The sequence below is a fragment of the Pholcus phalangioides genome, unplaced genomic scaffold (genome assembly GCF_987345545.1).
Source record: "Pholcus phalangioides strain wild (caught in Gottingen) unplaced genomic scaffold, Ppha-v1.0 ptg000027l_1, whole genome shotgun sequence".
Taxonomy (NCBI): Eukaryota; Metazoa; Arthropoda; class Arachnida; order Araneae; family Pholcidae; genus Pholcus; species Pholcus phalangioides.
Window position 1 is genome coordinate 12,117,180 of NW_028301617.1, and position 288,358 is coordinate 12,405,537.

General features: G+C 40.3%; 2 protein-coding genes, 1 long non-coding RNA gene and 2 other non-coding genes across 5 annotated transcripts; 1 reads left to right on the plus strand and 4 right to left on the minus strand.

The window, feature by feature from the left end:
* Positions 1 to 4,717: 4,717 nt before the first annotated feature.
* Positions 4,718 to 40,530, minus strand: LOC149068448 (uncharacterized). Its single transcript, XM_089251609.1, has 8 exons — positions 40,372 to 40,530; positions 27,275 to 27,728; positions 26,930 to 27,151; positions 22,484 to 23,382; positions 22,132 to 22,334; positions 15,595 to 15,777; positions 11,285 to 11,396; positions 4,718 to 4,933 (listed from the first exon to the last, which is right to left on the minus strand). Exons 2-8 carry the CDS (start codon positions 27,720 to 27,722, stop codon positions 4,916 to 4,918), a joined length of 2,085 nt encoding a protein of 694 aa, XP_089107735.1. The 5' UTR covers positions 27,723 to 27,728; positions 40,372 to 40,530; the 3' UTR covers positions 4,718 to 4,915.
* A 10,569-nt stretch (positions 40,531 to 51,099) lies between these two features.
* Positions 51,100 to 51,173, minus strand: TRNAS-GGA (transfer RNA serine (anticodon GGA)). Its single transcript has one exon. It is a non-coding gene; the product is annotated as a tRNA-Ser (tRNA).
* Positions 51,174 to 52,197: 1,024 nt separating this feature from the next.
* On the minus strand, positions 52,198 to 109,231 carry LOC149068450 (uncharacterized). Its single transcript, XM_089251635.1, has 13 exons — positions 109,186 to 109,231; positions 105,703 to 105,802; positions 94,168 to 94,243; positions 85,711 to 85,878; positions 78,523 to 80,975; positions 75,423 to 75,687; positions 66,958 to 67,145; positions 64,713 to 64,882; positions 63,208 to 63,277; positions 57,549 to 57,647; positions 57,053 to 57,129; positions 56,415 to 56,618; positions 52,198 to 56,293 (listed from the first exon to the last, which is right to left on the minus strand). Exons 5-13 carry the CDS (start codon positions 80,377 to 80,379, stop codon positions 56,188 to 56,190), a joined length of 3,036 nt encoding a protein of 1,011 aa, XP_089107761.1. The 5' UTR covers positions 80,380 to 80,975; positions 85,711 to 85,878; positions 94,168 to 94,243; positions 105,703 to 105,802; positions 109,186 to 109,231; the 3' UTR covers positions 52,198 to 56,187.
* Positions 109,232 to 110,810: 1,579 nt separating this feature from the next.
* LOC149068451 (uncharacterized) lies at positions 110,811 to 239,531 on the minus strand. Its single transcript, XR_016195195.1, has 5 exons — positions 239,327 to 239,531; positions 190,105 to 190,260; positions 140,896 to 140,992; positions 128,830 to 128,877; positions 110,811 to 110,849 (listed from the first exon to the last, which is right to left on the minus strand). It is a non-coding gene; the product is annotated as an uncharacterized LOC149068451 (long non-coding RNA).
* On the plus strand, positions 213,960 to 214,033 carry TRNAT-GGU (transfer RNA threonine (anticodon GGU)). The gene has a single exon. It is a non-coding gene; the product is annotated as a tRNA-Thr (tRNA).
* Positions 239,532 to 288,358: the final 48,827 nt, after the last annotated feature.

The following is a 288,358-nucleotide window of genomic DNA, read 5'->3' on the forward strand; positions in this document are numbered from 1 at the left end:
ATAATATCAAATTAACTCAAAAAATGAAATCATAATCTATTGGTGAAACAGATTTATGGCCGTATTCACTAACACAGTTTAAACTGCAATTGCAGGTGAAAGGATTGAAGATCGAAACGGATTGGTTAAATTGAGGATTTCAAGCAATCCGTGTCAATTTTTAATCGTTTAACCTGCGATTGTAGTTTAAACTGTGTTTGTGAATACGGCAGTGAGTGAGTGCAGCCAAGATTTTAGCTAGTTTTCAAACCCTTAATACAGTATAGCTTTTATTTTCCCCCCATTAATTATAAATGCCCTCTTTTAGTGCCCAAACTTCCGGGCTTTAATGATCAGCATATTACATTGCTTCAAGTGAGCTGCCTTAATTTCTTAGTTCTACGCATTCCTATATTCGTTCAAATCCAGGATTAATACATGGTTACAAAAAAATATTCGATTAATCAAGTTTCAATCGATTCCCAGCCCTAATCTATTATAAAAATCCATTGAATAGGCCGTATGTAGTGATCCTTATCAAACCTCGCTTTTTCCGGCAGGCTGGTAATAGACCACCCCTCACCATTCAGAAAGCTCTTGTCCCTTGAGTTTGGTGGTATATCGGTGCCACAACTATCGTATAAGTTTCTCTTTCTGTATAACGTCGATTTTTGACAGAAAGATGGGGGAGTGGTCATTATAACGAGCATTGACTAAAGTACTTTTCCGAGGATTATGTTCCGCGATCCATACAAAGTTTTTAACTGCTGGCTGATGCGATATATTTTGGAAAGAAAATTCAACTGCCATTGCAGGGAATCGAACCCACGGCTTTCCACTTTCCGGATGAACGCACTAGACTACATAAGGCCCCTTTCACACGGAGCGGATGCGGGTCCGCATACCCTTTCACACGAGCACTGAAGATGCGGGTGTTTCGCCCGCATCTTTAGGTTGAAATTCGTGCATAAAAACTATTTTTTCGCAATTTTTGTAACTGTTTTTCTCCTTCACCCCTGATTCAGTGCCCATATGCAGCCTAGAGGCATTCTTTGGTGGTTTAGTCTAGAGCCACATAGAATATGGGAATAAAGATATCTTCATTCCGATCCTCACAAGTAGTCGATGGGAGAAAATGTCTTAAAATATTTTCAAAAGATTTTGAAAACAAATCTGTCTTTCCGGAAAAATATGAAAGAAAAATTCCAAAAACATCCAATGTTCGAAAAATCCAATCCAAAAACATCCGAAACTAATATGTTCCTAAAAAAAAAAAATTCAGGAGATATCAAAGAATTTGCAAGTAGAAAAAAAGGGGAGGGGTGGGGACGTTCAAAATGTCTGTGCTTAGAAATATTCACATCACAATTCTGTCTTAGGCCGGGATTACAGTATAAAAGTTTTATAAAAGTTAGTTTATAAAACTTGAAAAATGCAACCGATAGGCCGATCAGTTTAGTTCGCTCGAATGTAACAGATGTGTTTATTGATTACATTTTTCAAGTTTTATAGTGTAATACCAGCCTTAGGCCGGGATTACACTATAAAAGTTTTGTAAAAGCTCTTTGATAAAACGTGAAAAATTCAACCAATATTATCTTATTGGTTGAATTTTTCAACTTTCATAAAAGTTCTTTTATAAAACTTTATAGTATAATCCCGGCCGGATTACACTATAAAAATTTTATAACAATTATTAAAAAAAAAGCAACTAATAAATTTATCGGTTGCATTAGAGCAAATGCAACCGATAAATTTATTAGTTGCTTTTTTCAAGTTTTATAAAATAACTTTCATAAATCTTTTAGAGTGAAATCCCATCCTTAGATTAGTCATTTCTGAAATATAAAATTTCATTTTTTAAGTTTATAGACTGAATATCGAGTAAAATAAACTTGTAGGTATCGGGGGAACAACCAAAAATATTCAAGTGCAAGGGTCTTCAAACGACTTAATCCGGCCCTGAGTGAACACCGTACGGGGATAACGTTGTTTAATAAAAGTATTTTTTTTAAAGTTTAAAAATATTAACAGATTAAAAATTTATAAAAATGACAAATATTTAAAATAATATTTCAGATATTTATATTTTTAAATAATTTAAAAAGAAAAAAAATTAAAATTTTTAAATTAAATTTAAAAGTTATTAAAGTATGTAGTCAATTAAATATTCGTAATGCACAGAACGGCTTATCATTTTTGTTCCGTCAGTGGCCGTTGTTGGCAGGTTTTATTGTATAAAATTGTAAAGTATGGACAAAAGGCAGTTAAAGTTGCTATATCTCAATCTCAGAACGAAACAAAGGGATAGACGTATGTAGGTACATTATATTAATGAGCAGGGACCATCATATGGTGTTTTATGATGGTCATTTTATCATTATGGCAAATAATTAAAAAAATTCCGTGAAAAATCACCTTCAAAAAGTAGCCAAAGATGCGGACAAATTCGCTCCGCATCGTCTGAATAGCTCCGAATAAACCTATTGTCAAAACTTCTATGTGCGGATGCGGAGCCCGCACTTAGGCCCCTTTCACACGGAGCGGATGCGGATCCGGAAGAAGTTTTAACAATTGGAATATACTGCGCCTTTCAGACGAGCCGAAAAATCTCCGCACCTAGGAAATGTTCATGCGGGTCCGGACGTCGTCCGCATGTGTCAAAACCTAAGTGCGGGCTCCGCATCCGCACATAGAAGTTTTGACAATAGGTTTATTCGGAGCTATTCAGACGATGCGGATGCGGAGCGAATTCGCTCGCATCTTTGGCTACTTTTTGAAGGTGATTTTGCACGGAATTTTTTCAATTATTTGCCATAAATACCCTTAAAAACACCATATGATGGTCCCTGCTCATTAATATAATGTACCTACATACGTCCATCCCTCCGTTTCCTTCTGAGATGGAGATATACCAACTTTAACTGCCTTTTGTCCATATTTCACAATTTTATACAATGAAACCTGTCAACAACGGCCACTGACGGCACCACCAGTTCTGTTCATTACGAATATTTAATTGACTACATACTTTAATAACTTTTAAATTTAATTAAAAAATTTTAATTTTTTTCTTTTTAAATTTTTAAAATTATTTAAAAATATAAATATCTGAAATATTATTTTAAATATTTGTTATTTCTTTAAATTTTTTAACTTAATTTTTTTAAACTTTAAAAAAAATACTTTTATTAAACAACGTTATCCACGTACGACGTTCACTCAGGGCCGGATTAAGACGTTTGAAGACCCTAGCGCTTGAATATTTTTGGTGGTTCCCCCCATACCTACAAGTATATTTTACTCAATATTTAGACTATAAACTTAAAAAAATGAAATTTTATATTTCAGAAGTGACTAATCTAAGGATGGGATTTCACTATAAAAGGTTTATGAAAGTTATTTTATAAAACTTGAAAAAAGCAACTAATAAATTGCAAGTGCAACCGATAAATTTATTAGTTGCTTTTTTAAAAGAATTATTATAAAATATTTATAGTGTAATCCGTACTTGAGGCCGGGATTATACTATAAAGTTTTGTAAAAGATCTTTTATAAAAGTTGAAAAATTCAACCAATAGGCGCATCGGTTGCATTCAAGCAAATGCAACCGGTGATCTTAATGGTTGAATTTTTCACGTTTTATCAAAGAGCTTTTACAAAACTTTTACAGTGTAATCCCGGCCTAAGACAGAATCGTGATGTGAATATTTCTAAGCACAGACATTTTGAAAGTCCCAACCCCTCCCTTTTTTTATACTTGCAAATTCTTTGATATTTGCTGAATTTTTTTTTTTTTTTTTTTTGGAACATCGAATGTTTTGGATGTTTTTGGATTGGATTTTTCGAACATTGGATGTTTTCGGAATTTTCTTTCATATTTTGCCGAAAAGACAGATTTTTTTTCAAAATTTTTTGAAAATATTTGAAGACATTTTCTCCCATCGACTACTTGTGAGGATCGGAATGAAGATATCTTTATACCCATATTCTATGGGGCTCTAGATTAAATTACCAAAGAATGCCTCTAGGCTGCCTATGGGCACTGAATCAGGGGTGAAGGAGAAAAATAATTATAAAAATTGCGAAAAAACAGTTTTTATGCACGAATTTCGAACTAAAGATGCGGGCGATTCGTCCGCATCTTCAGTGCTCGTTTGAAAGGGTATGCGGACCCGCATCCGCTCCGTGTGAAAGGGGCCTTAGGTTTTGACACATGCGGACGACGTCCGGACCCGCATGAACATTTCCTAGGTGCGGAGATTTTTCGGCTCGTCTGAAAGGCGCAGTATATTCCAATTGTTAAAACTTCTTCCGGACCCGCATCCGCTCCGTGTGAAAGGGCCCTAAGCAACGAATATCTCTAATCTTTCCTTAGAGCATGTATGCACTGAACGGGACCGTACATGAACAGTCAGGTCAAAGCTCACAATTGCTGACAATGCCACCAGATGGCGACTTATCAGAGGAGATGTCACTCTCCGTTATCCATACGAATGCTTTCAACAGCTGACTGATGCGAAGATATATACCATGGGCGGAAATACGGGGGGGGGGGGGGGCGGGCATTGCTGCCCCCAGAGAGTCAAACGTGGAGTCGACTGATCTAATGTATAGATGAATTGACATCGTGCCGTCCACAGGGACAAACATTGTCGAAATAGACTCGGAAATGTTAAAGATGACTTTCAAGTTCTCCGACTTTTGAAACTACAGACGGAATACAAGTAAGGTCACATGATTTAAAAAATGCTTTTAATGAAATATAGATTTTAAAAAATAATTGAAAAATGTATAGACTCTTATACGATTTTTTCTTCTTTTTTTTAACAGAACGGCAGTTTAAGCATACATACATATTACATAAGTTGCAAGATCTATAACAAGCTGAATATATTATTTCATCGTCCGCTATTCAAGGTAAACAGCATCTTTTTCAGCCATCGTAATTATCCTAAGGGGGAAGGAAAAACAAAATTATACCATAAAATTGATTTCTGTGATGAAATATACAGGGTGATTATAAAAAAACTATCCCGACATATGGGCCCCTAACTATCGTACCATTCACAGAAACTGAATGAAATTTTGGCATAAGGTATTTTGAGGTATGCGTTCAAGAATGATATGGAAAACAACAGTGTCACTAACAGTTACGGTTACAGTGAGAAAATTTCGAAAATATCAAATGGCAACACCAAGTTTTTTTCTATTGGAATGTGATCTCCATTGTGAAAAACCCTAAATAGCATTCGAACGGCAACTGTAGCATGAAAATCAGCGGTGGTAGATAGGCTAAAAATGAGGACAACCAATAAGGATAGAGAAGCAGCATAAAATAAAGCATTTTATTGTGTTTTCCACATGACCTTGTGGAGGACTAATCAGGCTGGGATCTCAGCCGAAGAAACGGTGTGACGAATGAAACGAACATTAATGCTCTGGTGCACGGCAAAGTCCTTTTTCCTTGCCTAGCTCCAGGGATTTTCGTGCTACAGGTGCCATTCCAACGCTATTTAGTGTTTTTCAGTATGGAGATCGCATTCCAATACAACAAAACTTGGTGTTGCCATTTGATATTTTCGCAATTTTCTCACTGTAACTGTTAGAGTGACACTGTTGTTTTCCATATCATTCTTGAGCGCATACCTCAAAATACCTTATACCAAAATTTCATTCAGTTTCTGTGAATGGTATGATAGTTAGGAGACCCATATGTCGGGATAGTTTTTTTATAATCACCCCTTAGATTACAAATACAACACCACAACAGGCAAAATGCCCAACGAGGTGGCTGAGAACATATTCAAAATTTCTCAATTATAGACAAATTTATTGGGTTTTTCCGATAAAAAGGAGACTCGGGACAAGCTCATTCTCAAAGTTCCCTCAATGCTGGTAGTTGGCATCTGGAAATAGTCCTAGGTCTGAGTTCCAAGATTGTTGACTTATGGCTTTGGCGGGAGTATTTTTAGTCTATTAAGTGAACTGATGTTTTATAGCAAGGGTGTTCCAACTTTCGGAGTGTGCTCGGCACTTCATTGGTTTGAAAATGTATCACAGGCCATTTAAGTGATCTGGAACTGTTTCATGGGTTACTCAAGTGATCTGGGGATGCGCTGCAGGCCAATTATATGATGAAAATGTGCAGGTGGGCCACTTGAGTAATCTGTAACTATGCAGCGGGTAATCTATCTGGTAGTGGGATTACCCCCACAGCACAGACACTGCAACTGTGTTAATGGGCACCCTGACCCAACGGCGATAAGGGTTGGAGAAAGTCTGCATGGAATGAGGTTAGCCTTATTTGCACTCCAGAGTTGCCAGATTGGTGACTTTCTTGCCAAACTGAACTAATTTAGAAAAGGAGGTAACGGGAAATTTTTGGCGTGGGTTTCTGTTTTGCAGTTTTCGCCAAAAGTGTTAGTAACAATTTTCTTTTCATTTACTTATGAGGAAAGAAAATTTTATTCTAATTCACTCTAGTCCCTACCTCATTTGGTATTTTCTTACTGCAGGGAAGAGGGGAGGCATAGGCGGAGATAGACTCAGAAGTCTGGGGGGCAAGGTCATTATTGATGAGGCGGGGGCACGATGATATCAATTCCTACACAACATATACATTAGATCCCCCCCCGTATCTCCGCCCATGGAGGGAGGGAAGACTCGTGAAAGAAACCAGAGCTCCAGCATGGTATAGTGTTTTTGCACTATAAATTCACTATATATAGGGGCCTCCCCATGAAAAACCTGGCCCGGGCCAACTAAAGATCTCAGACTAGGGGTCCTGCTGCCAAACAGATGTGAAACATGAATGTATAAAAAAAAATGGTGGGTAAAAGTGTGACCGTGTTCAGAATCAAACAAGTCTAGAACAGCTGAGAGGATCGAGACTGCCTCAACAAAGCCGGGGGACCCTACCTATAGCTTGAAGAAGCTTGCCTACCAAACTCTACTTCCTCTTTAAAATCATTCTACTTAAGGGTACTCAAGGCCATGCCCGGGTGGATCCTTAGATTAAAACAGTCCAGGAGATAATATCGAGTATCCAACCCAGACTTCCACAACTCTTTTCACAAATCAAAGTGAAAAAAAAGTTTTTTTCCCAGATGGGGGAGTTGAGGAAGGTGAAGCTGAATGGGAGTGAGGGGTTATGACCAGGGACTGTTTCTTGCAAGGGCAAACGGGAAAAGTCCCCCGGCATTGGCTGCTTCATGTTTTCAAGCACAGTCCACTTCCCATGCATACATCTCTGCCTCAAAGACTTCGTATAAGAGGCTATAATATAAAAACTATACACCAATACCTTTCGCAGGCTAGATCAGTGTATCTTGACTTTTTTTTTTTTGGCCGTGGGCACCTTTGAACCATATTTTTTCTCTAGCAGCTCCCCTGTCTTACAGAGAGTCTCTGACCCTCATCTAGAAGCAAAATCTTTTATACGTATTGAATTGATTTTTTTCAGTGAATTTATATTGAACGAAAATTTTGCAAATAAGATTGATCTCCAGACCACTGGCCTAGAATTTATTGATCTCCCCGCTAGTCCAAGTTCTATCCAGGACCGTCTCAACATCATGGACATCCTAGGCATGGCTTTCATAATTTTTTGGTTTTTTGCACTATAAATTTAACATAGAAGGGTCCGTGAAAAATCTAGCTGGGATCTGTACAAAACCCCCATCCTAGGGAACCTGCTGTAAAATGTAGGTGGTGGTGGTGGTGGTGGGGGGGGGGGGGAATCCATGCCCTAAAATGGTCCTGGTTTTATGGGTAGTTTTGTTGGATTCTGTAAGCGTATATAGTCACTGATATAAAAAAATCTTTATTGCTTCACACCTTAATTTTTCTTCTCAGCTCTCTGCAGACCACCTGACACGGGCCCCTTTCTTCATTTCCTTGCGTGCCCCCTCCCCTTGAAGTATTCCGATTGAGAACCACTGGGCTAGATTATCTTTAAACTGTAGTTTGTGTGTTGCTTTCTTAGATGGCAGAACAAGTGAAAACTATTTTAGGCTGCTTTTGCAGATGATTTCAACTGGAAATGTTTTAAGGATCTCACAGCTCTATTGCACGTCGACAAGACTACCATGCCTGGTAGTGGCACGTATGAGAGGAGAGGACAGACTGGGTTTTGGGTCGTGCATTCAGCTGGGTCCCACAAAGGTTACAGCAGGCAGTTGGTGAAACAAAAAAAAAAAATGTGCTGCTGGTAATTCAAGTGACGTTGGACTTCACAGTAGGTCATTTATTTAAAAGCTCTGGAACTGCATAGCAGGTCACGCAAGCGATCCGTACATGCACCGCTTAGTTCTTTTGGCCCGAGGGCTATGATGAGTGGTGATCAATTGAGCACGTATGTCGTATAGTGGGTTTAGAAGAATGCAATTCGACAAAAAAGCAGTAAGTTACTTGATTGGTTGTTTCGTCCATTTTGTTGCTGGCGCTACTTTACCAAACACTGACTCCATCTATATTGCATTTGCAGTTTTGTTGAGTGACTCAAACTAAAATTCATTTGACACGGAGTTAATTTCTGGTACATCAATTTACACTTGTACCAATACAAACATGTATTTGTGTTGAAAATATCTATTTTTTACAGCCACTGCGCCACAGAAAACTGGGACGCATTTCGTTGGTTTACAAAATAATTTTTCTTTCATACAAATACTATTGACATTAATGCTTTGAGAAAATTCATAGGCAAATATAAGTGATAGAGAAATATTCGTGACTTTTTTCAGATTGGTTCATAAATTTCAGGGGGGGAAAAAGGAAAAATTTCAAAAGCGGTCCACCGTGCCCCCTTCCCCCAAGCGTTTTTAAAATCGAAATAGACCACCACGATGATTGTGTTGCTGATTTTGGTTCACGGTTAAAGCAGGTTAACAACCCCCCTTTCCCCAGCATAGGGTGCCCATACGACCAGTTTTCCTGGGCATCACCGAATCACTCAAATGACCAGCAACAGGTTACCAGATCATTTGGGTAGCCTTTATTTTTGCCAAACCAAGCACAACTCAGGCCTATCACCATGGGCAATTTACTACCTAGTGAGTTGTGCCGGAAGTACATGTGTGTGTCTAACAGTATGAGTACGTATCTAGTGTTGTGTCCGATTTTTCAATGCCGCCACAGAGATGCCATTGACGCGTTATAATGCATCAAATACCCGGAATTTTAGAAAAGAACGCATACAAATTTTGTTCATGCGTCCTCCGGGACATGTTCTTTCCTACTTTTAAGAAAAAAATAGAGGGGAAAAAAAACCCTCCCCAACTTTTTTTCCCCTTTCACTATGTATCATGATCGCGCAACATTGAAAAACTGGTTTTACTACTTTGTACACTGTACTGTATTGATATACACACGGGTTGTTGAAGAATAAGATGAGGGATATCTAGGTGCTTCTCTTTGAATGAAAGGCAGTGTACGGAAGTTTCAAATTCCATATTTTTTTTATTCCCCTGTGGATTTTCTCCCTTCTGGTTACATATGGGAAATTACGGTACTTCTGCGGCTACCAGCCGATATTCAAAGACCACGTCTATACGGTGTAAATTTGTCTTGTTCCTACAATATTGCGAAATGTGCACTTTTTTAAATCATAAAGGATTGGAACGCCTGTTCAAATTATAAAACTTTCCCAATATCGTGGAAAAAACCAAATCTAAAAATTTGATCTTGAATATCCAGTTTTGTCATCTAACTGCTATGTGGTAGTCACCATTTCGCATCGCAAAAATCACAGGTGTGTATGCATAATCAGCTTTTGGAGGGGTACCAGGATCTAATTTTTCAGATAGTATAATAAATTATTTTATTTCTCTACAAAAATATTTCAAATTTTTGATTTCCCGGGGGGGGCCTTCAAACCCCCCAAATTAAATCTGGGTTTTGAACTTGCAATTGCACAATGGTAATCGACAAAAAATGATTTTCTAAAGATGTCAAATTTTGACTTGGCTATTCCTTTGGAAAAACTTCTGGTTGCCACGGCGATCACACAGACCTACAACACAAATATGCATACATTAAACTACTTCAAATGCATGCATCACCAGTTTGGAGGATAGATGCAGGCCGCAACTGGGAGGGACAGGCAGGTCTAGTATCCTGGGCTATGGACTAGAGGGGAAAACACCAAATTCACCCTCATGTTTGAGAAAGTATCTAGTTATGGCACCACCTACTGAACACAAAACATGCCAAATGCTGGGCACACATAAGCACAAGTTTCTCCAACACAAATCTGACATAGCTCCCATATTCAGGTGTGAAAATGTGTGGCAGTTAAATGGCAACCGATCAGAATGGTGGACCATCAGGGAGGGACAATAAAATCATTTTACCAGGAAAACCAAAGTATGAATAGGAAATCAGAAGATAAGTGTCTTAGAGAGAATCTAATTTACTTTAAATTTGATCAGAAGATATTAAAAGTGCTACGATTTTTTTAACGAAATGTAAAATCAATCAGACGGGAATTTATAGATTGATTTATTAGTAAATACATAAATGTGTGTCTCCAACTGTTTTCAAAAACCATCATAAAAAAACATAAATAAGAAAATACTTTAAACAGGAAATCCTAATGACAATTACTTATTGTTAGGATCACGAAAATAAGTTGTATCAAGTGGAAAAACGTTCAAAATGGGAGGACTGTTATAAGCGGGATCAACTGTGTTTTTGTTCTAGATTTATTACATGTGCAGAATTCCATAGGTTAAATTCTCAGTGTTAATGAGCTTCTTTGCAAGTTTTTCCAGATAGTAGACAATGAAAGTAAACGAACCTTTGGATAGAACGTTTTTAGAAATGAATTATACTTGATTCACAGATACCTTCTCTTACCCAGAACATGACCCACCGCTCAGTCTCAACGAAGAAATATAAGCAGGTGATCAAAGACCTAGGGCAAGCTGGAAGAAAATTCATAGAGATACCAGTGAATTTATGGGGGGAGCATAATTTTTTTTTCAAGATACCACTTCACTGGTGAAAAAGACCAAAAAAAGTCTGCACATTGGCAAATGCCGTCGTAGGCATCACCATTACATATGGCAGCGATGGCATTTGCTGTCGTAACCACTTGACTGGTTAAGAGACAGATCGGCTTGCATTTGTGTCTCGAAGTTGGGAGAGCAGCAGAAAACCAACTTCAGCTGACCACCACTGTGGTGATGGTGGGGCTCGAACCCAGGTCTCCTCGACGCGAGACCGTCACTATGACCACTCGACCAGCACAGCTGCCCCTTCGAAAACAATAGCATAATGAACAGCTTCATCAGAGTCTTACCCAATGATTCCATGGAAAGCAGCCATAAATAAATTGATCTTGTTCGGACGGCTCCCAACTGCTGGGCTCGTGAAGGGCACTTGCTTGATTTGGCATCTGAGAAGGATTATTGCTAGGAAAAACATACCAACAAGTTATTACACTGAGCTGTGATAACAGATAGTTGACCATGCATCAGACAGAAAGGGCTGTGTTGTGACACAGCCAAATTAAAGGCGTAAAAATAAGCCAGTGGGAGAAAAATTGCGAATGAAAGTAAAAGAAATAACAGATTACAGCACAAATAAAGAATTTAATTTCGCATACAGTACATAATATTGTTTAAAAAACTCAGAACATTAACATCACAGTTAAATGCCAAATTATTTTTTGGTACTATTCTGTTAAAGCGGCTCCTCTTGACAATACATGAAATTTAGTGAGAGATGCTTCATTGGAGCAAAAATGGCAGAAATAGTAATGGCAACCCTTAACCACCAAAATAACGACATTTCTCATTTCCCACGATAAGCCAAAATCCAATAATATTAACATTACAATATTTTTAATTATAATTCATTTAATTATAAACTATAATTTATTGACATAATATTAACAGCGTACTACGGGCTACTAGTTGGAGGGGTTTATGGGGGGGGGGGGGTTTATCCCCAACCACGAATGTGAAGAGACAGGGTATGCGACTGCAGGGAGTGGCCACAGCTTTCATTATACTTGATTCACGCAAGAGATCACAGTCGGCATGCGACAGCATGAGCCACAAGATGGCATGACAAAATAAGAATTTCACTATATTTTATTTGCTCACGACTGCTCAGTGCTCATGCTGTCATGCCAGATGGGCGATCTTTCGTGCGAATTTCTAACGAACCGCCACGTGCCGGAATGTGTGTTCTGAGTGTGTGGCCCTAACATATTTATGTAGTCAAGTTGCACTTGTTTCATGTTCATGCTGCCACCTGTCTTCCATTTTCTGAAGCAAAGATGGAAACGCTTGAATTTTCTGTTTTGCATCATGTTGTAGGTCTGCCTGCTCTCTGCCGAAGTATGATAGACTGGATACTAAGCAGAGATGAAGATGAATTTTAGAAAAAAATTTTCTTTGAATCCCTCTCTGTACATTATCTGGGGACTATTTTCATTAAGAGCTATTATTAGCGGAATTAAAAAGACTGCCCATGTGTGGGTCCAGTTCAGCATACATATACACTCTAAGGCAGCGGTTCTCAAACCTTCACCAACAGCAGCAGCTCCCTTGCCTTAGTTAATACAGCTACCCAGAATAGTGTCACGGTGGGAAAAGTAGGACACTTTCCCCACCTTTGACAAAGAAGCCTGACATATTTTCAACCCAGAATTGTCATGTCAAATAAGTGAAATTTGCTAAATGTAAATATAATTGTGTTTGTCGCGTGGAAAATATTTGAGCTTCTGTCTTTATATTATTGTGGAAAGCTGAACCGAATCTCGTGGTTGTCTAGTTCCTTTCCTCTTGTGTTATCATTCAGTCTGATATTCATAAAATGCCCGAGATCTGAACCACAGATCGTTTGTATAGAGTGGACACACACTCTTTATGCATCACACTATATGTGTTTGTCGGAAAATCCTAAATATTAAATGCTTTGCTTTGACATCTCAATCATTTGAGCTCAATAACAAATTCCTTGAATTTTTCTGATTCTTCCTGTAAAATTTTGAGAAATTCTGAGTTAAATTGAACGAGAAAATGTGTGTTCTTTTGAATAATATATTCTTTCTTTTGTGAGAGAGACACACCTAATGATTCACTGATAATCAAAGATATTATCGCCATCTTGATGAGTCAGTCTTCTTGTTCCCGCACGAACGCGACTGTACGTGTAAAAGGAAGATAAGATTCCTTTTCTTTTTTTTCTCTCTCACTGTTCATAATCTGTTGAATATTTTTTTTTTATCAAGGAAACAGTTATTTTCCGGATATTATGCTGAGGTGAGCTCGGAAAGAAAAGTCATCACGTCTCCGCCGGGACTCGAACCCAGGCCCTCTTGCATACCGGGCAAGCATGCTACCATCTACACCACTGGAGACACATGAATCATTTTATACTTGAAAAGCCGATTTTTCGCTTTTTGCACATTCTGAGTCTGTTTTTTCTTAAATAAGGGAAACAAACATTTTTGTTAATCAAGAGTTAAATAATTTTGAGACCTTGTGTGTCTTTCAATTTTAAAAATTTATATATATTTTTTTCCCTTTTTCTCTCCACTGTTTCCGATGCTTTGAAAAAAAAAAAAAACTAGTGTTGTAAAATATTGTGAGGAAGAGAAACTTTAGAATTAATGTTATATATGCTTGAAATTATTCTCTGTCATCGAGAAAGTGTTGAATTTGAATTTTTTTAAGAATTTCCTTTGTTTGGATTTAAATTTTTCGGCATGTCGCGAAACAAGAATATTTACATATGATGTCACATATCGTTGGAAAGTTAATTTTTTCCCCCACACAATGATGTTAATGTTTTTTGATTTTGTTGAATATTTGTGCATTTAATCCGGAAATCTTATACTGAAAATTATTGTTGTAATTATAAACTTTGCTGAAAGCCGTTCATTTTCTTAAATCGACCCCGTATTGAGAGAAGATGTTTTTCTTTTGGTTTCATGTTTGTGTTCGCGCCTCGGGATACAATTGGATAAAATTTTGGATGACGCAGTTTGCGCGACGAATTAGAGGGTGCGTTTTCTCAAGTCCCGCCCATCACTCAATTTACATATTATCACTGAAAAACTTTGGAGGCGTGCAGTTCATCGGGACCAGTTGCACGAGAAAGAGCGGTCCCGCCGTTGAAGAATCTCTCCCCCCCCCCCACGTAACTTGAAGAGCCCTTGAAACTCAAATCCCAAGTCAAGTCACTCAAACCCCTATGTAGTTCTGAACTGCCAAAAGTCGTAACATTTTACTTGAAGATGTAAGTTCAAGAAAAACAGCTATAAAAATAACAGTATGAAGCATCGTCTCATCATATCAGTTGCTCCCAACGGATCCAGGAAGGAAGGGTTTACTGTCATGCCAGAAAGATGAAGCCCAGCAGCTGTCTCTTGCAGTCCAGTCCAAGGATGGTACTTCGACCACACTACCTCGAGTGGTAGTACAGATGGAGAACTTTGATGCTCCGACATCGTAAAGTATGTGCACGGACCGTTGCTTCAGTAGATACAGAGGACATTAATCGTTCAATTGGCCAAGCAGATTCGCCCGTCTTAGGATGACATGAAATAACGAACTGTCCATACTGAGTGTTCAAGTTAAAGGGAACTGTTCATCGAAATCCGGTTGTCAAGAATGAAGTGACCTTAATATGGGAGATAGTGAGTAAATTTTCTCTTACAAATTTTGTTGAGTGGTTGGGCAAAAACCAAACTGCAGCGATATTTAGTTTTTTGTGTTTTGCACCCAAATAATTTTTAATTTTTCGATAAGTAAAGTAAGGTATTTCAGCATCGTTTTTTTCTTTTTGGCTATATGAATTAAGAATTAAAGAACCTAATGTGCATTTAGACCTCTGTGTGTTGACATATTATTTTTTCTTTGTGACTTAATTGTTTCGGTTAAAATGCTGTAGTACATATTTATTCAGGAGAATTACTCACTGACACACAAAGGGTTGTTGCGGACACGGTAACAACTCAAAAATAGTACCCCACTAATATGATCACCAGGCTAAAAGTTTTCTTTCTTGGAGTACTGTCAACTTAAATAGTACTCAACAATTATTGCACCACAACATAATTGGTGCTGTGAAAAACAACCATCATCACACTGGTGCCATGAAGAAAAACGTAAAAAAAGTCAATCGTCACAATAGTCTCACAAGAACCACTTCATGACATTTAATAGGCACACATCAACATGTATTATTTTACAGCAAAGCTCCCTAGAAGTAGGGATACAAACTTGGGAGAAAATGTCAGAGCTCAATGGTAGAGCAGTCACCCTGGATTGCGAGGGAGCAGTGGTTTGATTCTCCTCACATAGGCATGTGAATTTTCTTTCCGAAATTATACGTATGAACAGCTAAGAGTGACATTGTTTCCTCTTTATGGGTGAAGTGTTATGATTGAATATTTATACTGTTGTAGGTCAACTGCTATTTGTGGTGCGACTTTCCAACATGTTCAAACCCAGGTCTTTACGATGCGATTCTGTCACTGTGACTCTCCCAGCCAAACAGCAGTGCTCAGATCTGTGCTACTAATTACAGTGGGTGCTCTCGCAACATCCCTGGCTCTAATGCTACTGCCCAGTACAAAAAAAAGTTTCCATTTACCTGACAGGAAGTTCATGAAAATTCGAAACGCTCCCATTCTGCATGCCAGCTACACTGAGTGTCGAAGTACTTGCTTTCTGGATTGGTGACTGATGGAAAAACTGTGGGGTACTTTTTGGGCCAGACGAAAGTGGTTTCCAATTCAATGGATCCCAACTACACACGTTCAAGAATGTAGCCGCTCTGGAAAAAAAGAAATAAGCATTATATGCCATGCTGAAATAAAATAAAGAACCCAATTCATCAAAATCACAATATAAGGGTATACCTCGCTATAATGCGACTTTAAAAGTGTGTTTTAAGAATTCCCGCTTGCAAAATTTGGTTTGGAGTTTAACTTTAATCCTGGAAATGGGTTTGCACATTGAATATATATAATTTAGTTAAGTCCTTTGAAGACGAAATTGCTGAATTTGATGACGTAGCTGAGAGAGAAATTCGTAGATACAACTCACCAGATTTCACTGATGAACGTTTGATAACACACTGGCAATGTCATGAGAAATTTAATTGAAAAAAGCAGTTCCAGTTAAACTAGAATTTTTACATTTGCGAGAAACATGCAGAATTCTCTGGCTTTGCTACTCAAGTTTTTATAAGACGGCAAAAAATGCTGCTTGTCATCCAAATCTCGACAACCTCAAAGCAGAATATGCTGAAATCTGCGACATACGTCACAGAACAACCAGTGCTGCCGCAGAACAATATCTAAGAATCTTAAGGAAAGTAGTGAAGTAGTACTATTGTGGGAATTTTTACTACTAAATCACACATGCACTTCATCCACATTCCTCTGTGGAATTTCTGACGAATTAGTACATGTAGGAATGTGCGTGTATGGGCTGTGAACTTAATTTGAGGTTTGTTACTGTGTAATGCTAGTTGTGTGTAGTGTCGCCATCTGCCATAATTTTTTTTACTACTACATAAAGTGCAATGATTAAAAGAAATTGTACTGCCGTACATTGGCGTACGTATGGGGGGGGGTTGAGATTCTAACCCCCCCTCGAGCTAAGATTATAGTGTTATTTTGCAGGAAAAAACGCAACCCCCCCCCCCCCAGAAGAAAAAAATCTGAAATCCCCCTCGAAAAAATTTGGTGTACGGCTATGCCGTTATAGGCCTGTTGCTCTCTGTGGTGAGACTGTTTAATGGGAGATCGGCTTGCATTTGCGCCTCAAAGTTTGGAATCACAGAAAACCAGCTTCAGTCGATCACCACTGGCAAACAGTAGGGTTCAAACCTGGGCCCTCATGATGCGAGTCAGTCACTATGACCACTCGGCCACCACAGCAGCTGTAATTTTTACTGCAGAGCATTCCCAGTCACCCGAGGGTTTGTTGCAGAACAATGCAAAACCTGCTTTGGGGCTCGACTTTTTCCATTAAAAAGTTATCAGCCTATCATACCAGGCTCTTCAGGAAAGAAAACACCCACATCCACTAGAATCAATCATAAATAGTGACAGCAAAAAGTATTAATTTAATTCCTTCATAATTGCCTGAATTCACTGGGTTTATGCATTAGATTGAATAATTTATTAATTGAAAAAAAGTTAATTTACTGTTGGGTTTAGTTTTTTTTCAATCCTTCTGAAAAAAAACCAACCCTCCCATCCCTATCTCTCCCCATGTTAAATCCAACTCACTTTATGCGACTATTTGGCAGAGTCAATTTATTGCGTACAGCAAGGGATGCCTGCACAGTGAAACTCTCATATTCATCACTGTCACCCGTCGTTGTTACTATCCTTCATCCCAATCCTCTACAGAAGCTGCTAGTGACTTCCTCTCGAATATCTCATGCTCTCCTAGTCACGTCGCCGCAGCATGACCAGCAGGCGTAAACTGCTGATGGCTACATAAGCAGGGGGTCCCCACTCAAAAAATTAGAAAAAGTAGGACGGGGGGGGGGACAACACAATCATAGCATAATTAAAAAAAATCCCTAAATTTTTTTTTATAGCACACTATTTCAGTATCCTATAAGATTGACTCGAGCCAAAGCAAAATGACAGAAATGACTTGGTAACGAAAACAATTTTGGGCCAAAATAAGGTATTAGCAACCACAGACAATTATTTTCTGTCTTTCCTCACAATATATATTACATTTTCTTTTCCCCGAGTCTTCCACAGTCCAGTCTGTCAAATCTCTCTGACAATGCTCGGCAAATTATAAAGACATGCAAGTTTTTTAAGAATGATGCTCTTTCGAGACCACTTCTCAGAGCACAGTGCTAAATATTTATATCGGACCTCGTAATTTACATAAGCCAAGGTGAACCAGTTAGTTTTACTGCATTGTCGATCCCATTTTTTGAAAAGATGTTTAAATTTTGAATGCTCAATGACAGTGTAATCATTTTTGACAAATCAAACACTTTAATTTCTAGCTCTTTGCTGAGTATTGTAAATATTGTTTATTCCTCTGCATGCCCTAAAAATACAGAAGACAATGGAATGCTATTGGGTAGCATCAGAATCACCAAACCTAGAATAGGCCTATGTATCCAACTGCTTTGAAATGCAAACTATTGTTTCACCTATACACAAAATGTGCACCATAATTTTGAATGATGGCTGCTAGTTACTGTCCAAAGACGATGAGAAGAGTTATAAGTACAAAATTACTTTTTCCATCCAGACAGACGTTTTTAATGACTACTCTATTTGTAGAACCCTCAAATTCGGCAAAAGAAAATTAATATTAATAAACCAAATGGTCCACATACAATCCCCCAAATAACCTTGAAAATGATAGAATTTCTGCTTCGGCAGAATCATTAATTGTAATCTATAACATTTGACATTTGTATTATTTGGCATTATATCGATTCATCCTCAATTAAAATCAATTATAGGAATTTTGTTGATATGTTTTTGGTAAAAAAAGTAAGACAAAACTGAGAAAGTAGGAAAAGCAGGATGAGTGGGAGCCCAGCATAAGCTTCAAGTATATGTAAGAAAGTTGAACTTCAACCATCCAATATTTTCTGTTTTTTCTGGATTTGTGCAATGCCCACACAAAATATGTGTAAGGGGAATAAGTAAAAAAAATCTTTTCACTAGCAACGTTATGTAATTTAGAAATGATGGTTTATAATTAAATTATGATTTACACAACAATACTGTTTTAAATATGAAAACCTGGGAAATAAACAGTATTGAATTCACAATCATCTAGGTCCCGTGGAATCTGGATAAGAGAGGTTCTACTGTATTAACACTATTGAAAGTGCACCAGGAAATACAGGAGAACTTGGCAAATTTGAACTTGGATTGAACCAATTTAAATTTAAAGAATTTCCCCACGTGTTTCCTATTTAATTTGAAGTTTAAATTACATGTTTGAATTATCCAAAGCACATTAAACAAAATTGAATTAAATTTTGATTCAGATATGTTTGAAATGACTTTTCTCAGAATTCTTTGGCTAACATTTAGTCAATATTCCCAGTTTCATTTTTCCATGGTTTTGCTTTCTATGGATTTTTTCCAGAATCTATATAACATGTATATTTGGACATTAAAAAAATTATAATCAACAAAACCAGTCTTTTTTTTTTTTTTTGTGGCTATGAGTAAGAAGCAAATATTTTGTTACCAAACCTGACCATAATTTTTCTGTGTGTGAACCAATGAAGCTAGGAAGGCATGGTTTGGTGCACATATGTAGACAATCCTAATGCAAATACCATATATACTCGTGTATAAGCCGAGTTTTTTTGTGGAAAAATTTGTTCCCCAAGTTGGGGGGTCGGCTTATACTCGGGTCAATTTTGGATGAGAAAATATTGACCCCGCAATCAGTAGTCATTTTTGTAGCAGTGTTCGAGAAACTGGCATTATTGGTATGGAATATGTTCAAACCCCACAGAACTGATAATGTCAAAGCCGAGGCAAAGAAATCGAAAACATCATTGTGGCTGGTGGTGTCTAACGTTGATTGTACAGCCTTTAGATGTGAGCATCAACAAGCCTCTCAAAGACTATTTGAGGAATTTGTATATCGAATGGATGAGTTCCAATGATAAACTACAAAAAGCGGTGACTTGAAGAAACCTGACATTGGCCTAGTATGCCAATGGGTACATGAGGCGTGGGATTCTGTTTCCTCCGAAATTATCCGATCCTTCAAAAAGTGTTGCATCAGCAATGCTATGGACGGAACTGAAGATGATATCCTCTTTGAAAGTGACAATGGCAATGAGACAGCCCAGATGAAGATAAAAACGAAGATGCCGCACCCCCTATGATGATCTGATGGATTATCATGAGCTTGGTGACTTAAAAGAAATGGACTAAAAAGTTTCAATCATTTTCTATTGTAAATTTCCGCGAGCTACTCATTTTTAAAATGAAAATATAGTAATTGTTTTCTCTAAAATGCACGGATTTTTTGGGGTCGGCTTAGACAAGGGTTTTCAATTTATTGCTGTTTTGGTGGTCCTGAAATGTGGGGGTCGGCTAATATACGAGTATATACGGTACTTGAATTTTTTCCAGCCTGCAGAAGTGGCCAGTGAGAAAATGTGATTACCATCTGGTTTTTTTCCTTGACAAAATGACAGGAAAAACTTGAACAGTGCAAAGCTTGGCAATTCCCAATTGTAAATGATCTACAATATTCAACAGGCTTTTCAGAGTAAAGCAATGTGCACTACACAGATAAAGGACTGGTACAACCACTTCAAAGATGACGGCATATCAGTGAGAGTGAAGCACGTTCTGGAAGGCCCTCATCATCTAGAAATGCTATCGTCATTGTCCAAGTGAGGACTTTTGTGATGCTGGATCTTTGAATCACGATTTCAGAATTTGCAAATGAGGCAATCACTTGATTGCACGGGACATGCTGGAGACTGCGAACAGTGATATCAATTTTCCCAAGACAGTGATTACAGGCGGTAAGTCCTTGGTATATGGGTATAACCTAGAAACCAAGTAGAATTAATCACAATGAAAGCATCCAACATTCCTTTGAGGCAAAAAAAAAAAGGTAGGTTCGTAGCAATGCTGTCTTTTTTGACTCTAGTGGCATGGTTCATCAGTAGTACACCCCACAACCATTGCCAAGAGGTTCTATGTTGCTTTTGTAACACCATGAGATGCAAACAGCCCAACCAGAGGGTAGTGGACAATTGGCAGCTATATCACAATGCATCCCCAGTCATTTTCACATTTCATACAGCGTTTCCATACACCCCCCCCCCCCCACTTTGTTGCTCTGTGTGACTTCTGGCTGTTTCCCCAAGCTGAAAATACCTCTGAAAGGGATCACATTTCAGTCCAGAGAAGACATCATGCAGAATGTGACGGACGAGCTGTGTGCCATCTTAAACGTAGCATTCCAGTGCTGCTGCAGACAGTGGCGGCAGCCCAAGGGGATCATATCAAAGGATATTGGTGTAAGATTGTTGTATCTAAATACAAGTATTTTTATGGATAAAAGTCAGCTACATTTTGAACATCATAAACCTTGTAACTTCAAAATAAACTTCTCCACAAACAATGTTTAAAATCTGTAGTGCAGGAATTTCAATCTGTTGAAATGTTGGAGATTCATGTCTCTCCACCATTATTGTTCATTCACTTTAGAATACCAAAATGTAGAGATTAGAAACATTTTTCAAACAAGGTTCATACCTCTAGTTTAACTCTAGAAGAAAAAAAACTGAGGTGGACTTATGGTTGTGTTCATTGGTGAGGTAAAGAATAAAGTCACATCAAATCGTATCATGGCAAGAGCAAAAAAACCAAATCTAAGCAACAGAATAGGAGTGATCTCTATTCGAACATTTGCAGAAAATTACAGACAAGCTAGAAAAAAATTAATGCCGGAAAATCCAATTTTCTAAGTCAACTAACTTCAAGAATTTTCTCACAATGTTTAAGAGTATCCAGAATAAAATGAATGGTAATTCCACAAATTTACAAATGAAATAGTTTTGGCGATCGTTTACGTTCAACACAAGCATTAGTTGCAACAACGAGAAAACTAGCGATTTTTTTTTTGGGGTATTATAGTGTAAATTTTAGAATTTTTGTAAAATTATAGTTATCTTACATTAATGAATTTGATGAATTGGATAATTCAAACTTTCTTGCTGTACCCTTAAGCTTTGAAAGTTTGACAACAATATCATTATGTAGACGATTATTGTTACAGAGCAGATATTGATAAATCCCAGGCAGCAGGGGGGACATGGTGACTGAAGAAATGACATCGCTGCCTAATTTCTTTCCCCATGTATAACTTCGATCTAGTCCGAGGACAGCACAAGATTATTGGAAATTACGCCAGCAAATGTCTGCTAGCATCGAAAGGGATCCCTAAGTCCCGGACAAGTTCGAAAATATGCTATTTTTTGGACTTGTCAACCCTTGTTATATAAAGAGGTGTATCGTTATGCAGGATTTTCACTGTAGCATATATTGGCATTCGAGCAGAGATAAAAGAAACAGTTATTAAAAGTAGAAAAATTGATATTTGCATGAATAATCATTGCGAGCAATGTTTTTAATAACCATCATACTTTTGTTCCGCTCGAGCGAATGAACTAGAAGAACCAGAATCCTGATCACTCAAACCTCCCTTTGGATATGAAGGAAGTTGGAAGTTTCCACTTGCAGGAGAATCAGGCGGCTCATAGGTATAAGGCGAATGATCATCACCCATCTGTATTTCATACACATCATGTGACTTTTGATCATTGTCACCAGAGTTTGAAACCTTCTCCTGAAACAAAACAAAATCAATTAAGCACTAACACCGTTGATAGAAGAATATGCTCCACATGACATTAGTGTTCGCAGCAACATACTATCATTTGCTATGCAAGCATATTTGATTCCCTTACATGATCCACAAGAGAAAAACATATTTACCTTTGTTGAATCCTGATCCAGACGACTGTCGTACACAATATCACAGACATCAGTTCCACCTTCTCCTGTCTCTGGCCGAACCTTGACTTCATTACTCGGCGTTTTGGAAACATTCATACATTTGTGGCGAATGCTTTGAATCTTCTTCATCAGGTCATCGAATATAGATGCTTCCGCCTCCAACAAGCCCAGATTCACTGCACTGCACGTCTCTGAAGTTTTTGGCGTGGCACAAGCACTAGAGGTAGATGGAAAACATGAGAAATTGTTATCAAAAAGGCTGTTCTTGATGGCGGCGATTTTCTTCTTCTTCTCCGAGCTGGTGTCACTAGATGCTGAGGAATAGTTTGAAGCACTAGATGTTGATGGGAAAGACGAGAAATCACGATCCAAGAGGCTGTCCTTAATGGCTGCGATCTTTTTTCTCTTCTCGGAGCTAATGTCACTAGATGAAGATGGCAAGGAATAGTCCAAGGCTTTCATTCCTTTCTCTGAACTACTGGTTGTAAATCCTGAAAAGGGACGAGAAGTTTTTATCCGTGTGCCGTCGCGTACATCACCAGCTTTTCCAGAAGAGCTAGATGTAGCAGGTGGGAATGATGAATGAGACAAGTTTGAGCCGAGAATTTGTATTTTACCAGAGTGACTTTCTCCACCCTTACTGTTGCCGCTGCTTCTTTTCCCAGAGGAGTTCACTTTGGCATATATCGATGATGAGGGAGACGATAACGCAAACCCACTGTCACTAAGAAGATGCTTCTTGATTTCAGCAATTTTGTGAATTTTAGCTTTTCTGGCTTCCGTAACTTTATCCTTCTGCTGCTTGACAAAAGATGTTCCAAGTTTAAGCAGAAAATCCCTTTTCTTTTCATACGAGTCGTGGAATGCTGCTGAGTTATCTAAACACACAGAGAGAAAAAACTCAATATGGCACAAGGAGAAAAACCTCTAGAAATTTTTCCTGTTCAAAAATGTTCAAGAGGTATTTCACTGTTATCATGAAAAAATAAAATTTATACACAGATTATTCTCGTTACATTGAAATGGCAAATTTCATAACAGGACTGGGAAAATTTCACACTCGAGAAGGAGAGGCTCACCTGCTGGTCAGTACCACTAATTAAACAATCAGGCCACAGAGAAAAAAGTTTGTGGTTCACGGGACCAGTGACAAAAACTTCAACCCCTGAAGTGACACATTCATCGCGGAAGAATTTCTTTTGGGGAAAATCACCAATCCGTAGTCATTTCATATTGTCTCAGCCGTTTAAATATTGATTGATAAATGTTTATCGCTGTAAATAATCAGTATGTGTACCAAGTGGTGCCTTAGAGACCGTTCAAGTGTTATGACAGCAAATTTTTTGCCATTTTTTTACCCCCCCCCCACCCAGGGCAGCAACTAGATGCTTGATCACTCGGGGCAAGTGCACATTTTGGCGCCCCCTTGCAATGTTGAAGGAGAGGCTTAAGAATAAAATTTGCACCCTCTCTGGTCCAGCACCCGGGGTACAAGATCCGCTCCCCCCCAGTTGCTGCCCTGACCTTGCCCATTGTCAGCAAAATTATGTCAGCTCTGCCCCTTACCTCATATTACGATGGAGGTATCCATACCTCCCCCAAGCAACCTCCACAGGAGGGAGCATAGGGGGCCTACATCCCTTCCCCAGATAATAAATAATTGTTTAATGCAAAAAATATTTTTACGAAAAATTAAAATTTCTTAACCTTTATATGTAATTGCAATCAATTTCTGTTAGTTTCAATACTATTTTTGAAGGCTAAGAATTCAAAATTTCTTTTTAATAAATTCATTGCGACCTACCCTCTAAGCCATATATGCTAAACCCTAGGCCCACGGACCAAATGTGGCCCTCAGGGTTATCTGATGTAGCCCCCCCCCCCCCCAAAACCTAATTCAGAGTTCTCAGAAAATACAAATACAAATACAAATACAACGCCACAACAGGCAAACCGCCCAACGAGGTGGCTGACTTAAGAACATCATGGATCCCAGAGCCCCTACCTACTACTGCTACACCACACATGCACCCCCCTCCCCCGCGGAACCCCCCAACGAATCGGTACATGCGGGAATGTGCGTGTACGTGTAGTGCAACCTGACGTAAAGTTTGTTTCTGTGTAATGCTTGTTATGTGTAGTGTTGTCATCTGCCCCCAGATTTTCTAACTATGAGTAAAGTGTTATGATTGAATGATTTATCGTTGTAGGACTGTTGCTCTCTGTGGCGAGACTTTTTAACAGGGAGATCGGCTCGCATTTGTGCCTTGAAGTTGGGAACCACAGAAAACCAACTTCAGCCGACCACCACTGTGGGGTTCGAACCCGGATCCTCGCATCACGAGTCCGGCACTATAACCACTCGACCACCACAGCGGCAAAATTTGCTTGATAATTTTCCTGACCAAAAGGGTGTACACTGTCACACGCGTACATAATTCTAAACCGTCCAATATCACACTAAATTATAGCCCCCCCCCTACCCCCGTATTCGTAGGGGTGGGGAAATTTGCAAATAATCGAAACCATCGGTTTTTTTTTGTTTATCATTTATTGAACATCATGAGAAAAGTAGGGTGACACAAAAGTATAAGGGAATGTAAAAGAGGGTGCAGTGATTGATTGTTGATGTTTTCTGAAAGAACATGGCAATTTCTGTTTGCATTTTCTTCATATCATCAAACATGTCGGAATATGTTGAAAAGACTTCCACTACCAATTGTTCTACATGTGAAGAATGTACCATAGAGGTATCTATATAATGAAAATAATAGATTGCCGATTTGAACTTGCAAAGTCCTCTCCCTATGTTAGGCTGAACACATAGTGAGATGGAGAGCAAAGCAATGTTGAGAGAAGAGAAAAGAGCTGCGAAATCAAACACAGATTCCAATGCACCTGCGTATAGTGGCATGCACCGCAGCAGAGCGGGAATTCCGCCACAAGTGATAATAACAGCGCATTCAAGATAGTGTAATTCTTACATACATTCAAGACATTTGTTGCATTTGCATCGTCTATTGCGTGCACAATCATCTCCATTGTGTGATGTGTATAGAGAGCCTTCAATGCTTGCATTACCCCCTGATCAAGGGGGCTGAATGATGGATGTTGTATTAGGAGGCGTATAAAGGACTTCCACACCATCAGCTTTGAACTCATTGACATCTGGGTGTTCAAGAGTTTTATTCAATATCAAAAGAAATACTGTGCAGGAGCTTTGACTTATCCTTTCCCTTCAATGCTCACGGATTCGTAGATTTGAAAATGACGGTGGGCTTCACCATGTACCCATACACATTTGCACAAACAACATAGTAAGTTAACCTTAACTTGCCTTAAAACCAGGGGCTCGCTTTTCTTCTCTTGGGTGATGTTTTCTGCATCATTTTCTCCCAAAACAACGCAGTTTTGTCTGCGTTAAACACCTGCTGAGTTGTGAATCCCTTCTCTTCAATAATTTTTTGCAGTCTTAGGAAATTTTCAATAAATGTTAAATACAGCATTCTCGCGAGTGAGAAATTCATATAAGCCGGCTAACTGGTTTCCTGAAGCATATATTTTTAGAAAAAAATCTGACCACTCTTCATCCCGCAAAACACGTGGCGAAAATTTCATATGTGCAGTTAATTTTTCTGTTAAAAATTTCTTATTTTTGGCTGAAATCGGGAAAAATTTCTAAAAATCCTAGAGTCACTGGTCTAAATCCAGAGATTGGCAGATCTGCTTGATCATCACTAAAGCCACAGAATCAACAGTGGTGGTTTGTTAAGTTCCAACTGCAGTTCTAATTATTTTGTGTGGCTTTTTTACACCCCTTAGTGGCATATATCACTGTTCTGAATGATATTTTTAGGAAAATGAATAGTTATTATTATTCAGAACAGATTTCGTTTAGCATGTCTCTCAACCACCAGGCCACGGCCTAGTACCAGGCCTTGACACGAGTCAAACTGAGATGCGAGTGATTTACCATTAAAAAAAAAATTTCATTTATTTCCTGTTAGTCTTCTACCGTGCCTTCCACTCCACAAAAAGAAATTAACTGGGTCATGGGTTTCAAAAGGTTGAGAACCACTGGTTTCGCAGACCATTCATGGTGTATGCAAACCAGTAGGTTCTTGTATTCACTGGTCTGTGGAATCAATTTGGACTTTTGTTTTTCAAATTCTAACGCTGTTTTGGCATACTCGAGAGTTTATGGTGAACAAAATTTCAACTTTACATGATTCAACAAATCATCACTGTCCTAACACATATTCATCAGCATAGGTCTTATTGATACCCACTCGGAACTTCTCACTGTTCAGATAACTAACATTTTTCAGTATTTCCCCTCGTTAACTGTCATGCCGGGAAAATTAATCCAAAATTAAACTGATCAGCATTTGCAGACAACGCAGAAAACAAATTTCCAATACTTACCGCTCCAAGGACAGAAAATGTTGGGGCTAGAAGTTGATGGAAACGGTGAGATTGGATCAACATCACTGGAGACATTTGATGTTGATGGGAATGGCGTCACTGGCTCAACAGTGCAAACATTCGAGGTAGCAGGTCGCGAAACTCGTACTGCCATCTTCCCAATCGCTTTTCCCCTCAGGGAATTCATCTCCTTTTTGATTTGATTCTTTTCCCGCTCTGCATCTATAATTCAAAGGGATGAAACATGATTTTCAAAGCAATGCAATCTGAACACAGTTACAAATGCGGAGGATTTCAATTGACTCATCAATTATAAATTCAAATATTAAATAATTCACCACCAACCTGATGTGTCATTCAGTAATAGCATGCTGTTACGTCCATATATACATTCGGCAGAGTTGTGCTTCTGCACGTCTTTGCGCATGACAAACTTCATGCACATGCATTCCACCAGCTCAAACTCGCACTCCTTCAAGTGGTGCTCACAGGCTTCCAGTGCGAAACTGGCCTCACAACCAGCTTCTTTGTTGTGGCACCTCATCTTCATCTTGGCTATGAGGTTCCTGATGAATGGGGCGCTGGGTCGCACTTGCAAGAAGACAGGCTTCCGGCATATCGGACAATCCTTCTGGCGATCTAGCCACCGCTGGATGCAGTTTTTGCAGAAAGCGTGCTGGCAAGGACATTCTGTCGGCTCGCAGAACACAAGGCTGCAGATGCTGCAAATCAGCTCGTCATCTGGAGGCGTTATGAAATACTCGGGCTGATATGCCCAAGCAGGTGGCGCCATTTTAACCTATAAATTATAGATACAAACACTTCCGTTAGATAAAGGATTGAAAATTGTCATATCGTACTTACACCACTTTAAAAAATAGCCATCACAAAAACCTGTTGATGTTTTTCATGCTAATTTAGCTTTACGTCACAAGAGTGGCACAATTTTTTCCCCACAAGCATTGTGTGTGTGTATATATACCTGTTTTTAGATTGAATAAATACAGATTGCTCCCATTTGCATTTTGACTCTGGATCGTTTTTTTGAGTTGTGTCACTGCCAGTTACGAACCATGATAGTGGTCAATCCTCAACAAATGGTAGCAGAGAGTGGTTTTTTTTCGTGGTTCGGAAGTTCTAAAGCAATCTGTACTTAAATTGTAAAAGTGAAAACTAGACTTTTTAGAAAATCATTTACTTCTCGGAAGCAGAGCTAACCTTGGAAAGTGAATGGCATCGGCAGAAGAAACGAGTGTGTTCAAATTTTGGAGATTAAATAGTGATAACTTCAAGGAATGGAAGTTAAACATGAAAATGCTTCTAAGAAACTATGACGTGTTTAGCCTTGTGGATGAATCCGAGCTCAAGCCTCCTCAAGAAAATGAGAAAGAACTCAAAGAGTGGAGAAAACTGGACTCGAAAGCATTGTCAACGATATGCCTCCTCATCGACGATAATTTAAAGAACTTGGTGATTGAAGCCACAACAGCTAAAAATGCCTGGGACACTTTTGTGTAGTGCTTCTGCTCCAACGACCTGTGCTAGAATTGCTACTTTATGAACTGAATTAATGAACTGTTGACTGAAATCTGACGAAAGCATGTCTATTTTCTTAGGTCACCTTTTGAGAGCTGCTAAAGAATTGGAATCGGCGGGCAAGATTGTAGCAGATGTCAAAACCGCGTACCAGATGTTATCCAACTTGCTAGAAAAATATGATATCGTAATACAAGTGTATCAACTATCGGATAAGGACTTTACATCCGAAAATGTACGCAAAGTATTGATATTGGAGTACGACTATCTTTAAGATCGTGAAAATCAAGATATTCTGAGTGATTCTTTGCAGACAGCATTCCTGATGGAAAATCAGAATCAAGATTAACCTGTTTTGGGTGTAGTCAACCAGGACATCTCATAAGATCCTGTCTACAACAGTCTGGAAAACAGCAGTAGGATGCGAAGTCAAGACAAGGGAGTGAATTTAAGACAAAGTCAAGGCCTCTGCATGCCGGAGAACCTCAAGAATCGAATCATGCTACTGGTCCAAGTGCAACTTCATTTTTTAGCTAGTGCATTATCGATCAATTCAAACATCATGGAATTTGCAGTTAATACAGCAGCAACTGATCATTTCTGCAATGACAAGAAATTGTTCTGGAACTTTATGGATTTCAAAAATTCAAAAGTCACAATTGCAGAGGAAACAGAAATATGTGGCAGAGGAGATATCATGTTGGAGGTTCACCAACGTAAATATAAAAAAAATGTACAGCTTAGAAATGTTTTGTATGCCCTAAATATGGCTAGGAAGTTGATTTCTGGTAGATTAATTGACAAAGCTGATTATTCGTTTTTGATAAGGAATGGTAAAGCAGTGATCAGATAGCCAAATGGTAGATTTTTTCTAGAAACACCTTTGACAGATAATTTCTATGTTTTGACTGTGGAAAATACAGACTCTCAATCAGAAAGCCGTATAGCTAAGAGAAATGATTTAATGTTATGGCACTACAAATATCGCCACCAAAACTCTAGAGCTTTGAAACAATTTTTGAAGGAAAATTTTTGCTACTGTATCAAAAATCTGAGTGGCAAGTTTGAATTTCGCGACACCTGTAACTTAGCAAAATCGACGAAAGCTTTAAAAACATAAATAACCTTGTTACAAGTGATGTGCTTGAACTTTTGCATTTAGATGTGTGGGGACCAGCCTCAGTGCAGCCATTAGGTGATTCCAGATATTTTCTTAGTATAATTGATGATTATTCTAGATGCGTAACAGTGTATTTTATGAAACATAAAAATGAAGCTTTTGATTGTTTTAAAGAGTTTCAAGCTGAAGCTGAAAGTCAAAATGGTAAGAAAATAAAATCTATTTGTAGTGATTAATGGTTTAGAATTTGCTGCCGATTATTTTGAAAAGCATTTACAAGAGAAAGGTATCAAGGTTGAGAGAACGCACATTTACTCCCCGGAAATGAATGTTCTATTGAACCTTTCAGCAACTCCAATCGTGGAAGGTGTTCAAACTTTTCTGTAGGAAACAGAATTGCCGAAATTTTTTGGGCTGAATTGTGCACACACAAAATTATCTGAAGAATCATTTTCCTCACCGCAGTCTAGATGGAAAAGCTCCCTTGAACGTCTGGTCAAATACACGTTTTTCTGTCAAACACCTCAAGAGAATTGGATGCATAGCATATACAGGGGTGGGAAGTGACAAAGTCCATTTCATAGCAGTTTTGGAACAGCAAAATTCAGGATTCTAAGCAGTTTTGGAGCAGCAAAATATAGGATTCTGAGCAGCTATTTATAAACTGGAGCATCAAAATTAACTTACAACAGGGCTCCCATTCAAAAAATCAGAAAAAGGTAGGAAAACACAGGACTAAAAAATAGGACGAGGGAGGGTAACCCCCCAATACAACATAATTATAGCATTAAAAAAATCCCTACAAATTTTTTTTTTAATTTTGAATTAACTTTTTCTTTCATAGCACTATTTTAGTATCCTATAAGATTGACTCAAGCCAAAGCGAAATGACTGTTACAAAACCAATTTTAGGCCAAAACAGTGTACTAGTACCACCACAGATAATTCTTTCCCGTCTCTCCTTATATGTATTACATTTTTTTTGGAGTCTTCCAAAGTGCAGAGTTTGTCAACTCTCTTTGACAATGCACAACAAATTTTGAAGACTTATGTTTTTTTAAGAATGACTCTCCTTCGAGATCACTTTCAAAAACACAGTTATTTTCTATAAGAATATTCCCCAGTAATTTATGAAAGTAGCCCTTCCAGAGAATATTCTCAAGTATATGTAACTATATCAGAAATAACAGAATATTCTCATCAAGAACTTATAAGAATATTCTCAAGTTATTTATAATAGTAGTCCTCCCAGAGAATATTCTTGAATATTATCCTTGATGAGAATATTCTCCGAAAGATTATTCTCGAGAATTTTACACCTCTACTCCAACATTTGTAATATTTTCAATATATCAATGATTCCCTGCTCAATTAAAATCAATTACACACAAGCAGATACAAAGAGGTCCAATTTCTCCATGTGCGCTATGCAGAAAGACTGACAAATTTTAAAGAACTAGACAACTTTGCATTCTTCCAGGTAGAGGACAAAAGAGAATCCAGTCCGCTTGCATCAAAAAGATGTGGCTACAGCAATGAGTCGTGGAAGTCAGCAGTCAAATGTTACATGGTAGTGTGTGTCAGCTGTTTCCAGTGCTGTGGATATGTCGTATTCTACTGTACAAACCATCATGTGGCAGATTTTGCATTTTTATCCCTACAAAATCAAGCATGTGCACCTATTGCATAAAGGAGATTCAAAGATTTGCAAAACCTTTGCACGTAAGTTCCTTGCTTGAACGGAAATTGATCTCACTTGGCCATGAAACATCCTGCGGAGTGACGAAACACATTTTTGCCTTAATGGCCAAGTTAACACCCAGAATTGTTGAACTTGGGCAGCAGAAAACCATCACGCTATCCAGGAACAGTGATACAGAAAAAGTGATAGTATAGTGTGATTTCATAGCCACTTTTGTCATTGGGGCATATTTATTTCATTGATATGCTGCAGGATTTTGTAATCCCACCAGTTTAACAGTGTGGATGTCTTCTGCAGGGCTCCCACTCAAAAAATGAGAAAAAGTAGGAAAACGCAGGACTAAAAAGTAGGATGGGGGAGGGTAACCCCCTTAGACAACATAATCATAGCATAATGGGAAAAAATTCCTAAAAAAATTTTTTGAATTAACTTTTTTCCCCCCAGCACTATTTCAGTCAAGCCAAAACAAAATGACTTGGTTACAAAACCAATTTTTGGCCAAAACAGTGCACTAGCAACCACAAATAATTCTTTGCTGTCTCTCCTCATATACATTACATTCTTTTTTGGAGTCTTCCAAAGTGAAAAGCTTGTCAACTCTATTCGACAAGGCAATTTCGAAAGAACAATGCAAAAATACAAAATGTGTAAATTACAAGATCCAATGTAAATAAGGCAAGATGAACCACAGATAGTTTTACTGCGTTGTTCATCATTTTTAAATTTTTCTGTTTTGTTCACATTTTACTGTTCAACGCCAGTGTAATCATTTTTGACAAATGAAGCACTTCCATTTTTAACTCTCTGCTGAGCATTGTAAATATTGTTTATGCCTCTTCATGCCTTAAAAATACAGAAGACAACTGAATGCTATTGGGTAGCATCAGAATCACCAAACCTAGAATACGCCTATGTATCCAACTGCTTTGAAATGCAAACTGTTGTTTTACCTATTTGCACCATAATTTTGAATGATGAAAGTTACTGTCCAAGACCATGAAGTAATACATACAAAATCATTTTTCCATCCAGACAGAAGCTTTTAATGACTACTATACTTGTTGAACCCTCAAACTAAGCAAATGAAAAATTAATCAAATGGTCCACATACACCCCCTCCCCCAAATAACCTTAAAAATGATAAAATTTCTGCTTTGGCAGAATCATTAATTGCATTCTTCAACATTTGTAATATTTGGCAATATATCAATGATTTCCTGCTCAGTTAAAATCAATTACACAAATTTTGTCGATAGGATTTGGTAGGAAAAGTAAGACAAAAACTAGAAAGTATGACAAAACCGAGAAAGTATGACAAAACCGAGAAAGTAGGACATTTTACCAAAAAGTAGGAAAAGCAGGACGAGTGGGAGCCCTGCTTCTGCGAATTTTTATGCAGGATGGTGCACCTTCTCATATTGCTGGACCTGTAAAGCGATTGCCTCTCTTAAGTGGGAAACTTATTTCTCGCAGACCCTGTATATATGCGATGTGTGTGTTTGTAAAAATGTGTAATGTTTATATAGCATTGTACTGATGTTCACAATAGGTAATTTAATTATATAACTACAGTCCATTCCCGCTTTAGCAAATACAGTTATAGCGATAATCTTGTTTTAAAGAAAACTTTTTTTAATTCTCCAGGATGAGTTTGCATAAGAACTGAAAATCGAGAATTTCTTTATAATGAAATTTCATTATTATGAAGTGATTTTTCCATGTCTCTTGGAGTTTGTCACAACAGGATTCAACAGTATATGATTTTCACAATGAGTAATTTAACTATACAAAAAACATTGAAATCACAAATACATAAACAAATATATGTACATGACATGTCTAGGCTTAATATAAGCTGTTGCTGGAAACTTATTCAAAATTCTAACCCTGTCGACCTGCTGGAAGAACCCTTCAAGGTCCCTTGAGGCCTCACAACACATGTTCAGGGGTGGGAAGTGACTAAGTCCATTTCGGAGCAGCCTTGGAGCAGCAAAATTCAGGATTCGGAGCAGCAAATTCAGGATTTGGAGCAGCAAATTCGGGATTCGGAGCAGATATTTATAAATTGGAGCAGTGAAATTAACAAGAATATTTTTGTTAACCCTCAACCCTTTTCAAAATAAAACTGCAGCATGTCTTTTGTTATCAAACATCTTTTCGTCAGCTTGATTTTTGTTTTTGGTGTTTTAGGCTTTTGACACCTTGTTTGAAAGAGCGGCTGTCATAAAATTTTTTGCATCCGTCTATTTAAGATGATTTTTGCTTACTGACGACACTATTTGCTGCCTTGAACAGCAGCACTTCAAATGAGCTAAAATTTTTTTATAAGTTTTTAATATTTTTATACTTGGAAAGAAATTGTTGCAAAATGGGAGAGAATTTCGGAAGAATCAACTCAATGTTTGGTGATTCAGCACTCATTATCTGGCAAGATTGGTGATCTGTCACTCGTTATTTGGCGATATTCGGCAAAGTTTCTAAACTGACATTCGTAATTCGGCGGACATGCACTTTTTACTCCCGGAATGAAATTTTTTTTCACGAAACATCGGGATTTAGCACAATGACAATCGACTACAGTAATTTCTGCTGCTTCCAGTGACGACTTTTTTTTTTTACGCGGAAACACTCGAATTTGCACTTTAAAGCTGAAAGGCATTACAAACCATCTTCAGTTCCACGATCACAGACAATATCGGGGTTTCGCGATGGAAAGCCCGATCAGGGGCCGATAATTTAAGGCGATAGTTTAGGTATAGTGGAATAAAACACGCTCTTCTCGGAAAGAAACGTTTCGTGGCTAGCAGGAACAAAAATTTTTGGCATCCTTTCCGAAATTCCGGGCATACTGAAGCAAAATTCGCTATTTGGCGCAGAAAAATGCGAAAATACGCTATTGGCGTAGGATGGCGCAAGATATTAGTTTTGGCGCAGTGCGGCGCAATTGGCGCAGAGTTCCCACCCCTGCATGTTTTTTACATTTATATGTTTGTGTGTTTTGTTACATTAAAAAAAAGTTTCCACACGAGATCCTGAAGAGCGTCGAGCAAAAAGGAAAAAGAGGTTTGGAACTCTGGAATCTTTTTTTATAAATGACTCCCACCCTGAGACCAGTCTAAAAAAATTCACCTCGCACTCAATGGGTGTGGGGGGGGGGGAATCTATAACTGCCAGGCCAACAGAGGTTAGGCAACAGGCTTACCTGAGACTTTGTTCTCTATAAACTTCACATTGTCAAAAATGTCTATAGGTCTTTCTAAGCATTGCACATTTTACACCCACCTCCTACTATGAAATTTCGGAGCTCTTTCAATTTTACTCATTTTCAGTGTCTAATGTCTGAAGAGTGTGTGGCAAGAATGAGAATCTTCAAACAAAAAATATGTATGCATTAACAAGTTATTTAAAACATCCCATCCATGTAACCACCCCTTCATGCTGACATAATATTTGAATGACCCCCTATAAACAGAGGCAAAAAAGGAAGTCAAGGGGATTGAAAATTTTTTTCAGATGAGAGGGAAAAGAAATTAGACCTGTATTTGGCTTTGTTTTCAACAATGGAAAGAAGGGTGTTTCCTATTTAGACCCCCCCCCCCCCAAATCCATTTACTTCTGGAAGCAGCTTCAGTGACCTTGACTAACATCATGGTTCCCCAGTATGCAAAATCCCACCCTCAACTGATAGGACAGTGCTGAAGCACATGCCAGCCAGATTTTCCCTCAGTAGGAGATCTGGAGGAAAAAAATGCAGATAAAGAGATTAAGGCTTTTTTTTCTGGCTCCCAGAGGATCTGAAAGAAATAATCTTCTATGGGGAAAAAAGTCAAATTCACAACCACATCTGGTCATATATCACCATACGGTAATTTCCAACCATTGGAGTTGGGAGGGAAATGAAAGCTCCATCCATCGGTGGTCGCCCCAGGCTCGGTAGGTAAAGAACTTGCTTCTGATGTTCTATGTCCGGATTTGAACCCATGGACCTTGATGGCAACCTTCACTTCCAACCGTGGAAGACGAGCATCTTTACCACTGCGCCACTCGGGCTAAATCCACAACCACTGGAATGTGAATTTATCAGCTTTAATTTTTTTTTCTTTCATATTTTCCCTGAATAATCCTCTGAATTTTCCTGGACTATCAAAAAATATTTCACATTTTCCCTGACCATTTTCTGCTTTTCCTGACTTTCCAGCCCACTAGAAACCCCGTATTTGTCAAGCCCCATTAATCACAGCAAGTAAATACTTAGGGTGTCATCAAGGTAGCATCTACACAGTCTGCAATAAGAATTGTCTTTGAACAATATGCTGAACTCCTGCACAATGTAAGAGAACGGAAACATGTTACGATTTAACAACGTTGCAATGTGCACTTTTGTGATGCTCATCTAGAGAGGGATACTTTGCTGAAGTCCATAAACAATTCCCATTGTCAACTCTCTTCGACAAGGCATAGCAAATTTCGAAGACGTAAGTTTTTTAAAAATGAGGCACCTTCGAGACCACTTTCGAAAGCACAATGCAAAATGTTTAAATTACAAGATCCGACGTATATAAGCAAGGTGAACCAGATAGTTTTACTGCGTTGTTCATCATTTTTAAATTTTACTGTTTTGTTCACATTTTACTGTTCAATGCCAGTGTTATCATTTTTGACAAATGAAGCACTTTCATTTCTAACTCTCTGCTGAGCATTGTAAATATTGTTTATGCCTCTTCATGCCTTAAAAATACAGAAGACAACTGAATGCTATTGGGTATCATCAGAATCACCAAACCTAGAATACGCCTATGTATCCAACTACTTTGAAATGCAAACTGTTGTTTCACCTATTTGCACCATAATTTTGAATGATGAAAGTTACTGTCCAAGACCATGAAGTAATAAATACAAAATCATTTTTCCATCCAGACAGAAGTTTTTAATGACTACTATACTTGTTGAACCCTCAAACTAACAAATGAAAAACTAATAAATCAAATGGTCCACATACACCCCGTCCCCAAATAACCTTTAAAAATGATAAAATTTCTGCTTTGGCAGAATCATTAATTGCATTCTTCAACATTTGTAATATTTGGCAATATATCAATAGTTTCCTGCTCAATTAAAATCAATTACATAAATTTTGTCGATAGGATTTGCTAAAAAAGTAGGAAAAGTAGGACAAAACCGAGAAAGTAGGACATTTTACCAAAAAGTAGGAAGAGAAGGACGACTGGGAGCCCTGGGAACAAGATGATTTTGTAGAAGACACGGTAGGATTTGTGTTTAAAAGCCAATATTCCCTTGCGTAAACAGATCGCCCTGATGATGTACACGACTATTTTACGAAATATGTGCCTGGTTCATGTAACTAACCTTCTTCCCAGAGACAATTTTAGATCTGTTATATAGCCATAAGTTGGCTGTTCACTTTGAAGTTGACATTTCTTTTCTTCGAATTTATAGAAAAATACTTGGTGAATCGCACTCAAACTTCTAGTATAATGCTTGCAATCACTTTTCAGTGGAGAGTAGGAGCATTTAAAGGACCAACAAGAATTGAATGCCTAATGTATTCCCTGCCATGCCATAAGAATCAGGAAACAGCCTCATGAATGTTAGAGTCTGGTCTATTCCCAGCATGCCGGGAAAAACAACGTCTGATAAGGATCACAGAATACATTCAAAAGACTGATTTATATCAGTCTAAGCAAATCAAAATAATAGTTTTCATTGATAATGATAATTAAACATTAACTTAATTGCTCCAACCTAATTAGGGGCCATTCAATTATTACATAAGCAGATTTTCAGCCATTTTCCGCCACAAGCCTTTCAGCAAAAGTCAGCAAAACACTGACCCCCCCCCCCCGTCAGCAGCTTAGAATATTTCATATCCTCAAAAAGGAGAGGTAGATGACGTAAGCAACCTTTAAACCCCTCCCTTGTCATCAAAAGTCAGCAAATCCGAAACCCCCCCTTCCCCGATGCTGCCGTAATACTGGAATGACCACCAAGTTAACATGAAATGCAGATACAGCGGAACTTCGGTTAACAAGCTTAATTCCTCCCACCAATGTGCTCATTATCTGAATCAAACTTATTTCCCATAGGAAAAAATGGAAACTTGGATAATTCGCTTAACAATTATTCATTAACATGAAAATGACTAATAAAAATACCATTACTTCAACAAAATGCAACACAATATAATAAATACAATATGTAAAACATTTAAATAATGCCATAAATGAACACACAATGTGTTTACAAATTAACTTACTCTAAACGACCACAAAGAAGACTATCGTTTATGACTACTTACACACTGCACTCACTATCTTTAAGCTTACTTTTTTTTGTTTTTCGTAAATGGTAAATCTCACTATCGTTGGACAGATTTATTTATAACAGCAAAAAGCAAACATGGAATTTGAATTTTTCCGAACACAGTTCGTAAAACACCAACAACCCGAAGAGGCAAGGTTCAAACCAGCCACTCGATCAATCTTTTGAGTCAGGATATTTAAGAATCGGTTTCCTGGCATGCTGCTCTTATTCACTGTTCCCCAGCAAGCAGACTAATGCGGGAAAAATGGTGAGAGAAAGACTTTTTTTATCAACCCTGTATCATAAAAAGCTGCGAATGATCAATAATGTTGTGATCCACACACGTATTCCTATGGGATCAGCATGATCGGTCCAGGGAATTTGTTAGTGTTAATAGACATCCATGTCCGAACCGGGATTTGAATCCAGACCTGCACAGTCAGAGGCTAGCCCCCTAACCACTTGACTGCCAGGTGGCAAAAAAGCGATTTTCAAAAATTTTAAACTCACAAAAAATATTTCACTTGCTCTTTGCAATATCCATGCATATTTTTTCGAAAGCAGCGCATACAGTGAATCCTTTTTATAAAGTTTTGAGCAGGAAAACACTTTGAATAAGAAATCTTAACGAGAATTACCTGGAGTTGAGACCACAAAAATAAATTGTACTAAGTGGGAACGTTATAAGAGGGATCAATTGTATATTTAAGATATGTTTCTTACAAAAAAGTTTGTTTCCATTACATGTTTTCTGCTTGTAACAAGTAGGATTTCCAACAAATTTTTACAAAACTCGACACTATACATAACACCAGGGGCATTTGCCGCTGTGGTGGCCGAGTGGTTATAGTGACGGACTCGCGATGCGAGGATCCAGGTTCGAACCCCAAAGTGGTGGTCGGCTGAAGTTGGTTTCCTGTGGTTCCCAACTTCAAGGCGCAAATGCGAACCGATCTCCCCGTTAAAAAGTCTCGCCACAGAGAGCAACAGTCCTACAACGATAAATCATTCAATCATAACACTTCACTCATAGTTAGAAAAACTGGTGGCAGATGGCAGCACTACACATAACAAGCATTACAGAGAAATAAAAAACTTCATGTCCAGTTTCACTACACGTACACTCCCGTCCATGATGTTCTTAAGTCAGCCACCTCATTGGGCATATTGCCTGTTGTGGCGTTGTATTTGTATTGTATATATATATGTACAATCAACCTTTATGGAAGCAGCACAAAAAAATTTTGAGTTTCCTTTTTATTTTTGCCCGCAGCGCATACCTCTGCATTATACACACTGTAAAGAAATTTAATACCAGCCTAAAGCCAGGATTACACTAAAATTTTAATAAAAGTTGCAAAAATGCAACCAGTAAGAGCATCTAACATTCTATCAAATGCAATCGATCACCTCATTGGTTGTATTTTTCAAGTTTTATAAATGAACTTTTATGAAAATTTTATGTAATCCCAGCATTACAGAGGGGAAAAAATTAAAGTTACAACCAGGATTCAAACCATTAACTTTTGTATTACCAGTGTTATAGTCTACCAATCGGGCTAACAGCGGATGCTAGCTAAGGTCCTAATTTAATTTACAGACTTTTGAACGTCCATTTGTCATTAATGCACATGGGCGAGTGACGTCACTTTGCGGTCCTCCATACATCAAATAAACGTCCGGCTCAGTGCACGCACCCACCGCATTGTAACGCAAGAGTTTTTATCCAGCAATATTTCCATTCACAACCCTTATATCCATTTCATAATATATTGCTTATTTTCAATCCCATATCTGGTCTAGTATCTCATATTTTTAACATTGATTTTTTATTTAGTCTAATATTTGTCATTGCCATTCATTTTCTTTTTATAGTTTTAACACCCATAGTATACCTTTCTGGCAATGTATTGGGAGTATATTATTTTTTTCTCTTTGGCAAGGAAGACGCCCCGAAGCATGACTCAGTTTTACTCTTGGAAGTGTCACGTCATGCTTTCGAACATTCTCCTCACCACAGAAAAAGAATATCGGTAACGCATCACCAAAAATAGATACATTTGCGGCTATGCCTTTCCCCCCTCCCTTTAATAGTGTCCCTGTAAATCCTGCAGGTTGGATCTGTTATCGCATAGGCGGAGATGGACTTGGAAGTCTGGGGGGGGGGGCACGATGATGTCAATTCATATATACATTAGATCAAGATCAGTCTACTCCACTTTTGACGCTGTGGGGGGGATCTCCGCCCATGTGTTATCGAGCACATTCATTGATCCAGCCTTTGTTTTTTCGAATCTTTCAAGTTATTAAAACACCCAAGCCCAAATACCACCAGAGACAAAGCGGGACACTGAAATTCATTGTTTAAATCGGTGTTTTTTTGAACTTCTAGTTCCATAATTCCCCCCTCATTCCAACCCATACCTTCCATTGCTTGCCCCCCCCCCTTTACGCCTAAGGAATGGTACTGTCCAGATTGGGAAACACTGGCTTTAACTGAAAGCTATATTAAATCATTAAACAGTTAAATCACCACTTTCATAATTATCAATAAGGAAGGAAGAAACTAATAAAGAGGCCCCCACACACACACACTCACAATGAGTGGCATACTAATAATAAAATCCATTATTGTACACTAAGAACCTTTGTGATGGCCATGTATTTGATGACACATTGTTGGGAAAGCATAATGGCTATTTTCTATTGCACGTTGATAATGAAACGCGTTAATGTAATATAATGTTAAACATGAATAATTACCCAATAACTTGTCCTGCGCAAAGTCAAATTCTCGGGATATTGGAAACTGAGCTCGAATCACGTTACGTCAAGCACCAGCGTGACGAGAAGTGTGCGGGTTTTTTTTTCTCTTTATTGTGTGTAGCAGCTTCTTGGCTTCCTATCGCTTTGCACAAGAATGCCGCTTGAGGCCGTTTCGCTCGCCTTCACAATAGCTTTTTACGGACTTCGCTACGCGAACCTCGTGATCGCGAAAATAAACAAAATGCCGATATTTCATTGGTCGAGACTCTAACAATTTCATGTGAGGTAGCGTGACCATCTTTCGTCTCTGCGCAAAATGGGACGTACCGTGATCGATTTTTTTTTTTAGTGATGTTCACTTATTCCAATTTCACTAATAGATGGCATCACTATTCAGACCAATCAAACCAGCCATGACAATACAGTCGATTCCCGTTATAACTTAGCGCGACCATATTTATTTGCGAAGAATGCGGGAAATTGAGCTTCGAAATACGGGAAAATACGGGACATCGCTGATTATCGCCAAAAATGATGCCAAAAGTACGCAAAGTCGCTAAAGGCTCAATTACATTGGGCAAGTTTACTAGCTACTCGCTTGCAATTTTACGCGCTGCTACTAAACTCGCTCTGTGTAATAACTAGGCTGACCATATTTCCTCAAGAGAAATACGGGACATTAGGATTCCAAATATGGGAAAATACGGGACATCACCAATTATCGCCAAACACGACGCCAAAATCAAACAAAGTTGCCAAATATTGCTGAAATTACGCGAAAATCACAATGGTGGGAAACGATACATTACTGCAAATTGCAGTGGATCAAAATGCATTCCACGAAAAAAAAAAAAAACGTTCACCAAGGCAAATGTGGGAGATTAATATTCTCATATATAGTTGTAATTATCATAAAATAATTTATGAGTTGAAAAATAATGTCAATCTTTGACTTCAATAAACAATAAAAATTCAAGTAGGCTTCGTGTAAAATACGGGAAAAACCGGGACACTTTTGCCAAAAAGTAGGGATGGCCAAAAAAACAGGAAACACCGGGACTGTCCCGGGAAATACGGGACGTATGGTCACCCTAGTAATAACGTTAAGGCTCAATTACATTGGGCGAGTTTACTAGCTACTCGCTTGCAGTTTTACGCGCTGCTACTAAACTCGCTCTGTGTAATAAGGTTAGCAAGTAAAATCGCCGCTCGCTCTGCTAGTGCGAGAAAAGTTGAAGGGTAGGCTACTTTTCTCGCTACTCGCCGGCGTTTTTGTTATCTCTGAGGTGCAATATGGGTGTGACTACTTTTTTTTCCTGTTGCTTTGGCTCGCAACAAAAGAGAAATACGACAATACGCAAAAAGGAAGGGAAAGAAAAAGAGTTGCTAGCTCATCTGAGCGATTTTACTAGCCCTGTGTAATTGAAATTCGCTGCGCTAATTGAAACCGGTTCGCTCACCAGCTACTTTACTCGCCAGAAAATAGCTAGTAAACTCGCCCAGTGTAATTGAGAATGTCAGAATTGAGAATGAGAATTTAACTCGTGCTAAAATCAGAGAAAAGTCGCCAATCGCGGGAAATGAAGTACAACTTCAAATTGCAATGAATTTAAAAAAAAAGAAAAGAAAAAAAGACAAATGTGTGAGATGCATATTCTTGTTTGTAGTCGTAATTATCGTAATGTGATTTCTGTGTTCTAAAGATAATTTAAATCGTTGATTTGAAGAATAAGAAGTCAAGTTGGCTTCGTGGAAAATACGTGAAAAACCGGGACATTTTTCAAAAAAGTCGGGACAGTCAAAAAAACAGAAAAAATCGGGACTGTTCCGGGAAATACGGGACGTATGGTCAACAAACTCCGAGTGAAATCACTTCGTTATAACGAAATTTCGCTCTGAAGGAATTCCAGAAAAAGGGAGACCGAGTAGCCATCTACATGCCGACTACATAGAGACTATAGTAGTGACTTCCATGATTTTCCAGCTTTAGATTTGATTGTTGGGGGGTGGGTGTCTTTGTATTTTTCCTATCTAAACTTATCTAGAGGATTAGAAAAGTATTCGTTGAAACGGGATTCGCCTGCAATTTCACCTAACTCTAAAACAGAACCACTAAAAAAAGCAGAAACAGAAAAAATTCTGGGAATTGCGACTTGTATTATAGGGAATGTGTGCGGCGGGAAAAAAACCAGAAAAATGGCCACTCCTATCAATGGAGACATAGAACGGAAATATGAAGATATATTTCAAAGTGGAGAAAAAAACATTCCCCCAGAAAAAAATGAAAAATAATTCCGGAAACCTGAAAAGGAGGACTAAAAGACGAATTTTCCGAAACGTAGGAGGACGGTTGGTAACCCTACCTAAAGCGGGCAATATCGGGAGTGATGGAAGGGTCAAGGAGCGGTAGATGCTTTGAGTTTAGTATAGGATCCTATGGGTTGGCTTGAGGTGAGGGCTGACAGAGCTCTAGCCCTTGGGCCCGGGACGATTATCATCATTTCTTGCTTTTTCCCGCAATAAATTAACCACAAAAGGGGTCCGTTAAAAGTCTGACCGAGGAGCCCCGCAAAAGATCCCAGCCTAGGGGCCCTGCTACAGGATGTGGGGACCATGGTTGGGGGCGATGAGTAGAAAAATTTTACGAAGAAGGAAGCAATGAGACGAAAATTTTGGTAAACCATGCCGTGAAATGTGAGGTCAGCGAAAGTACCTAAGCTTTCTAGATTAGGCTTATCAGACATCCTAATTTGGGAGGACACTCCTTTTTGGTGTCATTTCAAGCGTACTCCTACATTTCGGAAAATTCGCCCTATTGTCCTCCTTTTCAGATTTTCATGATTATATTTCTTTTTTTTTCTTACGAATTTTTCTTCCGAACTTTGAAACATATATCTCTTCCACATGAGTGTTTGTTTTATTCCTTTTTCCATTGACCAATAGCGGTCGAAATTCCCAGAATTTTTTCTGTTTTTGCGGTTCTGTTTCAGTTGTAAAAAAATATTGTTTTGGCCTAGGGTTACCAGACGTTCTCCTCATGGCTCCTCACACCCTGTAGCAGGGCTTCAAGACAATCCCGTCATTTGGGAGCCGGGAGGGGTGATTGTCACCCCTTCCCGGCTTTAGAAAATACACTAGAATGAATGCAAGATGAATTTTATGAGAGTGAAATAGAACCTATGCTGTGGGTCGTCATTAGGGGGGAGCCCCATGCATGGTTCGAAAAAACCAGGCGTTTCTGAAGGGTGGCTATGCCTGATTGCATTAAAAATACCAACCCTTGTTCCCTTTTGTATTCGAAAAGCTATTTTTGATATACAGTCGAATCCCGTTTTAACGAATACCGTTATAACGAAAATCTCGTTTTAACGAACGGTTTTCTAATCCCTCTAATAAGTATACATAGAAGCAATGCAAACAATCTGAAATTCCTTTATAAAGAAGTGTTTTCTCCGGTTTCTTGGAGTTCGTTATAACGGGATTCGACTGTATATATATATCTTATATATAAATGTGAAAGTATGTATGTATGTATGTATGTATGTATGCTCTTTATACAAATCTACAGTTTTAGACCGATCGTCGCCAGATTTTGCATATATACCAAACAGGTCCGGGATTGAACCGTAGGCTACTTTAAAAGTTCGTCAGAGCTGGGCAAATGCCCGAAATGGGCGAAAAACTGCCGGGCAACAATGGTTTTGGGGCCTCAACAATTACTTTCGGAACGTTTACTTTGGTTACCGTGGTTCCCAACAATGCGTTTCAGACGTGTATATATGCCTTTACAATGGTTTGTCACATCTTTAACGCTGCCATCATTACAGTTTATTCCTTTATAATGGTTTGGCTCTTTTCCACTACTCCCAGTAATTGAAGAAAACCCTGGAAGCGCCAGATATTTTTGCTTGCATGTATACAGGGTGTCCTGTAAGTGCTAATGTGGCCTTTATCTCATCAACCACCCATCGTTGAGGTATAGTTTCAATTTAAAAAGTGCTTAAAAGGAGTTTGAATAATATTCGCTGCAGAAGCTGGACATCTGACGTCACTAACAACAGAGAAAAACAACTACGACGATAAAACAGGGAATAAAAATGTTCTACGCCAGCTGATGAACTCAATGCTTGCCTCAAATCATCAGCACTCTACTTCACCAAACACCAACTCTGGCCATATCGCTACATTGCAATTTACTGCCATTAGTGAGATGGGTTGGAAGTGAAGGTTCTGTCTATCGGTGGTCGCCTCGAGTTCGTTAGGACATCAACACTCTGGCACTAAAAAATTATCATTATCCACCAACATGCAAGTTCAACTGCAAAATGACTCAGCACTGCTATCATTTTCACATCAGTTGATCAAACTTGGTAATGGAAGAATTCCCGTAGAGACCCAAGCACTTTACTGATTACGTTCCCAAATGGATTTTGCCAGTTATTTATATATATAACTCAGTTCAAGAACTTGCAGACAAAGTCTTCCCAAACATTCAACAAAATCACCGAAACCATGAGTGGCTTTGTGAGAGTGCGATTCTGGCACCGAAAAATGAGTGTGAACAAGATCAACGGAAAAATCCTAAAAATTATTCCGGGAGACTCCACATCTTACAAATCGATTGACACTGTCACAGACACAGCGCAGACAGTTCTGTATCCTGCAGAATTTCTGAACTCTTTGGATATTCCGGGTGTGCCACCACACAATTTGACCCTCAAAGTCGGAGCACCTGTAATGCTTTTAAGAAATTCGGACACACCGAGACTCTGCAATGACACCAGACTCTACGCGAAGAAATTGCACAATTGCATCATTGAAGCAACGATTCTAACTGGATGTGACAAAGAAAAAGAAGTCTTCATTCCACGTATCCCAATTATCACCGAAGAAATGCCATTCACTTTCAAGCGATTACAGTTCCCGATTCGTTTAGCTTTTGCCATGACAATCAACAAAGCGCAAGGCCAGTCGTTAGCAGTGGCAGGTATCAACTTACTTGAGCCCTGTTTTTCACACGGACACCTTTTCGTCACCTGTTCGCGTGTTGGTAATCCCAAAAATTTGTACATCTACACACCAGATGGAAAAAGAAAAAAAATTGTGTATTCACAAGCGATTGCCTGAAGATTTTAATTAAAATATTTAAAAATAAAAGTAATTTTTTCTTACTGAATGCAGAAATTTTTTTGATTAAGAAATAATTCATAAGCTATACGTATATAAATTTTTTACGGGGCGGGCAACGTCGCCGGGTATCAGCTAGTATATATATATATATATATTCTAAAGAAAGCACTGGAAGATGACTTGGAATCAGTAGAACGAAAACTGCGTGTTGGGAGAAAGGAAATTTTTGCACTAAAAAGAAAAGATGGAACCATCACAAAGATGGAAATGAAATCATTAGTATTGTTGAGGAATTTTATAATACTCTATGCAAACATGAAGAACAGGATCGGGACAGAGGAAAGGGAGCGGGAAGAAAAGAAAATGGAACCGAATTCGTACAAGTAGCACCTGTGCTGAAAGAAGTATACAAGGCTATATAAGATGTATGAAAAAAGGGGAAATGCCCAGTTGAAGATGGGATTTCAATCAGGGTTGCAAAAAAGCCCAGCCGGGCAGGTTTTTCTAAAACACACATGATTTTTGAGGGAAAAACCCGGGTTTTTTGGGCAAAATGGGGAAAATTGAATTTTCTTTTTCCACCTCCAAATATCTAACTTAAACATGTATTTACAGTACCCGCAACTTTTAACCGAACGATGGCGATATCTTGCTTTCTAAAAGCTGTAGAATCAAGCTGTTTCCACCAAAAATTATGGTTTGTGATTTTCTACCCAATTATGTGTAATTCGTCTTGATGAGGGGTCATCTACATATTTATTATTGTTCAAACTTCAAAATTTTCAATGTAAACCCTTATTTTTTTTCGATCTTATCTGATTTACCGCATTGCACTTATCCTAAAAATAAAATTTCATCGCCGTAAGTATAAAAATGAGAGAGATATGAGTGAAAATGTGTTTTGGGGAAGCTCTCGACCTTGAGAAACTGAATTTCTCGAGGTTGATTGCAGGGGGAGGAAACACACACCAAAGAAGTTTCGAACGATAAATACTGCATATGCTACGCGAGTGCTTGGATTTAGTGCTGCTATCTATTTTATGGAGGTGAAAAACAAACTTTTTTTTATTAATCTTCATTTTAGTGACTTAATATCCGTGATTGAACGAATATTTATACCATAATTATTTCAAACGATGTGTCACAAAAAGCAATTGTTTGTGACGACAATTTCATCAATTCAGAAAAAAAAATAAAAGAATTTTCCGTTGAACATATTGCACTACTTTATATTATAATTTTGTTTCATTTTGCAATTCCTCAATTTTTAATGCTAAAAAAATACGGATGAAACGAAATGCCGTGGTTTTAGCAGAAACGACTCCACCAATAGCCACTACCCTAAACTTGGCGCACACTAAGATGGTTTACGCTATTGGGAGAACCGTTATTTAGTGATTATTATCTACATAAATATTAACATCAATCTAATTGTATGGTACTAATTTGTGAATTCTCCGCACGTTATTATATTTACCATTTCAGCTCATGAATGTTGTCTAAGGAATGAAACGAATTTCTGAAATAGTGAAAAATTTCAAAATTTTGTTGCTTATTTGTTTACTAGAATTTTTAAGAAAGAAAAAAAAAATGTTTGAAAAAAAACCTGGATGGATGACTTATTTATCGTATCACCGTCTACTTAAAACATTACCCATGTTGTTGGCCGTTATGTTTGGCCCGTTAGAATCTATCATGTAAAATAAAAATTAATGAGATACCTATATTATTTCGGCAATTGTGCTCAAAAACAAGATGTGTCTGTTTACCATTACGCCACTCGTTTTTCATTAATTTATATTTCACTAACTGTTCGTTGGCCGCTGTGGTGGTCGAGTGGTTATAGTGTCGGACTCGTGATGCGAGGATCCGGGTTCGAACCCCACAGTGGTGGTCGGCTGAAGTTGGTTTTCTGTGGTTCCCAACTTCAAGGCGCAAATGCGAGCCGATCTCCCCGTTAAAAAGTCTCGCCACAGAGAGCAACAGTCCTACAACGGTAAATCATTCAACCATAACACTTCACTCACAGTTAGAAAAACTGGGGGCAGATGACAGCACTACACATAACAGGCATTACACAGAAACAAACTTTACGTTAGGTTGCACTACACGTACACGCACATTCCCGCATGTACCGATTCGTTGGGGGTTCCACTGGGGGTGGGGTGTGGTGTAGCAGTAGTAGGTAGGGCCTCCAAAAAATGGCTCGGGGATCCATGATGTTCTTAAGTCAGCCACCTCGTTGGGCAATTTGCCTGTTGTGGCGTCGTATTTGTATTTGTATAAAATTGATGAAATTTGGTATTTCGGCATTTCTTGAGATTCCGAATCCAAATATGGAAGGAAAAACGGAGTTACCATTGAACTTTCAAAAGTTGGATCTAGTTTCAATATCTAGATGATCCCTTAAGAAAAAATGAACTTAATACACTTATGCAGGATCTTAAACGATGAAGAATGATACATTTCTTCTTTTTTTTACAATAAATGTAACGCAATATCAGGGCCGTCTTAACAGCATCATGGGCTCCCGGGCCAAGTGGTTTTTGCTTCTTTATAGCGGTTCTGTTTCAGTAGGGAGAAATTATTGTGATAGCGGGGGGGAAGTTTCCTTGTGAGTATAGTGGTGCCATCTGTTGTGCCGATTGAGAAAAGTTGCGTTTTCATTGTTGCGCCGATATCCTCTTTTCTCAGTTTTCGAATCCGGCAACCCTATTGTGACCATATGTCTCGTATTTCCCGGGACAGTCCCGGTTTTTTCCGTTTTTTAAACGGAATTCATTTGAATTCGTTTCTTTTGCAAAAACGTTGATACAAGTAATTTTCAGAATTCATTAAGTATGAGTTTGGCGTGTGGACATTATTTTTAGTGATATATATATATATATTTGCATTTTCTTTGAATATTATACGTTTTGCATAACCCTTCGAGTGTCTTACTAACACACAAATTGGAGTTCCAGAAATGGAGTTTTAGTTCTGTTTTTTCTGCTGGCATCAGGAAGGCCTGCTATTAGCTCCCTATAAACTTACCTTTTTCTTAATATTGTAGGGCAGTGGTTCTCAAACTTTCGTCACTCGTGGATCCCTTGCCTAGTTCATGGTTCATCAGCGAATCCCCATAATAGTTTAGTGGATATTTTCACTTATAAAAAATCCAGTGAAAGTTCTGAAAGTATCAAGAATGGGAATGGCGTACCTTGACAAAATAAAGAATTTGATTTGATCATACTTGCACCAGATTTAGGAGAGGAAGTCTCGAGTGATTCGTGTGTAGTCGATCTAAAAAATATTATAAAGAAACACTGCAGTTATATGAGGAAGTATTTGTGATAGTCATGCTGTGGCTACTATTATCGGAGAAAGAGAGGGAGAGGAAAAGCAGCCGAGACTTGCCAAGTAAAAAGAAAAATAGCGAGCTAGAATCGCCAAAGAAAAGAGGGGAAAAGCGACCCAGAATCGCTGAAGAAAGACAGGAAGAGTGAACTTGAATCGCCAAAGAGTATCATTCTTTTGAACTCTAAAAAATGTGCTTACAACTTAAGTTTCAGACTCTCTCAACCGGCAGTAGCTCACCGATTCGTCGCTCTCACCGATCAGCCAAAGTTCGAGTTAAAGAGGTTGTTCCGGAATTTCAACACGAGTGAAGATGACATGTTGTTATTTCTAAAGTTGTTCGAAAGCAACTAAAATTTCTGAAAATGGAAAAAAAAATTGGGTTGCGTATTGGCTTGGAGTTTTGCCGAATGACATTGTTGAACTCATTGCGAAGGAACCTGAGAATAAAGCCCATGATTACGCGACTACATCTGGGAGATGCTCTTACGCCGTTTCAAGCTGAGTGCGGAAAGGTTATGGCAACTCTTCTCTATTCATGGAAAAGCACTTGGAAGTACTTGGAAGGATTATCACTTTGAGCTCGAAAACTTTGAGCTCAGTTACATCGAAGGCTCGCTGTCAGAATTGAACGCTGAGAACTTTGACGAACTGAACGGTCTTATAATTTCGGATCAGATGAGAAAGAGGATCCAATGTGAAGTCAAAGAACATTTTCTGTATGTTTGCAGTGAGTGGACTACCACTGAAGATATCGTGGAGAAGCTCGATGGTTATGATGATTTTTCGGGACAAAAAAAAGCGAGACCCAATGTGAAAGGAAGAAGTTGCAGTCCAAGCAACATGAAACTTCTAGATCTCCCGTACGACGAAAAGACTTTCATATTAATGAACGTGAAAATCCGGAATCGGAAGATGCAAGACGTCATCCTATCTTAAGATGTTATGGTTGTGGAGAATCTGGTGTCATCAAGTCCCGATGTCGAACGTGCAATCATTCAATGGATAGACTAGGAGCCAGCGTCAGCACTTTGGATTTTTACAGTTTCTCAACCAATCATAATCCGGAATCGGAAGATGCAAGAAGAAGTCTTGTCTTACGATGTTACGGGTGCGGAGAATTTGGTGTCAAGTCCCGATGTCGAACGTGCAATCTTTCAGCGGATATACCAGGAGTTAGCGACAACTCCTTGGACTTTGTTTTCGGTGGCAGGAGAGAAGCTGTACCATTTCCTACATGAACATGGTTCGCCGTTTTTCAGCAAAACTACACCGCTATGAGACTAGCAGATGGATATGCTCGTAGAACCGAAGTCCTAACTACGACTGTGGACATCAGCGTCCAAGGTAAAGTGATTTCCACCGAGATGATAATGGCTACTACCATAGGCAAGAGAAAACCGAACCATTCTAGGTACCGACTTTCTCAGATGCTGAAATCGTCCTTGATGTTCAGCAAGGAAAGTGGTACTTCTCTGAAGTTCCTCAGACGCAACATCTGGAAGCAGTGCTCTTAACTGCAATCGACGTGGACATTTTCCCGAAGATGGTTTGGACTAGATAATGTGTTACCAGTGTAGAAATCCTGGCCATATTGCTCATGAATGTCCTAGCAGTCAAGCCGATTTGCTGTCCCGCTCGATTCGTAAAGGAGCCCAACGCTGTGAACTGTTGAATCTTGTTGCTGAGACCATAACTGTGGTTTCTCGGACCTCAAGAGAATGTTAATCCAAATTACATTCGAACAATAGTAGAAGTCCTGAGAACCGGTGTGGCTCAAGGACTGAACTTCATCCTGAGCTAAGAGTGTTAGCAGATTCCCAGAGCTTCTCTTTGTGTCCGACAGGTACTTCTCCCAAAGGAAATACGGGCTATTACCTAGCTCCTCGGCAAGACGTCGTCGGAGCCACAGGAGGAGATTGCAACAAATCTATTTTATTTCAGTATGTACATTTTTACTAACTGTCTGTGGCCTCATACTACATAACGTGATTTGTTTTGTTTATGAGTTGATAAAGGAAGGGGTGAGGGAGAACTATCTTCCGTGAGGGTACAGAGCATGAGGTGGAATATGCCTTCCGCCCTGGAAAGTTGTGTTTTGTGAGGTGTGCAGTGAAATAAAGGCGTTTAATTGAGTTTCTATGGTTGTCTTATGAAATAGTTGGATATCCAAGGATGACGTCACTCTCCGCTACCATACGAAGGTTTTTAACAACTGGCTGTTGCGAAGATATATTTCGGAAAGAGAGAAAATTCAACTGCCCCTGCGGGGAATCGAACCCACGTCCTTTCACTTTCCGGGTGAACGCCCTAGACCACTAGACTACAGAGGCACCGAATCTCTCAATCTTTCCTTGGAGCTCGTGTACACTGAAAGGGACCGTACATGGACGGCCGGACCAGACTCAGGCCAAGCTCACAACTGCTGACGCTGCCACCAGATGGCGACTTATACAAGGAAGACGTCAGTCATCAGTTGAATTTTCTCTCTTTCCGAAATATATCTTCGCAACAGCCAGTATTTAAAAACCTTCGTATGGTAGCGGAGAGTGACGTCATCCTTGTGTAAGTCGCCATCTGGTGGCAGCGTCCGCAGTTGTGAGCTTGGCCTGAGTCTGGTCCGGCCGTCCATGTACGGTCCCTTTCAGTGTACACGAGCTCCAAGGAAAGATTGCGAGATTAGGTGCCTCTGTAGTCTAGTGCGTTCACCCGGAAAGTGAAAGGACGTGGGTTCGATTCTCCGCAGGGGCAGTTGAATTTTCTCTCTTTCCGAAATATATCTTCGCAACAGCCAGTTGTTAAAAACCTTAGTTGGATATCCCACGAAGATTTAGTCCCTAGAAGTCTTCCGCCACCGAGCAGGAAAGAACTTACGCTATTAGGTGAATTTGAAAGTTTAAAAAAATGGGTCAAAGTAGTCCACGTTTAGGTAAAGGAAACTTTGGGCAGGTTTCTCTTCTCATCTAATCAGGTGATTACAGGTTATTGATTTGCCAGCAACTCGAGTGATGTTAACTTTCAGCTACTTTTTCGACTAAAATCAAAGTGTAGGTAATGATAGTTTAAGACATGTTTCTTTTTGCCATCAAATCGGGTGATAGAAACTTAAGGAAAAGTTCCTTTTGCCACCAAATTCAAGGGCTTTTATTTTCTGATTGGAAGTTTCACTTTGTTATCGATTCGGAGTGGTTATAACTTCAAGCAGGTTTTCTCTTCTTTTCCAACTTGGATGTTGGCTTCGAATTTAAACATGCATTTTTGCGAATTAATGACACGAAAATGAGGAAAAAGAAATACGATAAAGTTATAATAGAGAGATTTTATTTACCAAGCATCAAGAGTGAAAAACCGGGTTTTTGTTTTCGTTTTGAAAAATGCGTTTGATATAATTTATTCAAATATACAATTAGATGAAAGATCATTTTGTTTATAGATAAAAATAGATTTAAAAACAAGAAAAAAAAAATCTACATCGAATGAATCTACGAGGCATAAAGTTCAATATTTTACATCCGAATTATTTCACAGTGAAATTTGTTAAAAAATATTTTCCACAGCATATATAGATCGTAAGATGTTGTATAGCAATAATAAATATACAATAGGTCATGGATTTTTTAAGTACATTGTTTCATTCGTGATATGTATGTACATAGCACACGTACAGCCAGATTTTCAGCGACTCCAGACTTTTCCAGATGTGAGAGAGAGAGAGAGGAGGAAATATATGACGACATTCACTGTACATGGAAGAACACTAAAACCAATGTCTCTCACTTTTTTGGTGTGTGTGATGGCGATAATGATAAAAATCTATAAATAGATACATTTACTATAGGGATTGTGCATAGTTGAATTCCATGGGCTGTGTGTAAAATTTCCTACAATAAGGCTGATGTGAATAGCAATTTTAACAATGAAGTTTGCGATTTTCTCAAATATTACGTAAAATGTTTATATACGGTTTCCTGCTCCACAAAATACTCTTTTCTTTTAAATCGGTATAAAAGTGTCGAAAAATCGAAAACTTTTTTATCCGCATCAGAGAGGTTTCTGTTCGAAAGAAAAGTGTCAGGGTTTCACTGAAAGACACACACACACACACACACACAACATGGAACATTCAATCTACTTTGAACTGCAATAAAATGTTTAAAAAGTAAGGCAGAAATTGTGATTCAGGGAAAGACTAAGTGCTCACTTGGAATGCGTAACATGGTTTTTTTTTAATGTTTGATGTGGAGGAATGCTGCCAGTGTGCTGACATTGAATGCAGCAAATTTCTTTCTTGATTCACGGAAGAACTAACGGAAATTTATTTTTTGATTCAGGTAATGGCTGTCAGAGTTTACCTCGAATGAAATTAAATTTCTTTTCTGATTTACACTGGTGTAAGTGAATTAATTAAATTAAGTGAATTTGCAGACTTGGTCGATTATCTCTAGAACTACTGTACTGATTTTAATGAAATTTGATATGTACGTACATTGATACAATAAAAAACAAATAACCATTCAATAATTGTAATACACACGCATGATCGTGCGTAACACTCGTTGGAGTCGGAAGGTATGAAACAGCGGTTGCAGAATAAACAAAAAAATGGGTTAATGGGGGTATGGTCCCCTCTTACAGATATACAGGTGTCGCAGCGTGATTTCGTGCTTGAAATAAGGCAGTTTATCATTTCCTGTGGCAATTGGTCCCACTCGTTCAGCAACGCTGTTTTCATTCCCTGGATGGTTCCCGGAGGGGGGTTGCGAGTTGCAATTGCCTTCCCCAGAGCGTCCCAGACATGCTCTATAGGGTTAAGGTCTGGAGATATTGCTGGCCAGCCATCCGGCGAATATCCTCACTCTCTATAAAATCGTCGAGCAGAAGAGCTCTATGGGGCCTCTCGTTATCGTCCATTAAAATGAACTCAGGGCCAACTGCACCTCTGAAAAGGCGAACATAGGGCTCCAAGACCTCATCCCAATATCTCACACCAGTCACAGTGCCTCTTTCAAAGACAGATGGAGAGGTGTGCGGCCATCCAACATGATGCCTGCCCAGACCATTAAACCTCCTCCGCCATAATGGTCGATTTCGCGGACATTGGAGTGTAGGTAGCGGGTCCCTGGTTCTCTCCATATGAACGTACGACGAGAATCGGTGCTTAGGCTGAACCGGGAATCATCAGTGAAGAGAACGGTCGCCCATTGATCCATACTCCAATCTCTATGCTCTCTGCACCATGATAAACGGATTCTCCTGTCCGTAGAAGTGAGCGGGACGCAAACAGCAGGTCTTCTTGCAAACAACCCTCTCTCATGAAGTCTTTTGGAAACAATCACCCTTGATACACGGATTTCTGTGGCTGCGTACAAGTCATGAGAAGCTGTAGCACTCCTGTTACGCCTCGCTATAATCGACAAATGGCGATCTTCTCTGGCCGTCGTGGCTCTTGGACGACCTTGCCCAGGCTTTCTCTCGAAGGATCCGGTATCCTGGAACTGTTTCCATAAGTTACACACGACGCTGGGCGTTAAATTGAACTCTCTACAAATCTGGACTTGAGATTGGCCTGCTTCTAGCCTCCCCACAATTCGCCACCTCATTCCATCATCTAAACGTTGGTGGTTACTCATTTTTACTGTTACAATTTGAAATTAACCGATTGCTGCAAAATAACACCAAGAAATTCACCGAGGTGTGCTAGCGACGAAATGCGTCTTAACTTACGCGCGCTTATAAAGCCTGTTTCTCTACTGGCTCCGCCTACACACACGTGTACGCTTACGTATTTGACGTACAAGATTTGCATTTTTGTTTAGAAGCAGTGGTTTTACATTCAGTTCAGTTCTTTTCATGAAATTCGATAAAATATGCAAATTCTCTTAATTTATTTCACCAGTGTAGATAAGGGCTGTCTGCGCTGACCATGAATCAGTGCCGCCTTAACGCATGGGCTCACCCGGACATGGTCCGGGGGCCTCACAAAAATAAAAACTAGTTGATGTTTTCAGGAATTTTCCAGGTACGGATTAAAAAAAATCCCTTGGCCCGGGGACCCATGATGCTCTTAAGACGGCCCTGCCATGAATGCAACAGATTTCTTTCTTTGTTTTCAAGGAAGGGCTGTCGGTGCTTACCTTGGATGCAGTAGATATTTTTTGATTCAGGGAAATGATGTTAGTGCTAACAATGAAAGCAGCAAACTTATTTTTTGAAGAGTGCTGTCAGTGTTGATCTGATAATTGTCTTTAAAAATATGGGAAAGAGCTGGCAGCACTAATATAACACGAAACAAGCATAACTGACAGCATAAATAAGTTAGGGGGTCACACATACACTCAGAGTACATACATTCCGACATGTATCAATTCGTTAGAATTACATTTTCCAGAGGAATGTTTACGATATGCATGTTCGGCCGAATAAGTAGTGATATTGGCCTTTAATGCAACGAATATATTTTTTTGATCCAGAGAAGGAATGCCAATGTTAACCTTCAAAATTCTGATTTTGGAGTGCAATAATTTCCTTTTAATAGTTAGAAGAGGTCTGCATGTCGTTCTTGACTTTGAGAGCTGCAACAAAAACCTCATTCGATTCAGGAAAAGCACGTAAGCACTTACCCTGATCCGCAACAGAAACACGTTCACGAAAGATCAAGCACTAACAGCCCCCTGACCATGGATTACAAACAATAACTTCACTTGGTTCTGTGAAGCATCAACTTGAACTACATCCGAAAATCGCTTAAACTGTCCGGAAATTTCGTTTTGATTCTGGATAGGACAAAGAACTGGTCAGCGCTGACCTGGAATTGCAACAGGAACTAGGTGGCGTTGAATTTACAAAGGATTTTGAAGGTAAGTTTGATTTGAAGCGATCATACAACATAGAGGGAACAGATTTTGCGAAAGGAATTATTATAGAGATCGATCGAATGTAACTTATGGTATTGAATCAAGATGCAACTTTGGTCATCCGTGAAGCTACTCTAGACCGGAAAAATATCCTTTAATGAATTTATTTTAAAAAATCGCGAATCTCTCCCTTTATCCCAGTAAATAAGATGGCCAAATTTGTTTCCATTTGAAAAATTTGCTTAATTTTTGAATATGAAAGTAGAAATTGGTAAGGCATTTTTTTTTTATGAATAATACATGTATAATATATTTCACACCGCGACTTTGTTTTCACCCAAATTCAGGGCGATTATCGGTGTGTATTGTGAGGATATCGCCAAAGTTGGCGGCTGGAGTGTTTTGTTTCCAGAATAATAAGGCGTCATCATTTAGTAGGGTCAGAATGTTGAACCTGGGAAACGGCACGCATGCCCTGCCGATGCGTCCGTTTTCACTCGGGTCCACTGTCTTCTGATAACGACGTCAGCATGTCCAGAATGTCCTTGGATATTTCTGACTCCTTCAGCCTGGACAACGATGCCATCAGGGAGTCACCCCTTGAAATTCACAAAAAAGAAACATAACATTGTACTAATAACAGTCACAGAATTTCAGAGAAAAATAATCATGATAAATTTTCGTACGGAATCGGATTTGCTAGAACTCGCTGCCACTCACCAGTTTTCTGAGCTGTGCTGCGGCTGAATCATCTTCAGTATATCGTGGAACTTTTTGAGCTGCCGCTGGAACCTGCTAATGAGTTCGTTAACATCGCACAAGCCGTATTCCTCTACCATGTCTTGGACCCTCCGTCCCAGAGCATCTGTTTTCTCGAGGCTGCCACCCCAGTATAACAGAGTTTGGCAACATTCAAGATGACCACTGTAGAAAGAAACGGAAAAAAACAGCTTTAATACAAAACCAAGCATGCCCTTCGGGTTGATCTTTATAATGAAAAAGAAATATATGCAAAAAGTAAAAAATATGTCCGGTAGGTGGATGATGATAGAGTGCCCTTTTGCATATGCAAGAGTGATGAGAGGCAAAATAGTACATGAAACTGATTATGCGAACAATTGAACTTTCTTTGTTGAAATGTTAAAAAAATTCATTTGCTTATGTGTGTGGTCTGAAATGCATATTAATCAAGATTAGTGCAATTTCACCTATTGTTTCTCTCAACAGAGGGCTCTGAGAACAAAGGATACTTTAATTAGACCCCAACCGTATACAGAAATTACTCGTGCAATAAATGTGATACTCGTGGTACAATGACATTGAAATGCACTATTTAATAGGCCATGTTATATGCTTACTTCATCGCTGCGAGATGCAGTGGCGTGAAACCTTCGGCCGTTACGCAATCGACATCCACTCCCATGTGTAGAAGAGGCTAAAAGAAATATGTGGGCAGGAAAAAATTACAAACAATAAAATTTACTGAACAAACATTATCATAGAACATTTTCTTTCAAAAGGTGGTCCGCAGGTTCCCTACCCATTGAAGTCCCCAACAGTAAACACCTACCACGCTAAGGGGCCCGTGGAGTATGTTTCGGGACACGGCTGGTCCTTATATTGTAACTCTGATATGGCATAGCTCAGAGGGTCATTGACTCCTACGAACTATGGTGAGAGATGCCACGGAAAAATGACCGCTAGGGCAAGGAAAGTGCTGGTAGATGACCACTGGGGCACGAGAGCCTCGCGTAAAATGATTGCTAGGGACACGAGACGCTCAGAGTGTGTGTACATATATCACGTATAAAAAATGTACAATTAACTGTTGTACAGAATTTCAACGAGACTTACCTCAACACAGTTGTTGTGGCCGTTCATTGCCGCCAAGTGAATCGCCGTGTAGCTGCTGGGATCGAGTGCAGCGAGATGAGCGCCCTCTTGCGAGAGGTACTGCGAACGGATACAAAAAAGAAATTAATCGAATGAATTATGACACTCACGGCGCTTCCACAGCTACATATAATGAAAAATAATGGCGAAATAAAAACAGACTTCTATTTTCTCCCGTGAAAGGCACAGAACTAACGATACAATATCGATCCTAAAATTGATAACTACCGGGAAGAAAAATAACAATGAAAAGATTTATTATTATTATCACTTTTCACCCCCGCCTATTCGGGAGAAACCCCCCAATAGAGTAATTTTGTAAATTACACAACTAAGTGACAACCAGGAGTACGAATCGACGTTGCAAAGATTACTTGTTCATCCTGGAGGGAGAATATACGTAAGTATTGAAAGAAGGGTTCACGTACCAGGTATTGGGGTGGGATGTTTTCTCGACGTGAATATGACTTTTAGACCAGTGGTTCTCAACCGAGGGACATATGGCTCCCTAGTGGTACTGGGATACTTCAGAGGAGCCACGGGAGAAAATTTAGAAAGAAGCCATGACATGTGATTTGCAAGGCTGCAGTCAGGGCCGTCATTTCAACTTTTTCTGGGGGGGGGGGGGGCAAACATTTCCCTTCCCTGGGGAGGGGGCAAAGCTCATGTACTCAATGTGTGTGTGTGTATATATATATATATATATATATATATATATAAAACTTTTATATTAGTGACTATACACTTACAGAATCCAACAAAACCACCCACAAAACCAGGGCCGTCTTAGGGCATGGACCCACCCGGGCCTCATCACCTACATTTTGCAGCAGGTTCCCTAGAATGGGGTTTTTCGCAGGCCCCCGGCTAGATTTTTTACAGACCCCTCCTCTGTATTAAATTATAGTGTGAAGAACAAAAAATGACGAAAACTATATCAGGCCCCGGGCTGCAGCTCTGTCAGTCCCACTCTTGTAAGAGGTCATGACCGGGGGGGGGGTCTCATGTCCATAAGTGACCCCACCTTATGATATTTTGCATAGTACAATAAATTTTGAAAATAAGTAGAAAATATGTAGGCTGTTTATTTCCGGAATCACTTTGCCTAGGGGCCCATGATGTTGAGACGGTCTTGAATAGAACTCGGACAATCGGGGAGCTCAATAAATTCTAGGCCAGTGGTCTGGAGGCCGATGTTATTTGCAAAATTTTCATTACTACAAATTCACAGAAAAAATCAATTCAATACTTATAAAGCATCTTGCTTCTAGATGATGGTCGGAGACTCTGGGTAAGACAGGGGAGCCACGAGAAGAAAAAAACATGCTTCAAAGGGGGGCCACGGGCAAGAAAAGGTTAAGAAACGCTGTTTTAGACCAAACTGGGTGATCTACGAAAAATTTGTGCTACGAAACTACTTGAAACATTTCCATATCTCGAGAAGCATATATAACAAGTGAACGTTTTTATTTATTTATTTATACAATATTGTTGGCCCTTGGGGCCTATACAAGAGGATGCGATTGAAAATGACAAAGGTATTGTTTGGTATTGGTAAAAAAAAACTAGTGATAGTGGGGGGGATTCGACAATATGGGAGTTTGTTCCATTTACCAATGGTATGAAGAAAGAAGCTGTATTTAAAGCAGTCAGTGGAAGCAAAAATAGGTTTTATTTTAAGGGAATGGCCGAGTCTTCTAGAGATGTGAAGAATGGTTTGACCAGATTACCACAAGTATCTATGTTGAATTGACCATGGAAAATTTTATATAACAATGTTAATCGAGAAATGACTCGAAGAGTAGAGAGAGGGAGGCAGGGCCGCAACTAAGGGGGAGCAGGCGGGTCTGCTGCCCCTGGCCCTGAGCAGAGGAGGGTGCCAATTTAACCCTTTAACTTCTCTTTTATCATTACGAGGGGGCGCGTAAGTGCGTACTTGCCCCAGGATGACCAAGTATCCAGTTGCGGCCCTGGAGGGGGGAGATGGAGTTCGTTTTAAGTTCGGACACGGAAACGAAAGATGACCAGCAGTCGTGAGCAAATCGGGTGGATTTATTTTGGACTGATTCGAGTTTGTCTGTATTACTGGAGGTAATACTATATTTTAAGGGGCGCCTACGGATATAGATATCATTAACCAGACGCGTGGTACACTTTCTCTAAGGGAATTGTTTCACGCTATGTCTCAGGAAGTACGTAGACGATGGAGATACGATTCTCGTTCAGACAAATCCTTGCAGTATTCCATTTACACGAAGTGTGCTCTCCAGTTTCACTTCGGCAAACCCAAACGAATTGTATTGCGGTGTAAAGAAGTTTGAGAAAAATGCATTCGCGATGAAAATTGCTGCCGTGTCGATGACACACACAGCCTTCATTCATTCCCCCCCCCCCTTTCCATTCTCTCTTTCTAATTAGCAAGTAATTATTCAACGCTTAATTACCATTGTTTGTTTGCGTGTGTGATGTTTTGGATTTCTTTTCCCCTTGCATTGTGGAAAGAGCGGGAAGATGGTATTGCATTCAACCATGAATGAGAACCTGTACATACACAAAGAAATATTTTGGTGGTATTAAATGATATCGGATTGTAGTTGTTCAGTTGAGCTTTGTCTCGGGAGAATCTGGAAACTGGAACATCTGGAAGCAATCAACTGACTCGGTGCGCCGCCCACGTGATTCTGGAGAGTTTGCACGAACCTTTCTGATGCAAAATGACAATAGACTAAGCTTTCTATCTAGACTGAGTTATCTTAAACTCAGCCGGTGCTCTTTAAGACTGAAAAATTGTGGGGGTGAAGAATATTATTGTTCTTTCTATAAGGTTTTTTGACTTTTCATATTAGCTCTAAATTTTCATTCATTATGGCAGTCATTAATTTCGGGATTTCCATCGATACACCGAATTTTCACTAATTTTGTGATTTTTTCCAAATTTTGAATTGTCATTAATTCTGAATTTTCATTAATTTTTATTCATAATTTTCCACTAATTTTTAAAGAAAAAGAAATCCACTTTAATTTTTTTAATCAGCCTACGAAATAATTTTCATTAAATTTATGAATTTAGTTCCGAATATTCATTAATTATGATATTTCATCGATCGATAGAGGAACAATTTTTCATTAAATCTGAAATTTAATTATTAATTTCACCGCCGCTGTGGTGGTCGAGTGGTTATAGTGACGGACTCGCGATGCGAGGATCCGGGTTCGAACCCCACAGTGGTGGTCGGCTGAAGTTGGTTTTCTGTGGTTCCCAACTTCAAGGCGCAAATGCGAGCCGATCTCCCCGTAAAAAAGTCTCGTCACAGAGAGCAACAGTCCTACAACGATAAATCATTCAATCATAACACTTCACTCATAGTTAGAAAAACTGGTGGCAGATTGCAGCACTACACATAACAAGCATTACAGAGAAACAAAAAAACTTCACGTCAGGTTTCACTACACGTACACGCACATTTCCGCATGTACCGATTCGTTGGGGGTTCCGCGGAGGGGGGTGCATGTGTGGTGTAGCATTAGTAGGTAGGGCCTCCAAAAAATGGCTCGGGGATCCATGATGTTCTTAAGTCAGCCACCTCGTTGGGCAATTTGCCTGTTGTGGCGTTGTGTTTGTATTTGTAATACTAATTCTGTTGTTTCATTAATCTAGTTGTTTTTCATTAAATACGAATTTTCAGCAGTTTTGGAATTATTTATTAATTTTAAATTGTGATAAAAATCCTTTCATTTGTTTCAACTTTTCACACAGGTTCCAAATTTTCATTCATTATGGGGTTATTTTAAATTAATTTCGGAATTTTCATTCATTCTAATTTCTGTTGAATATATAATAGTCTTTATTTAATTTTATTAATTGTGTGATTTTGAATTTCCTTAAATTCTAAATTTTCATTAATTTCTTAGTTCTTAAATTCTAAATTTTCATTAATTTCTTAATTCGTAAATTCAGAATTTCCATTAATTTTCTTAAATTCAGAATTTCCATTAATTTTCTTAAATTCAGAATTTTCATTAATTTTCATAAATTCTGAATTTTCATTAATTCTAAATTTTCATTAATTTTCATAAATTCTGAATTTTCATTAATTTCCTTAAATTCTAAATTTTCATTAATTTCCTTAAATTCTAAATTTTCATTAATTTCCTTAAATTCTAAATTTTCATTAATTTTCATAAATTCTAAATTTTCATTAATTTTCATAAATTCTGAATTTTCATTAATTTCCTTAAATTCTAAATTTTCATTAATTTCTTAATTCTTAAATTCTAAATTTTCATTAATTTCTTAATTCTTAAATTCTAAATTTTCATTAATTTCTTAATTCTTAAATTCTAAATTTTCATTAATTTCTTAATTCTTAAATTCTAAATTTTCATTAATTTCTTAATTCGTAAATTCAGAATTTCCATTAATTTTCTTAAATTCAGAATTTCCATTAATTTTCATAAATTCTGAATTTTCATTAATTCTAAATTTTCATTAATTCTAAATTTTCATTAATTTTCATAAATTCTGAATTTTCATTAATTTCCTTAAATTCTAAATTTTCATTAATTTCCTTAAATTCTAAATTTTCATTAATTTCCTTAAATTCTAAATTTTCATTAATTTCCTTAAATTCTAAATTTTCATTAATTTCTTAATTCTTAAATTCTAAATTTTCATTAATTTCTTAATTCTCAAATTCTAAATTTTCATTAATTTCTTAATTCTTAAATTCTAAATTTTCATTAATTTCTTAATTCTTAAATTCAGAATTTCCATTAATTTTCCTAAATTCAGAATTTTCATTAATTTTCATAAATTCTGAATTCTAAATATAGCGGGGCGCGATAGCCCAGGTCGATAAGATACTCGCCTAAAGGATGTTTAGAGGTGTCGCGAGTTCCATACCCGGTTCGTCCTGGTCAGAAAAACTTTCCCGACACAAGGGTACAAACAGAAATGGCGACATGAGCACAGAAAAGATTTCTACCGCAGGGAGTCCCCCATCGAGGGGTTAGCGCACCAACCTGCCGTTCGGAATCGACAATAAATTGTAGGTCCCGGTCTAAAATTAGCCCTCGTGTGCGGAAAATGACCGTGGTGCGACGGAAATGATCAAATGATAAATATTGATCGCCAGATATAGTAATGGCTTCGTTTAGTTGGCAGAGGAGAAAAGTAATTTAAAACGCGCCAAATATATATTCAACTATTTTCTTTTTACTCTAAACCAGTGATTCCCAACGTGGGCGTTAACGCTCTCTGGGGGGGGGGGGGGGTAGAAGCTACCGATATAGCATGGGATTCTATGGGTGAGATTGCGTTGGGGAATGCGCTGGGAGGAAAAAATTTCTGAAGAAGGGGGCGATGGGACAAAAAAGGTTGGGAAACTATGCTCGAAACCATAGTTTCCCAAACTTTTACTCTCATCGTCCCCTACTCAAGTGAACCCATAGGGTCCTATGTTAAATCTATAGCTTCTATCACCCCCCTGAACCATTCCATCGCCCACCAGGGGGGCGATATTGCCCACTTTGGAAAAAAGCCTGCTCTAAACGCCGGCCTGGATATTGGTCCTATCTAATGTCACGTATATACTGGGACAATCCACGTTAGTGCTCGTACCTTCACGATGTCGACGTGTCCGTGGGCAGCAGCTATATGGATCGGTGTCCACCCCCTCTCGTCCACAGTCCTGTATGAAATAAGAAATCGAGTGAAAAAAGCCATCAGTGACGAAAGTAGCAAAAAACAACATGCACATTACATTTCAAATAGTCTGCATATCTGTCTAATGATGGCGCCATCGTCCCGTTTTTATTACAAACACCAGTGACGTTGATACAAGGATCATTGAAAGACTGGTTATTTGTGGAGAAGAAGATTACAAGGAAGAAAATTCACCACCGCTCCCATTGGAACTCGATCCCCGGTCTCTCGCTTGCCGGACGAGTGCTCTACCATCTTATCTAAGTATGGAAGAAGATAGAATATTCCAACCTTGGAGCGTGTATATGTCACATTCACACATTTGACAATTGAATTGCAATAAGTTGAAGTAAAAGAAAGCGATATCAGGAGCAGCAAGCGGTGGATGACTTTATTTCATGGTGACTGCAGTAAAAGTGAATTACATAACGTACATATTTCGGTATAAAGGATAGATGTGAAAGTGTAGGTGTACGAGAGGCAGAATACAGAATGAACCGAGCACGTCCAGGCTCTATCGCTATTGCAATTTAAGCACAGTGGTCATAAGACCGCGGAAGTGCCGGGAAAACCTACTGGTGTATCAGCCAAGTCAACTCAACCGCCCAGGGCGCCCCCACCAACTCTCTCGTCACCCCGCCTCCTTCACATTCCCAACCCAACAATAGCCCAGCATCTCCGCCCGGCACCACCAGGACGTTCGCGCCCCCAACTCCAACTAAACATCCTCAGCCAAGTCCCACAACAGCCGCCACCCGACCACCCAAAAACCCACATCACTCCCCACGACCGAATTCTCCCGCCCCCAGAATCATACCCCCCCCTTCCGGAGCTTCATTGTAAGTCAAAACAATAGATGGTTACACACGCACGAGAGGCAGGTGGATTCATTAATTGTGATTGGCTAAAAAGGGCAGCTGCAACTTGGAGAGGTATGCATCGGAGAGGAGTAAGACCGTGGGGTAAGTAAGGGTCGTCGAACACCTGCTCCGAGACAAATAGCCAAGAACAAAGGACAATTTTAAATGTGAAATATTAAATTTGAGAATATTATGACATATATATATATGTTGAAAGGCTCCGTACATGACATAGGCCACCAGATGGCCACATGCATATAGATTATTCTCTCTGCTTCCATAGTTTAGATGGTAGAGCACTCGTCTGGCAAGCGAGAGACCGTGGTTCGAGTCCCCGTCATAGGCGAAGATAGACTTGGAAGTCTGGGGGGGGGGGGCCCGATAATAATGATGTTAATTCATATATACATTTATACATTAGATCAGTCGACTCCACCTTTGACGCTGGGGGCAATGTCCCCCCCCCCCCGTATCTCCGGCCATGGTCCTAGGACATTTGTATATACCAGCGTCAAAACCGCCATTAAATGTTTGGAGAAATAGAAAGACACACACACTTACTCCATTTGTTTGCTGTCTTTCTTGACGAGCAGCTTGATGACGTGCAGGTCACCTTTCCCGGCAGCCTCGTGGATGCTCAGGGTCGCTATGAACTCCTCTTCGGAGAGACGTCGGAACGGGGACCCAAGCTTCCTGTTGCATTCTTCGTCTTCGGCTTCGTCCACGAGAGGCTGCGAGAGATGATGTGCATGTAAGTACACGCACGCACGATACCGCAATAGGGTGCATTCAACACCATCAATGGCGGAGAGCCTTCGCGCAAAGCACGTGACGTCACTGAAGAAGTCCATTTCACCTACAGGTATTGGATATACAACGAAAACGGTAAAGATATCGCACGCGTTGTCCAATGGGCTGCAGGTGGAATGGACTTCTCCAGTGACGTCAAAGCTTCGCGCGGAGGTCTTCTGCTATACATGGTGTTGGTGCAGTAACCCACATCATATAATTTTCTCGAAATTAAGAAAATGGAGAATACATTCTTTTGGAAAATTCGGGATCAAAAGAATGCAGAATATGTGGTCGGATGCAAATGCAGTAGCGTTAGTTGCTAATGGGCAATCGTATAAAGCCGGACCCACACCCGCAGCGCCACGCAGCTTCGACCCGCGGAAAAGCCAGTCTTGAGGCGCTAGCGATTACAGTGGTCGACTTTGCGTAGCCACAACCCGTAAAAGGTTTTTCCGCGGGGTGGAAGCTATTAGCGCTGTGGGTTAAGACTTACGAGAGTTGGCGTCTGTTCGCCCAAGAGACGCGTCTGGAGCATGGTGCATAGAACATCAGCCTCGGACCCAACATCAGTGTTGTCCAAGCCATCTTCAGTGACGAGTTTATTGTAGATTAAGATCCATGGGCCAGAGTATCTCCTAACATTTGACACCATCTCCACAGTAACCTCGGAAATATTAGCTTTGAGGGGGGGGGGCGCCCAATAATTCTATGCCCTTTCAATATTTCCAATAACTTTACGGCTACGTAAAGATCGAGATTAATTTGATCTGGAGGGATTCTCTGCGACTCCATTTCCCCAACATCAGGGAAAGAAACCGATATTGGCGACGAAAGTGCCATGGTCAGGTATCATGTTAGGTGACCGTACGAAATTGCGCGTGTTTGACAGAGATCTCTTCTCACGAGTGCTCAGAGGTCTAGAAACCTATGTGCTTTGTGCCTACTCTGTCCCCTCTCATGGAAGACAACGCTCGTCCGCATAGAGCTGAACCTTATGGACGATATTCGGCGGAGGAATTGGCCAGCCAGATCTCCAGTTCCGAAACCAGTTTGGATACGTCTGGAATTCACATGGGAAGGTGACTGTCTTCGCGGAGCTAAGAGTTGTTTTGGTGCAGGTGTTAGGAGCCGCTGACGTAGAAACTCGCCAAATACCTCATTAAAAATATGATACCCCATATTGTCTATAAGTGGTGGCCACATGTCCCGTTAGTTTAATTCCTGTTAGTTTTCCCAAACATCGTTCATTATTTGACATTTCTTTTCATTATCATTATGGGCCATTTAAGTATTACGTAAGCAGATTTTCAGCCATTTTTGACCCTCCCCCCCCACCTGTCAGCAAAATTTCGTCAGCAGCTTAGAACATTTCATATCTTCAAAAAGGGGTGGTTGATGACGTAAGCAACCTTCAAATCCCCTCGCTCCCTCGATGCTGACGTAATACTTGAATGACCCCTTACTCACAATCATGAGTGGGTTCTCTCGCAGTAGTATGGTATGAACGTGCTACGGTAGTATGGAGTAGTAATAACACAGCAGTATGGTATGTATAACAAGCTTTACACAGAAACAAACTTCACATCAGGTTTCACTACACGTACACGCACATTCCCGCATGTACCAATTCGTTAGAGGTTCCGCAAAGGAATATGGACGACGTGCATGTCTGGGTTTAGTAGTAGTAGTAGTAGTAGTATGGTAGGTATGATCTCTGTACTGCATTTCATTAAATTATGTCCAGTATTTTTGAATGAATTCAAGGGATTGTGTTTGTGTTCTTATGATTTTGAACACCAGTGTATACAAGAGGTGCCCGAGTGTCGTGGTGGTAGGATGCTCGTCTACCACCGTGAAGGTTGCCGTCAGGTCCGGATAGATAGACGGCACCTTCATTTCCAGCCAAACTCGTTGATGGCGGTGAGTTGCAGTTTAGCGATATGGCCTGAGTTGCTGTGTGTGTGTGGGTGAAGTAGAAGGTATAAGATTAGAAAAATAAGATGTTTATACGTACATTAGCTTTTCGGACTATTTCAGGTTCGAACGGGAAGTCGGCGGTGAGAAAATCCGGGCTCTTCGGCTTCGGCATCGACGCGGCAACGCCATTAGGTGTCGGTGACTTGCTGTTGGACACGACGACGACGTTCTCCCTGCTGCCGCCGGGTTTTGGGGAAGCGCTGTTTCGCCTTCTTCGTTCCCTTTCTGAATTGACACGAAATACACACGAGTTTTAGAACAAAATCTCACGACTGAGTGTCGACACGTTTAATTCCATGATGGTGTGGCAACAGTGAAATAACGAGTCCTGAAGGCGATAGGTCGGTTGTTCGCTATTTGTCAGGGACGTTGTTTGTTTTTCTGTGGCATCACCAGGGCCACAGAAAAACAACATCTTCGTGCGGACGCAACGGGCCGCTAAATTTTTGGTGCCGCAAAAGGGGATAAAAATGTTTTGATTACATTTTGACTTCAACTTTTTAACCATAATACCCCTATGGTTGTGCCACCATTAAAAGCAATAGCTTAAAATTCAGCCCAAGATAGAGAGCCTCTAAGTTTGAGGGCCGGGGTAGATACGGTCGATCCCGCTTATAACGTTTCCCCGCCTTAGTAGGACTTATTTTCATGGTCCTAACTCTAACAACTTCTCATTAAGAGTTCCCGTTTAAAGCGTTTTCTCGTTTACAACCTTTTTTTCATGACGATTTTTTGAAAAACGTTATAAGCGGGATCCACTGTAATCGGTTTTCTAGCCCCGAGAGCCCTAAACTTTGAAGTGCCTGGGGGCGCACTCGCAATTTTTCACTGGGAAGCGGACACTTGTCCGTATTTATTGCAAAATGACATTTTTTTACGACCACGAAGTAGTTTTACAGTTGTTTTTGGACGCCAGTGTGAACCTGGTGGGCACCAGAGTACCCTGGGGTATTGGAAACCCCCTGTTCAAAGGGGCCGCAATTTTTTTTTTTTTTTTTTTTGCACCGGGCCGCTAAATACTTAGACCCGTCCATGGGCATCACTCGATTTATAATTTGTTATATTTTCGAATTTTAAATTTCTGTATATGCTACAACCCGCCGATTAGAGGGCTATTACGTACATAAGGGGTTTCACGCTTTGTTTCACGAAATGCACCCCCCTCCAACCTTATGTATACTAACTATAATAGTATGTAACTGCACATACAGGACGAGTCAGATAGCCTACACATCTACGTTCACCGAATAGCACGAATATATAGATCCGAATAGATGCAGTTGTTGGGCCGAGATGAAGTGGCAGTTCCTAATCACCACCATTCTTATTTCTGTGACATTTTCTGTTCCTAAATCACGTCCCACTTCACTGAAGCGCGCACGGAATCATAACCGTATCAATTACAGCGACACCTCGACGCAATTCGAAGCACGGAACCAGAAAACATATCGTTGTAGAGCAGCGGTTCTCAACATTTCTTGACTCGCGGAATCCTTTTCATCATATAATTTGTATGACGGAGCCCTGTTTGACTCGAGAAGCCCTTTTTTGTACATAATTTTTACGGCAGAACATTGTAGACTTCTCTTATTTACTTATCTATCAAATTTACTGATTCATTTTATTTTCTTCGAGTCGCCGCTCCCCTGGGAGGTGCACACGGAGCACCGGTTGAGAACCGCTGTTGTAGGTTGTAGAGGGATTACCATTTTATCGGGAGTTAACCTTACCATCATGCTCTACCAAATTTCTGCTTCGCAACAAAAAAAAAATTTAATTAATTGGTCAATTAATAAAATTCAGTTTGTTGTTTTGTCCCTGCAAAGAGCTTCACTGCATCACACTTTTGTATACTATTCAAAAAGTGGCTCCGTTAACACTTTCGAGGGCACGTTGCGTGATACATTGTTGTTATTAGACGCCTTTAGAGAAGCACAAAAACTGGTTGGGGATCTACAAATACATTAGAAGTGATTTATGACAATAACATACACATTCACGATAGATTCGATAGCGATAGGGAACGAGGGGGGGATACAGAGCTCCCTGTTGGGAGGGATGATTTTTCTAATTGTTGTGAATGGGTTGACATACATCCCATATTGTTCAGTATTTTCGTGACTTTCTCAGAGGAAAGATTGTTTTATTTTCGTTTAAAATAAGTTGATAAAAGTAATTTTCAGCAAATTATTTGAATGTAATAATATTCCATATGAAAGTTCCAAAAATTTCATGGGGGGGGGGGGGTGCCCCCTGTACTGCACTTGTGGCGGGGCGCGATGAAAATTATGATTGAAAATTGGGTCGCAAATACTAAAAGATTGAGAAACGCTGGCATAAAGTATTTTGAGGTATGCGCTCAAGAATGATATGGAAAGCAACAGTGTCACTCTAACAGTTACGGTTACAGTGAGAAAATTTCGAAAATATCAAATGGCAACACCAAGTTTTTTGTATTGGAATGTGATCTGCATTGTGAAAAACCCTAAATAGCGTTCGAACGGCAACTGTAGCATGAAAATCACCGGCGGTAGATAGGCTAAAAGTGAGGACAACCAATGAGGACAGAGAAGCAGCATAAAATAAAGCATTTTATTGTGTTTTCCACATGACCTTGTGGAGGACTAATCAGGCTGGGATCGAAGAAACGGTGTGACGAATGAAACGAACATTAATGCTCTGGTGCACGGCAAAGTCCTTTTTCCTTGCCTAGCTCCGGGGATTTTCGTGCTACAGGTGCCATTCCAACGCTATTTAGTGTTTTTCAGTATGGAGATCGCATTCCAATACAAAAAAACTTGGTGTTGCCATTTGATATTTTCGAAATTTTCTCACTGTAACCGTAACTGTTAGAGTGACACTGTTGCTTTCCATATCATTCTTGAGCGCATACCTCAAAATACCTTATGCCAAAATTTCATTCAGTTTCTGTGAATGGTATGATAGTTAGGGGCCCATATGTCGGGATAGTTTTTTTATAATTACCCCGTATTTCAATTATCACAAAAATTAGAAACTTTGCCTGGTTTTAATTTATGCAAAAATTGCCACGTTTTCAAGACAAATAAATTCAATTGGTCGACGCGTTTCGGCTCTTCAATGGAGAGCCGTCGTGAGGACCTCGTGGTCAGAATTCCCACGAATGAGTCGTGGAGGGGTGATGTTTACGTCTGGTCGTCCGAAGAGTTCACCTTTGTATTTGCTGCGTCCGAGTGGTCTTTGGATGCGAATTGGGGAGCCATCTGTTGTAAAGTGTTGAAAGTTTTGTCACGACTGAGGTTAATAAAGCCTGTCCAAACTGACGAAATAGGTGGCGTGTTTCTTCCATCATTAACGAGGAAATTCTGGCATGTTCTGATGAAGTATCCCTCGAGAAAATTCAGTTCGGAAACTGATTAATGATGGAAGAAACACGCCACCTATTTCGTCAGCTTGGATAGGCTTTATTAACCTCAGTCGTGACAAAATTTTCAACACTTTGCAACAGATGGCTCCCCTATTCGCATCCAAAGACCACTCGGACGCAGCAAATATAAAGGCGAACTCTTCGGGCGAAAAGATTCTTTCAAGACTCTTTGTCTTGAAAACGTTTCAATTTTTGTATAAATATATTTCAAAATTTCTTCAAAAATACCGTTATAGATAGATTCATCGTAGTAAAGGATATCGTTGTATCGGGTTATCATTAGACTATAGGCAATTCCAAAACTATCGTTGTATAGAAGGATATGCCGTTATATTTAGTATCGTTGTAGCGAGGTTTCACAGCATAAGCCTTCGATGTCAGTACACGTTCGAAACATTTAAAAAAACACTATTAGAATTCAATATAATTTGATCATTTTTGTCGCACCACGGGGTTATTTTCTGCACACGAGGGCTAATTAGACCGGGCCCTACAATTTATTGCGGATTCTGAACGGCAGCCTATTTTTTACACTCATCGAGAGGGGTTGGTGCACTAACCCCTCGGTGTGGGACTCCCTGCGGTAGCGATATTTTTCTGTGGCCATGTTGCCGTTTTACTCCTGTGCCAGGAAAGTTTTCTGTCAGGGACAAACCGGATATCGAACCCGCGACACTTCTAAACATCCTCTGGTACTTTAGGCGAGTATCTTATCGACTTGAGCTACCTCGCCCCGAGAGAGTTCGATATATGTAACGGCGTTATACGATACTGTGGTGTCGATGGCCTTTGAAATCTTTTTCGTGTCGTGTAAGTCCTCGACGGAACAAATGAGGTACCGTGATCGCGGGCTACGTGTAAAAGCCAATTAGAAAACCTTCTAAAGGATCAATATTGTCGATTGAATTTCAGGAGATATCTCATTAAGACTGAGAAAAAGTCAAAAAAGCCCGACACATTCAGGTCTTATATAATAATTTGTGGGTGTGTCTGAAGAGTTCTGTCAATTTCAGACGATCATCCCCTGAGGCGAGTTGTTATCGTTTTGTTCCCGAAGAGGTGACTTCAATTGAAGCGAAACAATGGTCGTTGCCTGAACTTATTTTCTCTGAGAATTTCCGACTTCGAGGAATGCATTTAACAAGAGACAAAAAACCTCATTGTGTGAAAAAAAGTAAAAAAATATATATTATATTATACAAATAACAATGGCAACAACAGGCAAATGCCCAACGAGGTGCCTGAAAAAAGAAAAAAGATACCTATAAAAAAATATGGATCTCTCTCTCTCTCTCACACACACAAATGTGAACAAAATACAGCAACTCAATATAAATAAAAGCATAGGGGGCCATTAAAGTATTCCGTAAGCAGATTTTCAGCCATTTTTGACCCCCTTCAGAGGATTCTCTGCTTGAGTGACCCTAGTTGCATCCACAATAGTGATACCATTCAGCTCGTAAATTAAACGTGTTTTGTTCGAACTAAAATGAGCGATCATGCACTTGTCAACACTAAACGTCATGCTCCATTCATTTGCCCATGTTCCAATCCTGTTCAAGTTGGTCTTGAGCAACTACGTATCGCTTTGATTCACGACAACCCCTATTAGCTTCACGCCATCTGCGAATTTGCTAACAATCCCGTCGATACCCTGATGGAGTTCATCAAAAAAAAAGTATGAGGCCCAAGGCCACTTCTTGAGGGACGCCATTTCTCCCACCAGTCCAATCAGTAACTCCCCCGTTCACCATAACCCGTTGTGACCTACCTTTCAATCACACACGATTCTATCTAATTCAACAAGTTGCCCCCAATCTCTTGTAAATGCTTCAAGGACCAGATCGAATGCATCCTGGAAATCAAGATAAACAACATCGACGTGTTTTGCCTTCTCGCAAAGCTTTAGTCACGTGATCATAGAAGCAAGAGGGTTGGTTACTCACATGACTTCCCCTTTTCTGAACCCAAGTTGGTTTTTTCCGACAATACGTTATTTTCGTCTATCCACTTCACCAATCGCATTGACCTTAGTAAGGCCGGTATTGCACTATAAAAGATTGATAAAAATTATTTTATAAAACTTGAAAAATGTAACCAATAAGCACATCTGTTACGTTCGAGCGAACTTAACTGATCCGCCTATTGGTTGCATTTTTCAAGTTTTATAAACGAACTTTTATCAAACTTTTATAGTGTAATCCCGGCGTAAGTCAAACGGCAGATTCCCAACGCTTGATCCCCTTGCTTAATTGGACCATCTGATTCCTAACCCTTCTGTTTCACATCAGAGCTTTTCTTAGGGAAGTTGCATTTACGTACGACCGCAAGCAGCCGCGAAAGGGGAAGGGCATCAAAATAACTCAGTTTCATCGATGAAAACGTTGACAAATAAATTTAAATAACATAAAAACTGACGAAAATTCTTCATCCCACGATGGAGTCCTACGACATGGGCGGAGATACAGCCCCTCTCCCCCCACTGTCAAAGGCGGAGTCGACTGATCTAATGCATATACGAATTGACATCATCGTGGCCCCACCCCCAACAATAATGACCATGCCTCCTCAGACTTCCAATCTCCGCCTGTGTCCCAAGGGCTCTGCGTGCACCTCCCAGGGGCTCCACGGTGACTCGAGGAAAATAATATAAATCAGTAAATTTGATAGATGAACAAATAAAAGAGGCCTACGGGTTCTGCCATAAAAATTATGTACAAAAAAGGGTTCCTCGAGTCAAACAGGGCTCCGCCATAAAAATTTATCCTGGTACTTGACACCACTTGTGTATATATGCATTCACATCATCATCATATTGCCCCCCCCGCCCCAGCAATAATGGCCATGCCCCCCTCCCCACCAGACTTCAGGGTTTATTTCCTCCTATGTCCTACGATTAATTTCACACTCCCCTTCCCGCCACATCCTGTTAAAGCGGCCCAGCAGCTCCACATAAAAAAAAAATTGAACCCCCCCCCCCAATAAAATCACAAATTTCCAAAGCTGTCTTGTAGTGATCGTTGTTCGATCACGTGTTATCATTAATCGTGCCATCGTTTAAGGAAGGCTAGCAATTACGATAATCACGCCCGATCAGAGATGAGTGTTCTTCAAGAAATTTACACGATAAGTACCGATAATTAAGCGTTATTATCATTTTCATTATTATACATACAAGACGAGTGTGTGTGCGATTTGTTTGTTTTTTTAATGCCTCTCGAATACTGCGAGTGCCCTGGGAATTTCCCTGGGAAATGGCGGCATCAAATTCTGGACATTTCCCCCCCCCAATCGATATACTTCCATATTTAATGCTGTTGTTTCTTTATTTTAGTGGAAGGTAGGTGCTTCGTGTGCACTAATTATTTATTGGCGGAGGTGGAGTAGGAACGAGTAAAGACGTTCATGAATATTTAGCACGTTATGGGATAAGTTATTATTTTGGAGAATGTTTTTTTCTTGGTGTTTTTATTATGTGTCTGTGTGATATTGGATATTATAATGCGATTCACACGCGATGTTTTCTTTTTTTGAGCCTGCCAATTTGGAATCGTGCCAATCAGGTCTCAACTACGATTATACTCGCTCTTATATGTGCCAAAGGCGTGATACTTTTTCTCAAATGGATTGCGTATATGAACCGTTTCCGTGCCAAGATTTTTCAATATAATGGGCCCGAACCCCTGGATATCTTGAGAGCCTTTATGGCGAGACGGTATGGAATTGTCCTTTCATTCGCCAAATGAGGTAAGTCATTTGGGGGGTGGGGGCTTATAACTCAAGAATGGACACCATAATTCTTCGAGACGAATGCGGGAAATCCAGCCAGTCATCTCCAAGAAATAGCTCAAATCAGTGTTTCGTCAAACAACGACACTCTGTATGGAAATCTATCGGCAAAATCAGGTTGATTTTGATTTTTTTCAACAACTGTGTAGAAACACATCACCAATATAGACTTGACGAGACGCCTTGATGAGGTGTAATGACGCCTCTAAGGATGTCCCCATGTCCCCCCCCCCCAACGGTGAGGCTGACAAGGGTACAGCAAATAGGCACACGGTACGGTTTTTATCATTTTTCGTTTTTTCATATTATAAATTCACTACAGTGGGATCCATGAAACATCTGACGAGAGGACTTTACCAATGACCCTAGCCTAGGGGCCCTGCTGCAAGAGGACAGCTTCAGCACATATACATACACTTTGAGCACCACTCGCTCATCCGTCATTTCCTGCCTCAAGCGAAAGGGGGAGGGGGAAGATCGCCAATTCGGAGCAAAAATCAGACAGATGCTCAGGGATCACTAATATCACATGCAGAGGCAAAAATGGAAAATTTTCTCATTGAAGAGACATTTGGACAGAGAGACAATTATCATCCATACCGTATATAGGTACTCAAGCATGTGAACAAGAGGTTTGAGACTCAAACAGCATGAGCTTCTAGGATCCGGTGCTTAGGATTACAGTAATATGGTGAGTAAATACTCAAGTTTTACCACGAATGCGAGGCTCTAACAGCCTCCCCCCCCCACTTCTCGAGAACAAAGAGGTTGGCAAAAAACTTGGCGGTATTGGTAACAGCAACCCAATAGGCAGATACAATGCATTACTACCAACAGATACCCTTTACGTTAGAGGTTCCGTAAGGAACATTAACGAGAGTATCTGTCTGGTGTTTCAAGTTTCAACCCATAGGCTGCTCAGAGCTGGGGGAAAGGGGCGATGGAGGCCATATTGGCAGTAACAGTTACCGGCCAAACTTAAAATACAAATATTACTTTATGAAAATATTGAGCCAAATCTGCTGTATCGATTAGATTCGGCCGAACTTGCAGCTGCCATGGGTTGGACAACCCTCACCTGTACAATTTAGGGAACATTGAAGATTTTACAACTGTACATATTCCAGTTTGGATCGGTTTCAATCCAATATGAAATATTCCAGTAGGCGACATTAATTTGGTGCATTTTGAAATCCGTTGTACTTGTAGTTATGATATGATCCACCGGTTTCACGTAACGAGAGGTTCATCTTACACCCACGGGGAAGATTGCAAACTGCAGAATCAAGGAAACGGTTAGCGGTCACCTGTAGGTTCAGCAGGCTCCTCCAGCTCTTTGGTCGGAGACGCTCTCATGATCAAGACTTTAGGCGACAGGACTCTCTTCTGGTCCTTCTCCTTGCGGCACAGCGTGCATTCCTCTTCGCTCAGCGACGCCGTTTCTCCGCCGACACTCAGAATGCCGGTGTTCTCGGAACCGAAGCAGGTGCTGGAACTGCAGGCGCACTCTTCTTCGTCATCCACAACGGGATCCTGATTCGTGATCTTTGCTGGTGCAGAACATGGATGAATCTGGTGAAAGAAAAGAGGTAAACAAACACATCTGTATAAGGGGGAGCTGTGGAAGTTTTGCAATGACTAGAAAACAGCTGGGCCGAGAATATTTCTATCTATACTACAACTAGAGAAGTTTTATTAAGAAGGCATCACACAAAGAATAAGGCAAATATATGCAAAATACAAAACCCCCCTAATGTACGAGTATGTAGGCACACAGTGGGGATCGTCTTCATAGAAAAAATATTCAACCGCTAATCACGCTGGCAGAGGATCCCACTTGGTTTGGATACCTCTAGACCAACCGTGGTCTCCGCTGTGTCCCCCCATAGGGATATACTGTATAAAAGCTCGTTCGTCTCAGTGGGTTGGATGCCAAATCTTAACTCTCTGTGTACGTCTGTTCGTGGTCAGAATGAAGATGGGATCCTGCGTGCAAAACTAATGCAGCGCCCTGATTGGACACTTACGAAATGGAGCTACCCGATTCGTCTATTCGAATTTTCTTATAGAATTCCCGCTCGTAATGAATCTAAGTCGTGGCGTTGTGACCAGTGGTATAGATTTATTGTCGTTCACTAGTATATTTGTGAAGGCCCGAATATATAGTAGAACCTCGATTATCCGAACACATCGGGACCGAAGGGTGTTCGGAAAATCGATTTCGAAACTAATTCGATGAAGCAAAGGAATAAATTGAATTTAAGATGAATTCGTCAGGCAAATAAAAGATGGCAGCTAAATCTGCTCCTATTCACACGTTTGTTTGCTTGTCAATCGTTTATAACTGCATACACCGTACCCAGATCTGTACCCCTTTGAGGATCCAGTGTATTATTACTAAAGAGCATGTTTCGGCCCAGAGAGCCGAATGTCCTGTATAATTGAGCCAGACAGTGTTATATTTGAAACCGCGTGGCTGGCACGGCCAGCAGAGCTCGCTCGTATGTTCTCGATTACCATTACCCTTTTTTTTGTCTTCATCGTATTAATTGTACAAATAAATATTTTATTATGTTCGCGGAAAGATTTCAATATATTTGTCAACATCCTTGACCCCCCCCCCTTCTTTCTACCGCCACACCCCCTTACTTTACTGTTTTGGAAGTGAATTGTTGTACAATAGAGCAAAACTGTCTTCGAGTTGGGAGAGAAGAGGAGTCAAGTTCCAAGGAAATACCAACTATGGAAAACTGAAAATGACTTAGGTTGAGAAGTGTTCGGTTGACCGAGTTGAAAATTAATGTTCGGATAAACGAGTTGCTACTGTATATATATATATATTTACATACACATACAGGGTGTCCTGTAATTGCTGGAATTGCCTGTATCTCATCAATCGTCCGTCGTAGAGGTATGATTCTAGTTTAAAAAATTCTCACCAGGCGTTCAAAAATTACCCTGTACCAGTTTTGAGAATGGAAATACAGCGTGTAACAAAATAAAAAAAAATCTAAATCTAAAATCTATATACGGTTCCCCCCCCCCTTCCCTGTGCTCCAACTTCTACTTAGAAAGCTGTTGCCCTTATCTCTCCTGATGCCAACAAAAAAGAAAAAATTCCATGTTTCTAAGTGCAAAATTCGCTAAGATATTCGAATTCCAAAAACGGGGGAAATTCGGGAAAGAACAACGTTAAATACGGGTAAAACGGTTTTTCGAATTCGAATATCTCAGTGAATATTTCACTTAGAAACATGGAATGTTTTTTTTTTTTGGTTGGCATCAGGAGAGACAGGGCGAAAACTTTCTAAGTAGAAGTTAGAGCAGTGGTTCTTAACCTTTTTTTGCCCGTGGCCCCCTTTGAAGCATATTTTTTTTCTCGTGGCTCCCCTGTCTCCCCCAGAGTCTTCGACCCTCATCTAGAAGCAAGGTCCTTTATACGTATTGAACTGGAGAAACCGCGAGACACCTACGTATTGAACTGATTTTTTTCAGAGAATTTGTACTGAACGAAAATTTTGCAAAAACACGATTGCTCTTCAGACCACTGGGCTTGAATTTATTGAGCTCTCCGCTAGTCCGAGTTCTATTCAGGGCCGTCTCAATATCATCGGTCCCCTAGGCAAAGTGCTGCTTGGTTGTCCCGCACTTAGGTGGAAATAAACAGCCTACATATTTCCTACTTATTTTCAAAATTTATTGTACTATACAAAATATCATTAGGTGGGGGTTCACTTATGGGCATAGAACCCCGGGCATGATCCCTCACAAGAGTGGAACTGACAGAGCTGCAGCCCGGGGATCTGAAATGGTTTTCATCATTTTTTGTTTTTTCACACGATAAATTTAATATAGAAGGGTCTGAGAGAAAAATCTAGCAGGGGGGGGGCCTACAAAAAACCCCCCAATCCTAGGGAATTTGCTGCAAAATGTAGGTGGTGAGGCCCGGGGGCTCCATGCCCTAAAATGGCCCTGGTTTTATGGATAGTTTTGTTTGATTCTGTAAGTGTATAGTCACTAATATAAAAGCTTTATTTCTTCACACCTTAATATTTCTTCTCAGCTCTCTGCAGCCCTTCAAACCACCTGTCACGGCAATTTTCCCCATTTTCTTCCGTGGTTCCCTTGAAGTATCCCATTACCAGTAGGGGACCATATGGCCTCCGGTTGAGAACCACTGAGTTAGAGCACAGGAGGACCGTACGAAAATTTAGATTTTTTTATTTTGTTACAAACTGCATTTCCACTCTGGTGCAGGGTAATTTTTGAACGCCTGTTGAGCATTCTTCAAATTGGAATCGTACGTCTACGATGGCCGGTTGATGAGATAGAGGCCGCGCTAGGACTTACAGGACACCCGGTATATATTGAGGAATTCATTAAGGATGAACTGCATGACCTACTCACCTGAGGTGCAACTTCGAAGCTTCCTTCGTGCGCCGACGTATCGCAGAGGACGTCCTCTGACATTTGCTTCGTGGTAAGTCGTCGGTTCGATCTCGGAACGCGTGGATAAACCTCGAAGGAAATGCTCCTGTTCCTCCCTCTCCTTTCTGCAGCGACGTTTGGCGCGAGGTCTTCCGAAATCCTGGTCCTCGTTCCTGAAGGGCTTTCCGCAGTCGAAGGCTTGTATCCCGGCTCGACGTAGCCCATGGAGAATTCCTTGGCGTCGCCTCCTCGGACGACATTCGTCAAGTCGTTCGTCATGTCGATGCTGATGGTGTCGCTCCGACTGCTCGACGAAGAAGCAGTCGCAGCGGCCGCTTCTATGGCCGTCCGGACCGTCGTGTTCGAAGAGCACGAGATTCTGTCGGAATCGTTCTGGAACTGAGCTTCGTCTGGCACGTCGATCACCACGAAGTTGGACGTCGTCCCCCCGGGATCGAACCCGGTCATCTCGTCGCGTTCAAAAGTATTCGCTACCTCCGTCTGGAATGGTTTAGATCTCGATGGCTTGATGTTTGCTTCGCCTACACCGGGTCCGTCGTCTATCTGATTGGCTTTGAACGTCTTCGATACGGCGTTTGGCTCCCTCTTGACCAGGGTCACTTTCGTGTGGAGGATCTTCGAGGCTTTCTTGGAGTTTTCCGAACGTCTCCTACGGGGACTACTTCTCTCCAGGACGTTGGAGTACTGCTCGGGCTCTGCGTAGTTCCGTGAACGGGGCTCGTGATTCCCACCCACGGATCGGACTCGGTTGAGCTTATGAAACGAGTTTCGACGCGATTTCTGATGGTCGTCACCAAAATCTTCCGCCAAAGGCCCATCTTTTTTGTCGCCGACATTTTTCTCGGTACCAGAAGAATGCTCGACGTTATACTCCAATTGCTCCGTCGCGATCGGTTGACGATAATCATTGATTTCGCCCCTGTGTGCCCTGCCGTCGATATTACTCACGGACAAGCTGCTCTTGTAGCTCTTCCTGCGCCTCCTGGTCATGTCCCATTTGTTCTCACCATCCCTCGAATTGGGATAGTCTACATCGCTGTCCAGCCTCTGCAAAGATCTCGTCCTAAAACTGAAGTTATCTGCTAAGGTATTGCGTCGCGATAATGGATTTGGCGAATAAACTCTAAGATTTATCCCATCGTCCTCACCGGTGATCTGTCCTTTCCTTCTGTGATGAGGACCCTCACGCCAAGAGTTGTCCCTTTGGTGGCGGGTCCGCACAGGGCTCCTTGTTTCTCGCAGATCCGCCGATGACCGTCTTCTGGGACTCGTGCTCTTGCTTCCACGATTGAGCACTCCTCCGTCGAGCGGATCGAGGGAAAGAAGGTTGTTGTGGTGATGGTGGTGATGTCGCTGCTCCTGCTGTTGTTGTTGACAAAAAACGCAGGTGACTGATCCTCTCCGTGAATTCCTATGACTTTTCGACGTCTTATCGTCAATCACCGGAAATACCGGTGATTGTCTGTCTTGGCGATAACTCGAAGGATCGACAACTTTTGATCCGCGTCTTATAGTGTTTGGCGAATAATGTTTAGGAGACTTCGACTCCGGTTCGCCATAGAAAGCATCTTTAGTCCTTGCTATTGAGCGTGCCCTTGGCGATGCGTGATGCTGCTGGTGTCTCCTTGTAGCGTGCCTGAGTTTGCGTTGGTTCTCGGGGCTTTGATTAGTGACTTTCGAGTTCCTTTGGTGGTAACTTGGCGAATTTCTTTGGTCCCTTGGAACCCTCTGAAGGTCCTTCTCGTAAAGCCTTACCAACGTCCTTCTTCTCATTTCCGCGTCGGGGACGTCCATTGAACAGCAGCAGGAACACATCGATTCAGCGACACGACCGCTGCAGCAACACACGTCACTGCTGCCGCTGCTGTCGCTTCCACTCGCGCCAAGGCGACAGTAGCAGCACCTTTTCGTCGAATCATCCGATTCTTCGGGGTTGCCGCTACTACTACTACTACTCGACGACGCCTGCGACGAACTCGCCGTCGTAGAAGGCGCATTATTGTCGAGTCCCGACGTCGAAGAGTTCGACGAGAAGGTATCGCCGTCGGGTGCGACGCCGCTCGCAGTGTATCCGGAGTTCGGCGCGGTTCTGTCGTATTTCCGACGCAGGATGACTTGGCCCCCGTTTGACGTCGTCGTCGTCCTCCTACCCTTGAACGACGAGGATAAGGACGAGTCGGATGCATCCAGACTGTCCTGAGTCCTGATAGGTAACTTCTTCGCGGTGGGTCTAGCTGGCGGAGGGCAACCAGCAGCCCTGGGCGCTTCGATTCTCGTCTCTGCGTTCCGACTGACGCTGTTGTCGTGGTGCTCGTAGTTGCCCTCGGAACGACGCCGGGCTAACTGGATCTCGGATACTGTTTTGGAATGTAACTCAGATGCGCTTCCGCCGAGTGCGAAACGTCTTGGGCCTTCAAAGAAAGGAAAAACGCATTAGAAAAAACGAATGAATGCGAAATTCGTTCATTCACATCTTTTATAGGACCACCCCCCCCCCCCCCTCCCTCCAAGAATTTTTCAGCTCTTACATGGCCGTCCAAGAAGTAAAAGGTGACGCAGGACTGCTTTTATATAGTCTTTGAAGAGGCCATTCAGCTTTTTTACGGTCCTCGAAGAAACTATTCAGCTTTTATAGGACCCTTCAAGATTTATTCAGCTTTTATACGGCCACCCAAGAAGTATTTAAGGGACACAGGACTGATTTTTTATGGTTCTTGAAGAGACCATCCAGCCTTTTTACGGTCCTGGAAAAGGCTATCGAGCTTTTATACGGACCTAGGAAAGACTATGAAGGTGTTTGAAGAGACTACCCAGCTTTTTACGGTCCTTCCTAAATCCTAAATATGACATAGTCGCCTGTGGGTTCCGACTGAAATTGGCAAACAGTGCATACCCCTGAGTCATTTGTTAGCCATCCTGGACTAGTAGTGCGATTTTCGCCATGGTTGTATATGTTTTATTTTTAAACTACTTAGAGTTTAATATTACCCACATTGGGTTATTAATCTAGGGAGAAAAGAAAGCTTAAGTAGGCTGGAGGGGAAATAAAAAGCAGAAAGTGTCACTCAATAGGGCAGTGACAGAATGTCACTTCATCAGCCTGTTAGGACGTCATTAAGTTATAATTAATGCTATTCTTTTAACACTAATCATTCATCATAATGTATATATTACCTACTCTCATTTTTATATTTAGCGTCAACTGTATATCATATTAATAAATGCGATTATATGTTATTAAATGCAGTTAATTATGATTATTTGATTAAATATATATATTATCTTTAAAATTTGATATTTTGCAGTTGGTATAATTATTTACACTATATATAGTTGCTTATATACATTTTTCACAATCCCGGTACCTCCGGTCTTTTCATAACCAGAAAGTTTTTGGGTCTGGAGAAAGCTGATACCTGATCTTTTGGGTAAGTGGATATTTCCCTAAGATGTTGGTATTCTGACTCTTCAAGAGTTTGGAAGAGATTATTAGCCAGCTTTTGTGCAAATGCGTGTATGGTGGGCATTCCTATATCGTTTCTTATACTTCTATTCCTGATGAACCAATTGGCTCCCAGCATAGCTCTTATTGTTTTGTTTTGATATTGTTCTAATTTAACCCTGTGTTGATTGCTCGAGTAGAGCCACACTGGTGCAGCATATAAAAGTATGGATCTGATAGCCATTTTGTATACATTTAATTTGTTCTTGATTGCTTGCAAGTATGCGTTTTAAAGTGTGTTTTGCTACGTCTGCTCTTTGTATTACATAATTGCGTTGTTGCGCAAATGTCAATCGTTTGTCAATTATTATTCCCAAGTATTTAGTACTTATAACAGATTCAATAAATTTCCCCCAACCACTATTCCGGCATCTGGGGGGTAGATCTAGTTTTCCTGTGATCCACATAAATACTGTCTTGTTTGCATTAAGTTTAACTCTGCTGTTTTCGCACCGTGTTTCGACTTGATCAATTAATTCTTGTAAATTACTAATGCCTTCTGTGGTTTTCTATCTGTACAAATTATCATTGAATCGTCTGCGTACAGCGCAGTAATACCCTTAATTGCCACTGGAAAATCATTCATGTGATAATTATGTTATGGCTAATTGTGTTATGGCATTACGGTCCTTGAAAACATCATCTAGCTTTTATAGGACCCTAAAAGATTTATTCAGCTTTTATACGGCCACCCAAGAAGTAATTAAGGGGGCACACAGGACTGATTTTTTATGGTTCTTAAAGAAACCATCCAGCGTTTTGACGGTCCTGGGAAAAACTATCCAGCTTTCATACGGTCCCGGAAAGACTATCTAGCTTTTTTACGGACCTGGGAAAGACTACCCAGCTTTTATACGGTCCTGGGAAAGACTATCCAGGAAAGGATAGGTTCCTGGAAAGACTATCTAGTTTTTATACAGTCCTTGAAGGAACTATCCAGTTTGTATGGGACCCTCCAAGATTTTTTCAGATTTTTTTACTGTCGTTCAAGAAGTGAAAGTAACACAAGACCGCTTTCATGTGGCGTTTGAAGAGACTACCCAGCTTTTTTTACGGTCCTTGAAGACTCTATCTAGCTTTTATAGGACCCTTCAAGATTTTTTCAGCTTTTATACGGCCATCCAACAAGTAATTAAAAGGTACCCAGGACTACTTTTATACACGGTCCTTCTACAGCCACGGTCCTTTTACGACCCTCCAAAAAATATAAAATTTTTATATGACCTTAAAAGAAGTTACAGTGGATCCATTTAGAACTTTTTTTCCTCTTAGTGCACTCATTTTCGTGGTTCCAGCTCTTACCAATACTCATCGAGACTTCCCGTTTATAGCGTTTTCCCGCTTACCACGTTTTCAACGACAGTTTTCTGAAAAACGTTACAAGCAGTGGTCAAGAAAACCAGTAGCCATCTTACACGAACGATCGTGACTCGAGTGATTCATCTCACTGAATGAGCAGTGTTTCTCAACTGCCGGGTCCCTGATATCAGTCAAACCGGGCTATGAGTGGTTTATTGTTTCATTTTTACCCATTTATTTCCCATTAGTCGTGTGCATGGCCTGTCCTTCCAATCACGAAAAAGAAATCAGCTGGGCCGCGGGATTTCAAAGTTTGAGAACCACTGTTACAGAGAGCAAGAAAGTCGTGCAAAGAATGACATAAATTGCCTGCAGCGTCATCTGCCGGTATGATTTCACAAAAATAATAGGACAGCTTATTGAATCAATTTTGGTGTTTTGTCTCACATAAATCTGCTTCCAGAATTAAATATTTCTTATATATATTGCTTTCTAGAAACCGCCAGTTCATCCCAGGACACCCTACCCATAAACAGGAGGGATTATTTTCAAAGTGAACAACGTTTAAAAATTTTACTTTAGGAAATGTGAGTTCTTAATTTTGCACATGCGCAGTATCACACGAACACACGTCGTTTTGAATGTCGGTAGTACGTCGCGTGCTGGAAAATCGAACTCAACGCCACCCTTGAGACAAGATGCATTACCTCGTAATGCCGACGTGATTCAAAGTGACGTCTGTTGGCATGCAAGTGATGCCGGTAGACATTACGCATGGGCAAAACAGTGACTCGTAATTCTTGCATTTTTCGTCAGAAGGTATTTCTAAACTGGCGTTACTTGAAAAGAGTAATAGAAAAACCGTGGCCAGTTATCGTCCAGTGAGTTTGACGAGCTCCCTCTCGAAAATTTTGGAAATTATCATCAAAAGGCAGTTTGTGAAGTGGATAGACGAGAATAATGTATTGTCGGATGATCAGAATGGGTTCAGGAAGGAGAAGTCACGTGTGACTAACCTCCTTTGCCTCTATGATCTCGTGAGTAAGGCTTTGTGTAAGGGCAAAAAGGTAGATGTTTTTTACCTTGATTTCCAGAAGGAATTCGATCGGGTCCAACCAACACCACCTATAGAAAAAGGCCTCCGCACGAAGCTTGTGACGTCAATGAAGAAGGCCATTTCTCGTATTGCCATTAGACATACAGCAAAAAAAGGTAAAGATATCACATGCGTCGGTCTGCTATATCCAATGGCAATAGATGAAATGGCCTTCTTCAGTGACGTCACGAGCTCCGTGCGGAGGCCTTGTTCTATTGGTGGTGTTGGTCCAACATGGTAAACTCTTGAAGCGTTTACGCGAGATTGGGGGCAACTTGCTGAATTGGATAGAATCGGGATTAAGAGATGGAGTGAAGTTTCTCAAGGAAGTGTCCTTGGCCCCATACTTTTTTCACTTTTTATCGATAAACTCGATCAGGGTATCGATGGGATTGCTAGCAAGTTCGCAGATGACGTGAAGCTAATGGGGGTAATCGGGAATTAAAGCCTTATTGCTCCAGACCAACTTAAACAGTATTACAGCATGGGCAAATGAATGGAGCATGACGTTTAGCGTTGACAAGTGCATGGTCGCTCATTTTAGTTCGAATAACCCACTGTTCTCTTACGAGTTGAATGGTGTCACTATCCCGGACGCAACTGGGGGTCACCGATTTGGGAATTCTCATTGACGAGCGACTTAGGTTTTCTGAACATTGTTCAGCGGTGGTACAAAAAGCGAATAGAATGCCCGGTTTCATTCATAAAAACGACTCCTAGTTCGTCTTGCACTAGAATATAACGTAAAGTTTTGGAGACCATACCTACAAAAGGACATAGACTTGGTTGAATGGGTGCAGCGAAGAGCCACGCGTGCTACGAGTTATTGATACAAAATCATTCCACTGCATCGATAAGTCGTTAGTAAGGGGCAATCCCAAGTTTTGGTGTCGAGGGAGTTTTTGTCCAATTGGGTTGTTAATAAATGGAATAGCTTATCTCTGGGGATCGTGTACTCTAACACAATTGATACGTTTAAAAAAAAGTACGATCAACACAGTGGGATAAATCGAGACGCTATGTATCCATGATAATAGTATCCGGATAATAGGTATCCATGCTCAGATACGACAACACAACCCTTTTCATGGGCAGTGTATTACTTTTCGTGGTATAAGCTTTTATATTGGGTTGCTGTAGTTTTTAGTTACATTTTTTTTTTACATCCATATTTCTTCAGGGCATCGTTTTCGAGCCACCTCGTTGGGAAATTCCTGTTGGGGCCTTTGCATTTGTATTTGACACTTACCATGAGCTTGACCGGAATACTCAACTTCGGGTAGGAGATAGGCACTAGGGTTCAAACGTGACGAGGCATTTGGCACCAGAGTGTTCGACCATTCGAAGACAGAGTAAGGCGATAAGGGTAGTCGGTTATCGTTAGAGATAAGCAAGTCTTCAGGCCTCAGCGTGATACCTACGGGAAAAAAAGAAGAAAAAAGTAACTGAACCTGAACATCACGTAAGCCGTAACAAGTGTGAACCAAGCACCCCAATACTATATCGATCAGCCATAATATGTATTCACACCATGCCAGAAAAGAGCTTGGTTCTGTGTTCAACTCTTACTTCACCAAACAACAACCCTGACCATATCACTATATTGCAATTTACTGCCATTAATGAGATGGGTTGGAAATTAAGGTCCTGTCTATATGTGGTCGCCTCAAGTTCGATAGGGAAAATATCTTATCTATACCCTCCCTCGGGTTTGAACCCGGGACCGTGATCCTTCACGATGGTAGACGAGCTTCTTCTCACCACCACGCCACTCGGGCGCATATGTGCGTTCAACCAGCACCTCCTACAGATAGAAGGCCACTGCAGTGTGTTTGACATAAACGTCATTAAGACTACCTACCAAGTTTGCCACATTTTTAAACACAGCCATCCTGTTTCGTTTCTTCTTACTTTGGCGTAGAATCTTCCTGACTGGCTCACAATTACCCCATAGTGATTAGATGTGGGGCATAAAAATCGCCAATTCTGAGCCCGATCATTTCTTTTCCTCGCAACGATGATATACTAGCAGGGATTTTTTTTCCTGAATATTTTGAGGGAAAATGGGCTACTTACTGACGTAACAAGCAGACTGCGGAGGCCTTCTATCTCTAGGAGGTGATGGTCCAACTCCGGTTCTTCACGCAATATCCGCAAATTAATCGAATAGTAGCGGATCAGATTTGATCAGAACACCTCAGTGCCCTCTATCGGCTAACATTCGAAGAACGTTAGAGATAACGTTGCCTGCCCGGGACACACGAATCGAAGGAAATTATGTAAATAAATAACACGCTACTTACTTACGACACGTATAGTGAGAACCATATGGACTCCCCCTAAATCGAAATGCCCGCCACCGACGGTAGGCAACAGTCTTCTAAACTGGCGCGTTCCCGCACGACAGGTCGCGACAACACTACAACTACTACTGCTACAAAATTTCATATATATATATATGAGTATTGCATCGCCAACTCACGTCCAAAGGAAGGAAGGGAAAGGCTATTCACGAAATGCGGTCACGCATTGGTCATAAACACGTCTCACCTCCCTCCACAACACACAAAACTTAACTATCAAAATGAATAATAAAAAAAATGTACAGTACACGCACAAAAATATTCACGATCAATATCAACAGGAGACGAGAAGGCGGTGGGGAATGAAATAAAAAATAATATGTATAATAACTGTATATTTTATATAATCAATAAAGTTTTAGGAATGATAATAATAAGAAAAACGTGTTTATCCTTTCTTATGCATTACGAGAGGGCAAACATGTCCGCCATTGACAGGACGTGGGGTGGAGGAGGGTGTTGCATGTGTTTTTTTCCGTTCCACATGTGTGTTGGCAATGCAATTACTTTGTGTGTTTTTCATTTTCTTTCTCTCTCTCGCCCAGGATCGAATCCAAGGATTGTTGTTTTCTATTTCGTGGTTCGATCCACAATTTTCGGGATTATGTTTGCCTTTTGGGGTGGGCGATACGATGGCTAACTTTTTTTTTTTTTGTTTTTTTTTTGTCAGTTTTAACCTCGTTTCAAAAATGGAGTTTGCTTGTGTACATGGAAATGGTCAGAATCGCATCGCATAATTTATGGTACAGAGAAGGTGCACAAACTTTTCGGTTTTCGGAATGTATTTCCTCCCACTTTTACGGGCCGTGCAAGAGCCTGATAAGTTCTTGAAGGGTCATGTAAAAAGTCAATTGGAGGGTCGTATGAAAACTGAATAATTCTTAGAGGGCAATGTTTGCTCTCACTTTAATGAGCCTGATAAGTGCTTGAAGGGTCAAGTAAGAAGTCAATTGGAGGGTCGTATGAAAACTGAATAATTCTTAGAGGGCAATGTTTGCTCTCACTTTAATGAGCCTGATAAGTGCTTGAAGGGTCAAGTAAGAAGTCAATTGGAGGGTCGTATGAAAACTGAATAATTCTTAGAGGGCAATGTTTGCTCTCACTTTAATGAGCCTGATAAGTGCTTGAAGGGTCAAGTAAGAAGTCAATTGGAGGGTCGTATGAAAACTGAATAATTCTTAGAGGGCCCTATTTCCTTTCACTTTAACGGGCCTGATAAGTTCTTGAAGGGTCATGTAAAAAGTCAATTGGAGGGTCGTATGAAAACTGAATAATTCTTAGAGGGCAATGTTTGCTCTCACTTTAATGAGCCTGATAAGTGCTTGAAGGGTCAAGTAAGAAGTCAATTGGAGGGTCGTATGAAAACTGAATAATTCTTAGAGGGCAATGTTTGCTCTCACTTTAATGAGCCTGATAAGTGCTTGAAGGGTCAAGTAAGAAGTCAATTGGAGGGTCGTATGAAAACTGAATAATTCTTAGAGGGCAATGTTTGCTCTCACTTTAATGAGCCTGATAAGTGCTTGAAGGGTCAAGTAAGAAGTCAATTGGAGGGTCGTATGAAAACTGAATAATTCTTAGAGGGCCCTATTTCCTTTCACTTTAACGGGCCTGATAAGTTCTTGAAGGGTCATGTAAAAAGTCAATTGGAGGGTCGTATGAAAACTGAATAATTCTTAGAGGGCAATGTTTGCTCTCACTTTAATGAGCCTGATAAGTGCTTGAAGGGTCAAGTAAGAAGTCAATTGGAGGGTCGTATGAAAAGTGAATAATTCTTAGAGGGCAATGTTTGCTCTCACTTTAATGAGCCTGATAAGTGCTTGAAGGGTCAAGTAAGAAGTCAATTGGAGGGTCGTATGAAAACTGAATAATTCTTAGAGGGCCCTGTTTCCTCTCACTTTAACGGGCCTGATAAGTTCTTGAAGGGTCATGTAAAAAGTCAATTGGAGGGTCGTATGAAAGCTGAATAATTCTTAGAGGGCCCTATTTCCTTTCACTTTAACGGGCCTGATAAGTTCTTGAAGGGTCATATAAAAAGTCGATTGGAGGGTCGTATGAAAGCTGAATAATTCTTAGAGGGCCCTATTTCCTTTCACTTTAACGGGCCTGATAAGTTCTTGAAGGGTCATATAAAAAGTCGATTGGAGGGTCGTATGAAAGCTGAATAATTCTTAGAGGGCCCTATTTCCTTTCACTTTAACGGGCCTGATAAGTTCTTGAAGGGTCATGTAAAAAGTCAATTGGAGGGTCGTATGAAAGCTGAATAATTCTTAGAGGGCCCTATTTCCTTTCACTTTAACGGGCCTGATAAGTTCTTGAAGGGTCATATAAAAAGTCGATTGGAGGGTCGTATGAAAGCTGAATAATTCTTAGAGGGCCCTATTTCCTTTCACTTTAACGGGCCTGATAAGTTCTTGAAGGGTCATATAAAAAGTCGATTGGAGGGTCGTATGAAAGCTGAATAATTCTTAGAGGGCCCTATTTCCTTTCACTTTAACGGGCCTGATAAGTTCTTGAAGGGTCATATAAAAAGTCGATTGGAGGGTCGTATGAAAGCTGAATAATTCTTAGAGGGCCCTATTTCCTTTCACTTTAACGGGCCTGATAAGTTCTTGAAGGGTCATATAAAAAGTCGATTGGAGGGTCGTATGAAAGCTGAATAATTCTTAGAGGGCCCTATTTCCTTTCACTTTAACGGGCCTGATAAGTTCTTGAAGGGTCATGTAAAAAGTCAATTGGAGGGTCGTATGAAAGCTGAATAATTCTTAGAGGGCCCTATTTCCTTTCACTTTAACGGGCCTGATAAGTTCTTGAAGGGTCATATAAAAAGTCGATTGGAGGGTCGTATGAAAGCTGAATAATTCTTAGAGGGCCCTATTTCCTTTCACTTTAACGGGCCTGATAAGTTCTTGATGGGTCATATAAAAAGTCGATTGGAGGGTCGTATGAAAGCTGAATAATTCTTAGAGGGCCCTATTTCCTTTCACTTTAACGGGCCTGATAAGTTCTTGAAGGGTCATGTAAAAAGTCAATTGGAGGGTCGTATGAAAGCTGAATAATTCTTAGAGGGCCCTATTTCCTTTCACTTTAACGGGCCTGATAAGTTCTTGAAGGGTCATATAAAAAGTCGATTGGAGGGTCGTATGAAAGCTGAATAATTCTTAGAGGGCCCTATTTCCTTTCACTTTAACGGGCCTGATAAGTTCTTGAAGGGTCATGTAAAAAGTCAATTGGAGGGTCGTATGAAAGCTGAATAATTCTTAGAGGGCCCTATTTCCTTTCACTTTAACGGGCCTGATAAGTTCTTGAAGGGTCATATAAAAAGTCGATTGGAGGGTCGTATGAAAGCTGAATAATTCTTAGAGGGCCCTATTTCCTTTCACTTTAACGGGCCTGATAAGTTCTTGAAGGGTCATATAAAAAGTCGATTGGAGGGTCGTATGAAAGCTGAATAATTCTTAGAGGGCCCTATTTCCTTTCACTTTAACGGGCCTGATAAGTTCTTGAAGGGTCATATAAAAAGTCAATTGGAGGGTCGTATGAAAGCTGAATAATTCTTAGAGGGCCCTATTTCCTTTCACTTTAACGGGCCTGATAAGTTCTTGAAGGGTCATATAAAAAGTCGATTGGAGGGTCGTATGAAAGCTGAATAATTCTTAGAGGGCCCTATTTCCTTTCACTTTAACGGGCCTGATAAGTTCTTGAAGGGTCATATAAAAAGTCAATTGGAGGGTCGTATGAAAGCTGAATAATTCTTAGAGGGCCCTATTTCCTTTCACTTTAACGGGCCTGATAAGTTCTTGAAGGGTCATGTAAAAAGTCAATTGGAGGGTCGTATGAAAGCTGAATAATTCTTAGAGGGCCCTATTTCCTTTCACTTTAACGGGCCTGATAAGTTCTTGAAGGGTCATATAAAAAGTCGATTGGAGGGTCGTATGAAAGCTGAATAATTCTTAGAGGGCCCTATTTCCTTTCACTTTAACGGGCCTGATAAGTTCTTGAAGGGTCATGTAAAAAGTCAATTGGAGGGTCGTATGAAAGCTGAATAATTCTTAGAGGGCCCTATTTCCTTTCACTTTAACGGGCCTGATAAGTTCTTGAAGGGTCATATAAAAAGTCGATTGGAGGGTCGTATGAAAGCTGAATAATTCTTAGAGGGCCCTATTTCCTTTCACTTTAACGGGCCTGATAAGTTCTTGAAGGGTCATATAAAAAGTCGATTGGAGGGTCGTATGAAAGCTGAATAATTCTTAGAGGGCCCTATTTCCTTTCACTTTAACGGGCCTGATAAGTTCTTGAAGGGTCATATAAAAAGTCAATTGGAGGGTCGTATGAAAGCTGAATAATTCTTAGAGGGCCCTATTTCCTTTCACTTTAACGGGCCTGATAAGTTCTTGAAGGGTCATATAAAAAGTCGATTGGAGGGTCGTATGAAAGCTGAATAATTCTTAGAGGGCCCTATTTCCTTTCACTTTAACGGGCCTGATAAGTTCTTGAAGGGTCATGTAAAAAGTCAATTGGAGGGTCGTATGAAAGCTGAATAATTCTTAGAGGGCCCTATTTCCTTTCACTTTAACGGGCCTGATAAGTTCTTGAAGGGTCATGTAAAAAGTCAATTGGAAGATCGTATGAAAGCTGAATAATTCTTAGAGTGCCCTATAAAAGCTGGATAGTTCCTTAAAGGACCGTGTAAAATAAAGCAGGATAGTTTCTTCAAGAATCTTTTGAAAGCCTTATGGCCTGTTCAAGGACCGTATTAGAGCCAGATGATCTCTTCAAGGTCTGTATAAAAACAGTCTGTCCTGCTCCCCCTTAATTTCTAGGCTGTGGAAATAGTCGGAGAAAAGTCAAACACCTGCATAAAAAAAAAAAATGTAATTTTTCCCCCCTCAGCTGTCTTTTGTGAAAGATAGATGGCACTCAAACTCATATGTCGCAAATACAGCGGTACCTCGGCTAACAAAGATAATTCGTTCCGGAATCATTTTCGTTAGTTGGGAACCTCGTGAGCCGAAAAGCCGAGCCTAATCAGTTGTGCAGACGGGCCTATCTAAGTCCGGCGCTGTATGCGACGATATAAAAAAATAGTTTCTTTAATGATTAATAGTCGATAATTGATATATGTGTGTGCGTGCGGCAAAGTTGCAGAGCACTTGAGCAGCCCGCGACACATTTCTAGAGCACTTAAGTATCCCGGGCACATTTTTCAGATCACTTAAAACCGGCATCTCCAACCCGTTGCTCGCGAGCACAACGGTGCTCCCTGAAGTACCCAGAGTGCTCGATTCTCGTGTCTGATTTCGTGCTCGCGAGCACTCGATCTACTTTCTGATTGAACAACCTTAGATGAATTGCATTCAAGGTTTGGAATCATCGTCATTTTATGCATTAAATATGTTAAATTTGTTGTGAGGGTGCTCTTCTTTTGATGATGGGTGCAGGCAGTGCTCGCGACTGGTTGAAGACCTCTGACTTAAAAAGATCCACTGAACATTTAGGGATCGCTAAAGTGGCTCTATAGAGGACTTATCAATGGGGGGGGGGATATTGGGAGCCTGCAAACTAGGGAAAAGTTTTTCTCGTTTTTGGCACACCCAGTAAGATATCAATATTTCATATTTTTATGAAGAGTAGTTGATATCATGAGTATCATTCAGGCCCCATCGATGCTGACGTAATACTTGAATGACCCCCTATTTTTCATGCAAATTTTGGTACGAAATAAATATTTTTGGCAATTAAAAATTTTAATGAATGTCATAGTATTTTGTAAAAAAATTTAACAAAGAAATTCGATATTTTATGACTTCCAAAAATGAAATTTCATCCTCATTTTCAATCTGAATTTTTTGTTTTTGGCCATGACCACAAACAGAAATACATTTTCATTTGACAATTTCTTGCAATATCGCGTATGGACCCCCGAATTTTTCAAGTATTACGTCAGCAAATTTTTAGTCATTTTTAACCCCCCCTCCCTTGTCAGCAAAAGTCTGCAAAAGTCTGATCCCCTTCCCCTCCTCCTGTCAGCAAAATTCCGTCAGCACTGCCCCTACCTCTTAATGCATATTGGTGAGATCAGAGATCATTTACAGATAGCTTAAATGACCCATGGCACAACTCCTGAACATTTAAGCGGCCCGTGGAACATTTAGAGATCCCTTGAGTGACATGTGGCATAGTTTTAGAGCACTTAAGTGCCCCCCCGCCCAGTGTAGTTCTACATCACCGGAGTTACACCCACGCCACATTCCCCTATTACTTAAGAGATCCGCGGCATAATTACGGATCATTTGAGTGACGCGTGGCACAGTTCCAGAGCACTTAAGCGGCCCGGACACATTTCCGGAGCACTTGAAGGATCTGCCAAACATTTAAGTCCTGTTCACATGTGCAATAAAACATCCCTGGAAGTTCCCAGTAACGAGGATTTTCGCTACAAACCATTAACATGACGTTTAGTTTAGGCCAGTAATCCCCCCCACTTCTTTCCGGAAGTCGTCACTGGTTACGTGGGTTGAACGGAAGTGGTTGATTCAAGATGGCTGACGAAGGAGCTTGCAGTAGTTTTCGCGGCGCGAAGGATTATGGGAGAGAAGGTCGGTGTCGACCACCAATCCACCCCAAGAAAGATGGGTTTTTTTTTATGAGCTTCTCCCCCACCTTTTTTTTCCCTACGAGGGGAAAAAAGTTGTCATGCCGGTAATTATCACCAAAGAAACCCCCAATCTTGGACATGTGAACGGGGCTTTAGAGCTCACTAAAGTGGATCTGTAGGGAACTTGTTATTAGGGAGAATATTAGTCCAGGTGCCCACAAACTAGCGAAAGGTTTTTCTCGTTTTTGGCGCACCGAGTAAGATGCCATTAAGAATATTTCATATTTTCATAAAGATGATGACGTAAGTTGATGACGTAAGCATCACCCAACCCCCCCCCCCCCTCGTCCAAATTGGAAACCCCGATCGATGCGGACGTAATACTTGAATGACCCCCTTTCCCGTATTTCCGTGGATTAAATATGGTCATCCTTGGCTTTTATCGCATTGTATTTATTGATACTTCTTCTACCGGAACACCTTTCGCGGACTAGATGAAACTTCTGAGAGGGCTGTATTTGGCCCACGGGTCGGAGGTTGCGCACCCTCTGCTCTTATGCGACTGATGGCGTTTCTTAACAGCTCCTCAAGAACTGGTGGACCTTCCATAAATACATTTCGAGCACATTCAGTGGACAGCTGCAGACATTTCAGATTGTAAGGACGCCACATGGACCTCAATACCCATGAACTTGCGTGAATGACGTGTAGTATGCAAAATGGAAGAACTCAAGTAAAGCGTACGCACCTTGCCCACAAGGACTGTCCCTTCGACTGAAGTGGTCTCGACCTGGTTTATTTCGGCTGCACGATGAGAAACTAACCTGTAACACAGAAGAAAGTTAATGAGTGGAAATTTTCGTGGTTGGTCAAAAAAGTACTCATTGAATAAAATTCGATGTCATTTTCCTCAATGGCCCAACGACACGACGAGTACCACGACTGCGTCTGTTTCAATGTACATGGTGTCCCATAAATTTCTAAATAGATTAAGAAATTCATAAAAGTTCAAGGAATTGGTATATTTTTGAATGTGCGACGATGAAGTAACTCTCCGCTATCGGTACGAAAGTGTTTAATAGCTGGCTAATGCGAAGATATGCTTAGGAATGAGAGAAAAACTCTACTGCCCTCGCGGGGAGTCGATCCCACTCCCTCTCTCTTTCTGGGAGAGCGCCCTGGACGGCAAGGATAAGTCGCCATCTGGTGGCAGTATCAGCAAATTTTAGCTTTGGCCTAAATTAGGTCCGACCGTGCACACATACGGTCCCGAGCTCCAAGGAAAGATTGAGATATTTGTTACCTTTGTAGTCTAGTGGTCTAGGGTGCTCTCCGGCAAGACAGAGCACGTGGGTTCGATTCCCCGCAAGGACAGTAAAATTTTCTCTAATTCCTAAATATATCCTCGCAGCAGCGAGCTGTTAAGGACCTTCGTATTTGAATGCGGTTTACTAAAAATATTCATGTCACGAATGGAGATTTTGTTTACACGCAAAATATTTCAAATTTTTGTCGATCGAGGGCGCTGCACGAAAGTGGATCACCGTAAACATGAAAATCAGAGTCCTATAAAACGCAGGATGTGCGATTAACAGCTCATTTTTGAATTTTCGTGTTACTGGCACTCACATAAGGTTTTCTCTCCGATGTTGACATTGGTGGATAAAGCACTGTATTGATGAGGTTCTTTTACCTTAGCCACGAATCGCTGGTTGGAGCTCCACGAACGTTCCGGACACTGAAGTGATTGGAGAAAAGTTCAGGTCTCCGATCACTCTTGCCGGACTTACGTGTAGCGCCTTCTTTCGACAAAAAATTGAACCAATTGTTTTCCATGTAACAGGAAAAAATCCCCCTGCGTGAGGACGTCACTCTCCGCTATCCATACCAAGGTTTTTAACAGCTGGCTGATGCGTGAGATATATTTTGGAAAGACAGAAAATTCAACTGCCCCTGTGGGGAATCGAGCCCGTGCCCCCGTCTAGTGAGTCTAGGGCAGTGTTTCTCAACCGCCGGCCCTCAGTCAAACCGGGCCGTGAGTGATTCATCTTTTAATTCTTCCCCATTTATTTCCCATAATCGTGTTTATGACCGGACCTTCCACTCGAAAAAAAAAAAAAATACTCAACCGGGCCGCGGCTTCCAAAGGTTGAGAACCACTGGTCTAAGGCGTTCACCCGGAAAGTGAAAAGACGTGGGTTCGATCAGCACCTCCTGGAGATAGAAGGCCTCTTCAGTGTTTGCCATGAACGTCATTCAGACTACCTAGCAAATTTGCCACATTTTGAAACCCGGCCATCCTATTTCGTTTCTTCTTTTTTTGGCGTAGAATCTTCCCGATTGGCTCACAAAATACCGCATAGTGATTGTGGATGTGGGGAATAGAAATCGCCAATTCTGAGCCCGATCATTTCTTCTCCTCACAACGATGGGCAGGGAATTTTTTTTTCCCCTGAATATTCTGAGGGAAAATTGACTAACTGACGTCACAAGCAGATTGCGGAGGCCTTCTATCTCTAGGAGGTGCTGGTTCGATTCCCCGCAAGGGGTGGGGGGAAATTTCCAAAATATATATCTTTGCATCAGCCAGGCTGTTAGTAACCTTTGCAATCAACTAATATCGGGCTAGACCGGATACATGGGGTCGATTCCCGTTTGAGCACGCATTATTCTTTCATTGATTCCGAATTTTCATTAACTTTGAAACTAATTTCTTCACCAGTGTCAAATTTTCATTAACTTTGAAACTAATTTCTTCACCAGTGTCAAATTTTCATTAACTTTGAAACTAATTTCTTCACCAGTGTCAAATTTTCATTAACTTTGAAACTAATTTCTTCACCAGTGTCAAATTTTCATTAACTTTGAAACTAATTTTTTTCACCAGTGTCAAATTTTCATTAACTTCGAAACTAATTTTTTTCACCAGTGTCAAATTTTCATTAACTTTCAAACTAATTTTTTTCACCAGTGTCAAATTTTCATTAACTTTCAAACTAATTTCTTCACCAGTGTCAAATTTTCACTAACTTTCAAACTAATTTCTTCACCAGTGTCAAATTTTCACTAACTTTCAAACTAATTTCTTCACCAGTGTCAAATTTTCATTAACTTTGAAACTAATTTCTTCACCAGTGTCAAATTTTCATTAACTTTGAAACTAATTTCTTCACCAGTGTCAAATTTTCATTAACTTTGAAACTAATTTCCTTCACCAGTGTCAAATTTTCACTAACTTTGAAACTAATTTCCTTCACCAGTGTCAAATTTTCACTAACTTTGAAACTAATTTCTTCACCAGTGTCAAATTTTCACTAACTTTGAAACTAATTTCTTCACCAGTGTCAAATTTTCACTAACTTTGAAACTAATTTCTCCACCAGTGTCAAATTTTCACTAACTTTGAAACTAATTTCTCCACCAGTGTCAAATTTTCACTAACTTTGAAACTAATTTCTCCACCAGTGTCAAATTTTCACTAACTTTGAAACTAATTTCCTTCACCAGTGTCAAATTTTCACTAACTTTGAAACTAATTTCCTTCACCAGTGTCAAATTTTCACTAACTTTGAAACTAATTTCCTTCACCAGTGTCAAATTTTCACTAACTTTGAAACTAATTTCCTTCACCAGTGTCAAATTTTCACTAACTTTGAAACTAATTTCTTCACCAGTGTCAAATTTTCATTAACTTTGAAACTAATTCCTTCACCAGTGTCAAATTTTCATTAACTTTGAAACTAATTTCTTCATCAGTGTCAAATTTTCAATAACTCTCAAATTGTTTCTTTCATTAAATCGAAAAATTTAAGCAATAAGCATCGTTGAAAAAAAACGCGAAAAATGCATGAAGCAATTTGAATACAGGTACGTCCCGTAAAACTGGACACAAGTCGTCCATCGAGTTTTTTTCAGACGTTTTACTGTTCATTTGGGTTCAGAATGCCAAACTTGCCAGGGTGCTTTTCTTTTAGTGATGGTTAAAGGCAGTGCTCGCGACTGCAAAAAGGTTGAAGAACTCAGTACCTAGTTATTATTTTGCTGCTGTATACCGTCGACGCTCGTTATGACAACCATCCATTATTGCGGCCATTCCATTGTAACAACTGGAACGGTGAGCCTAATTTTTTTTTTTTTCAATTCATCCCATGCTATTTTTATAGCATGGGACCAATATAGCGACCTACAAAAATAATTCAATCCAATACAACGCCCGATGGCAGTTCAGCTCGGCCTCTTTTCTCACAAAGAAACGAATATTGTTTGCCGAAATTGTGCTTGACATTGACCCTTTATATCAGAGGTTCTTGACCAATGAGCCTTGACCCACATTACGGTCGCAGGGACTTCCAAGGTGAGTCGTACAAGAACAATCACAACCGGGGATTCTTGAGGCACGAGCAGCGTTCGCGACACGAAGCAAGGCAGCACTCTGTTTTGCGGCCAACGGAAATCAGAAAGACAGCGCAAATTGAGACACGAGGTGACACTACGCTAAGCGCGTGTACGCGTGCAATCGTTGGCGCTGCTGTTGAGACGCAGATTTTCGTGCCCCGCGCGCACGATTCTTCGTATTCGGTAAGGGTTTTCTAAAAATTAAACCGTTATTTTATTTCGTTCTGAATTTTTATTAAATATAATTGTTCTTTGCAAGGTTTTGACTTTTCATTAGCTCGAAATTTTCTTTCATTATGGAGTTATTTTTAATTTTGGAATTCATTAATTTCGGAATTCATTAGTGGATTCATTAGTCATTAATTTAGGAATTCAGTATGAGATTCATTAATTTCGGAATTTATTATTGGATTCATTAATCATTAATTTAGGAATTCAGTATGCGATTCATTAATTTAGGAATTCAGTATGGGATTCATTAATTTCGGAATTCATTATTGGATTCATTAATCATTAATTTAGGAATTCGTTATTGGATTCATCAATCATTAATTTAGGAATTCAGTATGGGATTCATTAATTTCGGAATTTATTATTGGATTCATTAATCATTAATTTAGGAATTCAGTATGGGATTCATTAATTTCGGAATTCATTATTGGATTCATTAATCATTAATTTAGGAATTCAGTATGAGATTCATTAGTTTCAGAATTCAATATTGGATTCATTAATCATTAATTTAGGAATTCAGTATGGGATTCATTAATTTCGGAATTCATTATTGGATTCATTAATCATTAATTTAGGAATTCAGTATGGGATTCATTAATCATTAATTTAGGAATTCAGTATGGGATTCATTAATCATTAATTTAGGAATTCAGTATGGGATTCATTAATTATTAATTTAGGAATTCAGTATGGGATTCATCAATTTCGGAATTCAGTATAGGATTCATTAATTTCGGAATTCATTAGTGGATTCATTAATTTAGGAATTCAGTATGGGATTCATTAATTTCGGAATTCATTAGTGGATTCATTAATCATTAATTTCGGAATTCATTAATGGATTCATTAATCATTAATTTAGGAATTCAGTATGGGATTCATTAATTTCGGAATTCATTATTGGATTCATTAATTTCGGAATTCATTATTGGATTCATTAATTTAGGAATTCAGTATGGGATTCATTAATCATTAATTTAGGAATTCAGTATGGGATTCATTAATTTTGGAATTCAGTATGGGATTCATTAATTTCGAAATTCATTAGTGGATTCATTAATTTAGGAATTCAGTATGGGATTCATTAATTTCGGAATTCATTATTGGATTCATTAATCATTAATTTAGGAATTCAGTATGGGATTCATTAATTTCGGAATTCATTATTGGATTCATTAATCATTAATTTAGGAATTCAGTATGGGATTCATTAGTTTCGGAATTCAGTATGGGATTCATTAATTTCGGAATTCATTAGTGGATTCATTAATCAATAATTTAGGAATTCAGTATGGGATTCATTAATTTCGGAATTCATTAGTGGATTCATTAATCATTAATTTAGGAATTCAGTATGGGATTCATTACTTTCGGAATTCAGTATGGGATTCATTAATTTCGGAATTTATTAGTGGATTCATTAATCATTAATTTAGGAATTCAGTATGGGATTCATTAATTTCGGAATTCATTATTGGATTCATTAATCATTAATTTGGGAATTCGTTATTGGATTCATCAATCATTAATTTCGGAATTCATTATTGGATTCATTAATTTCGGAATTCATTATTGGATTCATTAATCATTAATTTAGAAATTCAATATGGGATTCATTAGTTTCAGAATTCATTATTGGATTCATTAATCATTAATTTAGGAATTCAGTATGGGATTCATTAATTTCGGAATTCATTATTGGATTCATTAATCATTAATTTAGGAATTCGTTATTGGATTCATCAATCATTAATTTAGGAATTCAGTATGGGATTCATTAATCATTAATTTAGGAATTCAGTATGTGATTCATTAATTATTAATTTAGGAATTCAGTATGGGATTCATTAATTTCGGAATTCAGTATGGGATTCATTAATTGCGGTATTCATTAGTGGATTCATTAATCATTAATTTCGGAATTCATTAATCATTAATTTAGGAATTCAGTATGGGATTCATTAATTTCGGAATTCAGTATGGGATTCATTAATTTCGAAATTCATTAGTGGATTCATTAATTTAGGAATTCAGTATGGGATTCATTAATTTCGGAATTCATTAGTGGATTCATTAATCATTAATTTCGGAATTCATTAGTGGATTCATTAATCATTAATTTAGGAATTCAGTATGGGATTCATTAATTTCGGAATTCATTATTGGATTCATTAATTTCGGAATTCATTATTGGATTCATTAATTTAGGAATTCAGTATGGATTATTTTAATTAATGTTATGTCTTCATTAATGTAAACTTTAATGACCAATATATAATATGCAATCTCCGGGAACCTCCCAAATGCCAAGGTTGCAGGCCCGAAATCGTTTCCTTTTGAAAACGCTCGTGCACTTGAAACGCGTTGCTGTATGCGCATCCCCTCGCTACGCACGGGCGTGTTGACGTCATCGCATTCGGGTCCCGCCCACTCGCGAACGCTGCGCGCGACTCAATTTGCGCTTAGCCTTATTCACACAGGGGGGGGGGGGGGCTTCCGAGATGAGTCGTACGCATTCATTTACGGGCTGTTACAAATGCACTTACTGCGTGACTGGTTTCACTAATTTTTAAAAGAAAACAGACCCACGGGTCGCGAAGCTGGTCATGTTGTTGATTTTGGGTTGCTGCTGAAAAAAGGTCGGGAACTCTTTATATATTGTAGAATCTGGTTAATAGGTTCGAGTATATTGCTTACAGCAATTTTATTTTCTAATCTGAAGCATTTTTGCTGCCACTAGATTCCATTATAGCAAAATGAATAATTTAATTCCTTGTTCAGCCCAAATAAGAATCCTTTTGTACACATTTTTTTTGAACGTTCGATATAACGTCCTTTTTCCGAGGTCGTTATAACGAACGTCGGCCGTACAATTATGCTTCATTTAATTGGGACGGGTCACGTGGACTTCATCTTATTAGGATCATTCAAGTATTACGTCAGCATCGGGGGGAAGGGGGTTTCGGATTTGCTGACTTTTGATGACAAGGAGGGGGGGGGGGGGTTTCAAGGTTTCTTACGTCATCAACCACACCTTTTTGAACATATGAAATATTCTGAGCTGCTGACGGGGGAAGGGGGGGTCAAAAATGGCTGAAAATCTGCTTACGTAATACTTGAATGGCCCCTTAGCACAAAGGGTGAAGAACTTGTATTTATGGTATATTTCTAAGATGTGGTATATTTCTAAGATTCTAACTTTAACTACACAAAAAAGCAAATAGTCTCGCGATGACGTGACGGAACCTAAGTTCTTTCTCGCAGGGCTAACAGAGTTAATCGTGATCGTCGCATACGCACGCCAAGCACCTTCCCGTGACTGATGCATTTCGCCAGTCCTTAAAAGTCTTCTCGCAAACCGTGAGCAGTTTGGGAAAATCGAAAAACATCTCAGAATCTCCTCTTTGTGAACGGAACGGAATTTCTTAGGAGTCTTTTAAATTGGAAAACCGCCATCTTATATAATCTTCTCCTCCATCGATCCGAGAGGAAGTAACCAACTCTGCCAAACGATAAATAAATATTGATGGGGGAAGAGGATAGATCCGCCCCCACCCCCCCTCCCCATCGCCCCCGTAAATTTTTCTTCTTCTTCTTCGAGAGAGAGAGAGAACTAAATTAGATGAAAGTCTCCCCGCGAAGTAAGAAGGGTCTCCTGTCTACGCCACTGTCCTCATTCTTTCTATAAAGGAAGGGGGAGAGAATACAATTCTTCCCCCCCCCCCACCCTGAGGCAGAAAGAATACAAAAATCGATGCTCCAAAGAAAAACGGTGAGGGGGGATCCTCCTCCCCCCCCCCACCTACAGCCTAAAGGTTAGTTTCTAACACTTCACTATATTCTTTTGTACCCACGTATATAATCACATTACATAATTCACTTTACGGGAGCGGGGTGAACGGGGTAACATTAGTAATGGTAAATGGAATGTTCTCTTTCTCTTGGAGTTGATATTAATAAAAGGGTTTTTTTTTGGATAACGAAGAATACCAAAAAAAATACGGGACGATTCTGTTATAATATGATTAATGACTTTAGTTCATTTAATGGACCAATGGGAATCGATATATTGACGGTACTACTGTATGTGTCTATCTATTTTATGGGAATACATGCGATATGACTGATGTACATAATCAGAAACCGATCGATATGGAGTTTGTAATGAGCACGCACGACAAACACGTAAAAAGTAGGGTGACCATTTATCATACAACGGGGAAAACCGGGACAAATCTCGATAAAAACCGAGAACATAATGCGAATAATAATCATTCTGTCAGAAACCGGGATGGTCTTCTGAGAAAAAGTGTTTGGGGTCATTCAAGTATTACGTCAGCATCGGGGGGGGGGGGGTTTCGGAAATGCTGACTTTTGATGTGGAGGGGGGGGGTTTGAAGGTTGCTGCTTACGTCATCAACCACCCCCTTTTGAAGATATGAAATATTCTAAGCTGCTGACGAAATTTTGCTGACAAGGGTGGGGGGGGGGGGTCAGTGTTTTGCTGACAAGGGGGAGAGGGAGGGGGGGTCAAAAATGGCTGAAAATCTGCTTACGTAATACTTGAATGGCCCCTTTCTCAGAGAGCAGCATTGCAGGTACGAATTTCACGGCAATGGCTAAAATTACTGGTGGCTAAATAAAGCCTGGGCCTCGCCAAAATGACCACCGTAAACAATATTGAACCTAAAGGAGGTGGTCCTTGTTCAATGCCGGATCATGGGGCAATATTTTTGAGACAAAACCAAAGACACCATATTGCTAATTAGTGTTAAAGGTGCGCGACAGGTGGAGCTGAACTCGCTGTAATAGAAAGGGGCCGTTCAAGTATTACGTAAGCAAATTTTTGACACCCCCCCCCCGCCCCTTGTCAGCAAAATTTCGTCATCAGCTCTGCCCCCTCTGAATCCTAACTCATATTTTCATAAAGAGTGGTTGCTGACGTAAGCATTATCCAACCCCCCCCCCCATCGATGCTGACGTAATACTTGAACGGTCCCCAAAGTAGTAATTCAAAAATGATACTGTACTTTAACGCGAGGTGGCTGCTCTCCGGTTTTTCCCGTTTTTTACATGACGCCTACTTGGATTTCTATTCTTTATTGAAGTCAACGATTGAAATTATTTTTCATCTCTCAAATTATATTATGATAATTACAACCACAAATAATAACACATTAATCTCCCACATTTGCCTTGGTGAACATTTTATTTCGTGGAAATCCTTTTAATATGTTGCAATTTGCTTCGTTTCTCGCCATTGCGATCTTCCCGTAATTTCAGCTATATTTGGCAACTTTGTGCACTTTTGGCGGCGTTGTTGGCGATAATTGGCGATGTCCCGTATTCGGAATCCCAATTTCCCGTATTTCTCTCGAGGAAATATGGTCAGCCTAAACATGCGCATTATGTCACCAGCACCTATAGAACAAGGCCTCCGCACGAAGCTCGTGACGTCACTGAAGAAGGACATTTCACCTATTGCCATTGGATATAGCGGGTCGACGCATGCCATATCTTTACCTTTTTTATGCAGTACAGTCGAAACCCGTTTTAACGAATACCGTTATAGCGAAAATCTCGTTTTATAACGAACACTTTTCTAATCGCCCCCCTTTCCAGATAAGTTGTCATAGGAACAATACAAAAACCTGGAATTCCTTTGTTACGAAATGATTTCTCCGGTATTTTGGAGTTCATTATAGTGGATTCGACTGTATATCCAATGACAATAGGAGAAGCAGTTTCCGGGACGGTATTTTATTAGCCAAAAACCGGGACTGTCCCGGTTTTCTGGAATATCTGGCCAGCCTACGGAAAAGTGGTATTGTGGGTAATTGGAGTTAACGGAATTGTAGATGGCGCCACTAGTCCTTGTTTGTGTGTGTCGGCGGTGTTCTCTGGCAAAGGATTTCGGGACGCAAATTTCAATATATACGCGGTGATTTAGTTATTCCTCCTCGCTGCATGTTACTGTTTACATTTGCCAACTTTCTTCATGGCCCCTTAAACACGCCTCCCCAATATGATCAAAAATTGGGGAGCATCTCCTAGTTTCTTATCGCACGAAGAGTCTCTTCGAGTGTTTCATTTGAGGAGCGGTAAGGTCGACTACACAGCTTCAGCACGTACTTGCGGACCATTTCTGGACCAATAAAAAATAACGAACTAGTGCAAAAAAAAAGGGCAAAAACTGTAAAAACAGGTGGCACAACGTCGCCACCCGAATCCCCATTTTTTTTTGTTTATACGCCATATTTCTGCCAAAAAATGCACTATTTTTACGATTCAAATAGGCATTTCTAATCGTAAGTAATTTCTACATAGAAATGTTAACTTACCTAGTTTTAACGAAGCACACACACTAGCCGCACCAGAAGTTTACACGCGCTTGAAAAATTTCGTGTAAATCACCCTGTAATCTGAAAAAACTTCCAGACAACAACTGGTAGGAGATGAAATAAATGCCGTCGGTGAGTCCATGGCCTCCACATCCTAGAGTGGGGCCCCCTAGGCTGGAGCTTCTAGTAGGGACCCCCCCCCCCTCTAGACTTTTCACGGGCACTTTTTTGGTTAATTTATAGCGTGAAAAAAAAACAAAAAAAGTGAACAGAATTGTCCCGGGCCCCATGGATGGAGCCCTGTCAGCCCCGCCCTTGTGAGGGGCTCATGGGTGAGTCACCTACAGCTGCTGAATCGGCATGAAAAGTCTTTGTCCTAAAATCCGTGAATAGCACATAATCGGAACCATAGTGCAAAGCCAGCCCAGTTTACGATAACAATAATTCAGAATAATTTGGAAAAATAATTTCCAAATTTTTGAAAGAAATAATTTCCAAATTTTTGAAAGAAATAATTTCCAAATTTTTGAAAGAAATAATTTCCAAATTTTTGAAAGAAATAATTTCCAAATTTTTGAAAGAAATAATTTCAGAATTTTATTAAAGGAAGTAATTTCAGAATTTTTTTTAAAGAAAATAATTCCGGAATTATTGAAATTATTATTTCGTGATTGAATTTCCTAAAATTATTTCACAACTGATAAAACTTTCTTATTCATAGGAGAATAAGTTCAAGAATTACTGAAAATTATTATTTTTTTAAAACGAATATTTTCAGAATTATCGAAAGAAATAATTTCGGAATCAGTGATAAAAATTATTTGACAATTAATGAGAGAAACTATTTCACAATTAATGAAAGAAATCATTTGACAATTAATGAAAAATATTATTTGAAAATTAATGAAAGAAATTATTGACAATTAATGAAAGAAATAATTTCGGAATCAATAGAAGGTATAATTTTTTCAGAATAAATTAAGTCTTTAATTATTTTGGGGGACACCCCCCCCCCCAGGCCCTTCTTTTGAGATATACTGTTAATATGTATTCCACTCCATGTTACAATACCAAATGTCTCACGTTGGAGGCCCGCGAGCTTCGAGGGAAGTTTCAATTTGACCCGCGATGTATGAAAGGTTGCAGACCCCTTCCTCTCATATCCGTCACACATGTCTACACTTACACCCGCCTCGTGAGTTTTACATTTCCTGAGATTTCGGTAATGTATAACTCCCGAATTTCCTGAGAACTCAAGGAGCGTGCCTCCTTTTCCCGCATTTTCTGAATTTTAACATGACTAGAGGACAAACCTTGGTACCATCGTTAGATATGCAGGTACTGTACACCGAAGGGACAGCCGTCGCACTCGTCTGGTTGGTACTCTGGCTCGATTCCACGCTTCTTGGAGGCCTTGGGGGGTGAGGGAAAGAAACATATAAACAGAATATTAACACTACTTACATATCAAATCACGTGACATCATAAATGTTCGAACAATGAAAAGAAAATACGTTTCAAGGAGTGTGTAGGGGGCAAGCCACCCACACAAGCCGAAATCAACAACGCTGTGCTAGATTCGTTTTTTAACCGGGATGTGCAACGAGGCACCTAAAACAACTTGCTACACATTTAGTGGGACAGACTGGTTCGACTCTGGACCACAAATCAGGGAAACATATTTCGCGCGTTTGATGTCATATAAATTCTTCACCCGACTCCAGTGTCGCTACTTTTTGTTTTCGAGTGAAGCAAACAGACTCTCTGTATCTTCACTGAAAGAACGAAGAAGGTCGAGACACGATGATGCGATAGTCCCTTCACTTGAGGACAAAAAGTAGCGACACTGGAGTCGGGTGAAGAATTTATAGAACATCAAACGCGAAATATACTCTGGCGGGAAATAAAATCCCAACACCAAGAAGAAATTAGTTTAGAGCAGTGGTTCTCGACCTTTGGAAGCCCGAGGTCCGGTAAATGTCTTTTGTGTAAGTGAAACGCTCGGTCATACACACAACTAACGAGAAATTAATAGGGAGAAATGAAACCGCGATCACTCACGGCCCGGTGTGAACTAGTGTTAGGGCCCGGTACTGGGCCGCAGCCCGGCGGTTGAGAAACACTGGTTTTAGAGGCATGAGATTTAGGCAAAGCAATTGTCTAGGTAACATACTTATTTGATTAGGTCACACAAGGTTTTCAAGGTTAAAGTAAGCGCGAGAAGATTCACTTCAAATGTGAAATGGTTTTACATTAATAACCACTGTATTCATTATGTGGGATGGAGTTCCATGCCTGTTGCACTTGGTCAGTCATATCAGCAACGGTTAATGCTGTTTGTGGATGACGCTGGATCTGTCTTTCAATAATATGTGCTCGATGGGAGAAAGATCTGGTGACTTCGCAGCCCAAGCCAACACGTCGACACTCTGTAGAGCACGTTGGGTGACAGTGGTATGAGGACGAGCGTTATCCTGTTCGAAAACACCCCCCCCCCTTACCCTTGAATACTACTCATGAATGGCAGCACAACCGGTTCAATCACCAGTCTGAAGTACAAAGTTGCTGTCAAGGTGCTGGGAATAACGGCGAGAGTGCTCCTGCTGTCATAGGAAATCGCTCCCCAGACCACAACTCCTGGTGTAGGTCCAGTGTGTCTACGTCGCAGACAGCTTTGTTCCAAGCGCTCACCTGGCCTCCTTCTTACCAACGTACGACCCATCCCTGGCACCAAGACAGAAACGGCTCTCATCTGAGAACACAATAGATCCCCACTCCGCCCTCCGATGAGCTCTAATTGGACACCATGGGCGGAGATAGACTTGGAAGTCTGGGGGGGGGGGGCACGGTCATTATTGCTGGGGGACACGATGATGATGATGTTAATTCATATATACAGTATACATTAGATCAGTCGACATCACCTTTGACGCTGGTGCCCCCCCCCCCCCCGTATCTCCGCCCATGTTTGACACCACTGACGTCGCAGATGGCAGTGATTTGGAAAGTGATTTAGTGGAATGAACGCTACAGGCCGTCTGGCTCGGAGCTGTCCCTCAAGTAATCGATTTGTTACAGTTCGCTGTGTCACTCTGGGGACAACAGAAGCTGTAATTTCTGCTGCAGCTGCAGTAGGATGCGCCCCAGCCATGCGGCGAATACGGCGGTCTTCCCTCTCAGTAGTGGCCCGTGGGTGGCCGGACCCCGGTTTTCTCGAGACAGTGCTTTCCCGTGACCCCCCCCCCCCCTTCCCATTGCTGCCAATAATCATGCACAGTGAATACATCCCTGCCAAGTCTTCCGCAATATCGCGGAAAGAAAATCCACCTTCTCGTAGCCCTCGATAAAACTCAGTAAACTGATGATACTGCTTTCTTCGTCTCCTTCTCACGTAGTTTACATCGCGTATTTAAAGCAAACGTGGGTTGCATGATCATACTTATTCGTCTAGTGCGAAATTTGAATGGGCGTCATCTTTCACACGTGCAAACACGCCTCCCAAATTTCGTTTATCTAGTACAACTCCTTCTTGGTGTTGGGATTTTGTTTTCCGCCAAGTGTTTTCCTGATGTTGATTGTGGTTATATATACTACTCACATTATATATCTAAAACTTCACGGCAAAGCAGGTATCTATTGCTATGCAGTGCTGTATTTCCAGGTGGCGCTGCCATATGTTTCGGAATCTGGAAGTGAGGAATCAGAAAATGAATGAATTTTATTGTGACCCGATGAGTGGTAATAGAGTTCGTATGTTGATACAAATGTCTTGGGTGTGCCACGAGACCCCTGCAATAACTTATTACGCATAGAATTAATAGAGTTGCGCGTACAGTTTAGTAGTAGTATATTTTCAGGTGGTACTGCCATCTGTCTCCTAATCTGGAAGTAAAAAATTGGTGAATGGATGCATTTTAGTTTCGGGACCTGATCGATCAAAACTGAAGTGATACATATTACAATCATTAAGCTTCATTCCCAACCTGAACTATAGACGGCAGCACTGACACAACAATAGATACACACACTCAGACTGTTAGGTACATACGCTTTGTTCCTCTGCAACGAAACTGGGATGGAAGAGATCTAGGTAACGGGATAAGTCCGGTGGCAGAGTCCTAGTGTCCATTCATGAGGTGATACAGAAGCGAATCCAGAATGATATGTCCGGGCTTGAGTGAATTAGTGGGATTAGAGATCGTTTGGTGATATACGTCCCGTGTTTTATGGAACTGAACCATTAATTCTCCCAATATCACTTTTTGCACTCAGTCTCTTATGACAGTGTTTCTTAACCGCCGGGCCCTGACCTCATTCATACCGGGCCGCGAATGATCAGCCGTTTCATTTTTCCTCATTCATTTGCCGTTGGTCTTGTGTTTGACTGGGCCTTCCACTCACAAAAATGAATGAAACTGGGCCGTGGGCTTACCAAGGTTGAGAACCACTGTCTTATGAGAAACCGCCTCCACATCGTTTTGCTCCTGCTGTTGTTCGACCTTCTTTTTGGAATTCGTGGGGGGGGGGGGGGACGCGCTCAAGTTCGTGCCTAGAAGTTGGCAAACCAATTTCAGCCAACCAAACTACAAACTATACTGTAGTCACAGGGGCGGCTCGTGAAAGAATCTCTACCCGTCGGCACCTATTTTTGGTACCCCCGTCTACGTTTTTTTTGGTCGCCAAAGCTTTTTTTAGCCCTTTCAACTGGGATCGGATTCAAGCTACAGGAATAATCCCCCGCACCACTGTGAGTCCAAGAATTTTTAGAATATACAGTATATATAAGACTTACGTACCATCTGAAGTTCCTGCTCCAGCAATCCTGTTGCTGCTTTGATGGATAGAACCATAGACTTAAGATATAAATAGACCGCGCACGCTATTCATAAAACTTGTCGAACGTGAAGAAAAGATGAGCAGTATTGTCGGGGAAAGAACAGGTTCTGCGCTATTACATTTGGCGCGTTTTCGCAGAAGCTAGGATGTTGCTGTAACGAAATTTGACTCAATTCGATCAAGTTGATGAAAACTTTCCTTCATTTTTTCAATGAATTTCACTCATTTTTATGTGAAATATTTAGGGAGTATCAGATTTGAAAAAATAAATTCTATAAAATAAACAAATATTGGAAAACGGAATTTATTTATTTTCCATTAAGTGATAATTCTTAATAATTTCTTAACACATGGGTTTTTAAATTTTAATTGAATATATAATATTTGAAGGAAGTGAATATAAACAGTATAAATTTCATGAAATAAATTTTTTTGGCACAGTTTTTAATAGCTTTCTAAATATCTATACACACACAGGAAACAAAATATTGTATACAACAAATATATAATGTTTATGTTACTGTAAATTTGATAAATCCGTAGTGCGCGTTATCTTCAGAAATTATGCATAATAGTTGGTAAATATATGCATAATTACCAATATTTTTAGTAAGTTTGATGAATTTCGTAGCATTTATCACTTTTTACGAATGAATCGAATAATTCTCAAAATGAAGTTAGTAAGTTTAATGAATATGGAAAATATCCATGCTGAAATATCACTTTATTTCAACAACTTAGTTCTGTCCGTATGAGATGCGTGCACTACACATATTTCGCCATAAAAATTAAATTAATAATAAATGCGAAGATAGAGAGAGATTTTTTTTCATCGGCTTAGTTCATGTTGGCTTTTGCTGTATTTATCAGCATATGCAAACATAACCGTTACGAAGAGGGGTAAAAATACTATTATTTTTAGAGGTTGTTATGCATTTTTATGCAAAACTGCAATTGTCTAGAGGGGGGGGGGAAGTTTTCCTCACATTCTATTTAAATAGAATATTTTTCATAAATTTCTCCATCTGAAAAGCATATTTTCTTCCAAGTTGAGCAAAACTCGAATGAACTCACTAGCTCGCCAAATCTCGCCAAATCTTGCGGAGACGTATATTTCAGTTAAAACTTCATAAAACTCACAATTTCAATCATTTATTGCCAAAAATTCTATTAAAACATTTAATAATGATTCATGCCATTTGAATTTTACCAAAACTTGGAACTTTAATTGAATTAAATCCAAAATGGAGTCGTTAGAAACTGAGATTACGTCAGAAATCCATTGCATCGTCAATTTAATATTCCAATTTTTAATTTATAAGAAGGGGAATAAGCAAAAAAGTATTCCTTTGTGAAAGGATAATGTTCCTCCTTTCCTAAACCGTTCAGAACATCCGAAAGCTGCACACGTGGTGACCATTCTAATGAAAAATAAGACAGCACTTGGAGATCGTCATACGAACAGCCATAAGGAAAGCATTGCCAGCGAGATTCCCTGACCAGCCTTTCGACCGGAATCACGTGACTCCGGATCTTTGCTTCACATTGTAACCCCTCGCGCGCACTCTATAGTATTATTACTCTGTGGATAGAACCGGTCCATGCCTTCGATCGAGAAGTAAAACTGAAACATGATATCAAATTAGAACACATTTGGCTTAACTTGGCACAAATTTTGAAATCATAGAATTTTCGTAACTGTAAGTCGGGGAGTGGCCGTATTTTCCTTACACCGTTTCGTGGTATACAGGGGGTGTAACTAAACTGATGTCAGAACTGCAAGTGGTGATAGAACACGCCAAAACAAACAACTGTCACCATACAGTGTGGGATTGGAAAGCAAGGGCGAGCCGCGAGAGGGTACCTGCGTGGTGAAAATGGGGAACACGCTAAAGACGAACAATAAAGGACAAAGAATCTTTATTAAAAAATATCTTTGTCAGAAAATTTCTATCGAAGACTTTACAATGAATGCTTCGAATCAGCGATCACCGGATGCATGAGAACGTAGCATCGTTCATAAACAGGACAAACAGGGCCGTGTTTAGAGCATCATGGGCTCCCGGGCCAAGTGATTTTTCTGAGGCCCTTATATGGCAAATTATCGAAAATTTCAACAAGATCTAACTTTTGTGCGGCCCCGAGTGAGCCAGCACCTCCTATAGATAGAAGGCCCCTGCACTGTTTGCCATAAACGCCATTCAGATCACTCAGTAAGTTTGCCACATTTTGAAACACAGCATCCTATTTAGTTTTCTTCTTATTTTGGCGTAGAATCTTCCTGATTGACTCACAAATAGTGATTGGATGTGAGGCATACAAATCGCCAGGCTCCCGGGCCAAGTGATTTTTCTGAGGCCCTTATATGGCAAATTCTCGAAAATTTCAACAAGATCTAATTTTTGTAAGGCCCCTCTTTTCCCTTGTGGCCCCCGGGCCCTGCCCGAGTGAGCCCATGCGTTAAGACGGCACTGAGCGGATGAATGCTGCAAACTGTGGCTGCAGTATGCACGAAACAGCGTGCAAGTGTTACGCGTTGGAGATGGGGGGGGGGAGGTGCAAGCTTTCTTCACTCAACACACGCCACACCGTCATATGGTCGACACCTTCGTTCAGGCTATTCGTCGACAGCATCGAGGAGTGCCTATATCCGATTCACCGTGTTCGGTCATGTGTTCGGGTGAGGAACGAGGCCGTCTCTACGATTTGCCTGAGCAAAGCGTTGAAATGTTCTCCGATCGGGTGCCGCACTGTTCGGAAATAGCTCCTGGTGAAGTCATACCGGTTCTACGGCATTGCCGTTTGCAGACCCGTAAATAAGGTGCATATCGGCCTTCTCCGCATTCGAATATTGCTGCGTCTCTGCCGGCGAATAGCAAGCAGCTGGATGATGACGGGTTCTGCGAAAGCGACTGTTTTTTCAACACCTGTTCCCCATATCCAAACTGTTGAAGTGAAAATACCGGATTATCTAAACGCCACACATAGGGCCTTCCGTTCTCTATATAATTTCGGAGCTAAATAAAAAAATGTTTACGAAAAATTTCTTTCCTAAAAGTAGGAATACGGTAAATCGTATGAGGTCTTCGCTCGGAAACATTATCTTTTAAACTGCATAAGCCTTTATTACGGTTTCAGAACAGAATAATACGCAAAAGAGCATTATGGCGCAAAATATCTTTTCAATTTTCCTCCCATATCAACACGCCTCATGAATTTGACTCGGTCATTGTATGTTCTCTATGCAAATCTACAATTTCAGATCGATCGTCGCCAAATTTTGCATATATACCAAATGGGACCCGACTTGAGCGATAGGCTACTTCAAAATGTCGTCAGAGCAGAGCAAACGCCCCAAATGGGCAAAAAAAAAAACTGTCGGGCAACAATGGGTTTTGGGCCTCAACAATCACTTTCCGAACGTTTACTTTGGTTACCGTGGTTCCCTAGCAATGCGTTTCAGACGTGTATATGCCTTTACGATGGTTTGTCACTTCTTTAGCACTGCCAGTGTATGTAAAATAGTTTATGCCTTTATTATGGTTTGCCGCCTTTTCAATACTCTCAGTAATGAGGCTTTTTGAATAGACGTCAGAATCATCCTCAGCATCGCTTTGAGGGTCAGGGAAAGGGTGATCCTCATAGAAATCAGTGTTAAAATTTCCGATTTTAGTGCAGAAATGCGCAAATTTGGTGGCGTTTTCTGTCACATCAACAATTTAAAAAATTGTATAGAATTCTCGGAAATATTGAGTTCTCTTAGAGGTATACGAGGCCCAGAAAATAAAATACGAAGTAATTAGCCCCGGACCTACTTTTGAGTTGGATATCCGTGCAATGACATTGATTTCTACTTTTTATTTATATTTTCCCAAGCATAAAAATTAATGCCTTTTGATATTCAACTGCATAAATTCACATATACTTTAGGACGTTTTAAAATTAATTATGGGCCCATAAAACACATCGAAGAAATTCCACAGCTTTTACTAAGCATTTTTGAAAGCTGAAATAGGCAGATGGATAACTTGAAAGTTCAAGGGGTGGGGCGTTAAAAAAGGAGAAAAAAGTATTTTCGTCTCTACGTTTCTTTAAATCTAGATTTGTTTATTTCATGAGTCGCGCAGGAAGTAGTTAACGTGGACCATAGACTAAAGATATTATTATTACTCCGTGACGTGGACACACAGTTTGTACGTTCCCTCAAAGAAAGAGGGAAATACACGTAATCCCCAAAAAGCCTCCTTGAAGAAAACCCGGGCAGCGCCGCGGGTATTATAGCTAGTTAATAAATACAGTCGGCCCCCCCCCCCCGTATTCGCGGGCGTTACTTTCCAGGGGTGACCGCGAATACGGAAATCCGCGAATTTACTCATGGTCAACTTGTCTTTTACTTCTTTATCTTCATCTTCTTCATCTGGTACTGCTTCAGTTTCAGGATCAGTCAACTACATTAATTCCTCCTCAGCCAATACCCTTTGAAAAACTATTAATTAGTAGTTCGACTTCTATACATCCATATTATTGAACCCTTCTCCACCCACCTGTTTCGCTAACGTGGCAATGTCCTTTATAGTCTCTTCAGTTGGCGCTTTAGAAATGGTTATGCCCTTTCGCGCACATCGTGGCCAAAGGTTAATCCAACCCGAGGTGACTGTTTCTGTCTTGGGAGCTGCCACGGCTATAGTGATGACAGTAATGTCATTAGTGAGCCATGCTAAACATGCACAACTCAAATTTTGTAACCAAAACACATGAATGACGATTTTTGAGTGTTGCAAAAAATGGAAAAAAAAATTCCAATAAATGAAAAACAAACCGCGAATACGGGGGGCCAACTGTACACCTCCATCTGTTGAGCCGATTATATAATCCGTTTTTTTTTAAATCTTTCTTTCAGGTCAAAAGAGATAAGAAGATATTCATGTGCGTCACCTATAGAGATGCCGTAATAGGGTAGAGAGCATTTTACTAGCTTTTAGCTACTGCTCTCTTACCTTACCAGCTTTCTTCACCGCATTATGAATTAACTGTTCTACTCTGTGTAGATTCACATATAATTTTTTTTTCTTTCTCTCTTTGGATATTTCTTTCAAATATTGTAAAACATGTAATTTATTTGTATATTCTAATTTGTATAGTTTTATCGTGATTGGCTAGGGACAAATAAATTATGCTACGTCATTCCACTCCAGAAAAAGCACCCTCTCGCGCCCTTTCCGACCCTACATTGTATGGTGAAAGTAGTTTTGGCGAGTTCTACCACCCCTTACAGTCCTGACAATGAATTTAGTTACACCCTGTATATGCTGTTAGCAAATGAATCAATCGTCTGAGTTAAAACCGACACTAGTTGTAGTGGAATGAACCATGAATCATGAAAAGTGTGGCTGAAAATCTTTTTTCGCTGAATGTCGCCAAGGTCGATTTCGGATCCGCTAAAAGCGTCAAGTATTTCAGTTCAGAATAAATAATTCAGTTAACTCGAACGTTCGTAAGTCGAAGAGCTGCTATATATTTACATTGTTTCGTGGTATATATGCTGGTGACCCATGGGTCATGAAGAGTGTAGCTATGAACTTTCTGCTGAATGTCAGTAAGATCAATCTGGGATTCACGGAAATTTCCAAATATCTGAGCTCATAACTCGAATGTTCGTAGGTTGGGGGAATGGCTGTATAGTTTCCTTTTTTTTATTCGTGGTACACTCAAATCTCGATAAGTCGAATGTGCATTGGCCAAGAAAAAACTTCGAGTTGTCGTTAGTTCGACTTATCTGGAATTTCGATTCCGTAATGGGAAAAAGAAAGATTTGCAAAATGACAGCGCTATTTACGAATATCGTATCATTAAAGCTACTGAAGATGAAGAAATTAGAAAATAAAAGTCATTCTTCTATATATATAAAATTGATTTTCTGTGTGTGTCTGTATGTTCTCTATACAAATCTACAATTTTAGATCGATCGTCGCCAAATTTTGCATATATACCAAATGGGACCCGACTTGAACGATAGGCTACATTAAAATTTCGTCAGCCCAGGGCAAATGCCCCAAACGGGCAAAAAACTGTCCGGCAACAATGGTTTTTGGGCCTCAACAATCACTTTCCGAACGTTTACTTTGGTTACCGTGGTTCCCTAGCAATGCGTTTCAGACGTGTATATGCCTTTACAACGGTTTGTCACTTCTTTAATCCTGTTAGTATATGTATAATAGTTTATGCCTTTATAATGGTTTGCCACATTTTCAATATACTCTCAGTAATGAGGCTTTTTGAATAGACGTCATAATCATCATCAGCAAAACTTTGATAGTCAGGAAAAGGGTGATCCTCATAGAAATCAGTGCTAAAATTGTCGATTTCACTGTAGAAATGCGGAAATTAGTGGGATTTTCCACCCATCAATAATTTTAAAAATTGTATTGAATTCTCGATTTTTGAAATATTCAGTTCGCTTAGAGATATACGAAGCCCAGGAGATTAAATATGAAGTAATTAGGCAAACCTATACTTTTGAGTTGGATATTCGAGCAATATCATTGATTTCATTTATATCTTCTCAAGTATGAAAATTAATGTCTCCATATTGTCTCTTTTGATATTTATTTGCATAAATTAATGTGGGTTAGGATATTTTAAAATTAGTTATGAGCCCGTGAAAAGTGCATCGAAAAAATTCCACAGCTTTAACTAAGGATTTTCGGAAGCTGGAACAGACAGATGGATAATTTGAAGTTCGTGGGGGGGGGGGGATCGAAATACCTAGCGCCCCTTAAAAAAAGAAAAATATACATTCATTTCTGTGTAAATCTAGATTTGTTTATTTCATGAATCGCGCAGGTCGCCATATTGGTTAACTTGGACACGGTTTGTATGTCCCTCAAGAAAAAGAGAGGGAGATATCACGTGATCCAAAAAAGCCTCATTGAAGAAAACCCGGGCAGCGCCGGGTATTATAGCTAGTATATAATAATATTTAATTACTGAATGAGAATATTCAGAAATAAACTAGACGTAAATACTGCATTGTGGAAACGGACGCATACATGATTCTCGTGTAAAGGAAACGAATTATAAATGAAGAGCGTGCAATATTATCACATCTGACAAAAAAACGCATTGGTTTTTGACTGTGTTTCTATTCTTTGTCTTTCTTTCGTGAGAAAAGTCATTCAATTTTTTTCAAGCAGGCAAACGAATCTGCTAAATTACATTGGTAAATGCTGGATTCTGTTGCTAAACTATATTGCTGGAATGCAATCCAGCTACATAGTTTGGCAACAGCAGTCCGGTTGTAAAATGCCGAAAACTTCGACTTAGAGGAAGAAAACTTCGAGTCAAAGGGAAAATATCAACATTAAAATACGGGAAATGTGTTCTGGGGCCGAGTGAAAACTTCGACTTTAACAGATATTCGAGTTCGACTTATCGCGAATTGACTGTATATTATATATGTTGGTAACTCATGAATCATTATCACCGATTTTGAAGGAATCTGCTGAATTCCTGAGGTGGGGGGGGGGGGGGAATACAAAATAAAAATGTTTTGTTTTTGTACAAAAGAGGAAAAGATCAAAGGCCTCTGCCTCTTTTAAGTTACAGCGAGGGATAAAAGAAAATGGCTGATTTCCCGATGGGGTTAGTGGAAAACAAAGCAACAACAACAAGGAAACGTTCCTTTTCCTTATCCGTAAGAAGCCGGATACACGATGTTCCATTATTCCCTTTTCCATCAAAAAGAAACTTGAGAGATAATGGAAGTATGTCTCATATATAAATGCAAGTTCAATTTTTTTCTTATTGCTCCTCTTTATTGCTATAAAAAACCCCTTTATAAATACTGAAAGAGTGTCCATGGACTGGAATAAAGAAGAGTCTTAATCTTAAGAAAGCTCCATTTAAGCGGGGTCATTACGATTGTTGAATACTCTCCACGGCCAGAGGTAGAGCCAGAACTGGAGGGGAAGGGGGCAAAGAGAGGGGGGGGGGAAACTACCCCGGGTAGCTTATAAACAAACCAAACATTCCCAGCTACATAATTGAAACTAAGTGAATCGTGATTGGCCGATATGAGTGACGAACATTACGTCACTAAGTGAAATTTTTTGCTGGCAACGTTTAACAATAGATATGCTGAATTGTAGTTGAATCCGGGATCCGCAGTTGGACCAGTGGTTAGAGCACAGGACGCACGTACCGAAGGTTGTGTGTTCAATTCCCGCTAGAACCGATTCCCCCTCCATCTTTGCTATCATTTATTGATTCACTAATAAATGCTTTCATTTTTCATTGATGATCTTCGAAATAGTTTCACAAAAAGCTCCGTCCCTCCAGACGTTTTGTTATCTTTTTTGTGCTCGTAGTAACCAACCACCGCCTCCGGGTGGCGTAATTTCAATCCCTACATTCTTAGTGACACAAGAGGGATTAGTAAGCCGGTGATTGGTTACTGCGAGCAAGAAAGAAAACTCTGCCACGAAGCTGGGCTGCAAGAAATCTCGGCAACGGGATAAGTCACCGTTGTGCGGAAAAGAAACGATCGGGCTCAGAATTGACGATTTCTATGCCCCCACATCCAATCACTATGCAGCATTTGTGAGCCAATCAGGAAGATTCTACGCGAAAATAAGAAGAAGTGAAATAGGACGCTGTGTTTCAGAATGTGGCAAACTTGCTAGGTAGACTGAATGGCATTTATGGCAACCCGTGTGGAGGTGCTCTAGGAGGTGCTGGATAAGTCCAGTGGCAAGAAAGATAACAAAACGTTACGAGGGGTGGAAGTGAATTTCGAAGTTCATTTACGAAAAATGAAAGCATTTTTTAGTGAATCAACAAATAATAACAAAGATGGACGGGGGAGAAAGAAAAGTCCGGGGTGAATTTGAGAGGGAATCGCGCGAGCATGCAACCTTCGGTACGTGTTTCCTGTGCTCTAACCACTGCTTCAACTGTGGATCTCAGGCTCAAGTACAATTTGGTATATCTATTGTTAAACGTCGCCAGCAAAAATTTCACCAAGAATGACGTAATGGTTCATCACTCACATTTCGGCCAATCACGATATGCTAAATTTCTATAATGAAGATATGAATGTAGGGTTTCTTTATATGCCACTCGAGTGATGAGGGAAGGGGGGTGGCATGTTTTTAGGTGGGAATGAAAAATCACACACTATAAAATCGAATTTTCTGCGAATTTTACAGTGGTTGCGTGAAAAAAAAAAAAAAATAGTGTTTACTAGTAGGACTGTACTTACAAATATTATTTTACTTGATCGTCTCATCCATCAATTGTCGGTGACGAGAATCTCTCTTGCGCAAGCAAAAGGTCAGACTTTCATTGTTGCCAAAAAAAAGGTTTTGAAGTCGGAGAAGTATATGATGACCATACGTCCCGTTTTTTGCCAGGACAATCCCAGTTTTTTTCACCGTCTCCACTTTTTTGCAACAATGTCCCGGTGTTACTGCGAAGCCCAGTTGAATTTTTATTATTATTTTTTTCAAATCTCAAAGATTGAAATCATTTTTCTACTCATAAATTATGTCATGATAATTACGAATGCAAACAAAAGAATAATCATCTCACATACTTGCCATGTTAAAACGTTTCATTTCAAAGAATTCATTTCAATTCAATCAATCCTGCTGTGATTTCAGTTGCAATGTATCATTTATTAAAGGTGACGAGATTACCTTTCACCGGCGAGTTAAATTTCCTTTCACTTTTTGCATTAATTGCATTAATTGGATGCAAAATCTCCCACCGATAGAGAATCGGCGCAAAATTTCGTTTCCGACGAAGCTTATTTTTTGCTTTGTTATGCGTTAAAATACATTATTTAGATAAATAAGAATGTTAATTGATTCACTAATAAATGCTTTCATTTTTCATTGATGATCTTCGAAATAGTTCCACAAAAAGCTTCGCCCCTCCAGACGTTTTTTTATCTTTCTTGTGCTCGTATTAACCAACCACCGCCTCCGGGTGGCGTAATTACAATCCCTACAGACAATAATCCCTACATTCTTAGTGACACAAGAGGGATTAGTAAGCCGGTGATTGGTTACTGCGAGCAAGAAAGAAAACTCTGCCACGAAGCTGGGCTGGAAGAAATCTCGGCAACGGGATGAGCTGAGCTGAGCTGAATTAAACTTGTTTCGCCAGTCCCATGCCACTATTTTTTATGGACATTCTACTGGCCTTAGCCGCGGGCCACTAAGAAGGTGGCCTATTTTGTGGAGTGTACGTGTATGTGGTGCAAGATGTGTGTATATGTTGTGTAAAAGGATTGTCACAATTGGGTAAGTTAAGCTCAATACTCCGAAATTTTGCAGGTAAAATGCCATTGCCACTTGCTGAAAAGAAATACGGTTAAGTCAATACACTATGCACTTTTATATGGTCAGGTTTTCGAGGTGTCTGAAGGAACTCTCAGGTGGAAAATTGTGAAGAGGAAAAATTCGTATATGTATATCGTTAATGTATATCGATTTGGGAAATGAATGTATTACGATTAACATTTTTAAAATTTATAATTTTGTGTCTTATAGAATGAGAAATATGTTTGGCGTGCAAAGTTGGCGAGATTTTGATAGTTCGTCAGATGTGTATATTGTGGGTAAGGAATGTCCACGAAAATTAAATTTTCAGCTCTTATGGCAAATTCATAGCCATGGCTCATCCATTTTTTCCCAATTGATGTTCTGGCCATGGCCCGTAGGGCTCTAGTTTTCGGAAGCCCGGAACGATTCACATTTTTTTTAATTTTTGGTTTTTTTTCACTTGAAATCACAAAAGAGGGTCTTGTAAAAAATCTGGAATAGGGCTCAGAGGCATAGGTGAGTTATGGGGGGGGGGGTAATCGCAGGTTCGTGCCTGTCTACCTATCCAACCAAAAATTAGAAGGGAATTAATATTTTGATTAAGAGAAATTTGAAATATCAAAAATATGTGCAATTTTAATAAATTTCTGTTAATTTAATGCATTTTGAAGGGTGTGGTAACTCTCAAAATTTCTAGGGAAGAAAATTTTCGTGTCCTTTCCAAAGGTTGATCCTGCGTACGCCCCTTGTGTATTATGAACCATGAAAAAAATAAGAGGGGGAAAAATTATATTACATAAAAATATAGCATTACTGCACTAATTTTGTTAGGGAATTTGATCTGTGAAAGTTAGATACCGTATACTCATTGCTCTTGCATATTAAAATGCCGCATTTATTTCCGCTTTTGAATAAAGCCACGAATAACAAGAATCGAAATTTTCATCACTCATTCAAAGGAATGTGTCGCCAAGTACGAAGATAGTGCGCCAAGTTATGGATACCATGGTAATGTTATTCAACTCGTCACGTGAGGAGTGCGTGTTTCAAAAAAAGAGCGGACCGGACCAGGGCCGTCTTAAGAGCATCATGGACGACCTCCGGGCCAAGTGATTTTTCTAAGGCTCTCCCTGGCAAATTTTCGAAAAATTCAACTCCTTCTCATTTTTCTGAGGCCCCCATTCTCTTGAGACCCCATGCCCGGGGGCCAGTCCTGATGCTTTTCTCGTTTTGGCGACGCTGTGTAGAAGTAGCGTGATGATCCTGTATTTACAAAACGCGTGGGCAATTTAACACTGTAATGTCCACCAAACGAGATTTTGAAAATATCCCGGTTTCGTCACCGATTCCATTAATGGATTCATGACTAATGTCCCGGTGTTTAGTACCGAATTCCGGGATTTGTCCCGGTTTCACAGGTACCTCATCTGGCCACTCTATTTCTGGGAATCAAACCGATTCTAAAAAAAATTCCGAAGAATGGTTCCCCCCCCCCGGAACATGGGCGGAGATACGGGGGAGGGGCGCCCCCCCCCCCCACAGCAAAGGGGGATTCGACGGATCTAATGTACACATGTATACATGAATTGACATCATCATCATCATCGTTTCCCCTACGGAACATGGGCGGAGATACGGGAGATACGGGGGGGGGATGCCCCCCGAACCAAAGGTGGATTCGGCTGATCTAATGTATACATGCATACATGAATTGACATCATCATCATCATCGTTTCCCCCCGGACCATGGGCGGAGATACGGGGGGGGGGGTTGCCCCCCGGAGCAAAGGTGGATTCGGCTGATCTAATGTATACATGAATTGACATCATCATCATCATCGTGCCCCTCCAGACTTCCATGCCTATCTCCGCCTATGTACCGGCATCGAACGAACAGAAAGCGTTGCCAATCCAAGGGGTAAAAATTCAACTATAAATAGGATATAATAAATATACACCCATAAAATTATGAAAACACAAAGGCACACACACATGACTCGTTTAGACCTCTCTCACCCGGCATTTTCTTTCTTTAGCCTAATGGAAGTAGCAGCACCTAGTGACAAATTATGCTAATTTCCGCCAAGGGAATGGCTGTGTTTCCATATTTTCCCCTCCTCAGTGGTGTAATTTTCCAAATTTAGCTGTTCGCTCTCGCATCAGGTTATTATTATTGTTATTATACGCCCCTTCCCCCTTCCACCTTTTTTTTTTAAGTTGTTGCTGAATCATAATTTTTGTGTGTGACGTGAGGTGCCTGCCGTTTTAGTCTCATCTTGTGTTTTATTGCACATCCCTGGAGGGAACGACTATTATTTGCTTCGAAGAATATAATTACGCCACTGGATTTACCACCGGATTGATTTTTGGGTTATTTATATTGTTTAGCGGGTCTATAAATACCCCTTTCTCTAGTTTTTGGATTCGTTCGACAGAGAAATGTTTGAACGCATTAACTCGGGAGGTTTTCTTTTTTTGGAAACTGTTACTCAGTAAACTGGGTTTTTGAAACTATTGTTGAACATTGTTTTGGTATAAATATTATTATCATTTCGATTTTCTTTTACCGTTACTAATTTGATGTTTTTGAAATGCCATTGTTGTGTGGTTAAGGTAATTTAAGTTGAGTTATTGTTCATAATATATTTTTTGTAATAAATTTTTGATCGCACAGAATTGTTTTCAAAAGTTTTGATGCAATTTTTAAGATTTTTTTAAAAATAATTTTATATCTTTTCGAATGTTTGATGGGATTTGTTTAAAAGAATTTTTAGCTATTTTCAAAAATGGCTAAAAATTTGCTTACGTAATACTTGAACGACCCCAAATGCGTTTTTCTCAAATTCTCAAAACTAAGTTAGATAAGGAACATTTTTTCGAATACCACTCAATAAAATGTCTTGAAACTTTGGGTGTGCCTCTCAACATTATGGTGTTACATATTTTAACACTACAGCATTTTTTATTAAAATTATTTGAAGAATTTTTATGGCACAAAATATGGGTACATTTTGGTCATTTTTGAAAAAGTTGCATGTTGTTGGAGTTGGAATGAATTCAATAAAAAATAACAAACAACTATAAAATTTTAAAAGCTCGTGTTAAACTACACTCATTGCCTTAAAAATTTGCGCACCAAGAAATAATTGTGGGATCGAAACGAAAGTTGGCCTGAAGGTACATGTCGGGCAGATATGCAAATGATTAGAAATGCAGCGTGATTGCGCATTGCGTAATGCCACTAGAGGGCGTTGAACTTCGTTCTCCTTGGAGTATAAAACAGGTAAGCAGAGCTTGCTGGAGTGTATTTAATCGTTTGCAAAGGAAATGCTGAAGTAGACATGCCGTTACGCCGCCGTCGAAGACCATATGAGCAGTTGTCAGAGTTCGATAGGGGAAGAATCATCGGGATGATGGAAGCTGGGTGGTCAGCTCGGCGACTAGCTCGTCAACTAGGCCGTTCTGATTTCACTGTGAGGAGGTGTCATTTACACGGCGACCAGGTTCAGGACGCCCTCGACAGACCAGTCGTCGAGAAGACCGTCACATCATCCGAAACGCACGCGTAGAGCCAACTGCCTCATTGGCGGCTATCCAGACACAGGCAGCAGCTTCACTACGGGCCCCTGTGTCTTCCCGAACCATCGCAAGGCGCCTGGCTGAAGGACATCTGGTATCGCGGCGCCCATTACGTGCGCTGCCAATGACACCCACCCACCAACGCCTCCGTTTGGAGTGGTGTCGAGCACGACGGGATTGGACTGCAACGGAATGGAACCAGGTCGTCTTCAGCGACGAATCGAGATTCAACTTGAGCAATGATGACAATCGTGTTCGTGTGTGGAGGCCCCGTGGTGAACGCTTCAATCCTGCCTTCGCTTTACAGCGACACACCGCTCCCACAGCTGGTGTCATGGTATGGGATGCCATTGCTTACGATACACGGTCACCCCCCTAATATTGATCCATGGCACAATGACAGCCCAGCGGTACGTCCATAACATCCTTCAGCCACATGTGTTGCCACTCATGGCAGGGCTCCCAGGAGCCATTTTTCAACAAGACAATGCTAGGCCACACACAGCAAGGATGTCACAAGACTGCCTCCGCCACATTACCACCCTTCCCTGGCCTGCTCTATCCCCAGATTTGTCACCAATCGAGCATATGTGGGATCATTTGGGACGGCAAGTTGGCCACCCTACGAGGTTGGTCGAACTAGAGGCGCATTTACAGCAACTGTGGAACGAGATGTCTCAGGACATCATACGGAACTTGTATGCCTCAATGCCCGCTCGTATCGCATCGTGCATTCGCGCTAAAGGGGGTCCAACAGAGTACTAAAACTTCTGTTCATCTGTACTTTTTTCTGCAATAAATGATCCTTTTTCTTGGATTTTCTAATCACTCACTTATATCAACGTAGTACTTACATGTGTAAAATTTCGTTTCATTTTGACTTCTTCTGGGTGCGCAAATTTTTATGGCAATGAGTGTATATAACACCATAGTATTGAGAGACATACAAAGTTTCAAGTCATTTGAATGAGTGGTGTTCAAAAAAATGTTCCTATATCTAACAAAAAACTTAGTTTTGAGAAAAAAGCATCGTGTAGTGAAAAACATTAGCATATGTATATAATGCCTGCCAACAATGTATATTAAAATATTGAAAAAATATTTTTAGTACAGGTAGAACAAAAAACTTGAACACAGTTATAGACGCAGAAAATTTCATAGTGCTTAAAAATTGAAAAATTAGAAAATGTGTTTTTTGGAAAATTTTCGCGTGCACCAACCCCCTTAAAAGAAGTTTTTATGAAACTTTTATTGAAAAGAACTTTTTTGACGAGATACTGTATATATACTCGTGTATAAGCCGAGTTTTTTTGTGGAAAAATTCGTTCCTTAAGTGGGAGGGGTCGGCTTATACTCGGGTCAGTTTTTGATGAGAAAACATCGACCCCCACAATCAGTAGTCAGTTTTGTAGCAGTGTTTGAGAAACCGACATTATTGGTACGGGATATGTTCAAAACCCGGATAATGTCAAAGACGAGCCAAAGAAATCGGAAACATCATTGGCTTTGATACCAGGTGGGCTAAAGTCGATTGTAAAGCCTTATGTGAGCATGAATATAAAGTCTTTCAAAGACTATTTGAGGAATTTGTGGATCGAATGGATGAGTTCCAATGATGAAGAAACCACAAAAAGTGGTGCCTTGAAGAAACCTGACATTGGTCTAGTGTGCCAATGGGTACATGATTTGATTGCATTGCTGATGCAACCTTCAAAAAGTGTTTCATCAGCAATGCAATGGACGGAACTGAAGATGATATCCTCTTTGAAAGTGACAATGGCGATGACAGCGTACCCATCATGGGGGCGATGCCGCACCCTTGGATTACGATGAGCTTGGAGACTCAGAAGAAACGGCTTAAAAAGTTTGAATCGTTTTCTATTGTAAATTTCCGTAAGCTATTCATTTTGCACGAAAATATAAGAATTTTTTGTTTCTCTGAAATGCATGGATTTTTTGGGGTCGGCTTCTACACGGGTTTTCAATTTATTGCGATTTTGGTGGTCCTGAAGTGGGAGCGGGGGTGGGGTCGGCTTATACACGAGTACATACGGTATAGTTTGAAAACAGCTTTCTAAGAGACAAATTTTGAAAAGAATTTTCCATGAGAACTTTCTGAATTTTCTTGACGAGATGTTTTTGAATGATATTCTTTTTTGGAGAATATTTTTGACGAGACCTTTATTGAAAAGAGTTTTCGATGAGTTCTTTTTAAAAAAAAAATAATTTCTAATTAAAACAGATTTGATTGGGTTGATTTTGAAAGGAATTTTTAATGAGAAATTTTTGGAGCTTTGTGATAAGATGTGTTTTAAAAATGACTTTTTGTGATGTTTTTCGATTTTTTCATGGTCTTTTATCAAAAGAATTTTTTTGGAAACAATTTTTGGTGACCTTTTCTCGGAAATTTTTTTTTTTTTTTTGTCACGAGATCTTTTTGGAAAATAGTTTTCGATGAAATCTTTTCGAAAAGAAGTTTCCATTAAATTTTTTTTTGCCATCAAAGCAAATTTCACGAAGCAATAGCTTTCAAAAAAATAATAGCTTATTAACGAAGACCTAACTATGTCTGCAAAGAGAAGTTATTAACAATGACTCATAGAGCCCGGAAGTTCAGGCACTAAAAGCGGTCAAAATAGGCAGGCAAAAAGGCACTAAAAATGCCTAAAATAGGCACTAAAAAGGCACTAAAATGCCTAAAATAGGCACTAAAATAGGCACTAAAAATGCCTAAAACAGGCATTAAAAAGGCAGTATAAATGCCTAAAAGAGGCACTAAAAAGGCACTAAAATGTCTAAAATAGGCATTAAAAGGCACTAAAAATGCCTAAAATAGGCACTAAAAAGGCACTAAAATGCCTAAAATAGGCACTGAAAAAACGCTAAAAATGCCTAAAAAAAGGCATTTATAATTTCTGGAAGGAAGAAAAAATAAATAAAAACAAAGGTATTAAGGGGGTCCAAAAACTAGCTGGAAAATTGATTGCATCTAAGCCGCCTATTGTTTTAATTATAGTTTATAATAACTGCATCATTATCCAAGTTAAATTGATTTCACGTCCAAAATAAAATGTTAGTAGACCCTCAGGATTGGGCCAATCCCAAGACATACATTACCAGACGCGGAGCCAGTAGAGAAAATGATTTGTGGGGGCTTCTTTTCGAGTTGCGAATAATTCTCATTTATTTGTTGTATTATTTGGAATAATGTATTATTTGGAATAATCAATGCCTGAGCGAGACATATTATGTGAAGCCTGCTGCAGCATGGCCCCCGCAAGGGGTGGGAAGGCAAGGCTACAGCACTGGGGCCCCGGGACGATTTTCGTTATTTTTTTGTTTTTTCAAGCTATAAATCTATCATAAAGGGGCCTGTGAAAGCCTGTTCGGGGGGGAGGGGCCGCAAAATATTCCAGTCTAGGGGTCCTACTCCAGGATGTGGAGCCATGGCTGGAAGAGGAAGGTGGGTCGGGCTTTCTGATGGTAATTAATATATATATATATGGCATTATGCCAGAACTTCCGGGCTGTACTCATCAAAAGAAAGTTGTAACAAACCCTGTGTTTATTATTAAAAACAATTTTTCAATAATATCGGGGCAATTTTTATGTACTTTATGTAATAATGATAAAAAAATCCAAAACAAACTTTGTTCCGTATCCAAGAGACGATTGTTGCTATGGGAAACGCGTTCAAATACTCTTTTCTTTGTTACATTTAATTGAAATTATTCTTGAACATTCGAGAGAGTCTCCTGTTAAAATTTTTCTGAAAATTTCCCGCTTAATCAATATGCGATCAACCGTGCACCAAAGAAGAACGAAAATGGACTATTTAAAAAAAAAATGTAAAACCCATTGTTGAAAAATGGGGTCTTTTAAAATGTTTGTTCGTGAACTGGTTTTTTTATTAAGAAATCGTTGTCTTAGGGGCGTTGTTTCCTTATGATTAATAGTATTTCATTTTCAAGCAGATATCCTTTTTTAAAAGAGAATTGTTGACCTTTTGTCAGTATAATTATTGTTATTTATATCTTTAATATTTTAAAACCACAATTGATAAAAATCTTTCAAAAACCAATGCTACCAGCGATGTCTTCAAAAAAACCATTGTTACCAAAAATCTTTCAAAAAATTACAATTGATGTCCTTCAAGAAACTTGCTATTATCCTTAAAAATGTGTTCAAAAAATGATTTCCACCATGGATATTTTCGAAAAGCCATTGTTGTCAAAATATTTAAAAAAATATATCATTGATGACTTGCAAGAAACCTATTGTTTCTCAAGGGTATTTTCAAGAAACTATTGTTATCAGAGAATGTTTTAAATAAATTTTTATCAGAGAATGTTTTAAATAAATTGTTGTCAGACGATATTTTCAAGAAAGCACATTTCATTTCTTAAGAATGTTTTCAAGAAAGTGTTGCCAGCGATATTTCGAGAAAGTATTGTTTTATCAGATGTTTTCAGCAAAGTATTGTTTTATCAGATGTTTTCAACAAAGTATTGTTTATCAGATGTTTTCAAGAAAGTATTGTTTTATCAGATGTTTTCAAGAAAGTATTGTTTCTTAAGGATGTTTTCAAGAAAATATTGTTTTATCAGATGTTTTCAAGAAAATATTGTTTTATCAGATGTTTTCAAGAAAGTATTGTTTCTTAAGGATGTTTTCAAGAAAATATTGTTTCATCAGATGTTTTCAAGAAAGCATTGTTTCTTAAGGATGTTTTCAAGAAAATATTGTTTATCAGATGTTTTCAAGAAAGTATTGTTTCTTAAGGATGTTTTCAAGAAAATATTGTTTTATCAGATGTTTTCAAGAAAGTATTGTTTCTTAAGGATGTTTTCAAGAAAATATTGTTTATCAGATGTTTTCAAGAAAGTATTGTTTATCAGATGTTTTCAAGAAAGTATTGTTTATCAGATGTTTTCAAGAAAGTATTGTTTCTTAAGGATGTTTTCAAGAAAGTATTGTTCCTTAAGGATGTTTTCAAGAAAGTATTGTTCCTTAAGGATGTTTTCGAGAAAGTATTGTCATCATATTTAAAAAAAATTTAAGCATATTTTAAAAAAATTTAAGCATATTTTAAAAAAATTTTAAGCATATTTTAAAAAATTTTAAGCATATTTTAAAAAATCATTGTTATATAGACGTTGCTTTGCAGAAGCTATTGTTACCAGCGATATTTCAACAAACATTGTTACCAAGGACGCTTCTGAATTAACGGTGATTACCAGCGATATCTTTCAGAAACCATTGTTATTCTTTTTTCAAGTACAATCGGAATGAACCTTTTTCTGAAAGGAGTTTTGAATTTCTCTTCGTATTTAACATTGTTTGGTAAAGCAAGTATTGAAGCAATATTTTAAAAATTGAGCTGATAAGAGTATTGTGTGTTTGAAGAACAAACAAAAAGAAGACCAATCAATTCCGTATCAATCTCTTCAATGCGAAATTTCATACGTTATTTACAATAATCGTTATTATCGTGTTCCAAAAGACGTTCAATCAGCCGAAATAATCAATTAACGGAACGCGAAACCTATTGTTAAAAATGTCACGGAAACGAGAACTCTCCATTGTCGCCTGTTCGCAAAAGAAAGAAAGACACGATCGATCAAAGCCCAGACGTAAACGTGCAACAATCAATAATTATTTTCCCATTGTATAATTTCAATAAATATCGGTCGAACTTACATTAAAAACAGAAATTCTCGCTCTCTCTAATGGATAAAGAAACGACTCCTGAAAAAGAAAATGCAAAAATATTTAATATTGTCAAAAATAAATTTAAAAAAATTTGATTTGAGTATTGTAAAAAGGTAATTGAAATTATGTGCTTAAATGCAACAAAAATTTTTTTTTCAATAAACGGTCACATTTCTCTGATAAAAAATGAATTTACACTATTCGGAAACTACAGGGTGGGAAAAAAGTCCGTAGAAACTTTAAAAATTCATAGAAACCGGAAAAATAAACGAAAGAAAAAACGGTTTGCAGGGTTAGCGTCGCTAGGTCACGGGAAATTTTTTTAAGACGGTGAAAAAATTACTCAAAAACCGCCGATAGGTGTCGTACTCTGACGTTCAAAGAAAAGATACGCAAATAACGAACAGAATGCCTCCAAATCGTTTATTACAGCAGTATGCGTTCCACATGACCACCACCACCACAGGGGGATAACACAGTGTAGGCAAGTCACAAATCCAGCAACGGCAGAGTGCGCAGGTCCGGATGTATACATGACACCTGTCGGCGGATCGCATTTTTCAGTTCCGACAAATTGGATGGACCGGATCGATACACCCAGGATCGTACCGCTCGTACCAGCGCCACCTATCGGCTGTTTTCTTTCCTGTTTAAAAAAAAAAACATTTCCGTGACCTAGCTTAACCTTATATACCCTTTTTTATTTCGGTTATTTTTCCGGTTTTTAAGAATTTTTAATGTTTCTACGAACTTTTTGCCCACCCTGTACTTGTTCACACACTGCTTATCACATTGTGTATTTAACGTATAAAACGTATAAAAACGGTAGATCATATCGATTCATTCGTATGTAAAATACTGTATATTCGGTAAATCATTTGTCACGATGTTCGGTAAATCATTTGTCACGATGTTCGGTAAATCATTTGTCACGATGTTCGGTAAATCATTTGTCACGATGTTCGGTAAATCATTCTGCATATATTTTCGTAAACCACTTTTCAGTAAAATTTGAACATTTTTCGGTAAAATTTTCGCCAATCCTCTCGGTAAATCATACACACATATATGTACATTCCACATATATTTCCTTATATTATTTGCTACATTTTACAGTAAAATTTGTTCCACACTTTATGGTAAAATTTACTCCACACTTTATGGTAAAATTTACTCCACACTTTATGGTAAAATTTACTCCACACTTTATGGTAAAATTTACTCCACACTTTATGGTAAAATTTAACACTTTATGGTAAAATATGTTCTCCACCACTTTATGGTAAAATTTGTTTCCCACCACTTTATGGTAAAATTTGTTCAAATTTGTTCCCCACCACTTTATGGTAAAATTTGTTCAAATTTGTTCCCCACCACTTTATGGTAAAATTTGTTCAAATTTGTTCCCCACCACTTTATGGTAAAATTTGTTCCACACTTTATGGTAGAATTTGTTCACACTTTATGGTAAAATTTGTTCCACACTTTATGGTAGAATTTGTTCCACACTTTATGGTAAAATTTGTTCCACACTTTCTAGTAAAATTTGTTCAACACTTTATGGTAAAATTTGTCAAACACTTTATGGTAAAATTTGCTCACACTTGATGGTAAAATTTGCTCACACTTTATGGTAAAATTTGTTCCACACTTTCTAGTAAAATTTGTTCAACACTTTATGGTAAAATTTGTCAAACACTTTATGGTAAAATTTGCTCACACTTGATGGTAAAATTTGCTCACACTTTATGGTAAAATTTGCTCACACTTTATGGTAAAATTTGTTCAACATTTTATGGTAAAATTTGTTCAACACTTTATGGTAAAATTTGTTCCCACACTTTCTCGAAACATTTTTGCTACATTTTCTCGTAACATTTTTGCTACATTTTCTCGTAACATTTTTGCTACATTTTCTCGTAACATTTTTGCTACATTTTCTCGTAACATTTTTGCTACATTTTCTCGTAACATTTGTCACACTTTTCAGTAAAATTTGTATCAAACTTTCCAGTATAATTTCAATTACAACATGCTGGTAAAATTTTTGGCACACTTTTCGATGAATAATTTTTTACAATTTGCGGTAAATTATTTGCCACACTTTTCAACAACTCATTTGACAAACCTTTTACTAACTTATTTGCCACACTTTTTTTGGCGAGCAATTTCTTCAATTTTTAAGCAAAACTTCCGCACATTTTGCGGTAAAAGAATTTTCACGATTCTTCGGTGAATCATTTCTCGCAATTTTGAGTAAAGCCTTTACCGCAGTTCTGCGTTTTTCTTTTGCCACATTTTCCTGGAAAATATACTTTTTACAATTCTCGGTAAAAGATTTTCTACTATTTTCAGTGAAAGATTTTGTGCGATTCTAAGTAAATAATTTCTTCACAATTTTTGGTAAGAGCTTATCTACGATTCTCGATAAAACTTTATCCACATTGTTTGGTAAAAGAACCTATAAGATTCTCGGTAAATTGCATTTTTTTTACAATTTTTGGTAAAAGATTTTATACGATTCATAATTTCTCATATTTTTAGGTAAAAGCTTTTGCACGATTCTCGGTAAAATATTTCTCATAATTTTCAGTAGAAGATTTTCCGTGATTCGTGGTAAAACTTCTACCACATTTTTCGGTAAAAATATTTTTTTTCGATTCTTGGTTATCACATTTTTCACATATTTTATAATATTCTCGGTAAATAATTTCTCACAATGTACAAGTTTTTCACGATTCTCGGTGAATCATTTCTCACAATTTTTTAGGTAAAAGCTTTTTACATGGTTCTCAAAACTTTGGTCACATTTTATAAAAAATCATACCTTTCGATACCTCATTCAGATGGGAATTGGGGTGTGTTTGGTCTTCAAAAGGTAAAAAATCCCATACGATTCTCAGTAAATAATTTCTCACAATTTTCAATGAAGGCTTCTTCCTCGATTCTGGGTGAAACTTCGGCAACATTTTTTGATAAAAAAATCTTACACGATTCTCGGTAAATCGTTTTTCACAATTTTCGAAAAGCTTTCGCACGATTTTCAGTAAACCATTTCTTACAATTTTTTAAGTAAAAGCTTTTACACAGTTCTGGATAAAACTTTGGCCACATTTTTCAGTAAAAAAAAATCCTGTACGATTCTCGATAAATCATTCTCACAATTTCCTCTGTAAAAGATTCCATACGATTCTCGGTAAATAATTTCTCACAATTTTCGTAAAAGCTTTCGCACGATTCTCAGGAAAATAATTTCTCACAATGTACAAACTGTTTCACGATTCTCGGTTAATCATTTCTTACAATTTTTTAGGTAAAAGTGGTAAAAACACGGTTCTCACTTCAGCAGCATTTTTCGATTAAAGATCCTGGGCGATTCTCGGTGTAAACCATTTCTCACAATTTTCAGTAAAAGATTCCATACCATCCTCAGTAAATCATTCCTCACAAATTATTCAGCTAAAGCTTTCCACAATTCTCAGTAAAACATTTCTCACAATTTTTGGAAAAAGAATTTCCATGATTTTTCTATGTAAATCATTTCTCTCTCTTTTTAGGTAAAACACCACCGTTCTCAGTTGATCATTTTCCACACGCTTTCGGTAGATCACGATTTCATCACCACTCACAATCAAATACAATAAACCATACCGTATACTCCCAAATTCTATTGATCATGATACCGATGCAAAATTAAAATTTCCGCATTTGCCACACAATTCGGTGAATCATCACGTAAATCTTGCAAGTTCTTAGAAACAATGATCACAATCCACGCAACATTCAATAACTAATATTATGAGCGTTAAGGATGAAGAGATAAATATTTAAACATGTAATCAAGTGAGTAAACAAGCAATCACTAATATCCTCTCGATTCTTAGTGTACCAGAGTTTTTCATGGCTAATGAGATGAATATTCGAATTGAAATTTCATTAATTTTATATGAAGACGTTGATTTTCTCTTTCTATATCACGGATTTACCGGCTCCCGTTTCCACGAATCATCATCATGTAACTGTGATGGTGCATAGATTGAATATTTATACAAGATCTTTTATATTAAAATATTGATAATGCGCATCACAATTTATGCAAATAAAATTTATCCCTCCGTTTGGAAGAAACATTTTTCGTATTAATGACGGATTTGGCTTGCAATGGACATCAATTTTTCATGTTCATTCCGCAGGGGATAAAAGGAAAATTTCCGTCATGAAAGATTTCATGAAAGGTTAATGAAATTTGCGCAATTTGTTTTTTCATTTTCTAATGAAATTTTTATGGGGAAAAAATTTTGGGCTGGCTGTGTCGTAGACACGGCCGCAAGTTCTGACGTCAATACGTTTCTTGTGCCTTATGTCACGTGTTAGGTACGAATATATAATGGGAATTACAGTCGAATCCCGTTATAACGAACTCCAAGAGAGACCGGAGAAATACCTTCGTTATAACGAAGTTTCGTTGTAAAGGAATTCGAGGTTTTTGTGCATTGTTCCTGTCAAAACATATCTAGGGGAGTAGAAAAGTGTTCGTTAAAACGAGATTTTCGCTATAACGGTATTAGTAAAAACGAGATTCGACTGTATGTCATTATATCATCGGCTTTGTCGTTGGAATAGCTAACAGACCACGCCAATGCCGTCTATTTTCGTTGTGAACCGCTCGAGATATAGTTGGGGGAAATGTTGTTATGAATCAGGGAAGCGAGCCTGGTCAACACCATCTATAGTGGAAGTCCTCCACGCGAAGCTTGTGACATTACCTTTTTTTTCTTTCAAACCGAGCACAAATCAGGTCTATCGCCATCTATGGGCAATTTACTACCTAGTGAATTGTACCGGAAGTTTAATAAGTGTGAGTACCTAATAGTCTGGGTGCGTATCTAGCGTTGTGTCTGATATTTCAGTGCTGCCACCTATATTTTAGAAGTGAAGTGAGTGAGGAGTAATGATTGAATATTTGTAGTGTTTGTGGACCTGTTGCTCTCTGTGGCAAGATCGGCTCGTATTAGAGCCTCGAAGCTGGGAACCACAGTGAACCAACTTCAGCCGACCACCACTGTGACGCTGGTGAGGTTTTAACCAGGGACCTCGCGATGCGAGTGACTATGACCACTCGACCGCCACAGCGGCTTCGTGACGTCACTGAAGAAAGTCATCTCACCTATAGCTATTGGATATACTACAAAAAAAAAGGGGGTAAAGCGTAGTTTGCGTCGCCCTGAATATCCTGTGGCTATTGGTGAGATGACCTTCAGTGACGTCACGAGTGTTCATAGTGACGGACTCGCATCGCGAGGTCCCGGGTTTGAGCCACACCGTCGCCACAGTGGTGATCGGCTGAAGTTGATTTTCTATGGTTCTCAACTTCAAGTCGCAAATGTGAGCCCCATCTTCCCGTTAAAATGTCTCGCTACAACAGCCCTACAACGCTGCAAATGTTCAATCATTACACTTCACTCACAATTTGAAAAATTAACGGCAGCCCTAATTCACGCACAACATCATATACACACACTAAGACTTTTAGGTACACCCACTCACACTTCCGGCTCAACTCAATCGGTAGTAAATTGCCCATGGCGATAGTTGTTGTGTAAATTGTGCTCGGTTTGAAAGGAAGAAAAACAAAAGTGACGTCATATGAGCTTCATACCGTATTGTTCGTAAATACAAGTAATTCAATGATTTACCGAATTGTTTGTAAATAATTCAATGATTTACCGAATTGTTCTTAAATACAAGTAATTTAATGATTTACTGAATTGTTCATAAATACAAGTAATTTATTGATTTACCGAATTGTTTGTAAATACAAGTAATTTAATGATTTACCGAATTGTTCGTAAATAATTCAATGATTTACCAAATTGTTTGTAAATACATGTAATTTAATGATTTACCGAATTGTTCGTAAATAATTCAATGATTTACCAAATTGTTTGTAAATACAAGTAATTTAATGATTTACTGAATTGTTCATAAATACAAGTAATTTATTGATTTACCGAATTGTTTGTAAATAATTCAATGATTTACCGAATTGTCCGTAAATACAAGTAATTCAGCGATTTACCGAATTGTTCGTAAATACAAGTAATTTAATGATTTACCGAATTGTTCGTAAATAATTCAATGATTTATTAAAGTGTGCGTGAAATACTCAGATGATGTAGAAGATAAGATTTACCGAAGCGTGATGAAATTATTGGATGGTAACAGACAGGCTTACCGAAGTGTGCGTAATGGATTAAGTGATTTACCGAAGTGAACTGAAGTTGTCAAATGTAAGATTTATCGAAAAGTATGCATAAATAATCCAATTATCCACCAAAGCGTATACGAAATTGTGTGTCCGATCATTTCAAATAAGTTTTACCGAAGCTTGCTGAAATTATCTGTTGGCAAAAATAAGGAGTAAGGTAATAAGTGCACTTGAACATTTTAATGGGAACGATAAGGTTTATACCGCAGTGTATACGGAATTATCCGATGATAGAAGATGAGGTTTTTTAGCGAAAAGCGAGCATAAATGATCTAATGAGAAGAAATAGAATTTACCGAAGTGTGTGCCTGAGAAACATAATCAGCTAATGGAAGATAAGTCGTCACGCGATTATCACGCCTCCACTCGTTTAGATGATCTGGGATTGAGAATCCCAACGCGTGGCCAGACCGAGAAATCTATAACCGACTGACGTTAGAAACGGGCCTCCCTTGTCAGTGGCATGCAGAGACGCACACCCGTATCCTGCACACGCCAACAGTGTGAGAAAACACCTACCACAAAAAAGCCCTTTTCGCTCAGACGCTTTTTTTCCGGTCTGGCACGAGTCTCTCGTACTTGCGGTACAGTCTTTGTGCTTCCACAGCATATCCATCTTCAGTAATGTACATGACATGCATAAGTGTATGCAGACTCTGCGTACGGGAAGGCTGTATAAGAGGCTGAACCACCGAGGGTGTGTATATATAGGAAATGGAGGGGGGGGGGGTCTAGAAAACGGGGTTCTATAGGAGGCTGAATCACCGAGGGTGTGTATATATAGGAAACGGGGGGGGGGAATCTAGAAAACGGGGTGTCTATAGGAAACGGGGGGGGGGAGTCTAGAAAATGGGGTGTCTATAGGAAACGGGAGGGGTTGAATGCCCACATCCGCCCTACCGCTCATGCGAATAATTCAGCTGTTTCACTGAACGGAAAGGGCAATCGCCCCCCGCCCCATCGCTCTTAACCGTGTGATGGAACGCATGTCCGTCTTTTCCTGATTCGTGAAAACCAGGAATTCCTTCCTTTATCCAACGATAGCAACGACGATAAGTGGCATAACCGGCGCTTTATGCTTTCAACGGCAGCGCCACCTAGCGGTGCGACCATGCATTGTACGACGAAAAAATTGCTTGTTCAGTTACCTTTAAAGCAAGGGTGCTCGACCTTTTGGGGCGTGCGGGCCACTTGAGTCATCTGGAAATATGCCTCAAGATCCCTCAGGTGATCTGAAATTGTGCCGCAGACAACTTGAGTCACCTGAAAATGTGCCGCAGACAACTTGAGTCACCTGAAAATGTGTCGCAGCCAATTTAAGTGATCTGGAAATGTGCGTTAAGAATCACTTAAAGGATCTATAAAATTGTAGCAAGGGCCGCTCAAGTGAACGACTCTTGTGTCATCGGCCGCTTAAGTGATCTCGGAACATGCCGCGGACCACTCGAGTAATCTGTAAATGTGCCTGCCGTCAGCCACTTGAGTAATAATTTAGAAATGTAACCACTTGTGCTATTTGAGTGAAATGTAGGTGCGCTACCGGCCGCCAAGGCTGTCTTAAGAGCATCGTGGGCCCCCCTGGGCCAAGTGGTTTTTCTAAGGCCCTGCCTCTCAAATTCTCAAAAAATTTAACTACCTCTAATTTTTCTGAGGCCCCCTTTTCTCTTGAGGCCCCCCCCCCCCCTCATGGTAGGCCCATGCGTTAAGACGGCACTGCCGGCCGCTCAAATGATTTGGGAATGTGCATGGGATCGTTTTAGGAATCTGAATATGCACCGTTGGCAACTAAATGATCTGGAAATGCGTGATGGGTCACTTGAGTGATATCATAACATTTTGTGGCCCACTTGAGTAGTTTGGATATTTGTCACTGGCCACATTAAATGGCTTCGAAAGCCTCATTTTACATGTGTGCCTTAAAGATTAGCCTGTGGGCCCTGAATCACACTGTATTTTTAGTTTTTAATTATTGGCGAATACTTTAATCCAGGGGTTCTGAAACTGTGTGCAGCGGCACCCTTGTGCGCCTCCGTTGTGTTTCCTGGTCCCACCGCTTCACGGCGCCCCTGACAAAGCTTTTTCGAACAGATTCTTTGTTAAACTGCCCTGGGGGGACACCAACAACCGTGCGTAAAATAAGACCATAATGTGCCAACAATCACCGCGAGTCCCACCACAAATCAGATAAATTCGATGTCCAAAACGTGAATGACATTAGCTATATAAAACCTCTGAGCATCTAATGATTTTTTTCCCCCCCGAAGTCGGTGGCGCATGCGCAAAGATGTCGCAAAGGAGTCATTTTGACACGGGGTGTGAGGGGGGGGGGTGTGTGAGGAAAGTCACTCGATTCCGATTGGACCATCTTATAAACACTATCCTTTTATGTGTCGTGGCGGTTGTTGTTGTCATGTTGTTATATTAATATTCAACGGCAGAGAAAGAAATCTGCCATCCATTTGGTGTGTGGCGACACTTCCGTGTCTCCCCATGTTTATGTAAAAAAATAACAATTTGTTTTTGTTTGGGAGGATTGCGTAGCAACACGATGGAAATTGACCATTTCAAATATGGCCGTCAACTCCCCCCCCCCCCCCCCCCAATCTTACTACACACACACACACACTTTCTTGATGTCTTGAAAGGAAAATATAATGGTTCGAAACGAAGAATAACATAATAAACAAATTCGTATTCCGGAAAATGTCAAATATTTCCATATTGCTATTCCCCCCCCCCCCATGAGTATTATTGCAGATATGGGATATCGAATAGCGACGGCAACGGGATTTATGATTAAACTTAAAAAATAGGAGGCATTATTTGAAGACAAAAAAATTGAGGTAGGTTGTGTCATAGACGCGCCCGCAAGTTTTTGACGTGAATACGCGTTTTTGTGCCCTGAATCATTGGAATAGCTACTAAACCACACATGCACCTCGTTCATATCCCTCTGCGGAACCTCTAACGAATTAGTACATGCGGGAATGTGCGAACCTGACGTGAAGTTTGTATCTGTGTGATGCTTGTTATGCGTAGTGCTGCCATCTGCCACCAGTTTTTCTAACTATGAGTGAAGTGGAATGATTGAATAATTTATCGTTGCGTGCTGGCCTGTTGTTGGCTCTCTGTGGCGAGACTTTTTAACGGGGAGATCGGCTCGCATTTGCGCCTCGGAGGATTTTTTGGAATAGCTGACAAACGACCCCAATGTCGTCTACTTTCGTTGTGAACTGCTCGAGATATAGCAGAAAATTATTTCTTAGGGATCAGGGCAGCGAATCCTGGTGCCCAGAGACAGGGAGTGATATTGAAACCGGATTTATATCATTGGATGCGCCCTTTGCAATGTGCATCTGACGATACGGTATCATTGCTTTTGACTTGCGTTGCGTATTTCTTGAGATATGAGCGTTCAATGAATTTCGTCACGCAACTTTTTTTGCGAATGCTCCACTGTATCCTCGGATGATTCAAAAGACGTACGCATTCCCGTCAAAATTTCTTTCAAAATGGAGTCCGGTGACGATTAAGGTCTATTCTTTGTTGACCATGTGTCGTGGTCATGCACCGGAGAAGCTTCTATCAAACATTTTGCCTTTTACAGGGAACCCTTGAGATTATTTCTACTGGTCTAGGGGACAGTTCAAGCAGCGTCCATGTGCTAAGGAATGGTCTTGAAATAATAAACCGCTCTCTAGAGCAATGTTTCTTAAATTTTTTTTGCCCGTGGGCCCTCTTTGAACCATATTTTTTTTTCTCGTGGCTCCCCTGTCTTACCCAGAGTCTTCGACCCTCATCTAGAAGCAAGATCCTTTATAAGAATTGAATTGATTTTTTCAGTGAATTTATACTGAACAAAAATTTTGCAAAGAAGATTGGCCTCCAGACCACTTTGCTAGAATTTATTGAGCTCTCCGCTAGTCCGAGTTCTATTCAGGGCCGTCTCAACATCATGAGCCCCCTAGGCAAAGTGATGCTATGGTAGTTCCATACTTAGCCGGAAATAAACAGCCTACATATTTCCTACTTATTTTCAAAATTTATTGTACTATACAAAATATCATACGTTGGGGTCACTTATGGACATGAGACCCCCCGGGCATGATCCCTCACAAGAGTGGGACTGGACTGCCAGAGCTGCAGCCCGGGACCTGACATGTTTTTCCATCATTTTTTGTTTTTCACACAATAAATTTGATATAGAGGAGGGTTCTGTGAAAAATCTAGCTGGGAACCTACTAAAAACCCTATCCTAGAGAACCTGCTGCAAAATGTAGGCGATGAGGCCCAGGTGGGTTCTCGTCCTAAGACGGCCCTGGTTTTATGGGTGGGTTTTGTTGGATCCTGTAATTGTATAGTCACTAATATAAAAGCTTCATTTCTTCACACCTTAATTTTTCTTCTCAGCTCTCTGCAGCCCTCCAAACCACCTGTTATGGCCCCTTTCTCCATTTTCTTCCGTGGCCCCCCTGAAATATCCCAGTACCACTAGGGGGGGCCATATGGCCCCCGGTTGAGAAACACTGCTCTAGAGTGTTTCAAAAAAGAAGTAGCACGAAAGAATTGCCAGAATTATCCGCGGGATGTGTTCCATCCGAGTTTGTCACTGGATGGTCATGTTTCAATTGTCTTTCCTTTCCGGTTCTGGATGTCTTTCTGATAGAAAAGAATAAGGTTCACAGAGCAGCACTCGCCGTCGAATTTGTCAATCTAATCAAACGATCACAATAATTTTCCAGGGACATCAATCTAGTCTTAAGATCAATCTATTGCCAACGATGTCGATCCAACCCAAGTACCAAACAATTGCCGTTAATGTCGATCCAATCCACGTATCAAGCAATTGCCGTTAATGTCGATCCAATCCAAGTATCAAACAATTGCCGTTAATGTCGATCCAGTCCACGTATCAAACAATTGCCGTTAATGTCGATCTAATCCAAGTATCAAACAATTGCCGTTAATGTCGATCCAGTCCACGTATCAAACAATTGCCGTTAATGTCGATCCAATCCACGTATCAAACAATTGCCGGGAGCATCAATCAAATCCAAGTATGAAGCGTTTGCCATTGTGGTCATTCGAATCCAAGTATGAAGCGTTTGCCATTGTGGTCATTCGAATCCAAGTATGAAGCGTTTGCCATTGTGGTCATTCGAATCCAAGTATCAAGCTATTGCCGTTGATGTCAATCCAGTCCGAGAATCCAGAAATTTCCAGAGATATCAATCCAGTCCAAGAATCCAGAAATTTCCAGAGATGTCAATCCAATCTAAAGATCAAGCAATTGTCACTCATGTCAATCCAATCGAAGGATGAAGGAAATGCCGGGGGATGTCAATCTATAAGTAGCCCAAGTATCCAGCGCTTTCCGGGGATGCCGATTCAACCCAAACATCAGGTAATTGTCAGGGATGTCGATCTAGTTCAAGGATCAAACAAATGCCAAAGATGTCGATCTAGTTCAAGGATCAAACAAATGCCAAAGATGTCGATCTAGTTCAAGGATCAAACAAATGCCAAAGATGTCGATCTAGTTCAAGGATCAAGCGATTTCCGAGGACGTCAACCCAAGCTAAGTAAATGTCGCGAATTTCCGTCCTATATCCATTGTTCCAGAAACATTTCCCAGATCAAAGTTAGGAAATGAGCTGTAATGAGAAAACGGCACTTCTGATTCAGCTATATGATGCTTAAAAGTTAAATAAAAATGCAAAAATCCAATCCATATTCATTAAAAACCAATCACGTACGTGAATTAGAATTTCATTATTGTAACTTACCAACGGTGTCAAGACTGTAGTGGCCATTGTATTTGCTCCCTGCGATTTTTAGCTTGGAGCTCCTCAGTAAAAGTCAGCTCATTTGCATAACTGGGGCCTATAAGATACAAGCACAAGAGAGAGAACAATACATATAAATTATAATATATACACAAATGAATTCAGAGCTATACAGGGTGTTTCAGAAGTAAAAATAAAAACTTCTAAGAATTTGGACCTCACATTGCAGTACGATTTCAGTTTGACTTTGGCGATCATCATAGAGCCGAAGCTCGACGAAATGTTTCACATTTGGCGACAAGATATCGAACGCTATGAAAAAGAGCGAGTGCTCGTTCGTCTTTCGACAGTCGTATCTCCGAGTTGACGCATGTGTATACGGACCATACACAGAGGCGTATGGTTTTGCCGCCAGCGAGCGCTGCTCGAATTTTGCCGCCCCTTTCTCTCCCATTCTAGCCTAATTTTCTTGAATCTCTTTACTTGAATTTGCCGCCCTGTCCTATAACCAACTCTTGGCTTCCCTCCCACTCCTGCAAGTACACCCGTCTTTCTAAGTCACTCTTTTGGTCATTGTCATGCTCGCACATTCTATAAGTCCCTCTTTTCATTCATGCTTGCGCACACTCTAGGTCACTCTTTTGGTTGCTCACTGATATTTTTGGTTCCTTGTCTGCTTTGGTCCCTTGCCGGGTCCCTCTTTTGATCATTTACACACGCTCAAGGTCATTCTTTTGGTCGTCATACGCTTGCACGCACACGCTCTAGGTCACCCTTTTGGCCATTAATATGCTTGCAAGGGTTCTAGGTCATTCACTGATCTAGTCCCATCACTCTGTAGGTCACTGTTTTGGTTATTCACAAGCTTCTACACGCTCTAGGCCACTCTTTTTCTGTCATTCACATGCTTTGCTGACTTTGGCTGACGGGGGGGGGGGGGTCAAAAATGGCTAAAAATGTGCTTACGTAATACTTGAACGGCTCCGAATGGACGACAGACAAAATTGCTGTGTGTGAAAGGGGCCGTTCTAGTACTACGTAAGCCATTTTTGACCCCATCGTCAGCAAAATTTCGTCATCAGCTCTGCCCCTCTGAATCCTAACGCATATTGGTGGTATCAGAGACATACACGGGGGGGGGGGGGCATAGGGGGGGCCACGATAAAAAATTTAATTGAAATTTCGGAAAAGAAAATACTTTTATATATTATTATAATCAATTTCTGTTAATATTGCAATGTTATTTGAAGGCTATGGACTCCAAATTTATCTTTAATAAATTCATAGCGACCCACCCTCTAAGCCATATAATGACAAATCGCATAAAGGCCCTTGTCCCGCGGTCCAAATATGGCCCTGGGGGGGGGGTTATCTGATGTGTGGCCTGCCCTCCATATTTCCAGATCACTCTGATCCGTGAAACATTTAGAGATCACTTAAGTGACTCTTATCAATGGGGGGGGGGGATGCTACTTACTAATTACCTAATTTTGTAAAAATGAACTGAGCGGCACATTAACAGGTCACTTAAGTGTCCCGAGGTACAATTCCAGAATATTTAAGTGGCCCTTGGCACCTTTTCAGATCACTTAAATGACCCAGGACACAGTTCCAGAACACTTAAACGATTCGTAACACATTTAGATATCCCTTGACTGACACGTGACGTAGTTTTAGAGCACTTAAGTGGCCCCCAGTGCGGTTCTACATCACTCAAATTACCGCGGCACATTCTCAGATTATTTAAATGATCTGCGGCATATAAGTACGGATCACTTGAGTGATGCGTGGCACATTTCCAGATCACATGGATCCGTGGAACATTTGGAGATCACTAAAGTGGCTCTGAAGGGCACTTATCAATAGGGGGAATGTTACTTCAAGTGCCCACAAACTATCGAAAGATTCATAGCGCTTCGAGTGTAAGATGCCATTAAGAATATTTCATATTTTTTATAAAGGGTGGTTGATGACGTAAGCATTATCCAGCCCCCCCCCCCTGTCATCAAAATTCAGCAAATCGGAAAACCCTTCCCCTCCCCATCGATGATGACGTAATACTTGAACGGCCCCAAAGTGTAAAGCTTAGATTTGGCCGAGCCCTTCAGACAGGGCTGCAACTAGGGGAGGGGGGGGGGAGCAGGCAGATCTCGTACCCCGAGCGCTAGACCCAAATTTCATTCTGAAACCTCTCCCTCAACATTACAAAGGGGCGGGGGGCGTCAAAATGCGCGCTTGCCCCGGGTGACCAAGCATCTAGTTGCGGCCCTGCCTTCAGAAGTTCGAATCCGGTGCGCGCACGCGATTGAATACGCCTCTATTAGGCAGTTTTCAGATGCTTTTTCAAAGTTTCTTTTCCCGTTAACGAATTCATTCGTATGCATTTCTTTTGGAATTTATAAAAAATGATGGTAATTAATAAAAACATATATAAGTTTCATCGAATATTGAGAGCCAGCGCCCGCGTATTTAAATGGAATTTCAAAACTCTTATTTAGAACTATTTCCGTGCGGAACCATTTCTAAAACTACGGAAGACAGCCTAGTCGCTACCCATTTGCGAAATGAGGTTTTGCATATGAAAACACTAACCACAAATCACTTGAATGTAGATGATGATACAGTGTAGCCTCTTCAAAGAAAGAATCTCTATTTCAAAAGTACATTTATTATAGAAAAAGAAACACGTTATATACACTGAAGAGCCAAAAAAACTGGTGCACCTGCCTCATATCGTGTAGGGGCCCCCGCGAGCACGCAGAAGTGCCGCAACACGACGTAGCATGGACTCGATTAATGTCTGAAGTAGTGCTGGAGGTAATTGACACCATGAATCCTGCAGGGCTGTCCATAAATCCGTAGGAGTAAGGGGGGTAGAGATCTCTTCTGAACAGCACGTTGCAAGGCATCCCAGATATGTTCAATAATGTTCATGTCTGAGGATTTAGGTGGCCAGCGGAAGTGTCTAAAGTCTGAAGAGTGTTCCTGGAGCCACTTTGTAGCAATTCTGGACGTGTGGGGGGGTCGCATTGTCCTGCTGAAATTGTCCAAGTCCGTCGGAATGCACAATGGGCATAAATGGGTGCAGGTGATCAGACAGGATGCTTCCGTACCTGTCAGAGTCGTATGTAGGGTCCATGGATTCATGAGGTTGTCTCCATACCCGTACACGTCCATCAGCTCGAAGCAATTGGAATCGAGACTCGTCAGACCAGGCAACGTGTTTCCAGTCCTCAACAGTCCAATGTCGGTGTTGTCGGGCCCAGGCGAGGCGTAAAGCTTTGTGTCGTGCAGTCATCACGGGTACACGAGTCGGCCTTCGGCTCCGAAAGCCCATATCGATGATGTTTCGTTGAATGGTTCGCACGCTGACACTTGTTGATGGCCCAGCATTGAAATCTGCAGCAATTTGCGGAAATGTCTGTCACGTTTAATGATTCTCGTTGGTCCCGTTCTTGCATGATCTTTTTCCGGCAGCAGCGATGTCGTAGATTTAATTTTTTACTGGATTCCCGATATTCACGGTACACTCGTGAAATGGTCGTACGTGAAAATCCAAATCTCATCGCTACCTCGGAGATGCTATGTCCCATCTCTCGTGCGCCGACTATAACACCACGTTCAAACTCCCTTAAATCTCGATAAACTGCCATTGTAGCAGCAGTAACCGATCTAACCACTATGCCAGACACTTGTTGTGTTATACAGGCGTTGTCGACCGCAGCGCCGTACTCTGATTGTTTCCATATCTCTTTATTTGCATACGCATGCCTGTACCAGTTTTTTTGGCTCTTCAGTTTATATCTCTATACACTATCTACCAATAAGTATTTGGTCACCTGTGATAGAAAAGAGAAACTAACTTTATTCAAAATCAATAGTTGGTATAGCCTCCACGAGAGGCAATTACAGCGTGAACCCTCCGGGGCATACTTTCCACAAGTCTTTGTGTGACGGCTAGTGGTATTTTCTTCCACTCGGCTTGGAGAAGACATGTCAGTTCCTTCACCGATTTTGGACGGGTAGGGCACCCCTTAATTCGGCGATCCAACTCGTCCCAGAGGTTCTCGATAGGGTTCAGGTCTGGGCTCTGGGCAGGCCAGTCCATTCGATGAACCCCCATTGGCACCATACCAAGCCTTGGTTAACCTCGCAGTATGACAGCTGGCATTGTCGTCCTGGAAGTAACAGGGGATCCATCCCGTAAAACTGCCACAACGTAGGAAGCACATTGTCATCCAAAATAGTGCAGTAGGCATCGGCGTTGAGCTTACCATGAATGGGGACCAAGGGTCTCAATCCATACCAGGAGAAACACCCCCAGACCATAATTCCAACTCCGCCGAACTTGACTGGTGGCACAATGCATTCTGGCAGGAGACGTACTCCAGGCAGACGCCAGACCCTGCCATCCGAACGGTAGAGGGTGAACCTTGATTCGTCGCTCCAAAGAACCCGTTTCCACTGATCTACGGTCCAATTTCGCTGTGTGATTTGCACCACATTAACCGAGCAACGCGGTTGGACTTTGTGATCAAAGGCTTATGGGCAGCAGCACGACCATGAAAACCAATCAGATGCGCTTCCTTACGGATGGTATTCATTGAAACAATACTCCCGGATGCCTGTTGAAACTCCTCGCGGATGAGGGCCATCGGTTGGGTGCGGTTCTTCCGAATTTTTTGGACAGCACTCGTCGGTCTCTATCTCCCAGTTTCGTTGGTCTGCCGACTCGGGGCAAATTCCGACAATCACAGCTCACCTTCCACTTCTTAATCACATAGGCCACTGTCGATTTTGGGTACTTCAGCTCGCTAGATATGCCCCTTAAGGATCGGTCATTTTTGTGATACCCGATAATTATACCTTTCTCGAAATCAGAGAGCTCCGAACTGCGCGGCATCTTGCATGCGACTAATTGCCGACTAATGCCTACACGATATGTACCGGCGGAGGGCGTGACGTATCTCAGGACCGCAATCGAGGGACCCGGGTTCGACTCCCGGTGGAGGCAGAGATGAGTTTTTTCCTTCCTTAAAAAATAAACATCTGAAATAATAAATATCTTCACAACATCCAGTCTTCCGTATATCTTGTATTAACAAGTGGAGAGCGACATTCATGTCATATATAAAATTTATTTTCTGTGTGTATGTTCTCCATAAAAATCTACAATTTTAGATCGATCGTCGCCAAATTTTGCATATACACCAAATGGAACCCGACTTGAACGGTAGGCTACTTTAAAATTTCGTCAGAGCAGGGAAAATGCCCCAAATGGGGGAAAAAACAGTCGGGCAACAATGGTTTTTTTGACCTCAACAATCACTTTCGGAACGTTTACTTTGGTTACCGTGGTTCCCTAGCAATGCGTTTCAGACGTATATATGCCTTCACAATTGTTTGTCACTTCTCTAATCCTGTTAGTATATGTATAATAGTTTATGCCTTTATAATGGTTTGCCACATTTTCAATATACTCTCAGTAATGAGGCTTTTTGAATAGACGTCATAATCATCATCAGCATCGCTTTGAAAGTCAGGAAAAGGGTGATCCTCATAGAAATCAGTGTGAAAACTGCCGATTTTACTGTAGAAATGCGGAAATTTAGTGGGGTTTTCCCGCCACATCAATAATTTTAAAATTTTTTATTGAATTCTCGATGTTTGAGATATTGAGTTCGCTTAGAGATATACGAAGCCCAGGAGATTAAATATGAAGTAATAAGCCGGACCTACTTTTGAGTTGGATATTCGTACAATAACATTGATTTCAACTTCTTATTTACATTTTCTCAAGCATGAAAATTAATGCTTTCGTATTGTCGTTTGATATTCAACTGCATAACACGTTAAATTCATGTGGGTTAGGATATTTTAAAATTAATTATGGGCCTGTAAAAAGTACATCGAAAAAATTCCATAGCTTTAATTAAGCATTTTTGGAAGCTGGAACAGGCAGATGCATAACTTGAAGTTCAAGGGGGGAATCGAAATACTTAGCGTCCCTTAAAAAAGGAGGAAAAAATATTCATTTCTACGTTTCTTTAAATCTAGATTTGTTTCTTTAACGAATCGCGCACGGAGTCGCCATATTGGTTAACTTAGACACGGTTTGCATGTCCCTCAAAGAAAGAGGGAGATATCACGTGATCCAAAAAAGCCTCATTGAAGGAAACCCGGGCAGCTCCGGGCATTACAGCTAGTTATTAATAAAACGCTTTAAAAAAAAACATTGTAAATCTTATTCATGTTTATCTAAATAGCGCTACTATATGCATTTTTTACACACGGTTTGCTTGAAAGTTTAATGGAAATTATTACAAGTAAAAGCTCGCTTTGGACTAGTCAGTCACGGGCTTCTGCCAATTAATTTCCAGCGCAAGAGGTTAATTACAAAAATTTAAATTTTCACGGCAGTGACTGTACACAGCCTGACCTAAGCATAGATGAAGTGTGAAGGAAGAATAAGGCTGGGAGAAAGGGAAAAAAAAGGTATTTATTAACAATAGGTATCAGTGGAGAGGGGTTGCCTAGTGCAATTCGGACATATATAACAAGAGGGAAGCAGTGCAGTTCGATAGCCACGCCTACCTTCCAGTGCAATTGACCCATCTCCCGCTCTTTTAGGTCCCTCACTGACCTAGCCTCCATCTGTCCGAACAGAGGCGGATTTATTGAGAGTTGCAGTAGAGCGGAGGTCTTCAACTTTTTTTCCAGTCGCGAGCACTGCCCGCGCTCATCATCAAAAGAAGAGCACCCCTTACAGCTAGTTTGACGTACGAATGCGTGTGAAAAAAAGTAGGATGATTTCAATCCTTGAATGCAATGTGCACAAGTTGTTTAGTTGGAATTGTTGATCAAGTGCTCGCGAGCATAAAATCGGACACGAGCATCGAGCACTCTGGGTGGTTCGGGGAGCACCGTGGTGCTCGCGAGCAACGGGTTGACGATGCATGCAGTAGTCTCGCCTATCTGACATAAACGGGAAATCAGAACGTCGGATAAGCGGAAATGTCAGATAATAGGGAGGTGCTAAGTAAAAGAGCCTATTAAACGTCATACTATGTTAAAATTTGACACATTATGAACCTAATAAACACGTTTTACAACGAAACAACAGAAAAAATTGACTGTTTAGAGAAAATTAACAATTACGGAATATCCCATAAAGTTAAATGCAGCTTAGTCCCTTTATGATTTAAAGAAATTTTTGACTGTCGTCTGCTTTCCTGACGAGTGCCGTTTCTTCGCTGCCAAATCTTGTCATCTTTGAAGCATTGTTATGTCAAGACTTGGCAAGACATGTATGCTTTCCTGACGAGTGCCGTTTCTTCGCTGCCATGTCTCGCCATCTTTGAAGCATTGTTATGTCAAGACTTGGCAAGACATGTATGCTTTCCTGACGAGTGCCGTTTCTTCGCTGCCATGTCTCGACATCTTTTGAAGCATTGTTATGTCAAGACTTGGCAAAACATGTATGCTTCCCTGATGAGTGCCGTTTCTTCGCTGCCAAGTCTCGCCATCTTTGAAGCATTGTTATGTCAAGACTTGACAAGACTTGTCTGCTCTCCTGACGAGTGCCGTTTCTTCGCTGCCAAGTCTCGCCATCTTTGAAGCATTGTAATGTCAAAACTTGGCAGCGAAGAAACGGCACTTGTCAGGAAAGCAGACTACGCTGCCAAGTCTTGACATAACAATGCTTCAAAGATGGCAAGACTTGGCAGCGGGTCACTAAACGATCTGTAAATGTGCCACGGATCTTTGAAATGATCTGTAAATGTACCGCTTAGGGGTCGTTCAAGTATTACGCCAGTAAATTTTTAGCCATTTTCGACCCCCCCCCGTCAGCAAAATTTCGTCAGCACTGCCCCCTGCCTCCTAACGCATATTGGTAGGATCAGAAACATACGAGGGAGGGGGCATAGGGGGCTCGTGCGCCAACCCCCCCCCCCAAACGAAAAAAAAATATTTATTGTCCCTGAAGGTTATCTGATGTGGCTTGTCCCCCTCAAACCCAATTTTGTAAAAATCAACTAAGCGACACATTGACAGATCGCTTAAGTGCCCCGTGGCACAATTTCAGGGCATTTAAGTGGCCCGTGGCACATTTTCAGATCACGGAAGTAGGCCCGTAGCACATTCAAAGATCACTTAAGTAACCCGCGACACAGTTCCAGAACACTTATACACATTTAGCGATCCGTTGAGTGACATGTGGCACAATTTTAGAGCATTTAAGGCCCCCCCCCCCCCAATGCGTTTCTACATGACTCAAGTTACCCGTGGAACATTCCCATAGTACTTGAGTGATCCGTGGCATAATTAGGATCAATTGAGTGATGCATTGCACATTTCCAGAGCACTTAAGCTGCCCGGACACATTTCCTGAGCATTCGAAGGATCCATGAAACATTTAGAGATCGCTGGAGGGGCTCTGTAAGTGATTTATCATTAGGGAGGAATGTTAGTTCAGGTGCCCACAAACTAGCGAAAGATTTTTCTCGTTTTTGGCGCACCGAGTAAGATGCCATTAAGAATATTTCATATCTTCATAAAGGGCGGGGTTGATGACGTAAGCATCATCCAAATCCCCCCCCCCCTTGTCATCAAAAGTAAATCGGGAAACCCCCCCCCCCCAATCGATGCTGACGTAATACTTGAATGACCCCTTAGTACATTTTAGCAAGATTTGATTTAAAGTCGCGGGCCACATTAGATAAGGGGCCGTTCAAGTATTACGTCAGCAAATTTTTGACACAATTCCCCCCCCCCCACTCGTCAACAAAATTTAGCTAAACAGCAAAACGCTGACCCCCCCTTGTCAGCAAAATTTCGTCAGCACTGACCACTACCTCGTAACGCATATTGGTGGGATCAGAAACTCACGCGGGGGGCATAGGGGGCTGTTTGCGCCTCTACCCCAGATGAAAAAATATTTTAAAAAAAATTAAAATTTCGAAAGAAAATACCTTTATATGTGTTATTAAAATCAATTTCTATTAATTTCAATGCTATTTGAAGGGTAAGGATTCAAAATTTCTCTTTAAGATATTGATTGCGACCCACCCTTTAAGCCATACATGGTAAACCTTGACCCACGGACTAAATGTGACCCTGAAGGTTATCTAATGTAGCTTGCCCCCTCAAATCTAATTTTGTAAAATTGAACTAAGCGGCACATTTACAAATCGCCTAAATGACCGGTGGTACGATTCCAGAGCATTTAAGTGGCCCGTGGCACACTTTCAGATTTTCCCATTCAAAGATCACTTGAGCAACCCTCGACACAGCTCCAGAACGCTTAAACGATCCGTGGCACATTTATAGATCCCTTAAGTGAAATGTAGCACAGTTCCAGAGCACTTAAGCGGCCGCCAGTGCGGTTCTACATCACTCAAGTTACCCCCGCGGAAGATTCCCAGATTACTTAAGTGATCCGTGGGATAATTACGGATCACTTGAGTGATGAGTGGCTCAGTTCCAGAGCACTTGAAGGATCCGTTGAAACATTTAGAGATCACATCACCAAAGTGGCGTCAGAAAGGGTGGTTGATGACGTAAGCATCATCCAAACCCCCCCCCGTCATCAAAAGAGGCAGCAAATCGGAAACCCCTCCCCCCCCCCATCGATGCTGACGTAATACTTGAATGACTCATAATTCCAAGGGCCACATTTGGCCCTCGGTCCATAGGTAGATGCAGTAAAAGAATAATTTTGTTTTATTTTGCGCACGTCCTCCTTTTTGCACAGTCTATCTCCAGGCACCCGAAAATTGCGTGTTCCGTTCATCGAATGTTCCGGAAGAAAAAAGGAAAAAAAAAATGCAGAATGTATCCTATTTTTGCCAACACTATAATTTCCGTTTTCAAGAGCGAGCGATTCAGCTCAAGAAAGAATCGTGTGTGTGTGTACACCCGCGCGCGCGTGTGTGCATGGTATACACCACCTACACTGCATTTTTTACCGCTTTCCATTCCAGGAAAATTGCTGCGAGCGTATCTCCCGTGTACGTCTTCTTTCATTTCCCATATTTCCGTGAAAAAAAAAAATAATAACGATAACATTTCCTTTGGTTGCGTTCTTTTATAAACAATCTTTTTGTATATAATTTTTTTTATTATTCCTCCAAAAGATTCAGTCGTGAAATAAGAAATGAAAAAAAAAAACCCATCAAGTTTTCCTTCTCTCAAAGCAAGAAAAGCAACAGGATAGGGAAAAAGAAAGAGACACACACACACAAAGTTATTTTGTTCCCGTTTTTTTCTCCCTCAAAGGAGGAGGAGGGGGAAAAAAAGGAGCGAATGGGTTTTTCTCCTTCCGCATCGAGTAAATTGGAAAGTTCTAGAACAAAACAAAAGAATTGGCAATTAAGGCGCGCCATCTTCCTCTTCCCGCTCCTGTTTCTTCTTCCGGCAATACTCAATAATATATCTGGAAAGAAAATCATTTTTTGCTCCCGGAATTCCTCTACTAACATTGGAATGACAAAAAAACAAAAAACAAAATGTGCAACTGCACTACGATTATTGCCGCGTATAATAGAATATAACGGCAAGGGGCTAATTGATATACAGTGGAACTTCGGTTAACGAGCTCAATTCGTTCCTCCAACGTGCTCGTTATCCGAACAGCTCGTTTTATTCGAACCAAACTTCCCCCCGTAGGAAATAATGGAAACTCGGATAATTTGTTCCACAATTATTCATTCACATAAAAATGACTAATAAAAACGGTTCATGCAATACGATAATGTTTACAAATTAACTTACTCTAAAGCAGCGGTTCCCAACCTTTTTTTTTTTGACTCGCGGAGCCCTTTCCAGTAAATAGTTTCTATGGCGGAGCCATGTTTGAGTCAAGGAGCCCTTTTTCCGAACATAATTTTTATGGCAGAACCTTGTAGGCCTCTCTTATTTACTTATCTATCAAATTTACTAATTCATTTAATTTTTCTTGGGGCTCCGCGGAGCACCGGTTGAGAACCGCTGCCCTAAAGGAAGAGAGCGAGGAAGACTATACATCGTTTAGGACTAGATCCCAAAAAGGCAATATCTTCCCCTAGGGGGCGTTGAAATGCTCCAAGGGGGCGGTAGAAGCTATGAGTTTAGTATAGGATCCTATGGGCTGACTTGAGTTGGGGGCGATGAGAGTAAAAGTTTTCTAAATAAGGGGGCGATAGAACATAAGTTTGGGGGACTATGGTTTAGGACGATTTAGAGACTCGCTGTTGTTTGCGAATTTATTCTTTTTGCGTGAATTTCGGAAAGAACTTTATCCAATGACACTTGCTTTTGCCTCTTTTTTTAGGATTTCTGGTAAATAGTAAATTGGAGCGTTCGGTGGAGAGATTGCACATTGCTACGGCTTTTTTTGGGTGGTTCTTTTCTACAGCGATTTGCACAGATCCCCACATTCTACACATCTGTCTGATCTCACTTTATGTGAGGGATTCCTCTTTACCTCTCCCTTCCACTCTTGCTGGTGCGTGAAAAAGAGGTCTATCCCTTCATCTAGCGTCAACTTCTAGACATTTTTTTACCACTGGTTCTTGAATGCCATCCTCATGCACCTCCATTCCTTGTCTGGAGGTCATTCACATTCGCTCGTGTGTTAAATTTCCGACTGAGGCACGCTTACCGGAGACCGTAGGGGATAATATTAACCAAAATTCCAGAACACGTGCGTGGGCGAAAGCAAAAAAAAAAACCCATCAGATCAGTTGTGATAACGTGAAAATAAATTTAAAAAGCGCAGCTCGTAATGCGAACCATCGCTCGTTAACCAAGTAAAAATTTGTTCAAAATTTTTGCTCGTTATGCGAATTGTTCGTTAACCGGAGTTCCACTGTATTGCTGCCGCATCAACCCATCACGAGATTTTCTGTAATTTGCTGCAGTTTTGAATATCCATCGGGTATGCATGTTACAGCTGTAAGTGTTAGTCAGTAGCTACCACGAAAAAGTATAAATATCCAGCAGACTGGTAAGAACTGGATCGACGGAGCCTCACAAAAAGAATCAAAAATAAGTAAATGGAATTTGGAAAATGGAAGAATGTGCGCTAGACTGACGGTGATTGGGCCAGAAGTTGTGGATCGGAACTGAAAATATCCATCAGATCAGTGATGATTTAATCAGAGTCACCAGATAAAAATGGATTGTATCCCACCAGACTAGAAATGATTGATAGAAGTGGTAAATACCCGACAGATTGGGTCAAAGGTACGAGACAAAAACCGAAAATATCAACCAGACTTTTCCTTGGACGGATCATGCTGATCCCTTGGGAATACGCGAGGATCACGTTATTATTAAAAGAAAAAATGTATGGTGATTGGGTCAGAGGCACCAAACAGAAACCAGAAATATCAACCAGATTAGTAGCGATTGGGGTCAGAGAGGCACCAGATTAGGAACTGAAAACATCCAACAGACTGGCGTGATTGGGACAGAGGCACTGAGCAAAAACCAAAAACATCAACCACATTGGTGGTTATTGGGTTCGAGGCACCGCACAGCAACTTGAAGACTGGAGAAACCGCGAGACACCCAGGCTCTGTCGCAAGAAGCAACGTAAGACCTTCGCCCCTCCCCCCAGAGGGGAGGGGGGGGGAAACAGGGCATCTCCGGTAAAACCAAAATTTATTGATACGTCAAAGATTACATATGGTGCAAGGAAATCAAAAATTATGTAAATCGAAGAATCAAATTAATCAAGTTAAAGTAAAGTGCTACGGACACGGATAATAAATAATCATGGGAAGTTGTATGAAAATCGTACCGCAAAAGGCGCAATCAGAAATTTGATTGTATCAAATGACAAGAAGGGAAGAACACCTCATTGCGCTCGGGCAGTTCAATACAGTCAGTCTAATTTCTCCGAGACGTCGTTAATTAGGTTTGGGATTCATCCTGCTCCTCGCTCGCAAACAGTGCCACTAGCGCACTGTCAGGGTGAAGACGCGGCGATCTCCTTAACGGCGCTGGTACCGGATTTGCAGGAGCTGGAGGAGACGGATCCCTTATCTTCTCGGGATGTTCCTCAAGGAATTTTACTATTTTTCTTATCTTTTCCTTTGATTCCTCTCGACGTAGTATGCCAAGCAACCATGGTCTGTGTAGATGGGCAGCCGGCGAACAGAAGTGAAAGGGCGTCGTTTCTGGACAGCATGTGGCGTAGTGCAGGGGCGTGCCAGGCTCAAGACAAGAGCATTTATCGCTGGCAATCACTTTAAAGCGATGAAAGGTTGCCGGGAAAGGCCCATGACCGGTGATAAATAAGATGAGCTCTCATGACCAGCCCCTGCTCCTAGTACCTACTTTCTTTGTAACTTCATGAGTTGATCTTCCTGACGCCTCCGGCATATCCCAATGCAATTGCCAATTTGCTATCATGTCCGTCCAGAGGAGTGATTTTGCGTGAGAAGCTGGATATAAGAGTTCGTCGTAAAAGACTCCGGTATTGGTCGCTTCCTTGGCCGCCGCATCCGCAAGCTCGTTTCCCCACTGGCCGTTGTGGGCTTTTACCCAGGAGATGATTATTGATGGGTGAGATACAAGTATACGCCTTATCTTTCTCGCCATTGCGTTTTCAGAGAGCGGGTTTAGAATGGCCTGGAGACTTGAACAGCTATCCGATCTTATTACAGTGTGCCTCCTGCTTGTAGCTGCATCCAGAGCTGCTGTAAAATATAGCGAGCATCTCATCTTGATATACTGAATTATTTTCTTTTAGTTTAGAAGCCCATTTGTCCACGATCTCCGTTCCCACGGTTTTTATACGGGCAGCTCCTGTACCTGATTCCAGTTTAGAGCCATCCGTGTAATATACGACGGATTTCTCCTCAGGTGTATCATCCTTCGAAGATTCTAGGAATACTTGATTGGCCTGCAGAGATTCTGCAGGATGCGAGGTCCAGCCTATAGTTTTTTGCTCGAAGGCGTCCGGGACTAATGTTTCCTCTAACAATGGACATGGCTTGTGAAGCTTTAGAAGACGTGTGACTCTTGCCAGGAATTATATCTTGAGGGATAATGGCGGAAGCCCCAAGATCACCTGAAGAGCATTCGTAGGTGTAGTTCTATACGCACCAGAGATATATAGAAGGAAGGGTCTTTGTATAGAATCGAGCAGTCTGAACATCTGTACCTTGGGAGAATTCCATATTGAAGCTCCATAAGCTATCATAGGCTCAACCACTGTCAAGTAGAGGGATCTCCTCAGAGCCCGTGTCAGTCCCCACTGTGGTCCAGCCATCAGGCGCATCTTCTGAAGAACACGTGACGCCTTTCTCTTCTGTTCTTTGATGTGATCTTCCCAGCTAAGTTCCTTATCGATAAAGACGCCTAAATAACATAGCACGTCCGTTTTCTTGATGGTTTTCCTTTGGAACCAGATGGTGGGAGGTCTTTTCTTTGATATCCACAAGAATTTTGTCTTAGCCATAGAGAGAGTGAGCCTATGCATGTGCAGCCAATTTGACACTGTTCTAAGGGCTTCCTCTGCTAGATCACCTGACCCCTTGACAGTAGGGGCAGATGCAATTACCAAACGGTCATCAGCATAAGCCTGAACTTTGACGCTGGAGAGAAAAGGATCCAGACCCGAGTCAAATTGACCAACTGTCCAACAATTACGAAAATTACCCCCGCACAGCAACTGGGATTATCCATAAGACAAGCGTGATTGAGTTGAAGGACCAGATAGAAAACAAAAATATGCATCTCTCAGACTAGCGTTATTGCATCAGAGGCACCAGACAAATACTGAAACATCAGCCAGATTAGTAGTGACTGAGGTCAGAGGCACCAGATTAGAAACCGAAAATATCCACCAGGCTGACGGTGATTGGTTCAGAGACACCAGATAGATACAGGACTGTATGTGTAAGGGCTGTTTCGTCTCTTTGATGTTGCACTTGCCACCTTGGCTCAGGGGGAGTGGTTTCGTAGGTCCTGTGCGACGTCACGGCTCTGCTTTCTTTTATAGCAGACGACACCAGCATGCGATTGAGGATAGATTTCTCGTTTATCGTGTTGTTTTAGTGTCCCAGATATGCGCATGTAGTATTTTTATAGACTTTTTTTTATAATCTATAAGCTAAGAAATGCATTAAGTCCATGCAGTAGTCGGTGAGTGTGGGTGTCTTTTGATATTAGCATTCAAAGTACACTCATGTCCATAAATTAAGGATAATTCAGAATCACACGGAAATCGAAATCTAAAGTAAAAATTTCACCTGTAGAATTATCACACACATCTGCAAGAATGATATGCAAATTTCAGGAAGCCACCAGATGACGCCGATAGTACGTCACAATGACGAGAGTGTAACAGGGGGGTATATAAGGAATGGTGGCAAAGAAGTGAAATTGTTCACAACAGTTCTGTAAGGCGCTCAGTGCCATAAGCGAATAGTTATGACACAGAGGACGCATGTGGAAGATTTTTTACGTGGTAGAATTATCGGCCACCTGGAATGTGGGCGTACTCAGATGGAAGTATCCGAGGAACTTGGAATTGCCCAAAGTGTCATCTCTAGGCTTTGGCAACGATTCCAAGATAACGGAAATGTCAGTAGACGTTACAGTACAGGTCGCCTCCGAGTTACAACGCCAAATGAAGACCGGTATTCCGCAGTAACGGCCAAAAGAAGCAGACGGAGCACAGCATCCGACCTGTCTCGTCAGCTATCTGCAGCCACAGGTACTACAGTTTCAAGGCAAACCGTGTACAGACGTTTGGGAGATATTGGTCTATATGCTCGCAGGCCTGTCAGATGTGTTCCGCTCACGGCAACTCACTGTCGGCAGCGATTAGCCTGCAGTAGAGAACATGCAATGTGGACATCGTCACAGTGGGCTTGTGTGATGTTTTCCGACGAGTCCAGGTTTAGCTTGCAGTCTAATTCTCGTCGGACTTTCATATGGAGAACGCCAGGTACCCGTTACCACCAAGACAACATCATTGAACGGCACCGTTACGGTGGTGCAGCATTGCTCGTTTGGGGTGGAATTATACTGGGTTCCAGAACAGATCTGCATGTTCAAACCGGAACCATGAAAGCCCAAATTTATTGGGACATCATTCTGGAACAACATGTACGTTTGTTTAGGGGTGCCATGGGCGCAGAATTTGTGTTTATGGATGACAACGCCCGTCCTCACCGAGCAAACATCGTAAACGAATGCCTTGAATCTGAGGATATAACCCGTATGGAAAGGCCAGCATTCTCACCTTACTTGAATCCGATAGAGCATGTGTGGGACATGCTTGGCCGACGAGTTGCAGCCCGTCAACCACCTCCTACATGTGTACCGGAACTTCGGAGAGCATTGCTTGCTGAGTGGAGTGATCTTCCCCAAGATCAGATCGATAATTTGATACTCAGCATGCCTAGGCGTTGTACGGACTGTATTTCATCGCATGGGAGACATACAATGTATTAACCATCATACCAACCATGTAATAGTAAGTTTTTGTAAAGGAGATATTTTTCACAATTGCTCCAGGGAGCAAAAATCGTAGTTTTTATGAATGGTATCATACATACACCATCGTTTTTGTTCTTTATCTTTTGTTTAATAAATGGGCTTTAGGAATAAAGCCGCTGTGGTGGTCGAGTGGTTATAGTGCCGGACTCGTGATGCGAGGATCCGGGTTCGAACCCCACAGTGGTGGTCGGCTGAAGTTGGTTTTCTGTGGTTCCCAACTTCAAGGCGCAAATGCGAGCCGATCTCCCCGTCAAAAAGTCTCGCCACAGAGAGCAACAGTCCTACAACGGTAAATCATTCAACCATAACACTTCACTCATGGTTTGTAAAACTGGGGGCAGATGACAGCACTACACATAACAAGCATTACACAGAAACAAACTTTACGTCAGGTTGCACTACACGTACACGCACATTCCCGCATGTACCGATTCGTTGGGGGGGGGGTGCATGTGTGGTGTAGCAGTAGTAGGTAGGGGCTCGGGGATCCATGATGTTCTTAAGTCAGCCGCCTCGTTGGGCAATTTGCCTGTTGTGGCGTTGTATTTGTATTTGTATAATAAGTAACGTTTGTTTTGTTTGTGAACCTTTATTTGCCGGAGCTGGCATTATCCTCAATTTATGGACATTAGTGTAATAACCATAACTTCACACATTATACATTAGGAATTTATTTTTATATATTCGCTTTGCGTTGGAAGTGTTTGGAACTCGTGGGTGCTCGCCTTGATCATAGAAAATTTAGATTTCTGAATCAGTTGGATGCTATAAGATCCATACTATAAATTACCGTGGTTGCTCGAGTAGCACCCTACTGCACTCTCGGCTCCGACGCCACTGGCTTCCCATGCCAGCTTTATGTGGCAATGCAATTGCATTGGTAATAATGAAGTCAAACAATTTTTAAAATGCTACACCTAACTGAAGTGTAAACAAAATGATGATCAAAAATTATTAGAAAGTGGAAAACATAATTGAAATTATCCGTCTCTCGAGTTGGCTTTCAATCAACCCAATAAAAGTTAACGAACGTACGCGGTTCAACTGAAATGGATACGACGAAAATGTTCTTAGTGGGCGTTACCTCATAAGCAAATCCAAAAATTTTCTTATTTCAAAACGTTTGCATGGTTGAACGAACAAGCCAATAAATACACAAATAGTAACGACAATAATCGAAAACATGATGTTCGAAAAAAGTCAGTAAAATAGGCGATTGTGCATACTCTTGACGAGAAAAGCGGGCGCACTCGGTTCTGCAGGGGAATGACGTCACGCGTGACGTCAGCTGGTACCGTCAGCGCCTCACGCGACAGCCCTTGTTATATTGTCCTGAGATTGCACCGAAAATATCCACATCAGGCTGACGGTGATTCGTTTAGAGCAATGGTTCCGGACCCTTTTTTTCCTTCCCACACCGCCCCCCCCCCCAGAGCACTGTGACTTACCTTCCCGCAACCCCCTTGGATAATACATTTTTACCTGTTAGAAAATTAGGGTTTTTCATGGTAATTCATTAGGGGCTATTCAAGTATTACTTCAGCAGATTTTTAGCTATTTTTGAACCCCCCCCCCCCGTCAGCAACATTTCGTCAGCAGCTTAGAATATTTCATATCTTCAAAAAAGGGTGGTTGATGACGTAAGCAACCTTCAACCCCCCCCCATCCCCCCCCCCCTTGTCATCAAAAGTCAGCAAATGAATAGCTCTTTACTTATTGGTTCCAGCCGCAACAACTAAAAATTAATGTTTATTTGACACTGGACTAAATTTTTTTACGTTTTTTCCCCCGAGTCGTGCGTTCATAACAGTATCAAATCTAAGCACAACATGCTAATAACACGACGTACCCCGTACGTAAACAAACCACGAAATGGTTTAAGTAAATGATGGTAATTTTTCTCAAATGAGAGGGAATTTTACAACGCAAAATTCGTATGATGCAAAAATGCTCTCCCGCACCACCGGTTGGGAACCACTGGTTTAGAGACACCAGACAGAAGCTGAAAATATTCACCAGATTGAAGGTGATTGTGTTTTATAGGCACTTTCTTTTCTGTTTTTCAAACCGAACACAACCAGCACCTCCTAGAGATAAAAGGCCTCGCAGTCTTCTTGTTGACGTCAGTAAGTAGTCCATTTTCCCTCAGAATATTCAGGGGAAAAAAATTCCCTGCTCGTGCCAGCATCATCGTTGTGAGGAAAAGAAACGATCGGGCGCAGAATTGGCGATTTCCATGCCCCACATCCAATCACTATGCGGTATTTGTGAGCCAATCAGGATTATTCTACGCCAAAGTAAGAAGAAACGAAATGGGATGCTGTGTTTCAAAATGTGGAAAACTTGCTAGGTAGTCTGAATGATTTATGGCAAACAGTGCAGAGGCCTTCCATCCCATGGGGGTGCTGGCACAACTCGGGTCTAGGGCCGTAACTAGGATTTTTGCCACCCCCCTCCCAACTTTAAAATACGATAACTTTATAACCGCGTTCTTCGTTCCCACCTAAAACTGCCACCTGTAACTTTTTCCACCCGGGGCACTTCCCCCCAGTTCCGCCCCTGCTCAGGTCTTTCGTCATCCATCTCTATGGGCAATCTACTACCAAGTGAGTTGTACCGGAAGTGTCCAGGTACTAGATAGAAACCAAAAATTTCAACCAAACAGACAGGAACCGTAAATGTACTCACCAAGCGTGTCATATCAATTGCCTGTCCGAATGTCGGGAACATGTGCTGTAGACCAATGGTCTTCAACCTTTAAAAGCCCGCGGTCCCGGTTGATTTCTTTTATGTCAGTGGAAGGCCCGGTCATACGCACGCTTAATGGGGCATAAATGGGTAAAAATCAATCGTTAACTATTCACGGCCCGGTTGCTGAGAAACACTGCTGTAGGCTGACGAAGATTCTGTGAGAGGAGTTATGAACCAAAAATACGTCCCATATTGACTGACTTGGTCGCAAGAAAGCGGTTATGGACCACAAAAGTTTAGACCGAGGATGATTGGGTCGAGGAGAACGTTGATGAACCGAGAATACTCAGCATACCACAGGCGGATACAGAAGGGTGGCGATAGGAGTGATTCTGCCCCTCCTTCATTCCCTGAAAAACGTATTGTTGGCGTAGGCGAGAGCGTGGAGATGGACAATCGTCCTCTCGTCCCGTTCATTACCCTGTGCTCCAGACTGAGGATTATTGGCAGTCGGTTGGGAACTGAATATACGCTTGTGAGCATCACGGGGTCGGTGAAAGTGCTTGTGTACTGAATATATGCTCCAGACTGAGGATAATTGGGTCGAAAATACGCCATAGATTGAGTTTGATCAAAGAGAGAGGCTATGAACCGGAAATACGCTCCCGAGACTACTACTACTTAATCGTTCGTGTGCCTCGTATATATTCCTCTGGGGGCAATGGTTCTCAAAGTGTGAGTGTCGCAGTTCTTAGGGGCGTCGCTAACTTATGTTAGAAGCGTTGCGGCGAGCTGTTGATGTTGATATGTGCCAGTTAAGGGTTTTGAAGTGTTGTTTTCTTCAGACCACTCCAGGTAGCCACGGACAAATGTTTACTGAGACTAGGGAGCTACGGGTTCAAAAGTTTGAGAATCACTGCTATGGGGCATTTCTAATGGAATACCGAAATTCAGGATCCAGACGTAGGATCTGAGGATCATTGTGTGCTATATGGAGGGTCATTGTGAGGTATAACACGAGATTGTGCATCCATGAAGTGTAATGTCTCCCACATTGGGCTATTTCGTGCCGAAATCCCTTCCCGAGTTCCAATCTGATCCATTTCAAAACTGTATCCGGGGCCTCAAAGCAATTCCTTTATTTCCTTTATTTCAGATTTTTAAACACAGAAACATTTAGGGGCTTGTGAGCCCACAAAACAATATCGATACATATCTGTCGGCATAAATAATAACGTATGCAAAATAAAAGAAGATTACATCACAATATCAAACAGATAATTTAAATCTTCGCGAGTTAACAACCAAGATTTTAAATTGATAAAAAAAGATGTACATGAAGATTGTTCTTTTATTAACTGAGGAAGTAAATTAAATATTTTGGGAGCTAAATAAAGGAAAAATTTTTGGAAACGAGTTTTATTTGGCCTTGGTACCTGTATAGTATGACGTCGAAATTGCATTCCAGACTTGTGTAATTTCAGATTGAGATGTCCACTTCTTGTGTAAAACATTTTTAAACTTTTATAAACGTATAGATGTTGCAGAGGGAGTAGCTTTAATTGATTGAAAAGTGGAAATGTATGCGTGAGTCTATTTTTACTCAGAATGACACGGATGAAGGACTTCTGTGTGACAGAAAGTGAAGAAAGATTGGTGAAGTATGCCCCACCCCAACATGTAATGCCGTAACTCAATCTAGATTCTACTAACGCAAAATAAAGAAGTTTTAAAATGGATTGGGAACATTTATCTATATATATAAAATTGATTTTCTGTGTGTGTGTGTGTTCTATATACAAATCTACAATTTTAGATCGATCGTCGCCAAATTTTGCATATATACCAAATGGGACCCGACTTGAACGATAGGCTACTTTAAAATTTCGTCAGAGCAGGGCAAATGCCCCAAATGGGCAAAAAACTGTAGGGCAACAATGGTTTTTAGGCCTCAACAATCACTTTCCGAACGTTTACTTTGGTTACCGTGGTTCCCTAGCAATGCGTTTCAGACGTGTTTATGCCTTTACAATGGTTTGTCACTTCTTTAACACTGTCGACAGACCAGACACGACCCAGGCTCTGTCCCTCCCGGGATATAAGCCTTTTACCCAAGCGGGTAGGGTCACGCTGGGCGATCTTTAACACTGCCAGTATATTTACAATAGTTTATGCCTTTATAATGGTTTGCTACTTTTTCAATACTCTCAGTAATGAGGCTTTTTGAATAGACGTCATAATCATCTCTAGCATCGATTTGAGTGTAAGGAAAAGGGTGACTCTCATAGAAATCAGTGTTATAATTGCCGATTCTACTTTATAAATGCGGAAATTTGGAGGGGTTATCCGCCACATCAATAATTTAAAAAAATGTATTGAATTCTCATTTTTTTAAATATTGAGTTCGCTTAGAGATACGAAGGCCAGAAAATTAAATACGAATTGATTAGCTACTTTTGAGTTGGATATTCATGCAATAACATTGATTTCAACTTCTCATTTATATCTTCTCAAGCATGAAAATTAATGTTTTAATATTCAACTGCATAAATTCATATAGTTTAGGTTGTTTTAAAATTAATTATGGGCCCATAAAGTGCATCGAAGAAATTCCACAGCTTTAGCTAAGCATTTTTGGAAGCTGAAACAGGCAGAGATGAATAACTTGAAGTTCAAAAAGGGAGGGGGGAGGGAGAAATCGAATAACTAGCGCCCTTTAAAAAAGGAAAAAAACGTTTATTTCTACTTTTCTTTAAATCTAGATTTGTTTATTTCATGAGTCGCGCAGGAAGTCGCCATATTCGTTAACTTGAACACAGTTTGTATGTCCCTCAAAGAAAGAGGGTGATCCAAAAAGCCTCATTGAAGAAAACCCGGGCAACGCCGGGTAATATAGCTAGTTCCTGATAAAATAAAATTTCCTAATGTTCTGATTTAATTCTACACTCAAATAATTAATATGTGTTTTCCTTTAGGACACCAAAATCATCGAAAGTACCAGAACCAAATAACATATATTTAGTTTTATCTATATTTAATTTTAAATTATTATTTCTAAACCAGATATTTATTGAGTTAAGATCATTTTGCATGTTATTCCTCAAGTTAATTGAAGAGCTTTCAGAGTAACAAAGAGTTAAATCATCAGCAAAAGCAGTGATTTTTCCTTTCAAATTAAAGTTACACAGACCATTTATATATATTAGGAATAAAATAGGTCCAAGTACTGATCCTTGAGGTACACCAGATGCAATTTGTCTTTTAGAACTCAAAACGGAATTTACTTTCACACTTTGAACTCTGTTAGTAAGATGTGTTTTGAAAAATTCAAGTGGCAAACCCCGAATTCCTGCATATTCTAGTTTGGTTAGAAGAATACTGTGATTCACGGTATCAAAAGCTTTGCTGATATCTAAAAATAATGACGCAACTTTACAATTATTGTTATCTGCTATATACACATTTGAGAGAAAATTAACAAGAGCGTCCTCTGTACTTTTTGCCTTTCTGAATCCAAATTGGTTCTCACTAAAAAAATCAATGCTGGCAAAGAAATTTAATTATTCTGGATTTAATTATTTTTTCTATGACCTTTGAGAAGACAGATAGTAAAGAAATCGGTCTGTAATTATTAACATTCTTTTTGTCCCGTTTCTTGTGTATTGGAGAAACGATTGCAAGTTTCAGGCACTCTGGAAATTCGCCAGTGATAAAACTTAAATTAAAAATAAACGATAAGACATCACTTACATATGGTGCAATGCACTTCATTGTTATGGAATTAATTTTGTCAAATCCTGACGATTTTTTGGAGTGTAAAGAATTTATTATACTCAATACTTCATGACTATCCGTAGGGTATATAAAAAAGGATTTCCCAAAAAAAATTTAAATTTGAACAATTTAATGAATTACAATTATTAGGAAGATCATTGTTACAAAAATTAGAAAAAAAGTCATTAAAACATTCAGCAATATCAATTGGATTCGTTATTTCACCAAGTTGTTTCAGTAACAACCGTGTCAATGCTGCTTAATTTATCCTCACCAATTAATTTGTTAATTAAATTCCATTTAAAAAATGTATTCCACTATTTTAAAACACCATATCAGACTAAAAGTTGAGTGTAATATTAATATTAATTAATGCTAATTATGACGAAAACATGAACAAAATATTTTGAGAAGCTTAGGGTTGTCAGACGTCGAGGAAGAAACAGGGGGGTGGGGGGACACAGAATCAACCGCAACACTTTCAGTATTTATATCGAGAACCTTCCAATAACAATCTCGTATCTACAAAGTTATTTTTCACGAAACTTCCAAAAATTTGCGGTTAATTATAACTCGAATTTCCTCTAAAACTTACGGAACCCTTTGAAATTAAGGAAGGGGGGAAAAAATTTAAATTTGAAAAGAAATTCTCTTGAATATATGTGTGTGTAATTCTAGAAAGCAATTTGAATTTATGTTGCTTTTCCGGGTAACATCGTCGAATTTTCATTAAAAAAAAAATCATTTCTTAATGAAAATTTAAAATGAGAAAACTTTAAAAAAAAGCATCTCATTTATGTTTCTTTTTCACTTTCCGTACATTAATTAAATACGGCGTCGCGCACATGGTGACGCATGTTGCAGACACGTTATATCCTCGTTTCCCAAAAACAGAAAAATTCCATGAATATATATATATTTTTTTCCTCGCACCTCAAACCGAAAGTTTCGTAATTATAAAACAAATATCATAATAATCGCGATGAATTTTAAAATTACAGTTCCGATGCTACCGCCACCTACATTCCAAATTAGCGTTTTAATGCAGGAATGGATGTCTTTTGATGCGAATACGCTTTTTAATCCTCAAACGTTCATCCGAGGATGATAAGCATGGTAACGTGCTCAATCATCCGGGGATGACTACAATTTTTTTCTTTTAAGATGAAATTCTGTAAATGACGTATAGATGGCGTACGCATACTACACAGGTTGCCTAGCAAACAGGAGGAATGTGTAATTTTACTGGCGAACACACCGTGAGGCATACTTCCAATTAGAAAAAGTTTCCAAATAACGTGCAGTACTCAGATATGTCATTCATGTTGCAAGGGGTTGTATAGTTATCAAAATGAAAATGTTAACTTTTCATACAATCCCTCTCTGTGTGCCTTAAGATTCAATTAGATTTACCTGTATTTAACACTAGAACCGCGGCACTTTCGGTATGCCTGTAACCGCGGACTGTTTCAAAGTGACCCAAACTGTGAAGGAAACGGTGTTTTCATAGCGAAAACAGGAGTTTATTTTCGATTCATGGGATTTTCCCTACTTTCATTCAATGTTGTTTAATTGTATATTCATAACGTGAAGCTATATTTGTGTTTGTGTGTGTATGTTCTCCATAGAAATCTACAATTTTAGATCGATCGTCACCAAATTTTGCATATACACCAAATGGGAGCCGACTTGAACGATAGGCTACCTTAACATTTTTTCAGAGCAGGGCAAATGCCCCAAATGGGCAAAAAAACTGTCGGGCAACAATGATTTTCTGGCCTCAACAATCACTTTCCGGACGTTTATTTTGCTCACCGTGGTTCCGTAGCAATGCGTTTCAGACGTGTATATGCCTTTACAATGGTTTGTGACTTCCTTAACGCTGCCAATGTATGTATAATCGTTTGTGTCTTTATAATGTGGTTTGCCACTTTTTCAATCCTCCCAGTAATGAATGCTTTTTGAATAGACGCCATTATCAACATCACTTTGAGGGTAAGGCACAGGATGATCCCCATAGCAATCAGTGTTAAAATTGCCGATTTTACTGTAGAAATGTGGAAATTTAATGAGGTTTTCTGTCACATCAATAATTTTAAAAATTGTATTGTGAATTCTCGATTTTTGAAATATATTGAGTTCGCTTAGAGATACACGAAACCCAGGAGATCAAATATGAATTAATTATCCGGACCTACTTTTGAGTTGTATATCCATGCAATAACATTGATTTCAACTTTTTATTTATATCTTCTCAAGCATGAAAATTAATGTCTCCGTAATGTCTTTTGATCTTCAACTGCATAACATGTTAAATTCAAGAAGGCACCATATTGGTTAACTTGGACACGGTTTGTATGTCCCTCAAAGAAAGGGAGAGGGAGATATCACGTGATCCAGAAAGCCTCATTGAAGAAAACCCGAGCAGCGCCGGGTATTATAGCTGGTATATATATATATCTATATATATAAAATGGGCTTCAAAATTAGCTGAAAAAGATGTAGTTCATTAAAAATAAGATTTAGTGTATATACATTATTTACACTATTCATTACAAAAACCTTTTTCAGTAATCTCACAATATGAGAAAGATGTAAAATAAGCACGTGAAATTAAGTATGAGAAAGTCTATAGTATGAATGAATTCTGTCAAATAAGCATTCATTTCTTAGGTTGGGATTACACTATAAAAGTTTGATAAAATATCTTTTGTAAAACTTGAAAAATTCAACCAATAATCGCATCGGCTGCAATCGAGCAAATGCTACCGGTGATCTTATTGGTTGAATTTTTCACGTTTTATCAAAGAGCTTTTACAAAACTTTTATAGTGTAATTCCGGCCTCACTGATAAATGGAATATATGATGCGCAGTGTTCGAACAATTTCTTTTTTTTTTCATTATTCTTGCGCATTCACGGCATGTTGAAATTGCACAGCCCATGCAAAGATCGACAGTTTACGCTACTAATGCGTGTTAAAAGGAATTGAAAAGTGTGTCTCTGGTGTATTGGTTAGCGCACTTCTTGCCCGGTATGCAAAGGGGACCCGGGTTGGATTCTCGGAGAGGATGCAGCAAATCACTTTTCTTTCCAAATATCAGTTTCGGCATTAACATCCAGAAAATTCAATTTCTCAGTATATTTCAGGCCGAAAAAAATACCATCTCTTCATATTAACAGTTTTGTTCCCACATTTTGGTGTTACCCGACTTCAGACTCGTTTATTTATTTTATTTTTTTTTTTCGATGGCTCACGAACAGTTACATGTTCAAGAGCTCACGAACGTTTTCCCTTGCGCAAGGGCAACACGTATGTTGAACGGAGCTCTTCAATAAGATTTTAGACGTACTGCTTTCGAAAAATAGTTCTGGTCTTCTGTACTGCTCTATACAGGAATGTTTTTATAGTGAGATCTAGGATGTTGCAGAAAACGTGGACAGGCCACCCAGCCGTGATGTAACCTTCACCGAATATTTCTTCGCCGTTTGATCGGCTACAACTTCGGCAAAACTGTGTTGAATTGTAGGGTGAAATAGTTTCTGGGAGCTTTTCGGGGCTTCCACTGCCGATATCGACTGTCACATGAAGCCCGTTCTGAGTAATCTTTTTGATAAGTTTTGATAAATATCTTCCTTGATAAATTTTCATTATGAAATCATTGTATTCCAGTAGCGATGTTTCATCCAACTGTAGTTCCACTACGTTCATTGCGTCAGATAACATTGCTCTTCGATTTCGCCTCACCCTCCCTACTAAGCTGGTATTTTTTTAGCTTTTAGCATTTGAGCTAGCTTCGGTGTAGTGAAAGCAGGTGTCGGTTGAGGCATTTCTGCCCTTGTTCACAAATTTCTTGATCAGTTGCATCACTATGCATTCTGAAAGAGTGATCTTATTAATTCGTTGTGGTGCTGATCCTTTCCAAGGTTTGGAAATCCATTCATAAAGTATTTGGCGAAGTCAGAATTTTATTATTATTTTTTTTCTATGACATCGTTTGCCTACAGAAATTTCGAAAAAAATGATAATCTCCTACAATAAATTGGCCTTGACCTTGAAAAACCTTTATTCTTCCTTATCTTCATTCAGAAATACGTTTCCAAATCAAATTTATTCATTTCCAGCATACAGAGATTTAGATTAGTTTAAAAGAATAAACATATTTATCATCCAGAAGCTGTGATGACTGTACGGATGATTGAAAATTTACATGATAATTGATGAATAAAATATATAAAACATATGACATCAACAGAAACATTAAAAAAAAAAGACACATATACAACATAAAAGAGACAAATACAAATACAAATACAACGCCACAACAGGCAAAATGCCCAACGAGGTGGCTGATAAAAAGATGCCCATAAAAATATGGATGTCATGTTTCAAAAATACAGCAACCCCATTAAAAATGCAATTAACACAAATTATAAACAATATATACACATGATAAAATACTATACAATGCCCATAAAGAATACTTATGGTTGTCTTATTCTAAGAATGGATAGCTTCTCGATTTACCCCCAACATGTTTATCGTATTTCTTTTTAAACGTGTCAATTGTGTTACAATTTACTACCTCCGGGGGTAAGCTATTCCATTTATTAACAACCCTATTAGAGAAAAATTCCCTGCGACACCATAACCTTGCATTGTCCCTCACCAATCGATACTGGTGTCCCCTTGTAAAAGCAGTTGATTGGCGGTTTACTAAAAGTTCATGGTCCATCCTATCCATCCCATTGAAAATTTTGAACACTTCGATCATATCTCCTCGACACCTGCGTTCATCCAATGTAAACATATTCAAAAAAATGAAGTCTCTCTTCATAACTCAAGCCCTGTGTGCCAATAAGGACACGCGTAGCTCTTCTCTGCACCCCTTCAATCAAGTCAAAGTATCGAGAAATGTAATAAACAAAATATTAGATAAAAAGGAAAAAATGAAACTCGAACATACATAGACAAAACAAACAACAACTTTCTTTTTTAATTGGGAAAATACACATAATTAAAGTGGCAAAGCTAAAGTGAATAAATCTTATTGCTCCTCCTAAAGGTCAAAATAAGAGTCTACATCGTCTATTGAAATTAATAATTTGAATAATGCTTTTTTAAATGCCGCGTGTATATATACAATCTTCCTGTATATACAAATACAACACCACAACAGGCAAATTGCCCAACGAGGTGGCTGACTTAAGAACATCATGGATCCCCGAGCCGACACCACACATGCGGAACCCCCAACGAATCGGTACATGCGGGAATGTGCGTGTACGTGTAGTGAAACCTGACGTGAAATTTTTGTTGTTTCTCCTTAATGCTTGTTATGTGTAGTGCTGCCATCTGCCACCAGATTTTCTAACTATGAGTGATGTGTTATGATTGAATGATTTATCGTTGTAGGACTGTTGCTCTCTGTGGCGAGACTTTTTAACGGGGAGATCGGCTCGCATTTGCGCCTTGAAGTTGGGAACCACAGAAAACCAACTTCAGCCGACCACCACTGTGGGGTTCGAACCCGGATCCTCGCATCGAGAGTCCGTCAAAAAGTGTGATTAGCTGGATGGATTTGAACCCATGTACCCTGGACACTTTCCATCTCTAACGCCGTATCTTACCAACCCACCACTACAGTACTACAGTGTGTGGGTATATTTTGCATTTCTAGTGGTAGTGTATTATATAATTTCGGAGCTAAATAATACAAATGTTTACGAAAAATTTCTTTCCTAAAAGTAGGAATACGGTAAATCGTACGAGGTCTTCGCTCGGAAACATTATCTTTTAAACTGCATAAGCCTGTATTACGGTTTAAGAACAGAATAATACGAAAAAGAGTATTATGACTGACACCGACTGAAAATTTTGAAAACTATTTTTTGTATTGAAAATAAAAGCAATAAATTAGTTTTATAATCACCACCTCATATAATTGCACCATAATTTATAAGTGAATAAAACCAAGCATAGTAAAGGTCTTTTAAGAAATTAGCGGAAACTTTCTTACTTATATAATAAAAATTACATAAAACAAAACGAAGTTTTTTAAGTAGTTCATGAAACATGAGATTTCCATTTTAAATTGCTGTTTACATTTAAACCCAAGTATTTAATAGTGTTTACTTCTTGAATTGCATCGCAATGACAATGAGGTTGAAAATCACAGCGAGGGTGTGAAATTTAAGAGATTAAGATGTAAATCAGATTGCATAAGATTGAAATTAACGAATTTTGTCTTTTGTAAATTTAATTTTAAATCATTAGCATAGAACCATTTTTGAATTGATATTAAATCGTGGTTAATATGATTCTTAAGGCTGTCAAGATCATCACATGAATACATTAATACAGAATCATCGGCATAAGTGATCTCATGGAACCGTCAAATTCTAAATTACAAAGATCATTAATGAAAATCAGAAAAAGCAAAGGACCCAATACAGATCCTTGTGGGACTCCTCCATTTATATGGACATAATTACTCAAATTATCCTGTATTTTGACTCTTTGTTCTCTATTATATGAATGTGAAGTGAACCAATTTAAAATATGACCCCGAATACCAGTTGAATTGAGTTTTTGAATGAGAATATAATGGCTCACATTGTCAAAAACCTTTGAAATATCTAAAAGTATTGCAACAGTAAATTTGTTCTTGTTAATGCCATTATAAATAAATTTCGAAAAGGCCAAAAGGGCATTTTCAGCACCTCGTCCTTTTATGAAACCAAATTGGTTTCCAGCAAAAAAATTCACAGAATACAAAAAATTGTATATTCTAATTGAAAGAATATTTTCAATAAGTTTAGAGAAAACCGGTACAATTGAGATAGGCCTATAATTTAGTAGGGAATTTTTATCATCAGCTTTAAAAACAAGAGCAATAGTGGCTCGTTTCAGTGACTCAGGAAATACAGCAAGTTGAAATGAGGTATTTATGAACTTTGTTATAAATGCGACATTATTTGCAGCAAACTCTTTAATCAATTATATATTAATTCCATCGTCATCATACGAATTAGCTTTAGAAAAAGAATTAAAAGTATTATGTACCTCAAGATCGACCACATCAAAAAAGGCAAAGGAATTTATGGTAGGCGCAAGGTATTTTTTAAAATCATCATTGTTACCAAATAAAGACGTATTGTGGCTTATATGATCAAAGTAGGTGTTGAATTGATTTGCAAATTCTAGAGCAGTGGTCGGCAAACTCATTAGTCAACAGAGCCAAATATCAACAGTACAACGATTGAAATTTCTTTTGAGAGCCAAATTTTTTAAACTTAAACTATAGGTATAGGAATGTAGGTAGGTACATTTTTATTAACTTAATTAAGGTAGTCCTAAGGTGGCCTTTGCTAAAAACGTCCTCGATCTGATTGAGGTACGTTCGCTGAGGTCGACGCTTCCAACTCTCCTATCCACACTCGTCTTGTATACTTGTTTCATCTATCTCCTATCGTTCACACACATCCTCTCTCTATATATATATCAAAACCATCTCAACATACTTTTTTCAATCCTCGACACTACATCTTATTTCACTCCATAACGCTTCCTAAAATTAACTTAATAAACTTCACTTAAAGTTTATCGAGTTATTATTTTACTTGTTGTCTTACGGATATCTGGCTCCCTTCTCTGGTAAATGTGCGGTAGACGGGTTCACTGTAAGCTCGTCCGACGAGATGTTAGCCGTGTCCTCCGGCCCAACGTGGGCCGTCTTGTGGGGGCAGAGGCCGCAGGAGCATCGTCTTCGCCCCTGGTGGATTGCTTCAGCAGCCATGACCGATACTGCATGCAGATGGTCAGAGGTGGCCACGGGAGAGTCTCCATGTGACGTGTTGGCCCAGGAGCGTCGTCTTCAGACGTGTGGCCCCTGGTGGATGGCTCCGAGCAGTGTTGACCGATGCTGGATGCGGATAGAGAGAGGTGGCCACGGGAGAGTCTTCATGAGAGGTGGTACGGTGGTGGTCCAGGACCGTCGTCTTCAGATGTGCGGCCCCCAGTGGATCGCATCTAGTAGTGTTGACCGGTGGTCGATGGAGAGAGGAGGCATCTGGAGAGCCGTCATGAGAGGTAGTGGCCCAGGGGCATCGTCTTCTATGATCTGGCAGGGTAGAGGTTGACGTTCCTTAGTATGGAAAACACTGCACTCCCCCCCCCCCCCCATGTTCTGAGAGGAGACTCGTCTTTTGCGTCTATCTACTCTGAGTACCTTAGGAGAAAAGAATCGTTTTTGACAACTTTTTCTCGAACTTCCCAGTTTCGACCCACATGATTGGTCGCAGAAGTGTCACGTGACAGCAGCGTCAGGCTTTCAGGGGCTTTCGTCAGGCTCTTTTTTTTCGGCAAAAACCCGTGAAAAAGATGACTCACTTGGGAGGGAAGGGAGCGAGAACAAAACGACCAAAATGCGTGTCTAAACAGGATTTTGGAAAAAATCTGGAATTTTTGTGCGTCCGCACGTGGTATTTTGTGGAAGAGCCACACTCAAGGGGCCAAAGAGCCGCATGTGGCTCGCGAGCCGCGGTTTGCCGACCTCTGTTCTAGAGTATCAGCAGAATCTGGCAACGCAATAGCTTTATTTTGTTTTTTCACAATACTGCTAATAAATTCCCATTTCTTTTTATTTGTATCGCATTTCATAAACTGTTGCTTGTAATATTCATATTTTTAACTAATTTAATACGCATTTTAAGCTCATTGGCTGCGCATACCATACGTAGCAATTCGTTTGGCATCCAGTTATTATTAAATTTATGCGTGCTCTTACTGCGATATTTGAAATTATTTTTAATAGAATTCAATACAAATACAACGCCACAACAGGCAAATTGCCCAACGAGGTGGCTGACATCATGGATCCCCGAGCCATTTTTTGGAGGCCCTACCTACTACTGCTACACCCCACATACACCCCGCCCACACCCTCCCCGAGGAACCCCCAACGAATCGGTACATGCGGGAATGTGCGTGTACGTGTAGTGAAACCTGACGTGAAGTTTTTCTGTTTCTCTGTAATGCTTGCTACGTGTAGTGCTGCCATCTGCCACCAGTTTTTCTAACTATGAGTGAAGTGTTATAATTGAATGATTTATCGTTGTAGGACTGTTGCTCTCTGTGGCGAGACTTTTTAACGGGGAGATCGGCTCGCATTTGCGCCTTGAAGTTGGGAACCACAGAAAACCAACTTCAGCCGACCACCACTGTGGGGTTCGAATCCGGATCCTCGCATCGCGAATCCGTCACTATAACCACTCGACCACCACAGCGGCTTTGCAAAAGCAAAAATTTTATATTGCGTATCGATATCAATATTCTCCCTCCAATTGCATTTATAATTATTTAGAAGATTAAAGAGCATATTTTTATCGATTACTGTAAAATTACTGCAATCAGAAATTTTCGAGCTTTGAATTGTATCATGACTCAATTTCATAACTATGGGAAATGATCAGTTAGATTATTAATAATTATTCCAAAAGAAATAGCGGATGGGTTATTTTGTGATTTAAGAGAAATATGATCGATGCAAGTGGATGTATCTCTCACTCTTGTAGGTTTATTTATCAGACACTTAAAACCATATTGGCTTAGACAGTACAGGTAATCATGGACGTTAATACTGTTTGTAAAAATGTCTATATTTAAATCCCCAATAATTATAATATTATCGAAATTAAGGTAGGACAAAACAGATTAGAGCTGATTGTTAGTCAGCTATTGTGAATTGGTGAGTAGTGAAATGAATATCAATCTGATTAAGAATCAGATTTTTCCGTACAAAGACTGCGATTCCCCTCGACCTGCTATTTTCTCTGCCGCAGAAAAACGAGTTGAAATTATCCACAAGTTCACTTCATTACAATAAATCCAGATTTCAGAAAAAATTAATAAAGATATTTTGTTTAAACAACCTAAAAATTCTGGTAAAAAATTACCATAGTTAGCTCGCAAACTCTGAATATTTGTATGAAATATATTTAAACCATACTTGGTAAAGACGTAAAAAAATGCCCTTATATCACCCAGACTTGTAATAATTTTACAATCATAATCAGGTTCAGTTATTATATCAGTTAAGAAATCGAAGGCAAATCCTTTTCAGAGTTTATTCGTACGGCTCTGGATGATTCATTCTTTCGCAAAAAGATTTTGCCGTCACGTACCCAAGAAAGTACCCCTTTATAAAGGGTAATCACTTCCAAGAAAAGCGTACATATAGAATAGTATGTTGGATCAAAATGACCCGAACCGTGGTTTTAGGTATAAGTGCTTGTACCTCTGAAACACTTAATGCGAAGAGAATAAAATTTTCGTGAATTAATATTCATACGATATTATGAAAAGTCACGAAATTTTTTCATCATCTGCACTTACGTTTCCGAGATACATGAAAATAAAGTTCGAGTTGCGTCAAAATGACTCCCTCCACGGTTCTAGTGTTTTAAAGCTCTTTTTCAACCACCTTTCCTCCGATTTTTGAATTCGAATATCTCAGGGAATGTTGCACTTAGAAACGTGGAATGAATTTTTTTAGTTGGCATCATCAGGGGATTTCTCATTGTATTTTTGGCCGCACGGGGACCGTATAAGAATTTATCATTTTTATTTCGATAACTATACAACCCCTCGCAACATGAATGATATATCTGTGTACTACACGTTATTGGGAAACTTTTTCTAATTGGAAGTATGCCTCTAGGATCAACGGCTTGCCTGTAAAGTGCCATAGGCCCTGTTTACTATCGCGCGTTATTATTCAGTCATTGCACTTCACTCATAGTTAGAAATACTGACGGCAGATGGCAGCACTACACATAACAAGCATTACACAGAAACAGACTTCACGTCAGGTAGGTTCACAACACATACAGTACATGCACAGCTTCCAGGTCTTCTTCGCCCATTTTCTGAAATTGAGACAGAGCGTTGGGCCATGATCTGATTAGGAGGAGGTGATTGTGGGTTCGAATCCTGGAACCCGATTCTCTGGTTTTGTACCACACCTTTTTTTTACTCTATACTGTGTATTCAATTTCAAATACAAAAATTAACGTTCCTTAAAATTTGCGTTCTATCTTTCACAGAAGACAACTGAAGCAAAAAGGGAATTCTTTTTCCTCAGCCGCACTCAGAGCATCTTTTCTCCGGCTATTACCGCAGCCTACGGGCAAGGCCGTTTTAAGAGCGTCATGGGCCCCCGGGCCAAATGGTTCTTTTGAGGCCCTACATTGCAAATTCTAGTAAATTTCAAACGGATCTCATTTTTGTGGGGGCCCCCTCTTCTTCTGAGGTACCCGGGTGGGCCCATGCGTTAAGACGGCACTGCCTAAGGGTTAAATCATCTGACAATACTGGATGCATCCTCATAAGTAGAGCCCAGATTATGTGCACTGAAAAGTGGCAAAATATGCTCTAAAAATATGCAAATATGCACTTCAAAATGCAAAAATATGCACATAAAATACCAAAATGTGCACTTAAAATCCCAAAATATGCACTGAAAAGGCCAAAATATGCACTGAAAAGGCCAAAATATGCACTGAAAAGGCCAAAATATGCACATAAAATACCAAAATGTGCACTGAAAAGGCCAAAATATGCACATAAAATACCAAAATGTGCACTGAAAAGGCCAAAATATGCACTGAAAAAGCCAAAATATGCACTAAAACACCCCAGAATACGCATTAGAAATCTTGAAAAATCAAATACCATACAGTCAAACCTCGATAATGAGTCAAACTTGGGGGGGGGGGGGAAACAAAAATATGACTTGATATGCGGAGTGACTCATTAAACGGAGTAAACCATAGCTGCGCCATTTCCTGCCTGAAGATAATAGGGACTTCCAAAGAGTGATCCGGTAAGCGGAGTGACGTGTTAACCGGGTGACGCACTAACGAGGTTTGACTGTATATGAGAAATGAGGAAAATATGCATTAAAAAAATCCCCATACATAAAAAAAAAAAGCAGGTATGTTTTTAAAAATGCATCTTTTCTATTTCTTAGTGCATATGTATTTCATTTACAAAAAATATCCCCTCGTACATATATATATACGGCATATGCAAATAACTTCTACATATTTTTTATTCGGGCATTTTTTACTTTTCAGTTTGTTGTAGCAGCTCAATAACGAAAATACCAGTAACAAAAGAATTTCGACACAATTTCTAAAAAAAAAATTTTAACACTTTGACACATTTCTAGAAATAGCCGTACAATAAAACGGTTAATATTCGCAAAATCTCTATATATATAAAATTGATTTTCTGTCTGTCTGTGTGTCTGCGTGTGTGTATGTTCTCTATACAAATCTACAATTTTAGATCGATCGTTTTGTATATATACCAAATGGGACCCGACTTAAACGATAGGCTACTTTAAAATTTCGTCAGCCCAGGGCAAATACCCCAAACGGGCAAAAAACTGTCCGGCAACAATGGTTTTTGGGCCTCAACAATCACTTTCCGAACGTTTACTTTGGTTACCGTGGTTCCCTAGCAATGCGTTTCAGACGTGTATATGCCTTTACAATGGTTTGTGACTTCCGTAACGCTGCCAATGTATGTATAATAGTTTGTGCCCTTTTATAATGTGGTTTGCCACTTCTTTAATCCTGTTAGTATATGTATACTAGTTTATGCCTTTATAATGGTTTGCCACTTTTTCAATCCTCCCAGTAATGAGGCTTTTGGAATAGACGTCATAATCATCATCAGCATCTCTTTGAGAGTCAGGAAACGGGTGATCCTCATAGAAATCAGTGCTAAAATTGTCGATTTTACTGTAGAAATGCGGAAATTAGTGGGATTTTCCACCCCGTCAATAATTTTAAAAATTGTATTGAATTCTCGATTTTTGAAATATTCAGTTCGCTTAGAGATATACGAAGCCCAGGAGATTAAATACGAAGTAATTAGCCAGACCTATACTTTTGAGTTGGATATTCGAGCAATATCATTGATTTCATTTATATCTTCTCAAGTATGAAAATGAATGTCTCCATATTGTCTCTTTTGATATTTATTTGCATGAATTCATGTGGGTTAGGATATTTTAAAATTAGTTATGAGCCCGTGAAAAGTGCATCGAAAAAATTCCACAGCTTTAATTAAGCATTTTTTGAAAGCTAAAACAGGCAGATGGGTAACTTGAAGTTCAAGGGGGGGGGGGGGATCGAAATACCTAGCGCCCCTTAAAAAAAGAAAAATATACATTTATTTCTGTGTAAATCTAGATTTGTTTATTTCATGAATCGCGCAGGTCGCCATATTGGTTAACTTGGACACGGTTTGTATGTCCCTCAGGAAAAAGAGAGGGAGATATCACGTGATCCAAAAAAGCCTCATTGAAGAAAACCCGGGCATATTATTATAGCTAGTACTATATAAATATGTATTAATTCACTAAATTTCACCTGCGGGGAAAAAACAGATGTTATGAAAAAATATTACGAACAATATTTATTTATTAAAAATTATGAAGGAAATTGAGTGGCCTTCAAAAATATGCACTTAGGGGCCGTTCAAGTGTTACGCAAGCAAAATTTTAGCCATTTTTGACCCCCTCCCCCCCCCTTGTCAACAAAATTTCGTCATCAGCTCTGCCCCACTGAATCCTAACTCATATTTTCATAAAGGGTGGTTGATGACGTAAGCATTATCCAAACACCCCCCCCTTTCCCCCTTGTCATCGAAAGTCAGCAAATCGGAAACCCCCCCCCCCATCGATGATGACGTAATACTTGAACGGCCCCTTATACTAAAAATTCTTTGATTTTATGTTTTTTTTATTCTATTCGTTATTCATACATCATATACATTTCGGAAAACAAATAAAATCACCAAGGGATCATACGATCCATACTGGTGATCATAGATAAAAATGTACGATTCATTTCGTATAATATTATCACGAGTAGGCCTATATAAATACAATTTACCATGTATGAATGAAACGGTTTCTAATAATACTGTTAGATTTGAGATGACAATAAATATATGACATTTATATGCATTAATGCTAAAAACGGCCAAAATATGCAGATGCATATGCACATATGCATATAATCCGGGCTCTACTCATAAGGTTGCGTAATGAAATGCTTTAAACACTCGTATCTCAAGTACTATCCAGATTATATCCGTGTTTTTGATGTCTGTGGATACACCTCGTTAAGATAAATCCGATGTCACTACCATCCGATGGTAATTATTGCAGTATCCCTTCCGGATGTGGCACTAGGCTCGCTTGCCGCACTAGTAACCAAATTGTTCACCGCAATATCTCGAGAGGTTCGCAACGGCCCAATAGTGTCGTCTAATGGATATCCCAAGTCCAAATCCCATGATACCAAGTTCAAGTTTCTTTTTTTTAATTAGGGAGGGTCGTTCATGTATTACGCCAGCGCCGCTGTGGTGGTAGAGTGGTCATAGTGACGGTCTCGCTTCGCGAGGTCCCCGGGTTCGAATTCCACCGTCGCCGCAGTGGTGGTCGGCTGAAGATGGTTCTCTGTGGTTCCCAACTTCTTAAGGCGCGAATGCGAGCCGATCTCCCCTTTAAAAAGGTCTTACCACAGAGAGCAGCAGACCTACAACCAGTACAAATGTAATTCAATCGTAACACATCGCTCACTTCACTTCTGAAATATAGATGGCGCCACTGAAAAATCAAACACAACACCACACACGCACTCAGACTGTTAGGTACACACACACACAGTTACACTTCCGGCGCAACTCACTGTGTAGTAAATCGCCCATATATAGTGATTAGTGGCCACTTTTAACCCCCCGCCCCCATCAGCAAAATTTCGTCATCAGCTCTGCCTCCGTCCCTCCTAACCCATATTGGTGGGATCAGAAACGTACGCGGGGGATAGGGGGAGGGGCTGTTAATTTCAATGATATTTGAAGAACTTGAAAATTTAGTTTTAAGAAATTCATTGCGACCCACCCTCTAAGCCATGTATGGTGAACCCTTGTTCCGCAAACCAAATGTGGCCCTGAAGGTTATCTGATGTGGCTTGCCCCCCTCAAACCAAATTTTGTAAAAATGAACTAAGTGGCACATTTTTACAGATCGTTTAAATGACCCGTTGTACAATTCCAGAGCATTTAAGTGGCCCGTGACACATATTCAGATCACTCAAGTAGGCCCGTGCAACACTCATGTATCACTTAAGTGACCCGCGACACAGTTCCAGAAAGCTTTAGCGATCCGGGGCACATTTAGAGATCTCTTGAGTGATATGTGGCACAGTTTAAGATCACTTAAGTGTGGCACCCAGTGTGGTTCTACATCACTCAAGTTACACGCGGCCCATTCCCAGATTACTCAAAGGATCCGCGGCATAATTGCGGATCAATCACTCGAGTGATGCTTGACACAATTCCAGAACACTTAAGCGTCCCGGACACATTTCCAAATCACTTGGATCCGCGAAACATTTAGGGGCCGTTCAAGAATTACGTCATCATCGAGGGGGGGGGGTCAAAAATGGCTAAAAATTTGCTTACGTAATACTTGAACGGCCCCCTCAGACATCACTAAAATGGCTTTGTAGGTGACTTATCAATTGGGAGAATGTTAGTTCAGGTGACCACAGTCTATCGAAAAGTGTTTCTCGGTTTTCGGAGCACCGAGTTAAAATCATTAAAGGATTTTTTATCAATATTGTATGTACAGGGTGGGCAAAAAGTTCGTAGAAACTTTAAAAATGAATAAAAATCAGAAAAATAACCGAAATAAAAAAATGGTTTGCAGGGTCACGGGAATTTTTTTAAGACGTAAAAAATTACTCAAAAAAAACAGCCGATAGGTGGCGCTGGTACGAGCGACTTCGGTGGAAATATGCAAATGAGACGGTTATAACAACTAACGCTTCTAATCCACAACCAGTTCGCCGCTGTGGTGGTCGAGTGGTTATAGTGACGGACTCGCGATGCAAGGATCCGGGTTCGAACCCCACAGTGGTGGTCGGCGGAAGTTGGTTTTCTGTGGTTCCCAACTTCAAGGCGCAAATGCGAGCCGATCTCCCCGTTAAAAAGTCTCGCCACAGAGAGCAACAGTCCTACAACGATAAATCATTCAATCATAACACATCACTCATAGTTAGAAAATCTGGTGGCAGATGGCAGCACTACACATAACAAGCATTAAGGAGAAACAACAAAAATTTCACGTCAGGTTTCACTACACGTACACGCACATTCCCGCATGTACTGATTCTTTGGTTCCGCGGGGGGGGGCGGGGTGCATGTGTGGTGTAGTAGTAGTAGGTAGGGCCTCCAAAAAAATGGCTCGGGGATCCATGATGTTCTTAAGTCAGCCACCTCGTTGGGCAATTTGCCTGTTGTGGCGTTGTATTTGTTGTATTGTAAGTAAACCGTGTATGTCAGTGATACTCAACGTGGGCGTTAACACCCCCCTGGGGGCGGTAGAAGTTACGGGTATTAAATAGGATCCTATGGGTTAGATTGCGTTGGGGGAGGCGATGGGAGAAAAACATTTCTGAAGAAGGGGGCGATGTGGGGGGGACAAAAAAGATTGGGAAACTATGGTGCATGGGGACCTGCTGCACTCTGCCGTTGCTGGATTTGTGACTCGCCTGCAATGTGTTATTCCTCGTGACGGTGGTCACGTGGAACACATACTGCTGTAATAAACGATTTGGAGGCATTCTGTTCGTTATTTATGGTTCGTTATTCGTATATCTTTTCTTTCACTTGCGTACGTCAGCGCCACCTATCGTCTGTTTTTTAGTCTTTTTTTCCCCCCGTCTTAAAAAAAATCCCCGTGACCTCTAGTGATGCTAACCCTACAAACCGTTTTTTATTTCGCTTATTTTTCCGGTTTCTATGAATTTTTAAAGTTTCTACGGACTTTTCGCCCACCCTGTATAACATGAATGCAAGGTATTAATTCCTTGTGTTCTGTATTCATCTTGTGCAAATAAATCTATCATCACCTACCACGTGATTCAAGGCGCAAAATACCTATTCAAATCAAAACTAGCAGCTATAACACGGCCCCTACCTCAATTATTTTGGAATTTTTTTTTTTGGGGACTGAGACTTGATTTAGGATCGTTTATGAAAATTTCGAAAACGATAAGAAAACTGTTGGGAACTCCGATGTGTTAACTGAATTCCTCTCGGCCGTAATGACCGGGGGGCCCCCCAAATGACATGCACGGGGTTTCCGTAATCTGAGTAATGCCACGTCTTTAATAAAGAGAGAGGAGGTGCGTTAGTTGTCTCTAAATATAGCTTCGGGAGCTGTCATCTTGAAAAGGTAGTCGCGAGGTTGAAGCTGATGATGGAAGGAGCGCCATCTTTCCTCTCGTTAACACGTCATTTTTAATGCATCCTCGAAATCGAATTAAGGCCTTTGCGTCACACACAACCCTCTCCCCCCTTCTCCTGAGCTGCAGGTGTGACAGTTTGCACGTTCTTGCCACTATCTCGAGAAAAGACCCACGATTAATGTCTGGAATCGCGATGGAGAGTTATCGGATGATTCCTTTGAAACACTCCGATATTTTGTCAAAAAAAGCAGATGCCATCGCCACCTTCGAAGGGGTTTCATACCTTTTTAACATAGTTTCACTATGTTCTAGTAGAGATATCATTAAAAATAACTACTTAACCATTGATTTATTTCAAATTGTTTACACACATATTTTTGATTATACGTTTATATACTATCATATGTCAGATTAAAGTTTTACATATCTATATAATACTCGATTTTTTTTGTAAATTTTCAAAAAAAATGCATTTAAAGCTTGATAAAATAGCATGATATCAATGTAATTGAATTATTAACATATAACATTAATAATAGCCGATTGCTTAGAAGAACCTCTGCGACCGATTTGGGAGTTATTTATAGTACCAATTTTAACTTTGCCGATCACATTAAAAATCTTTGCTCTGTGTCATATAAAAAACTTGGTTTTTCTTAAAAGAATGTCGAGAGATTTCAAGGATAGTAATACGTTAATATCCCTTTTTAATACGCTTATAAGATCCAAACTTGAATATGCTTCAATTATCTGGAACCCATTTCACGCTTTGCCATATTATGAGTCTTGAAATTATTCAAAACAATTTTTCTAAGGTATTTATATTTCAAAAAACATGGTCCTTATAACAATATTCTATCTGCCACTCGTCTACGAAACAGTTTCAATGTCAATAGCTTATAAAAACGCAGAGAGTACTTGCTCGTTATTTTGTTCAAGAAACTGTTGACTAACCAAATTGATTGTATACCAATTCTTAATGAAATCTGTTTCAATATTAAGTGTCACAATACAAGATCTAATTGTTTATTTGCCATCAAATCATATAATACTAATATTGGTAATTTCTGTGCTGTAAACAGATTTTCCGAATTTTATAATGCGCTTCCTCAACACCTGGATATTTTTCATTCGTCTGTTACCGACTTTAGAAGATTTTTGCTGTGATTACGTTGTATATATCTTTGTATAGAATTTTTGTATTTTGCGTAATTCTTTGTTACTTTTTATTTGTCTTTTGTGTACTTTATCATGTCGCTTTTTCTATTCTGTGCAAATTTTTATTTTTACTGCAAGCTGTAATTGGGTTTAAACCTGTAGCTTTGAATGGTGTCACTATCCCGGATGCAACTAGGGTCACCGACTTGGGAATTCTCATTGACGAGCGGCTTAGGTTTTCTGAACATTGTTCAGCGGTGGTCAAAAAAGCGAATAGAATGCTCGGTCTCATTTTCAAAAAGGACTCTTCGCGTTCTCCTAAAGTCATTCTTCCGCTTTTCCGAGGCTTAGTTCGTCCTGGACTGGAGTATGCTGTAAGGTTTTGGAGACCATAACCTACAGAGGGACATAGACTTGGTTGAATGGGGTGCAGAGAAGAGCTACGCGTGTCCTTATTGGCACACGGGGCTTGAGTTATGAAGAGAGACTTCATTTTTTGAATATGTTTACATTGGATGAACGCAGGTGTCGAGGAGATATGATCGAAGCGTTCAAAATTTTCAATGGGATGGATAGGATGGACCATGAACTTTTAGTACACCGCCAATCGACTGCTTTTACAAGGGGACACCAGTATCGATTGGTGAGGGACAATGCAAGGCTATGGTGTCGCAGGGAATTTTTCTCGAATAGGGTTGTTAATAATTGGAATAGCTTACTCCCTGAGGTAGTAAATTGTAACACAATTGACACGTTTGAAAAGAAATACGATAAACATGTTGGGGTAAATCGAGAAGCTCTATTCATTCTTAGAATAAGACAGCCATAAGTATTCTTTATGGGCATTTTATAATATTTTATCATGTGTATATATTGTTTATAATTTGTGTGTTGATGTATTTTGAAATATATGACAACCATATTTTTATGGGCATCTTTTTATCAGCCACCTCGTTGGGCATTTTGTCTGTTGTGGCGTTGTATTTGTATTTGTACTTTGTTTTATAAATAAATAAATAAATAAATAAAAATAAATAAAATGGATTCGAAATACAAAGGAAGCTGTTAAGTTCGTGAAATGCGGCAAAAGTCAATGGAATCTCAATCTTTTGCTTCGTTTCATGAAATGAATAGTTTCCCTTTTATTTTTCGGACCAATTTTTTACATTTTTATTCAATTACATTGATGTAATGCTATTTTATAATGCGGGCGCAAAGCTGGTTTTAAATGCATATTTTAGAAAATTTGTAAAACATTATAAAATTTAACATGTCCTTAATACTTAGTGATATAGAATAGCATATGCAGACAAAAATAATTGAAATAAAATCCATGTTTATGTAAGTAGTGTTTTTAATGATATTTCTCTACTAGAATATAGTTTTTCACCATCTTAATAGGTATGAAGCCCATTAAAACATGCGACGCATACTTCCAAGATGTCAGTGACATTTTTCAACATGATGTTTTTTTCTAACCCCTTTGCTTGATTGAAATGACAAAAAGCAAGTCGTAAAAAACCTGAAAAAATGGCAAAAAACGCGAACCACATCTGGCTCATACTATATTTGCGCCTCGAAGTCGGAAAAACTGCAAAAAAATAATAATAATACAATAGAACCCCTTCACACGGTCACCCTTCTTTTATGGCCCCTTGTATAGTACAAGTCTGAATTTAAAACCCTTGATTAACGGCCACCCCCTTTTTTTACGAACGAATTTTTTGTCAAGTCTGTGTCTACAAAAGAGACATTTTATTGTAAGTCACCCAATTCACATACACGCTCCAAAATTGGGAAATCCATTTGCACTTCAGAGTGAAAAACCACAAAAAAAAATTCAGAACACCAGGCCTCAGGCAAACTGCTTTTTCTGCCCTCCCCCCATTGCTAGAAATACCCGCCTGCCGATTTACATGCTTATTATCGAAATTTCCTACAATATCTCGTTTTACTGAGGACTTTTCGGCGCTGGAGCCGTCCCAACCCTTCTTCAGCCTCCGAAAGAAATTGCGAACCATCCAGGTGAAACTGTACAGGGAGGCCTATAAGTGCTAATGCGGCCTTTATCTCATCAATCGCCCATCGTAGAGGTATGATTCCAGTTTAAAAAAGATAGAAAGTTGTCATCCCCTGTCTTTTCTGAGCACTCTCCCCCCTGAAAAAGAAATCCCATGTTTTTAACTGAAATATTCACCGAGATATTTTAATTCAAAAAGCAGAGAAAAGACATCGTAAACGGAAGAAAAGAGATTTCTCCGTTAGTTTTCGCTGTTACTTCCAAACTTTTCTTTTTTTTTGAATTGAATTACACTCATTGCCATAAAAATTTGCGCACCCAGAAGAAGTCGCCAAAATGAAACGAAATTTTACACATGTAAGTACTACGTTGATAGAAGTAAGTGATTAGAAAATCCAAGAAAAAGGACCATTTATTGCAGAAAAAAGTACAGATGAACAGAAGTTTTAGTACTCTCTTCGACCCCCCTCTAGCGTGAATGCACGATGCGATACGAGCGGGCATTGAGGCATGCAAGTTCCGTATGATGTCCTGAGACATCTCGTTCCACAGTTGCTGTAAATGCGCCTCTAGTTCGACCAACCTCGTAGGGTGTCCAACTTGCCGTCCCAAATGATCCCAGATATGCTCGATTGGTGAAAAATCTGGGGATAGAGCAGGCCAGGGAAGGGTGGGAATGTGGCGGAGGCAGTCTTGTGACATCCTTGCTGTGTGTGGCCTAGCATTGTCTTGTTGAAAAATGGCTCCTGGGAGCCCTGCCATGAGTGGCAACACATGTGGCTGAAGGATGTTATGGACGTACCGCTGGGCTGTCATTGTGCCATGGATCAATATTAGGGGGGTGACCGCGTATCGTAAGCAATGGTATCCCATACCATGACGCCAGCTGTGGGAGCGGTGTGTCGCTGTAAAGCGAAGGCAGGATTGAAGCGTTCACCACGGGGCCTCCACACACGAACACGATTGTCATCACTGCTCAAGTTGAATCTCGATTCGTCGCTGAAGACGACCTGGTTCCATTCCGTTGCAGTCCAATCCCGTCGTGCTCGACACCACTCCAAACGGAGGCGTTGGTGGGTGGGTGTCATTGACAGCACACGTAATGGGCGCCGCGATACCAGATTTCCTTCAGCCTGGCGCCTTGCGATGGTTCGGGAAGACACAGGGGCCCGTAGTGAAGCTGCTGCCTGTGTCTGGATAGCGGCCAATGAGGCAGTTGGCTCTACGCGTGCGTTTCGGATGATGTGACAGTCTTCTCGACGACTGGTCTGTCGAGGGCGTCCTGAACCTGGTCGCCATGTAAATGACGTCTCTTCTGTCCACTGGTCCCAACACCTCCTCACAGTAAAATCAGAACGGCCTAGTTGACGAGCTACTCGCCGAGCTGACCAGCCAGCTTCCATCATCCCGATGATTCTTCCCCTATCGAACTCTGACAACCGCTCATATGGTCTTCGACGGCGGCGTAACGGCATGTCTACCTCAGCATTTCCATTGCAAACGATTAAATACACTCCAGCAAGCTCTGCTTACCTGTTTTATACTCCAAGGAGAACGAAGTTCAACGCCCTCTAGTGGCATTACGCAATGCGCAATCACGCTGCATTTCTAATCATTTGCATATCTGCCCGACATGTACCTTCAGGCCAACTTTCGTTTCGATCCCACAATTAGTTCTTGGTGCGCAAATTTTTATGGCAATGAGTGTATCTTAATGAATATTGCAGTTAAAACATGGGATTTTTTTTCGACGCTGTATTTTCACTCTCATCACTGGTACAGTGTAGTTTTTGAACAAATTTTGAGAGTCTTTTAAATCGGAACCATACCATACCTACGAGATAGGTAAAGGAAGCAGTAGCACTTGGAAAACATCCTATATCAGGAATTCTTAGCTTGTTTCACCCGCGACTCAAAATCACCAACAGAATTAGCTTCGCCACCCCCTGGACTGTTTGTTTCCCGAAATTAGTGAAACCAGCGACCCAATAAGCGCATTTATAAAAGGACCGCCAATGGATTTTTACGACTCGTCTAGGAAGCTGCTGTGAATCACGTTTGTGAGTCGTGATGCACAGCTGAAGAATCTCTGGCTGCAAGTGGATTTCAACGACCCATCGCGGAAGCCCCCGAAAAGCAAGTTTGGAACGTGACCCATAGCTCAAGATCCTCTGGCTGTAAGTGGATTTGAACTACCTTTCTTGGAAGCTTCTGTGTATAATGTTTGGTGTTCGTGAGCAATAGCTTAAAAATCCGTGGTTGTAAATGGATTCGTACGACCCATTTCGAAAGTCCCTGTGAATCAAGTTTGGATCGTAACCCATATCTCAAGACTCTCTGGATGTAAGTGGATTTGAACGACCTTTCTTGGAAGCCCCTGTGAATCAGGTTGGGTTCGTGAGCCATAGCTTAAAAATCCCTGGCTGTAAATGAATTCGTACGACCCATTTCGAAAGTCCCTGTGAATCAAGTTTGGATCGTAACCCATATCTCAAGACTCTCTGGATGTAAGTGGATTTGAACGACCTTTCTTGGAAGCCCCTGTGAATCATGTTTGGTTCGTGAGCCATGTGAACAACCTTTATTGGAAGTCCCCGTGAATCATGTTTGGGCCGCTACGGTGGTCGAGTGGTCATAGTGGCGGACTCACATCGCGAGGACCCGGGTTCGAACCCCACCGTCGCCATAGTGGTGGTCGGCTGAAGTTGGTTTTCTGTGGTTTCAAACTTCAAGGCGCGAATGCGAGCCGATCTCCCCGTTAAAAAGCCTCACCACAGAGAGCAACAGACCTACAAACAGCAAAAAATGTAATTCAGTCATAACACATCACTCACTCCACTTCTGAGGTATAGATGGCAGCACTGAAAAATCATACACAACACTAGATACGCACTCAAACTGTTAGGTACACACACTTACACTTCCGGCACAACTCACTAGGCAGTAAATTGCCTATGGCGATAGACCTGAGTTGTGCTCGGTTTGAGAAAAGAGAAAAGAAAAGAATCACGTTTGGTTCGTGAATCATGTTTGGTTCGTGAGCCAAAGCTCAAAAATTCGTAGCTGCAAGTGGATTTGAACGACCCGTCTTGAAAGCTCCCTGGATTGCGGCCCATTGGTTAAGAACCCCCTACCCCAAATAATCTTTTTCTCGCCAAGCATTAAACTTGGCGAATGTTTTCTTATTATTTTCTCTTAGTCACAAAACAAAAACAAAAAACAATTTCACGAAACGTTTTAAAATTAAAAACGGGACGAGGCTCGGACGAATTTACATACGAAAGAGGAGACATAATTAAATTATACGTGGAAGGGGGAAAAATTCCTTTCTTATTTTTTGTCAAATATTTCAAGAACATTCTATAATCATTTTTTTTTTTTTTTTGGCTTAAAGCAAGAAAACAGGGAAAACAATTTTTTCAAACAAAGGAGAAAGAATCCGATGCCATTAAAATTTTCAAAAGAATTTTGAAAAAGAGGGAAAAAAAACAATTTTCATTTATTTTTGTTCTCCGGTTTATGACGTCAGACATTTTTTGTCATTTCCGTCATGAATAAAAATGCGGAAAATACCCGGATGTGTATAATATGATTTTTTTCCCCCCTTCTATTTTTTTGCGTATGTATCGTATGTTATTGGAATCGGAACATCGATTTTTCTGTTCTGATCTGACATTACGAAATGTGTAAGATCATGTGAGCGTTATGAGCTTTGAATGCCGAACCCCTTATGTGTACGGCTTTGACTAAGGGAATTTCCGGGATATTCCGGGGTTGTGGCCAGTGCTGTCTTAACGCATGGGCCCGGGGGGAGGGCCTCGCAGGAATGAGATCTGGTTGATATTTTCTAAGATTTAAAGGGTAAAAAGGCTCAGAAAAACCACTTGTCCCGGGGGCCCACGATGCTCTTAAGACGGCCCAGGTTGTGGTAGTGCCTCCTAGAGATGAACTACACACACACACAAGTAGTCCATCTCTCTTTCCTCATTCAGAGCCGAAGATTACGCTGCTCGTAAATATTGCCAGTATCATCGTTGTGCGGAAAAGAAACGATCGCGCTCAGAATTGGCGATTTCTGTGCCCCCCGGCGTCCAATCACCATGCGGTATTTGTGAGCCAACCAAGAAGATTCTACGCCAAAATAAGAAGAAACGAAATAGGATGCTGTGTTTTGGCACGAGGCAAACTTGCTAGGTAGTCTGAATGACGTTCATGACAAACACTGCAGAGGCCTTCTATCTCTAGGAGGTGCTGGTTGTGGGCGGTCAGTGTATCGAAAGCGCACAGACCAGGGGACGCACGGCCACTTGTGCACGTCGTGAAAACTTACAACGGATAATGCAGGGTGAATGTAACCTGTTGTGCTGAATAAAACGTGGGGGGGGGGGATAGTGGAACATGGAACATACCCTACCAACCGTGCCCTATCTCGAACCGTTTTGAATGACTTACACAAAACTAGACACAGAAAGAGCACAGAAAAAATCCTATAATATGACACTATTTTCATCAGAAATATGTTTAGTTTCTTGGTGAACTCCACAAGCGCATTGAAATTCAAAATCGAATTGTCGCAAAAAATTTTGATTTCCAAATTTGCAAACACTCTTCCAGCCGGAATCGATCAAATTTACCAAAAACTTGTAAATTGCACAAGCTTTTGAAAGAGTCTATAACAAACCATCTCTCTCGGTGATCTAGAGTTCAGTAAAAATTCAGCTTTTTGTTCGCAATGCATCACTGAAATCAACGTTTGTCAAAAGTAGATTTTGGCGATAATTCGATTTTGGTAACAAAGAGGGTGATGGTGATGATGATGGTAGCGGTGTTATAACAATGATAGTGGTAGTGGTGAAAGATGGTTGTAAATGATAATTTTTGTTGGGGGGAGGGGGGGGGGGGAGGATACGATGGTGATGATATATATAGCGGTATAATGATGACAATGATGCTGGTAGTGGGTTATAACGATGATGATATTAGGGGGGAGGGGATAATGATCTTTGCTTTTTTTCGTTTTTTGGAAATGAATGATAACGTTGACGATGGTGGAAATGAGTGCGCTGTGATTTGTGATTATACATAGTGATGTTATTGAGTGATATCGATGGTGATGACTATGTAGTGGCAATAGTGATGATGGTGTTGGGTGATAACAGAGATAATGGTAATTATAATGGCAGTGGTTAGTGATCATGATAATGGTGGGGTGATAATAGAGATAACGGTAGCAGTGGGTAGTAACTGATGATCATTATCATGGTCTTCTTGGGGGGGGGGGGGTATCCATCGTTTTAAACTATAGTCACAATTTTCGGATAGGAGATCGACACAAATTAATAAAAAACCTGAATTGAACCAATTCGTATCCACAAAAATTGTGACTATAGTTTGATCCATGTCGATGAATACCACCCTTTGTGGGTGATAACGATGGTGATCATGGCGATAGTGGGTGGATGGTAACGGCGTTGGTGATGACGGTGGGAGTGGAAGATAGTGGGGATGACGGTGGGAGTGGAAGATAGTGGTGATGACGGTGGGAGTGGAAGATAGTGGTGATGAAGATGGTACTGTGTGCGATTATGGTGTCGGTGGTGATAAAATACTGGCAATGATGGAGATGAAGTTTATAGTGATGGTGTGTGATGACACCTATATTACATTTATGGGGGCATCAAATCGATTCAACATTTCACATGTAAATGGAGTACATATACCTTATACAGTACATACCTGAAACTGGCCAATAAAACATGAAAGATGACCAGGAACAGGAGCTGAATCCGGTTCGTCACGCATATGCATATATATCCCGAACGAGGGCGCTAGTGAGGCACTGTCAGTGATATGTCTTCATGTTTGGTCCCCTCTTTTACATTTCTGCTAACACTGAAAAAGAAAAATTAAAACATGAATGAAAAAAAGCACTATAGTTCCAACATACACTACAATGCAGAAAAAAGCATCCGAACATCATGTATTATAGGCAATCTTGCCACACTTAATTTCTAAGTAGCGTCGGGATATTTTTGACAGTATGGCAGGGGGTCTCAAACTATGGGTAGTGATCCAAACTTGGGTCACAGGGGCTTCTGAGAGGGGTCGTACGAATCCACTTACAACCAGGAATTCTCGAACTATGAGTCACGACCCCAGATTTGATTCGTAGGGGCTTGAATGATGGGTCGTACAATTCCATTTAAAGTCATGGATTCTTAAGGTATGGGCCCAGACTTGATTCACAAGGGCTTCCGAAATGGGTCGTGTAAATTTACTCCTAGCCAGGAATTCTTGAACTATGCGTCACAACACAAACTTGATTCGAAAGGATTTTCCGAGATGGGTCGTATAAATTTACTCAGCCAGGGATTTTTGAGCTATGGTTAACGACCCAAACTAGGTTCACAGGAGCTTCCGAGATGGGTCGTGTAAATTTACTCCTAGCCAGGAATTCTTGAACTATGCGTCACAACACAAACTTGATTCGAAAGGATTTTCCGAGAATGGTCGTATAAATTTACTCAGCCAGGGATTTTTGAGCTATGGTTAACGACCCAAACTGGGTTCACAGGGGCTTCCGAGATGGGTCGGGTAAATTTACTCCTAGCCAGGAATTCTTGAACTATGCGTCACAACACAAACTTGATTCGAAAGGATTTTCCGAGATGGGTCGCATAAATTTACTCAGCCAGGGATTTTTGAGCTATGGTTAACGACCCAAACTAGGTTCACAGGGGCTTCCGAGATGGGTCGGGTAAATTTACTCCTAGCCAGGAATTCTTGAACTATGCGTCACAACACAAACTTGATTCGAAAGGATTTTCCGAGAATGGCCGTATAAATTTACTCAGCCAGGGATTTTTGAGCTATGGTTAACGACCCAAACTGGGTTCACAGGGGCTTCCGAGATGGGTCGGGTAAATTTACTCCTAGCCAGGAATTCTTGAACTATGCGTCACAACACAAACTTGATTCGAAAGGATTTTCCGAGAATGGTCGTATAAATTTACTCAGCCAGGGATTTTTGAGCTATGGTTAACGACCCAAACTGGGTTCACAGGGGCTTCCGAGATGGGTCGGGTAAATTTACTCCTAGGCAGGAATTCTTGAACTATGCGTCACAACACAAACTTGATTCGAAAGGATTTTCCGAGATGGGTCGTATAAATTTACTCGGCCAGGGATTTTTGAGCTATGGTTAACGACCCAAACTAGGTTCACAGGGGCTTCCGAGATGGGTCGGGTAAATTTACTCCTAGCCAGGAATTCTTGAACTATGCGTCACAACACAAACTTGATTCGAAAGGATTTTCCGAGATGGGTCGTATAAATTTACTCAGCCAGGGATTTTTGAGCTATGGTTAACGACCCAAACTAGGTTCACAGGAGCTTCCGAGATGGGTCGTGTAAATTTACTCCTAGCCAGGAATTCTTGAACTATGCGTCACAACACAAACTTGATTCGAAAGGATTTTCCGAGAATGGCCGTATAAATTTACTCAGCCAGGGATTTTTGAGCTATGGTTAACGACCCAAACTGGGTTCACAGGGGCTTCCGAGATGGGTCGGGTAAATTTACTCCTAGCCAGGAATTCTTGAACTATGCGTCACAACACAAACTTGATTCGAAAGGATTTTCCGAGAATGGTCGTATAAATTTACTCAGCCAGGGATTTTTGAGCTATGGTTAACGACCCAAACTGGGTTCACAGGGGCTTCCGAGATGGGTCGGGTAAATTTACTCCTAGCCAGGAATTCTTGAACTATGCGTCACAACACAAACTTGATTCGAAAGGATTTTCCGAGATGGGTCGTATAAATTTACTCGGCCAGGGATTTTTGAGCTATGGTTAACGACCCAAACTAGGTTCACAGGGGCTTCCGAGATGGGTCGGGTAAATTTACTCCTAGCCAGGAATTCTTGAACTATGCGTCACAACACAAACTTGATTCGAAAGGATTTTCCGAGATGGGTCGTATAAATTTACTCGGCCAGGGATTTTTGAGCTATGGTTAACGACCCAAACTAGGTTCACAGGGGCTTCCGAGATGGGTCGGGTAAATTTACTCCTAGGCAGGAATTCTTGAACTATGCGTCACAACACAAACTTGATTCGAAAGGATTTTCCGAGATGGGTCGTATAAATTTACTCGGCCAGGGATTTTTGAGCTATGGTTAACGACCCAAACTAGGTTCACAGGGGCTTCCGAGATGGGTCGGGTAAATTTACTCCTAGCCAGGAATTCTTGAACTATGCGTCACAACACAAACTTGATTCGAAAGGATTTTCCGAGATGGGTCGTATAAATTTACTCAGCCAGGGATTTTTGAGCTATGGTTAACGACCCAAACTAGGTTCACAGGAGCTTCCGAGATGGGTCGTGTAAATTTACTCCTAGCCAGGAATTCTTGAACTATGCGTCACAACACAAACTTGATTCGAAAGGATTTTCCGAGAATGGCCGTATAAATTTACTCAGCCAGGGATTTTTGAGCTATGGTTAACGACCCAAACTGGGTTCACAGGGGCTTCCGAGATGGGTCGGGTAAATTTACTCCTAGCCAGGAATTCTTGAACTATGCGTCACAACACAAACTTGATTCGAAAGGATTTTCCGAGAATGGTCGTATAAATTTACTCAGCCAGGGATTTTTGAGCTATGGTTAACGACCCAAACTGGGTTCACAGGGGCTTCCGAGATGGGTCGGGTAAATTTACTCCTAGCCAGGAATTCTTGAACTATGCGTCACAACACAAACTTGATTCGAAAGGATTTTCCGAGATGGGTCGTATAAATTTACTCGGCCAGGGATTTTTGAGCTATGGTTAACGACCCAAACTAGGTTCACAGGGGCTTCCGAGATGGGTCGGGTAAATTTACTCCTAGCCAGGAATTCTTGAACTATGCGTCACAACACAAACTTGATTCGAAAGGATTTTCCGAGATGGGTCGTATAAATTTACTCGGCCAGGGATTTTTGAGCTATGGTTAACGACCCAAACTAGGTTCACAGGGGCTTCCGAGATGGGTCGGGTAAATTTACTCCTAGCCAGGAATTCTTGAACTATGCGTCACAACACAAACTTGATTCGAAAGGATTTTCCGAGAATGGTCGTATAAATTTACTCAGCCAGGGATTTTTGAGCTATGGTTAACGACCCAAACTGGGTTCGCAGGGGCTTCCGAAATGGGTCGTGTAAATTTACTCCTAGCCAGGAATTCTTGAACTATGCGTCACAACACAAACTTGATTCGAAAGGATTTTCCGAGAATGGTCGTATAAATTTACTCAGCCAGGGATTTTTGAGCTATGGTTAACGACCCAAACTGGGTTCACAGGGGCTTCCGAGATGGGTCGGGTAAATTTACTCCTAGCCAGGAATTCTTGAACTATGCGTCACAACAGAAACTTGATTCGAAAGGATTTTCCGAGATGGGTCGTATAAATTTACTCGGCCAGGGATTTTTGAGCTATGGTTAACGACCCAAACTAGGTTCACAGGGGCTTCCGAGATGGGTCGGGTAAATTTACTCCTAGCCAGGAATTCTTGAACTATGCGTCACAACACAAACTTGATTCGAAAGGATTTTCCGAGAATGGTCGTATAAATTTACTCAGCCAGGGATTTTTGAGCTATGGTTAACGACCCAAACTGGGTTCACAGGGGCTTCCGAGATGGGTCGGGTAAATTTACTCCTAGCCAGGAATTCTTGAACTATGCGTCACAACACAAACTTGATTCGAAAGGATTTTCCGAGATGGGTCGTATAAATTTACTCGGCCAGGGATTTTTGAGCTATGGTTAACGACCCAAACTAGGTTCACAGGGGCTTCCGAGATGGGTCGGGTAAATTTACTCCTAGCCAGGAATTCTTGAACTATGCGTCACAACACAAACTTGATTCGAAATTATTTTCCGAGAATGGTCGTATAAATTTACTCAGCCAGGGATTTTTGAGCTATGGTTAACGACCCAAACTGGGTTCACAGGGGCTTCCGAGATGGGTCGGGTAAATTTATTCCTAGCCAGGAATTCTTGAACTATGCGTCACAACACAAACTTGATTCGAAAGGATTTTCCGAGATGGGTCGTATAAATTTACTCGGCCAGGGATTTTTGAGCTATGGTTAACGACCCAAACTAGGTTCACAGGGGCTTCCGAGATGGGTCGGGTAAATTTACTCCTAGCCAGGAATTCTTGAACTATGCGTCACAACACAAACTTGATTCGAAAGGATTTTCCGAGATGGGTCGTATAAATTTACTCGGCCAGGGATTTTTGAGCTATGGTTAACGACCCAAACTAAGTTCACAGGGGCTTCCGGGATGGGTCGGGTAAATTTACTCCTAGCCAGGAATTCTTGAACTATGCGTCACAACACAAACTTGATTCGAAAGGATTTTCCGAGAATGGTCGTATAAATTTACTCAGCCAGGGATTTTTGAGCTATGGTTAACGAATCAAACTGGGTTCGCAGGGGCTTCCGAAATGGGTCGTGTAAATTTACTCCTAGCCAGGAATTCTTGAACTATGCGTCACAACACAAACTTGATTCGAAAGGATTTTCCGAGAATGGTCGTATAAATTTACTCAGCCAGGGATTTTTGAGCTATGGTTAACGACCCAAACTGGGTTCACAGGGGCTTCCGAGATGGGTCGGGTAAATTTACTCCTAGCCAGGAATTCTTGAACTATGCGTCACAACACAAACTTGATTCGAAAGGATTTTCCGAGATGGGTCGTATAAATTTACTCGGCCAGGGATTTTTGAGCTATGGTTAACGACCCAAACTGGGTTCGCAGGGGCTTCCGAGATGGGTCATGCAAATTTACTCACAATCAGGGATAACTGAGCTTTGGGTGACGACCCAAACTCGATTAACAGAGGCTTTTCAGATGAGTCGTATAAATCTATTTGCAGTCCTGTTATAAATGAACCAATTGCGTCACTGGTTTCCTAATTCTGAAAAACAAACCGCCCCGTGGGTCACGAGGTTGATAATTTTGCTGATTTCGTGTCGCGGCTGAAAAAAAGGATAAGAATCCCCCGCAGTATGGCGTGCCTCTAGGAAGAAGAAGCAGTCGGAATACGAGAGAAATGCTTAAACATGCAAATAACGAGCACTAAATCACTCGAATTTTTTTTCCCCAAGTTAAGTCATCTACACAAATAGCCACCCGTTCGTGGAAACTCAAAACTCACGCAAGTCATCATTTTTACCGGAGCAGCCATTTTTCTTGAGGGAGGAAAAAAAAAAAAAAAAGATGGCTCTTGCGCACATATTAGTAATAAAGGATGATTGATGCTCTCACACTCGTGCCATTTACTGCAAATCTTTTCACCTCCCTCAATACCGAGAGAATATTTGCTTAAATGTCTTTGGCGAGTTTTGAAATTACATCCAATGTATCATTTCCATGAGAAGTCAACATCCAATTAGAGTTCGTGTTTGAAGAACGGGGAAAAAAAATGGAGTTATTTTCAAATTTTTGAGCTTGTAAATGTCTCTCCGAAACGGGATTTTGATCTTGTGATAATTATTATCGGTGAAATCTGTCGCTATAAGTGGATATTTATCTCGGTTGATTCTCCAATTTTTTTTGGAAATCCTCTTTGGTCTGAATATCAGTGTACATTTGTGTGTAAAACTTAGGGTGGTATTCACCGGCATGGTTTAAACCAGTAGTTCTCAACCGGAAGGGGGGGGGGCACGGAAGAAATATTTATAGAGGGACCACGGCAGGTGGTTTGGAGGGCTGCAAAGAGCTGAGAAGAAAAATTAAGGTGTGAATAAATAATGTTTTTATATTAGTGACTATACAATTACAGAATCCAACAAAACCAGGGCCGTCTCAGGACACACCCGGGCCTCGCCACCTACATTTTGCAGCAGGTTCCCTAGTTTTCGCAGGCCCCCGGTTACATTTTCACAGGCCACTCCTCTATATGAAATTATAGTGTGAAAAACAAAAAATGACGAAAACCATATCAGGCCCCGGGCTGCAGCTATGTCAGTCCCACTCTTGTGAGGGGTCATGCCCGGGGGTCTCATGTCCATAAGTGACTCCACCTTATGATATTTTGTATAGTAAAATGAATTTTGAAAATATGTAGGCTGTTTGTTTCCGGCCAAGTATGGGACTACCATAGCATCACTTTTCCTAGGAGGCCCATGGTGTTGAGACGGTCCTGAATAGAACTCGGACAAGTGGGGAGATCAATAAATTCTAGGCCAGTGGTCTGGAGGTCAATCTTATTTGCAAAATTTTCATTCAGTACAAATTCCCAGAAAAAATCAATTCAATACGTATAAAGGATCTTGTTTCTAGATGATGGTCGGAGACTCTGGGTAAGACAGGGGAGCCACGAGAAAAAAAAATGTGCTTCAAAGGAGGCCACGGGCAAAACAAGGTTAAGAAACGCTGGTTTAAACTATAGTCACAAAAATTGTGACTAGTTTCAACCATGTCGGGGAATACCGACCTTAGAGACATATAGGAGTGATTTTTGAATTCCTTGGCGATGATTTATTGTCAAGTGCTTCACATGTAGGGGAAATTCACCTTCTCGAAAATCACTGACAACAATGCATCGGAAAGAAAATTCATCGAAAAAATAACTCTTCAGCTAAAAATTTATCAGAAAAAAAGAAAATTTGTCAGCAGCAATTACTTCGTCAAAAACCGAATGGAAAATTCAACGCTGGAAAAATTCACCGACCAGCAATTCATCGAATGGAAAATTCATCGCTGGAAAAATTCACCGACCAGCAATTCATCGAATGGAAAATTCAACGCTGGAAAAATTCACCGACCAGCAATTCATCGAATGGAAAATTCACCGACCAGCAATTCATCGAATGGAAAATTCATCGCTGGAAAAATTCACCGACCAGCAATTCATCGAATGGAAAATTCAACGCTGGAAAAATTCACCGACCAGCAATTCATCGAATGGAAAATTCATCGCTGGGAAAATTCACCGACCAGCAATTCATCGAATGGAAAATTCATCGCTGGGAAAATTCACCGACCAGCAATTCATCGAATGGAAAATTCATCGCTGGAAAAATTTACCAACCAGCAATTCATCGAATGGAAAATTCAACGCCGGAAAAATTCACCGACCAGCAATTCATCGAATGGAAAATTCATCGTTGGAAAAATTCACCGACCAGCAATTCATCGAATGGGCAATTCATCGAATGGAAAATTCAACGCTGGAAAAATTCACCGACCAGCAATTCATCGAATGGAAAATTCATCGCTGGGAAAATTCACTGACCAGCAATTCATCGAATGGAAAATTCAACGCTGGAAAAATTCACCGACCAGCAATTCATCGAATGGAAAATTCAACGCTGGAAAAATTCATCGACCAGCAATTCATCGAATGGAAAATTCAACGCTGGAAAAATTCACCGACCAGCAATTCATCGAATGGAAAATTCATCGCTGGGAAAATTCACTGACCAGCAATTCATCGAATGGAAAATTCAACGCTGGAAAAATTCACCGACCAGCAATTCATCGAATGGAAAATTCAACGCTGGAAAAATTCATCGACCAGCAATTCATCGAATGGAAAATTCAACGCTGGAAAAATTCACCGACCAGCAATTCATCGAATGGAAAATTCACCGACCAGCAATTCATCGAATGGAAAATTCAACGCTGGAAAAATTCACCGACCAGCAATTCATCGAATGGAAAATTCATCGCTGGGAAAATTCATCAACTAACAATTCACCGACATCAGTTCGATATGAGTGAATGAATGATCGAGTGGCCAAAGTGAACCAGTGAGTGAATGAATGAGTGTAACCCGCTTGTCACTAGAGCTAACTCGCTCTCGCTCACTCATTCATCAGGTCCCTCAGTCAATCACTAGGTAGCTAATTATAGTACTCATTCCCAGGGTCGCACCCTTCTATCACTCCCTCACTAGGGTGTTCCTTATATCGCCGACTCACTAGGTCACGCCCTTACTTACCAGGTCAATCAATCACAATGTCGGTCACTATGCCACTGGATCACACTCTCAGTCAGCCACTCACTGAGGATTGTTATTGAACTTGTACGACCCATCTCTAACGCCTACAAGCGAATCAAGTTTGGAAACAATCTTGATAATATAGTTTGTATAACAATCCCTGGCTGTTAGTGGAGTTCTGCAATCCATCTTGGAAACCCCTAGGAATCTGGTCTGGGTCATGACCTATACCTTAAATATACCTTAAATCGATGATTTGTACGTGTTATCTAGGAAGCCCCTCCGAATCAGGTTTGGTTTGGGGCCCATATAGGTCTAGAATCCGTAGGTGTAGTTCGATTTGTATGACCGATCTAAGAAGCCCCTGCGACTCAGGTTTGGATCGTGAGCCATAGCTCAAGAATTCATTGCTATTAGTGGAATTGTACAAGCCATCTAGAAAGTCTCCCCGTGAATTCGGTTTGGGTCGTGACCCATAGCTCAAGAATCCAAGGCTGTAAGTCGACTCGTATGTCTTATCTAGGAAGCCCTTGGGAATCGGGTTTGGGTTGGGGCCCATAGCTCAAGAATCCATCGCTTTGAATGGATTTGTACGACCCATCTCTAAAAATCTCCGCGATTCAAGTTTGTGTCTAAGAACAGACTTGGGGTCTAAGAACCCCTCAGTCCCCCTAAGTCTAGGAACAGGCTTGGCTTTGCAGGTGGTGGTATTTTAATCCCGTTCGATAAAATAAGGAGAATAATCTCGAACGCACATCAGTTTTTCCGGGAGCTTCGGTGAAAAGAAATCCAGCATTTATTTCCCTTTAGAGAACATGCATTGAAGAAATATGAATCCCGGGATTCTCCCTCCCCCCTCATATATTTCAATATCGATCCATTTTTTCCCCAAAAGAACAGGAAAATTTAATAAAGAAGAAATATTGAAATATTTCCGTAATAGCCCCGGGAAGTTCCAGAATTTTTTCCCGGACTTTATTTTCCATAATAATGGAGATAATATGAATATATATATATATAATCCAGGCCCTGGCAGCAAATTGTCAACGCAACATCCTTGACACAAACACTGGCTGGAATCCCGGTTAGCTGAGATCTCGGTCTATAATTAGACCGAGGTCTCAGTTCACCAGGATTCCAGCCCGGCCTGTTGTTAAAAATAAAATAATTATTTTCAATAACCAAAGAATGGTTATTTCACAATAGCTTTTTTTCCGGTGTGCGCCAAATCGCGACGGGGCCTGACACTCCGCGGATTGCAGTAATGATTCGGGACTTTGGCCGGCTACTTCGCGAAGTGACCGGAGAATCCGTAGCCAGAGCTCGATGCGGTGCTTCAAAAAGAATCATCCGATTTAAAAAGTGATAACTATTCAGCTATCAATCCGTTTCGATCGAATATTGTATATGTAGGAAGAGGGAAATCTCGAGTTTCACGCAGCTGCCGACAGGTAGCGCTAACACTCTTCCTTAGGCAGCCACATCAGTGTTTGTAGTCAAATTCGTCCAAAACTTTTGCGAGCATGTTTGCATCCACGGCTGCTGTTATTCGTATCTTCAGTTCGGCTGATGTACAGGGGCAGGACAAAATAATATGAACACGAGAAAAAAAAAAACAACACTCGAGGGGACCTGTCGTACACTCCCGCGCTCCAGTGTGGAAGAGTGCCACCTAGCGGGTCAGAATGTGCCCTCATCAGTCTAGTCGTAGGATGCGAAATAGTATATTGGGGGGGCGTTAAAACTTCGTTATATCTGACCTCACAGATTTCGAAAGAGGCATGATTGTTGGAGCCCGTCTAGCCGGGGCCACAGCAACGAAAACGGCCACCCTTGTTGGGGTCGGGAGAAGTACCGTGAGTGTCGACGGTAATGACAGTAATGACAAACAGGGGAAAGACATCATCTACCAAGCATAACACTGGCCGGAAGTTTTCACGCCCCAAATACACTATTTCGCATCTGAACACTATCACTGCTACGACTAGACCGATGTGTGCACATTCTCGCCCGCTAGGTGGCACTCTTCCACACTGGAGGGCGGTAGTGCACGACAGGTTCCCTCTAGTGTTGCTTTTATTTCACAGGTGTTCGTATTATTTTGTCCAACCCCTGTAGCTGGAAGGGGAGGCACATAAACGTAGCCTTTCAGTAAACCCCCACAAGAAGAAATCGCACACTGTGAGGCGCGGCGATCTTTGAGGCCAGTGTTTAACTGAATCGTCAGGTCCCGTACGGCCGATCCATCGTTTAGGAATGCGATTGTTCAAAAGTTCTCGAACGTCCAAGCTCCGGTGTGGTGCTGCCCCGTCCTACCGGAAAATGAAGTCATCCGAATCGTTTTCTGACTGTGGGAAAAGCCAATATTGACAAACACTGATGTGGCTGCCGAAGGAAGAGCGTTAGCGCTACCTGTCGGCAGCTGCGTGAAACTCGAGATTTTCCCTCTTTCTACGCATACATTATTCGATCGAAACGGATTGATAGCTGAAAAGTTATCACTTTTTAAATCGGCTTTTTGAAGGACACTGTATATTCATTTCTACGTTTCTTTAAATCAATATTTGTTGATTTCATGAGTCACGCAGGAAGGCGCCATATTGGTTAACTTAGACACGGTTTGTGTGTCCCTCAAAAAAAGAGGGAGATATCACGTGATCCAAAATGTCTCATTGAAGAGAACCAGGGCAGCGCCGGGTATTATTACTAGTTGATTCTAAAACTGATGAAAGAATTAATTCTGGAACTGGGCCACGGGCTGATTAAGAGATTTTGCCGAGGAACACTCGAACGATTTGCAAATGTGTCGCGGGCCACTCAAGTGATCCAAAATAATAATAATGTACCGCGAGTCACTTGAGTGATCTGCGAATGCGCCGTGGGCACTTTGGTCACATAGAAATGTACCGTGGGCTACTTGAGTTATCTGTAACTGTGCCGCGGGTAATTTAAGTGATGCGTAACCTCGTGCCGGGCGACTGTTCTGGAACTGTCGCGCAGGTCACTCAAGTGATAATGCCTAGGGACACTTGAGTGATCTGTAAATGTGCCGCGGGTCACTCAAGTGATATGTAAATGTGCCGCTTAGTTCGTTTTCACAAAATCAGATTTGGGGGTATCGGATCACATATGGACCGCGTGTCATGGATTGGACACATGCATGAACTACAAAGTTGACCTTGCCTTAAAAACTGCAGAGGTTGTTTCCACCGCCGAGTGACAATTACCGCGAAGAAACAAACATTACAGGCATCCGGTGGCAATAATGCGATTTGGGGTCATTCAAGTATTACGTCAGCATCGATTGAGGGAATTTTCAATTTGCTGACTTTTGATGACAAGGGGGAGGGTTGGGGTTTGGATGATGATGCTTACGTCATCAACCATCCTGTATGAAAATATGAAATATTCTTAATGGCATCTTATTCGGTGCGCCAAAAGCGGACAAAAACTTTTCGATAGTTATTGGTCATCCCTGAATTAACATTCTCCCTATTGACAAGTCCCCTACAGAGCCACTTTAGTGACCTCTAAATGCTTCACGGATCCTTCAAGTGCTCTGGAACTGTGCCACGCAAGTGATTCATAATTATGCCACGGATCACTTTAGTAATCTGGAAAATGTTCGGCGGCTAACTTGAGTGATGTAGAACCGCACTGGGGGCCGCTTAAGTTCTCTAAAACTGCGCCACATGTCACTCAGGTGATCTCTAAATGTGCCATGGATCGTTTAAGTGTTCTGGAACTGTGTCGCGGATTACTTAGGTGATCTTTGAATGTGAATCTGAAAATGTGCCACGGGCCACTTAAATGCTCTGGAATTGTGCCACGGGTCATTTAAGCGATTTGTAAAAATGTGTCGCATAGTTCATTTTTTACAAAATTAGGTTTGAGTGGGGGGCAAGCCAAATCAGATCACGTTCAAGGCCGCATTTGGTCTGCGGGCCAAGGATTTACCACGTATGGCTTAAAGTGTGGGTCGCAATCAATTTTTAAAAGAAACATTTCGAGTTCTTAACCGTTCAAATAGCATTAAAATTAATAGAAATTGATTATAATAACCATATATAAAGGTATTTTCTTTCCAGAAATTTCAATTTTTTTTAAATATTTTTTGCATTAAAACGTTTTTTCGTCTGGGAAGGGGGCGGTCCACGAGCCCCCATGCCCCCCTCCCGCGTACGTTTCTGATCCCAACAATATTCGTTAGGAGGTAGGGTGCAGTGATGACGAAATTTTGCTGATGGGGGGGGGAGGGTTTGGTTTTGCTGACCTTTGCTGGAAAGGGGGGGGGGGTCAAAAATGGCCAAAAATTTGCTTACGTAATACTTGAACATCCCCTTTTCAGATTATTCACCACTTCCAATACCATCTATAGCAGAAGCCCATTTCACCTGTAGCCATCAGATGTATCAAGTCCACGCATTGCGATATCTTCACCTTCTTTCCGTTCCATATAGGTGATCCGTTCACTATAGGTGAAATGGACTTCTTCAGTAGTGACGTCACGAGCTTCGCGCGGAGGCTTTCTGCTGTAGATGGTGCTGCCGCTTCCCGTATGGAGCGAGTTAATGAGGGCGATTTTGAACTATGAGCACCCCTGATGATGATGTTTGTGGTACTGCTGATGACTGTTATGGTAATGACTAAAGCCGGGATTATTATATACTAGCTGTAATACCCGGCGCTGCCCGGGTTTTTTCAATGAGACTTTTTTGGATCACGTGATATCTCCCTCTCTTTTTCTTGAGGGACATACAAACCGTGTCCAAGTTAACCAATATGGCGACTTCCAGCGCGATTCATGAAATAAACAAATCTAGATTTACAGAAACGTAGAAATGAATATATATTTTCCCTTTTTAAGGGGCGCTAGGTATTTCGATAAACCTCCACCCCCCTGAACTTCAAGTTATCCATCTGCCTGTTTTAGCTTTCGAAAAATGCTTAATTAAAGCTGTGGAATTTTTTCGATGCACTTTTCACGGGCTCATAACTAATTTTAAAATATCCTAACCCACATGAATTTAGCATGTTATGCAGTTGAATATCAAAAGAGACATTACGGAGACATTAATTTTCATGCTTGAGAAGATATAAATAAAAAGTTGAAATCAATGTTATTGCGTGAATGTCCAACTCCAAAGTAGGTCTGGATACTTCATATTTAATCTCCTGGGCTTCGTATATCTCTCAAAGTGAACTCGAGAATTCAATACATTTTTTTAAATTATTGAGGTGACAGAAAACTCCATCAAATTTTCGCATTTCTATAGTAAAATCGGCAATTTTAACACTGATTTCTATGAGGATCGCCCTTTTTCTGACCCTCAAAGCGATGCTGATGATGATTATGACGTCTATTCAAAAAGCTCTCATTACTGAGAGTATATTGAAAATGTGGCGAACCATTATAAAGGCATAAACTATTATACATATACTAACAGGATTAAAGAAGTGACAAACCGTTGTAAAGGCATATACACGTCTGAAACGCATTGCTAGGGAACCACGGTAACCAAAGTATACGCTCGGACAGTTATTGTTGAGGCGCAAAAACCATTGTTGCCCTACGTTTTTTTGCCCATTTGGGGCATTTGCCCTGTTCTGACGAAATTATAAAGTACCCTATCGTTCAAGTCGGGTCCCATTTGGTATATATGCAAAATTTGGCGACGATCGATCTAAAATTGTAGAATTGTATAAAGAACATACATACACCCACACAGACAGACAGAAAATAAATTTTATATACACTCATGCCCATAAATTAAGGATAATGCCAGCTCCGGCAAATAAAGGTTCAGAAACAAAACAAACGTTACCTATTCATAAAGCCCATTTATTAAACAAAAGATAAAGAACAAAAACGATGGTGTATGTATGACACCATTCATAAAAACTACGATTTTTGCTCCCTGGAGCAATTGTGAAAAATATCTCCTTTACAAAAACTTACTATTACATGGTTGGTATGATGGTTAATACATTGTATGTCTCCCATGCGATGAAATACAGTCCGTACAACGCCTAGGCATGCTGAGTATCAAATTATCGATCTGATCTTGGGGAAGATCACTCCACTCAGCAAGCAATGCTCTCCGAAGTTCCGGTACACATGTAGGAGGTGGTTGACGGGCTGCAACTCGTCGGCCAAGCATGTCCCACACATGCTTTATCGGATTCAAGTCAGGTGAGAATGCTGGCCATTCCATACGGGTTATATCCTCACATTCAAGGCATTCGTTTACGATGTTTGCTCGGTGAGGACGGGCGTTGTCATCCATAAACACAAATTCTGCACCCATGGCACCCCTAAACAAACGTACATGTTGTTCCAGAATGATGTCCCAATAAATTTGGGCTTTCATGGTTCCGGTTTGAACATGCAGATCTGTTCTGGAACCCAGTATAATTCCACCCCAAACGAGCAATGCTGCACGACCGTAACGGTGTCGTTCAATGATGTTGTCTTGGTGGTAACGGGTACCTGGGGTTCTCCATATGAAAGTCCGACGTGAATCAGACTGCAAGCTAAACCTGGACTCGTCGGAAAACATCACACAAGCCCACTGTGACGATGTCCACATTGCATGTTCTCTACTCCAGGCTAATCGCTGCCGACAGTGAGTTTCCGTGAGCGGAACACATCTGACAGGCCTGCGAGCATATAGACCAATATCTCCCAAACGTCTGTACACGGTTTGCTTTGAAACTGTGGTACCTGTGGCTGCAGATAGCTGACGAGACAGGTCGGATGCTGTGCCCCGTCTGCTTCTTTTGGCAGTTACTGCCAAATACCCGTCTTCATTAGGCGTTGTAACTTGGGGGCGACCTGTACTGTAACGTCTACTGATATTTCCATTATCTTGAAATCGTTGCCAAAGCCTAGAGATGACACTTTGGGCAATTCCAAGTTCCTCGGATACTTCCATCTGAGTACGCCCACATTCCAGGCGGCCGATAATTCTATCACGTAAAAAATCATCCACATGCGTCCTCTGTGTCATGACTATTCGCTTATGGCACCGAGCGCCTTACAGAACTCTTGTGAACAATTTCACTTCTTTGCCACCATTCCTTATATACTCCCCCCTCCCACACACTCTCGTCATTGTGACGTACTATCGGCATCATCTGGTATCTTCCTGAAATTTGCATATCATTCTTGCAGATGTGTGTGATAATTCTACAGGTGAAATTTTTACTTTAGATTTCGATTTCCGTGTGATTCTGAATTATCCTTAATTTATGGACATGAGTGTATATAGATATGCATGGATGCTAAAAAGAAAGATGCTAATAATCCGGGCTGTAGTGATGACGGTCGTGAAGAACGCACAAGTGACCTTAAAACGGCACCGAAGCAATTAATTACGAGAGTCATTTGATCATCGTCAACTATTTTCAATCCATTTCTGGATGGAAGGTCTCTAAAAATATTTTCCCATTTTACTGTGTCGGGTGCATAGAGTTATAATAGTATATTATATAAGTCAGTGCTGGTAGTACATACTGGCTGAAAAGTTTTCTTTTCAGGCATAATGGCACAGGTGGCTCTTCGGAATTACAAAGTTTTTGCCAAAATTGCTCCATCCGATCCTGATTCTTCGGTTCATTTCATTAGTGATTTCGTTATACGTGGTATAATTTCTTGCCCCGGGATCACTGAACCCCGGATCCCGTGAGGGTTCTTGGAAGTGGGAGGCCTATGTATAAATGCCATCTCAAAACCATAGTCCCATTGGTAAAATGACGTTCTGGGGCACCGTTCTCAACTAAAGAAGTAGCAGCTTTTATAGTTACTCACTCGTGTTACGCATCAGATAACCCCCACGGCCATATTTGGCCCACGGACCAAGGGCCTCTATGGGATTTATTATTATATTGTTTAGAAGGTGGGTCGCAATGAATTTATTAAAGATAAATTTTTAGTTCATAGTCTTCAAATAACAATGAAATTAACAGAAATTGATTATAACATATAAAGATATTTTATTTCGGAATTTAAATTAAAAAAATGTTTTTTGCATTAAAAAATAGATTTTTGATCGTCGGGGGGTGGGGGGGGGGGCACGAGGCCCTCCTATGTACGTCTCTAATCATACAAATACAAATATGCATCAGGATTCAGAGGAGCAGAGCTGATGACGAAATTTTGCTGACAAATGCGGGGAGAGGGGTCAAAAATGGCTAAACATTTGCTTACGTAATACTTGAACGGCCCCTTACACAAAAAAAACCCCTTTAACAGCACCAGGAGCCTCTACCTAGCTAGAAGAACTTATTTGCATATCTATTCCCAAACTAAACATAGTATCTGATCACATTATCATTAGTCCTTCCCCCCCCATGCATTAGAGGCCCCCTGGCCCGGTTGGATGGCCCATGCGTTAGGACAGCTCTGGTCTGTTGAATTCTAAAGGTAGTCACATTTTTTCCGTAACCATATTCTATTTAGAAACTTTATTTCTTCGAACTTTGCGTTTTAAGTCAGTTTCAGCTGCGTCTCAATCACTTTTTTCACTGCTCTTTGTGACCCCCCCCCCCGTTTGCCACGGATAAGGAGGGGGGGGGGTCATTATTGCTCCTCTCTTTAAGTTGATTTTCACCCGTCACCTCAGAAGTATGAGAACAGAAAACTCACAAAATTTCGTGTTGTATTCACAATACGTACAAAGAAAATCAATCAATTCAACCCGTAAATATTTTATACTCGGTCTTAGGCCTGTATAAAGTTCGATTGCAAAGTAGGGCGAGGCGAAAATAAAAATCGATCAACAAGCGATACTTGAGGGAGGAGATGGGGGGTGGGGAGTTGTGTCCAAACAAAACAATTCGGACATGGATAACAAGAGCGAAGCAGTGCAATTCGAACACAGATGACGAGAACGAAACAGTGCAATTCGAATATAGATAACGACAGCGAAGCAATGCAATTCGGACGTGGATAATGAGAGAGAAGTAGTGCGATTCGGACATATAGATGACGACAGCGAAGCAGTGCAATTCGGACATGGATGACGACAGCGAAGCAGTGCGATTCGGACATATAGATGACGAGAGCGAAGCAGTGCAATTCGAATATAGATAACGACAGCGAAGCAATGCAATTCGGACGTGGATAATGAGAGAGAAGTAGTGCGATTCGGACATATAGATGACGACAGTGAAGCAGTGCAATTCGGACATGGATGACGACAGCGAAGCAGTGCGATTCGGACATATAGATGACGAGAGCGAAGCAGTGCAATTCGGACATGGATGACGACAGCGAAGCAGTGCAATTCGGACATGGATGACGACAGCGAAGCAGTGCAATTCGGACATGGGTGACGACAGCGAAACAGTGCAATTCGAATATAGATAACGACAGCGAAGCAATGCAATTCGGACGTGGATAATGAGAGAGAAGTAGTGCGATTCGGACATATAGATGACGACAGCGAAGCAGTGCAATTCGGACATGGATGACGACAGCGAAGCAGTGCGATTCGGACATATAGATGACGAGAGCGAAGCAGTGCAATTCGGACATGGATGACGACAGCGAAGCAGTGCAATTCGGACATGGATGACGACAGCGAAGCAGTGCAATTCGGACATGGATGACGACAGCGAAGCAGTGCAATTCGGACATGGGTGACGACAGCGAAACAGTGCAATTCGAATATAGATAACGACAGCGAAGCAGTGAAATTCGGACGTGGATGACGACAGCGAAGCAGTGCAATTCGGACATGGATGACGACAGCGAAGCAATGCAATTCGGACGTGGATAATGAGAGAGAAGTAGTGCGATTCGGACATATAGATGACGACAGCGAAGCAGTGCAATTCGGACATATAGATGACGAGAGCGAAGCAGTGCAATTCGGACATGGATGACGACAGCGAAGCAGTGCAATTCGGACATGGATGACGACAGCGAAGCAGTGCGATTCGGACATATAGATGACGAGAGCGAAGCAGTGCAATTCGGACATGGATGACGACAGCGAAGCAGTGCGATTCGGACATATAGATGACGAGAGCGAAGCAGTGCAATTCGGACATGGATGACGACAGCGAAGCAGTGCAATTCGGACATGGATGACGACAGCGAAGCAGTGCAATTCGGACATGGGTGACGACAGCGAAACAGTGCAATTCGAATATAGATAACGACAGCGAAGCAATGCAATTCGGACGTGGATAATGAGAGAGAAGTAGTGCGATTCGGACATATAGATGACGACAGCGAAGCAGTGCAATTCGGACATGGATGACGACAGCGAAGCAGTGCGATTCGGACATATAGATGACGAGAGCGAAGCAGTGCAATTCGGACATGGATGACGACAGCGAAGCAGTGCAATTCGGACATGGATGACGACAGCGAAGCAGTGCAATTCAGACATGGATGACGACAGCGAAGCAGTGCAATTCGGACATGGGTGACGACAGCGAAACAGTGCAATTCGAATATAGATAACGACAGCGAAGCAGTGAAATTCGGACGTGGATGACGACAGCGAAGCAGTGCAATTCGGACATGGATGACGACAGCGAAGCAATGCGATTCGGACGTGGATAATGAGAGAGAAGTAGTGCGATTCGGACATATAGATGACGACAGCGAAGCAGTGCAATTCGGACATGGGTGACGACAGCGAAACAGTGCAATTCGAATATAGATAACGACAGCGAAGCAGTGAAATTCGGACGTGGATGACGACAGCGAAGCAGTGCAATTCGGACATGGATGACGACAGCGAAGCAATGCGATTCGGACGTGGATAATGAGAGAGAAGTAGTGCGATTCGGACATATAGATGACGAGAACGAAACAGTGCAATTCGAATATAGATAACGACAGCGAAGCAATGCAATTCGGACGTGGATAATGAGAGAGAAGTAGTGCGATTCGGACATATAGATGACGACAGCGAAGCAGTGCAATTCGGACATGGATGACGACAGCGAAGCAGTGCGATTCGGACATATAGATGACGAGAGCGAAGCAGTGCTATTCGGACATGGATGACGACAGCGAAGCAGTGCAATTCGGACATGGATGACGACAGCGAAGCAGTGCAATTCGGACATGGGTGACGACAGCGAAACAGTGCAATTCGAATATAGATAACGACAGCGAAGCAATGCAATTCGGACGTGGATAATGAGAGAGAAGTAGTGCGATTCGGACATATAGATGACGACAGCGAAGCAGTGCAATTCGGACATGGATGACGACAGCGAAGCAGTGCGATTCGGACATATAGATGACGAGAGCGAAGCAGTGCAATTCGGACATGGATGACGACAGCGAAGCAGTGAAATTCGGACGTGGATGACGACAGCGAAGCAGTGCAATTCGGACGTGGATAATGAGAGAGAAGCAATGCGATTCGGACGTGGATAATGAGAGAGAAGTAGTGCGATTCGGACATATAGATGACTAGAGCGAAAAATGCAATTCGCGCGTAGATAACGAGAGAAGTAGTGCGATTCGGACGTGGATACCGAGATCGAAGAGCAGCGCAATACTGCCGCCACGCCTACCTCCCAATGCAAGTGACACATCCGCATCCGCATCCGAACCTGGAATTCGTCGAGGCGAGCAACAGCCGGTTTATGAGACAAACTGCGGAAATTAAACTCCCCCTTGCGAGCATTTCGTTCCTTTCTTTGTGTCTTTCTCGCGTGTCTTCCGCTTGTCGAGAAGAAAAGCGTTCCGCCGCGTGAATAATTTCTGAGAAATCTAATTTGTCTTGAAACTTTGAAGAGGGGCGATTGATTCTCTGGTGAGTTAATTAGAAGCTTCTTGTTCTTGTTGTTCTCGGGTCCCGTTAGCTTGACATTCAAAATTCATTAGGGCAAAAAAAACCACTCAAGTATTCACTTACGAACCATCGAGGGAGTTTTCCGTTCGCGTCACAAGTTAGCGCCCTGAGCAGACGTGAATTCTTTGCACCAACCGCGTTATCTGAGAAATCTTTATGAGGTATTGTTATTTGACGATTCTGTTCACTCTGCAAGGAGGAACAGTAGCGTGTTGACAGGGGGGGGGGCTACAGCCCAGGGCGGCAAGCTCGGAGGAGCGGAAAATCTGAGGAATGAGTGGCCAAGAAAATCAGTAGAATGAGAGAAAGGCGGCAGAAAAGTTGTATAACCCTGAATAAATCCGCCTCTGCTCAGCAGTTCCGTCTCAACACATGGGCCTACCCGGGCTCGGCCCGGGGCCGTGAGAGCGGGTGAGCTCATAAAATTGAGATCCGATTAAAATTTCCGAGAGTAAGCGTGCAAATTTGTACAGACAAGCATTTATAACCACAAGTAGGGCTACAAAAATATCTCTTTGCCCGGGGGGGAGGGGGCTTGATGTTTTTAAGGTGGCCTTGCTGCCGAGACAGTAAGGGCACGGTTGGTTAGTGAGTGACCAAAAAGAGTGGCCTAGATAAATTGTAAGTACATGAGTGAGCAAAGGAATGACTGGGAGCGTGAGCAAGCATGTGAATTAACAAAAGAGTGACTTACGGAGCGAGGGATCAGGCCAGTGAGTACCTAAAGCACGTGTAAGCATTTGAATGCCCAAGAGCATATGTAAATGTGTAGATGATCAAAAGAGTGACCTATAAAGCAAGGAACCATGTCACTGAGCAACCAAAAGAGTGACTAGGGGACGCTGGTGTAATTGTAGGAGGGGGGGGGGCAAGCGGGCTATAACCCACACAGGGTGGCGAATTCGAGGAAAGAGTAGTCAAGAAAACTAGACTAGAATGGGAGAAGGGCAGCAAAACCATAAATGCGCCTCTCAGGGTCGAAAAGCAATGGTGACAAAAATTCGCTGAAGGTGCCAATTATGCCAAACGGGAAATAGAGCACTTCTGCAGTGGATTAAAATGAATGTAATTTAAGGGGAAAAAACCTTTTAACACACATAAGGGTTCAGTAAATAATAATTCAAATGGGCTTTGGTTGAAAATACGGGAAAAAACGGGATATTTTTACAGTACAATCGGAATGGTAAAAACTACGGGACAATACGAGAATGTCCGAGGAAAAACTGTTATATATGGTCAACTCCCATTCATCTCGCATACATAAATACTGGAAACAGGATTGAGACTAGCATGCCGGAAAATACGTGTATTCTCGGCGTGCCGGAAAAGATTCGAGTTAAAGATTCTGGAAAATTCTTGAATGTCTTCATTCTAAAAATCCATTGAATTAGCTTAATGCATATTGCTATCCCTTTTCAACCTCGATTTTCCCGGCATGCCGGAAATGGTGCAGAACACCCCACCGTACAAAAAAAAACTGCCGTTCCTGGAGTTTCACGAGAAGCTGGCTAATGTGGGGGAAAATACGGTATTTGTTAAACATACTTTTTTTTTCCGGTGAATTGCATTCTATCAATTCTGACTTGCAGTGGCCCTCTTTTTCCTGCGATTGGTGATTTTTCGCAAATTTCAGCGATTATTAGACAGTTTACTTACTTTTGGCAACTTTTGGGCGATAAACTAACGATGTTCCCTATGGTTCCCGATTGCCCGAAACACGATTCGCCTTCTACTACGTAGGGTGAACGTGACCTGTGTTCTGCCAAATGAAAGGTGGAGATAGACGAGCTCAAGTGGAACAGCAAACACCCTACCAACCCTGTCCTATCTCGAACCGATTTCGAGTTATGATGGATAATCTATTATGGAAAAAAAAATTGCGTCTGGTCTTAGAAAACCCGAATTTGCGAAGTAGGAAAAGCTCCTGTAAGGTGACACCATTTGCATCGAAGTATCTGGATTTATCTAATCGCCAATTGCTCAAACACTCTTGTGGCTCTATCGGTCAAATTAACCAAAAACTTGTCCATCGCACCTTTTAGTTTTGAGAAAGCCTACAATATACCATCGCTGCGTTCTGGTTCAAGAGAAATTAGGCCTTTTGTTTGCGATATACATCACTGACATCAGTGTTTGTTGAAATAGACATTCAACGAATATTCGGAATTGGCGGATACAGATTTTGGCTACAATTTGATTTTGCAGGGAAAAAAAATCAAGTGGCACCCATCGAGCTTATATTACTAGAGGGGGAGCATGACGCGAGTGGTCTCCGCCTCGGCATTGTTCTGAGAATGGTGTCTGTCCTAAACGTCATTCGTTAGAACATCACGTGACTTTTTTTTTAATGTCAGCGCAATCTCCGTTATTTTCCTACGGCATCCATAGGAGTTTAAAACAGTAAATGAAAGAAATAATTTCAGCACTGATGAGATAGTTCTAAAATTAATGCAAGAGATAATTCCAGAATTAATGAAAGAAATAATTCTATAATTAATGAAAGTGATAATTTCAGCATTAATGAAAGTGATAATTTCAGCATTAATGAAAGTGATAATTTCAGCATTAATGAAAGTGATAATTTCAGCATTAATGAAAGTGATAATTTCAGCATTAATGAAAGTGATAATTTCAGCATTAATGAAAGTGATAATTTCAGCATTAATGAAAGTGATAATTTCAGCATTATTGAAAGGAAAATTGGAGAATAAATGAAAGAGATAATTCCAGAATTAATAAAAAGAGATAATTCTAGAACTAATAAAAGAGACAATTTTAGCATCGATGAAAGCGATAATTTCAAAATTAATGGAAAATATAATTCCAGAATTATTCAAAGAAAGAATTCTAGAACAAATGAAAGAGATTATTCTAGCCTTGATGAAAGTGACAATTTCAGCATTAATGAAAGAGATGATTTCAGCATTAATGAAAGGAAAGAACGCCGAACGGAGATCGGCCTACAGGTGTATTTACTAATAAAGCACGCATTGATGGTGAATGTTGAATGAAAATATCTTTTTGTAAATGATAGTAGGGCCCTCTCTCGGCGCTTGCTATATTTCCGACTACTTTATTAGTAAATACACCCGCGGGGCCCGCAAATGCACTCGGACGTCGCTTCATTCCTCGGGCCGATAAAGGGGCTCCCTGCCTCCGGTCCCTGAAAATATCGACTCTGTTTTCACCACCAAAAAATATCCACGACAAGGATTTGGCGTTTCTCGTTTGGACACCCTCCACCCCCTCACCAGAGCTTATCTGTGATTGTCGACATACACTGGCGATATGGTCCGAATTGCATAAAAATATAACCAAATATTCCGGACATTCACCCATCTCTTGGGTCTCTTGCATACCGGGCAAGCATGCAAGAGGGCCTGGGTACAAGTCCCGGCAGAGACAAGATAACTTTTCTTTCCGAGTTTTCCTCAGCTTAATATCCAGAAAATAAAATGTTTCCTTGATATCCTTGGCTGAGAAAAAGCCATCTATCTCTTTAAGGGACGTATTCACCGACATGGTTTAAACTATAGTCACAATTTTTTGATAAGAGATCGACACGGATTGGTTAAATTCAGGTTTTTAACCAATCTATGTTGATCTCTTATCCAAAAATTGTAACTACTGGTTTAAACCATGTCGGTGAATACGGCCCTAAACCGTCCCACCCGGAGGCCAATTCCTGAAGTTAAGAGAGGCTACTAATGTCTCTACTTCAGCGCCTCACGCCACATTGCGTGAAATAAGGAAGACTGGGTCGTGTCTCCAGTGGTGTAGATGGTAGCATGCTTGCCCGGTATGCAAGAGGGCCTGGGTTCGAGTCCCGGCGGAGACAAGATGACTTTTCTTTCCGACTTCACCTCAGCATAATATCCAGAAAATAAAATGTTTCCTTGAAAACAAACTTTATTAAGCACTTTAACATATAATGGTGTATCTTTAGAAGTTTGAGTTTTGTCTCAAAATTTTAACAATTAAATTATGGTTTTTTTAAGGTTTTTTTCAGGTTTTATGGTGTCATATTGAATTTCATATTGCCTTGTTTTTATGAAAGTGTGTCGCAAAGTGAACCATGTTGGGTTTTTTGTAGAAACGGTAGAACTCGATGTAAATGAAGCTTATGAATGTTAAATCTATAATCGACGTTATAATCAATATTCGAAGGATAAGAATATTGACTGGATATTATGTTGATGGTTTTCCTTACATTATTCGTTATAAGTCCCAAATTAGAATCGTGGTCACCGCCTCGGATAAAGTATATACCGTATTGTAAAATAGGAGAAACCCATGCAAAATAAAGCGTAAGAAATCACTCGAAGAAGAAATCACTTGAAATTATGCTTTTCAAAGATGGTAAAATCTAATATTGATGTATTTTAGTTTATTATTGATTGTAATAGCGTGAGATTTCTATTTACCGTTATTCCCGGGTATTTCATTTGATTGGCCTCAGAAATCGTGGGGAATACACATTGATGAAAAGAACAGACTGGCTGGTGACACTCCAATTGCAATTGTTCTCTGCTGTTGTCATACAATTGAAAGTTAATATAGGTAGTTTTGTCAAAATTCAAGATTAGTTTATTACTATTTAGCCAGATAATTTATTTTATACAGATCTGCTTCTGCACGGTTTTTCAAAACCTCGTAATTTTCTGCTGCTATGGTTATGACAACGTCATCTGCATTGCTGATTAAATGTCCATTAAGTTCAATAACAAAAATTAAGAACAATATGGGCTCAAGAACTGATCCTTGAGGAACACCCGTGTTGATATGTTTAAAACTGCTAACCACATTCCCAATTTTTGCAGATTTCATTCTGTAATGAAAGATAATTCCAGAATTGGTGAAAGAAATTATTCCGTAAGTAGTAAAAGAGATAATTCCATAATTAATGAAAGCAACAAATCCAGAGCTGATGAAAGAAATAATTCTAGAATTAATGAAAGGAAATTGCATAATTAATGAAAGGAAATTGCATAATTAATGAAAGAAATAATTCTAGAATTAATAAAAGGAAATTCCATAATTAAGGAAACAAATAATTTAATATTTTTTTTATCTTTTTAGGTGATTTCTCTTTTTTTTAAGCCTTAAAAGGCAATTAATTGCAATATTTAGAGACTGAACTGCATGTACATTCAGTGGGGAAATTGTCTGGCACGCGAACTGTGTATTAAACACGTCACGTAATATCCTCGGATTCGATGTTGCCGCCGTCACAGCGGTTCCTTGGTTCCCCTCCAGTAATATAAATAAGCTCGGTGGTGACACCACCTCTATCAGGATATCTAGATTTAATTGCGAGCTGCAAGTGCTGAGCGATTGGCGAAGTGGAAAATCGAATTGTCGCCAAAATCTATAAGGTGTCTACTTCAACCATAGATAATAATATAACCATCATCTTATCTTATTGTTTGTTAATCTCACGTGCATGACTTCAACTATAGCCACTAGAATAAGGGCCTTATAAAGATAGGGCTAGATTAAGGGCCTTCCTTATCTAGTAGTCGCCTTAACTTCAACAAACGTGATGTCAGTGATTTATTGCAAACAAAAAGCTGAATTTCTCCTGAACCAGAACATCGGATATGGTTTTTGCTGTGGCTCTTTCTCTCTATTTAGCTCTTTCAAAAGCTGGTGCGATGGACAAGTTTTTGGTTAATTTGACCGATTGTAGCTGAAAGAGTGTTTACGGAATTGGCGATTAGAAATTGTTTTTCGATAATTCGATTTTGAACGTTGCCAATCTTTTACCGCTTGTAGCTCACCGAAAAATCCAAATACTTCGATGAAAATGGTATCACTCTTTATAAGATTTTTCTACTCCTTCCAAATATGTGTCCAGTTTTGTGTAGATCTTTCAAAAACTTCACGAATTCTATGTTTTTCAAACTTGGCGTTTTTCCCACACAAAATCGATTATCCCCTATAACTCGAAAACGGTTCGAGATAGTACAAGGTCGGTAGCATTTTTCACATTCCACTTGGGCTCGTCTATCACTCCCCTTTCATTTGGCAAAACAGGTCATGTTCACCCTGTATTTGGTATTTTTCTACCGGAAACACTTTCTCGTGCCGTATTTGGTTTGTGAACCCCTGGTGTAGTGTGTGTTCGAATGAATCAGAGTTAGTGAAAGCACCGTAAGAAAACTATTAAGTGTTCAATGAATACAAATGAACTCAGTGCGTTTCATCCAGAGCCGTCTTAGGTTAGACGCGAGCCAATCGATTCTTTTCAGACCCAACCTGGGAAATTTTCGAAAATTTCAATTAGTTCTCATTTGTGTGTGAGTCCTCGGACCGTGCCCGGGTGGGCCCATGCGTTAAGAGGCACTGGTTTCATCGAGCTGATAATTCGACATTGGTATAGCTTTCTTCTAATGGACATCTATTCGATAGTAACTATCGGGATTCCACGGAACCATATCCCTTTTTCCCAGAGAACACAGAATAGTTAGATTCGTATTAATCCCCCAGCAACGAAACAGAAAAAGACGCGTCATTTATCGGAAGCGGTGTTTTCTCATGTGATGGTGTATTTATCGATGGCTGGAACAGCCCATGTATTCATTACGTTGGGGGGGAAATACCACGAGGAACGAAAAAATAAAATTACATAAAGAGAATGATATAGTACTTACAAATAGTAAAACGCTTCTAGTGTAACGCCCAATTCTTGAATGGACTTTCAATTCAACTAATGGAACTTGCAATGATTCTAGTGGCTCTCGGTAAAAATGGCGTGTCGATACATCCATCCAGCACTAACTGACATCAAACATGTCCCCCTTTCCTTTTTTTTTTAATGTCCCTATTTTTAGTTTTCGGCCATCATTTATTTACGGTGGCTCCAGGCACGAAGCCAAGGAAATAAAAAAAATTGGCTTTTTTTTTCCCCGCTTTTGTGCAAAAACCTCTCCTTTTTTGTTCTATATTTGGATTTACTTTTTCCGTTATTTGGTTTAAATACTGCGTATTTTTGAACACAATGCAGCCGGACTGTTAGATATGCTACGCTAATAAAGAAAGTTTCTCATCCAATTGAAGCACTCAAGTACAGTGAATGCCTTAATGCAACTGAGTTAAGAGATTTGTTCGTGACCCTGTGTGGCCGTATATAAAAAGTTCATTTGGGGGGCAAGCTCTTTATCTTTTCCTTCAATCATGGCTTATCTTTAGATTGTATCATGGTTCATGAATCATTTTTTTGCTTCGATCGTGGATGGCTTCATCTTCGGATGGATCGGCTGGCTTCAGATCGGATGGATGGAAGGCTTCATCATCATTTATGGATCATCGTCGGCGTATATCCTGGCATATGGATCATCGTCGACGTATATCCTGGCATATGGATCATCGTCGGCGTATATCCTAGCATATGGATCACCGTCGGCGTATATCTTGACATATAGATCATCTTGGTTCATATCCTGGTAATGTAATGATCCGTGAATCATTTTTTGTGTGTGTGTGGCTCTGATTATGTTTTGTCTTTGGCTTGTGTCATGGCTTTTTGATGATGGCTTATGAACAATATTGGGCTTTAATCAAGGATTGTCTCTGACTTGTATTATGGGTTATCTTTGGCTTTTACCGTGACTCGTGGATCAACTTTCGTTTAGATTATAGCTTATGAATCATCCTAGCTTTGATCATGGCTTATGAATCGCCCTGGCTTTGATCATGGCTTATGAATCACCCTAGCTTTGATCATGACTTATATAAATCATCTTAGCTTTGATCATGGCTTATATGAATCATCTTAGCTTTTATCATGGCTTATGAATCACCCTAGCTTTGATCATGGCTTATGAAATAAATAACTTTGACTTGTATATTCTGGATAATTTATTTTTGCTCATGGCTTATCTTTAGCTCGTATAATGACTCGTGGATCATCTCAGCTTTGATGATGTCTTATGAATCACCCTAGCTTTGATGATGGCTTATGAATCACCTTAGGTTTGATCATGGCTTATATGAATCATCCTAGCTTTGTTCATGGCTTATGAAACATTTTTGGCTTGTATATTCTGGATCATTTATCTTTGCTTACGGCTTGTCTTTAGTTAGTATAATGGCTCGTGGATCATCTCAGCTTTGATGATGGCTTATGAATGATTTTTTGCTTTTTGATCGTAGCTCATCTTTAGCTTTTATCATGTCTCATGAGCCATCTTGGTTCTGATCATGGCTCATGGCACCTTCAGCTGGTCTCTTGTATCATCTTTGTATTTCACCATGGCTTACGGTTGGATTTGATCACGACTTATCTTTGGCTTGTATAATGGCTTCTGGTTGAACTTCGGACTCGATCATGGGTAATGAAACATCCATCGTGCTCGGAAATTATTAACTCGTTACTACGTAACATTTGCGCCCACGCCCTCGTGGAAAATTACACATGTTTCATCACATGAATGTTGGGGGAACACTGTTTAGTGTTGCATGGCGGAAGTGATGACGAAAGACAGAAAATGACTGTGGCCGTTCAAATGCGTCTTAAGATCTACTACTGCGCAATGCGCAGTACTTACAAGTTGAGGTAACGCAAACGTAATTGGGGGGGGGGGGGGGCGTTTTCTTGGCTGGAACCGATTGAACGTTTACGGCTGTAGCCGTAGGGCGGAGATACGGGGAGGGCGGGGGGGGGCCCCAGCGTCAAAAGTGGAGTCGACTGATCTAATGTATATATGTACATATGAACTAACATCATCATCATCATCGTGCCCCCCCCCGCAGCATTAATGACCTTGCCCCCCCCAGACTTCCAAGTCAATCTCCGCCTATACTGTAGTCACACAAGAATGTAATGATCTATCAGTTACTTATTATATGCATTACATATATTGGGGCTTGGCTGTCCTGGAATTTGAGACAATTTAATCATCAGCAGCAAGATTATCTAGTTACTAGCTATAATACCCGGCGCTGTCCGGGTTTTCTTTAATGAGGCTTTTTAGATCGCGTGATATCTCCCTCTTTCTTTGAGGGACATGCAAACCGTGTCTAAGTTAACCAATATGGCGACTTCCTGCGCGACTCGTGAAAGAAACAAATCTAGATTTAAAGAAACGTAGAAATGAATATATTTTTTTTTCCTTTTTTAAGGGCCGCTAGGTATTTCCACCCTCCCCCCCCCCCCGAACTTCAAGTTATCCATCTCTGCCTGTCTGTATTCTTCGATATACTTTACGGGCCCATAATTTATTTTAAAACACCCTAAACTACATAAATTTATGCAGTTGAATATTAAAAGACATTACGGAGACATTAATTTTCATGCTTGAGAAGATATAAATAAAAAGTTTAAATCGATGTGTGTGTGTGTGTTTTATTGCATGAATATCCAACTCAGAAGTGGGTTCGGCAATTTTAACACTGATTTCTATGGGGGATGATCATCCTTTGCCTGACCCTGAAAATCATGCTGATGATTATTATGGCGTCTATTCAAAAAGCCTCATTACTGGAGTTTGAAAATGTGACAAACCATTACCAAAGGCATATAAACTATCATACATAATGCGCGGCGATATCACTATGCCATCGCGGTGTGCTGGTGATATTGATGTATTCCAGTGCTTTGAAGTGGTATCAGAATATCTACTAGACTCAGAATATATATATATATATATGCAGTGGGCTCGGAATATATGTGAATAATATCTACTGGATTATTTTAAGGAGCCGCGTATGAACTAAGACGGGACGGGGGGGGGGAGGGCTCAAAAGTTTGAGAAGCACTGGTTTAACGTGTTAAAAAATCTCCCTCGATTCCACGGAATATCACGTCTGTTCAACTGATAATCCCCTTTCTTAATAATTAACTAAAAATTTCTTAATCGTTACCGCGTGCTCCGAGGAACCGCGAAAGCATATTATGTATCACACAGAAGATTCAACTGATTTCAGACGCAAAACGTTCCTCTCCATTCCTCTGAGCATAATTCATATTTTGAATAGAATATCCGTGTTTGTGTGGGAAAAGCACAGAATCAATCGATTGTCGTCGCCCCCCCCCACCAAGCTAAAAAAGTGGTCCCCCCCCCCCCCCACGAGCGCAATGGAATCGAAATCTCTCGGAACAATTAATCAATTCCACAACATCGGAATCTTTCAGTAAATAATCCGCCGCAGTTAAAATTGAATTAAAACCACGAAAAATCGGGGGAATGATCTTCGATGGCAGCATATAGACAATCTGACTCGTTTATAGAGAAGCCGGGGAGGATGCGGATGCGTGCGATGGAGAAGCGTTGAAAGCGCTTTTGGTGATGTATTCACCGGCATATTTCCTCTTCCCCCCCCCCCCTGATGCATGCCGAAGAGAGCGGAAATGATGAATATAATAACCGACCATAGAGAGAGAGAGAGAGAAGACACATACTTCTCTTATGGATATACATATCCGAGAGACGCGGCACCGAAATGAAATGCACGGCGCGCATTTGATCCCGTTTATTCTTTACGATCCACGATCGCCGCCCGAAATAAATATGTACGTGTGTGTGTGTTGAGGATTCCCCCCACAAAACCCATTTATCGAGATTACGTTACATCGAATCCACGTTACATCGCACTGAGGTGGAAAAAGAAAATGGTCATTTCTATCCAGAAATGGGGGAGAAAGCCCTCGTAATATAGCTGCCAAGTCTCCCGAATTTTCCGGGAATCTCCCGAATTTCAGCTTCATCTCTCAACCTCCCGAAAAGTTCTTAAATCTCACGAATTTTTACGAAAATCACAAAAAAATTCCTAATTTGTCCCTAAAAATTCCCTACTTCATCTGAAAACAATCCCTAAGGAATTTCTTTGAGGGGCAAAAAGTATTTTATCACAAAAATTAGAAACTTTGCCTGGTTTTAATTTATGCAAAAAGTGCCACGTTTTCAAGACGAATAAATTCAATTGGTCGAATGGTCGACGCGCTTCGGCTCTCCATTGAAGAGCCGAAACGCGTTGACCATTCGACCAATTGAATTCACTTTTCTTGAAAACGTGGCAATTTTTATATGAGGGGCCGTTCAAGTATTACGTCATCATCGATGGGGGGGGGGGAGTTTCGATTTGCTGACTTATGATGACGGGGGGGGGGGGGTTGGATAATGCGTTCGTCAGCAACCACCCTTTATGAAAATATGAGTTAGGATTCAGAGGGGCAGAGCTGATGACGAAAATTTGCTGACAAGGGGGGGGGGAGAGGGTCAGCGTTTTGCTGACGGGGGGGGGGTCAAAAATGGCTAAAATTTTGCTTACGTAATACTTGAACGGCCCCTAAAATAAAAAAAAGTCTTTTGCCTCAGTTTTTTCCCCCCTTTCGAAATGAAGTCACACGTCGTAAATGGGGGAATAGTGGGAAATTAATTTTTCTAAAGGAAGTTTTACAAACCCTCTAATGGTTTACAAGGAAAGTTGTTTGTCTTATCGTGCAGGGAAATAGCTTAGTAGCCGATAGTCCTGGATAATAATTGGAGATTATTATAGTGACACGCATGTGGTCAAAATTTCTTTTGTTGAAGTTACACGCGATAACAAAACATCAATACCGATAAGAAAAAAATATATTTAATCATTTTTAAAGGTACTTACTCCCCGATAAATTTCCTTTCATCAAACGTAACAGAAAAGGGCCGACTTTGTCTTTTTGTACAAGTTGTGTTACGGATACATTCATGGTGGAAAGACTGACATCATCACCCATGTGAAATCAAAAAAACATCAAGCGAATGTCACAAAAAGTCAGTGTTTTTCAAAAATTGACGCTTTTTTCCCCTTCGTCTTCCGATGATTTTGGGGTCATTCGAGCAGAGAATGTTTGTTCACATCGTTTCTGATTGAACACAATATATATTTTTTTCAGATCACCATTTTGAAATTTCGGTCTCCAATTTCACTTCTTTTTTTGGCGTAGGGATTTTATTCCCATTTGTTTATCTTCCATGTGTGTAAAATCCCTATTTTATTTGGAAAACTCCCTTTTGTATTTATTAGGGAGTGGTTTTAGTATAAAATACGGGTCCGCGCGAAAATCTCCCTAATTTTCATTTTCAAAAGTTGGCAGCTATGCCTCGTACTCGTGTATCCATTTATCCGAACAAATATACAGGGTGCCCTAGGATAATGTCTCTCTCCGCTATTCGTATGAAGTTTTTTGACAACTGGCTGAAGCGAAGATGAATTTAGGAAAGAGAGAAAATTGAACTGCCCTCTTTTTTCCGTGTGACCGCCCTAGACCAGTCTACTAGAGTGCAAAGGCAACGAATATATCTCATTCTTTTCTTAGAGCTCGTGTGCACTGAACGGGACCCATACAGGAACGGTCAAACACAACGAAAGGCTAAAGCTCACAATTGCAAGGGTAGTTGAATTTTCTCTCTTTCTAATAAATTCATCTTCGCTTAAGCCAGTTGTTAAAAACCTTTACGTGAATAGCGGAGAGTGGCATCTTTCCCTAGGATAAGTCGCCATCTGGTGGCAGTGTCAGCAATTGTGAGCTTTGGCCTGGTTGGGGTCCTACCGTCCAGTGCCCCATAAGCTCTAAGGAAAGCTTGAGATATTCGTTGACTTTGTAGTCTAGTGGAGTCGGTCTAAGTTGCTCGCCTGGAAAGTAGGAGGACGTGGTTTCGGTTCCAGCAAATTTTTAGCCATTTTTGACCCACTCTCTTTGTCAGAAAAATCTCGTCAGCACTGCCCCTACCTGTTAACGCATATTGGTGGGATCAGAAACGTACGCGGGATGGGGTATTGGGGGGCTCGTGCAGCCCGAGACGAAAGAAAAACCCCTTTTTTTGAAAATTAAAATTTCGAAAGAAAATACATTTACATGTTATTATAATTGATTTCTGATAATTTAAATGCTATTTGAAGGGTAAGAACTCAAAATTTCTCTTTGAGAAATTCATTGCGACCCACCCGTTATGTCATATATGGCAAACCCTTGACCCGCGGACCAAATGCGGCCCTGAAGGTTATCTGATTTGGCTTGCCCCCTCGAACCCAATTTTGTAAAAATGAACTAAGCGGCACATTTTTACAGATCGCTTAAGTTACCCGTGGTACAATTCCAGGGCATTTAAGTGGCCCGTGACACATTTTCACATCACTGAAGTAAGCCCGTGGCCCATTCAAAGATTACTCAAGTAATCAGCGACACAGTTCCAGAACACTTAAACGATCCGTGGCACATTTAGAGATCCCTTGAGTGATGCGTTGCACATTTCCAAAGCACTTAAGCGGCCCGGACACATTTCCTGACGAGCACTCGAAGGATCCACGAACCATTTAGAGATCGCTGAAGTGGCTCTGTGAGGGATTTATCATTAGGGAGAATTTCAGTTCAGGTGCCCACAAACTAGCGAAAGATCTTTCTCGTTGTTGTCGCACCGAGTATAAGATGCCATTAAGAATATTTCATATTTTCATAAAGGGTGGTTGATAACGTAAGCATCATCCAAATACCCCCCCCCCCCCATCATCAAAAATCAGCAAATCGGAAACCTCCCATCGATGCTGACGTACAAATACAAATACAACGCCACAACAGGCAAATTGCCCAACGAGGTGGCTGACTTAAGAACATCATGGATCCCCGAGCCATTTTTTGGAGGCCCTACCTACTACTGCTACACCACACATGCACCCCCTCCCCGCGGAACCCCCCAACGAATCGGTACATGCGGGAATGTGCGTGTACGTGTAGTGCAACCTGACGTAAAGTTTGTTTCGGTGTAATGCTTGTTATGTGTAGTGCTGTCATCTGCCCCCAATTTTTCTAACTATGAGTGAAGTGTTATGGTTGAATGATTTACCGTTGTAGGACTGTTGCTCTCTGTGGCGAGACTTTTTAACGGGGAGATCGGCTCGCATTTGCGCCTTGAAGTTGGGAACCACAGAAAACCAACTTCAGCCGACCACCCCTGTGGGGTTCGAACCCGGATCCTCGCATCACGAGTCCGGCACTATAACCACTCGACCACCACAGCGGCCAGTAATACTTTAATGACCTCTTTATACAGGGTGCCCCGTAAGTCCTAATTCTGCCTTTATCTCAACTGTTCGTCGTAATATAGGTATGGTTCTAAATTAAAATAACTCTGTACTGTATAAATTTTTGTTCCCTACAAATTTATCCAATGAATAAGAAGAGCGTCGCTCTCCTGGCAGAGCTGCACCAATCAAACAGATCGATCACCAAATTAAAAATGATCTATAACACAGGCATTGTATTACGCTACGCTTCTTTTATGCGAAAGGAACAACGCAATGCGTATTTGCGCGAGTAATAACAGCGATTCATTTCAATAGGCGCGAAGACAATAGACACCCTTTACAATGCGCTATTGTCTGGAAATATTCTCAACTAAAAATAGAAATGCTATTAAGCTCTCCACGCGATATCTAATTTGCTAGGAAATGAAACACTATTGTTGTTTATTCGATGAGATTATCATCGATCCCACCCTTTGGCGACATTTTTTCCCCGTAAATGTTTTAATGGTATAAATTCCGATTAGCATTTTGCTTTGGGATTCCAAGGTCGGTAAATTTCTTTTCAATCAATAATTTTTAAGTTATGACGTTTTCCACCAATCGGATCCTGATTGGCTGCTCGAGATTCCCATGACGTCATAATCATTGGGGGTGATAATATTGTTTTATAGCCATCTAGCGTCGAAAACCGGGATTAATCTGCTCTCCTTGACAATTTTTAATACGGTATTTAGGCCAGACATTTTAAACTAATATGGCGAACCTCCTTGTGTATTTGTGGGCGGGGGGGGGGCGATGTTCTGTATACGTAAAAATGGTACATATATAATTTTTTTTTTAAATTGAGAAAATAAATGCTGCCTCCGGGGAACCCCCGTATGGCGAACGACATTCGCCGGGTCGCGGTAAGTAACTCGTACGTAAAAATGGTCAGTGATAAGCTGCTTTTTAAAGAAAGTTGATGAAAAAAATGATGCAAGTAAAAAAAAAAATGGGTTTACGGAAAATTCACCACCAGCAATTCACCGCCGGAAAATTCACCGCTAGGAATATTCACCGCCAGAAAATTCACAGCTAGCAAACAGTGTTCAATGTGGGTCAGAAAGCGAGGGAGTGAGCGATTGAGTTACTGAGTCAGTGAGCGAGGGATTAGGCGAGTGAGTGACCGAGCGAGCTACTGAGTCCATGAGCGAGTGAGTGAGTGAGTGAGCTACTGAGTGAGTGACCGAGCTACTGAATCCGTGAGTGACCGAGCTACTGAGCGAGTGGCCGAGCTACTGAATCCGTGAGTGAGTGAGCTACTGAGTGGATGAGTGATCTAGTGAGTAAGTGAATGATCTAGTGAGTGAGTGAGTGACCCAGTGAGTCATCCTAAATGATACGGCGGGAAGTTTTAATAATGACTTTATTAGAAGAAATTGAGATGATAGGAAAGAAATTGCTGTTGCACAAGAGAATATATTCAATGATTCCATTAACTCTATATTTTACTCGGAATCTTCTAACGAAACAAGAAAAGGAATGATAACAGAGAATTAAAAGATCATAAAGTAAGTGGATACGCGATGAATAACCTTCCTAAAATGCTTAAAATCATCTCCTGTTATCACTTTAATATTATAAAAAACATTGTTGATCATCAGTAACCAATGGATTATTTTTTCGTGATGTACTAGCTGTTACCAGCGATTTCATTGGTGTGGATTCTGCAATCTCAGATTTACTCAGCAATGATTCCCCAAAACCACTTTAACACTTCATGATCCCCGTGGGTGATGAACTTTCAGAAATCCCGTTTTAGTGCGTATCTACATCTATATACTGTTCATAAAATAACATGTCCCCCTGACTGATTTATCATCGCCGAGCCGAAACCGCTGAAGGTATAAATATAAAATTTTGTGAATAGTTTTGTTTCGCGACGTGAACTGACTAAGAAAGGTTTTTTCATATTCGACTCCTAAGGGGGTCATAAGGGGGGGGGGGGGGTTCAATAATAGGGTCATATATGTTGGAATCACGTCGAGCCGAAACCGCTGAAGCTATAAATATGCCATTAGGCCGATATTGTGATGTAGACAATATTATATAGAACAATCGGATTTTTTAATCATTTGTGACACTACTAGGTTAAAACTAACTAATTCACTCACTCCCTCACTCACTTACTCACTAGGTCACTCGCTCAATAACTTAATCACTGGTCACTCACTCCCTCACTCACTTACCCACTAGGTCACTCACTCCCTCACTAGGTCACTCGCTCAATAACTTAATCACTGGTCACTCACTCCCTCACTCACTTACTCACTAGGTCACTCACTCCCTCACTAGGTCACTCGCTCAATAACTTAATCACTGGTCACCCACTCTATCACTCATTCATTCACTAGGCCATCCACTCACTCACTCACTCACATACTCACTCCTCTCTCACTGACTCACTCAGTTACTAGGTCACTCACATACTCACTCCTCTCTCACTGACTCACTCAGTTACTAGGTCACTCACATACTCACTCCTCTCTCACTGACTCACTCAGTTACTAGGTCACTCACATACTCACTCCTCTCTCACTGACTCACTCAGTTACTAGGTCACTCACATACTCACTCCTCTCTCGCTGACTCAGTAACTCAATCGTTCACTCACTCCTCTCTCACTGACTCAGTAACTCAATCGTTCACTCACTCCTCTCTCACTGACTCAGTAACTCAATCGTTCACTCACTCCTCTCTCACTGACTCAGTAACTCAATCGTTCACTCCCTCGCTAACTGACTCGCATCGAACTGTTGTCGGTGAATTATTAGTCGGTGAATTTTCCGGCGGTGAGTATTCCTAGCGGTGAATTTTCCTCGCGGTGAATATTCCTAGCGGTGAATTTTCCTCGCGGTGAATATTCCTAGCGGTGAATATTCCTAGCGGTGAATTTTCCTCGCGGTGAATATTCCTAGCGGTGAATTGCATGGCGGTGAATTTTCCGGACACGAGTAAATGATTCGATAGAGAAAGGACATGTTGGGGAGGCTGTTCCACATTACGCTGTGGTTATAGTGGAGCGAAAAGCGTGTTCCTTAACAATTGCGACTAGGAAGAAAAAAATGCATAGGCGTAGAGTCCATGTTTACGAAACTAATGGGCGTTAAATCTACGTTTACGAAACTAATGGGCGTTAAATCTGGCGTTAAGTCCACGTTTACGAAACTAATGGGGGAAGAGTCAACATTTAAGAAGTACGTAGGAAGTCTATGTTGGGGAATCAGGATACACGTCCGCATTCAAGAAGCTCGAACTAAGCGTTAAGCTCGTCTACGTTTAGGAAGCTCATAGGATGTGATTACATATTAAGAAAGTTCATGGGATGTGATTCCACATTTAGAATGTTCGGGGATAACCGAATCCATGTCCAGAAGACTTCGGGGGGGGGGGGTATATGCGAGTTTACGTATAGGAAGCTCATGGGAGATGAGTTCAAGTTTTCTAATCTCATGTCAGATTTTAGTTTTCGTTTAGGACGCTCGGTGTAAGTGATTTCACATTTACGAAGCTTATGGGAGGTGACTCCGCATTACGAAACTCATGCGAGATGACTCCATTTAGGGGTATATAGATAGTTCCGCACAATGAGGAATTTTCGGGGACAAATCCGCACAGTCCACTTCCGCAAAAACACGGGCCCTTGTCTTTCTTTTTCTGTTTTTCTTCCTATCTCTTCTCTCCATAAATAGACTAAAGTTATAGGGGGCGGGGCTGTATATATCCACATAAAATTGTGCCACTGATATCTTTCATGCATATGCAGTGAAATCTCCCAACAGCGGCCACTAACGGGAAGCCGATATCCCGTTAATAAATAAAATTCAGTTTAATAAAACTTTCCGGACACACCTATCCTTCGGGAACGCTTCGATATCTCTCTGAGATGGGAAGCGGGGTGTGGAACCCGGTCTTCAAAGGTCAAAGGCCACTAACGGGACCGACCAAATGTGGCCGTTATTGAGAGGTTACCGTTGTTGAGATGTTCAGTATTTCTGAAACGTAGAGATTAATTAATTTTGTTTTCTTGTTAAAATTATAACAGCCCATGACATCAATTAGAAGAAGGTGTGTGTGCGCGTGCGCCACAATACATTCTTATTTCTCATTGAAGCTGCTTGGATTTTTCATGAAGAACTTCATTTGTGAATTTTCTATTGTTCAAAAAGTTCATTAAAAAAAACATGTGCGTACGCAGCTGCGCCGTAATCCTTGTATCTTGGGACATGGCCCCCACAAAGGGGGAGGGGGTTGACAGGGCTCTAGCTCTGGGGCCCGGGACAGTTCCCGTCATTTTTTGCTTTTTCACGCTATAAATGAACTGCAGAAACTGAGGGCCCGCAAAAAATTCCAGCCTGGGAGGCCCCGCTCCAGGATGTGGAGGCCATGTCTTGGGACATGCTTTCTGCAGATCAGATTCATCCCCCGATGCAATCAGCTATTTCTGTTGTTATCTTGGGCAGTATTTTCAATTAGTGCTTACGTGACTCTTTGGTCTATGACTTAGCCAAAAAATTGCCAGATTTTCACCCAAATCTCTCCTTCATTCTTTCTCAAACGAGTCTAGCTCGCCCGTTACAGAGCCGCCTTTTAATAGGGGGACGGGGGAGTGTGCGACAGGTGTGAAAGAACCCCGGGCCCTGCGTTTTTGGAGGCCACGCAGTTACGGTAATAATAGTTTCTTTCATAAATTCAGAATTTACATCAGTTCTTTAACTGTTTCATAAATTATGGATTTTCATAAATTATGGAATTATTACTTTCATAAATTATGAAATTATTAAATTATGGGATTATTATTTTCATTAATTATGAAATTATTAAATTATGGGATTATTATTTTCATTAATTATGAAATTATTAAATTATGGGATTATTATTTTCATTAATTATGAAATTATTAAATTATGGGATTATTATTTTCATTAATTATGAAATTATTAAATTATGGGATTATTATTTTCATTAATTATGAAATTATGGAATTATTACTTTCATTAACTACGAAATTATTTCTTTCATTAACTATGGAATTATTTCTTCCATTAATTATGGAATTATTTCTTCCATTAATTATGGAATTGTTTCTTCCATTAATTATGGAATTATTTCTTCCATTAATTATGCAATTATTTCTTTCATTGATTATGCAATTATTTCTTTCAATCAATTCTGGAATTATTTCTTTCATTAATCGTTCAATTATTTCTTTCATTAATTATGGAATTATTTCTTTCATTAATTATGGAATTATTTCTTTCATTAATTATGGAATTATTTCTTTCATTAATTATTCAACTTTTTTTATGAATTCTGAACTTTCATCAATTCAGGAATTTTTTTTCCATTTCTTCTGAATTTTCAATCAATTCTAGAATTATTTCTTTCCCTAATTCTTGATTTTCATGAGGGGGCTGGAATTATTTCTTTCATTTACTGGGAATTATTTCTGCTGGATTATTTCTTTCGTTGATTCTGAATTTTCATGGGTGAAAAAAACTGTCGGGCAACAATGGTTCTTTCGCCTCAACAATAGCGTTTGGAATGTTTAATTTGTGCTTACCGCGTTTCTACCAAGGGGCTGTCAAGTATTACGTCATCATCGATGGGGCGGGGGGAGGGGGTTTCCGATTTGATGACTTTTGATGACAAGGGGGAGGGGGGTTTGGATGATGATGCTCACGTCATCAACCATCCTTTATGAAAATATGAAATATTCTTAATGGCACCTTTGCTGGGAGCACCAAAAACGAGAAATATATTTCACTAATTTGTGGGCACCTGAACTAACATTCTCCCTATTGATAAGTCCCCTACAGAGCCACTTGAATGATCTCTAAATGTTTCGCGTATCCTTCAAGTGCTCCGGAATTGTTTCCGGGCCGCTTAAGTGCTCCGGAACTGTGCAACGCATCACTCAAGTGATCCGTAATTATGCCACGGATCCCTTAAGTAATGTGGGAATGTTCCGCGGGTGACTTGAATGATGTAGAACCACACCGGGGAGGGGGGGGGTGCTTAAGTGCTCTAAAATTGTGTCACATGTCACTGCAAGGGAATCTGTAAATGTGCCATGGATTGTTTAAGTGTTCTGGAACTGTGTCGCGGGTTACTTAAGTGATCTTTGAATTGTGCCACGGGTCATTTAAGCGATTTGTAAATGTACCGCTTAGTTCATTTTTACAAAATTGGGTTCGAGTGGGCAAGCCACATCACGAAACCTTCAGGGTCACATTTGGTCATCGAGTTAAGGGTGGTGGAGGCCCCCCACTCCCGCGTACGTTTCTGATCCCACCAATATGTGTTAGGTGGCAGTGCTGACGAAATTTTGCTGACAGGGGAGGTCAAAAATGGCCAAAAAATTGCTTACGTAACACTTGCACGGCCCCTTAAAAATGAGTTTCAGACAAGTTTATCACTTTACAATGATATGTTCACTTCATATTAATGCCTCCAGTATAGAAATAAAACCCGGGCTGCAGGGCCGTCTTAACGCATGGGCTCGCTCGGGCAAGGCCCGAGGGTTCTCAAGTACAGAGGGATTTCGTGAAAATGAAATACGGTTGAAATTTACGAGTGTAAGCATGTAAATTTACAACCAAGTAGAAAAAAAATCAACCTCAGAAAAATCGTTTTTCCCTCAGTCCCATGATGCTCTCAAGATTGCCCTAAGGGTCGGAAACGCATTACAAAAAAAAAGGAGTACCAGAAGCCTATAGCACACATTGTGAAAACTAACAAAATTCTACTAATTGACATTCAGAATGCAGTTTACATTAAAAATACTCTTTATAGATTCATATTTCATAAAAATAGTGAAAAGTTCGAAATTTCACGTATAGACGGCGCTGTATCGTTTGCATTCGATTGAACACTTGAAGACGTGAACCGGACCAGTAATTCGCAAACCAGGTTAGAAAACGCATTTTAGTCATATTTCGTATGGCTAGGCATGTAATTACCGTATATACTCGTGTACAAGCCGAACCCCCCCCCCCACTTCAGGACCACCAACGCCGCAATAAATTGAAAATCCGTGTAGAAGCCGACCCCAAAATATCCGTGCATCATCTTCATCTGGGGTGTCATCGCCATTGTCACTTTCAAACAGGATATCACCTTCAGTTCCGTCCATCGCATTGCTGATGCAACACTTTTTGAAGGATTGGATGATAATTTCGGTGGAAACAGAATTCCACGCCTCATGTACCCATTGGCACACTAGGCCAATGTCAGGTTTCTTCCAAGGCACCACCTTTTTGTAGTTTCTTTATCATCGGAACCATAGACTTAAAATATAAATAGACCGCGCACGCTATTCATAAAACTTGTCGAACGTGAAGAAAAGATGAGCAGTATTTTCGGGGAAAGAAAAGGTTCTGCGCTATTACATTTGGCGCGTTTTCGCAGAAGCTAGGATGTTGCTGTAACGAAATTTGACTCAATTCGATCAAGTTGATGAAAACTTTCCTTCATTTTTTCAATGAATTTCACTCATTTTTATGTGAAATATTTAGGGAGTATCAGATTTGAAAAAATAAATTCTATAAAATAAACAAATATTGGAAAACGGAATTTTTTTATTTTCCATTAAGGGATAATTCTTAATAATTTCTTAACACATGGGTTTTTAAATTTTTATTGAATATATAATATTTGAAGGAAGTGAATATAAACAGTATAAATTTCATGAAATAAATTTTTTTGGCACAGTTTTTAATAGCTTTCTAAATATCTATACACACACAGGAAACAAAATATTGCATACAACAAATATATAATGTTTATGTTACTGTAAATTTGATAAATCCGTAGTGCGCGTTACCTTCAAAAATTATGCACAATAGTTGGTAAATATATGCATAATTACCAATATTTTTAGTAAGTTTGATGAATTTCGTAGCATTTATCACTTTTTACGAATGAATCGAATAATTCTCAAAATGAAGTTAGTAAGTTTGATGAATATGGAAAAAATCCATGCTGAAATATCACTTTATTTCAACAACTTCGTTCTGCCCGTATGAGATGCGTGCACTACACATATTTCGCCATAAAAATTAAATTAATAATAAATGCGAAGATAGAGAGAGATTTTTTTTCATCGGCTTAGTTCATGTTGGCTTTTGCTGTATTTATCAGCATATGCAAACATAACCGTTACGAAGAGGGGTAAAAATACTATTATTTTTAGAGGTTGTTATGCATTTTTATGCAAAACTGCAATTGTCTAGAGGGGGGGGGGGAAGTTTTCCTCACATTCTATTTAAATAGAATATTTTTCATAAATTTATCCTTCTGAAAAGCATATTTTCTTCCAAGTTGAGCAAAACTCGAATGAACTCACCAGCTCGCCAAATCTCGCCAAATCTTGCGGAGACGTATATTTCAGTTAAAACTTCATAAAACTCACAATTTCAATCATTTATTGCCAAAAATTCTATTAAAACATTTAATAATGATTTATGACATTTGAATTTTACCAAAACTTGGAACTTTAATTGAATTAAATCCAAAATGGAATCGTTAAAAACTGAGACTACGTCAGAAATCCATTGAATCGTCAATTTAATATTCCAATTTTTAATTTATAAGAAGGGGAATAAGCAAAAAAGTATTCCTTTGTGAAAGGATAATGTTCCTCCTTTCCTAAACCGTTCCGAACATCCGAAAGCTGCACACGTGGTGACCATTCTAATGAAAAATAAGACAGCACTTGGAGATCGTCATACGAACAGCCATAAGGAAAGCATTGCCAGCGAGATTCCCTGACCAGCCTTTCGACTGGAGTCACGTGACTCCGGATCTTTGCTTCACATTGTAACCCCTCGCGCGCACTCTATAGTATTATTACTCTGTGATCGGAACTCATCCATTCGATCCACAAATGCCTCAAATAGTCTTTGAAAGGCTTGTTAATGCTCACATCTAAAGGCTGTAAAATCGACGTTAGCCCACCTGGTATCAAAGCCAATGATGTTTTCGATTTCTTTGCTTCGGCTTTGACATTATCGGTTCTGTGGGGTTTGAACATATCCCGTACCAATAATGCCGGTTTCTCGAACACTGCTCCGGGCCTTTTGTTCCATATTTCCTGGATCCATTGTAGAATGCCCTCTTCATCCATCCAGCCCTTTTCTTGGGCTTTCACGATCACTCTTGGTGGGAATTTCATGTTCGGAGGAATTTTCTTCCTTTTGAAAATCGCAACTGGAGGCAATTTCTTACCATCGGCCATGCACGATAGCACGACCGTAAATCGTGTTTTTTCGTGCCCAGTTGTTCTAACAAAGATGGTTTTTTTCCCCGAGTTCATCAACAGTTCTATTGCTTGAAAAATCGAAAGCAACCGGGGTTTCGTACATATTACCGATTTGTGAGAGTTCAAATCCATGTCTTTTTCGCAGTTCAATTATGAACTTAAATGAACTTAAATTTATGAACTCAATTCTGCTTTCCAATTCTTCTGGGAGTTTTTGTGCGATCTTTGTTCTCTGGCGTAAGCACAGGTCGAAACGGTTCATGAAACGAGTACACCAACCTGAGGATGCATAGAACTTTTCTGGATTTGTGTCTTTGAATTTAACACTCTCAGCTAGTTTCGATGCTTTCAGACGAATGGCTGTCCCTGTCACGATTGTACCTTTCAGTCTGAGGTGCAGCACCCATTCATTCAATTCCTTTTCAAGTTCAGGGAACACCGATACTTTCCCTCGAAGAGTCTTTTTTGTCTTTCGCATGGCTGAAATTTTCTCTTTCATTTTCCGCCATTCTCTCACTTGTTTCTCATTGACGTTATATGTCCGAGCTGCAGCACAGTTATTGTTTTCTTCGGCGAATTTGATAACTTTCAGTTTGAAAGACGCATCATACGCAAATCTTTTAGCTTTCTCCATTTTTGATCGTCGACACTTACTGATACAACACTAGATCAATGATTTTTCTGTGGGTAATCACGACACACACTTGTACTGCCTGGGAAAAAATTACCACGTGGATTTAACCCGAAAAGTACTAACACAACCGCCATCTATCTATAGCTACAAAAATCACTGATGATTTGCAATGCCATCTATCACTACTAATTATTAGCGCCATCTATAGTTACAAAAATAACTATTGATTGCGGAGGTCGATATTTTCTCGTCAAAAACTGACCCGAGTATAAGCCGACCCCCCCCCCCCACTTTAGGATTCGAATTTTCCAACAAAAAAACTCGGCTTATGCACGAGTATATACGGTATTTATATAATCATCATTATCATATATATCGTCCTTTTGCCGCAAATCACTGGCGAACCGTCGATCCTAAAGGCATATAAACTGAAGAGCCAAAAAAACTGGTACAGGCATGCGTATGCAAATAAAGAGATATGGAACCAATCAGAGTACGGCGCTGCGGTCGGCAACGCCTATATAACACAACAAGTGTCTGGCATAGTTGTTAGATCGGTTACTGCTGCTACAATGGCAAGTTATCGAGATTTAAGTGAGTTTGAACGTGGTGTTATAGTCGGCGCACGAGAGATGGGAACGACATAGCATCTCCGAGGTAGCGATGAAATTTGGATTTTCACGTACGACCATTTCACGAGTGTACCGTGAATATCGGGAATCCGGTAAAAAATTAAATCTACGACATCGCTGCGGCCGGAAAAAGATCATGCAAGAACGGGGCTGACGAGAATCATTAAACGTGACAGACGTGCAACCCTTCCGCAAATTGCTGCAGATTTCAAGGCTGGGCCATCAACAAGTGTCAGCGTGCGAACCATTCAACGAAACATCATCGATATGGGTTTTCGGAGCCGAAGATGTACCCTTGATGACTGCACGACACAAAGCTTTACGCCTCGCCTGGGCCCGACAACACCGACATTGGACTGTTGAGGACTGGAAACACGTTGTCTGAAGAGTCTCGGTTTCGATTGCTTCGAGCTGATGGACGTGTACGGGTATGGAGACATCCTCATGAATCCATGGACCCTACATGTCAACAGGGGACTGTTCAAGCTGGTGGAGGCTCTGTGATGGTATGGGGCGTGTGCAGTTGGCGTGATATGGGACCCATTATACGTCTAGATACGACTCTGACAGGGGACAGGTACGTAAGCATCCTGTCTGATCACCTGCACCCATTCATGTCCATTGTGCATTCCGACGGACTTGGACAGTTTCAGCAGGACAATGCGACACCCCACACGTCCAGAATTGCTACAAAGTGGTTCCAGGAACACTCTTCGGACTTTAGACACTTCCGCTAGCCACCTAAATCCCCAGACATGAACATTATTGAACATATCTGGGATGCTTTACAACGTGCTGTTCAGAAGAGATCTCCACCCCCTCTTACTCCTACGGATTTATGGGTAGCCCTGCAGGATTCGTGGTGTCAATTACCTCCAGCACTACTTCAGACATCAGTCGAGTCCATGCCACGTCGTGTTGCGGCACTTCTGCGGGCTCGCGGGGACCCTACACGATATTAGGCAGGTGTATCAGTTTTTTTGGCTCTTCAGTGTATTACTTCCAATTCAAAAAATTATCCAAATAGCTTATGGAGGTCAGATACGTCATTCGTGTTGCAAGGGGTTGTATAATTTTCTATATACGGTCGAATCCCATTATAACGGACTCCAATAGACCGGAGAAATTAATTCGTTGCAATGAAATTTTGTTATAAAGGAATTTCAGGTTTTTTTTTGGTTTTTTTTTTTTAGTGTTCCTCCTATGCAAACTTATCTGGGGGATTAGAAAACTTTTCGTTAAAACGAGATTTTTTTCGCTATAAAGGTATTCGTTAAAACGGGATTGGTTTTTCTGTCTGTATGTGTATGTTCTCTATACAAATCTACAATTTCAGACCGATCGTCGTCACAAATTTTGCATGCATACCAAACGGAACCCGACTTGAACGACAGGCTACTTTAAGAGTTCGTCAGAGCTGGGCAAATGCCCGGAAAAATTGTAGGGCAACAATGGTTCCTCGGCCTCAACAATCACTTTCGAAACGAATCACTTCGGTTACCGTGGTTCCCTAGCAATGCGTGTCCGACGTGCGTATGCCTTTATAATGGTTTGTCACTTCTTCAATCCTCCCAGAAATTGAAGAAAACCCGGGCAGCGCTCCGGGTATTATAGCTAGTTGAAATACAATATGGACACCGAGCCTTCAGAAACCCAATCGAAGAGTTTGTCGCCCTGTCTCTGCCAACGAAAAAAAATTCCACGTTTCTAGCTGCAATATTCACCGAGATATTCGACTTTGAAGAACGTAAAAAAAAATTGGGAAAAAACAGCATAAACTAACGGAAAATGCTTCCCCCTTTGAAGCGTGGGAATTGTTTTTGTTATCTTCAAGAGAGACAGGGCAAAAACTCCCTAATTGGGTTTTTGAGGAAAGGGTGTCCATGTAATTTTCTTTTTTTTTTATTTTAATAACTATACAACCCCTTGCAACATGAATGGCGTATCTGAATTCGAAGTACACCTCTACGATCGGCGGTTCGCCAGTAATTTGCTGTTCGAGGAGTTAGCCGTGCCCCGTATAGTGGAACCTCTCGATAACGGACACACGTGGGACCAAAAAATTTTGTCCGCTGACTCAGAGGCACGAGTGTTAACTTCATTTATACGACGTTTGCGATTGGTTGCTGTACATTTTAATGTTAAAAATGCATATGTTACTACAAAAGTGATACAACGGTGGTTATGCATAATCACCACCCATCTCTTCACAAACAAAGTTTGATTAAATTTCCCTACATTTATTACTTTTACCGGTGATTATGCATAATTCCGAAATAAAGTTGGATAAATGCATGAAGTCTGATAAACATGGAATTACTCTATAACTTTTTCTCTTCATTGAACCAGTTAATGGTTTCTACATGTACATGATACGTGCACTGCGCATATTTCGCTATAAAAATTGAATTAAATTAAAGTGAATGTGAAAAGACGATAAAAACCATGCAACATTATACATTATCATGATAACATTATCAGTCTTGTAATGTTGGCTTTCTTCACATGTTACTAACAAACGAAAACCCAATATTACCATTTGAATTCGCCAATAGTTATGTTCAGTTTAATTTTGTTATTAAATTGACCGAAAATTAATAAATTATTAAGAGTTTGGAAAACCATTAGTTTGCCTGGTTTGCCAGAGAGTCCGCTATATCGAGAGGGTCCGCTTACGGGTTACGGCGGAGTGAAATACATTAAAGCCCCATTCTACGGAACAGAGGATCAGAAAAAAAAAAAGTCGGTTAACGGGAGGTGTGTCTGGTAATGGAGACTGGAAATACATTAAAGCCCTATCTTACGGAACAGAGAATCAGAAAAAAAGTCCGTAAACGGGAGGTGTCCACTAACGGGGAGTGAAATACATTAAAGCCGCATTCTACGGAACCGAAGATCAGGAAAAAGTCCGTAAACGGGAGGTGTCCGCTAACGGGGAGTGAAATACATTAAAGCCCCATTCTACGGAACCGAAGATCAGGAAAAAGTCCGTTAACGGGAGTTGTTCGCTAACGAGGAAGTGAAATACATTAAAGCCTTATTCCACGGAACTAGGGATCAGAAAACCGCCCGTTAAGTGGGGGTGTCCGTTAGGAGAAGTTCCGCCGCATTAATATAAATATTCGGATTTTTGGATTGTGATGCTGAAAAAAAAAAGTCGGTTAACGGAAGGTGCCTGCTAACGGGGAATGAAATACATTAAAACCCCGTTCTACGGAACCGAGATCAGAAAAAAGTTCGCTAACGGGAGGTGTGCGCCAACTAGGGAGTTAGTAAATTAATAAATGAGTGGAATGCCCCGACATAATAGGTAACAGAAGACGCTCACCGAACTTCAAGGACGATCCTAGTGCCGAGAAACGATCGAAGGATGTGATATGCGAGATTTCTAAATTAATCATTGTTATCGGGTCCGATTGCCCTAAATCCATCTTTATGTGTTACTTGTTATTTAATAAAATTTCCGGGCACATCCACCCTTCGGGAGTTGTTCGGTAACGGGGAGTGAAATACATTAAAACCCCGTTCTACGGAACCGAGATCAGAATAAAAGTTATCTGTCTGAGAGATGTGATGTGGGGGTGTGTCCGGTCCTTCAAAGTGTCAGTATAATGATTTCAATTGGTTCACAAATATATTAAAGCCCTATTCTACGGAACCGAGAATCAAAAAAAAGTCCGTTAACGGGAGTTGTTCGCTAACGGGGAATGAAATACATTAAAAACGGGGAGAGAAATGCATTGAAGCCCTATTCTATGGAACCGAGGATCATAAGAAAAGTCTGTTAACGGGAGGTGTGCGCTAACGGGGAGTGAAATACGTTAAAGCCCCATTGTACGGAACCGAGGATCATAAGAAAAGTCCGTTAACTGGAGGTGTCCGTTAACGAGGGAGTGAAATACATTAAATCCCAATTCTACGGAACCAAAAAAAAGTTCAATGGAGTGAAATACATGAAGTCCTATTCTACGGAACCGAGGATCAGAAAAAAAGTTCGTTAAATGGAGGTGTCCGCTAACGACGGAGTAAAATACAGTAAAGCCCTATTCTACGGAACCGAGGGTTATAAAAAAAGTCCGTTAACGGAAGTTGTTCGCTAACGGGTTGTGAAATGCATTAAAACCATATTCTACGGAACCGAAGATCAGGAAAAAGTCCGTTAACGGGAGTTGTTCGCTAACGAGGAAGTGAAATACATTAAAGCCTTATTCCACGGAACTAGGGATCAGAAAACCGCCTGTTAAGTGGGGTGTCTGTTAGGAGAAGTTCCGCTGCATTAATTCGACAGCATCACAATTTCGGAGGAAAATGCACAGGAATAATTCGAATAATTATCGTAATAAACCACAGTCGAATCCCGTTTTACAGGAATACCGATACAGCGAAAATTTCGTTTAAACGAACACTTTCTCTATTTTCCCATATAAGTTTAGATAGAAGAAATTGAATTCCTTTATAACGAAGTTTCGTTACAACGAAGTGATTTCTCCGGTCTCTTGGAGTTCGTTATAACGGGATTCGACTGTGTTTCAAAAAATATAAAATTTAATTGTCACTTACCTCATGGTAATACAGACGCATAACTTTCGTTTCCTCCCTTGAATAATTAATTAATTAATTAATTATCTCGCAATTAGCATTAAATAACTTTCCGGAAAAATTCAAAATCACGCGCACGGAATCGGAATGTGAAGGCACGTTCGAAGCGCACGGTAATGCATAATGACAATAAATAATGATGATTATGTGGGGGCGACGAGAGGGAGACGGATGCACACACAACACAACACACGCACAAGCGCACGGCCGCACGCACGCACCCCTGTCCCGTCTACGTCATCCTATACAGGAGAGAGTTATTATTTATTATTTTTCCTCCTTCGCCAAGTCCGGCAGTTTTCGGGAAAAAAAGACGGGACGCGCACCTGTGTGCTCCTGCTGCATGTGTTCCGAGACGGGAAAATGCCATCCATGTCCCACCACTCTCCAGTCTCTCTCTCTCTCTAGCCACCTACCGTTGCACTCGTAACGCGCACGCGCCGATCCCGTGACGTCACCGGCTGTCGGGAACCGGGGGAGGGGCGAGGGGGAGATATTTTCCCGTGTTTATTTATTTATTTATTTTCGGGGGGAAAAAACATGTTTTTGGTGAGTCGGACTTTATTATTCCTGTCTTATCCAGATTTTTTTTTGGGGGGGAAAATATTTTTTCCGGTTTTTTTTTGGGGATATTTCTTCTTTTTTCCCCGTTTTTCATCACCGGAAGGAAAAAAATTTTTTCATGTTTTTTTTTTTCCCCTCCGTTCGAATCAAAAAATGGGAAAATTTTATTCAAAATCTCTTTCTCGGAGTGTATAAGTACGTTTTTTTTCGAATTTTCTCTTCCTTTATATAAAGCAGTGTTTTCCAAGGTGGGCAATATCGCCCCCCCTGGGGGCGATGAAAGGGTCCGTGGGTGGAGGGTCGGTAGAAGGTTTAGCATTGGATCTTGCGAGTCGGAGGGCGATGAAAAGAATGGAAAATTGAAAAAGGAGGCGATGTGTGGAACGAAAAGTTTGTGTTGGAGACGTATGCTTTTTTAAAGCAGAGGTCTTATAGTCGCGAGCACCGCCTGAATGAATGAACGCCAGGGTCTCTGCCACCGGACTTATCCCGTTGCCGAGATCTCTTCCAGCCCAACTTCGTGGCAGAGTCTGGAACAAAGTGAGTGCACCTAACAGTCTGAGTGTGTAGCTAGCGTTGTGTATGATGTTTCAGTGCTGTCATCTATACTTCAAATTGTGAGTGAAGTGTAATGATTGAATATTTGTAACGTTGTAGGCCTGTTGCTCTCTGTGGCGCGCGAGCACCGCCTGTACCCCATCATGACCAGAAGAGCACCCTTACGGCAAAGCTGACATTATATATGAATGCATAAAATCAGGATTATTTCAATAATTGAATGGAAATCCGTACAAGGTGTTCAATGGAGACTTTGATCGAGTGCTCACGAGAGCACCGCGGGTTGAAGATGCCTGTTTTAAAGTGATACAGTAAAAGTCCGTTATAACGACAGTTCACGGTCGGGGGGAAAATTTTGTCGTTATAACGGTTTTTCCGCTATAAACAATTTTTTTTTTTTCGCCGTAGGAACACGTAAATGAGTAAAAAACACAAAATCCCTATTTTTTTGAACTACTTTTGCTAAAATATGCATTTAAAATTAACTGTTTCTACATAATTTCAATTTCTGATTATTGCAACATTTTGCACTTTGTAGGATGCAGCACTTTCTGCAACTGGGTTATTCGCAGCACAATAAAAATGTCAAATAAAATTAAAGGCATGGGGGAATGATTAAGACCTATTGTCCCTGTGTCCATTTTTTTTCAAGATTCCGGGAAAAGAGGCGAGGGGGGGGGGGAGGATTTTTTTTTCCAAGGGAAATAACAGCGATGTCAAAACCAGAGGTCGTTCTCCACCTGCCCAAACAACACACCTACAGATAAAATGATATGCCGTTCCACCTCCTATATAGGTACCAAGATAAGATACAGCAGTGTTTGCCATCCTCCAACCTTTTCTTGCTGTCGCGGACACCCTGTAGTGGAGGTCAACGATATCCGCACCCCTTCTAGTACAGATCAATCCTTCGCCGATCGCCCCCCCCCCCATCCCCTGTAACGTCAGAGGGCACCACCCTCTCAAAAAATGCAAAATGAATATCATAAAAATTGACTAAATTACAATTTCACAGAGCCGTCAGCAAATTTTTAGCCATTTTTGACCTCCCCCCCGTCAACAAAATTTCGGGGGGGGGGGGGGCGTTCAAATATTACGTCAGCAACCCCCCCCCCCCGTCAGCAAAATTTCGGAGGGGGCAGCGTTCAAGTATTCCGTCAGCAAATTTTTGGCCATTTTTGACTCCCCCCCCCCCCCGCCTCACTGTCAGCAAAAGTCTCAGCAAACCTCTACTACTTCACCAAACACCAACTCTGGCCATATCGCTATATTGCAATTTACTGCCATTAGTGAGATGGGTTGGAAGTGAAGGCGCTGTCTATCGGTGATCGCCTCGGGTTCGTTAGGGGAAATATCTTATCTATATCCTCCCTTGGGTTCGAATCCGGGACCCAGACAACAACCTTCACGATGGTAGACGAGCATCTTACCACCATGCCACTCGGGCACTCAGCAAACCTCTGACTCCCCCCCCCCTCCCTTCCCCCGTCAGCAAAATTTACAAGGACATTCAAGTATTATGTCAGCAAATTTTTAGTCATTTTTGGCTCCCTCCCTCCGTCAGCAAAATTTCGGGGCGGGGGGGGGGGCGTTCAAGTATTACCTCAGCAAATTTTTAGCCATTTTTGACCCCCCCCCCCCACTGTCAGCAAAAGTCAGCAAACCTCGGACGCCCCTCTTTCCCGTCACCAAATTTCGTCATCAGCTCTGCCCCTGCCTCCTAACGCAGTGTTTCTTAACCTTTTTTTTTGGCCGTGGCCCCTTTGAACCACATTTTTTTTCTAGCGGCTCCCCATCTTAACAGAGTCTTCGCCCCTCATCTAGAAGCAAGATCCTTTATACGTATTGGATTGATTTTTTTTTCAGCGAATTTGTACTGAACGAAAATTTTGCATACACGATTGGTCTTCAGACCACTGGGCTTGAATTTATTGAGCTCCCCGCTAGTCCGAGTTCTATTCAGGGCCGTCTCAACATCATGGGCCCCCCTAGGCAAAGTGATGCTATGGTAGTCCCACACTTAGGTGGGAATAAACAGCATACATCATATTCCCTACTATTTTCAAAATTTATTGTACTATACAGAATATCATCAGGTGGGTTCACTTATGGACACGAGACCCCCCCCAGGCATGACCCCTTACAAGAGTGGGACTGAACAGCTGCAGCCCGGGGGAGAGCGCTGGTATGGTTTTCATCATTTCTTGTTTTTTCGCACTATAAATTTAATATAGAAGGGGTCAGTGAAAAATCTAGCCGGGGGCCTGCATAAAACCCCAACCCTAGGGAACCTGTTGTAAAATGTAGGCGGCGAGGCCAGGGTGGATCTATTCCCTAAAATGGCCCTGACTTTATGGGCAGTTTTGTTGGATTCTGTAAGTGTATAGTCACTAATATAAAGGCTTTTTTTCCTTCTCAGTTCTCTGCAGCCCTCCAGACCATCTGTCATGGCCCCTTTCTCCATTTCCTTGCGTGGCCCCTCTTGAAGTATCCCAGTACCAATGGGGGGGGGGGGCATATGGTCCCCGGTTGAGAACCAACGCGTGGGGGGAATTATAAATTTTTGATCGGGATCCCGAACAATAAAAATTTATTTTTTTAATGCAAAAATATTATAATATTATAAAATTAATATTATCAATTAATGTTATTAATTAACATTATTAATTAACATTATTAATTAACATTATTAAATATTTTTTAATTAAAATTTCGTAAGAAAATGCCCTTATATGTCATTGTAATCAATTTCTGTTAATTTCAATGAGACTAAGAACTCAAAATTTCCTTTTAAGAAATCCCTTGTGACCCACCCTCTAAGCCGTTTATGATAAACCCTTGTAGTAAGATAAAGCCTTTATGATAAACTCCACAGAATAATTCTTATTATTTTCTATAAGAATATTCCCCAGTAATTTATGAAAGTGGTCCTTCCAGAGAATATTCTCAAGGATATTTTAACGGCATTATAAATAGCAGGAGAATATTCTCATCAAGAACTTATAAGAATATTCTCATCAAGAACTTATAAGAATATTCTCATCAAGAACTTATAAGAATATTCTCAAGTTATTTATTATAGTAGTCCTAACAGAGAATATTCTCGAATATTCTCCTTGATGAGAATATTCTTCGAAAGATTATTCTCGAGGATTTTACATCTGTACTCCTACCAAACGGTACTCGTGAGGAGAGGAGCCGATGCTTACATGAATACGAGAAACTACTATTCACATACACATAGTGGAAACAATCAATTTTGATCTTATCCTGTGAACTTCCCATCAAACTCAATTTGAAACTGAAATTATCAATTTCCGTTGAATCGACATGTCGAAAAATCTGATCAAAATATTGATTTTTTCGAATGTTTTAAATAGGTCACGTATCAAAAATCTATATACCTATTTATATATAAATGTGAAAGTATGTATGTATGTATGTATGTATGTTCTTTATACAAATCTACAGTTTTAGACCGATCGTCGCCAGATTTTGCATATATACCAAACAGGTCCGGGATTGAACCGCAGGCTACTTTAAAAGTTCGTCAGAGCTGGGCAAATGCCCGAAATGGGCGAAAAACTGCCGGGCAACAATGGTTTTGGGGCCTTAACAATTACTTTCGGAACGTTTACTTTGGTTACCGTGGTCCCCAACAATGCGTTTCAGACGTGTATATATGCCTTTACAATGGTTTGTCACATCTTTAACGCTGCCATCATTACAGTTTATTCCTTTATAATGGTTTGGCTCTTTTCCAATACTCCCAGTAATTGAAGAAAACCCTGGAAGCGCCAGATATTTTTGCTTGCATGTATACAGGGTGTCCTGTAAGTGCTAATGCGGCCTTTATCTCATCAACCACCCATCGTTGAGGTATAGTTTCAATTTAAAAAGTGCTTAAAAGGAGTTTGAATAATATTCGCTGCAGAAGCTGGACATCTGACGCCACTAACAACAGAGAACAACAACTACGACGATAAAACAGGGAATAAAAACGTTCAACGCCAGCTGATGAACTCAATGCTTACCTCAAATCATCAGCACTCTACTTCACCAAACACCAACTCTGGCCAAATCGCTACATTGCAATTTACTGCCATTAGTGAGATGGGTTGGAAGTGAAGGTGCTGTCTATCGGTGGTCGCCTCGAGTTTGTTAGCACATCAACACTCTGGCACGAAGCTAAAAAATTATCATTATCCACCAACATGCGAGTTCAACTGCAAAATGACTCAGCACTGCTATCATTTTCACATCAGTTGATCAAACTTGGCAATGGAAGAATTCCCGTAGACCCAAGCACTGGACTGATAACGTTCCCAAATGGATTTTGCCAGTTATTACATATATAAACTCTGTTCAAGAACTTGCAGACAAAGTCTTCAAAAACATTCAAGAAAATCACCGAAACCATGCGTGGCTTTGTGAGAGAGCGATTCTGGCACCGAAAAATGGCAGTTCAAGACAAGATCAACGAAAAAAATCCTAAAAATTATTCCGGGAGACTCCACATCTTACAAATCGGTTGACACTGTCACAGACACAGCGCAGATAGTTCTGTATCCTGCAGAATTTCTGAACTCTGGATATTCCGGGCGTGCCACCACACAACTTGACCCTCAAAGTCGGAGCACCTATAATGCTTTTAAGAAATTTGGAGACACCGATACTCTGCAATGGCTAGCAGACTTAATGGCTAGCAGCGTGAAGAAGTTCCACAATTACATCATTGAAGCAACGATTCTAACTGGATGTGCAAAAGGGAAGACGTCTTCATTCCAAGTATCCCAATTATCACTGAAGAAATGCCATTCACTTTCAAGGCATCACAGTTCCCGATTCGTTTAACTTTTGCCATGACAATCAACAAAGCACAAAGCCAGTTGTTAGCAGGGGCAGGTATCAACCGACTTGAGCCCTGTTTTTCACATGGACAGCTTTACGTGGCCAGTTCGTGTGTTGGTAATCCTAAAAATTTGTACATCTACACACCAGAGGGACAAACAAAAACATTGTGTATCCACAAGCAATTGCCTGACGTTTTAATTAAAATATTTAAAAATGAAAGTAATTTTTTCTTACTTAATGCCGAAATATTTTATTAAGAAATAATTAATAAGCTATGCATTTTTCACGGGGCGGGCAACGCGTCGCCGGGTATCAGCTAGTCTTATATATAAATGTGAAAGTATGTATGTATGTATGTTCTTTATACAAATCTACAGTTTTAGACCGATCGTCGCCAGATTTTGCATATATACCAAACAGGTCCGGGATTGAACCGTAGGCTACTTTAAAAGTTCGTCAGAGCTGGGAAAATGCCCGAAATGGGCGAAAAACTGTGTGGCAACAATGGTTTTGGGGCCTCAACAATCACTTTCGGAACGTTTACTTTGGTTACCGTGGTTTCCAACAATGCGTTTCAGACGTGTATATATGCTTTACAATGGTTTGTCACACCTTTAATTCTGTTATTATAACAGTTTATTCCTTTATAACGGTTTGTAACTTTTCCAATCCTCCCAGTAATTGAAGAAAACCCGGGAAGCGCCGGGTATTTCTGCTAGCCTATATACAGGGTGTCCTGCAAGTGCTAATGTGGCCTTTATCTCATCAACCGCCCATCGTAGAGGTATAGTTTCAATTTAAAAAATGCTTAAAGGCGTTTGAATAATATTCGCTGCACAAGCTGGACATATGACGTCACTAACAACAGAGAACAATAACCATGACAACAAAACTGGGAATAAAAATGTTCAACGCCAGCTGATGAACTCAATGCTTGCCTCAAATCATCAACACTCTGGTACCAAGTTAAAGCATTATCATTATCCACCAACATGCGAGTTCAACTCCAAAATGACTCAGCACTGCTATCATTTTCACATCAGTTGATCAAACTTGGCAATGGAAGAATTCCCGTAGAGACCCAAGCACTAGATTCATTACGTTCCCAAATAGATTTTGCCAGTTGTTAAACTCAGTTCTAGAACTTGCAGACAAAGTCTTCCCAAACATTCAACAAAATCACTAAAACCATGAGTGACTGTGAGAGAGCGATTCTGGCACCGAAAAATGACAGCGTGAACAAGATCAACGAAAAAATCCCAAAAATTATTCCGGGAGACTCCACATCTTACAAATCGGTTGACACTATCACAGCCACAGCGCAGACAGTTCTGTATCCTGCAGAATTTCTGAACTCTTTGGATATTCCGAGGGTGCCACCACACAACTTGACCCTCAAAATCGGAGCACCTATAATGCTTTTAAGAAATTTGTCGACACCGATACTCTGCAATGACACCGGACTCTGCGTGAAGAAATTGCACAATTACATCATCGAAGCACCGATTCTAACTGGATGTGCCAAAGGAGAGACGTCTTCATTCCACGTAAATCCCAATTATCACTGAAGAAATGACATTCACTTTAAAGCGATTACAGTTCCCGATTCGTTTAGCTTTTGCCATGACAATCAACAAAGCGCAAGGCCAGTCGTTAACAGTGGCAGGAATCAACCTACTCGAGCCCCGTATTTCTCACGGACAGCTTTACGTCGCCTGTTCGCGTGTTGGTGTAAATTTGTTGGTTGCCCAAAAATTTGTACATCTACACACCAGATGGACAAACAAAAACATTGTGTATCCACGAGCAATTGCCTGAAGTTTTAATTAAAATATTTAAAAATAAAAGTATTTTTTTTCTTACTTTATGTAGAAATTTTTTTGATTAAGAAATAATTAATAAGGTATATATATGTAAACTTTTTACAGGGCGGGCAACGTCGCCGGGTATCAGCTAGTATATATATAAAATTGATTTTCTGTCTGTCTGTGTGTGTGTGTGTGTGTTCTCTATACAAATTTACAATTTTAAATCGATCGTCGCCAAATTTTGCATATATACCAAACGGGACCCGACTTGAACGATGGGCTAGGCTACTTTGAAAGTATGTCAGACTTGGGCAAGTGCCCGAAATGGGCGTAAAACTATCGGGCAACAATGGTTTTTTTTTTTTTTTTGGCCTCAACAATCACTTTCAGAACGTTTACTTTGGTTACCGTGATTCCCCAGCAATGCGTTTCAAACGTGTATAAGCCTTTACAATGGTTTGTCACTTCTTTAACGCTGGCAGTATATGTAAAGTATAATAGTTTATGTCTTTTTATAATGATTTGCCACATTTTCAATACTCCCAATAATGAGATTTTTTGAATAAACGTCAGAATCATCATTAGCGTCGCTTTGAGTGTCAGGCAAAGGGTGATCCCTATAGAAATCAGTGTTAAAATCACCGATTTTACTGTAGAAATGCGGAAATTTAGTGGGATTTGGCGCCACGTCAATAATTTTAAAAATTCAATCGAGTTCTCGATTTTTGAAATATTGAGTTCGCTTAGAGATACGAAAAGCCCAGAGAATTAATAATTAGCCGGACCTACTCTTGAGTTGGATATCCATGCAATAACATTGATTTAAAATTTTTATTTATATCTTCTCAAGCATGAAAATTAATTTCAATTTATATTCCGTATTGTCTTTTAACATTCACAACTGCATAAATTCATATAGTTTAGGTTGTTTCAAAATTAATTATGGGCCTATAAAGTACATTAGTACAAGTAAAGTAAGTATTAGTGTAGGTAAAGTAGAAGAAATTCCACAGCTTTAACTAAGAATTTTTGGAAGCTGAAACAGGCTGATGTGGATAATTTCAAGTTCAAGGAAGGGGGGAGGAATCGAAATACCTAGCGCCCCTTAAAATAAGGGGAAAAAATATATTCATTTCTACGTTTCTTTAAATCTAGATTTGTTTCTTTCATGAGTCGCCATATTGGTTAACTTAGACACGGTTTACATGTCCTTCAAAGAAACCTCGAGATATCACGTGATCCAAAAAAGCCTCATTGAAGAAAACCCGGGCAGGGCCGGGTATTATAGCTACTCTATTATATAAAATAACATGCCCGCTTATTCACTGACTGATTGACTGATTCATCATCGCCAAGACGTTTTTCGAATAGTTTCATTTCCTGATGTAAGTGACTCACTCAGAAGGGGTCTTTCAAAATTCTACCCCTAAGGGGGGTCATTAAGGGGTTCAAAAGTAACATAGAGAAATCTTGCCGAGCCGAAACCCCTGAAGCTATAGATACAAAATTTGGCCAGTAGATTTAGTTTTATTATGTAAGGGGACTCGCTAAAAAGGGGTTTTCAGAATTGAACCCGTAATGGGATCATAAGGAGTGTTCAAATGTTATATATAGAAATCATGCCGAGCCGAAACTGCTGAAACTACAAGACTTACGAGAAGGGATTTTTCAAAATCCAACCCCCCTAGGGAAGTGGGTTTTCAAAGGTTATTTGGAACATCACTGAAGCCATAAATATGAAATTCGTTCAGTACAGTCGAATCCCGTTTTAACGAATACCGTTATAGCGAAAATCTCGTTTTAACGAACACATTTCTAATCCCTCAAATAAGTATGCATAGGAACAATGCAAACAACCTGAAATTCCTTTATAACGAAATTTCGTTATAACGAAGTGATTTCTCCGGTCTCTTGGAGTTCGTTATAACGGGATTCGACTGTATTACGGTATATTTTGTAATGTAGATACCCACTAAGATCTGAAAATTCATCCCCCAATGAGAATCACGAGGGCTTCAAATGTTACATGAGGTAAAATGTTTAATGGAAGCGAGATATCTCCTCATTGCCGCTTAAAGGGTTAATATCCATTCGTTTTTGTTATGGGGTCATTCAACAGCATCGAGGGGGGAGGGGTTTCGGATTTGCTGACTTTGGATGACAAGGGGGGGGGGGTTTGAAGGTTGCTTACGTCATCAACTACCCCTTTTTGAAGATATGAAATATTCTAAGCTGCTGACGAAATTTTTCTGACGGAGGGTGGGGGGTCAGTGTTTTGCTGACTTTTGCTGACAAGGGGGAGGGTCAAAAATGGCTGAAAATCTGCTTACGTAATACTTGAATGGCCCCTTTACAAAAACTTTCATTATTGTCCCCCCACTTAATTGAGTTTCTACTGTACTGTGGTAAGTGAAAAATGAAAAATTATGAGCCATACGAACAGGGTAATTACAATTGAAGTTCCGTTCTCACGATTCGAAAACGCTCTTACCGTTAGATGGCGTACTCGACCAAAACAGTATAACCTCGCTTGTGCAACCGCATCGTTTCGGCACTCCAATAACATCAGTATGCGTGTGAGTTTGGAAAACTGCAACTTTTATATCAAGATGCACGTTGCAACATCAGTCGAAGCGATGATGTCCACATCCACCCTTTAGCGTTTCATCCTTTTGAGAAACAGCGCCGTTTCAACCTCAGCTTACGCAGTTAATTCTGTTATAATGACACCTCGGTTATAACGTCAATAATTATATTTCTGGGTTGATCCCCCCCCCCCCATAAAGAATAATGTTAGTTAGCCTTGCTTGTAACGTCAATGAAAAATGCTGCGAACTCTCGAATACAACGACACATTTTTTTGTCGTTTTATTCCATGGAGTTTCCATTCTTTAGAGCTGTGTTTCTTAACCTTTTTTCGGCTCATGGCCCCCACTATGGGTCACATTGTTTTTTCGTGGACCCCTGCTCCATCCAGTGCCCCCTCTACCCTCATCCAAGAATGAGGCACTTTCTACTTATCGAATTTAGTCTAATCAAAACTAAATTTATTATGAATGAAATTTTAATAAATCTCAGATCAATCTCTGGAATCCTGGCTAGGCACGGATTCAAAAGGTGGATTGTCATCTCTTCCGGGATTCAAATTATACGGTAAAAAACGTTCTGGGTAAAATACGGGATGATCCAACGAACCTGCACGATAAATCGACCCTCCCAACCATGTCCCCGACATCCTAGAGCAGGGCCCCTAGGCTGGGATCTTTTGCGGGGACCGAAACGTTTTCCGACCACACTTTCACGGGCCCCTTTATGATGAATTTATAGTGTAAAAAGGCAAAAAAAAAAAAAATAACGAAAATCGTCCCGGGCCCCAGGGCTGGAACCTTGCCAGCCCACCCCTTGTGGGGGCCATGCTCCCAACACATCAACCGTTAATCTGGGAGCCCTCCATACTTAGCTGGAAGTAACAGCTTACATATGAAAATCATAATACCAGATCCCATATAATGCGCAGTCCCCCCCCTCCCTCCATTATAGACATGAAGACCCGGGTCATGCCCATATAGACCCAAATGTTAAGATGGCCCTGGTTATATGGACGAATCTGATGGATTATGAAAGTAGTAATATTTTTCAACCATGTTTCACTTTTAAAACTTTTTTCTCTTCACAGCTCTCCATGACTCCCTGTCGTGGTTCACCTTTCTTCTGATTTTCTCTCGAGGTCCCCCCTAGAATATTCCAGGGCCGCAAGGGAGTCATATGGCCCAAGGTTGAGAACCACTGCTTTAGAGCAGTGGTTCTCAACCGGGGGCCCCTAGGATATTCCAGGGGGGCCACGGATGAAAATCTTGCAAAAGGGGAGCCACGAAGAAATTTGTGACATTAAATTTTTTTTAGTCACTGACAAAAAAAAATTTAATTTCAAACAAAATGCATAGAATATCTTTTTCGTAAGTTTTCCCCAATCAAGTAACATTAACATGAGGATGGAAATAAAAAAAGTGGTTCATGTAATCTCGGTGATTTACGACTTGGGGGTGACAGTAGGCCCTGACACAAACTATAGAAGAGGTTGAAGCAAAATGGAATAACTGTTAAGACAGAAAATTGTGTGTGTTCGAAGACTTTTCATTCAAAGAGGGCTGCCATAAAGAAAACAGACAAAGATTTTTTGACCATTCATTGACATTCTTTTGAGTGTGCTGATAGTAAATGTAATCCAAGAAGTCGATGAGTGAAAAATGAAAGCTTGTAAAATCGTTTTCATGCAATTACAGACGGATAGTCATTTAGTTCAGCACAAAGCTATCTTCAGCCAGCACTGAGAGGTCTGATGGGGAATATATTTATAAAAATCGAATAGGGAATGATTGCTCTGGGGTATTTTTTATGAATTTTGAAAGGATGTGCCAATCCATTGCCTCTGCTGAAAAGAAATATCAGTTATAACGAACTCCGAGTGACCAAATCATACATGAGGAAAAATACCCGCGAAATTTAAAATTTTTTAAAACTACATTGCTGTGATAATGTATTGGGGCAGGGGCGGCTTAAGCGAGGGTGCAAGGGGTGCGGCGCACCCGGGCGGCAGCGTAGACTTTACTTAAGACAGCAAAATTTATCACAGTAAAAATTCACATCACGCTTTTGAGTCCTACTATACCTCGACAACGGAAACGTTGAGAAAATAGACAAGGCCTCTGATCGTAATACCAGAAACAAGAAGGTAAGCTATCTGCGCGGCTCGAGACAAAATCTGTACCCGTGTGGGACTTATTTTTTGCACCTCCTACTTATTGCTCCCTCCATAGCCCCTACCTTCTGCGTCAGGAAATCTTTCGTGGTGCCTATGCCCGATTTTCCACGGGGCCCCTTCTACAGTTAATTTATAGAGTGAAAAAAGAAAAGTTATAAGGATTTAGTCCCGGACCTCAAGCTGGAGCCCTGTCAGCCCTACCCTTAGGAGGTCATGCCCCTCCCTCACAATTTATCCAAACAACTCCTAACAAAACATTTTTTCGGCCCTTCATTTCCGATTTTGCGTCCCTCCAGAGCCGACAGTTTGTTTTTTTTGGCAAATTTTACCCATTCACCCCGGATTTAGCATTCTCTTAAGCGGTGCCCCGTGTAGCCGCAATGGGTCGCGTGTCCAAGCGCCACCCCTGTACTCTATTACAAGGACCATTTTGGTTTCCTCACCCATGGCCCCCACAAGAGCCCGGGATAATTCTCATAATTTTTTGGCTTTTTCAGGATATAATAAATTAACTATAGAAGGGGCCGTGAGAAATCTGACTGAGAGGGGGCCTGCAAAAGATCCCAGCCTAGGGGCCAATACCCTGACTCAGAATTTGATCCACAATAGTCAAATGAAGGTAAAGGAAAAATTTGGTTTTTCACTTGTCCGGCCCCTGGAATACCAGAGACACCTTTGAAAAAATTTTCTTACTAAAAATTACCCCGTTAAATATCATCTTCACAGGATAAGTGATGATGGCTCACAAAAATAAGTGCTCTTTCAAGGATTAAGTTATCTGGTATTATTAAGAATGGTAAAATAATTCTAGAACAAAAAACAAAGACAAAAAAAATTTCAACTTTAAAAGCGGGACGTATGGTCACGAACATTTTGCACGGTAAACAATGAAGCGCGGCTATCTTCTAAGAAAAAATCAGGTTTATCTCCAGGTGCCCTTTACCGAAGCCCTATCAGCCTCCTGGCAGGGTCGCCAATAGGGGCGGCACATGAGGCTTCGTACCCAGGCGGCAGGTAAGCTCGAGCCGCCCCTGTATTGGGACTTCCTCCAAGATTGACACCACATCTTTTTTAATCGATACTGTAATGCTTCCTTTTAACTGCCCTACTACTGGCCTGCAGCATCCTAAATAATTTCAATGGAATTTTCCTATCCTGCAAGAACAATGTTGTGGACATTAGAAAAAAATTCTAAAAAGGCGTATGACTTCATTTAAAGCAATTTAAATCCGTTTATTAGAGACTCACTGCATCTGCTGATTTCTAAAAAAAGTGCAATAAATTCTCACGCAAGTCTTCACTTTGAAATGTCCGTAACCCGCTTAATGCGTCTCTTTGTATCTGTCAACCTAAAATTTATGGTTTTTAGTGTTGATAATACGCATGCAAAACCAATTCAGCGACGCATTTTTCACAATCTTCAAAAACCTCGTTTTATTTGATAGTTGGAAATGATGTCTAAATGCCAAAGATTTGGAGTTCCAATCAAAATGAAAATGTCAAATAAGTTAAATTGTTCTTCGTATAAATGAAATATTTTAATATTGAAAGCTATATATATAGAGATTAATCGTGCCCGTAGTCATACGTCTCATAAATGTGAAATTTTGTCATAAAACTGAGAGTGAGGCCCGAATCCCCTTGCGCACAAGTGGAATTTCGAGGATTTACCGAGCCCGGCTTGGCCATTTTTCTTTTTCTCTCCCCCCCCCCTTCTTCCTTTTGTTTCCTTCCTAAATTTATAAAAGTAAAAAGGACATAATCATAAAAAGGACTGTTTTCAGATCAAATTGCCGAAGTTCAATTACTTTACTGCAAAGATTTTTACTGTCAGATTTTTTTTGGGGGGAATACAGTTAAACCCAAAGCGTATTAAAGACCCTTTATTAATACGCTTTGGTTTTGACCAAAGCCCATTAGACCGGAACTACAAGAGACCCGAGAAATCACTCTGTAATAACGAAATTTCGTTAGAAAGGAATTCCAGATTTTTATGTTGTTCCTATGTAAACCTATCCGAGGGATTAGAAAAGTTTTCGTTAAAACGATATTTTTCCCGTTATAATGGTATTTGTTAAAATGAGAATTGACTGTATTTCGTCTCAAGTCATTTTTTTACGTGTATATGCAGGCTGCATGGATAACACGGCGTATGACACTTTACTGGCGGCTGGTTAGTCTTAGACACATACCCAAGTAGAAAAAGTATCCAAATCACGTCTCCAACTCAGATATGTCATTCATGTTGTAAGGGGTTGTATAGCTGTAAAATTAAAAAAAAAAAACACTCTTTATACCGTCCTCGTGTGCCAAAGAACCCAATTAAGAAGTTATTTTGTCTTTCCCGATGCCAACTAAAATAATTTCCCGTTTCTAAGTGCAATATTCACCGAGATATGCGAATTCAAAAACTTGAAGAAATTTGGGAAAAAACAGCATTCAATGCGGGTAAAATGGTTTCCCCCTCATTTAATGCTGTTTTTTTTCCAACTTTCTTCGAATATCTCAGTGAAAATTTGAACTTAGACACGTTGAATTTTTTTGTGGGAGACCGGGAAACATCTTTCCAATTGGGTTTTGAGGCACAGGGTGTTCGCATAAAAAGTTAACATTTTTATTTTAATAACTATGTAACCCCTGGCAACATGAATCAAATATCTGAGTAATACACATTATTCGGGTACTTTTTCCAACTGGAAGTATGCCCCTAGGACCAATGGTTCGCCAGTAAAATGCCATGTGCCCCATCACCTATGTGCCCTGTATATTAAATATAGTACGGACTGTTATGTGAAATAATTGTGTTGGGCTTGAGTCAACTCGCATGTTGCTTCGTTCGCCTGCGAAAGAGCGGTCACATTATGAACCAAAAAGCCACTTGAAGGAAGCTTGTCATCCAACGAAATATCAGATTTTCACCGTATCGAAATTGAAGTCAACAAACTGATAATTTTCTTATTTGAAAATCTGATTATTTATATTTTTCGATGGGCTTGAAATACTTTTAATGAATCATTATTATGTTCACACGAACAGTTTTGTCCCTGCGTACATGATTTCTCTGGAATGAATGGTTCAAACAAATATTTAAAAAATTTTCAGACGTATTTTAGTTCATTTTTTTAAATTCATAGTAGGGCTACAACATGAACCTATATCCTTGATACATGTATTATTGTTGAAAACGATGTGGAAGGTTGAACTTTTCAATTGTGATTCATTTGTGTGGCTACTCCCTCATTACTACTTTTATCCGCACGAAGAGAATAAAATTAATAAAACAGCTTGCTACCACTTTTTGCGATTTTTATCATTATAAGAATGCGTATTTTGGAAGCTACAACTGACATTTCTCCATGAAACCATAATCTTTTACACAAAAAAACTAATTTGGGAATAATAAAAATTTCATCCAGTAAAGTAACTTGATGACATTGTGCCGTCTTCAAGCGCAGAGTTTACATGTTGATTAAAAATATATTTTTTTAATTGGACTGACACAACACATAAAACATACAAATCAAACTGAGAAAAACACAAAACAATAAACTTCACAAAAATTAACATTACGATGATACAGACACTTTGTGACCTTAAGGGATTTATTCTATTTTTACTGTATTCTATTATGTTTATTTTGCTTTTCCGTTATTTTCATAAATTAAAAATTAATCAAATTAAATTCAAAAATATTTATACTTCAGACAATTTTTGAATAGCTATCTTCTAATGGGAAAACGGGGGGGGGGGGGGAAGGAAGGGGGTGTAGAAAATTATTCATGTTCGAAGGGGGCCACAGGAATGAGAAATGGTTGAAAGGGGGCCATGGACAAAAAAAGGTTGAGAACCACTGCTTTAGAGTGTGGGAGAGGAGGGGCATCCACCGACGAGAAATGGAAAAATGGGAAGGATTATGCAGCTTTTTTACCAATTGATCAGAACATGATTCAAGGAAAAGAGCGAAACGATACCTAGTCTTATATTCGATACTCCCTACAAAGATTCTCTTTCATGGGGGAGGTTCAAATAACAGCTAGAGGATAACAGAGATCTTGGAAACCCTAAGCTTACTCATCCGTCGTTTTTGAGCTCAAGCGTGACGTCAGTATTATCGATACAGCCAATCGCTGTTCCATACACTGCTTTTTTTTTTACGATTAGGCCATCAGTTGAATCTCCGAAACCAGTTGTTTCTGTTAAAAGATGGAGGACGTTTTCGGAAGCTTCAAAAGATTCAATGGATCTGACGTCATTGCCTTTCGACAAAATTTCAGTTGACGTGTAAGTGTGAACAGAAAAACGTCATCATACTGTATGACTGTATGCAAATATGCATCTCTTCTAAAGCTGTGAGACAATCAAGTGGCGAAACAGAATGTCTACAAATATGTTTTGATAAATACAGTAACTGAATCCAATCTTGACCATTTGAAAATGGAAAAAGAAATTCTAGTATTATTGTATTTTTATAAGAACATTGAAGAATTATGGGCATTGGTTGGATATCTGATGGTCATTTCTTGCATTAAATATAGAAAAATCAGGCAAGAAAAGGAACTGCATATAAGATATTTTTTCATATCTGATAATGAGCATGTTGCATGGCTGTGACCATTTTTCTTTCGAGGCATCCTAAGACTCTTCCCCCATCGAATCGTCGCTTTGCGAAATTGTCACGTGACCAACGGAAACACGCCATCAGTAAAAATGCTTCATTTTCTCAAAATAATAAACATTTTCTTTCTTATAGAAATGAGGTAATCATGTGATTTGTATTTCCTAGAAAGAAGGTGATTTGTTGAGAGCTTCTCGTGTCTTTATGCTCCAGGAAGCCTCGAGGGCAGATTGATATCTAGTTTATATACAGTAAAACCTCGTTAAGTCGTCATTCCGGATAAGTCGTCGTTTTTCCTTCGGGCCTGTCCAGCTTTCATAGACAATGTTATTAATACCCTCGTTTACTCGTCGCTAATTTCGGTTAACTCGTCACCATGAAAAAGTTTAAGAGAGAGGAACGGGTAATTTCTATGGCTTCCTTTAAAAAATAGCTGGTTGAAAGCATTGCCGTATGCTTAAAAGTCACCATAAAAGCCTTATACATAGGCTGGCCATATTTCTTCGAGAGAAATACGGGAAATTGGGATTCCAAATACGGGAAAATACGGGACATCGCCAATTATCGCCAAGAACAATGCCAAAAGTGCAACAAGTTTGCCAAATATTGCTAAAAATTACGAAAAATCGCAATGGCGGGAAATGAAGCGTTACTCCAAATTGCAGTGGATCAAAATGAGTTCGACGAAATAAAACATTCAACAAGACAAACGTGGGAAATTAAAGTTTTTATTTGTAGTTGTAATTATCATAATATAATTTATGAGTTGAAAAATAATTTCAATCTTTGTGTGTGTGTGTGACTTCAATAAAGCATTAAAATTCAAGTAAGCGTCATGTAAAAAACGGGAAAAACCGGGACACTTTTGCCTAAAAGTCGGGACGACGGAAAAGATACGGGACGTATGGTCACGCTACTTATATACAGAAACGGACCAGTTTCAAGTAACGAAAATTACGCTGGGGAAGTCTTTTCCGACTGAAGTTTTTGAAACGTTAGAGTGGGGGGGGGGGGGCTGTTCGAGCTACAATTGATTTCTGCATGGGCTCCACTAATTTAGGGCTTCAAATTTAAGCAAATTATCTTTGTCGAAAACCAGACTTTTTTCAAACGTTGAGGTCTTCTAATGTGTGCTTTTCCCTACCCCGGGCCCTCCACAAGTCCCTCAAAGTGTGTCCCGTGTGTACGAGATAAACTTGATAAATTTTATCAAGATTACCTTGTAGTTGTTACATAAACTACTAATAAGAATTAAAACACTAAAATTAAATTTCGTGAATATGTATACTTAATGTGCAATAGTTCTGTTGTGAAGAAAAAGCTAACTATTCCAACAGTTGCTCTGATTAGTCTAAATGAAAAATTAATTACTATCGTAAATCAAAGTGAACCAGTACATTTTAACACAATAAGTGAAGTAATAAGAATTCCAAAAAGGTAAAAATTTCAATTTTTTTCTTTTGAAATCTATAAATTTTTGCTTAATATTGCAATTTTAATTCATATTTTAGTAAATGTTATATTACTTCAAATTTATACTATTTTCACAATACTGCACATTGAAACTAACGGCACTTCGCTTAAGTCGTCATAATTTCTCGATAACATGAGGTGACGACTCTTATCGAGGTTTTACTGTATATCCTAGTTAGAAATATGAAAATTTTTATACACCTAACTATATAAGCGAGTTTCCGAATCTTGCACCGCTCCTTGCCCGATCTTATGGTGACCTTTTTGCTAAGATATCACAAACTCCAGATGTAACTGGGGTAGAGAATTCTTACATCAATATCATTAAGAAAATATATGACAAAAAAGCAACTGTAACCATTCATTTGGATAAAGGAAAAGCAAAGATCAAAAAAAGGAGTCCGACAGAGGGATACTATCTCACCAAAGCTCTTTACTGCTGTTTTAGAAGAAGTATTCAGAAAACTATATCGGGATAAGAAAGGAAATGGAATGAATTTCTCAACCATTTGCGTTTTGCCGACGACACTGTTATTATCAACAGTAATCCAGACGAACTAGAAGAAATGATACAAGAAATGGCGAAGGCAAGTATTCAGGTGGGCTCTAAAATGAATCTGACTAAAGTTATTTCAAAACCCTTTGCTTTGAAGAAGACGATCCTGCTCAACAACACAGAGATAGAAGATGTAGAAAGCTATATATATATACCTGGGATAAGAAATTATCATGGACAACAGCGTCATTAATGAAATAAAAGAATCGGGATCGGATGGAGCAATGGAGTTTGGCAAAAACTGCGTAATTCTGAAGAGCCACATGCCATTATGCATGAAAAGAAAAGTATTCGACCAGTTAATGTGCAACCAGCACGGACTTATGGACACTCAGAAGCAAGTCGATACAAAGGCTACAGACATGGCCCCCCACAAGGCCGGGGCTGACAGGGCTCTAGCCCTGGGGCCCGGGACAATTCTCATAATTTTTTGCTTTTTCACGCGATACATGAACTGTGGAAAGACCCGTGAGAAGTCTGACCAGGGGGCCCGCGAAAGATCCCAGCCTAAGGCCCCTACTCCCGGATGTGGGGGCCGTGGCTACAGACAACACAAAGGAGCATGGAAAGATGTATGTTAGGCATTACAAGGGAGAGATAGAAAACGAATCACTTGGATAAGAAGCCACACAAAGGTACATGATAATTGCATCATTGCAGGGATGTCCAGAATCCACGTTGCAACATCGAACCGAAAATGAGTTTAATGTGGGGTATGGTACCCTCCCACAGTCAGGCAGGTCGCACAGCGCGACGGCATACTGGAGACGAGGGCAGTTGTGGAGTCCCTGTGGCAATCGGTCCCACTCCTGCAGCAACGCAGTTTCCAGTTCCGGGATGGTTCCCGGAGGGGGATCGCGAGATGCAATTGCCCTCCCAGGAGCGTCCCAGACATGGTCTGTACGGTTCAGGTCATGATATCTGGTGGGCCAATCCATACGCCGAATATCTTCACTTTCCAGATAATCGTTGACCAGGTGAGCCCAATGTGAACGAGCGTTGTCGTCCATGAACAGGAACCGAGGGCCAACTGCGCCCCTGAAAATTCGAATATAGGGCTCTAAGATCTCCTCTCTATACCCCCTAGAAGTCACGGACCCTCTGCCAAACACATGGAGGGATGTGCGGCTGTCCAACATAATGTCTGCCCAGACCATGACACCTACACCACCATAGTGGTCCATTTCCCTGATGTGGGAGCGATGGCTATCGAGTACCAGGCTCTCTTCAGATGAGTCTACGTCGAGAATCAGTATCCAGGCTGAAACTCAACTCATCTGTGAAGAGCACGGTGCTCCACAGAAGTCTGTTCCAAGGCTGATGTTGTCCGCACCATGCTAAACGCGCTCTCTTGTGTGCTGCAATTATCGGGACCGGGTCTTCTGGCATAAAGCCTTCTCTCATGAACTCTTCGGGCAACAGTAAACCATGAAACTCGAGTTCCAGTGGCAGCATGCAGCTCAAGTGAGAGCTGTGATGCTGTGGCAGTCCTGTGAAAGATGATGATCAGAGATTGCTCTGTGGGAAATGACTGGAATAAAGAGTCTAGTATCGTATTCACGCCATTTTCGACGCTAGACGAAGCAACTCCCGAGCCGGTTCGATAGATACGCGTTGAAATCGCGTCAATGAAGGAAAAAACCATGACCATTCGAGTTTCTCAGTTTCACACTTTCAGCACCCTAGGCCGTCTTGGAATGCATGAGCCTATCCCTTTTCAGCCGAGGAGCCTCCGGTTCATGAGAGGCATCGTAGTAATGAGATTTGATATCATGACTTTCGAGAGTATGTATGCAAATTGGTAGAATGAAAATATTTCAGCCAGGCAGGAACTTCGTGGTATTACTTCTACCGGGGGCCCATGATGCTGTCAAGGCTGCCCGGGAAACGACAACATTTGCATTAGATGTACGAACGCCTTCGTTTAAGACGTACACAGAATTTTCTCGAGGGGGGAAGTTAAAGTTGTTTTTCCTCTGAAGGAGAGGTTTTTTTCCTGCAAAATGTGACACTATAATTTCAGCTTCGGGGAGGATTAGAACCCCCTCCCCTTACATACGCCAATGCCTTTGTCATACTGTACAGCAGGCACCTTCAACTTGGTGCTCGGATGTCCGACGAAAATCAAGCCACTGAAAAACTCCACTGCTAAATACTGCTAATTATCACTAAATAGTATCACCAATTTACCGAACACACATACTACTAATTATCACCGATTTCTGTCCGAATGCATGTCGCTAATTATCACCAATTTTTTATCAAACAATCGCTAATTCTCCAGAAATCGATTTTTGCGGAATAACACCAATTTTCGCAACGTGACCGATTGTCGTCGAGTATTAGCAATTTTAGTCAAAAAATATCACTAATTGTCACAAATATTTGCCATATATCACTAGTGCTCTTCCGATAGTATCTTCAAAATTTTTTCCCCTGAATATTCTGAGGGAAAATGGACTACTTACTGACGTCACAAGCAGAGTGCGGAGGCCTTCTATCTGTAGGAGGTGCTGGGTTAATTCTCGCGTGAACGCAGGCAGCATCACCAGTTTCCCACAAATAAATATTCTTGCCGAATATTTATGCCTAATTTTTTTTCCCTATAATTTTCTCTGGGCACAACTCAAAACTCGGTCTTCGACACCGACACATCTGGTCATTCTTTTATCAGGCCGGCCTACTACATCACAGGATCCCAATTGGGAGTGATAGAATCGAAACCAGATCGAAGCGTTCGTATTAAAAGGGTTCTGATCAAAAGCGAAGTTGGAAAATCGATTAGCTCTTTTGTTTCGACACGGATCCTTGGAATATAAAGTGATTAATCGATTTCATTTTTCATTATTATTGTTTTTACGTCGTATATTAATATCGGTCAAATCGATAAATTGATTATCATCTAAGCCTACACACACAAGAAAAAATAAAAATGTTTTAGGCGCTGCTTCATTGTCACGTTCGCTCACAAATATTTGCATAAATGACAAATTACTTCATCGCGTTTTATTCTTACCTCGCACAATCGTTCGTTGGAGCAATGTTTCCCAAAGTTCGTGCCGCGGTACACTGTAATATCGGTCAACGGTGCACGTGATTAGTACTCTCATGGAGTGACCTCGAGGCACATTTGAGAGAGAGACACTTATTCCGCTCTCAAAAGTGACTCGAGATCCTTTCTTGAGAGTACTACGTGCAGACCAGACAGCACGCCATTAATTGGCCAATATTACACTCGTGTGCAAAATTAAGAGAATTTGCACATTGTGAAGTACTGAACCAAAAGTACTAATAATGCCACCGAAGAAGTACGCAAATATTCAGTGTCGAATACGCAAGCGCACACGTGCGTGTGGGCGGAGCTGTGACCACGGAGGGGATGATAAGGGCACGAGGCGTTTTCCACGATTCGTGTGCTCGTACTCCTCGGTGACATTCACTGTGTTTCTCGCAAGAGTTTGGTAAATTTTAAAAGCTATCAGGTCAAATGAGTAGCCGCAAATGTATGGATGACGGAATGAGATAGAGAATCGTTGGTAGATTGGAAGCAGGACAATCACAAGTGCAAGTGGCTACAGAGCTGGATGTTACGCCCAGTGTCATCTGCAATTTGTGGAAACAGTTTCAGGACACTGGATCCATATCGAGAAGACCTGGACAAGGTCGTCGAAGAGCCACGACGACCAATCAGGATCGTTATTTGGCACTTTCAGCGCGGCGCCACAGGACTGCCACAGCATCACAGCTCTCACTTGAGCTGCATGCTGCCACTGGAACTCGAGTTTCATGGTTTACTGTTGCCCGAAGAGTTCATGAGAGAAGACTTTATGCCAGAAGACCCGGTCCCGATAATTGCAGCACACAAGAGAGCGCGTTTAGCATGGTGCGGACAACATCAGCCTTGGAACAGACTTCTGAGGAGCACCGTGCTCTTCACAGATGAGTTGAGATTCAGCCTGGATACTGATTCTCGACGTAGACTCATCTGAAGAGAGCCTGGTACCCGATAGCCATCGCTCCCACATCAGGGAATGGACCACTATGGTGGTGTAGGTGTCATGGTCTGGGCAGACATTATGTTGGACGGCCGCACACCCCTCCATGTGTTTGGCAGAGGGTCCGTGACTTCTAGGGAGTATAGAGAGGAGATATAGAGCCCTATATTCGAATTTTCAGGGGCGCACTTGGCTCTCGGTTCCTGTTCTTGGACGACAACGCTCGTCCGCATCGGGCTCACCTGGTCAACGATTATCTGGAAAGTGAGGATATTCGGCGTATGGATTGGCCAGCCAGATTTCCTTACCTAAACCGTATAGAACATGTCTGGGACGCTCTTGGGAGGGAGGGCAATTGCATCTCGCCATCCCCCTCCGAAAACAATCCCGAAACTGCGTTGCTGCAGGAGTAGGACCGATTGCCACAGGGACTCCTCAACTGCCTCGTGTCCAGTATGCCGTCGCGCTGTGCGACCTGCCTGACTGTGGGAGGAGACCATACCCCACATTAGACTCGTTTTCGGTTCGATCTCGCAACGTTGATTTTGGACATTCCTGCAATGATGAGCTTTACTGACAATCATGCGTGCGTACTATGACTTTTGCATGGCACATCTCTTTCTCTGTCATAACTGTATTTTTACCAAATTTCATTAAAATCTGTCCACTACTTTTTCAGAAGTTCGACATAATGTGCTAATTCTCTTAATTTTGCATTTTGCACACGAGTGTATCATGATAATAGATGGAACTGAGCTGAAGAATCTGGGCGTAAAATGCCGGGTCTTGATAGCGGAAGATGTCCACACCTGAACTTGGAAGTTCTAAGTCTTGCTGAAATTTAAAAATAGCTCACAGGTCCGCAACTGATGCATGTACTTTTCTCCACTCGAGTCCGAATTCGAGATGGTGTGTGGGAGCTCTTGAAAAAGCATGCACTGGTAGGGTCTATTATGACTATTGTAACATGGCTTCGCATCACTCCACGTGTTTTACGGAGTCTTTCCCTTACTACCTTGGTGTATAGACTAGAAATTTTGGTGCCCCAATGTGCAGTGCGGTCTTAACGCATAGGCAAAACCAGGCACGGCCCGAAGGCCCTCAAGAGAAGAGGGGGGGCCTCATAAAAAAAGAAACAAGTAGTAGAATTTTTTGAGAATTTGTCAGGTAGGGCCTCAGGAAACCACTTGGTCCGGGAGCCCATGCTGTTAATAAGACGACCCTACCTATGTGTGACATTTCAGGGGGCGCTGTTGTTTGCATTCCTTTCCTCGATCTCACCGCGCGTTTATGTAGAGTTGACTATTATCTTCAAAATAAGAACATGCTGAGAACAGATTTCACACCTAATGGGTTCTAACACGCTGCAGTAGTTATACAACGAAGTCATTAATGACGTCATGTACTTAACGCTAATTCTCAACGGCTCCTCTAACGCAACCCTTAACGAACAACTTAATTTTTCTCATCACCAGTGTTGCAAACAGTCGAAAAATAGATTTTTCCTGTATTTTTTCTTGTCCCGTACCTCCCGGGGCATTTTCACGTAAGTTACACTAGACTACTGGTACACAGGAATTTTTTTTTGAAAAAGATTATAAAAAAACAACTAGATGGGTATTTTATCCAACTAAAATCACCGAAAAAAGGTCATAGTTTGAAAATAACTAAGTTGGCAACACTGCTCATCACCCGTCGGCTTGTCGTTATCGTTTTAACCAAAAACTCTCTGGGCCGAGGCTAGTATTAGAAAAGAAAGGAATGAACCAATCACATAATTTTCTCCGCTGCTGATAAGTCATCATCACAGTTCACTGATATATATCGATCGATATGTTATGCACCATGATATATATCGATCGATATGCATCATGATATATATATCGATCGATATGTATCCGATATTTATTTTCGAAACATCATGACGTGATATTTTCGATATTTTCAGTCGAAAAGGATTTGATATTTCCATCGGTAAATGAGTTTATCAATCATAAATCAGTTCATCTGTTAATAAATAAACAGATTTGTTCAACCATAAAAATATTGAATTGAGAATGGGTTGTTACCCTCCGTCAATAATGAGTTGTTACCTTCAGTTGAGAATGGTTTGACATTTTCAGCCACGGAAGGGATAACATTTTCAGTCTGATGTTTTCAGTTGTAAATGACATATTTCCAATCGAAAATGGGCTGACGTTTTCAATCGAGGATGATTTAATATTCTCAGCCATAAATGGGCTGATTTTTTTAGTCAAGAATGAGCTGACGTTCTCGATCGAGGATGGGCTGATGTTTTCAGTCAACAATGAGCTGACGTTTTCGATCGAGGATGTGGGCTGATGTTTTCAGTCAACAATGAGCTGACGTTTTCGATCGAGGATGTGGGCTGATGTTTTCAGTCAAGAATGAGCTGACGTTTTCGATCGAGGATAGACTGATATTTTCAGTCAAGAATGAGCTGACGTTCTCGATCGAGGATGGGCTGATGTTTTCAGTCAACAATGAGCTGACGTTTTCGATCGAGGATGTGGGCTGATGTTTTCAGTCAACAATGAGCTGACGTTTTCGATCGAGGATAGACTGATATTTTCAGTCAACAATGAGCTGACGTTTTCGATCGAGGATGGGCTGATGTTTTCAGTCAACAATGAGCTGATGTTTTCAGTCAACAATGAGCTGACGTTTTCGATCGAGGATGTGGGCTGATGTTTTCAGTCAACAATGAGCTGACGTTTTCGATCGAGGATGTGGGCTGATGTTTTCAGTCAAGAATGAGCTGACGTTTTCGATCGAGGATAGACTGATATTTTCAGTCAAGAATGAGCTGACGTTTTCGATCGAGGATGGGCTGATGTTTTCAATCGAGGATGGGCTGATATTTTCAGTCAAGAATGAGCTGAAGTTTTCGATCGAGGATGTGGGATGATGTTTTCAGTCAACAATGAGCTGACGTTTTCGATCGAGGATAGACTGATATTTTCAGTCAACAATGAGCTGACGTTTTCGATCGAGGATGGGCTGATGTTTTCAGTCAACAATGAGCTGACGTTTTCGATCGAGGATGTGGGCTGATGTTTTCAGTCAAGAATGAGCTGACGTTTTCGATCGAGGATGGGCTGATATTTTCAGTCAAGAATGAGCTGACGTTTTCGATCGAGGATGTGGGATGATGTTTTCAGTCAAGAATTAGCTGACGTTTTCGATCGAGGATGTGGGCTGATGTTTTCAGTCAACAATGAGCTGACGTTTTCGATAGAGGATAGACTGATATTTTTAGTCAAGAATGAGCTGACGTTTTCGATCGAGGATGTGGGCTGATGTTTTCAGTCAACAATGAGCTGACGTTTTCGATAGAGGATAGACTAATATTTTCAGTCAAGAATGAGCTGATGTTTTCAATCGAGGATGTGGGCTGTTTTCAGTCAACAATGAGCTTACGTTTTAGATTGAGGATGTGGACTGATGTTTGCAGTCAACAATGAGCTGACGTTTTTGATAGAAGATAGACTGATATTTTCAGTCAAGAATGAGCTGACGTTTTCGATCGAGGATGTGGGCTGTATTCAGTCAACAATGAGCTGACGTTTTCGATCGAGGAAGTGGACTCATGTTTGCAGTCAACCATGAGCTGACGTTTTCGATCGAGGATAGATTGATATTTTCAGTCAAGAATGAGCTGACGTTTTCGATCGAGGATGGGCTGATGTTTTCAATCGAGGATGGGCTAATATTTTCACTCAACAATGAGCTGATGTTTTCGATCGAGGATGGGTTGATATTTTCAGTCAAGAATGAGCTGATGTTTTCGATCGAGGATGTGGGCTGATGTTTTCAGTCAACAATGAGCTGAGGTTTTCGATCGAGGATAGACTGATGTTTTCAGTCAAGAATGAGCTGACGTTTTCGATCGAGGATGGGTTGATATTTTCAGTCAAGAATGAGCTGATGTTTTCGATCGAGGATGGGCTGATGTTTTCAGTCAACAATGAGCTTACGTTTTCGATCGAGGATGTGTACTGATGTTTGCAGTCAACAATGAGCTGACGTTTTCGATAGAGGATAGACTGATATTTTCAGTCAAGAATGAGCTGACGTTTTCGATCGAGGATGTGGGCTGATGTTTTCAGTCAACAATGAGCTGACGTTTTCGATAGAGGATAGACTGATATTTTCAGTGAAGAATGAGCTGATGTTTTCGATCGAGAATGTGGGCTGTTTTCAGTCAACAATGAGCTTACGTTTTCGATCGAGGATGAGCTGATGTTTTCGATCGAGGATGGGCTGATATTTTCAGTCAAGAATGAGCTGATGTTTTCGATCGAGGATGTGGGCTGATGTTTTCAGTCAACAATGAGCTGACGTTTTCGATCGAGGATAGACTGATGTTTTCAGTCAAGAATGAGCTGACGTTTTCGATCGAGGATAGACTGATGTTTTCAGTCAAGAATGAGCTGATATTTCCGATCGAGGATGGGCTGATATTTTCAATTGAGAATGGTTTTATATTTTCAGCCGAGAATCAACTGGTATTTTGAGTCGAGAATAAACTAATATTTTCAGTCGAGAAAAAGTATAGATATTTTCAAAAATCGCATATTTTGCCTCCTTCTCCAGTTAAATGTAAAGAAGGATTTGAAATATCTTATTAATAATTATTAAATTTAAATATTTATGTAAGGTTTGAAATGTTCTAAATTTTAGTTACACCATTTGTGAAAACGTTTATGTAATCTACAATAGTTCGACTATTCTATCGAAAATATCAGATCACAATTCTGTGGTGTTTGGTCAGAACATGATATGTCCAAAAAAAAGGTTTTTTGATCTAAAAGTAAAAGTCTTGCTAATTAAAGATTTCCAAAAATATAGTGCCAGCTATCGGTGAAGATATATAGTCAAGTACAGGGCGTTCATAATTAAAAGACCCTATTTTAAAGTAGCCTACAGGCGAAAACAGTCATCAGGAAATTGTGAAATTTCGTGAAGGACTTCATAAAGTGATGAGAATTTGTTTGGGGGGGGGGGGGAATTAGTTGCACATGTTGCCACAAGAGGGTGTTTTATTAAGAAATGACACATTTAGACAAACGTTTAAAATTTTATTAATTGTCAAACACTTTTATTGTTACTGCGACAAAACATGTTCCACATGATGGCCATCATTTTCAAAATTTAAATTTAAGATCATTTTAAAATCATCCATGTAGATGTCATGTTCTACAACTGGCCGAAATGTGTGTGGGAAATGTTCAGCACGTGGCGTGAAATGTTGCCCACAAAGTAAGGTAAAGTTCTTGGATTGTCGCGACTCACCAGACCTTTCAGATGGCTCCAAAGCTAAAAATCGCATGGATCCGGGGATCGGGGAGGCCATAGGTTAGGGAAGTGCCGGCTGATGACACGTTTCTTCTGGAAAAGGGGGTTTTAAGAACATTATTAACACACACTGCAATGTGTGGATGAGCTCCGTCTTGCATAAAGATTGCGTCTGCAAGGCAAAGGCAGTGACGTTCTTGCAGAGCCGGAACAACTTCGTTCTGTAACAGCAATGCATATCGCTTCCCGGTGATCCAACATGCCACTGGACCTGTAGAACGCAACTCCTTGTAGAAATAGGGACCGAGAATAAATGATGTAGTAAATCCACACCATACCGTCACTTTTGGTGAATGCAACGGAACCTCTAAGATAGCGTGCGGATTTCCTGGTTCCCTAATTCGGCAACTGTGGATGTTGACTGCACCATCCAAGTGAAAATGCGCTTCGTCTGTCCAGAGGATATTCCAACGCCATTCTGAATCGACCTCACCGCGAGCTACAAACTACAGTGAGAATCAGAGTCGAGCGTCACAATCATGTGGAAGCAACCACTGCACAAGTGGAAAAGCGCGATCTCGTAAACTTATCGTCATTGTGAGTAGCAAACACGTCGAAAAAGAAGCGACATGAGTAACTAATTTTTTCCCAACACTTCATGAAGTCCTCCACAAAATTTCACATTTTTTTCTGATGACTGGTTTCGCCTGTAGGCTACTTTATAATAGGGTCTTTTAATTACGGACGCCCTGTACATATATTTACAATTAGTAAACGATTGCACTGCATGGAAAACTTTTATTTCTGTTTATCAAATTATTTTTCACATCATCTGTATATCCATGCAGTACAGCAATAGTAATGCTCTATCAACACCAACATTTACGTAAATAGTTTGCGCAGTGAGCTTAATCGATATCTCAACAACGTTGAAAATCATCATTTAAGTTAAGCAGTTGCCATCGGCTATACGTATCTGGGGTCTGTCCAACCAAAATTTTGGCCTGATTTCCGGATCTAAAAAAAAATGCCCCTTTACAAAATTCTGGACCTGAAAAATGGACTTCACAAATGCATCGTCAAACATTGACCATATGACCCGTATATTACGGGACTCTTCATATATATATATGTAAATGAATGCTTCCGAAAATATTTCTTTTCTAATTTATCAAATTCATTTCAAAAGAAAAGAAATTCAATGGTATTAAGTTGGTGTCAAATCCATTTGAAGAATTAAATTAATGACTTGTAATTTTCAGGAGACGTGCGCCTACGCGCCTCCTTCACGAACCACCCCTGTTAATTAGGCAATTATTCACACAACAAAAAAAGAAAGTGTCACCAATTTTACATTATTGGTGACATCTCTTTTAAATCGGCATTGATACACCGACCAGAAAATGCACTCAATTATTAAAAAATTTATTTGGTGATCAATAACATCGACTTAGTGTGCAGAGTATATTGTATACGGGTGTTTACTGCATTACACTTCTGTGCACTGCACAAAAAGTAACAACACCAACAACTTCATTGACACTAGAAATAAATTACCTTTTGGGTTTGATAATACGATTGAGTAATCGACATTGGATGTACCCAAAATTCCAAAACGAACACGGCTATACTCGTTTCGGAACTAGATGAAGTTCCTTCATCAGTAGCACAAAGAAGAAAGAAAGATATTGAAAAACTCCTTATAGCGGGAGTTACTCGCTGTACGGACGGAAATTCCGTCCTCTTACTCTACTCTTTTGTTGCCGGTTCATTTTGAATTTGACTCTGTCTACAGCAGCGAGTAACTCCCGCTATAAGGAGTTTTTTTTGCTTCTTTGTTTCTGCTACTGATGAAGGAACTTCATATAGTTCCGAAACGCGTATAGCCGTGTTCGTTTTGGAATTTTTGGTATATCCAACGTCGATTACTCAATTGTATTCATTATCACTACCAATGGCAAAAATATTGTAGCGATTTCAAAATGTGTTGAAAATATATCGCGATAGAGATATTTACAAATAAATTAATATCTTACATTGAGATGAATTTAACAATAGAATAAAGGCATTTACGTGGAAGATTTGTAGAAAGTTATCATTATACAGGGATGTATCGTAGTTTCGAGTATCTTTGCAACGAAGTTTCACCGTGTAAAATTTTTCCAAATGTGTAATTAAATGACATTTTAAACAATAATGCTGTCTCTAAACCGTGTTACTTAATTAAAGTAACAAAATTTAAAGAATTATTGATTACAGTGAACAACTTGATAAATTAATGATGAGTAAATAGTTTTGAGTTCTACTAATTTGTCTCCGTTGCTCTCGTCGACAAATATACAGCCATGCTTATTTCCGTAACGCGAACTCAATGACTGCTTTCCAATCCTCGTTATCTAACGCCTGGCATAGCGATAACGATAATGAAGATCGCTAGTAACGATATGAGAAAAATCAACCTTTAGCGGTGTTGACGTAAATCTATCGCACAATGTACCGCAAATCTCAAATTCGTTTAAACGCATTCATAACAATATCAGCGTAAAATAGACCCTCCCAGATCTCCTGGAAGTGAACGTGTTTGGGATGCACTTAGGCAGACAATCATAAAGCTCCAACAAATACCGAGAATCATCCAGAAGCTAAGAACTACGAATGGGTGCGACCTACCCGAGGGACACATCGACAGTATGACAATCCGTCAATGGTTGTTACAGGTGGCCATACATCAACTCAGAATCCTTTTACAAGGGTCGTTGAAAGTGTTTGGAACTTGTTCGTGCTCTCTCAGACCTATGCTATAAATTACTATTCCAGGCCACGACGCAACTGCATTTTAGGGTGTTTTGAAAATTATCGAGCATTACTTATGCGATACAGTGTTTAATGCCACTGTGAATACCATTAAATTGAGTCTGGAGTCTTTTAGGGAGAGAGATTCGAGAAAAAATGCTTTTGTTCTCTGAATTTTGAACCCCAGTGTACGTGTTGTGATTGGCTCATCGAAGATTCATCGAGATCAGAAAAACCGCAGGTTAATGACATCTTAAGAGTCTAATTCGAAGACCTCCAAAATGCCCCAATTCCAATTTGACCTTTCTCTCAAGAGATTCTTCGGCCTTTGCGACTCATTTGTGTAGGAAAAAAAAGGAAAAAAATAAGAGAAAAAGATATTTTTTCACAAAAAAAAACAGAAACAAATACGGCAATGAGAGCAGATGGCGTGCTGGTCAGTCTGTCTGTAAGTACCCGTAATGCAGGGTTGAGGAAGAGAGAAGGTGTGTAAGAGCGTGAGTGAGTGTGTACACACGAGATAAGTTTTCGTGTAAAGAGTCCGATAGGTGTGGTCACCAAAATCACCGGAGAGTTTGTTTTTTCCTTTTTTTCCTATCTTACAGAAAATAAAATGACCGACGGTCAATTTATGACTCAAGAGATGGGGGAAAAAAAGAAAGGAAAATAATAAAATTGGGCCAAACAGTGAGAAAATGTCATTATGAAGTTCGGTCCTGGATACCCAGTGACCTTGTGCGAACGATCCGTCACCCCTGTATGCGCCAATGACTTTTTGAAATGACGCGTGTACTTGACTGATTATTTATTATAATTATTATTATTATGAGTACTTTTTTTTCCCCGGATGATAATTGTGTCACGGACGATGGAACTTGATGATTATGCTTTCTCGGAACTTGGGACTCTAATTTATGTTCCTGTGTCTGGAATATCAAGGGCAAGGTCATCTCAACGAGATCGGGAACCTGGGGCACCCAGCTATTTTCGCTCCGTTTCCTCTGGTCCTATTAAAATGACCCTAATTTATGAAAAAAGTGGAACTAATGAAAAAGATAATTTCAATATTTTGCATTTTCATTTTTCTCCCAATTTTACCCGTGGCTCTTCCGTCAATGGTGGGGCTGACAGGGCTTTAGCCCGGGAGCCGAGGCGAATTGCTATCATTTTTTTGTTTCATCACGCTATAAATTCACTATAGCCCTGCTGGATAATGTGGGAAGCCATGATTTTACCACATATCACACTTTCGACTGAGCAAAAAGTAATACGGTTACCCATGAAAATTCGTCGGATCATTCTTCAACTGATGAGAACAAAAATGATTGGGGGCCATTCAAGTATTACGTTAGCAGATTTTCAGCCATTTTTGACCCCCCACCCTTGTCAGCAAAATTTCGTCAGCATCTTAGAATATTTCATATGTTCAAAAAGGGGTGGTTGATGACGTAAGAAACCTTCGAACCCCTCCCCCTCCCCCCCTCGATGCTGACGTAGTACTTGAATGACTCCTTGGCAATTGTTGCCATGTTAGAAAACGCGTTTCTCATTCATTCAGTACATGAAGGAAAATCTCAAGAAAGAAAGAACCACGATGAGAAATTCTTGTGTTTGTTGCTAATTTTGATTAACCTCATATGTGAAGAAATAGCACAATTCAAAATTCATATGCGTTGATACGGAATTCCTCAGCAATGAAGGAACATTAATCGTTACATGTTACCAAATCACAAAGAATCTCAGCTGAATTGTTCAGCAATAGAGAGCTCATCTCATCAAAGGTTGGTGGTGAGTGACAAAATCACACTTAGGCCCCTTTCACATGTGAAGCGGATTCGTGCATAAAAACTATTTCTTTATGTCACTCACTTGGTTATTATCACGGTCACTCATTCCATCACTACTTCACCAACTCTGGCCATATCGCTATATTGCCATTAGTGAGATGGGTTGGAAGTGAAGGCGCTGGTCGCCTCGAGTTCGTTGATCATTGATCGTTGATCATTTTTGTCGCACCACGGTCATTTTCTGCACACGAGGGCTAATTAGACCGGGACCTACAATTTATTGCCGATTCCGAACGGCAGGCTTGTTTTGTATACTCGTCGAGAGGTTGATGCGCTAACCCCTCGATGGGGGACTCCCTGCGGTAGTAATTTTTTGCTGCGGTCAAGTCGCCGTATTTTTGTTGTACCCCTGTGTCAGGAAAGTTTTCTGACAAGGACGAACCGGGTATCGAACTCGCGACACCTCTAAACATCCTTTGGTACTTTAGGCGAGTATCTTATCGACCGGGCTACCGCTACCGGAGTTCGTTAGGGAAAATATCAATACCCTCCCTTGGGTTTGAACCCGGGACCCTGACCACAACCTTGACGGTGGTAGACGAGCATCTTACCACCATGCCACTCGGGTACCTCATTCCATCACTCATTTGTTTATTATCGGTCACTCATATGGGGCCGTTCAAGTATTACGTAAGCAAATTTTTAGCCATTTTTGACCCATTTTTCAATCACTCGGTTACTCGCTTGGTCACTCATACAGTGAAGCACGTGGTCACTCATGTGGTTAATCAATTAGTCACCGATACGGTCAATCACTCTGTCACTGACTTGGTCAATCACTCTGTCACTGACTTGGTCAATCATACAGTAAATCACTCTGTCACTGACTTGGTCAATCATACAGTAAATCACTAGATCACTCATGTGGTCAATCATACAGTAAATCACTAGATCACTCATGTGGTCAATCATACAGTAAATCACTAGATCACTCATGTGGTCAATCATACAGTAAATCACTAGATCACTCATGTGGTCAATCATACAGTAAATCACTAGATCACTCATGTGGTCAATCATTTGGTCACTCATGTGGTCAATCATTTGGTCACTCATGTGGTCAATCATTTGGTCACTCATACAATCAATCACTTGGTCACTCATACAATCAATCACTTGGTCACTGTTACGCTCAATCACTCAGTAACTCCCTTGAACACTCATACGGTCAACCACTCAATCACTCGCTCGGATACTCATACGGTCAACCACTCAATCACTCGCTCGGATACTCATACCGCCATTCATCTGGTCACTCATACAATCATTCATATGATCAATCACTCACTTGGACACACATACGGTCACTCACTCACATACAGTCAATTCCACACTCATTCTTCACTCACTTAGTAATTTGTACGGTCACTAATTCATTTCTAAAGCAGATTTCACACTCACTTGGTCACTCACACACTTATATGGTCACTCACACAATCAATCACCCATACAGTCACTTATGCGTTCAGGGCAGGTGAAATATCAGGTGCGAAAATTTCGGGGGCGAAACGTCCCGGGGCCAAATGTACTGTTCAAAATGTCAGGGTCGAAATTTTGGAGGTGAAATGTGACGGGGACGAAATGTCGGATGCGAAATGTCGGGGGTGAAATTTCCGGATACCGATTTCCACGACCCTCACAAGGGGGAGTTGACAGGCAGGATCGTCTTAAGAGCATCAAGGGTTCCCGAGAGAAGGGATTTTTTGGTGTCCCTAACGGAAAAATTCTCGAAAATTCAACAACGTCTCGTTTTTCTGAGGCACCTCTTCTCTTGAGGCCCTTCGGGCACGGGTCGGGGGGCAGAGGCATTCGTTAAGACGGGACTGCCTAATGTTCGCTCCAGGCATCCTCCTTTTTCAGTTTTGATTCTGGTAACCCTATCTGAGGACCACATAATCCGTATTTTCACTTATTTATTCGATCATCCATATTGTCCGAATTTTTTTGTGGAAAGAAATAATTTTTTTCTACATAAAAAAATCGATTATTGCAAATGTACGAATTTTGTTGCCGAAATTTTCGTCTCATAAGAAAAATTTTATGCTACAAAATAACAAAGAACTATCTCTCTCTCTCTCTTTTTCATCATCGCATGAGTTGTTTTAAATTTCGAGATTAGATGGCAGCACCAACAGTATATAAATATCAAGCCCACTGAATCTCTGTCGTCTGCTACTCTCCAGGTTCCTTGTTTTGGACGTCTCCTTGTGTCCTGAAAAAATTACTGAACTGGAAGTTCGAACTGCCAGTTCTGTTTGTGAACTTAGCTTGTAGGGAACCGAACAAACCGTCTGTCGTCTGCTCATTAAGAGGTTCTTTGTTTTGGACGGCTCCTTATGATCTCAAATAAAATAACCGAACTTTCAGTTTAAATTTCCAGTTCAGTTTATGAGCTTCGTTTATAAGGAACTGAGCGGAATAAAGAATATAGTTTTTTTTTTACTTTTGACTTCATCATCACCACGTGAGTCACTTTTAAATTTGAGATTAGATGGCAGCACCTACTATAAAGTGGAGTCTGGAAATTCACTACTTCTTATGATCTTACCTGTCGTCTGCTTGTTTGGAGGTCTTTTGTTTCGGATGTGTCCTTGGGTCTTTAAAAAATAACTGAACTAGGAGTTTGATCTTTTTGGTCAGTTTATAAGCTTTGTTTCTAAGGAGCAAAGCTGAATGAAGAATTTAGTTTTTTATACTTTGCGCTCCGTGATTAGGCTGACCATATTTCCTCCAGAGAAATATGGGAAATTGGAATTCCAAATACGGGAAAATACGGGACATCGCCAGTTATCGCCAAGAATGACGCCAAAAGTGCACAAAGTTGCCAACTATAGCTGAAATTACAGAAAAATCGAAATGGCGGGAAACGAAGTGTACTGCGAATTGCAGTGTATTAAAATGAATTCCACGAAATAAAACGTTCAAAAAGACAAATGCGGGAGATTAATGTTCTTATTTATAGTTGTAATTATCATAATATAATTTATGAGATGAAAAATAATTTCAATCGTTGACTTCAATGAAGAATAAAAATCCAAGTAGGCGTCATGTAAAAAACGTGAAAAACCGGGACACTTTTGCAAAAAAGTTGGGACTGTCCCGGTAAATACGGGACGTATGGTCACTTTATTCGCCATCATCACATAAGGAACTTCTTATTTTGAAAGTAGATGGCAGCAGCAACAATATTTTCAAAAATGACTGTCTTAACTAGGCTGACCATATTTTCTCGAGAGAAATACGGGACATTGGGATTCCAAATACGGGAAAATACAGGACATCGCTAATTATCGCCAAAAATGACGCCAAAACCGAACAAAGTCGCCAAATATTGTTGATATATTTCGTGGAGAAATATATATATTGGCTATATATCGGAGAAATCACAATGGGGGGAAATGCAGCATTACTGCTAATTGCAGTGGATTAAAATGAATTCCACGAAAAAAAAAATTTCACTAAGACAAATGTGGGAGATTCATATACTCATTTATAGTTGTAGTTATGATATAATTTATAAGTTGAAAATAATTTCAATCTTTGACTTCAATAAAGAATAAAAATTCAAGTAGGCTTCGTGCAAAATACGGGAAAAAACCGGGACACTTTTGCTAAAAAGTCGGGACAGCCAAAAAAACAGAAAATACCGGTACTGCCCCAGGAAATACGGGACGTATGGTCACCCTAGTCTTAACAATATTCTAGAGTATTAAATCAATTTTAATTCCCTTAAAATTGTTAGTGCCATTGTGAATTCGCGGCAAATGCTGTTACAGGGCAAGAAAAACTACTATTGGCGGACGGCGTAACGTTTCGAGTCACCCGGTGAATACAGGACTCATTACTTTCTATATTTACAATATCTATAGGACGTACTGGCCTAGTCGGGAAGACTGGATGCATTTATCACACTCACATCCTGCAGCAGGGATCGCTAGTCTGGGATCTTTGTTGGGGCCTTAGATTCAAGATTTTTCACCGGTCCCTCGATAAAGAATTCATAGTATGAAAAAAAAAATTATGAGAAACTAGGCCGTGTGCCCTATACAGCCACATGGAGCATCTCTATCCGAGTTGGGAGGTAGGAAAAAAAATTTGTTGAGCTGAGAAACGTCATCGGAAGCACCAAAAATAGATCCCGCACGGACAGAAGATTCCTTTCTCTTTTCTGCTCCTACCCACTGGTACATCAAGGCAACCTGAAGACCATCGTAGACCCGGGGACACAGCTACAGGTTTGGTCAGCTGTGTCAAGCAAGCATTTTGGCACCCTCTTGCAGGGTCGCAACTTGGGGGGGGGGTAGGTGGGTCTCGCGCCCCGAGCGGGCACAAATTTCATTCTGAAACCTCTCCTTTCACATTACAAGGGGGCGTCAAAATGCGGCCTTGCCCTCTTGTAATGTTGAAGCAGAACGGTGAAATTTGTTCTCCTCTTGGTCCAACACCCGATTCACCAAACCAGACGGCTCCTCACTAGTTGCGGCCCTGCCTAAGCCCCGTGGCGAAGTGGTTTTTCTAAGCCGCCGCCTCCTATCTGGATAGAAAAAAATAACTTCCTACCAATTTACGTGTTTATTTCTCAAATTTTTCTATCAGATCGTATATTCGTGAGGCCCCGTTTTAAAACCGGTATTACACTATATTATTTATTTATGTAAGGTTTGAAATGTTCTAAATTTTAGTTACACCATTTGTGAAAACGTTTATGTAATCTACAATAGTTCGACTATTCTATCGAAAATATCAGATCACAATTCTGTGGTGTTTGGTCAGAACATGATATGTCCAAAAAAAAGGTTTTTTGATCTAAAAGTAAAAGTCTTGCTAATTAAAGATTTCCAAAAATATAGTGCCAGCTATCGGTGAAGATATATAGTCAAGTACAGGGCGTTCATAATTAAAAGACCCTATTTTAAAGTAGCCTACAGGCGAAAACAGTCATCAGGAAATTGTGAAATTTCGTGAAGGACTTCATAAAGTGATGAGAATTTGTTTGGGGGGGGGGGGGGGAATTAGTTGCACATGTTGCCACAAGAGGGTGTTTTATTAAGAAATGACACATTTAGACAAACGTTTAAAATTTTATTAATTGTCAAACACTTTTATTGTTACTGCGACAAAACATGTTCCACATGATGGCCATCATTTTCAAAATTTAAATTTAAGATCATTTTAAAATCATCCATGTAGATGTCATGTTCTACAACTGGCCGAAATGTGTGTGGGAAATGTTCAGCACGTGGCGTGAAATGTTGCCCACAAAGTAAGGTAAAGTTCTTGGATTGTCGCGACTCACCAGACCTTTCAGATGGCTCCAAAGCTAAAAATCGCATGGATCCGGGGATCGGGGAGGCCATAGGTTAGGGAAGTGCCGGCTGATGACACGTTTCTTCTGGAAAAGGGGGTTTTAAGAACATTATTAACACACACTGCAATGTGTGGATGAGCTCCGTCTTGCATAAAGATTGCGTCTGCAAGGCAAAGGCAGTGACGTTCTTGCAGAGCCGGAACAACTTCGTTCTGTAACAGCAATGCATATCGCTTCCCGGTGATCCAACATGCCACTGGACCTGTAGAACGCAACTCCTTGTAGAAATAGGGACCGAGAATAAATGATGTAGTAAATCCACACCATACCGTCACTTTTGGTGAATGCAACGGAACCTCTAAGATAGCGTGCGGATTTCCTGGTTCCCTAATTCGGCAACTGTGGATGTTGACTGCACCATCCAAGTGAAAATGCGCTTCGTCTGTCCAGAGGATATTCCAACGCCATTCTGAATCGACCTCACCGCGAGCTACAAACTACAGTGAGAATCAGAGTCGAGCGTCACAATCATGTGGAAGCAACCACTGCACAAGTGGAAAAGCGCGATCTCGTAAACTTATCGTCATTGTGAGTAGCAAACACGTCGAAAAAGAAGCGACATGAGTAACTAATTTTTTCCCAACACTTCATGAAGTCCTCCACAAAATTTCACATTTTTTTCTGATGACTGGTTTCGCCTGTAGGCTACTTTATAATAGGGTCTTTTAATTACGGACGCCCTGTACATATATTTACAATTAGTAAACGATTGCACTGCATGGAAAACTTTTATTTCTGTTTATCAAATTATTTTTCACATCATCTGTATATCTATGCAGTACAGCAATAGTAATGCTCTATCAACACCAACATTTACGTAAATAGTTTGCGCAGTGAGCTTAATCGATATCTCAACAACGTTGAAAATCATCATTTAAGTTAAGCAGTTGCCATCGGCTATACGTATCTGGGGTCTGTCCAACCAAAATTTTGGCCTGATTTCCGGATCTAAAAAAAAATGCCCCTTTACAAAATTCTGGACCTGAAAAATGGACTTCACAAATGCATCGTCAAACATTGACCATATGACCCGTATATTACGGGACTCTTCATATATATATATGTAAATGAATGCTTCCGAAAATATTTCTTTTCTAATTTATCAAATTCATTTCAAAAGAAAAGAAATTCAATGGTATTAAGTTGGTGTCAAATCCATTTGAAGAATTAAATTAATGACTTGTAATTTTCAGGAGACGTGCGCCTACGCGCCTCCTTCACGAACCACCCCTGTTAATTAGGCAATTATTCACACAACAAAAAAAGAAAGTGTCACCAATTTTACATTATTGGTGACATCTCTTTTAAATCGGCATTGATACACCGACCAGAAAATGCACTCAATTATTAAAAAATTTATTTGGTGATCAATAACATCGACTTAGTGTGCAGAGTATATTGTATACGGGTGTTTACTGCATTACACTTCTGTGCACTGCACAAAAAGTAACAACACCAACAACTTCATTGACACTAGAAATAAATTACCTTTTGGGTTTGATAATACGATTGAGTAATCGACATTGGATGTACCCAAAATTCCAAAACGAACACGGCTATACTCGTTTCGGAACTAGATGAAGTTCCTTCATCAGTAGCACAAAGAAGAAAGAAAGATATTGAAAAACTCCTTATAGCGGGAGTTACTCGCTGTACGGACGGAAATTCCGTCCTCTTACTCTACTCTTTTGTTGCCGGTTCATTTTGAATTTGACTCTGTCTACAGCAGCGAGTAACTCCCGCTATAAGGAGTTTTTTTTGCTTCTTTGTTTCTGCTACTGATGAAGGAACTTCATATAGTTCCGAAACGCGTATAGCCGTGTTCGTTTTGGAATTTTTGGTATATCCAACGTCGATTACTCAATTGTATTCATTATCACTACCAATGGCAAAAATATTGTAGCGATTTCAAAATGTGTTGAAAATATATCGCGATAGAGATATTTACAAATAAATTAATATCTTACATTGAGATGAATTTAACAATAGAATAAAGGCATTTACGTGGAAGATTTGTAGAAAGTTATCATTATACAGGGATGTATCGTAGTTTCGAGTATCTTTGCAACGAAGTTTCACCGTGTAAAATTTTTCCAAATGTGTAATTAAATGACATTTTAAACAATAATGCTGTCTCTAAACCGTGTTACTTAATTAAAGTAACAAAATTTAAAGAATTATTGATTACAGTGAACAACTTGATAAATTAATGATGAGTAAATAGTTTTGAGTTCTACTAATTTGTCTCCGTTGCTCTCGTCGACAAATATACAGCCATGCTTATTTCCGTAACGCGAACTCAATGACTGCTTTCCAATCCTCGTTATCTAACGCCTGGCATAGCGATAACGATAATGAAGATCGCTAGTAACGATATGAGAAAAATCAACCTTTAGCGGTGTTGACGTAAATCTATCGCACAATGTACCGCAAATCTCAAATTCGTTTAAACGCATTCATAACAATATCAGCGTAAAATAGACCCTCCCAGATCTCCTGGAAGTGAACGTGTTTGGGATGCACTTAGGCAGACAATCATAAAGCTCCAACAAATACCGAGAATCATCCAGAAGCTAAGAACTACGAATGGGTGCGACCTACCCGAGGGACACATCGACAGTATGACAATCCGTCAATGGTTGTTACAGGTGGCCATACATCAACTCAGAATCCTTTTACAAGGGTCGTTGAAAGTGTTTGGAACTTGTTCGTGCTCTCTCAGACCTATGCTATAAATTACTATTCCAGGCCACGACGCAACTGCATTTTAGGGTGTTTTGAAAATTATCGAGCATTACTTATGCGATACAGTGTTTAATGCCACTGTGAATACCATTAAATTGAGTCTGGAGTCTTTTAGGGAGAGAGATTCGAGAAAAAATGCTTTTGTTCTCTGAATTTTGAACCCCAGTGTACGTGTTGTGATTGGCTCATCGAAGATTCATCGAGATCAGAAAAACCGCAGGTTAATGACATCTTAAGAGTCTAATTCGAAGACCTCCAAAATGCCCCAATTCCAATTTGACCTTTCTCTCAAGAGATTCTTCGGCCTTTGCGACTCATTTGTGTAGGAAAAAAAAGGAAAAAAATAAGAGAAAAAGATATTTTTTCACAAAAAAAAACAGAAACAAATACGGCAATGAGAGCAGATGGCGTGCTGGTCAGTCTGTCTGTAAGTACCCGTAATGCAGGGTTGAGGAAGAGAGAAGGTGTGTAAGAGCGTGAGTGAGTGTGTACACACGAGATAAGTTTTCGTGTAAAGAGTCCGATAGGTGTGGTCACCAAAATCACCGGAGAGTTTGTTTTTTCCTTTTTTTCCTATCTTACAGAAAATAAAATGACCGACGGTCAATTTATGACTCAAGAGATGGGGGAAAAAAAGAAAGGAAAATAATAAAATTGGGCCAAACAGTGAGAAAATGTCATTATGAAGTTCGGTCCTGGATACCCAGTGACCTTGTGCGAACGATCCGTCACCCCTGTATGCGCCAATGACTTTTTGAAATGACGCGTGTACTTGACTGATTATTTATTATAATTATTATTATTATGAGTACTTTTTTTTCCCCGGATGATAATTGTGTCACGGACGATGGAACTTGATGATTATGCTTTCTCGGAACTTGGGACTCTAATTTATGTTCCTGTGTCTGGAATATCAAGGGCAAGGTCATCTCAACGAGATCGGGAACCTGGGGCACCCAGCTATTTTCGCTCCGTTTCCTCTGGTCCTATTAAAATGACCCTAATTTATGAAAAAAGTGGAACTAATGAAAAAGATAATTTCAATATTTTGCATTTTCATTTTTCTCCCAATTTTACCCGTGGCTCTTCCGTCAATGGTGGGGCTGACAGGGCTTTAGCCCGGGAGCCGAGGCGAATTGCTATCATTTTTTTGTTTCATCACGCTATAAATTCACTATAGCCCTGCTGGATAATGTGGGAAGCCATGATTTTACCACATATCACACTTTCGACTGAGCAAAAAGTAATACGGTTACCCATGAAAATTCGTCGGTTCATTCTTCAACTGATGAGAACAAAAATGATTGGGGCCATTCAAGTATTACGTTAGCAGATTTTCAGCCATTTTTGACCCCCCACCCTTGTCAGCAAAATTTCTTCAGCATCTTAGAATATTTCATATGTTCAAAAAGGGGTAGTTGATGACGTAAGCAACCTTCGAACCCCCTCCCCTTGATGCTGTATTTGAATGACCCCTTGGCAATTGTTGCCATGTTAGAAAACGTGTTTCTCATTCATTCACTACATGAAGCAATATCTGAAGGAAAAAAAACCACGCTGAGAAATTCTTGTGTTTGTTGCTAATTTTGATTAACCTCATATGTGAAGAAATAGCACAATTCAAAATTCATATGCGTTGATACGGAATTCCTCAGCAACGAAGGAACATTAATCGTTACATGTTACCAAATCACAGAGAAAGAATCTCAGCCGAATTGTTCAACAATAGAGAGCTCATCTCATCAAAGGTTGGTGGTGAGTGACAAAATCACACTTAGGCCCCTTTCACATGTGAAGCGGATTCGTGCATAAAAACTATTTCTTTATGTCACTCACTTGGTTATTATCACGGTCACTCATTCCATCACTACTTCACCAACTCTGGCCATATCGCTATATTGCCATTAGTGAGATGGGTTGGAAGTGAAGGCGCTGGTCGCCTCGAGTTCGTTGATCATTGATCGTTGATCATTTTTGTCGCACCACGGTCATTTTCTGCACACGAGGGCTAATTAGACCGGGACCTACAATTTATTGCCGATTCCGAACGGCAGGCTTGTTTTGTATACTCGTCGAGAGGTTGATGCGCTAACCCCTCGATGGGGGACTCCCTGCGGTAGTAATTTTTTGCTGCGGTCAAGTCGCCGTATTTTTGTTGTACCCCTGTGTCAGGAAAGTTTTCTGACAAGGACGAACCGGGTATCGAACTCGCGACACCTCTAAACATCCTTTGGTACTTTAGGCGAGTATCTTATCGACCGGGCTACCGCTACCGGAGTTCGTTAGGGAAAATATCAATACCCTCCCTTGGGTTTGAACCCGGGACCCTGACCACAACCTTGACGGTGGTAGACGAGCATCTTACCACCATGCCACTCGGGTACCTCATTCCATCACTCATTTGTTTATTATCGGTCACTCATATGGGGCCGTTCAAGTATTACGTAAGCAAATTTTTAGCCATTTTTGACCCATTTTTCAATCACTCGGTTACTCGCTTGGTCACTCATACAGTGAAGCACGTGGTCACTCATGTGGTTAATCAATTAGTCACCGATACGGTCAATCACTCTGTCACTGACTTGGTCAATCACTCTGTCACTGACTTGGTCAATCATACAGTAAATCACTCTGTCACTGACTTGGTCAATCATACAGTAAATCACTAGATCACTCATGTGGTCAATCATACAGTAAATCACTAGATCACTCATGTGGTCAATCATACAGTAAATCACTAGATCACTCATGTGGTCAATCATACAGTAAATCACTAGATCACTCATGTGGTCAATCATTTGGTCACTCATGTGGTCAATCATTTGGTCACTCATGTGGTCAATCATTTGGTCACTCATGTGGTCAATCATTTGGTCACTCATGTGGTCAATCATTTGGTCACTCATGTGGTCAATCATTTGGTCACTCATGTGGTCAATCATTTGGTCACTCATACAATCAATCACTTGGTCACTCATACAATCAATCACTTGGTCACTGTTACGCTCAATCACTCAGTAACTCCCTTGAACACTCATACGGTCAACCACTCAATCACTCGCTCGGATACTCATACGGTCAACCACTCAATCACTCGCTCGGATACTCATACCGCCATTCATCTGGTCACTCATACAATCATTCATATGATCAATCACTCACTTGGACACACATACGGTTACTCACTCACATACAGTCAATTCCACACTCATTCTTCACTCACTTAGTAATTTGTACGGTCACTAATTCATTTCTAAAGCAGATTTCACACTCACTTGGTCACTCACACACTTATATGGTCACTCACACAATCAATAACCCATACAGTCACTTATGCGCTCAGGGCAGGTGAAATATCAGGTGCGAAAATTTCGGGGGCGAAACGTCCCGGGGCCAAATGTACTGTTCAAAATGTCAGGGTCGAAATTTTGGAGGTGAAATGTGACGGGGACGAAATGTCGGATGCGAAATGTCGGGGGTGAAATTTCCGGATACCGATTTCCACGACCCTCACAAGGGGGAGTTGACAGGCAGGATCGTCTTAAGAGCATCAAGGGTTCCCGAGCCAAGGGATTTTTTGGTGTCCCTAACGGAAAAATTCTCGAAAATTCAACAACGTCTCGTTTTTCTGAGGCACCTCTTCTCTTGAGGCCCTTCGGGCACGGGTCGGGGGGGAGAGGCATTCGTTAAGACGGGACTGCCTAATGTTCGCTCCAGGCATCCTCCTTTTTCAGTTTTGATTCTGGTAACCCTATCTGAGGACCACATAATCCGTATTTTCACTTATTTATTCGATCATCCATATTGTCCGAATTTTTTTGTGGAAAGAAATAATTTTTTTCTACATAAAAAAATCGATTATTGCAAATGTACGAATTTTGTTGCCGAAATTTTCGTCTCATAAGAAAAATTTTATGCTACAAAATAACAAAGAACTATCTCTCTCTCTCTCTTTTTCATCATCGCATGAGTTGTTTTAAATTTCGAGATTAGATGGCAGCACCAACAGTATATAAATATCAAGCCCACTGAATCTCTGTCGTCTGCTACTCTCCAGGTTCCTTGTTTTGGACGTCTCCTTGTGTCCTGAAAAAATTACTGAACTGGAAGTTCGAACTGCCAGTTCTTGTAGGGAACCGAACAAACCGTCTGTCGTCTGCTCATTAAGAGGTTCTTTGTTTTGGACGGCTCCTTATGATCTCAAATAAAATAACCGAACTTTCAGTTTAAATTTCCAGTTCAGTTTATGAGCTTCGTTTATAAGGAACTGAGCGGAATAAAGAATATAGTTTTTTTTTTACTTTTGACTTCATCATCACCACGTGAGTCACTTTTAAATTTGAGATTAGATGGCAGCACCTACTATAAAGTGGAGTCTGGAAATTCACTACTTCTTATGATCTTACCTGTCGTCTGCTTGTTTGGAGGTCTTTTGTTTCGGATGTGTCCTTGGGTCTTTAAAAAATAACTGAACTAGGAGTTTGATCTTTTTGGTCAGTTTATAAGCTTTGTTTCTAAGGAGCAAAGCTGAATGAAGAATTTAGTTTTTTATACTTTGCGCTCCGTGATTAGTCTGACCATATTTCCTCCAGAGAAATATGGGAAATTGGAATTCCAAATACGGGAAAATACGGGACATCGCCAATTATCGCCAAGAATGACGCCAAAAGTGCACAAAGTTGCCAACTATAGCTAAAATTACAGAAAAATCGAAATGGCGGGAAACGAAGTGTTACTGCGAATTGCAGTGTATTAAAATGAATTCCACGAAATAAAACGTTCAATAAGACAAATGCAGGAGATTAATGTTCTTATTTATAGTTTTAATTATCATAATATAATTTATGAGCTGAAAAATAATTTCAATCGTTGACTTCAATGAACAAAAATCCAAGTAGGCGTCATGTAAAAAACGGGAAAAACTGGGACACGTTTGCAAAAAAAGTCGGGACTGTCTCGGAAAATACGGGACGTATCATCACATAAGGAACTTCCGATTTTGAAAGTAGATGGCAGCAGCAACAATATTTTCAAAAATGACTGTCTTAACTAAGCTGACCATATTTTCTCGAGAGAAATACGGGACATTGGGATTCCAAATACGGGGAAATACGGGACATCACGAATTATCGCCAAAAATGACGCCAAAACCAAACAAAGTCGCCAAATATTGTTGAAATATGTGGCGGAGAAATATATATATTGGCTATATATCGGAGAAATCACAATGGGGGCAAATACAGCATTACTGCTAATTGCAGTGGATTAAAATGAATTCCACGAAAAAAAAATTTCACTAAGACAAATGTGGGAGATTAATATTCTCATTTATAGTTGTAGTTATAATATAATTTATAAGTTGAAAATAATTTCAATCTTTGACTTCAATGAAGAATAAAAATTCAAGTAGGCTTCGTGCAAAATACCGGAAAAACCGGGACACTTTTGCCAAATAGTCGGGACAGCCCAAAAAACAGAAAATACCGGTACTCTCCCAGGAAATTCGGGACGTATGGCCACCCTAGTCTTAACGTATTCTAGAGTATTAAATCAAATTTTAATTCCCTTAAAATTGTTAGTGCCATTGTGAATTCGCGGCAAATGCTGTTACAGGGCAAGAAAAACTACTATTGGCGGACGGCGTAACGTTTCGTGTCACCCGGTGTATACGGGACTCATTACTTCCTATATTTACAATATCTATAGGACGTACTGGCCTAGTCGGGAAGACTGGATGCATTTATCACACTCGCGTCCTGCAGCAGGGGTCGCTAGTCTGGGATGGGATCTTTGTTGGGGTCTTAGATTCAAGATTTTTCACTGGTCCCTCGATAAAGAATTCATAGTATGAAAAAAAATTATGAGAAACTAGGCCGTGTGCCCTATGCAGCCACATGGAGCATCTCTATCCGAGTTGGGAGGTAGGAAAAAAAATTTGTTGAGCTGAGGAACGTCATCGGAAGCACCAAAAATAGATCCCGCACCCCAAGTAGCACAAAGATATAGATCTATATCGTAAAATTTCAGTTTCCAATATAGATCTATATTGGGCCACGATATCGTTCTGGCTAAAAAAGGCATAGTTGGAGATAAATAGGTCTATATCGTGAATGTGATATATTCAAATAATTCAAATTAGATGGCGCCCTTTCGGAAGAAAAAAAAGTGTTATTATTTGGAGGTGGGTGGGTTTGAACCCTTCCCGTATCTTACCAACCCACCACTACAGCACTGATTACTGGCTGTTATTATAACATTAATTCACAAGTTAATTAACAAGTTACTAATTTTTTTTACTTGTATTATCAATCAAATTTATTCATTTTCATGTATGCACAAAAGTTACAAAATAGAAATTGTGAGACATATTTATCATCTTGAGGCAGATAATTGAAAAATTATGTATAACACAAGAAACAAATTAATGTATTGTGTAGTATATTAATTATTTAAAATTATTAATTTATGCTAATAAAACAAAAAATACAGAATAAATAATATGTGAAAAATATGGTAAAAAAAGAAAACATCAAAGGAAAAAAATAATTTTAAGAAAAACACACAACAAAAACAAGAGCAATTTTTTTTTAATTAAAAAATATGTGCAATTATAAAGTGGTAATTAAAGTTGCGGTGGATAAGTTCTCGCTCCTCCTAAAATACCAACATCTACGATGTAAAACATACACAGTAAGGATTCAATTATAACTGACGAAATGATTTTGATATATCAGCATAATCAATCCTATTAAAATCAAAATTTCATATGAAAAATTATTCATTCAAACGTTTTTAATTTCAATTCAAACAAAAAATTGTACGCTCGACTTTAAATTTTCTCCAAATTTTTATTTGAAGGAAATATTTTTATTTAAAGGCACACAATATGTTGATATATCAGCATATTGTGTATCTGATATATATCTTTGTCAGGTTCACGATATGGATGTATGTCATGTTCAGGATATAGAGCTATGTCTTCTTTGATAGATCTATATGAGGTCTATATCGAGAATCTGATATAGATCTTTGTCAGGTGCACGATATAGATCTATGTTTTTCAAACTATATTAAAATAATTTATTGTCCCAAGTTGCTGTTCTTCAAAGTAGAGATTATTCACATGGAATCAAATACATATTCGGCTGAAAAATTAAAGACTTGATCGATTAACATCATAAATAATTTGCACCATATAAGACGAGATCGTTCTATATCATAGTTATGACATCTGATATTCCTCTGACATTTCGATATATAACAATATGGTGCAAATATTGTACTATATCGTTGTGCTACTGGGGACGGACATAAGATTCCTTTCTCTTTTCTGCCCCTACCCACTGGTACATCAAGGCAACCTGAAGACCATCGTAGACCCGGGGCCACAGCTAGAGGTTTGGTCAGCTGTGTCAAGCAAGCATTTTGGCACCCTCTTGCAGGGTCGCAACTTGGAGAGGTGGGTCTCGCGCTCCGAGCGCTGGACCCGAGGGGGCGCAAATTTCATTCTGAAACCTCTCCTTTGACATTACAAGGGGGCGTCAAAATGCGCGCTTGCCCAAGCATCTAGTGCGGCCTTGCCCTCTTGTAATGTTGAAGCAGAGATTAAACCAAACCAGCCGGCTCCTCACTAGTTGCGGCCCTGCCTAAGCCCCGTGGCGAAGTGGTTTTTCTAAGCCGCCGCCTATCTGGATAGAGAAAAATACCTTCCTACCAATTTACGTGTTTATTTCTCA

Bases quoted from the DNA above. Each gene is read 5' to 3' on its own strand.
- LOC149068448 (XM_089251609.1), bottom strand. From the start codon at position 27,722: ATGGCGCCACCTGCTTGGGCATATCAGCCCGAGTATTTCATAACGCCT. The intron at 23,383-26,929 runs GTAAGTATTGGA...CTGTGTGTTTAG, and splicing joins CATTTTCTGTCCTTGGAGCG to ATAACTCAGCAGCATTCCAC. The intron at 22,335-22,483 runs GTAAATATGTTT...GTTTTGTTTCAG, and splicing joins TGGATCAGGATTCAACAAAG to GAGAAGGTTTCAAACTCTGG.
- LOC149068450 (XM_089251635.1), bottom strand. From the start codon at position 80,379: ATGTGTTCCTGCTGCTGTTCAATGGACGTCCCCGACGCGGAAATGAGA. The intron at 57,648-63,207 runs GTACGAGCACTA...ATCCGTTCGCAG, and splicing joins GACACGTCGACATCGTGAAG to TACCTCTCGCAAGAGGGCGC. The intron at 56,619-57,052 runs GTAAGCATATAA...TTCTTTCTACAG, and splicing joins CTGCATCTCGCAGCGATGAA to TGGTCATCTTGAATGTTGCC.